The following is a 288358-nucleotide window of genomic DNA, read 5'->3' as shown; positions in this document are numbered from 1 at the left end:
GGTGGGGGGGATGTGGGGGAGAGAATCAGTCCTGGGCAAACAGTGTGGTTGTGAAGGCCCGGCCTCCTTCCCTATGTCCCGATCCCCAAACAAACCTGACAGACTTCCATCACCGGAATGTGGGCTCCCAGTCATCAGGAAGAGGGAAGGAGTAAAGACAGATTGGCATCTCCCAACCGGTAACCAGTAACACGGGTATGGTGCTGATGAGGGGCGCTTAAAATGGAAACTGTGTCAGGCGGGAATGGCACGGTTGGTATATGGCATTTTTTTGTGTTATTTTTAACATGGGGGCACTGATGTCAGTGGCATCCCTAGGGTGCTACTTTACCGTGATACGCTACTGTATCTCGTCCCTTATCATATCCAATTCCCCCATGGTTTGAATTCTGTGATTTCTTGCTTCTGGTGTATTCTGTTTACTCCTGGTTATACAACTATCACACAATCTGCAGACTTTCATGTTTCACATCAAATCCATCCAAACTGATCACATTTAGATAACGATGCCATGTCAATTCAAGTTTTACTGGAGTCAGAATCATTCAGTAGGGAACAGGGCCTTTGGACAAAGGTATCCATGAGACCATTGGCATCCTGAGCTAGCTCAATTTGCCTGTATTTAGTCTACCTCATTCTAAATGTTCAAATATTGTAATTATACCCACATCACAATTTCCTCTGGCAGCTCGTTCCAGACATCGCCCACAGAATGAAAGGATTGTCCTTAACCTTGTGCCCTCTGGTTCTGCAATCTCTTCCTTTGCACCTTAAACCTCTCTTTTAATTTTACATTTAAATTTAGGCACACAGCACGGTATCGGGCCCTCTCGGCGCATGAGCCCGTGCCGCCCAATGACACCCAATTGACCTACAACCCCCAGTATATTTTTAAAGGGTGGGAGGACACCGGAGAACCCAGAGGAAACCCACACAGGCACGGGAAGGACGTAGAAACTCCTTACGGACAGCGCGGGATTCGAACTCAAGTCCAGCATCGCTAAACGGTACGCTAACTGTGCTGCCCTCTCGTTCTGTAATCTTTCCCCTCTCCCCTTAAACCCGTACCATCTAGTTCTAGAATTTCCGCCTCACTTTAAACCTGTAATCTCTTATTCTATAATCTTTCCATTCGCCCCTTAAATCTTGACCCTCTATTTCTAAAATGTCTCCCCTCTCTCTCCTTAAACCTGTACCGACTGGTTCTAGAATCTACCCCTCACCTTAAACCTGTACCCTTTAGTTCTCGAACCTCTTCCATCTTCAGCTTAAACCTGTTCTCTCTAGAATAACCTACACTTGGGAAAAGACTGTGATCATTCACTTGATCAATGTCACTCATGATTTTATAAGCCTTTATAAGGTCACCTCTCATCCTCCTGCACTCCAGGTAATAAAGACCTCTCTCTCTATAGAAGGTAATATCTAGAGAGACACATCATTGATGAAGAGAAATAAGAAAGTTTGCAGACGTTGTAATTGTAGTTTAATACACAAAAGTGCTGGAGAAACTCAGCCGATCCCTATACCCAAAGCCCTCCAATCCCCATGACATCCTGCTTTATATCCTCTGCATCTCTTCCAACTTATTCACATCCTTCCTAAGGTCGGGATTAAATCTTGCTCTTCCATCACCTTCTTGACCATATTGTCATTGCTCACTGGGTGAAAAAAAAATCATCTTAAATCTCACCTTAAATCTGCACCCTCCGGTTGTAGATGCAAATGCAGCTCAGGGGGAGCACAGTTGGATCTGCAGATTATATTGGATAGGGTGGCAGATCCCTGTGGAAAAGAATCTCACAACTCCAGTTCAGAAAGCTGAATGCCAGCAAGTGTATCCAACGCGGTTGTTGGAATTTAACTGATGTCGGACAAACTCGAGTTATTTTGAGAGAAATACACAAGGGTTGAGGACTTCACGCACGACATTCGACCCCAGGATCTACAGATTTACTCGTTTAACTTGAATTCTGTGAGGAAGCGACCAGGAGGGTTGATAGAGGGGGAACCTGTGTAGATGTAATGTATTTAGGTTTCCGAAAGACATTTGTCAATGACAGAGAATAAATCAAGAGCCTAAGGTAATGGATTGAAAACCAGCTGCCCAATAGCAAATAAAAACATCAGAAGAAATGGATTCTTTTCAAGTTGGGGTGATGTAACCCCAAGGATGTCTTCTGAGCTGTCAGTTGTTTACAATTTACATTTATGCTGAGAAAGAGCTTCTTCCCACAGGCAGTATGACTGATGAATTGCTCATACAAACTCTCTGTGACTCTACTATCTATTTAACAGGAATATTTATTTAATTTTATTTGAATACACATACTGTGAATATATTGCATATTGTTTGTCTGTGTGCGTGTTATGTCTGGTTTTGTGTCTGCGTCTTTTGCACTGAGGTCTGGAGAACGCTGTTTCGTTGGGTTGTACTTGTGCAAGTCTGACACAATCAGATGACAATACAATTTTGAACATTAATGACCTGGAGAAGGGAATAAAATGGAAGGTTTCCAAGTTGGTCAATGGTGCAGAAATGGGTTGAAGAGCAAGTTGTGATGAAGACATTATGATTCTGAACTGGCATGTAAATAGACTCAGCGATTAGCAAATTTGGCAAATGGAGTTAAATGTATGGCAGTGTGAGGAACAAAAGGTGAGTGATTATCTAAATAGAGAGAGATTGTGAATGAATGAAGTCAAGAGGGAACGAGGTATCCTAGAGCATGAATCATAATGGTAGGTAGGTCCAACAAGGAGTTTAAGAGGGCCTTATTGCAAGGTGGCTGGATTTTAGGAATAGTGATTTCTTTTTACAGTTGCGCAAGGTTTTTTGTGTGAGGGCAGAAACAGCGTCGCAGAGAATCCTCTGAGAACGGGCTGTTCTCAGGGACACTCACAGAGACAGATACGCAGAGCTGCTGGTAGATTGTCGACATGGTGAAAGATGCCCTTTGGTCTGCCCGAAACCTGCTGGTCTTTCAGCACATGGAGGTGTTTGGCCAGGAATGCTGCCAACTGGCACATTCCAGGCTGCAGGAGGACGTGCTGAGGGGTGCAGCCAATGCTGGGTGGGGGGAGGGGGGGGGGGAAGGACCACAGTCTAGAGTCCTCCCATTACTGGGCACTGAGGGACTGAGACCGGGGTGGGGGGGGGGGGGGGAGGGGGAGTAATGACAAGATGCCACAGGGGTGGGAATGGTGTAAAAAGAAAATCAATCTAATAATGTACAGCGACACTAAGGGTGTGAAAAAAATTTTGAGCAGTTTCCTTTCTGTAAATAATTTATCACAAATAAAGTCTATTTTTGGTTAAAAATGTTGGCGAGGCACAGTCTTTGACCCCTTAGCAGAAAGAAAGATACAGTAGCATTAGAGTCAGTCCAACAAAGATTAAGCAGGCTAATTCCTGGCATGAGAAGATTGTTGTCCGGAGAAGCTGGGAAGCATGTGTTTATTTTCCTCAGAAGAATGAAGGATGAATGACTTCATTTGAACAGTTAAGATCCAATCAGGGGCTTGACAAGGTAGATGTTGCCAGCATTTCACTGGTGGTATATCCTGGAAACCTGGTCTAGGGAGACGGAACTGCACTATGAGGGGCTTTTCATTTAAGAGTGATGTTGTTTCAGAATTTCTCCTCTGTGATTGATAGTGAATCTCTAGATTTCTCTGCTCTGAAGGATGGTGGAAGTTAGGTTATTAGATAAGGTTGATGTAGATCAAAAGAACTGAAGGCAATGGGGAATTGCCAAAGCTGCCGGCAGCATCCACGGAGGGAAATAGACCCACACGGGTCATGGGGAGGAAGCCCTTACAAACGTGCCGATTCTAACCTGGGTCGCTGGCACTGTAAAGGTGTGGTGCTGACCGTTAACGTTAACCGAGCCACATTTCGTGGAGGGGCAGGCTGAACAGGTCTTATTACCCATTTTCTTGTAGTTCAAAATCTGAAGCACCTCTTCTGATCTAAACCCTGAAGATGAAAACTGATGAATCAGTGAGAGAGAAAAAATAAAATAATTTCACTGATCACCTGATGATGAATCTCACTGACTGCAGACAGTTCCAGTAACTCTGTGCCACTGAAACCTGCCAATGAACTGGTGCAACCCTCTGGTCCCAGAGGTGTGACAGAGTCTCCTAAAACACAGGTAACAGGAGGTCATGACTCATTGTTGCTCACAGTCTCCCCAGCAACACTCGCTAATCTCTCACCGTCATACCTGTTTTGTTACGGTTCAGGAGGGAATTTCAAGGTAGCTTGCGGGATGTTACTAACAAGCTCTTAGAGAGATGGAATGTGTTTGCACAATGAGGCAGAATGACTAAGCCCAATCTTTATGCTATTCGCAAAATACTGTAAACCTCTTTCCAGTAAGAAACCTATATGATTCACACAAACTGCAGATGTTATGATTCTTAGAACATCTTAATTATACAGTGCGTTTTATACAAAATATGATAGAGGTTTTTTCCACTGGGATTTAAGATTCAAAATTCTTTTACTGTCATGTAATAAAACAAAAGAATGCAATATTACTTGTCCACTGACGTCCCCTGCCCTGATGCCCCCCGCCAGCTACCCTTGCCCTGATGCCCCCCGCCGGCCACCCTTGCCCTGATGCCATCCACCAACTGCTCCTGCCCTGATGGCTCCTGTCGGCCCCCACTTCCCTGAGGGGGTCATGGAGGGAGAGGGGTGAGTGGATGGGGGAGAGAGAGGGGAGATGGGTCTCTGCCTGACGGCGTCACCATTTGCAGTGGCTGTACATTCATGTGAGTAGCCTCGAGAAGGATTGCAGTCGGCGCCTTGGAGCCAGTCCTGGTGCATTCATAGAGGTAAGTCTCCCGGCGGAAGGGCGGAGTATCTCCACCTTTACAGTCAGGATTTTCCACTGCATGAAAGGACCAAATGATTAACCATCAGCACATGTTGCCCTGGGCCCTTTACAGCCAGAGAAAGAGAAGCAAAGGAAAATGCCCCCAGAGTCCCTGAGTGTCCGTGGATTTGCCTCCTGTGCTCCTACAGCCGCCGCAGCCTCAGCCTTCAGTCCAGACCATCAGCAACCTGAGCTCCAGATCCAAACCTCTAAGATAATTAGGAAGTCTTCAGCAACCCTCACGCATCCCGGCTCCAATACCTGGTACCCCCCCTTCAGCCAGTCACGAGCCGGTCTCCAGCAGTCCGCAGTCTGGTGCGAGTCCCTTTCCCGCAGTCGCCAGCAGCCCATAGCCTGTGTGGTTTCCTCACCTCGAGTCACCAACATCCCACTGCCAGTGAGTTCTTCAGCCTCAGAGCCCCTTGCTGGTCCGCCACCGTGGTCACTGTCCTGCGGGTCATCTCCTCTGCTTTCCTTCTCAAATGGGAGGTGGGGGGGGGGGTGTGGTCTGCCCATTTTCTGATGCCCTGCACCAGTCCTCTGCTTCCCCAGAGACTGCACCTCCTCAAGGCCCATCTTGGGCCCAGACCTCACAGATGCAGGATTTTAAAATAAACCACCTTTAAGAAACTGTTTGAAGCCCCCACAGAGCCGATGGCAGTTGGACTGGGAGGTGGGATCCCACAGTGGTGAGGGCGTGTCTCCTCTGCCATTTTTCTTTTGAAATTAGGTGAGATACAAACTAGGGGATATAAGTGGGTGAAGGGGGATAAAATTTAAAAGGAACGTTAGGGGGAAACATCTTCATGCAGAGAGCGGCAGGAGTGTGGAACGAGCTGCCAGCTGAAGTGGTGGATGTGGGCTCAATTTTGACATTTAATAAAAATTTGGACGTACATGGATGGGAGAGATATGGAGGGCTATGGACTGAGTGCAGGTCAATGGGCAGAAAAATAGTTTGGCACAGACTAGAAGGGCTGAAGGCCAGTTTCTGAGCTGTGATGTTTCCACCATTCTATGGTTCTATGGTAGAAGGACCCTCCGGGTCACTGGAATATCCATGGATCCATTGCCTATCAGCTGTGCAGATCCAAGTATTTTGGTTTATTGTTCAAATTGAAAACAGGGACTACACGCATTGGCACAGACGTGCTGGAGAAACTCAGCAGGTCATGCAGCATCCGTGGGAAGTAAAGGCTATGGCCAACATTTCAGGCCTGAGTCCATCATAGAACATGGGACAGTACAGCAGAGTACAGGCCCTTTGGCTAACATGTTGTGCTGACCTTTGTAAATCTACTCAACAGTCTTAATCTTCCCTTCCTCAGACCCATAAGCCTCTATTTTTTTGATGAAATTTAACTCAGACAAGTGTGAGGTGGTGCACTTGGGGAGGTCAAATTCTGGAGGGACCTGAAGCATAAATGGCAGGTACATAGAATATGACAGCACAGTGCAGGCCTTTCGGCCACGACATTGTGCCAACCTATATCCGCCTTCTCCGCAGTATAAACCTCACACCCGTAACTCTCTATCTTTCTTGTATCCACGTGCCTGCCTTTTAAACATCCTTTCATCACCACCCCTGGCAAACCATTCCAGGTACCCACCTCTCTGTGTAAAAAACTTACCCCTGACATCTCCCCTAAACTTCCCTCCTCTCACCTTTTACAGACGTCCTCTGGTGTATGCTAGTCTCACCCGGGCTGTCCACCCTATATACGCCTCTCGTAAACCCTTTTTATGCTGAAACCCCGTATTAAAGCCGGCTTTAAAAGAAAAGGTGAATTTACCTTTTATGGTGATGACCTATAAGCCAGATCCCGCTCTGCCTTTATGGAGAGCGGAGTCGGGAGCTGGCTTCCGGAGCAGAGGGAGGAGGATGAGTGGTGCGCTGGAGGTGAATCCAAGGACACTCAGTGTATCTGAAGGGACTCTCTTTTGCTTCTCTTTCTCCTATTGTTAGGGGTGCCAGGCAATTGCCATGGCAGCTCTTTGCCTTACGGCAGACAAATGTTAAAGGGTATTATGCATATTACATTTCACGATCCAGAATGCACTGGAGCCCCTGTGGTGCTCCCTGGTCTCAGAAACCCCCACTGTACCCGTGGACACAGTGTGCTCCTTCTCCAGAGACATACGGGCAAAAACATTATCCCAGAAGAGGGGCAGACAGTCAGCCTGGGCCAAACCCTCGACTGCCCGCTGCCTGGACCCCATGAATGTCCAACCAGGCCAGGACCAAGAACCAACCCAAGAGGAGAGCAAACATGATGGAGAAACTCAGCAGGAAATGTAGCGTCCAGAGAAAGTAAGACGCAGGCCCAAGTCTTTTTCAGCTTTCCTGACACATTCTTGTCCAATAGAGCACTTTCCGCAGGTGTTTATGACTGTTTCAAACTCCAAAGTTGTGATGAGATGCCAAAGAATGGTTTTGAATGCAAAGTATTTACCTGCACTGATTTAATCAGTTTGATTCCGAATACCTCAGGAACTATGTTAGAGTTCTGACTTACATTTAACCCTTCCCCCAAACTCAACCAATTTACTTTATCTAATTGGAAAGATGAAATGGTGAAATGGTGAAATCAGATTTCATCTGATGCAAGGATCGACAACGAGATAGACAACAGACTCGACAAGGCAAATAGCACCTTTGGAGACTACACAAAAGAGTCTGGAAAAACAACCACCTGAAGAAACACACAAAGATCACCGTGTACAGAGCCATTGTCATACCCACACTCCTGTTCGACTCCGAATCATGGGTCTTCTACCGGCATCACCTACGGCTCCTAGAATGCTTCCATCAGCGCTGTCTCCGCTCCATCCTCAACATTCATTGGAATGACTTCATCACCAACATCGAAGTACTCGAGCTGGCAGAGTCCGCAAGCTGAAGACCCAACTGCGCTGGGTGGGTCACGTCTCCAGAATGGAAGACCATCGCCTTCCCAAGATCGTGTTATATGGCGAGCTCTCCACTGGCCACCGAGACAGAGGTGCACCAAAGAAGAGGTACAAGGACTGCTTAAAGAAATCTCTTGGTGCCTGCCACATTGACCACCGCCAGTGGGCTGATATCGCCTCAAACCGTGCATCTTGGCACCTCACAGTTTGGCGAGCAGCAACCTCCTTTGAAGAAGACCGCAGAGCCCACCTCACTGACAAAAGACAAAGGAGGAAAAACCTAACACCCAACCCCAACCCACCAATTTTCCCCTGCAACCGCTGCAACCGTGTCTGCCTGTCCCGCATCGGACTTGTCAGCCACAAACGAGCCTGCAGCAGACGTGAACATTACCCCTCCATAAATCTTCGTCCGCGAAGCCAAGCCAAAGAAAGAAAAGGAGTTGGAAAGATCACACACTGAGGTAATTATATACACTTCAATGAGTCATCAACAATGTATGTTTTATGCCAATATAAAGAGAACTGAAGCAATTCAGATAGGCATGCAAGGTCATTTACAAAGTTGTATTGCTGGCCAATCAGCAATCTCCTTTTACAGAGAGCCACACCCTGCTGTGCAGCAACCAGCCAGTCAGGTGCATGCCCGCCCACCAGTCTGAGCACGCACTGCCATTGGCTGGCCCCGGTGATTGGCCCCTGCTCTGCAGAGAAGGAAATTCAAGCTCCATCATTGGTCTCTGATCAGCAGAGCGTGACATATTTAAGACATATTCTCTCTTTTCTTTCCCTCCACTTGGTGATGCTCACTGCCCGGATCGTGGTTGCTACGGTGGACGCCATCCGTGAGGATCACAGGCAATGGGGCCCCTGTGCTCCCTAAGGCTAGCCAAGGAATCCTGGTGCACAGAGATACCGAGCTGAGCCGCAGTCCTCCGTATCCCCTGGGGCGGGAGGCTGTGAAGCCCCCCTGATGCAAGGGCTCATTTCCTCTCAAGGTTTAACACTCAGGGAATATTCCCTTCTTGCCTCCCACTGCAGTGAGCCCCTTCCTTCCTCAACAGGTCCCACGGTTGGGTGCGAGTGTGTGTGAGTACGTGAATGGGAGAGCCATTGCACTGTTTTATCCTTCAACTGGATATTTAATAAACATCATTGGTGATTGTGATTCAAGTCCGCTGCAGCCCACTAACCCTTCCATTCAATATAGAAGTTCAAAATGTTTACAATTTACAAACAGGCTTTTGGCCTTATGAGTAAATATTTGTCAAAAGATTTATTTCCTTTATTGCCATGTAATGGAATGACTATGTAATATTACATGAAATTGCCTTCTGCCTGCAATAAAGGCAGATAAAGAGTCGCCATTAATGCCACCTGGTGCCCCATACAGTTCGAGAGAATCGGAGTCCCTTCAGAGTCCCTAGACCTTTTTATTGTGTAAAAAAAGCAAATATTCTCTGTCTTTACATCGCTTCACTTCCCTTCATAAAAGCCCCGAGGTTGGGTGCAGCAGGCGGACTCTGATCCATCTAGATGCCCAACCTTCTCCACGAAAGCGACATCATCAGCCCGTGAACCAGGAGCGTGATTTTTAAATTCTCATATGAGCACTTGGCAGTTAATAGAGCTGATTGCGTTGCACAGGAGATCTGCCCGAGTCCTAAGACTGCTTGGACAGATCTCCACCAGTGCTCTTACCTGACTTTTAGTCACCATTTCAGGTATAACCCGCTTTCCCTTTCCGGCGTGTACGTTTGACATCCCAGCACCATTTGCCCGCCCCTGGAAGACGGCTCCCAACGCTGCTCAGTATGAAGGCAAAGCTGGATCAGCCTTATTGACCTTCTCCATAAAAAGGTAAATTCACCTTTTTTTTTCCACTGAACTTGATTTAATATACGGTTGCACCATAAAAAGGGCTATAAGTGTCCGTGGATTCGCCTCCAGTAATTCTGCAGCCTCTGCAGCCGCATAGACTCCTGTTCGATCCATCGGCCACCCGAGCTTCAGATCCAAACCTCCAACATGATCAGGAAGCCTTCAGAGCCCGAGGCCCTTCAGGAGCCATTCTTGCCCTCAGCCGCCCTCTCGAATCCCGTCTCCCATAGGCCGGTCTCCAGCAGCCCACAGAACGTGCAGGTTCCCCAACCGCAAGTCACTGGCAACCTGAGTGAGTCTACAGGAGACTCTATTTCCCTCTTCAAGTCGTCTTTGTCATAGAAATAGGCTCTTTGGCCCAACATGACCATGCTGACCATTGTGTTTCATGAGATCATTCTCTTTACTTGTATTTGGACCATACCTTTCCAAGCAATGTCCTGTCTAAATTTCCTGTAAATGCTCTGATTGTATCCACCTCTACTGCTTCCTCGGACAGCTCATTCCACACACCCACTGCCTTCTCTGTGAGGAGATGGTGTATTGTGTATATATTGAGCGTGAATGGTTGCAGCCTCTATTTGAACATCTACAGGGCCTCCTCCTCCAGTTAAGGGAGGCACAGTTAGCTTAGCAGTTAGTGCAATGCTGTTACAGTGGCAGTGGTTGGGAACTGGAGTTCAAATCTTGCATTGTCTGTAATGAGTTTGTACGTTTTCCTCGTGTTTGCATGGGTTTTCCCTGGGGACTCTGGTTTCCTCCCACCCTTCAAAATGTATCGGGGATTGTAGGTCAATTGAGTGTAATTGAGCGGCACAGGCTCGTGGGCCAAAAGGACCTGATACCGTGTTGTACAGGTAGTCCCCGACAGAAGAATTGGTCATATCTCAGAATGGATGCAAGTCAGAATTGGGCTCCTAACGGTACGTTGTCCCTGCATCTGCATGGGCTTCCTCCAGGTGCTCTGGTTTCCTCCCACGTTCCAATGACATTCGGAGTTGGCAGGTTAATTAGTTACATGGGTCTAATTGGGCCTGTTACCGTGCTGGGTTCTAAATTAAAACTGGGAGCTGTTAGTCACAGATGTACCACCTTTTGTTCAGGTTCCCCTCCAGTGCCATGTCATGCTATTTCATCACAATCCCCCTTCTCTTTCACTGAGGCCATCTACATTTCTTGTACTGTGCACAGAATTTAACATTTATGAATTTTCACCAGGCTCTGGTGCTTAAAGGTAAATGGTTACCACTCAGGAAGGTTCTTGTTGATTAGAGAGATATTTATTGCTTGTTGGACACACACAAACTGATTCCATCCAATCAGCCACGTCAGTGTCTTGCCAAAGAAACTTGCCGCAAAATGGCTTTTCCGAATGATAACTTCTTCTTCCAGGTCACCACAGAGCTCCTCTTGTTTCCCTTATTTCAGGTGAAACATTCTAGCCAGCTATTTTCTCTTGTAAGAACTGCAAGGGTTTTTCAACAGGCTGAACTCTGAACTCACAACCTGTCTTCAAAGTGGGGTCTTTCAATAAGCCTGCCAGTTCGCCATGTTGCAGCCTCAAAGGCTACTGCAGAACCGACTTCGCTCTCCTTCTAAGAGAAATCCTATTGGTTCTTTCCTCTATCTCTGCTTGTAAAACCCAACTTCTCCCAAGGCTCCAAACCCAATCCTTGAAAGATCTTTATTGGCACTTGAGCCCGGATTTCTCAATTTGCAGCTGCTTCTGAAGTTCCTTCCAAAGCAGTTCCATTTTCTATGCAAAGCCTGAATGTCTGGCTTCAGCTAAGCTCTTGCATTTTAAATGAGATGTGAAGTGTTAGTATCTGTTTGACCTACACAAACCACCCCCCCCCCCACAATCTATCTCTTTTAAAGACATATTTATGTATAATATTATATATAAACTCCTTAGAGACAGCACTGGGTTCAAACCCTGGTCATTGATAGTGTGATAACGTTGCACTAACCGCTACACTAACCGTGCCAGCCTATTAGTTCTGAAAAGCATTTGACTGAAATATTAATTTGATTTAATCTTTAATTTGTGGGGAACACGCTTGACCTAACGGTTAGTGCAGCGCCTTTATAGCGCCAGCGATCGTGACCAGGGTTCGAATCCCATGTTGTCTGTAAGGCATTTGTACATTTTCCCTGTGTCTACGTTGGATTTCCCTACGTGGCTCCAGTTTCCTCTCACCGTTCAAAATGTACCGGGGCTGTCGGTTAATTCGGTGTAAATTGGGTGGCATGGACTTGTGGGCTGAAATGGCCTGTCACCATGTTGTATCGCTAAAAAAAATTGATCTCTTGATGATGGCGCTTGATGGGGAACTTCAGAAAAAGCTTGTTACGCACCAGTGGATCTGAAGCCTTCAGTTGTGCTCTCAAAGCCCAAGATCTGCACGACATTCTGATTTCCACGTCTGACTGACAAACCAGTAAGGCTCGATGGCCTGCAAACACTGGGTCGGATTGTACACTTGCCAATATTGCTCAAGTGCTCCTGATTTGTGTTAAAAGATTGTTTCCAAGTGTTCTTTATAAGTTGCTGATTGAGACCATTTACATTTGTACGAGAAAGTCGACTAGCCTCGCAACTCAGGCCTTGCCCATCTCTTTTCACTGGAAGGAGGTAAAGGAGCCTGGAGACGAACACCCAGCCATACAAAAAAACCCTCTGCCATCAGATTTTTGATTTGACAACGAACCACAGACACTACCTCACATTTTCCTCTTCTTTTGTACTAATTTTAAAATGTGTATTTACAGAAATGTAATTTATAGCAACTGACAAAAGGCAAAGGAGGAAAAACCCAACACCCAACCCCAACCAACCAATTTTCCCCTGCAACCGCTGCAACCGTGTCTGCCTGTCCCGCATCGGACTTGTCAGCCACAAACGAGCCTGCAGCTGACGTGGTCATTTACCCCTCCATAAATCTTCATCCGCGAAGCCAAGCCAAAGAGAATTTATAGCAACTTTTGCACCTGTAATGTACCTTCATTGTTATCAGAAGCTGGTGGTTGGAGATTTAAAATTCCTTGATTGTCTTGTACAAATATGCAAAATTCATCAACTTTTGCTTGCCTTAAAGGCGCAAAAATAGTTGCACGAGCCAGGCTCAACAATCAGAAAAGGAGAATCACTTCTGATGGAGGGGGATGGGGGGGGTGTAGATTAAGAGTGTGGGGTGTTTGCTAGACAATGCAGTAAAGACTCTCTTTCTGGGCACTGATTGGATTAAAAGTTTGCCACGTGTAAAACTGATGGGAAACATCATTATAAATGTTCATTGACAGGCACCTCACGCCATTGCAGCCCTTCCCTGCATTGAATGATCTACAAAGGCTAAAAAAACCGAACCTTAACCCGGAATCTATACTTCTGCCAGAAAGTTTATGATTTTCCCCTGTCTGAAACCCAGCATTACAGTGTCACAGTAGGCCCTTTCAAACTGCCGTGTAAAATGGGGTTAAGCGAGCAATTTGCCCTAGTTATGTGGCAGTTAGAAAGGGTCCAACCCAGTCAACCCCGTTGGAATCCAAACAGGTCCCTGACCTACCTCAGAGGTAGTCAGGGAACCCAGTTAAACATACCTAGGTTGCATCCACATGCGATTTGAACAGGAAAATGGCCGACCATCTATGCTTGAGTGCGTGCGACACCGGGCAGCCAACATCTGAACATGCGACGGGTCTTCCAGTGAGTGCGTGATGTATTATTGTGGGGGCAGGATCCCCCTTAAATCACTGGGTTGGCGATTTAGTGGGTCGATCCCCCTTGCAATTTGAAAGGTGTTTCCAGCACCTTTGCCCCAGTAATCGGACCCGGGTCCCAGGAGGGATCCCCAGGTGTTGCAGTTTAAAATGGGTTAGTGAGAGAGGAAGGAATGCCCTTACACTCTGACATGGCGAGGGCTGAGGAAACTTGGCCGCAGTGCATTGAAGGCAGCGACCAATGGTCTCAGAGAGTCATGAACGTGGCATCGAGGTTAAAGTCCCAGACAGTTGTGACCGTGGCCATGGGCAACAGTCTTTACTCTATCGAGGACACCTACAAGAGGCAGTGTCTTAAGAAAGCAGCATCTGTCCTCAAAGACCCCCACCACCCAGGTCATGGCCTCTTCATTCTGTTACCATCGGGAAAAAGGTACTGGAGCCGGAAGATGAGCTCTCAATGGCACAAGGACGGCTTCTTCCCCTCCGCCATCAGATTCCTGAATTAGTTTGCTTTGACTATTTTAAATTTATTTTGTAAGGTGGTTTGTATAAATGCCCTGTGGCGCTGCCGCAAAACAATGAATTCCGTGACATTCTTGACAATAAATTCTGTTTCTGATTGTAAAGTTCACCCATGATCTTATTCAATGGGGGGAGCTTGTATCAGGGGCAGAATGGCCTTCTCCTGTCCTCTTCCTAATGTCTGACTTTTAAGGACCATTGGGCCAAAGGATTAAGTGTGCGGATTGGCGTTCTGGGTTCTTGACCCTCATATGCAGCTGTGGAAGGAGGAATAAGCATCTCCTAAGTCAGGTCATTCACTGACCTGAGACATGTCAGGGCACTCGGCAGCCCAGTAGCTCCGTGAGCTCTTTCGTCCTCCTCCTGGGCATCGCCCCTTCCTCACCACCCAAGTCAGGGCCAGTGGAGATTCCATTTTCTTCCTAACCTATCACACCTTCCCCATCATCCAGATTATGAGCAGCGGAAAGTCCCTGTAGGTGGGGCTTATGACATTGTTAGGAGAAAGTAACTCTAATTATCAGCTCTCCCGAACCACGTTCAAGGGCCTCAGGTAGTAGGGATGCGTCTGTCTCTGTACAACCCTGGGGCACAGTACTGGTGTAGATTTGCCAGTCACTGTATAACACTGGGGTCCAGTACTGATGGGGATAGGTCTGTCACTGTGTAACACTGGGGTACAGTACTGATGGGGATAGGTCTGTCACTGTGTAACACTGGGGTACAGTACTGGTGGGGATAGGTCTGTCATTGTGTAACACTGGGGTACAGTACTGGTGGGGATAGGTCTGTCATTGTGTAACACTGGGGTACAGTACTGGTGGGGATAGTCTGTCACTGTGTAACACTGGGGTACAGTACTGGTGCGGATAGGTCTGTCATTGTGTAACACTGGGGTACAGTACTGGTGGGGATAGGTCTGTCATTGTGTAACACTGGGGTACAGTACTGGTGGGGATAGGTCTGTCATTGTGTAACACTGGGGTACAGTACTGGTGGGGATAGGTCTGTCATTGTGTAACACTGGGATACAGTACTGGTGGGGATGGGTCTGTCACTGTTAGGGTCCTTTGAGAGACTTTTGGATAGGTACATAGAGCTTAGATGAATAGAGGGCTATGGGTAAGCCGAGTAATTTCTAAGGTTGTGACATGTTCGGCACAACTTTGAGCTGAAGGGCCTGTATTATGCTGTAGGTTTTCTATGTTTCTAACTAGTGTGGGGGATTGAGGGAGCAGTGAGCTTGATGGGGGAGAAGATGAGGGTGAGTGAAGGGGAGTAAAGGGTGGGTACTAGAGGACTGGGGTCAATGTATTGGGCAGTGAGAGCTTGGGCAATTATGCCTCTTTTATAGACTTAAAAATAACCAACTGTTTTTCTAAAGTTAAAATAAAAATGTGTTTCCTGTCAGTAGCTTTCGGAAGTGGATTAGATTTCATATCTAGCCCTTCCTATAAAAACATCATGTACCATTGATCTGGAAAAAGCCAGACCTCTGCCCTGTGGTTCAGAGTTTGGAGGCAGTGGACCACTTTAAGTTTCAGAACAAATGTTTTAAAATTTCGCTTACTGTTCATCGACTTGACAAACTGTGACCCAGGCCTGGAGGTCACTGGAGACCTTGATGGTTCCAGCCTGAAATATTGACCGTTCTCTTTCTCCCACTGATGCTGCTCGACCTGCTGAGTTCTTGTGACTTGCTCCAGATTCCAGCATCTGCAGTTCCTCATTTGAGCCCCATTTCAATGGTTCCTGGGGCTCAGCGCATCCCACAGGTGAACAGGTTGTGCAGACGGGCCAAGTGTGGACATAGAATCCTGAGACTTGATTTTTGGAACATTAGGCCCAGGGGCTACCATAATAATATCATGCACATTATACGATGACTGAGTTGATGGCAGTGGAGGGGAAGACACGTCTTTTGAAGGAGGACACCTTGGATGTTCAGGAATAGAGGACGGAGATGGAGGAAATAAAGAAAAAAGATTGGAGGCATTGAAAATCGTGGCGCTGCTTTAATGGCAACATTGCCACTGGTGCAGATCTGCGGGGAGTGAGAGCGGAGTCACAGCGCTCCTGCGGGGTCCAACCACCCAGTCTGACTGCCATCAGCATCATACAGGCTTTAAACAACCTGTAAATGGAGCTGTTGGAATTTATAAATAGTCCAATTGTGGGGGTCTGCACCTAAGATGGAGGCAACCACGATAGGCAGCACCCACGAGGGATTGCAGACTCCCAGGGGGTGGGGGCAGGATATTTACACAGAGCACCGTAAAATGTGGAGTCTACCACGCCCCCTCCATCCCCCAGCCAGAGAAAGAGAAGCAGAGGAGACAACCACGGGACGGTGACCGCAGCGGCAGATCAGCAAGGGGCTCTGCGAAGAGACAGCAGGCTGATGGCGACTTGAGGCAAGGAACCCATGCAGGCGGCTGCAGTCGAGGGATTCACACTGGTCTGCGGGCTGCTGGAGACTAGCTCAAGTCTGGCTGAAGGGGTACCTTGTATTCGAACCAGGATGCGAGAGGGTGCTGAGGACGCTGAAGGTTTTGCTGATCGTGTCAGAATTCGGACCTGGAGTTCAGGTTGCAGTTGGTTTTGACTGAACTCTGTGTGGCTGCAGGGGGCGCAGGAGCACTGAAGGCCAATCCATGGACTCTGCGGGGACCCTCCTTTGGTTTTCTTTCTATGATTGTAAGTGGCACTTCAAGCAATTTCAGCTCATGGTGAATCTGTCTGCCTTATGTGTAATATTACATCGTCTTTATTACATGTCAAGAAACTTAATCTTGAATCTTCAGAGGAGGGGACTGGGTGGGAAGAGGTGTAGTCGAGGTATCTATGGGAGTTGGTGGGTTTGCAGAAAATGTCTGCAAAGTGTTTGTCTCTTGAGACGGAGGCAGAGAGATTGAGAAAGGGGAGAGTGATGACTGAGGTGAATCAAGAGGATTTGAAATCAGGGTGAAAAATAGCAGCAAAGTGGATAAAGTGGATAATGAGTGCAGGAGATAATGCCAGTGTCATTCATCAATGTAGCAGAGGAAGAGTTGAGGAGCTTTGCCTGTGTAGGCTTGTAGTATGGATTGCTCCACATAGCCAACGACAAGCAGGCAGAGCTGGGAACCCTTTGACATGGAGAAAGTGCGATGATTCAAAGGAGAAATTATTGAGGGCAAAAACAAGTTTTGCCAGCCGGAGAACAGGGGTGGTGGTAGGGGACAGTTTGGGCCATTGTTGAGAAAGAAACAAAGGGCTTTGAGATCTTTGGTATGGGGGATGGAGGTGTATAGAAATTGGATGTCCATGGGGAAAATGAGGCAGTCGAGTTTAGCGAATTGGGAGTTGTTGAAATGATGGAGGGCATGTGAGGCATCACGGATGTAGGTGGGGAAGGACTGGGCCAGGGGTGACAAAATGTAATCAAGGTAAGATGATACCAGTTCAGTGGCACAGAAGAACGCTGAAACAATGGATCTACTAGGACAATTGGATTTGTAGATATTGGATAGAGGATGGAAACAATGAGGTTAGAGATCACGGGAGGGAGATGACCAGAAGGGAGGGGGGGGAGATGAGCAGAAGTGATGAGGTAAGTTGGGGATGTCTGTGGGGGGAGGTGGAGGCTTGTGAGAGTCATAGAAGGGAGGGTTGGGGAGGTCAGAGGGGGGAGGTGGAGGGTTATGGGATTCAGATAGGCAGATTAAAGTAGACTCATTGTAGGTCTGTACCCTACCAATATGCCCACCACTCTCCACAATTGGGGAGTGGGGAAGAAAGTGTTGGGGGAGTGGAGGGGGTGGAAATCTGGATGGATACATGAATAGGATGGGTTGAGAGGGAGATGGGCAAGTGGGACTGGTGTGGGTGGGACATTTTGGTCGACGCGGGCAAGTTGGGGTGTAGGGTTGTTTCCACACTCGATACCTCTGACTCTATAGCACTTTTTATGGTGAAACCTCGCATTATAGCTGGCTCAAGTTTTAAAAAAGCAAATTTACCTTTTATGGTGATGATCTATAAGGCGGATCCTGCGGGGCCTTTATATAGAGCTGAGTTGGCCATTGGCTTCCAGAGCTGAAGGAGGTGGGGCAAGTGGCGCAGTAGCTCCGCCCACCACTGTGACGCCAAGCATACGCACCTATACTCAAAAATGGGGACCAAAGGAGCTGGTACAACACTAGTGGAGATCTGTGCAAGCAGTTGTAGGACTCGGGCATATCCCCTGAACAGCGTAATCGCCTCTACTAACCATTTGGGTTCTTTAAAATTCACGCTCCCCTATGGAGCCGCATTCAGCGGCATTCCTTCTATAGAGGAGGTGGAGCGACTATCTCTATCCCTAGGAGGATGGAAGACAGCTAGTTCAACCAGTCAATCTGCCTTCAGACCTTTTATGGAGGTTAGTGCAGCGATTCGAAGACAGACAACCTCTGCCTTTACGCTCACTTTTCCTCCACTATAAAAGGGCATTATGACTGCAACCAATGTTTTATAAAATTGTCCTGTGAAACAAACTAGGGTCAGGGTAATTTGAGGAAGGAGTTCTCTTCACAGTTCACTTTCCTCAGAACGGGTGAGTAATCCCTACATTTTCTGGTTTTAGTTTGAGATCCTACAATTCCCATCTTTATTTGTTTTCCAGAAAAGAGTCACCTGCCTAAGAAGACCCAGAGACTCCAGAGTTACTAAGCTTTCAAAATTAGCTTTGTCAATACTGTAAGATGGAATTATTTGTCTGTTCAAACAAAGGCCTGATAAATACCTGGCAATGAGAGGACAATACATCTAAAATGCCTGAAAATGGCTTGAGCATTTCAAATCTGCAGTCAAAAAGAAAATCAATGACTTGATTTAATCACCATTTAAATGGTGTGTAATTGGGGGTAAAAGAAACAAAGATGATTGGGCTTTTGGGGAGTGGAACACAATATAATCGCCATAGAGATAAGATTTTTAAACAGAGTGGTGGGTGCCTAGAATGCATTGTCAGGGTTGGGGGGAGGGTCGATAGTGGTGGTGGAGGCTGGTACAGTAGGGACATTCACAGGGATGCAGTCCTAAATTTTTAGGTGCCAAAAACGATCAAATATCCTAATGGTATTAATTAATATTATTCCCCCACTGGCCACCACCTCCTCTCCCCATTCCCCACCCCAACACCCACACTTCTGTAAAAAGCCCTGTATTGAGAGTCGGTGTCAGAACAAATCTGATAGAGGGGCACCGCGGAGAGGGGACACCGGTGTATCTACGCCAAATAGCGCCGGGGGCAGGGGTGGCCAATCTATCAATGGATCAGCTCATGATTGAGTGGCAGGAAGACTCGATGGGCTGAATGGCATATTTCTGCTCCTAATGGCCTTATTGTAGCTACCCCTTGACCTCCATTTTCAATGTCACTGGGATTTGAAGATTCATTGGGTTAGGTTGTGACTGTGGAACCACTTACAGGACATGGGATTCTACACAAAGGGGTCAATAAATTGTCAAATTGTTTTATTATTGATATGTGTTCTGAGATTCAGTGGGTGCTGTCGAAAAAATGCAACCCACAAACCGATACAAGACTGCACAAGAAAGTGCATGATATAGTGCTACAGTGAAGGCTAAATGCCTCGTTGAAGCAGATTTATGAGAACATTTTTAACATATCTGACAGCCTCGGGATTGAGATTCAAAAGGCCAGAACCATTGTATTGAATTTGAATGCAATGTTGGCTCTTGTAGGTAGAGGAAAAGGATACAAAACCAGGGATGCAAAGTTCAGGCTTTATACATTGGAGTACAGGGTACAGTGTTGGGGTCCTTACTACAGAAAAGATGTGCTGGCGTTGGAGGGGCTTCAGAGAAGATTCACAAGAATGATTCCTGGAGTGAGGGGATTAGCATGTGAGGAATGTTTGACGGCGCTTGGACTGTTCTCCTTGAAGATTGAGAAGGGACGTCAATGAAGCCTTTTGAACGTTGAAAGGACCGGACAGAGTAGATGTGCCAAAGTACTTGGCATGAATCAGTTGCAAAGTAACAGAGACATGTACTGCATGAGAAGTATTAGGATTAGAGTGGACATATTCAATAGTTCACCTCCTCATATCGCTCATTATGTAGAATACATTTCCCCATGAACTTGCACGGTGTGAGGAGTGATCTGCAAGGGCCATTGACCACCAGGAACATTTTGTTCACTTTTCTCACTGACTAAAGTGGACACTGGTCTGAATCAAGGAGACCAGACCATCCTTCAGTTGTGTTTGTGTTACATGGAGCAATTAACCCAGCACTTAACTACTGAGATAGTTTATGGTGCCTCACTGGTCACACCTGACAACAGCTCTCCATTGCTGGAACACAGGAGCAAGAGTCTGCCACCGGTTCCTTCAAACCTGCCCAGTCTTTCCACGTGATCAACGTTGATCTACACTGGCCACAAACCTTCTTAAAGTCAAGTTTATTGCCATCTGATTGTACAAGTACAAGTACAACCTGACAAAACAGCATTATCATGCAGACACGCAACCAGACATTACACACGTACAGACAAACAAAACATATGCAGGACAAGTATTCATCTATACAAATAAATAAATATCATTTTGTACACGTGACAGTCTCGGATGGTCAGTGTGAGCTGCTCCTTTGGTTGTTCACCATTCCCACTGCCCGTGGGAAGAAGCTGTTCCTCACCCTGGTGGTGCTGGCTCTGATCCTCCTGGATCTCTTGCCCGACGGGAGCAGCTGGAAGATGCACTGTGTGGGATAGAAGGGGTCCGCAATGATTTTGCACACCCTCTTCAGACAATGATCCTGGTAGATCACGTCAATGGGCGGGGGGGGGGGAGGGGGAGGGGGGAGGAGGGAATCTCCAGTGATCGTTTCTGCGACTCATGGTCCTGTGGATTGACTTCTGATTCATTTCTCTGCAGCAACCGTACCACACTGTGGTGCTGCTGGCCAAGACTGTAGCAGTCTTGGTCACAGGACTGTGCCAGTTCCATCACCCTGTTTTCCTCCGCCTTAAAGACTTACAGTAATCAAGACTTTACATCTCTCACAGAGTCAGAAGCCAGGTTCATTGTCATGAACACGAGTCACAAAATTTGCTGTGTTGGAGAAGCAGTATTTTGCATTACAGGTACAAAATACTTGAGTGGAGAATTCCAGAGATTCACCAATGCTGTGTGAAAATAAATTTTTGCACACCTCAGTTTTCATAGACTGACCACATCTCTCCATGTCCCTTCATTTGAGACCCTCCTGCCTGAGGTAAAAATACCTCACCATTTATTCTATCCTGCTTGGTAGCTCAGTGGTTAGAGCCCTGGCCTTGTAAACCAGGGGTTGCGAGTTCGTTCCTCGCTGGAGGCCTCATTTCTGTGAGGAGGCGTTGGATAAAGTGGCGACTCTGTCTTCCTTACAGTAGACAAAGTTAAAGAATTTAATGTATGTTACATTCTAAACATGATAATCATGGAAACCTTTAACTCCTCTCATTCTTAAATATCTTGGTATGTTCATAATTGTTAGACATCTTATACCACTAGGTGAAGAAACCATCTCAGGTATCAAGTGGCAATAAACTTGAACTTTGAGGAAATGACATGTACAAACTTGTAAACACTGCCTTTGTGGATATCATCTCTCAATGCCCTCATGTAGCATTTAAGATCAATATACCATTTCAGTGAGCTCTCTGTGTGCAGTTTCCCCTATTGTTTATATCCTTGTCAATTTCAAGGGCTGCTAACATTTTGACACTGGTTCCATACACAGAATTTTCTGACAAAGGTCATCGCACAGTGTGAGAAAGTAACAAGGAATCTAGAGCCCCTTTCACACTTGCCAGTGATCCCAGGAATCGAATGCCAATCGGCCTTTAAAGTGGCAAGTGTGAAAACAAAATCTGCTCAACGCCGGCATCAGTCATCTCACGCCGGGGATCGCCAGCCTCGACCCCTAGAACAATCTCCAGTGTCTGCAGATGCCGGCATTGAGATCAGTGTGAAACAGGCAGCAACATTGCAGGTACTTCTGATTAAAGGTAGAACAGACCAAACGGCGGGGATAGACCCTTGCAAGTGTGAAAGCATTCAGTGTTCCGGTTAGGAGTGGTCTAGTGTGAAAGGTCAAATCCCCATTCCTATCCCGGGACCCTGAACGACCCTGGGATGCAAGTGTGAAAGGGGCTTAAGACATCAGTGACTGAACCAATCAGATTCATGGATTCGAAAATGAAACTGGAGAATAGTGAGAAAGAAAATTGGATGAATTGAAGACTATCATTGGTGAGGTAAAGAGAACTAAAGAGAACGCAGAACATTCCAGCACAGTACAGGCCCTTTGGCCAATCTACTCAACAATCTTAACCAGTGGTTCTCAATCTTTATCTTTCCACTCACGTCCCACTTTAAGTAATCCCTAGGCCATCGGTGCTCTGTGATTAGTAAGGGATTGCCTAAGGTGGGATGTGAGTGGGAAGGTTGAGAATCACTGCTCTAGATCCGATTTTTACTGAAATACTTTGCTTGAGAAAAATTTATATTGGCCCATTTCCTTTGGAGTTAGGAAACCGTGCACATAACGAGTCAATGAGGTACGATTAAAACAGTGGTTTTCAAACTTTTTCTTTCCACCCACAAACCACCTTACGCAATCCCTTACTAATCACAGAGCACCGATGGTACAGGGAATACTTAAAGTGGGATGTGAGTGGAAAGAAAAAGGTTGAGAACCACTGGTCTAAACCTTCCTCACCTCACACCCATAACCCTCTCCTTACCTTCCACTTCCATTTTGTAATGAGGCATCCAGAATTGAACACAATATTCCAAGTGTGGTCTCATCAGAGTTTTACAGAGCTGCAACATTACCCCATGAAAAGAGAGGAGGAAAGTTTGGATTGAAAGAGAGATAGAAGGAAGGCAGATAGAAAATTATGGTAATTTTCATATTTTGCTAAAGACATGGCTGTAATAATAACAAGTTTATCTTTTTCTTTGGCTTGGCTTCGCGGACGAAGATTTATGGAGGGGGTAAATGTCCACGTCAGCTGCAGGCTTGTTTGTGGCTGACAAGTCCGATGCGGGCAATAATGAGTTTATAGTCATACACTTAAGTACAGTGTACATATGCATGAAAATTCTTGTTAAAAGTTGAACTGGTACTTATGTCAAAAAATACTCCAATTAATATTCATTACTAATCAATGATTTTGCATGCTTTCTTCAGACAATAATCCTGGTAGATCACACCAAGGCAGGGGGCGGGGGTGTAGGGGTAAAGAAGAGGAAGGCGACTCCAGTGATCCTTCCTGCTACTCTTATGGTCCTGTAGATTGACCTCCGATCCATTTCTCTGCAGAAACCGTACCACACTTTGATGAAGCCATCCAGGACGCTCTTGATTACACTCCTGTCGAAGATTGACATGATGGTGGCCGGTAGCCTTGCCTGCTTCTGTCTTCTCAGGAAATGCAGTCATTGTAACGCCTTCCTGACATGTGAGAAAGTGTTGTGTGTCCACGATAGGTCACTAGATAGGTGAACTCCAAAGAACTTGGTACTCACCACTCTCTGTACTACAGAAACATTAGCCTCTTGTCCCAGGAATTAATGGGGTATTAATGGAATTAATGGGGTATTAATGGGGTCTAGTGTTAAAGGAAAGCAATCAGCACGCTGGCGTCAAATGATGACAACTCACACCGGGGATTGACAGCCTCGACCTCTACTCATATCCCTGGCATCAGCTGACGCCGGCGTGCTGATAAAGCCAGTGGAAAAAGGACAACTTCCATCCATTCCATTCCGTTCGAAGGTAGACTCTCCGATCCCTGGATATGAGCTGTGTTCAGTGGAAAAGTAGTCAGTCCTGGTTAAAGGTGACCCAGTGGATCGACTTCCTATCCCAAATCACTGCACGGCCAATTAACTGGGATGCCAGTGGAAAAGGGGCTAAAGAGTGTAGGGTGCGGTGTTACAGTGAGTCACAGATTGCAAGGTGCGGTGTTACAGTGGGACACAGAGAGCAGGGTGCTATGTTATAGTGGGTCACTGAGTGCAGGGTGTGGAGTACATGAACAATGTGTTGGATATAGAGAAAAGTACAGTGGAAACTGCAAGGGAATAATTGTTTATCAGTGAGTGGTCCAGTTAAGAGTCTGATGACAGCCAGAAAGAAACTGTCCTTTAACCTGGAGATTTGTGTTTTTTTAAGCTCATGTAACATTTGCTGGACAGAAGGGGGGGATAAGATTGTGCATTGGGGTGGAGTGAGTCCTTTAACAGATTGGCTGTTTTCTCAAGACATCAGAATCAATGGAGAGGGGGTTTGCGTGATGGCCTGATCTGCATTCACAGTTCGTGCAGTCTTGAGCAAAACAGTTCCCATCCCAACTGTGATGGATCTGGATGAGATGGTTTCTATGGGGGGTGTCCGTCATAATTGGTAAGACACACTATCGTGGAATAGCTATAAATGGCAAGGAGCCCATGCAGACTGTGAGCTGCTGGTGGCTTGAAGTTAAAGGACTCAGACCAGGCTGTGGACTACTAGAGACTGGCTCGAGTCAAGCGCCGGGCAATTTCTGACCATTTTGAGGTTTGTAAGCCTATACCCTGCTTCTTGTAGTTTGGATCTGGAGCTTTGGTTGCCGATGGCTTGGACTTAGGGCCGCAGGAATGGTGGAGGTGAATCCATGGACACAGTAAATCTAAATCTCTGTTCTCTGACTGTAAAGGGAAGCCGGGAAATTTCTGCTGATGGTGAATCTTTTTGCCTTACGTCAGACTCAATGCAGTTTTGTGTAATATTACATTTGTTTCATTACATGACAATAAAAGAATCTTGAATCTTGATTCGTTCATTACATAAACAAAAAAAATTGAATGTTTTGAGTGATTTATTCTTACCCCAAACCTAATGCATTAAATGTAAATTTCAATTGAAGTTGTAAGCAGAACAGACCTATTCTGCATGGTCGACAATGAGGCAAATGAAGGGAACTAAAGCAAGATTTGGAAACAACTCTTTAACCAGACTATTAAAGACCAGTTTCAAATTAGTTCAGAGCTTCAGCCAACTGTGTTCAGGGAAGAACATCTGCAGTCACGGTACAATGGAAATCACAAAGCACTTTGGCAAAATGTCAAATTTAACTGCATGAGGGAATGGTACAAATTGATAATGATGAACGCTACTCATTTCCTGTCAGAATCCAGGTCTAATCCCCAATGCCCCAGTCCGTGATATCCTTACTCTTCCCATGTTCTTCCTTTGACATGTGAAAGAGGTCTTGAAGAGGCCCTTTTTTTTTTGCCTGTGAGCATGTAATTTAGCCAGAATATTTATAAATTTACATTTAAATTATTTTTTAAAATTTAGACATACAGCACGGTAACAGGCCCTTTTGGCACACGAGCCCATGCCTACAACCCCCGGATGGGTGGGAGGAAACCGGAGCCCCAGGGAAAAAACGCATGTAGGCACAGGGAAAATGTACAAACTCTTTACAGGCAGCGCCGAATTTGAACCCTGGTCCCAAAAGGTTGTGAGGGGTGGGGGGTGGGGTGGTGGGAAGAAAGAGGGAACTCAAAGGAGGAGGTGGGGGTTGAGTAGGGAGAGGTGTGAGGGGAAAGGGAGGGTAAGGAGTGGTGGTGGGGGGGAGGGGGGGAAATGAGCCGGGGAAGCCAGCAGCAGAGATATCCAAGGTGTTAGCCTTGGTGAGGCTGAGCCTGGTGTGGAGACTGGTGAGGGTGTAGGTTGGGACTTTATCGTTACTCCTCCCTTTGATGTCCGAGAGGCTTACCCTGGGTCTCGAAGATCAACTCCAATAACTTTCCAACTACCAACGTCAGATTAATAGGCTGACTCCGGAACCATGCCAGAGTCTACTGATTTCTGGAAAATCAGTTCCAAAGCCTCCATCATCTCCAAAGCCACCTCCTTCAGCACCTCATCTGGTCCGGGAGACTCATCTACCTTTCTCTCTAGTAATCCTGACAGTACTTAATTCTATTCCCTGAGACCTCTGGCCATCATTCTCCCTGTGTCTCTCTGCCAGGTGCTTCATTTCTTTTCCCCCACATTCCAAATCCTTTCGGGTGGGGCTGCAGGTCAATTGGTGTATTTGACCAGCATGGGCCTGTGGCCAGAAGGACTTGACACTGTGCTGAAGATGTAAATTTAAAATGAAAAGGATTTGGAGTAAGGTAGAGGACCAATTGAATGACAGCAGAATATTTTCTTTAACCAAACTTATACTTTATTCACTCAGAATGATTTACAAAAGGAAAATTGTTCAAAATCTTTTCCCACTCTTAGTGTCGTATCCATACATTTCAATCACTGTACATTGTTAAATTAATTTCTATTTACACCATTCCCACCACTGTGGCACTTTGTCATTACTCCTCTTTTTATTGTTTGAGGGGGCTTCCCCTCGGTCTCAGCCCCTCAGTGCCTGGTGACAGAAGGACTCTAGATTGTGGTCCTTCCCCAAAGCGCCCTCGCATTTTGCGCCAAATCTCTGCGCGTCCCTCAGCACATACTCCCACAGCCTGACAGTTGGCAGTGTTCCCCTCACCGATGCTTCTGGAAGAGCGTCAAGTTCCAGGCAGACCAAAGTGCATCTGTCACCGAGCTGATGGTCTTCCAGCAGCTCTGGACAGATGACTCTATGCGTGACCCTGGGAACAGTCCATGAATTAGAGAGTCCTCTGTCACGCTGCGGCAGGGGATGAAATGTGAACAGTGACTTCAGCGACTGAGTTACAGGGAAAGGTTAAACAGGTTAGGACTTTATTGAATGAGGGGAGATTTTTAATATTATTAGGGGGTCAGACAGAGTAAATATAGGTTGGCTTTATCCACTGATGGTAGGTGAGATACAAACCAGAGGATATGGGTTAAGAGTGAAAAGGGAAAAGTTTAGGGGGAAACATGAGGGGGAGCTTCTTCACACAGAGAGTGGTGGGAGTGTGGAATGAGCTTCCAGAAGAAGTGGTAAATGTGGACTCAATTTTAACATTTAAGAGGAATTTGCATGGATGAGAGAGGTCTGGAGGACTATGGCTGGGTGCAGGTCAGTGGGACTAGGGGAAAAAAATGGTTTGGCACAAACTAGATGGGGTGATATGGCCTGTTTCTGTCCTGTAATCGTTCGATAGTTCTAAGGATCCCCACATCCTTCTCCACACACTCTCAGCGAATCTGCATTCAACAAAGAGGTGGATGACTGTCTCCACTCCATTGCAGTCACCTCGAGGAAAGCATGCTTGGTGGACGATGTTCTGGTCATACAGGAAGGATCTGACTGGGACAGAGGGTCGGTGTCAGAACATGCCTCATCCGCTAGCATTAGGTGGGGGGGGGGTACAATCTGGAATTCAAAAACTCACAGCGGGCAGGGGGGTGGTGGTGTTGCATACCTGCCATGAGCCTCGTCTGTCTGCCACCATCACACTTCCCCTTCCCTCCAACATAAAAGACAAATGCGCTGCTTATATCGCATGGCCACCAGTGACGCTAGTGCTGCGGGTGGTGATGGAGGGGGGAGGAGGGGTGGTGTGTGGCATAATAACTCATTTGGGGGAGCAATGCCCCCAAGTGCCCCCACTTAGTGCCGGCCGTGCTTGGAAGGCTCCTCTCACCGCCAGCCAGGCCAGGTCCTGGTGCTTTCTTGTGAGCCCCTGGCAATGAGGCATTCTGCCAGATGAGCTGGACGGCCTGCTCAGGGAGTGCCCATCCGACTCCTCGTCTCTCAGTGTCCGCAGGACATTCCGTGTGGACCATGCTACCTGATGACCTTGTGGTTGAAGGTGTCTGTCTGGGAAAAAAAAGTTTCCACGAAGGATTGGAAGTGTGACTGGGACACTGAGTGGCCACAGGACTTGGCCTTCTCCTGTTTGACATTGTGTTCTGATTTTAATTGCTTCCTTTGGCATTATTGGAGAGTCTGGTTCCATGTCTCCTTCATGTCAGTTACAATGGGTCTAAAAAGGGAAACATCGGGCTCAAAGCAACTTGTGACACACAGAATGTTCCTATTGTGTCTAAGCTCCAACTGCAATTTCTTTCTTATCATTTCATTTGCAATGGAAAAGGTTGTTTATAAATGGATGCATGGAATATCCTGAGAACACCCATTGGGTGTTAAGGAGGGAGTTTTTAGCAAATATACTGATAACACATGCCGGCCATTGCTGCACACCATCTTGTCACAGCACCCAGAAGTTTTTTGAAGCAATTCACATGTCATTGAATGCTTTTCAGGTGGTTGTGGTGAGGCAGATAAATTTGGCAGATATTTTGTCTTGAAGGGAACTGTCGTGCGATTGCACAAAGGGCAAGTTAACTGCTCGTCGATGCTGTTGGCGGATGAATGTTACCAAAGAGGAGGTGATCAGGCGAGCACCACAGCCTGATTGGGGAGTTCAAGTGTCCAGGACTGCTGATGGCTCCAAGAAGTGACAAACCTAGCCAAGTCCATCCACTGAAGGCATGTGAGGCGCTGCCTCAAGAAGGCAGCCAACATCATAAAGGACCCCCATCTCTCTGGTCACAACCTCTACTCACTGCTACCTTTGGGAATTCTGAAGTCCAGCATCTCTAGGTTCAAGACTAATATTTTTTTTCCAACAGATTTCAGATTCTTTAACCTCTCCTGACCAAGCTAAACCATAAACTACTTCAATACCACAAAAAAGACCAATTTGTAAGATTGAAAAAAAACTTTTTCTTACACTAACTATAAATCTCTCTCCCTCTCTCTTTCTCTCTCTCCCTCTCTCTTTCTTCTCTCCCTCTCTCTCCCTCTCTCTCCCACTCTCTCTCTCTCCCTCTCTCTATTCTCACGATTTCAAGATTCTTTTACTTGAGGTCAAAGGATTATAACCAGGCTGCAGGGTGCTGGAGCCTGGGTCACGAGAGCCAGGTATTCGAGCCGGGATTCGAGAGGTTGCCGAGGGAAAGCAGGGCCCCCAAAGGGCCTTGGGTGCTGAAAACTTTCTCATCAGGTCAAAGGTTTGGATCTGGGCTTGGGATACCAATGGTTTGGACTGAACTGGAGCCTTGTGCAACTACAGAAGCTGCAGGAACTCAGGAAGTGAGTTCCGTGGATTTTCCTCCAGTGTTCCTGCAGGCTCTGCGGTCGCACAGATTCCTTTTGGAGTCTTCGGCCGCCCAAATTCCAGATCCAAGCCTCTGACACGATCAGGAAGCCTTCAGCCCCTCTCAGCACTCTTACTCTCAGCACCCTCTTGAATCCTGCTCTGACACCTGGTTCCCATGAACCAGTCACCAGCAGCCCGCAGCCTGCGTGGGTCCTTTAAGCCTGTATCCTGCGTGGGTCCTTCAGCCACTGAGCTCCTCACTGGTCCGCTGCTATGGTCTCCGCCCTGTAGAGTCATCTGCTTCTCAACGTGGTGGTGGGGGCGTTCTCCCAGATTTTTGGTGGGCTGCTCCCCCCGGAGTCTGCAACTCCTCGTGGCCGCTCCCGAGAACAGGTGCCACCATCTTGGGCGCAGACTCCATGGTGCAGGATTTTAATTAAAGACACTATCTGTACAGAGCCGTCAATATGAGGACCAGGCAGTTGGACCCTAGGGGCAGTGTGCTCCTCTCTCTCCTCAGTCCACACAAGTAGCACCACAGTTCTGGCAATGGCACTTTTTTTGGTCTTCATCAACCTATCTTTTATATTTATTATCTCATTCTACACTGAAATAACTTGATTGGAGATTTTATTCTCACACAAAGTACCTGTTTGGCTGCAGGAAATAAGAATTTCAGGCATGTGTACATTTGTACTTTATTAGAATGACAATAACTTATTATCACTGTCTCATTACTGATCAAAATCAAGTCGAATGCAAAGATACTAATGTCAGATGTGACCGTAGCATCCTCGTCGCTGACAGTTAATTTGCTAAGGGTACACTTGAACATTGCATTAAATTGATTCTGTAAACTTGATGGATAAGTGCTTTCAGGTGAAATAAATTGAAAAATATTTTTCTCAAAAAATTGCAAAATCAAAGTGCTGACGTCATTTAGTCAGGGCCCAAATATAGCAGAGGCGCTGAGTCATGAGAGGGTAAGTCATTTGATAAACCGTTGAATGCGATGTCTGCAACACCACTGACAGCCATTTTGTTTTGAAGGCAACTGTGGAAGCCATCTTGTACACGGCAGGATCTACAGAAGCATGGGCGTAGTCCTCAGCAAACTGTGGCACGATGGAAGATCTGAAATGTGAGGAAAATATGCAACCACTTAATGCTTTTTTTGAGCATCTACAGTGCAGTGGGGGAGGTGGTGGGGATGGAAATTTGGATCTCCCCTGAGGGTTTGAAGAGCTTGTCTTGGGTTGGGGAGTCGTTCCTGCCTCAGATCTGGAGGTTAAGAAATCTGCGTGGGGATGTGTGGTGCACTGAGATAGGTCATGGACAAGGCGCGGTCAGAAATTTCAGATTTCTTGTCAGAGTACTCACATGACATCACATCCAACCCTGAGATTCTTTTTCCTGTGGGCGAAGCAGAATTACCACTTATTGGCAGTGCAAAAACCAAAACTGACTCAATGCTCACTTGTAAACAAATAAAGAAATGTAAACAAACTGAGGGTGCTGTAGAGAGAGGGAAAAAAAAGAGTCCTTAAGTAGGTCCCTGATTGAGTTTGCTGTTGAGGAGTCTGATGGTGGAGGGGGAGCAGCTGTTCCTGAACCTGGGGGGTGCGAGTCTTGTGGGACCTGCACCTCTTTCCTGATGGTAGCAGCGAGAACAGGGCTCAGTCTTCGGAGAAGGATGGGATTTGTGGCAACAATACCATTGGCATTGCCTAATCATTTTGTACCAGCAGCACTTGCTGTCCACAAATGTACCAGAGAAACTCATGCACGGAAGTAAAGGGAAACCAACATTTTGGGCTGGACCCTTCATCAGCACCCAGAATGTCATATAACCATATAACGATTACAGGACAGAAACAGGCCAGTTCTGCCCATCTAGTCCATGCTGAACACCTGCTCCCACCTAGTCCCATTGACCCACACCCGGCCCATAACCCTCCACACCTCTCTCAGCCATATAGATATCCAACCTTTCCTTATGTATTAAAATCGAACACACATCTAGCACATTGATTACTGTTTTACTTCTTAGGGATTCTGCGTAACCTGCTGAGATTCTCCAGCACTTCTGTGCATTACAATCCAACCCAGCATCTGCAGACGTCCTTGTTTAAGTCCTTTTGTAGTCTCATGTGTCTCCATTTCATTACTCCATTGCAAAGTCTCTTTGAGGTATGCCCATGAAGAAATTTTCCTTCTAATAGCATTTTCCCTGGGGTGACAATATTAAATACCAAAGGACATCTGTTTAAGGTGAGCAGAGGAAAGTGTAGGGCAGATGTTGGAGGTGATTTTTAGCACAGAGGGTGGTGGGTGCCTGGAACTCATTGCTGGGGTGGTGGTGCTGGAGGCTGGTACAAAAGGGACATTCAAAATCTCTTGGATGTAAGACAAATGGAGGTTTATGGATGTGAGGTAGGGAAGGTTTAGATTATGTGAAGTAAGTTGGCACAATATCATGGGCTGAAGAACCTGTTACCATGCTCTTTGTCTTAAAAAAAACTTGGGGCAGTACGTAGACAACATTGTGGTGACGCACACTCATGCTCAGGCTATCTCACCTAAAGGAGTATCACATGGTTTCATCTGAGGCACATCTGCTGCAGATGTTACATCCAAATGTAGAAACAGGATGTTGGACGTCCAAACACCAGCAATTTGGAAATGATTGTTATCACATGACGCTGAGCATGCAAAAATTTAAGTTCCTTAAATACCAAAAGAAATTCGCGATGGCAAACAGCCATGTTCTCAGAGCTGGGGAGTGAGGGATGATGTGGGAGAGAGAATGTCTATGAGGAGGATGGGGAAAGGAGTGTCTGGTGCAGGAATGCAGGTCAAGTGAAAGGGTGAAGGAGAGGGGATGGGATTTGAAAGGTTTGAGGGAGGAAGTGTGAGGGAGAGGTGCACAAAATTCTGAGGGGTATAGATGTTGTCTATGTATTGACAATAACCACACCAGCAGTGTGAGTATAAGACAGCTTTAATAAACTAATATGTACACTAAGACGTCTTGTCTCTCTGCAAGATGAACCTGGAAGGCTAGACTGTAGCTCTGGACTGCTTTATAGACAAGGTCACCGGGATGACCCATGGTGACCTAGTGGTGTAATGACATATCACCACAGTCTAGTAAAGCCTTTTATAAGGACCCCCGTGGGAAGTTAGTCAGGAAGGTTCAGGCGCTAGCTATTCATGGTGTAGTAGTGAACTGGATTTGACAATGGCTGGACGGGAGAAGCCAGAGAGTAGTGGTGGATGATTGCTTCTCAGGGTGGAGGCCTATGAGTAGTGGTGTGCCTCAGGGATTGGTGCTGGGACCATTGTGTTTATCATCTGTATCAATGAACTGGATGATAATGTGTTAAATTGGATCCACAAGTTTGCAGTTGACACTAAGATTGGAGGCGAAGAAGGTTTACAAAGCTTGCAGAGGGATCTGGACCAACTGAAAAAAATGGGCTGAGAAATGGCAGATGGAATTTAATGCAGACAAGGGTGAGGGGTTGCATTTTGGAAGGACAAACCAAGAAAGGACGTACACAGTGAATGGTCGGGCACTGAGGAGTGTGGTAGAACAGAAGAATCTGGGAATACAGATACATAATTCCCTGAAAGTTGCACAATAGGTTTGTAAAGAGAGCTTTTGGCATATTGATTTTCATAAATCAAAGTATTGAGTACAAGAGCTGGGATGTTATGGTCAAGTTGTATAATACATTGGTGAGGCCAAATTTGGAGTATTGTGTGCTGTTTTGGTCAACTAAGTGCAAGAAAGATAAGATAGAAAGAGTGCAGAGAAGATTTATTAGGATGTTGCCCAGACTTCAGAAACTGAATTACACGAGCCCCTTTTCCACTGGCACCCTGTCCCAGGAATTAACTGTTAATCATTCCGATCCCCAGGGATGAGTTGCATTCAGTGGAAAAGCAATTAAATGGCCCAGTTAAGGGTGGCCCTGTGGAAATGGCACAAAGGGCTTCCTATCTTTGGGCACTGCACGGCCAATTAACTGGGATTCCAGTGGAAAAGTGGCTCCATGGAAAGATTAACCAGGTTAGGATTTTATTCCCTGGAGCGTAGAACGAGAGATTTAATAGAGGTTTTTAAAATTACGAGAGAGATAGATAGAATAAATGTAGGTCGGCTTTTTTCCACTGGGGATAAATGAAATACGAATCAGAGGACATGAATTAAGAGTGAAAGGGGAAACGTTTAAAGGGAACATGAGGGGCAACATCTTCACACAGAGAGTGGTCGGAATGTGGAATGAGCTTCCTGCTGAAGTGGTGAATGTGGGCTCATTTTTAACATTTAAGACGAATTTGGTACATGGATGGGAGAGGTATGGAGAGCTATGGACTGGGTGTAGGCCAGCAGGACTAGGCAAAAAAAAACAGATCCGCAAGGATTAGAAGGACCAAAGGGGACTGCTTCTATGCTGTAATGTTCTATGATTCTATAGAGTAAATTAAGTAGGTACTTTCCGCTCAGGGTAGGTGAGAAACATACCAGAAGACATGGGTTAAAGGTGAAAAGGGAAAGGTTTAGGGGAAACATTCATGGGTGTTTCTTCACACAGAGTGGTGGGAGTGTGGAACAAGCTGCCAAATGAAGTGGTGAATGTGCACTCAATTCTAACTTTTAACCATATACATTTTTATATGGTTTTTATACCACAGAAACAGGCCAGTTCGGCCCTTCTAATCCGTGCCGAACAATTTCTCCCACCTAGTCCCAGTGACCCGCATTCAGCCCATAACTCTCCACACCTCTCCCATCCATATACCTATCCAAACTTTCCTTAAGTATTAACACTGACCTCACTTCTATCACCTCTGCTGGAAGTTCATTCACACCCCCCCCCCCCCACCGCCCTCTGCATGAAGAAATTCCCCCTGAGGTTTCCCCTAAACTTTTCCCCTTTTACTCTCAATTCATGCCCTCTTGTTTGAATCTCCCCCACTCTCAATGGAACAAGCCCATCCACATTGTCTCTATCTGTCCTCATTATAATTTTGAATACCTCTATCAAATCACCCCTCAATCATCTATGCTCCAGGGAATAAAGTCCTAGCCTACTCAACTGTTCCCTGTGACTCAAACCCCAAAACCCCGGCAACATTCTGGTAAACCTTCTCTGCACTCTCTCTGTTCTGATAATATCCTTCCTATAATTCGGCGACCAAATCTCCACATAATATTCCAAATTTGGCCTCATCAATGCCTTATACAACTTCAACATAACATTCCAACTCCTGTGTTCTATACTCTGATTTATGAAAGCCAACATACCATTTTAAGAAAAATTTGGCAGATACGTGGATGGAAAGGGTTTGAAGGGATATGGACCGGGTGCAGGTCAGTGGGACTTGGCGGAATAATAGTTTAGCACAGACTATAAGGGCTCAATGACGTCGTCAGCCCGCGACCCAGAGTGGGATTTAAAAAATTTAATATAACAAATCATGTTGAGTCGGAGACCTGCCTGAGTCCCAAGACTTCTTGAACAGCTCTTTACCAGCGCTCCTACATGCTCTTTGGTCGCCATTTCAGGTGTAGGCCGCTTTCCCTTCTCTGCTCATGTGGATAATGTCACGGCGATGGGTGGCGCAACTGCACCGCTCGTCCCACCCTCTGCACCTCTGGAAAACACCGCTCAGCGAGAAAGCAGTGCTGGATCCACCTTGTCAGCCTTCTCCACAAAGCGGTAAGTTCAACTTCTTAAATTTTCGTTGAGCCATCTTCAAGACAGCGTTTCGCTATAAAAACGCCTAGTGTGAGAGACAGAGCTCGAGGAAAGGAAACAGGAACTGTTGGAGTTCAAGACTGGAAAATCATAAATAAAATATTCCAGAAATAATAGGTTAGGTCTATACTCCTTGGAACAAAGAAGGATGAGGGGAGACGATAGAAGTTTTTAAGATTATGAGGGGATAGACAGAGTAGATGTAGGTAGGATTTTGTTAACACTGTTGTTAAATGAAAAAATACACGTGCTGGAGAAACTCAACAGGTCAAACAGGGTCTCCATGTTGCAAAGGCAAAGATAAAACCCCAACATTTCATTAAAAGCTGAAGCCAGGGAAAAAGGGGAGAAAATGACGCTGTGTATATTCAAGAAGGAAATGTTTATGTGTATTTTGGTCAATATGGTTCATAGTGTGAAAAAAAAGGGCTGAAGCCCGAAACGTTGGTGATGTATCTTTGCCTTTGCAACATGGAGACCCTGTTTGACTTGCTGAGTTTCTCCAGCAATTGTGTGTTTTTTCAGATGTAGGTGGGATGTTTCCACTTAGATAAATATGACAAATCATAGCTTTAGGCTGAAAGGGGAGAGGTTGAAGGGGAACATTAGGGGAAAGTTTTTCAGTCAAAGAATGGTGGGAGTGTGGAATGAGCTGCCATCTGATGTGGTGAATGCAGATTCAATCTTGAGTTTTAAAAATAAATTGGGTAAATACAGGAGAGGTCTGGAGGGTTACAGAATGAGAGCAGGCCAGTGGGACTAGCTGGTTTTATTGATTGGCACAGACAGGAAGGGTCAAGTGGCCTGGTTTATTTTTTCTGTGCTGTAACGTTCTATGGTTCAGGAACATGACAATTGTACAAAGATGAATATAACTGCCTGCATGAAAAATTCAGAAATGAAGTATTAAAAAAAAGAAAGGAGACAGGGGAAGAAGACGGGGGGGGGGGGGGGTGGGGTGGGGGGAGGGGTGTTTGAATGGAAAGCAGAGAAATCGACGTTAATGCCATCCAGTTGGAGTTCACCCAGATGGAATATGAGGTGTTGTCCCTGAAAGTAAGAAATCTTTGCGTCCTATGGACATTGTGAGACCCTCCAGCATTTCTGTCTCCACTATAATCGCAGCGTCTTCAGACTTTCATGTTTCACTCCACGTTCTCACCAAAAGGATTTCGACCCTGGACATCAACTCCCTGATGCTGCCTCACCCATTGAGTTCCTCCAGCAGATACATTTCTGCTCCAGCCTCCAGAATCTGCATTGTGTCTCCTATGGACTTCTCCATCCAAGAGGGTTGTAGATATTTGGGCTTTGTGTTTAAAACAAAGAGTTCAATAGATTTATGGACTGTTTCATCGAGTCTTATGATGTTAATAAGTTTATTGTCATACACATTGTATAATATACACAGGCACCAAAATTCTTACTGTAGCCAAACAGATTCTTCATAAAATTAACTACGACAATTTACATTAAATTAAATTAAAAGTAGATGATTAATTGAAAAGATATATAGATAACAGGGAGGTGATGTTAAGGATTTATAAGGCACCGGCGAGACCTCACTTGGAATACTGTGAGCAGTTTTGGGCTCCTCATTTAAGTAAGGAAGTGCTGATGTTGGAGAGGGTTCGGAGGAGGTTTCACTTGGATGATTTCGGGAACAAAAGGGTTAACATTAAGAGGAGCATTTGGGAGCTCTTGGCTTGGACTCACTGGAATGTAGGAAAATATGGGAGATCTCATTCAAACATGGACGGACTAGATGTAGAAAAGTTCTTTCCCACGGTGGGAGAGTCTTGGACAAGAGGGCTCAACTTCAGGATTGAAGGGCATCCACTTAGAACAGAGATGAGGAAGAATTTCTTTAGCCAGAGGGTGATGAATCTGTGGAATTTGTTGCCACAGGCGTGTATTTAAGGGAAATATTGATGGGTTCTTGATTAGCCAGGGCATCAAACATTACGGGGAGAAGGCCAGGCAGCGGGACTGAGTGGGAAAATGGATCGGGTCATTGGGGCAGACTCAATGGGCTGAATAGCCTATTTCTGCTCCTATGTCTTAGGGTCTGTAAATAAGTACTTGAAGTTACCTTAATGCAAGAAAAATATGGTGTTAAATTGGTAGAGGCAGTTCTTTTTGTGGCGTCAGAGTATTTTATGATTAGTGTAGTTAGGGGAGGTTCAAGAGCCCGAAAGCTTTTGGGAAGAAACGGTTCCTGAACCTGGAGATGCTGGTCTTCAGACAGCTCTACCTTCTGCCTGAAGGGAATGGTGAGAATCACGTTGTTGTCCGACCAACTCCTGCTTGATGAAATCCTTGATGAAGAGCTCGACCCCAAAACGTTGGTTGTGAACCTTTATATTTGCTATATAAAGTGCACGTTTGGTCCTGCTGAGTTTCTCCAGCGTTGTGTTTTTAACTTCTCTTGCTTCTGCTCTAATTTTGGTAAATATGCAATTGTCCACTCTGGCAGAGAAGAAATGGGCGAGAGATTGCAGAACTCTGAGTTGCAGAGCGATTGATGCTGGGGAGGTGGGTGGAAATTGGGTGGAGTCTTCGTCCATGACTTGCATAGGCCCCCTGCAAGTGTTGTGATATCAGAGGACAGCAAACACAAGCTTTGAATATTTTTAAGACAGGGGCAGCACGATTTGTGCTGACTCGAGAAGTGAAAGGAGCAGATGGGTATGTGTCGAGGACACATTTTGATCAGCTATGACCCGATTAAATAATGGCGGAGCAGTCTCAAACTCCGAATTAACATGTAACTGGATTGTTACGTCCATCAACAAAGACTCAAAAGACAATATTTTAGAAACAATTTGCAGCATGGGAGGGTTGATTGCTCTGTGGATGTCTTGTTTGCCAAGGGTTTATGGAGTTAGTCATTCATAAAGAACTCTTTAGTATGTTAATTTATTGCTGATGCTTTACTGTAATCTGATATAAAAAAATGCCCAGGAACACTGAAAGCAGTCAAAAGTGATAGACATGAGCAAGTCCATCAAGGATCACTGAAGGCATTTATGTGAAGCATTGTGTCAAGAATGGTGCCAGCTTCTCAAAAAGCAACGGAGTGGGGCGGGGGAGGTGGGGGGGGGGGTGGTAACAATAAGGTGCTACAGTGGTGGAAATAAAAACTCACCAATATGCTGGAGGAACTCAGCGTTATCTCTTTTCGGAGATGTTAGCCCCTTATCCACTGGCATCCCAGTTAATTGGCCATGCAGTGTCCCGGGATAGGAAGTCCTTTGTGCCATTTCCACTGGGCCACCCTTAGCTGGGACACTAATTGCTTTTCCACTAAACACATTCATCTTCGGGGATTGGAGTGCTCTACCTTCAACTGGAAATGGGCGACTTTCTGCTGACCCTTTTCCACCCGTTTTTATCAACACGTCGGCATCAGCAAAGACCGGGAATATGAGAAGAGGACGAGGAGGTTAATCTCCGGTGTGAAATTTTCCTTTACTACTGGACTCTGTCCCAGTAAATTCCCAGATAATTCCTGAGACAGGGTGCCAGTAGAAAAGGGACTAAAGGCTGATACTTTCGGCCTGAACCCTTCTTCAAGGAATTAACAGAATGAGCCAAAAGCAGGAAATCATAGAATACAAACAATATCAGATGGGGGAAGAGTCCAGACCAACAAAAGGGGTTAATTGGGTATGATATGGGGAGAGTGCACAGGTTAATGAGGACATGTTCCAGATGCTTCGTTCACCATCAGCTGGAGCAAAGAGGTATCTGCTGCAGGAGCCCAGCTGAGCGAGTAGCAGTAGATCTGCGGGGGAAGGAATAGTCGATGTTTCACATCTCAATCCTGCATCAAGACCATCTTGACGACATTTAACAGGAGTGTCCTGTTTGGCTGCACCGTTGCGGTAGCTTCAAAGCGTCAGGCCAGAAGGCCCGATATTAAAGTTGATATTGAAGCCATCTGGTTGGAGGGTGCCCAGTCAGAAGATGAGGTGCCGTTCCTCCAACTTGCGAATGGTTTCAGTCTGGCAGTGCATGAGATCAAGGACAGACATGTCAGCGAGGGAATGGGATGGGGAATTGAAATAGGTGGCCAATAGGAGATCCTCGTTATTGTGGAAATACAGAACGTGTGTAATAACAGTAAAAACACAGAAATGCTGGAGGAACACTATCATCCATCGGAGGTAAAGATACATTACCGATGGTGCGGGCCTGAGTCTTTCTTCAATGTCCAATAATGGGAATGTAGGGACATGACACTAAACATGTGAAGAGACTTTGAAGGGTTTTCTTTGTCTAAATAATTTATTGTGAATAAAGTCTAATTTTGGTTAATAAAAAAATGACCCCCCCCATACTGCCAGATGCTGGAAAATTGAAGCAACACACAAAATGCAGGAGGAACTCAATAGGTCAGGCAAGACTTGGTTGGGAACCTTACATTTCAATTTCATTTTCAACATAGTAGAAGCCGATTCTGGCCCTTTAAACCTGTGCCACCCATTTACACCAAAATTAACCTACAACCCCGTATGTTTTTGGGGGGTTGGGGGGGTGGGGGGTAAGAGGAAACCAGATCATCTGTAGGAAACCCACGAACACACGGGGAGAACGTACAAGCTCCTTACAGACAGAGCCGGATTTGAACCCGGGTTTGCTGGTGCTGTAACAGCACCCTATGCTATCTGCGCTGCCCCAACGCTAACCATGCCACCTTAGGAGGTGGTGTCCCTGTGCATGTGGGGTTCTTCCTTTTGCTGATTTGCCTTCCATCCTGATGCTTTGCAGCCACCATCCCACACAACGGTGCAGCCCGGCAGGACACTCTCAAATGTGCTCCTGTAAAATGTCGTCAAGATGGTCTTGATGCAGGGTTGAGATGTGAAATATCGACAATTGCTTCCTCCGCAGATCTACTGCTATTCGCTCTGCTGGGCTCCTGCAGCAGATACCTCTTTGCTCCAGGTGATGGTGAACGAGGCATCTGGGACATGTCCTCATTAACCCAAGCAGAACACATCTGGGCAGGGAGGTTTATGGCACAAGGGTAAGAAAAACACAGGTTAGGCCACAGCTGGAGACCTGTTTACTCTCCATGCTGCTGAACTGCAGGATACGATTGCACACAAGAGGGGAGTGGAGGAGAGTTTTCTGGGATGGAACGTTTTAGTTATGAGGAGAGATGGCACTGGCTGAGTTTTACTGGAGTAAGTCTTGCTAGAGTGAAGGAGCTTTGTGGAACTTGATAGCGGTGTGCCAAATTATGAAGGAGACCAAAAGACCGTAGGAGACTGTAGGAGACCGTAGGAGCCATGTCATCCATTCTCCCAATCAGCCTCATTACCCAGCCTCATCCCCATCACCTTTGATATCCTGACTGTTCAGGCATCTATCAATCTCTGCCATAAATACACCCAATGACCTGGGCTCAACAGCTTTCCAAGGTAGCAGATTCCAAAGGTTCCCCACTGTCTGGACATGAGTAAGTTCATGGGAAACTTTTCCCCAGAGCAGGGGTGTTTTAAAAGCAGAGTCTGCAGATCAGGGCGAGTTGTGGATCAGAGGAAGACTTTTTTTTAACCCGAAGGGCAGTTTGAATCTTGAACACATTGCCTGATGAGGTGTTGGAGGAACCTTTAATAAGTACAAGGTCCTAAATCACTAAAGCACAGATGCTTACAGGTCAAATTAGGAAATATGGGATGAACCATAGAATGCTACAACATAGACAACAGGCCATTCAGCCCTTCTAGTCTGTGATAACCATTATTTCACTAGTTCCATTGACCTGCTCCCATTCCATAACCCCCCCCCAGACCTCTGTACTCTTTCAATATCCCTTGAAAACCAAGATTCCCTATGCCTGGTAACTTTGCCTTTAATCCTAACAGGAACATGTAAACTCTGCACTCTTAAGATTCTGTCTTTGAAGGCCATCCACTTACTTAACAGACCCTTGCCAGAAAACAACATATCCCAATTCACTCTTCCTAGATCCTTTCTCATTTCCACAAAATTTGCCTTCTTCCAATTCAGAATCCCAACATAAGGACCAGACTTACCCTTTTCCATAATTAACTTGAAGCTAATGACATTATGGTCACTGGACCAAAATGTCCACCAACACATACATCTATCTCCTAACCTGTCTTGTTCCCTAATAGGGGATCAAGTACGGCATCCTCTCTTGTTGATATCTCTATATATTGATTTAGAAAACTTTCCTGAAGACATTCCACAAAATCCAAGTCATCCAATCCTTTTACAGTATAGGAGTCCTAGTAAATATTTGGAAATTTAAAATCTCCTACTATCCCAACATTCTGCTTCTTACATCCGTCTGCTATCACTCTACAGCACACATGTCAAACTCTGGCCCGTGGGCCAGGCCCGCAATATAATTATATTTGGCCCGCAAGATCATTTCAAAAATGTATTAGAGGTGGCCCACCCTGCAGCGAGAGCCGATGCTGTTTTTTGGTAATGTCACCCCCACCATCCTCCCCCTTCATTGCACATCCTTCCCCATTGTAACACAAGAAATTGTAACACGAGAAGTCTGTCGATGTCATCAGCCGGCAAGCCAGTTGGAAGGCTCCCCGCACAACCAGTCACTTCTCCCACCTGTAGAGCGGTGCGGCGGATTGGCGAGCGCCTGTGATTTCCTGTCGGCGCGACGGGCATGGCAGGCTGCACAACTGGCACCGGACGACCCTTCCACAGCGCGAGCGCACTTCTCCCGGTCGCCACAGCCTTCAGCGCTTGCACCCGCGCGGACCCCAGGGACGGCTGGTTCGGCCCTGCACGTGAAGAGAGAGATGGTGGCTGTCCGCAAAGGCTGATCGGCAGCGCGCTGGGCCTGAGTGGGTGGGTAAGCAGGGGTGGGCAGAGGGTGTAGGTGAGGAGTAATGGGCAGGGGAAGTTATGGTGGTGCGAGGGGCAGTTAGAGGGAGGGATGAGTAGAAGGAGGGGTGGATAGGGAAGAGGTAAAAGGGGAGGGGCAGGGTGAGTAGGGGAGGGGTGATTAGAGGGCGAGAGACGGGTAGAGGAAGGAACAGGTTGAGGGGAGAGGCAGTAGAGGGGCGTGTATAGGATGGGGTGGGTAGGGGCAGAGCGAGTGGAGTGAGGGGTGAGTAGAGGTTGGATAAAGGACTGGTCAGGTAGAGGGATGGTGGGTCGAGGGTGAATAGAGGCCTAGAGCCTGAGGAGTGAGCAGGAAATGCTGAGTCCTGATGCAGGCCAAAATGGACACAGCCTGTGAATGCTGACTACATCTCCACAGGGACCAAATAGGTTTCCCTCAGGTCAAGCAAAGGGTGAACTTGAGCTACCTACTCCTGACCTGTAACATTATCCTCCTAAAGTTATATCCTAAAGTTTAACATTACATATGTTGAAAGAAGAGAAAACATGCAGATGTTGTTGAAAAATTTCAATAAATATTTAGTTCGGCCCTCGACTTAGTCCAAGTTTTTAATTTTGGCCCTCCGTGAATTTGAGTTTGACACCCCTGCTCTACAGATTTGCTACTCCAATTCTCTCTGACTATTGGGTGGTCTATAATGCAACCCTATCAGTGTGGTCACACCTTTCCCATTTCTCATCTCTATGCAGACAAACCCTCCTGGCTGACCTGACTTTGCACAGCTGAGATATTTTCCTTGACTAGCAAGGCCACCCCTCCCCCTTTCATCCCTCCCACTCTATCACATCTGAAGCAATGGAACCCCGGAACATTAAGATGCCAGCTCTTCTGCAACCAAATCTTGCTAATAGCAATAATGTGGTAATCCCATGAGAAGCTGAGAAGATCTCTGGGATCTCCCTTTCCTCTATTAATGACATTTACCAGAAGTGCTCTCTAAATAGGGCTCAAAGAATGATAGGGGACCCTTTCCATCCAGCGCACTGCATCTTTGACCCACTACCATCAGGAGGGAGGTACAGGAGCATCAAAATCAGGACTGCTAGGCTGGGAAATAGCTTCTTCCCACAGGCTGTGAGGTTTTTAAACATACAAATTGGTGAACAGTATTCTGTAACCGTGCAAATAATTCCAAAATATCTATATAGATTTATTTTTAATTATATTTTAATGTATATATGTGATCACTATGTGCTGTGCATTAAAACATAGAACATTATAGCACAGTACAGGCCCTTCGGCCCACAATGTTGTGCTGACTTATATAAACCTACTCAACAATCTAAACCTTCCCACCTTCTCACACCCATAATCCTCAATTTTACTTTATCCATGTGTCTAAGAGTCTTTTAACTGTTCCTATTCTACCTCTACACCTGGTAAAGCATTCCAGGCCCCCACTACTCTAACAACCCTATCCAAGACTTGCACCACCCGGTTCAGGAACAGCTGCTACCCCTTCACCATCAGACTCCTCAACAATACACTCAATCAGGGACTTATTTAAGGACTTTTACTTATTTATTACTCAATATTTATGTATTGCACAGTAAGTTTGTTTACATTTCTCTCTTTTGTGAATACAGTTGAACTTGTGAGTACAGTTCATGGTTATCGATAAGTAGAAATTCTGCCTGGCCCACGGGATAAAAGAATCTCAGGGCTGTATGTGATGTCACGCATGTACTCTGACAATAAACCTGAAGTTCAAACTTTCATCGTTCTGTGTAAAGCAACTTGTCCCCCTGAAGTCTCCCATAAACTTTCCTCCACTCACCTAAAACAGATGCCCTCTGGTATTTGGTACTGTTCTGTGAAAAAATGCTGGCTGTCCACCCTTTCCATACCTCTCATAATCATGTAGACTATATATATGCGCCATTTTTTTGTTTTAACAGAAAATCTTTAACAAAAGGCTCGCCAGCAGCTATAATTTGTGAGGTGTCCGAGGAGATTCAGTACATCACCGAAGACCCTCGTATCTTCTACAGGTGTACCATGGAGAGCACACTGGCTTGTTGCATCACTGCCTGGTGTGGAGGTGCCAACTCTCAAGACAAGAATAAACTCCAGAGGGATGTTAACTCGGCCTGCGACATCACAGGCACCAGACTTCACTCCATCGTGGAGATCTACATGAGGCTTAAAAAAGCATCCTCTATCCTCAACACCCAGACCTTGCCCTCTTCACTCTGTCACCATCAGAAAAAAGGCACAGGAGCCTAAAGACGAGCACTCAGTGGCACAAGGACAGCTTCTTCCCCGCTGCCTGAATAAGCAATGAACCAAAGACACTGCCTTACTTTTCTTGCACTGTTATTTTTCATAGAACTGTTGTAAGATGGTTATAATATGAATATTAGCTCTACGACGCTGCTGTAGAACATTGAATTTCATGACTTGTTCATGACAATAAATTCTGATTCTGATCATTCAAAGTCACGTTAAAAACACCGGTGTAGAACAAATAAAAACACAATGATGGAGAAACTCAGCACCATATTTTATATATTAAAGATAAAGACACATAACTAACGTTTCAGGATTAAACCCTTCATCAGGACATGAGCAAAACATAGGCAGGCACCTGAACAAAACTTTTGGGGGAAGAGGGGCAAGGGGAGGAGGACAGTCTTACAGGCTGGTGCTAATCGGTGAATAAGGGAGGGAGGGTACACAAGCAACCAACAGGAGGGTGAAGGCTCTGTGAATGGAGAGGGAAGGAGGAGTGGAGAGCTGGAGGAAAGGAGAAAGAGGGACAGGGAGTGGGCCAGCAGAAACCGGAGAAGTCGACATTAATGCCATTCGGTTGCAGAATGTCCCAGGCGGAATATTAGGGGTTACTCTTCGAATTTATGGGTGGTCTTGGTTTGACAGTACGAGGCCACGAACAGACAGGTCAGCACAGGAGTTCGACGCAGAATTAAAGTGGCTGGCAACTGGGAAATCCCTGTCATTAATGGGGTCAGAGCAAAGGGGCTCAGCCGAGCGATCTCCCACTCTGCGCCCAGTCTCTCAAGTGTTGAGAAGGCCACAACAGGAGCACAGGACACAATAGACGACTATTGACAGGTTTAAATGATAACATGGACTTCACATGCGCCGCATAGCCTGGGGAAACACTGTTTTGTCTAGTTGCACAGTTGACCATAAACTTCAACTTGAGTATGTGTGGCTGTGATGGATAGCAAAGGCACGATTTCTGAAGGGTCTGATCATGAATGGTGCGATCGCCTGACTCAATGGCAAAAGGTGGGCAATCCAGCCCAAGCATAATGTCTAGGCTTGGATTTATATCCAGCAGCGAATTGATGCCAATTAAAAGGCAGAATTCCCAGCATAACTATAAATGTTTAAGACATTACCCCCCCCCCCATTAAACAAATGACTCAACATTAAACGAAGGTCTAATTAATCTTCTTTTATGTTGCCCAGAAGATTATAATAATGATGCCACATCTCACATATTTTTACAGTACCAGCTAATTTAGATTCTCTCACATACTATGAAACGTCATTCCAGATCCAAGATTTATCAGAATTTATTGCCATGATCATGTCACAAAATTCCTTGTTTTGTGTCAACATTACAGGTGCTAAAATAAATGTTGTTTCACGAATATGAGGGTTTGATAAAATTAGAAAAAAAAACGATGTTCATGCTATGGATATGGAGGAACAGGATGTGTTGTTCTTCAAGTTTACTTTTGACCTTACCCTTGACAATGGCCGAGGCTCAGGACAGATGTCTGTGTGGGAATGGTGAGGGGAATAAAAATTAAACTTAATTTTTAATTTAGAGCTCAGCACGGTAACAGGTCCTTCCGGCCCATGATCCCACGCCACCCAAATACACCAACAGTACTCATCCCTTCCCACCCATCGCACCTCCAGCCCCTTCCCCTGTGCCTGCAGGAGGTGCACCACTTGTGCCCACGCCTCCTCCCTCACCACAGTCCGGGGGTGCCAAACAGGCCTTTCACATGAAGCAGCACTTAGCTTGTGCATCTAGAGGACTTATCTATACTGCATCCGGTGCTCCCTTTGTGGCCTTCTCTACATTGGGGAGAATGGTCGCAGACTGGGAGATCGCTTCGCTCAGCACCTCCACTCCATCTGCAACCACAGCGACTTCCTAGTGGACAACCATTTTAATTCCGGGTCACACTCCCACGCTCACATGTCTGTCCATGGCCTTGTGTACTGTCTCACCCTGACCACCCGCAGAGTGGAGGAACAACTCCTTATTTTTCATCTGGGCACCTTCAGCCACATGACTACTGCTTTCCATTAAACCTGCTCACCTTTTCTTTCCCCTCCCCCATTTCCTGCCTTTCCAGTTCTTTCATCCACACAGCCCTGCCTTTCCACCCCCCCATTGCTGCTGTCCCCTCCCTCCCTTCCCCCCCTATCATCTCCTGCTGTACCATCGCCCTTCCCCCCTCCCACTCTTTTATTCTGACACTCACTGGCATTCTCTCAAACTTTGAAGGGCTTCAGCTCCAACTTTTGGTTATGTATCTTAACTTTTGCTAAATAAAGGATACTGTTTGGCCTGCTGAGTTTCTCCAGCATTGTGTGTTTTTACTATTTACAACATACAAACCTTGTAGGTTTCTGGTTAGTCTGACTGTGGGTTGGAACAATCCCTGTCACCCTTCTACACGAACTCTATCGAGTGCAGCACAGTTTCTGCGGAGACATGGATTGGATGTCAATTCACAGGACCAGAAGTTGACTGGGGTTGGGGGAGAGGGGTGGGGGGGGTGGGGGGGGGGGGAAGAGGGGGTGGCGCAAGATTGTCGAGGACCCTTATCATTCCATAACAGAATCTTACGGATACTCCTATCTGGAAGAGATACAGGAGTACCAGAGCCAGCACTGCCAAGTTGAGGATCAGCTTCTTCTCAGGGGCAGTGAGAAAGCTAAACGACTAAACACTAATACTAACACTAACCTCCAAAGACTCTCAGGTTCATGAAACAAAATTTGTTTATTTATTTATGAATACTTGTCCTACATATGTATTATTTGTCTGGTTGTCTGGTTGTGTATCTGCATGTTTTGCACCAAGGACTGGAGAACACTATTGTGTAGAGTTGTACTTGTGCAGATGACAATAGACTTGAGTGGACACTCTCTCAGACCAGAGATGAGGTAGAGGTGGCTTCGTCACGTGATTCTGGTTCTACACAACCACCCCCCCCCCGCCCCCAACCTTTAGATGCTGTTGAGTCTGTACTGACAATAACCACACCAGCAGTGCGAGTATAAGACAGCTTTAATAAACTAATATGGACACTAAGACGTCTTGTCTCTCTGCGAGACGAACCTGGAAGGCTAGACTGTAGCTCTGGACTGCTTTATAGACAAGGTCACCGGGGTGACCCCTGGTGACCTAGTGGTGTAATTACATATCATCACATTGTCACCATGCCGAATCATTCCTCCTCACTTCCACTTGTAACCCTGATCTCTATGATCCTACATCTTCGTATGCTACTTATTTCCCCTCTCCTACAAACGTAACAAGGACAGGGTTTCCTCTCACTCACCACCCCAATAACCGGCAAATCCAACATACTACCCCCCGTAATTTTGACCACCTACAACGGGATCCCACCACGAGACACTTCCGCTCCCCTCTCCACTCTCTGTAGGCAACCACTCCCTCCACGACCTCGTCGTCCACCATCCACTCCCATCAAGTGCCGCCTCGGTGCCTACCCCTGTGACCCAGTTTCCGTTCACCACCTCTTCCTGGTTTCTTTCTATTACCTCTCTTTCTCCCAACTTCATCCAGGCCCCCAACCTCTTCCCTTCTCCCAATAGAGAGCTATCTTTCTCAGTTGACAAAGGGCTGAGGCCTGCAACGTTGATTGTCTTTTACTTCCTTTGGTGTACTGATCTGAAGTGTTGATGGTTTCTCCCACCACAGTTTTGTTTGACCTGCTTTGCCTGTACTCAAACCGTGGCAATATTTGTTTGAATATTGCTGAGTACTGTTCACCTCAAGGCTGGGTCAGGAATCAAACTGCTGTAAGTCCACCAATGCAGTGAAGGATGCACTTCAGGTCTTCCTGGAACCTATTTGTCTTTCAGGGCATGGAGGTGTCGGTGAAGGAACGCTGCCCACTGGCACATTCCGGGGGTAGGTTTTCAAATTTTTTCTTTCCACTCACATCCCACTTTAAGTATTCCCTATGCCATTGGTGTTCTATGATTAGTAAGGGATTGCTTAAGGTGGGATATGGATGAAAACCACTGTTTTAATTGTACCTCTTTGACTTGTTATGTGCACGGTTTCATAACTCCAAAGGAAATGGGCCAATGACAATTTTTGTCGAGCAAAATATTTCAGTAACAATTGGGTCTAGAGCAGTGATTCTCAACCTTCCATTCCCACTCACATCCCACCTTAAGCAATCTCTTACTAATCACAGAGCACAGATGGTGTAGGGATTACTTAACATGGGATGTGAGTGTAAATCAAAAGGTTGAGAACTACTGGTCTAGGTGTAAAGTTATAACATTACAGCACAGTGCAGGCCCTTTGGCCTGCAATGTTGTGCCGACCCACTCCACAGCAATCCAATACCATCCATAAAAGTGCTGGAGATCAGGCCACATCTGCAGGACGTGAAGTGCAGGTAAACTTTAGGGCCTGAACCCTCCATCATGGTATGTGCAAACAAACAGGCAGGCGCCCGAATAAAAAGGTGGGTGGGGGGGGGAGGAGGAGAGGAGAGACAGCTGTGAAAGCGAGTTTGGAACGTAGAGCTTGAGAGCAGCAGGGACTGCAGAGGGGGGAGCTGTGAGAGAGAATCTCACGGAACACCATTCAAAGACAGCAGGAGAAGTTTTGTAGGCATCCCTTGCAGAGACTTCTCCATGGAACAGCGGAATGGAGTAAACCATTCTTCCCTCAAACTCTTAACCTTCTGGTTTCCTTACAACCACGTGCCTACTGGAGACTTTCAAATGTCCCTTTTGTACCAGCCTCCACCATCACCCTTGGCAATGCACTCCAGGCACCCACTATTCCCTGTGTAAAAACTTACCCCTGACGTCTCCCCTAAACTTTCCTCCCTTCATCAGATTGTTGCCCCCGAAAAAATGGCTGCTGGCTGTCCACCCTATCTAAGCCCTTCATAATTATGGTGAGTGGAATCAAAATTAATTTTAATTTTAAATTTAGAGCTCTATTAAGTCACTCTTCATCCTCCTCCGCTCCAAAGAGAAAAGGCCTAACCTTGTTTCATATGACATATTCTCCAATCCAGGCAACATCCTGATAAATCTCTGCAACTTCTCCAAGTGTCTACATCCTTCCTGTAATGAGGTGATTAAGAGTGAAAAGTGAAAAGTTTTGAGGAACATTAGGGGGAAATACTTCACTCAGAGTGGGGAACCGGCTACAAGCTAAAGTGGTGGATGCAGGTTCGATTTCAACATGTAAGAGAAGATTGGATAAGTACATGGTCGGGAAGGGTATGTAGGGATATGTTGTGGGTGGACAACAGAAGGTCTGGGTCAGATGGGCTGAAGGGCCTGTTTCTGACCTGTAGTGTTCTATGGTTCTATGCAATGGAAAAGGTTGATAATGAATGTATTGTCATGCACAGTGTACTAGTGTACTAAGTACACATGGTCCAAAATTCTACCGGCTGAGTTCCTCCAGATTTTTCTGTTTTTACTGGGCTTTGGAAATTAGGGACTGGAGCCCCCTCTGCAGGCGTTTGGGACAAACTGCGAGGCAGACACAGAGAAACTGAAAGGCAGAAGACGCTGGAACCCTGAGCAAACAACGACCCACGGGAGGGACTCAGCGAGATGGGCAGCATCCGCAGGTGGAAAAGGTTGGTCAACGTTTCCAATTGTGACTCTTTATCTAAAGTAGAAAGGGAGGGAAGGGAGAGAGAAGCTGAGGAGGGGCCAAGAGGTAATAAGGTGTTGGACTGCAGGCGTTGGTAGGGGGTGGGGGGGGGGGTGAGGGGAAGAACACTGGGAGCAGTAGAGTGGAAGTTCAGAATCAGGATTTATCGTCATGAAATTCGTTGTTTTGCGGCAGCATTATTGTGCAAAACATTCATATTATAACCATCTTACAAGAATAATATAAAAAATAATAGTCCACGAAAAATAATCATTGATCATTCAGGAATCTGATGGCAGTGGGGAAGAACCTGTCCTTGTTCCACTGAGTGCTCATTTTTAGGCTCCTGTATCTTTTCCCCGATGGTAGCAGAGTGAAGAGGGCAAGGCCTGGGTGGTGGGGGTCCTTGAGGATAGAGACTGCATTTTTAAGACAACATCTCATGTCGATGTCCTCGATGGAGTAAAGTCTGGTGCCTGTGATGTCGCAGGCTGAGTTAACAACCCTCTGGACTTTATTGTTGCCCTTAGAGTTGCTGCCTCCGTACCAGGCAGTGACGCAGCCAAGTAGAGTGCTCTCCATGGTACGCCTGTTGTAGTTTACGAGAGTTTTCGGTGACGTACCAAATCTCCTCAGACACTTCACAAAGTATAGCCGCTGGCGAGCCTTCTTTGTGATTCCATCAATGTGGAGGCTCCAGGACAGATCCTCGGAGATGTTGATACCAGGAATTTGAAGTTCTTGACCCTCTCCACTACTGGGCCCTCGATGAGGACTTGGCCGTGCTCCCCTGACTCCCTGCTGAAGTTCACAATCATCTCCTTAGTTTTGCTGACGTTGAGCGCAAGGTTGTTGCCGTTACCCCATTCAACGAGCTGATCTAACTCCCTCCTGTCCACTTCCTCATTTCCGTTTATGATTCTGCCGACAACTGTGGTGTCATCGGCAAATTTATAGATGGCATTGGAATTGTGCCTGGCTACACAATCATGAGTGTGTAATGACCAGAGTGGTGGGCTAAGCACACAGTTAGAGGGACAAGTAAGAACAGGAGTGGGAAAAGAAGAGATAAAACTTGATGGGGGGTCTACCCTACCTACCACTCCACTTGCACCCAGTCGTCCTCCCTCATCACCATTCAGGGCCCCAAACCGTCCATCTAAGTGAAGCAGCTCTTCGGTTGTGAATCTGCAGGGGTCACCTACTGCATCTGGTCCTCCTGTGGCCACTCATTTCATTTCCCCACCCTATTCCCTTGTTGACATGTCTGTCCATGCACTACCAGGCTAAGACCACCCATGAATTGGAGGAACAACACATATTCCGTCTGGGTTCTCTCCAACCGGATGGCATTAACATCAACTTTGCCAGTTTCCCACAGTAAATCCACCCCCCCCCACCTTTCTACCCCTATTTCTCCTTTCTAGCTCTATCACTCCTTCCCTTTCTCTTTGCCTCCTTTCCTCCAGTCACTCCCTCCCCCAATTAATTCTCATCTTTCCTCTCCAATTAGCACCTTTTGTCTGTTGGTCTATATTTCTCCCCCTTTGTCTTTTCCTCAGCCTTTTAATACAGACGCCTACCTGCTTTCTGTTCATATATTGAAGAAGGGCTCAGGCCCGAAACGTTGGTTATATATTTGAGACCTGCTGAGTTGCCCCAGAATTTTTGTGTTTTCCTAAAATTTAAAAAAAATTAATGTTCATGTGTCTAGGTTTGAGGCTAATCCAGGAGGCATGTGAGGTTTTGTTCCTCAAGTTTACGTTTGGCCTCACCCTGACAGTGGACAAAGTTGAGGACAGACAGTGCAGGAATGTTTGGGGAAGTTGAAATGATTAGCTATAAGCCCCGACCCTCCCACAGAAGGCAGGTGTTTGGCCCAAGTGGTCTCCCAATCTGGGGTTGGTCGCCCATCAAGCAGATCAGCTTGGAGGGTGTGCAGGTAAAGCTCTGTCTCAACCGGAAAGTGTGCCTGTGGCCCTGGATGGAGGCAAGGGAGGAGATGCTTTGTTCTCTCTGCTGTTTTAGCAGGAAGTGCTTAGAGGGATTGTGGAAGCGTGGGTGAGGAGGGAAAAGCGGACCAGGCAGAGGTCTCACAGACAGAGCAATCAGTTTTCAGACAGTTCTCCGGAATGGGGCCCTTTCGTAACGTGGGGACTTCCTGTATTTGGCTAGGGCCTTATTCTGGCAGGTGAAGCTATCACGTTGCGGGACCAGCTGAGTTTGTGCTTTTACAAAAAGACAGAAAATGTAATATTAAAACAAAATGGTCTTTTGACTGCCGTAGGGTAAAGAGTGGCCGTTAGTATTGCCTGGCACCCCTTACAGTAAGAGAGAAACAGAAGTAAATTCAGAGTCACTGAGTGTCTGTGGAATCCCCTCCAGTCCCCCACCCCGGGCCTCTGCAGCAGCACAGACCCCTGTTTAATCCATCGGCAATCGGAGCTCCAGATCCAAACCTCCAATGTGATCAGTGCCCGAGGCCCTTTGGGAGTTCTTACTGCCTTCAGCACCCTTTGGAATCAAGATTCTAATACCTCGTTCCCATAAGCCCAACTCCAACAGCCTGCAGCCTGTGCGGGTCTTTTGAACCCTTCGTTGGTCCACTGACATAGTCATCTCTTCTGCTTCTCCTTCTCAACTGGGGTGGGGTGGGGTGGGGTGAGGTGGGGTGGTGGGGGGAGGTACTCCCCGTTTTCTGCTGCCCTGTGCTGGCCCAATGTTCCCACGGAGTCTGCAACCCCTCATGGCCGCTGCTAATCAGAGGTCCCGCCATCTTGGGCCCAGGCCCCCATACTTGCAGGATTTTAATTAAAGACACAGTCAGCTCCTTTTGCCGGTCATTTAAAGCCTGTGCAAAGGCATTGAAATTGGAGGCGGGCGATTGGACCCTGCAGAGCAGCGCAGTTTCTCCACTCCCTGCTCTGGCCAGGTTCGCACCAACAGCAGGACTCCCGTTACAGCAGTAGCACCATTTAAAAAAAAAATTGCCCTTAAACTGACTTTTCTGCACTCCCTTTAATCTACATTTTCTCAACACCCTGCATCATTAGGCTACAATTACACAACTCCCCACACTACCACCATACTTGTCCATTTACTTGTTAATATTCCCCTCCCTACTGGATGAGCTGGATAGCAGGCCAAACGAAGCATCTTGCTTCTTGTTGTATTTCAGTACACGTGATAATTAAAACAACGTTGCCAAATGAACAGTAATGGGAATCCCAGAAGTTGCCACAAGATGGAGGAATTTTCCCTGCTCAGACTATCAGCAAGAACAGGTCTCCAACAATGAAATTCAAATTCTCATCACTGATTAGAATTGTAACTAATGGATCAGCATGTATGCTTCTTGGCTCGAGCTTGTCAGTTTCACAGATATTCCCTCTGCTCCCCCCTACCCACCGCCCCTCCCGCTGGAGAACATAACTCCAGCAACTGGATTACAGTGAAAATAGCCTTAATCCATATTTAGTAGAACATCTGCTTCACTCCGTTCAGATGCCCCTCAGTGAATTCTCTTGTCGGACGGAGTTCTGTGATGCAGACCCTCATCCACTGCTTCCCCTCTGCACTCCCCACCGCTATCAAGCTCTGCAACTATGTACTAACCCAGACTCTCTTCCACCTTTCCTGTCCTGCCCTTCGGTCTGTGTCCAGTTTGTCTAAGCAAGCTGGAGGAACATTCATCGGAAGTAAAAAAAAAATTACTGGCATTTCGGGCCTGAGCCCTTCCTCAAGGTATGAGAGGTGACTGAGTTAAAGGCTGGGGAAAGAAACGTGGCGGGGGGTGGGGGCGGGGGAGAATGGGAGGGGGAGGATTCCAGACCCACAGGCTAAAGGTGTTAATTAGATAAGAGGACAAGAGAGGAGAGGTGAGATTGATTTTGGTTCTGTGAAAGGGGAGAGAGAGAGAGAGAGAGAAAGAGTGTGCACTAGAGGAAAGGAAAAAGGTGGAAGAAGATGGGGAGAGGGGAGAGTTCTAATTGAAACCAGATATTAATTGCATCCATTTGGAGGGCGGCCAGATGGAAGATGATTTAATTTTCTTTTAAATTTAGACATACAGCACAGCAACAGGCCACTTCAGACCATGAGTCCATGCCATCCAATTAACCTATATCTCCAGTACATTTCAAATGGTGGGAGGAAACCGGAGCCCCTGGGAAAACCCACGCAGACATGGGGAGAACATACAAACTATTTACAGACAGCGCGGGATTCGAACCCCCGTCCCAAACAACTGTGCGGGCGGTCTCAGTCTGGCTGTGCGTGAGACCATGGACAGACATGTTAGCAAGGGAGTGGGCAGGGAATTGAAATGGGTGGCCACTGGGAGATCCCCGCTCTTTGTCTGTCGGTCTGGGCTCCTGCCCTTGCCCTATCTTTCCCTTCTCCCCCAACCTTTTCATTCAGGTGCCTACCTGCTTTTCGCTCACACCTTGATGAAGGCGCGAAATGTCAGTTGCGTATCTCTGGATGCTCTGAGACCTGCTGTGTTCTTCCAGCATTTCTGCATTTTTACAAACCATATCGAGGAATTTTTGAAATTTAAAAAAATTCATTGACTGAAAATGGACATTATATTGGTATTTAGCAACCATCTATGATGACCCTGGAACAGTTACGAGTCAGTCACAGTGGAGCCCACAAACAAGTGGCTGATTTATCTTCCCAAAAATGCATTCGTGTTCTGATGAAGCAAGACACCTTATGCTTTAGCTAAATTATAAAAAAGGACTCGATATCCAGATGTCTGAAGCCTACAAGTTCATCGCTAATCAAGAGAAGTCATCTCCATTAAATCTGTTCAACTCTCCACGTTTGCTGCCTTCTGCAATGAAAACAGTTCTACTTTTTTCGACAAGAGACTGAATTTCGAGAGCAGACTACATGGGGATGACGTGACTATGCAATGTGCTTGGAAGTCCTGATTGAGTGGGCAAAAGCCCTCCGGCCAAAAACAAATCCTTATCTACAATTTAGCTGAGATATAAAGAATCAGACTGGACTCTGACCTCAAGGGTCCTGGCTTGCCTTATCCTCTCAGTAAACACATCCTATAATTACTTGTCTGCTGGTGGACTGGGGCATTCCATTGTGCAATAGTGAGTGGGCTGTAGAGCAAAATTGGGCCTTTCAGCCTATTTCATCTATGCTAACCCTTTTGCCCACCATCAACCATCCCATTAACCCCTCTGCTTTGCCGATTCAAATGCCTGCACAAATGCCTCTTAAATGTTATAATGGTGACTTTTTATGCCACCTCCTCTGGCAACATGATCCATGAATCAACTGTCAGATTCATTTGCAGTTTTGTTTTTTTGTTTTTGTTTTTTTTTCTCACAGGGTAAAATCCTTACAATTGTTGCAGGAGATTCTGGTCTATCGAAATTCAGGCAAATACTTTACAGTGCACGTTCACTCAACACACAAGATGAAACTCCTTGAAATGGGCATGGCTAAGTATCCAAATAATTATCAACAGGAAGCCTAGGAAGTCATGAGCTGAAGCACATTTAATGAAGGACACCAGAAGAACATAGAGTTTGTAATATAGAACAAACACTAATTAACTTATTGTCACATACCATGTACAATGTAATTATAATCAAAATTCTCACTTGCAAAAGCCAAACAAGTACTTAATAAAAAAATGTCAATAATGTTCATAAAATGAATGAAAAGCAGACAATAAATAGAAAAGAAATAGATTGTGGCAACCCACCTACCAGCAAGCAAAATGGCTCCCAAAAATGGTGGACATGCTGTGGAAAACACAGGACAGATTCATCTGCAGTTGTTAAAGATTAATAAACGTGTTGTTATGAACTATGTGTAAAGAAGAACTACATTTCCCAGCATGTGATGCGCAAGGTCAGGCAGAAACTGGAACTAGTTTTGGTCAGGAGGCTTGGGAGTTCCAGCTGAAAATAGTCTGTGAAAGCAGCTTATTGAAAAATAAAGTCATGAAACCCATGCAAAGTTGTTCTTTTTGAAAGAACAATCATAACATGGTGTCAGAGGTGCATGGTGAGTAAAGGAAGAAAGATAACTACATAGGTCATGGATAAGTTAAGTCCTCGCACACCAACGCAGTTTACCGGCAATCTAGCCAATAATTGGAAATGCTTCAAACAGGGATTCAATGGAGGAATGAGTGAGACCGATGGAAAATCGAAAGTGTCCATGTTTCTACACGCGATGGGTGAAGATGCCTTAGACATTGATGAGGCAGCTTTCATGTTGGACACCCTGATGACAAGATTTGAAGAGTATTTTGTTCCAAGTAAAAACATCATGTTTGAGAGATTCAAATTTTTCTCCCATGACCTGAAACAAGGTATGAGCTTCAACCAATTCTGAACCGAGCTTCACACATTGAGCAAGTCCTGTGAATTTGGAGATTTGAAAAATTCACTCATTTGAGATAGAATAGTTTGTGGAGACCCAGATAATGGACTTGGAGAAGAACTGTTGTGTGAAAAAAGATTTAACCCTGGAAAAGGCTGTGAAGCTAAGGAGCTGCACAAGATAGACATAACAGTGCATGCAGTGAAAAGAGATAGGCAGAGCTCCAGGAGTTTCCCAAAACAGCAACAAAGCAAAATGATAAACTCAAACAGAAAAGGCAGCAGGTGAAGAGGTAGACATATTCCAAAGATGTGTTCTGCCTATGGAAAGTCCTGCTATAAGCGTGGGAAGAAGGATCATTTTGCAAAGTGCTGCCAGGCAGAGGATACCACGAAAAAGGTATAGACAGTGGACGAAGAAATGGAGGAATTCTTTGTGAATTCACTACACACTGGTACAGGCCAGAAGACTGAGGTTTTCCCAGAAACCTCAACTTTGTGTTCCATCGATGGAACCTTTATTTCAAGCTTTTTCAAAAGAATCACTTTTCTCATCACCATCGAAGGATTCACTTTTACAAGCTGCTTCTAGAGTCGCTTAATCGAATTGACACAGATGTTCAAACCTCTGGACCCATCTTTGATCCATCATCAGATATTGAAAGTGAGACAGAAGATTCTGCAGGGACTTCTGAGAGCTTTAGGCAGGATCCATCTTCCAACTAGTTTCGTAGGATGAAGTGGAGCTTGGGCAACTACAAATTGAAACATTCAGAGCTAGTTACTGCCTAATCAAACTTTGCAGAGAGACAAAGGAAAAATGTAGATAGTCTTGAGTAAGGTTCAGGATAAAGCCCTATGGAGGATTGGAGAGGAGACTAATTTCTTAATGGGTATTCAAAAACGAGGGAAGAGGCAAGAAAATCTTCTTCAGCATTGCAAGGAAATTATTCATGTCCTTAAGGTACGCTGTACGCAGATGATCAGTGAAAAGAGCCCCCTGCAGGAGCAATTAGATGAACCTTATCAGGAGGTGGAGAAAATAAAGGATCTGCACACAACTGAAAAGACTAAACTGACCACTCAGCTTCAAAGTGCAAAGAATTTAATTGAACAATTGGATTGAGATGAGGAGAGCAAAATGGAAAATCCCGAACAGCAGACAACTTGAAAAGAGAAGCTTCAAGGATCACAAAGTTGGATTTCTCCAAAGTGGATCAAAGCTTTTGTTCAGAAAGAAACACAAGCTGAAGGAGCCAGGCTTCAGTCACTCCCATGATGACCTATCCAAGGGAGTGACAGCCCTTCAACTGCATGGAAGAAATCGGGAAGCCCTTCAAGTTCAAGGCAAAGGTCAGTACCAATGGAAATATCAGGATAACCAGGAACTCAAGCATTGGGTGCCCAGATACCTGGAGGCTGTAATGGAAGATTTAAACCATGTTTTTTTTTACTTTCGCAGCCTTTGCTTTTTCAAGGCTGAGAACCTGCTTGTGTTTAGACTCAGCAGACATAAGCTAAATTCCACCAAGGGGCCAGAGATGCAGTTATCTGACGAAAGGACATCTGTGTATCAAGAACATTTAATCTTCCTGCTTGTTTTGGTCACAGACTGTCAGAGGCCTAGCCTTGATGCAAAATAAATCATTGTATTCAAAGTGATAAGCTGAAAATTATGTTATTCGATCGAAGCCTAGGCATGCTAGCTTGCTCCCTTATCTTTCTTACTGTGCTGGGAATAGGTGCTTAGGTAAGCAGTTTTTGGGTAACATAAGCCATGGACCCGCTGCTGAAGTTTGAGACTCTCCGAGAGGTGGCAACATCTCTCAGTAAGAAGAAGAACTTCTCGAGTCCAGCCAACGTCCCGGTCGGGAGAGGTGGAGAAGCTGCTACCGGCGCCCCGACAACCTACTACAAGTGTGCGGTCTTTGCCTCGCTTTGGCAGTTGGGACCAGTCCAGGCATTGATAAGTATAGTTGGGAAGGGCTTGCATATTGTAGTTTGAAATCAGCTTTAGAATTTGTAATAAACATTTGTGTAAACTGAACTGCTCTCGGCGTGTGTGTCTATTTTCTTTCGGTAGCTCAAACATTGTGACCAATCTAAAAAGAACAAAATGAGAGGTACAAGTTTACCCAGGCACAACAGCCTGGGCACAGGACAACAGAAGGCAAAGCACAAGGCACCCATCTGAGACTGTTGCAGTTAAACTTTCCATCAACCTGACTTAATTTCCCCCATTTTATTTATTGGAAGTCTGTTACTTGCGAAGTTTTGGTAGCTGTACAAAATATTTTTTTCATAGAAATCCTGTTGTAATTGGGTGGCGCAGTTGGCGTCACAGTTAGTGCAATGCCCTTACAGCATCAGCCGTTTGGACCAGACTGAGGTTCAAATCCCACGCTGTCTATAAGGACTTTGTACTTTCTCCCCATGTCTGTGTGGGTTTACTCCAGGGGCTCCGGTTTCCTCCCACCATTCAAAATGTACTGGAAGTGTAGGTTAATGGGATGTAAATTGGGTGACATGGACTCGTGGGCTGAAATGGCCTTTTACTGTGCTGCATGTCTAAATTTTTGAAAAATTAATTAATTAAATCAAATCATGTTTTAATTGAAAGGAGATGATATTAGCCAGTTACAATTTTTGCATTTTTTGTGTTCACTGGTCATATTGGCAGATCACATCCTTTTTTCTCTCTCTCTCGACTCATTAGTTTAATTTAATTCATGCTTATTTGTCCATGTAGTTTATGTACCTGTGGGGCTGCAGCAAGTAAGAATGTCGGTGAATCTATACATTGTACCCGAGTGTTTGACAATAATCTCTCACCATCAATTAACTAAAGGGCCTGTTAATATGATCTGTGACGCTGTCTGGATGGAGAAGATTCTTTTTTTCTCTTTTGACCAGCTAACCCACTTTTTTTCCCCAAGTTCAAGTTCAGATTTATTATCATCTGATTGTACAAAAACAAATTGATGAAACAGGGCCTCTCCAGACCATGGTGCACCCACAAAGCACACACAATAAAGATTACATTAAAAAATCAAAATCTACAAACATTTGAGATGGCTGACTTGGCTACAGGTGTGTTGAAGATGTGTCACCTGTATCCCACCTGGAAGAAACATTAGCATAACCACACAAGAACTAGGAGCAGGAGTCGGCCATCCGGTCTGTCAAGCCTGCTCCGCCATTCAATCAGATTACAGCTGCTCTGCCCATGGACTCAGCTCCACCCACCTGCCTGTTCCCAAAACTTTTAATTCCCCTATTCTTCACAAATCTGTCTTAAGTACATTTAATGAAGCAGCATCTACTGCTTTATTGAGCAAGGAATTCGCTGCTCTCTGGGAGGAGCAGTTCCTCCACGTCTATCGTGGTTTTCAGACTGCAGGCATGTAATTGCACGATCAACAAAATTTCCCGTTACACGGACAGTCTAAAAGGAAAGTGCAGGAATTTTTAGTCCATTCCTGAACCATGATTTATCCTGCAGGACCCCCTACTATGTTTTTTTTTTTGGGGGGGGGGAGCCTGCAGTGTAAATCACACCGCGAAACTCACCTCGTGGATTCAAAGTCCAGGTGATAACTCAGGCCACGTTGCTCCACATAAAATCACCAGGACTAACGTGCACAGGAACTTAAGGCGTGCAGTATAAATGGCCACAAGGAGAATAATTATGTTGATTTATATTAAATTTTCCACAGATATTTCCAATTATGGCCCGAATCTTGAGACAATGCTCCCTATTCCAATCTCTTTAATAGAAATAACCTCCCTGTTTTAATCCTGTCTATTCCTTTCACATTTTTGTGAATCTCCACAAAATTCCCCTTCATCCTTCTAATCTCCAATGCGCAATTCTGGAAGAACTCATTGGAGGGTGGGGGGTGGGGGTGGGGGGTCAGACAGCATCCATGCAAAGTCATGGACAGTTGACATTTCAGGCCGAAAAACTTCATTGGGGATGACAAGACTCTATCAGAGTAAAATCACATTGCAGGAGAAACTCAGCAGGTCAAACAGTGCACATTTGGTGGCATGGTTAGCTCAACAACTTTACAGCGCCAGCGATCGGGAGTGGGATTCAAATCTGTGCTGTCTGTAAGGAGTTTGTACGTTTGCCTTGTGTCTGTGTGGGTTTTCCCTGGGGACCTCCGGTTTCCTCCCAATTGTACTGGGGTTGCAGGTTAATTGGGTGTAAGTTGGGCGGCAGGGGCTCATGGGCTGTAATGGCCTGTTACTGTGCTCTATGTCTAATTTTAAAAAAATTAAATTTACTTGGCAAAGATAAATTTACATAACAAACGTTTTGGGCTTGAACCCTTAATCAAGTTATATCAAGGAAAATCATCGGCCTATCAGAGTGCACCATTCTCAGCCCTCTGTCCCTTTCCTCCTATCACCTCTCAGCTCCTTTTTTCCCATCCCATCTGTGTTCACCTATCACCTGCCAGTCCATTCTCCTCCCCATCCCCCACATTCATATTTAGGCCAAATTCTTGGTACTCTTGATGAAGGGAATTTGGGCCAAAATGTAGACTGTCTTTCCACGTAGGCTGCCAGGCCTGCTGAGTTTGTGGCATTTTCCTTGTGTGTTGCTCTAAGTTTTCTAGCATCTGCAAACTTTTTGCTTTGTTATGAGCCCACCTTTTTTTTTAAATTTTTTTATTTTTCACACCATAAATCACATTAGCCATGATATACACTATTTCTTTTTCACACATATACAGTGACTTTTTCTCCCCCCCCCCCCTTTCCTCCCAAACCACCCCCTCACCCCCTCCTCATCCATTTTAGGTATACAATCTAGGTTGCATTAAGCCAGTCAGACAATGTTGTCATTCAACAAAATTACACCAGAAATTCTACTGAGTCCATTCTTTTCTTTCCTTCTCCTTCCATCAACTTAGGTAATGTTTGTCCCCGGTAGGTTTTCGCTATTGTATTTAATGTAAGGCTCCTATACTTGTTCGAATATTTCCATATTATTTCTTAACCTATATGTTATTTTTTCTAATGGAATACATTTATTCATTTAAATTTAGTAGTTTCTTCCTTTTAATTTGGTTATGTATTCCATTAATATTTAAAGACATATAGTTCAGCGTAGCCCTTTTATATTTTGTTTATCTTCTCTTTCCGTTTTTCCATCATTACCTTTCCTCCTTTTCCATTTCTGTTTTCTTATTTTCAACTCTTTATAAGACAACATTCCTACAACCTCCAACATTTTCCTTATTCTCCTATTTCTATCTTATTTATCCCCAATCTCCCCTTCACCTCCTGAGTTGTCCTTTATCCCTTGTCGGACAACCACATCTCCCCTCTCCATTTGGATTTGCGAATCCACTCGCAAGCGTCAACTGATTTTGCAGTGACCGCTATTTCCCCCCACCCCGCCCCCCCCAGAAAAGATTTCACTTTTCATATGTCACAAAGGTCACTCTTTTAATTCCCTCCTTATTCTCTCTATTCCATTACCTTCCCTTATTAATTCTTGAATATACTATCTATATTTTCCTCTAAGTACAGATACATTCACGTATGCTCATTGTCTCTATTCACTCTTATACCTCTTTACCCGCATACATATCAATCGTGATCATTTTTACTCTCATTACCCGTCTTCATCCCTCAGTCTATTTTTGTCTTTACCCACATCCATATCAATCGTGATCATTTTAACTCTCATTACCCGTCTTCCTCCCTCAGTCTATTTTTGTAATTGTTCTGCAAATTTTCGTGCTTCTTCTGGATCCGAGAATAGTCTGTTTTGTTGTCCTGGAATAAATATTTTCAATACCGCTGGATGCTTTAGTATAAATTTATACCCTTTCTTCCATAAAATCGCCTTTGCTGTATTGAACTCTTTTCTCTTCTTTAGGAGTTCAAAACTTATATCTGGATAAATGAAGATTTTTTGCCCTTTATACTCCAGTGGTTTGTTGCCCTCTCTTACTTTTTCCATTGTCTTCTCCAGTACCTTTTCTCTTGTAGTATATCTTAGGAATTTTACTACAATAGATCTTGGTTTTTGTTGTGGTTGTGGTTTAGAGGCCAATACTCTATGTGCCCTTTCTATTTCCAATTCTTACTGTAGTTCTGGACATCCTAGGGCCTTAGGGATCCACTCTTTTATAAACTCCCTCATATTCTTGCCTTCTTCATCTTCCTTAAGGCCCACTATCTTTATGTTATTTCTTCTGTTATGGTTTTCCATTGTATCTATTTTTTGAGCTAGTAGTTCTTGTGTCTCTTTAGTTTTTTTATTAGATTTCTCCAATTTCTTTTTTAAGTCTTCTACCTCCATTTCTGCTGCTACTGCCCGCTCTTCCATCTTGTCCATTTTCTTTCCCATTTCTGTTAAGGTCATCTCCATTTTATTTATTTTCTCTTCTGTGTTGTTTATTCTTTTTCTTAAATCCTTAAATTCCTGTGTTTGCCATTCTTTAAATGACTCCATGTATCCTTTAATAAGAGCAAGTATATCCTTTACCTTGCCTTTCTTTTCTTCTTCTATTTCACCATACTCTTCCTCTTCTTCTTCCTCTGGGTTGGCCATCTGTTGTTTCTTTGGTGCCCTTTCCTCCTCTTCTTTCTTGTTTCTATTGTCTTCTGTGGTCTCTTCTTGCTGCAGGTGTTCTGCAGCTGTCGTTGCCGGCTGTGGAGATCGACTCCCCAGCTGGTCCCCCCTCCCGTCGGTGTGTTTTTTTTCATTCGCATCGCGCATGCGTGAAGTATCGCGCATGCGCGGTTGCGCACTTTTACTCGGCTCTGCGAGCCATTTTTGTAGTCCATTATTTACCGACCTGAGGGAGCGGGTTTCTCTCTCCGCAGCGGGCCTCTTCGGACAGGTAAGGCCTTCACCTTTTTCCTCCTTTGTCTTCTCTTCCTCTCTTCTTACCGTTGCTTTCGATTTTTCTTTTTTTGTCGCCATCTTCTTTCCACCTTTATACTCACTTTTCTGTAACTTTTATTTCTGTGCCTTTGTGTTTTCCTTTGTTTTTCCCGACTTTTCTGGAGAGGGCTGGAGTTCACCGTCCGGCCACTACTCCATCACGTGACTCCTCGTTATGAGCCCACCTTGACAACATTTTACAGAAGCATAATTGAGGGTCTCTTATCTGGCTGCCTCATCGTGTGGAATGGTGGGTGCAAAGCATGCGGATGAGAAGATCACTGGAGTCTCCCTTTCCTCTATTGACAACATTCACCAGGACCTTCAATAGGACTCAAAGAATTATTGATGACACATTCCATCCAGCGTGCAACATCGTCGACCCACTACCATCAAGAAGCGTTAAAATCAAGTCTGTCAGGCTGGAAAATGGCTTCTTCTTGCAGGCTGTGAGATTGATGAACGGGACCCTGTAACCAAGTAAACATCCTAAAATATTTAGATCTATTCATGTTAAATTATACCTTTATGTATAGATGTGATCATTATCGACTGTGTACTCTGCGTGTATGTGGGTTCATCATGACCGAAGAGTGCTGTTTTGACAGGATGTATAGGTACAGCCAGGTAATAATAAATGAACTTAAAAGGAGAGGTTAGACAAACTGGTTGGGTTTCTCTGGAGCATTGGAGACTTAACAGATGTTTATAAAATTATAAGAGGCATTGAGAGAACATAGAACTGTACAGGCCCTTCAGCACACGATGTTGTGCCAACCTATATAAACCTACTCAACCATCTAAACCTTCCGACCTCTATTTTTCTTGCATTCAATAATCTTTTAAATGTCCTGGGTGTTCCAACTTCCACCAGTCTCCCACTATTCTCTATGTAAAAAAAAACGCACCTCTGACATCTTTTTCCCCTCACCTTGCACAGATGTGATGGGGTAGACGGTCAGAATCTTTCTCCCAGAGTAAAAATGGCAAATGCTGCAAGACGTGTTAACTTAAGGGAGGTGGGAGTGGGGAGGGGTAGTTTGAAGAAGACATTCAGAGCTTGTTTTTTTTTCACACAGAGGGTGGTGGGCACTTGGAACAGGCCCCCAGTGCAGGCGTGAGTGGGGCTGAGGAAGGGATGAGCAACTGGACTGTGGCACTGCCATTCAAGAGGGGGAGAGAAGATATGTGTAATGGGACAGGGAATCATATGGTTAGGGGAATGGATACTGATGTCTGCAGTGAGGTTTGAGAGTCCCGGTGGAGGTGTTGCCTGCCCAGTGCTTGGTTGAGGACATCTCATCTGACCTGCAGAGAAATATGAGGTGGGAGGGGAAAGATCTAGGTTCCTACAACCATCATGTTCATGAACCTCCCCATGGCACCCTAACCATAAATATCCTGAGACCACCAGAAGGTTTATCCATATTTTTGAAATGTCATGTTTTATTCTTGCACTCATTGCCATTTTGAATATTTATTTATCTGTCCTTTGATACTTATCATCTATTTTTCTGACTTGGCATATTGTGTTAGTGAATTTATACTACTGTTTTGTATCTTACATACCTGTGTGGCTGCAGCGAATAATAATTACAATGCATCTGTACATTGTACTTATGTATACGACAATAATCTCCCATCTCACCTCAAAGCATGAACACATATAGCAAAGCATGTGCACGCACACACATACACAAACACATGCACATGCACTCACACACACAAACACCTCAGACACACACCACACACACACACACACACACACGCGTATGCACTCACAAATACACACACGCACACACAAACACACACATTTGCATGCACACTCGCGTACTCTCATACATGCATCTGTGCTTGCACACAAACACGCAATCACACTCAAACACATAAACACACACACATTACATCAATTCACATTCAGAGAAACATACAAATAAAACTCAGAACTCAGTGCAAAATAGAACAAAAGGAAATTAATTTCCTTTCATGACCACTGGGGAGTTACACAATGTACCAAGTCATTTGTGCAGAGATTTATTATCCTCAGATCATGTTGTGGTTACTGGATGCCTCAGGCGACATGTTGTTTCCTTATTCTCTGTTGGATAAATCATGTTAATCCATGTTACCCACCAGCCCTGGGCGGTTGCTACTGGTGGCACCCTGCCGTTGTTGCCTGCCCGCCCCCCCCCCCCCCCCCCCCCACCAAGGAACAGAAGTGAGCTGGTTTGCCATTGCCTTGACTCTCCATGTCAGGATCATCTCTCTGAGCACTGGGGTTGGCTGGTGGAAGGTGACACCCACTGGACCCTGCTGCCATTTCTCAACCAAGCTGACCCACAGCCAACAAAGCATGAGCCCTTCCAAGTCTGAAACCAGGCTGTGGAAATGAACCAGAGCCAGGACCACTCAGAAAATGAAAAGAAGAACATTTAACAATAAAACAGATTCATTTTGGAATAATAACTAGATGAAAGATGAGGATGAAATCAAAAGTGGAGACCCCCCTATCTTGAAGACACGAGGTTGCTTTGGCAGACAAGGTGAGGGAAAATCCAAAGGGCTTCGGCAGGTCTATTCAGATCAAAAGAACAGTAAGGGAGAAAATTGGTCCTTTTAAACATCACAGTGGTGGGCCACGTATGGAGCCAGAAGAGGTGGGGGCAATCTTAAAAGGTTTATTTGCATCTGTGTTTACTCTGGAGACTGGTTCAGAGTCTATGGAATTAAGGGACAACCAGCAGTGAGGTCATGAAACCTATACAGATTAAAGAGGATGATGTGCTTGCTGTCTTAAGGCAAATGAAGGAGAATAAATCCACTGGGCCTGACAAGGTATTCCCTCAGACCTTGAGGGAGGCTAGTGTAGAAATTGTAGGGGCCTTGGCAGATATATTTAATGTCCTTAACCACGGGTGTGGTGCCAGAAGATTGGAGGAGCTCATGTTGTTTCATTGTTTAAAAAAAGCTCTAAAATAACATGGAAAATTATAGGTCAGTGAGCCTGATATCAGTAGTAGGTACGTTATTGGAAGGTGTTCTAAGAAATTGGATATACAAGTATTTGAACTGTTTAGGGATTGTCAACATAGGTAGGTCATGTTTAACCAATCTTATAGAGATTTTCAAGGAGTCACCAGGAAAGTTGATGAAGGAAAGTTTGTGGATGTTGTCTACATGGACTTTAGAAAGGCCTTTGATGAGGTCCTGCATGGGAGGTTAATTGGGAAGATTCAGTCACTCAGTGTTCATGGTGAGATATGAAATTGGATGATGCATTGTCTTTATGGGAGATGCCGGAGAGTGATAGTGGATGATTGCCTCTCTGTTGTACTACCACTATGTATATTGTATCTATGTGGTCTACAGGCTGGCCCACCCCCTGAACCTGTGACTCCTACCTCCCGGATATCCCCATAAAGGCTGTTACACCCAAACCCCTCCCTCAGTACGTGCCTTGGAACCGGGCCAGCAACATGTAAGATGTGCTGACATCTAAAGGTGATTAAAGCCTGTTAATCACAGATCCTTGTCTAATGTGGTTGATTGGTAGCACTCTCTCTGACTGGAGGCCTGAAACTAGTAGTGTGCCTGAATATAGGGAGTTGGGTAGGAAGGACCTCAAGGGTGGTAATCTTGGGATTGCTGCCTGTGCCATGCGCCAGTAGGGGTAAGAATAGGATGATGTGCCAGATGAATGTGTGACTGAAAGGGGCCAGGATTTCAGATTTCTGGATCATTGGGATCTCTTCTGTATAGAAAGGATGGGTTACACTTTAACTTGAAGGGGACCTGGAGGGCAAATTTGTTGGAGGGCTGTTGAAGAGGGTTTAAATTCATTTGTCAGGGGGAAGGGAACTAGAGAGTTAGGGCAGATGATGTACAAGTGGATCCAGTGTGCAGCAAGATTGTGAGGAAGGCAGTCGATAGGGCAAATTTGCAGGGATTAGTATCAGAATTTAACTTGTGGTACTATGGAGACAAGGTTGACGAATGCACGCCGTAGAAGGATTAATGCAGATGATCTTGTAGCACAACTGGAAATTGGCAGGTCTGACATCATGGTTGAAAGAAAACCACAGCTGGGAGCTGAACTACAAGGATACATAGTGTATCAGTAAATCGGACAGGTAGGCTCTGTTAAAAGAAATGGTATCAAATTCTTGGAAATAGGGAACATAGATTCAGAAGATATGGAATCCCTTTGGGTAGATCGAAGAAATGGCAAGGGTAAAAGACCCTGTTGGGGGGGGGGTGGTATTTACAGGCCTCCAAACAGTAGCCAGGAGGTGGTGTCCAAATTACAGAGGGAGATGGGAAAGTCATGCAAAAAGGGGAACGTTGCGATAGTCATGGGCATTTCAATGTACAGGGTGATTGGGAAAATCAGAATTTGTATACTGTCTGCGGGATGGATTTTTAGAGCAACTGTGGCTGATCTGACCAGGGAAATAGCAATTCTGAATCAGGTGTTAAACATAGAACACAGCACAGTCCAGGCCCTTCAGCCCACAATGCCAACAATCTAAATATTGCCCACCTCTCACACGTAACCCTCTCTTTTTTATCTCCATCCATATGCCTGTCTAAGAGTCTTTTAAATGTCCCTATTGTACCAGCCTCTCCCACCACCCCTGGCAATGCATTCCAGGCACCCACAACTGTCTGAGTTAAAAAGCATACCCCTGACGTCTCCTCTAAACATTCCTTCCCTCACCTTATACAGATGTTCTCTGGTATTTGCCACTGTCACTCCAGGAAAAATGGTGCTGGCTGTCCACCCCATCTAAGCCTCTCATAATCTTATAGACCTCTGTTATCCTTCTTCGGTTCAAAGTGAAAAGCCCCAGCTCTGCTGACCTTGCGTCACAAGACACATTCTCCAATCCAGGAAACATCCTAGTAAATCTCCTCTGCATCCTCTCTATAGCTTCCATATCCTTCTTGTAATGAAGTGACCAGAACTGAGCACAATATTCCAAATGGGGTCTAACCAGAGTTTTATAGAGCTGCAACATTACTTCACAACTTTGCCTTTCAAGTTTGACCTTCCAAAATGCATCACTTCCCACTTATGCAGAATGAACTCCTTCTGCCACTTTTCTGCCCAACTCTGCATCCTGTCGATATCCGGTTGTAACCGTACACACTAACCACAACATCAACAATCTATGAGGAAGCTGCAAACCCATCACTCTACTTCTTGTTCCAGGCCATCTCGAAGCGCCACAAAGATCAGGAGTCCCAGAACAGATGCATGCAGGACTCCACTATTCACTGACCTCCAGGCAGAATTCATTCCATCTACTGCTACCCTCTGCTTCCAGCAGGCAATCCAATCTCGGATATGAGCAGGGTAAAGGAGTTAAACAAGATGGTAGGGTCAAGGGCAATGCACAAACATGCTGGAGAAATTCAGCAGGTCACGCAGCGTGCACAGAAAGTACCTGTAAAGGGTTTCGGGGTCTGAGCACTTCATCAGATTCCCTTAGGAGATAATCATATATGAGAGAATAACCCTACACATTTGACAACAGAAAATAAGATGCTCCATGATCAAATGATGAATTCTATCTTTGATTTAAAAGAACTCCCATATCAGAAGGAATATGTGATTACAGACACAATGATAATTAAAAGATTTATAACAAACATGTACATCAAACTGCAAGAGAAAGAGAACGATGAAATAAGCTGTAAACCCAAACAAAAGTGGGAACAAGATCTAAACATAAAGATAAAAAATGAAACATGGGAAAAGTTATGCTCTGGAACTATGAGAAATACAATAAACACGAGGTTACGCACGATACAATATAATTGGTTACACAGGCTATATATCACGCCCCAAAAGTTAGATGAATGGGACCCAACAGTATCAGACAGATGTTTTCGCTGTAAGAAGGAAACGGGAACAACAGTACGTGCAATTTGGACATGTGAGAAAGTGGAAAAGTTTTGGGAAGATCTAAATCAGGTATTAAATAAAATCACAAAAAGCAACATCCCAAAAAATCCAGAGATCTTTCTTCTAAGTAATATAAGAAGTAAAGAATTAGGCCTCGAACTGGATGAAGCACAAAAAAGATTTATTATGGTAGCCTTAGCTGTAGCAAAAAAATGTATAATGTCAACTTGGAAATCAGAAGAGAGCCTGAGAATACAGCAATGGTACATGGAAATTAATAAATGTATTCCATTGGAAAAAATAACATATAATTTAAGAAATAACGTCACAGTATTCGAACAAATTTGGGAACCGTTCATGGAACGGAGAGGTCCTACCGCAGACCTCCACCCCCTAAAATGATAGAATGAGAAGAAGCCGAAATGAACTGACCAAGTGTGTAAAAGTAGATGATAAAATTTTCTTGTTTATTTTCATTGTGTGATGACATTGTGTAATGTGTTTATTGTATTGTATATGTTGAACGTTTAGTGGGTAGGGAGGGGGGTGGGAAGGAGGGATGGAAGGGATGGTGGAAAAAAGGGGAGAAAATGCCACTGTGTATATTCAAGAGGGAAATGTTTGTGTGTATTTTGATTGATATGGTTCATAGTGTGAAAAATAAAAAAAAATAAAAAAAAGAACTCCCATAGATGGGAAAGCACCAGTCCTAGAGGGACTGCAATACCAGATTGATGCATAGAGTGGATGGAGCAAGCTCCTATCCCAACTCCAAGGTCCAAAAATCACTTTAATACATGGTCCCTCTAGTAAAGGACATACCAGATATCAAACTGATAAGAACAGAGACTATGCATGATCTTACCCAAAAAGGCCAAGAAGCAATTCTCTCAACTACCATTGCATTTTAGATCTTGCTTGTCCTCTCCCTTTTAAGTCAGGACGAGACCTTGTAAAGACCGACGCCCATTTCCTCTTTTACACTTTGCAACAGTTTTGATTTGACTTCCAGTTCAAGATAGCAAGTGTTGCATTTTTCTCTATTTCAGTGCAATATCATTTTGGTCGAGTAAAATGGTCTGGATTGCATCAATCAGATGGGAGAGGGCGGAGCTGCTCGCAGGAGCTTCACTGTCGAAGGCTCAGTTGCAGAGGGTATCAGAAGGCAGATGGTGGTTTGTTTGCCCTTGTTCTGTGTCCACCACTTTTTCTTTTAATGGGCTAACGTTTTATTTTGTATCTCCTATGTAGTGACTACTGTCCATGAAAAGGCTGCTCAGAGGCTAGGTAGGTTCTTTTCTGTGACACTTTGGAACAAATTCATAACACCATCCAGATGCTGTTTATTGTTGAACACAAAAGGACTTGTAACATGACATGGTGGTTCTACGAAACGTGATAACGACTGCGGTAATGTCAATGGCAAAGTGGTAATGGTCAACGGCCCTACTCACCCTCCCCGTCTCTATCCTGCCATACCAGCCAATGTGGGCTAATGACTTTCAAATCCTGTGAAACCCCCACCCATGCGCCACAACCAAAGTGAATAGTGTGTGCACACAGAAAGAAACAGATTGCGCGTAGCCTCCGGACCCCGCCAACGCCCGCAGCCAAACCAACAACAATAAACAACACACCTTTGGTTCCTACATCACTGGTCCCTAAATACAATGTCTCAAATAAAAATTACGCAATTATAAATAACAATCAAACACCGTACATTCCAATATTATGATAATCTTCTTTCTTCATTTTTCATAAAGCCAGAGGTTACTACCACATAGTCCTGAAAAAGAGTGATCTTTCCCTTCACTCTGGACTGGTTAAGTCTGTAGTCTGTGTAGTGGACAAGGGGCAAGGTCCAAAAAGCAACAAAATTAAGTCAGTTTTGGACGTCAAAGTTCCTCTGTCTCCTGTAGAAGGAAGACTTTGTTGATGGGTCTGTTCAGAAAGCTGGCTTTGGTCTTGATCCGAACATTTCCTTTTTTGTTCAGAACAGTCTCAACAATTTTTCCAGTTAGCCAGGAGTTTCAAGGCACTGATGATCAAAATGTCTCCTAGTATGAAGTTGCATCTGATGTTAGACCATTTCTGTCATTCCTGCAGTTGGGGAGATATTCTTCAATCCATCCCCAGAACAAGTCCGACATATACTGAACTTGCCTTGATCTGTGATGAGCATATGTGTCTTCCTTTTGAAACTGCGTCGATGGGATAATCTTAAGGAGCAGTTTGAGGTAAGTGCGTCAAGATCATTTGGATTTGTAGAATCCTTGGTGATTGAATGACTGTTGAGGATAGCCTCAGGATCATGTAAAACTGTGTGGAGGTCCTCCTCGTCAAGACTTTGCACCTTTAAGGTGGAATTGAGAACCAGTTAATCTTTCCCATACACTTCCATGGTGTGATCCATTGATTCCTTTCTGGAGCAGAGAATTACAGATTTGACCCTGATTCCAAGTTCCTTCCTCAATTCACGTTTAGCTGCTGCAAAATTGGTGCCATTGTTAGATCATAAATCTTTTGCTTGACCACGTCTGGCTGTAAAACGCCAAAGGGCATTGATGATGCCACTTCGATGTGAGTTGCTCTTACAGCCAAACACATGAAAATAACACCATAGCACTTCACAACACTCCTTCCATGCTTCACTCCAAAGGGTCCAAAATAATCAACTCCAACAACTGTGAAGGGAGGTTCATCGGGAGAGACTCTGTCCAGGGGCAAATCTGCCATCTGCTGTAGTCCAAGCGTACCATTTATATGCTGACTAGCAACACATCGCGACACAATTTTTCTGAATGATGCAGTGGCACCTGGAATCCAATATTTTTGGCGTAGTCTGGATAACATATGGTTGCGACCACAATGACCCACCTCTTCGTGAACTTGACGAAGAATTAGATCAGAAATGTGAAAACCTTTGGCCAGTTTCACAGGCCAAAACACACATACGGCTGCTATTCATTGGCTACAGCTCGGCCTTCACCACTATCATTCCCTCAGTCCTCATCAGGTAGCTACAAACTCTAGGCCTCATTCCCCCCCCCCGCAACTAGATCTTTGACCTTCTCATTGGAAGATCACAGTCAGTACGAATTGGAAACAATGTCTCCTCCTCATTGATTATCAAGTCTGGCCCCTGAATTCAGTGAAGTTCCATGAAATGTCACTCCACAGTCAAATACCACTCAGTTTTTTTCTTTTGTGGATGCAAAACCCCATGGTGTGGTAAATACCATTTTCTGCCATCACTATATTCCAAGACACCATCTGGCACTTCCTCTGTAAAACCTTTTGATATCACATCAGACATGAAGTTGTAGTCCGAATGAAAGGAAGAATCCCTCTTGAATCTTCTCTTTACATTCAGTGTGCGTTGCTCAGCGACGCTTCTATTGTCCGCCATGCGTATTTCTCTTTCTTTTAAAGGTAATCCAATGCCATAATGACCATCGACCAACTTGGCAGATTTTGAGATGCTTGTCTTCTCTTGAAGGTTCTTGGTCGTCACTGAGGTGCTCAGGCAAGTCAGTCCTGAACTGCTGTTCAAGTTTCACAACTGTTAATTCTTCTTCTGAATCATCCTTTCTTCCTCCTAATGGTCCATTAAGCGCCCAACCAAGGAGGGTTTTGACAGTGTACGGTTCATCTCACACACTCCATATTACATCCAGAGGTTCCAGAATCTTTGGTACATATGAGCCAATCATCAACTCTATCACAGAGCCGATTTAAGGTAGATGAACATTCCTCAGATGAGACCACTGATCGATAGCGTTTTGATCTGGGATGTTTCCTTTGTGCACAGAAATAATCTTCTGGGTGTATATGCCTGGGAGATCACAAAAATCACTGCTGTCCAGTCCAGTGACCTCTAAGCTTGAAACAATGCTGGTTTCAACGACCTTCCCTTGACCTATAGTTCTCAATAGAATCCTTGACCTTCTTCCCTGAAGATTAAGCTTATTCATTAGCCCCACTGTGCAAAATGATGCAGGGCTTCCTGGGTCAAGAAATGTATACGTACGCACTATTGCACTCCCCTTCCTGGCCTTGACTTGGACAGGCACTATTGAGAGTTTGCAGTTACCCCACTGGCGCCAGTAAGACCACTTGTCAGAACAGAGGCAACAGCACTGTTTTCGGCTGTTTCCTTTCTGCCTGGTCCTTTTCCATTTTTTTTCTTTCTTCACAAGTTCCCAAGTTAAAGGAGCAGAAGCAGGCCTTTAGGCCCATCGATTCTGTTCTGTGACTCAACACTAAGCTGAATTACGGATACACAGTGTTCTGGGATGCTTTAAACTGCATATGTTGCAACTGAGTGGCTTCCTGCAGTTTTTGCTGACGTGCCCTTTACACAGACGGCCAAAACATACTAGCGATTTTTCTCCCGTCATGCCTTCTTTTCCAACCTTGGACACATTTCCAAAGCATGTCCCCCTCCACAGAACAAACAGCTCCTCTCGGCAGGCAAACACTCACTTTACTAAGTTCCTTTATCATTTTCCTTATCTGCAACTGTCACAGAGGTGGCAAAGATGCTTCCTTCTATTCTTGGACGAGGCTGTGACTTGGACCTCCTTACATTTTTCCTCACTGTTGGAGCGTCTTTGATATCTCCAAATAACGGATCTGTTGCAATCCTCACTTGCCCCTCAAGGAAATCCACCATATCCTTAAAGGCAGCTCTTTGAATGTGTTTTGCCTGGAACTTACAGGCCATAGTTCTCCATATATCCCAGCCAGTCGGGCAACTTGCTAATGCTTATTAGCAGGCATGTCAAGCTCATGCATGTATTGATATCTTCCATGAATTGCCACATCCTCTTTGAAAGAGGGTGTATGCTTGTGGAGCCTTTGTGTCATCCGATTTTATTGTGTCGACTGGTTTTATTGACAACCAGGAAAGAGCCTCTTCCATATAAGCTGTAGAAATTTTATGCTCATTGCCAAAATATTCCTGCAGTAAAGACTTGGCCTTCCTGAATCCTCTGTCCGAGGCCTTATGTAGGTAACACTTTACAAGTTCCCTTGGCTGTCCTCTTGTGCACTGTTCCAGATAATGGAGACAATCTCTGGGGTTTTTGTTCTTGCTTTCAATACGGTGTTCCAAGGATTTAACGGACACTTGGTACTGAAGTGGGACACCGTCAAATATTTGAATCTCCCTCTTGGGCGTGGAAGAGAGCCGCTGTAGCTGGATTAATAACGCGGTGATTTCCCTTTGCCTTTCCATGCCTGGGAATACGTTGCTCTGTCCACCATTGCTTGTAGCAGGTAATGTCACTGGAGATGTCACATGTGCACCTAGATTTCTGATTCTTGACTGAGGTGTCCAGGGAGCAGTGGTGAGAGATTGGATTTGAGCTACGGTTGCTATTATTGGTGTTTGTGGAGTGGTAATTTGGGAGGATTTGTCCATGTCGTGTAACTGTGGTACAAAAGGATTTGCCTTAACATTTAAGTGTTTTTTTTTTGTCCTGTTGTCCTTTCTCAAATTATGACTCCTTATCATCAGACACTTCAGATAAATTACTTTGAACACCGGATCCTTCTGAGGTTCCTAGTACCTTCACCTTGGCTCTCGTTTGCTTCGACCTCCAGCTGCCCAGCTGTTCTCCCAGGGCATATTTATCCTCAAGCAATTTATGTTGTACAACAACAGCAGCCACTTCAGCCTTTATACATGCACTGGAAACTCTGGAGCTTGATCCAGAAGAACTTTGTTTGCTTTTCCCACCTCCAACATTTGACACACTGTCAAATGTCTAAGTGTATTTCATCCTACATGTCAGATATTGCCTTAAAAATTGACTCTATCTCCAGTTTGCAGTGCACAACCTTTGCATTTTCATGCTCTTTTTGTGACGCACCTTCAGCCATTTCAAAGTTGCTGACTTTAAATTCAGTCGATGACTTCTGCGGTGGTTTTACATCCTTTTCATTGCCGCCATCCGAAGTCACCTCTCCTTCCATTGCCTGGCACAGCCTCGCAATGGGAACGCTTTTTGACACCACTTCCGCTGCCTCAGTTCTGATTTGAGATCAACGACCCGCAAGTCTGTGATACCTTGCTCCTCAGCGGCGGTGGCCATTTTACACGTCTCCCCCTAACCGTCCGCTGAGCTCGAGCGCCAAGCACGCACAACACAAGCCCAAGATAAACAGTCCCCAAAGGACAAGTGGCAGCAACTCCAAACCGTGTTCAAACTTGCAACAAACTCACAGAAGGAAGATTACAGCTTCCGACGGCTGTGATGTGCTGCTGTGAAAGAGTGGATTTCCTCTGCGGCCGCAGTCAATAATTTCGCTATGATTCTCGGAAAATGACTCGACCAACCTGCATTTGGACATTCTGTTCCAGGGCTAGAAGCCCTGGACCCTTCTGTGTCCGTTGCTCAGACCAATGGAGGTGGATTTCAGTCAGCACCCTGAGCTGGGCATTTCCAACATGGCCACCATATTGTTTTCAGTACTGCTCCAAACCAAAGAGGGGAAAGAGTCCAAATGTTCCAACAATCCAAAACTCAGAGATTCAAGGGGTCCATGCGGGTCTGACGAAGATGCGGACATTTTCTGTTGTCTAAAATATAGTGAAAAGGCCACTCAGAGGCTAAGAAGATTCTTTACTGCTCTGTGATTAGTAAGGGGTTGCTTAAGGTGGTATGGGGTGGAAAGAAAAAGTTTGAAAGCCACTGTTTTAATCGTCCCTCATTGACTCGTTATGTGCACGGTTTCATAACTCCAAAGGAAATGGGCCAATGACCATTTTTCTCAAGCAAAATATTTCAGTATCAATTGGGTCCAGAGCAGTGATTCTCAACCTTCCCTTCCCACTCACATCCCACCTTAAGCAATCCCTTACTAATCACAGAGCACTGATGGCATAGGGATGACTTAAAGTGGGATGTGAGTGGAAAGAAAAAGGTTGAGAACCACTGATCTACACCCATGACTGCATGGCTAGGTACAATTCAATTCACAATTCACACCACGGTCATCGGTAGAATCACAGACAGCAATGAGGAAGTGTACAGGAGGGAGATAGATCTGCTCATTAAGTGGTGTCACAGCAACAATGTTGTGTTCAACGTGGACATCAGGAGGGAAAACCAGGAGAATGTGGACTAGTCCACATCAAGGGGACAGCAGTGGAGAGGGTAGAAAACGTCACAGTCCTGGGTGTCAGCATCTCTGGGGCCTCTATGTCGAGGCAATGGGGAAGAAGGCACACCTGCACCTATGTTTTCTTAGGAGTTTGAGGAGATTTGGGACGTCACCAAAGACTCTTGCAAATTTCCACAGGTGAATTGTGGAGAGCATGGATAGCCAGTGCCATCATGGGCTTCAGTCTTCACTCCATCGAGGACATCTACAAGAGGCAGTGCCTTAAGAAAGCAGCCTCTATCCTCAAGGACCCCCACCACCCAGGCCATGCCCTCTTCTCACTGCTACCATCGGGAAGGAGGTACAAGAGCCTGAAGACGAACACCCAGCGGCACAAGGACAGCTTCTTCCCCTCCATCATCAAATTGCTGAATAGACAATGAACCACGGACAATATCTCACCTTTTCTCTTTTTTGTACTAATTATTGTCATTATTTTAAATTTTTTAATTTAAGGAATTGTAGTTTACAACAATTTTGCACCTGTAATGCTCAATACTGCTGCAAAACAGCAGATTCCATGACACTAAAACCTGATTCTATTTCTGACAACTTCCCCTGACTATGTGCTCCAAGCAACTTCCACCATCTGTGGAAATAATTTGCCTCCTAGTTCCTCTTTCAACTTCTCCCACTCTTTACCTTAAACCTATGCCATCTAGTACACCCTACAAAATGAGTTTGACTACCCTATCAATGCTTCTCATGATTTATAAACTACTGTCTGGTTGCCCTTCAGCCCCTCTAATGCTCCAAGTTTGTCCAATCCGGCCAACATCCCGTGAACCTTTACTGACTCCCTCCAAAGCCTGCACGTCCTTCCCATAATCCGACGGAATCTTGTCCAGAAGAAACATGATAACCCTGCGCTCATTCCTGACTTGAAGGCACAAGAGAGCCTTGCCAAGGACAGTGCCTGCCCCACGCTAACGTCAGCTATTCCTTTTCTCCCATCGATGCACTCGACCCGCTGAGTTCCTCCTGCAGGCTGGGCTTGGTCTCAGATTCCCGTGCCCCACTGTGCCAAATGCTTAACCTCCTGTCTTTTAAATTTCAAATTAAATTTAAATTTATCAGGCCCTTCCGGCCCACAAGCCCCCGCTACCCCCCAATTAACCTACAACTCCTGTATGTTTTGAAGGGTGATGGGGAAACTGCAGCACTCAGAGATGGGGAGAACATGCAAACTCATTGACGACAGCACCAGATTCGAACCCAGGTCCCTGGCGCTGTAACCGCGCCACCTCTTCTCAAAGGAAAGTCTGCACCTGCTGGTCCCTCTCTGGTACCGTGGCTCCAATCTCACAGCCCCAGAGTTGGGGGTTCAATCCTGGCCCCACACTTCTGTCCTCTTTCCTCTTGCCTCTCCATTCACAGACCCTCTACCCTTCCCCTTTGCTTGCTGATGTGCACTCCCGCCTTTATCCACCTATTACCTCCTGCTTTTAGGCCTGTGCTCCTCCCTCCCGCCTCTTTCTTCTGACATCTTGCTCATACCTTGATGAAGGGCTCAAGCCAGAACGCTGGTTCCTTATCTTTATCTTTTGATATTTAAAGTACACCGTTTGACCTGCTGAGTTCCTCCAGCTTTGCGTTTTTACTTCAATCCTGGCCCTGGCTTCTGTCCGTGATCACCGGGTACTCTGCTTTCCTCCCACATTCCAAAAACGCAGGGTTTGGCCACTGTAAATCACTCCTGGAATGGTAGAATCTGGGGTGGTAGATGGGAATGAGGGGAGAATATCATGCAATATTTAGTAAAGTTAATGAGCACAAAGTACTAAAGGGTTTGTGACCATGCTGCACCTCTCCATGACATCTCGCTAAGATTGTAATCCAATCTTATATGGGCGTGGAGAGGAACAAGTTCATATGTGGATTAAGATCAACGCCAACAAGGCAGCCACTGGGGCTGGATAGCTGGAGTTTCAGGAGTGGCTGTGGAACTCTCTTCCCTGGAGCCCAGGAGGTCGAGCAGTGCACTGAGAGGGCTAGAAACAAATCTTTTTGTTTAAGATGGAGTTGTAACCCTGTACACGCGTGTAATAGTTGAATTTTGTGGACCAATTTTTAGTGTAAAATTTAAGAGGTCGACTATTACACGCATACTACTTTTGTCGTTCTGGCAGTCGGGAAGCTCGAATGGGCGGCCGTGCATCCGAGACCGGGTAGTATCCGCGTTCAGGGCTTATCGGGGGCTCGGATGGGCCAGTGGGCAACCAAGTCGCGGGTTCGTGGTCGGACGGTTGAGGTGTCGGATGCTCCGGGAGTGGGGTGGGGGGGGGGTTGTGGGTGCGTCCTAGGCCTAGCCGAGAACCCGCAGTCGTGGCGTCGGGAGTACGCATGGGTGGGCAGCCTGGGCCTGGGGGAGACATGATGGTCGAGGCATCAGGACCTCTGGTGGGTGGGCAGCCGGGGCCGAAAATAGAGAGGCCAACCTTTACACCATATCGACTCTTACATGTGAATTAATGTAGTTCACATCCCTCAAGATGAGAAGGCATGTAACAGGGAAAAGAAACAAGACAAAGTCTTGAAACAAGTTATTACACGCAAAAGAGAAGGAGGGAAAGGGAAAGAGAGAGAAAGACAGCTAGGGAAAATGAGGTGTAGGTATAGGGGAAGGGGAAAGGAGGCAGGGGGATTCTATGTAAAACCTGAGAAGTTGATTTTGGAAGGTACCCAGACTGAAGATGAGGTGTTGTTTCTCCAATTTGTGGGTGGTCTCAGTCTGGCAGTGCATTAGATCAAGGACAGACATGTTGGCAAGGGAATGGGGAGGGTAATTGAAGTAGGTGGCCTCAGGGAGATCCCAGTAACAATGTATCACTACCCACTTAGGCATGTAGTGGATTATTTTCACGTTGTTAAATTTATAGGTACAGCTCTTCCGGCCCATGAGCCCGCACCGCCAATTACACAAGTTTGCAGGCTTTTCCCTGGGGTAGGGGAAAAGCCTATATAACGGGGACTTGAGGGGTTGTGAATATTGATTTACCTATCCTTCTCTCTGTTTTCTAGTGGAGACATGTTCATTTATATCATCGACATTGGTATATTTTAATGAATCTGTGTGGGGGCAGCAAGTTACACTGCAGGCCGCACGGTTATTGTAGCAATGCTGTGATAGTTTGAATCTGGCGCTGACTCTAAGGAGTTTGCATGTTCTCCCAGTGTCTGTGTTGGTTTCCTCTGGGCGCTCTGTGTTATTCCCACCCTTCCAAAATGTACAGGGGTTTGTGAGTTAATTGGGTGGTGCGGGCTTGTGGGCCGAAAGAGCTGTACCTATAAATTTAACAATGTGAAAATGATCCACTACATGCCTAAATGGGTAGTGATACATCGTTACCTTTTCCCTCCGTCTCTGTCTCCCCATCCTCCCCACCCCCCTCTCTCTCCCCCCCTTTCCCTCTGTCTCCTTTCCTCCAGTTCTGCATTCACAGAGCCACCCCCTCCTCCAGTCAATTCTCACCTGTCCCCCTATCCAGGTCCAATTAACACCTTTCGTCTGTGGCTGTCCTCTCCCTGCTCTTTCTTCCCACCTCCCCCAGCCTTTTAATTGAGACGCCTGCCAGCTTTTCACCAGTACCTTGTCATGGACACTGTGAGACCGGCTGAGTCCTCCAGCATTTCTGTGTTTTTACTACAATTATGGCGTCTGCAGACTTTCCTGCTTCACTTGAGGAATGCTTTTTTTTTGCTGTAAAACTTCTTAGAATACAGGCCGCATTTTTGCAAGTGACTATTCAGTCTCAGTTAATCACATCTTTTGAAAATGAAGAAGAAAATCTTGCGGTGAGACTTCTGTAGTGGAACATCCCATGGAACACAGAAATGAATGGTTTCCTTTGTGGCCGCATCTTCAAAGCTCAGTGGCTCCAGGACATCCAGACAACATTTGATGTGGTCATTTATAAGATGCACAATATAGCCCTTCTCTGTCCTATCATCCTACAGTGAATGCCTCCTGATTGGCATTAGTTGGATGGGACTTTCTGTTGGCAGGACTCACAGTGAGCAACCTCCCGCATTTTTTGTAGTGGCAGGTGAAGTTGAGTAGGTTACTGGAGGGATCTGTGCTGAGGCCCGGTTGTGCAACAGGTCGGACAGGAACTGCTCCGAACAAAGGATAATCCATCCGCTTGCACTTGGAGGGTTATCTGGCCAGGCAGGTCGAAAGTCATTTCCCCACATTCAATCAAGGCTAGCCTGCCCATGGTTAGGCGAACAGCTTGCTCACGGCTCCTTTGAATGTACACACACCTCGCCACTGGCAGACCTAAACCAGCTGCAACATGTGGGGCAGCTCTTTCTCTTTCTCCCCCAAGAATGAATCCCAGCTCCACTCTGGGGTGCGAGCGTGGCCTATGCTGGAGAGTCAATGGTCATTTTTTTCATAATTTAAATTTTTTAAAATTTTGCCATTTTTGCCCATGTCATCTAATTACACCCAATTAACCTACACCTGTGGTACGTTTTGATGGTGGGAGGAAACCAGAGAATCTGGAAGAAACCCACGCGAGCACGGGGAGAATGTATTAACTCCTTACAGACAGTGCGAGAGTCGAATCCCGGTCCCAATCGCTAGTGCTGTGACGGCATTGTGCTGACCTCGACGTTAATCATGTGTGCCAGTGCAGGGTGGGGGCTGCAGTTGGTGCATGCTGTAGGACTGTTGAAATTGATCTTTATTGTAACCTTTTCGAAATCCATTCTTCCGTGAGTTGAACTTGTGCAATTAGATGGCAATAAACTTGACGACTTCAATTGAATGTTTGGTGCTTTGCCTGCTGGTTACTGAGGGGTGGCGGATGTTGTGTTATACTGTCTTTTTACACTTTCTCTGGGTATCACAGACTGTAGCATCTCTTGGTTGTTTAGTTGCCCATTGTGTGTGTGAACTGTATGCGATATGTGTGTGTACTGTAGGCAATGTGTGTGTGTTTGTGTGAGTGTGTGTATGGTTGTGTGTTTGTGAGTGTGTGTGTGTGTATAAGTGTGTGTGGGTACATGTGTGTTGGTGTGTGTGGGTACATGTGTGTGTATTTGTGTGAGTGTCTATCAGTGTATGTGTACTGTATACAATGTGTGTTTGCTTGTGCAAGTGTGTTTGTACATGTGAGTGTGTGTGTTGGAGTATGAGGGTGCGTGTGTGTGTGTGTGTTTTTGTGTGTGTGTCAGTGTGTGGGTGTGTGTGTTTTTGTGTGTCTGTATCAGTGTGTGGGTGTGTGTGTTTTTGTGTGTGTGTGTGTGTGTGTGTGTATGGGTGTGTGTATGGGGGTGTGTATGGGGGTGTGTATGGGGTGTGTGTGTGAGTGTGTGTTTTTGTGTGTGTATCAGTGTGTGGGTATGTGTGTTTTGTGTGTGTGTGTGTGTGTGTATGGGTGTGTGTATGGGTGTGTGTATGGGGGTGTGTATGGGGGTGTGTATGGGGTGTGTGTGTGAGTGTGTGTTTTTGTGTGAGTGTATCAGTGTCTGGGTGTGTGAGTTTTGTGTGTGTGTGTGTGTGTGTGTATGGGGGTGTGTATGGGGGTGTGTATGGGGGTGTGTATGGGGGTGTGTATGGGGGTGTGTATGGGGGTGTGTATGGGGGTGTGTGTATATGGGTGTGGGTGTGAGTGACTGTGCATTCATACTCTTTTTTATAAGTAGGCTGCTCTCAGACTAATTTCTTCTCGAACCTGCTAAACTTGTTTCCTCACATCATAAGCGCCAGATATTCACAATGTAAATCAATGATGTGGGGCAAGAACGGACAGTTCCAGTCTGCAAGTGACACTCCTTTAGCACTGTGAGTTGTGAGGAGGATAGGATGACACTTCAAGGTGACCACGACAAGCTGAGGGAATTGTTGCAGCACAATGCGGATGAATATCAAGTTCTCCACCTGGAAGGAAAATCATAAACGTAGAGTATATTTAAATGGTGGTCGTTCGGGAAAGGGAAGGAACTGGGGGTCCTTGAACATGAACCATAGGCAAACAGGAAGTCTGTAGAGGCTGGAAAATTGGAGCCAAACTTCAAGTGCTGCAGGAACTCAGTGGGTCACGATTGAATGGCGGGGCTGATTTAATGGGCTGAATGGCCTGTTTCTGCTCTTCAGTCTTTTGGATCAGGTGTGGATAGTCAACATTTTGGGCCAGATCCCTTTATTAAGCACAGCAGGTCTTCTTTGGCTTGGCTTCGCGGACGAAGATTTATGGAGGGGGTAAAAAGTCCACGTCAGCTGCAGGCTCGTTTGTGGCTGACCAGTCCGATGCGGGACAGGCAGACACGATTGCAGCGGTTGCAAGGGAAAATTGGTTGGTTGGGGTTGGGTGTTGGGTTTTTCCTCCTTTGTTGAGTAATAAAAACGGGCAGGGTGTAGTGTTCCTGGAAGTCAGAGTTCAGGGTAAGGCGTTGCTGCGACAAAGTGCAGGGGATAGACAAAAGTACAGGGGCTCCATCTTTTACTCGTGAAAGGTCCATTCAAAAGTCTAGTAACCACAGGAACAAAAGTGTTAACTGTTTCTCTCTTTCCTCCAAAGCTACCTGGTCTGATAAAGTGATCCTGGTATTTTGTGTTTTATTTCAGATTTCCGGCAGTGTTATTATTATTTTGTTTGCTTTTCTTGTTCTCCGGGCCAACCACTCTTGCCCAATTGCCACCACTGTGGCCCCCTTGTGGATCCCCCAAAAGCCTCCCCCTTAAGTTGTTTGAGGGGCTTCCCCTCCGGTCGCAGCCAGGACTCCAGGCCACCCACTCTTTAGTTGGCTTTTTCTGTACTTCTCTCCTAGCTGGAAAACATTTGATGATTTCAGTCTGTGTCCCTCCCCTTTAATGTGATGCAGCCCCCTTTGAGAATGGCTGTTCAACAGCAACGAGGAATTTACAGACAGTGCATCAGAGAGGTCATTTCCCCCGAGAAGGTTCACGAGAATGTTGACAGGATTTCAAGGTTTGAGTTACAGGGAAAGGTTGTGCAGACTGGGGCTTTTTCCTCTGGAGCGTAGAAGATTGAGAGGGGACTTGATAGAGGTGTTTAAGATTTTAAAAGGGACAGACAGAGTAAATGTGGATAGGTTTTTTCAATTAAGAAAGGGGGAGATTCAAACTAGAGGGCATGGTTTAAGATTGAAGGGGGAAAATTATAAAGGGAACATGAGGGGAAATTTCTTTACGCAGAGGGTGGTGGGGATGTGGAATGAGCTTCCGGCAGACGTGGTTGAGGCGGGATCATTGGTTACATTTAAGGAAAGACTGGATGGTTACATGGAGAGGAGAGGACTGGAGGGGTATGGACCGGGTGCTGGTCAGTGGGACTAGGAGGGTGGGAATTTGTTACAGCATGGACTAGTAGGGCCGAACTGGCCTGTTCTGTGCTGTAAGTGGTTATATGGTGATATGGTTATTATCAGCTGCAACAACAGTTCCTTTGAGGATCTCGAGCTCTGGCTCACACGATTCAATGCTGTACTTACAAACAAGCACCCCTGTGTCTGCTTTTGTCCCACTACTGTGAAAAGATTTAACTTGTCCAAGAATAAGTCCTTACAAAATCAAGCTATTTGTCTTCCTGGACTGATGCTGGGATGGCTTCAAGTATTTACTGCCAATCTAAAGGAGCAGGGGGAGAGGGTAAAATGCTCTATTTGTTTTCCTCTCTCAAACTTGATCGCATTGGGGCAAATGGATAGTTACTTTAAAGGTACTTGTCACATAATAATATATTAAAAATGTAATATACATGATATTTGCTTCAACTTTTTCCTGCTTAAGGCAACATATAGTCACCGTGAGTATTGCCCAGTGCCCCAAACAATAGGACAAAGAGAAGCAAAAGAGAGTCCCTTCAAAGTCACTGAGTTTCCGTCGACTCACCTCCAGCGCTCCCGCAGCCTTTGTAGCCTCACAAACCATCAGCACCCCAAACTCCGGGTCCACACTTCTGATATAATCTGCAGACCATCAGAGCCCTGTCAAATCCTGATTCTGATACCTGGTTCCCTTGAAACTGCCTGCGCCGAGTTGAATGCAAATTCATCGTGCTTGCCAGTGTGGTGATTTCAATTTGGACTGCGGGTAGGGTCAAACATCCAGCTCGCCATGAGTCCAGGACATGAGGATTAACTCACCTTGACAGTGGTTCAAGCAAATCCAGGGACAACTTGAAGGAACTTTCCAAAAAATGTTGATCTGGTGTTCATTCATGTCGATGTTTCTGCTGAATAATTGTGAAAGTTGGGGATGAGGGAGAGCAGCAAAGAATGGGTTAATTTTGATTGTCAGAATGAAAGGTTCACTTAAAAATACATTAAAAATGTAATATGCATATCACATTGTCTGTCGAGAGGCAAACCAAGAGTCGCCATGAGTATTGCCCGATGCCTCTCACACTAGGAGAAAGAGAAGCAAATGAGAATCCCTTCAGAGACGCTGAGTGTCCGTGAATTCACCGCCAGCTCTCCCGCTGCCTCTGCAGCCACACGAACTCCTGTTCAAACCATCGGCAACCTGACCTCCAGATCCAAACCTCCAACATGATCAGCAAGCCTTCAGAGCCCGAGGCCCTTTGGGAGCCCTTCTTGCCCTCAGCACCGTCTCAAATCCCAGTTCCGATACCTGGTTCCCACCAGCCAGTATCCAGCAGCCTGCAGCCTGCATGAGTCCTTTGACCACAAGTGGCCAGCAGCCATGGATTGTGCTGGCCCGCTGCTGTGGTCATCCAGTAGGGTCGTCTCCTCTACTTCTCCTTCTCAATGGTGGGGGGGGGGGGGGGGGGAGGGGTGTTCTCCCCATTTCTGATGCCCTGATGTCTTACGTGGCAAGGTAAGCAAGGGTTTTCTTCTCTGGAATGATGAAGGATGAGAGGTGACTTCATAGAGGTAAAAAAGATTATATGGGGCTTACATTGGATGGACAGTGTGACAGAATATAGATATGTTTCTGGGAGATAAATTGGGGGAGGGTTTTTAGTGCAGGTCCATACAAACACTTTAAAACAGATCTTATTTAAAATACTGGAGCTCTGCTCATGCTAGACATATCGGCCACAAAACTTTGCAGAAGCTTTGGAGAGTGCCCAAGAGACTTCACTAATGGATTGTTGTTTACAATAAAGCAACAGATGAAAGAGCTTGTCGGAGATGAATTCTGTCAGGAGTGGAACTTGGCTGTTGTAAGAGGGTCATGTCGTTTTGCAAGCAGACAGAGTCAAACAAGTTTTCTCTCTGAGAGAGAGAGAGAGAGAGAGAGAGAGAGAGAGAGGAGGAGGACAGAATATAAATATGTTTCTGGGAGATTAATTGCAGTAGGGTTTTTAGTGAAGTCTCTTGGGCACTCTTCAAAGCTTCTGCAAAGGTTCTGAGGACAATATCTCTAATTAGCAGAGCTCCAGTATTTTAAATAAGATCTGTTATAAAGTGTTTGTATGGGACCTACACTAAAAACCCTGCCCCATTTTACCTCCCAGAAACATATCCATATTCTGCCACAATAGCTAGCATCTTTTTACAAGAGTGACAGTAGCAAATACTAGAGGACATTGCTTTAAGTTGAGGGGAAGGGAGTTTCAGAGTAGGACTTTACACGAGAGTGATGGGTGCCTGGAAGGCATTGCCAGGGTGATGGTGGAGGCTGGCCCAATAGGAACATTCTAAAGACTCTGAGATCACCACATGGATGTAATAGAGGGCTATGGGTGTGAGATAGGGAAGGACTAGAATGTTGTGGATAGGTTTACATCAGTTGGCACAACATTGTGTGCTGAAGGGCCTGTGCTGTGCTCTCATGTTTTATGATCGATGATCATTGAGATCCCCCAGCAGTTTTGTTTTCTTTTCTGTCCAGAGTCCTTTCCCTTCAACAACACTTGTTGGCAAGGTCAGGGCACCAATGAACCCGTTTTTGTGCCATATGACTCTATGACACTGGAGCACGTGCTAAAACCTCCAAGAATGCAGCCAATTCGAGTTAGTACCTGCAGGACTTAATCATAGCCCTAGGGTTCCTGTTGCCTTCCTGCACCATATGTGCATGACCTTGTCTTCCGGTGAAGTCAGTGCAAAGAGGGAGAGTCATTCATGGCCAACTTGTCTCCAGTCCCTGAAGAGCCTTAGTTCCCTAATGGCAGAAGCTTTTGGGTCACCAAGACACCATGTAAAAGTAGTTCAGCATTTAAAGGATCCCAGTGAAAGACATTCAGTACTCAGCATAAATTTGATTTAACTTTTGTCATGGATTCTACTTGTCAACCTTTTCCAAATCCATCCATTCATCCATTTCCCCTTTCTTTGTCTATCTCCTATATTTGCCTTCCACCTTGAGTCATTTCATATTCTTGTACTCCACCCTCTCACAATCCTTCTCTCCTCCTTTGAAGCATCCTTGACTATTCCAGGTTGTGATGGGAAGGTGTTAACCTGGAATGCAATCTCCTCCCAGGCTGAATGACCTTTCTCTCCAATTCTCCTGGTTGGCCACTGATATCAGCTTACAAATGGGTCGGGATGGATAGGGGAAGTATCAAAGATCCTGAGCTGGTTTTCCAAACACATATTTCCATCAGGTCACCATCTCAGTACAGAAACAGGCCACTGAAGTTGCACAAACCATTTAACACCGTTCTCATTTTATTAAGGATGTAGATGCTTTGGAGAGAGCGCAGAGGAGATTTACCAGATGTCTTACGAAGTAAAGTTGACAGAGCTAGGATTTTTCTCTTTCGAGCAACGAAGGATGAGAGGTGACTGAATAGAGGTATATCAGGTTATGAGAGGCAGAGATAGGGTAGACAGCCAACAACCTTTTCCTGGGAAAAGAGTAGGAAACACTAGAGGACATGTCTTTAAGATGAGTAGAGGAAAGCTTAGGGGAGATGTGTTTTTTCTTAAAGAGAGTGGTGGGGGATAGTAGTGGAGGCTGGAACAATAGGGACATTTAAAAGACTCTTCGATATGCACATGGATGGAAGAAAAATGGGTTATGGATGTGAAGGAGGTAAGAGTTAGATTGTGGTGGAGTAGGTTTACATAAGACGACGCAACATTGTGGGCTGAAGGGGCTGTACTATGCTGTATTGCTCCATGCTCTATTCTGCCCACACCCCAATTAGCTCCCCTCAGATTACAACACTCACCCACACACTGGGGGACAATTTACAGAGGCTGATTAACCTGTCGTGCTGCATACCTTTGGGAAGTGGACACACACGAAGGGAGCTCGCGTGATTGAGGGGAGAAACCCTGCGGCAACCAGGGTGGTGATTGAAGCCAGGTGACCTGCGATGTTGGAGCACCTCCAGTGCCACACTGTGTTACGAGCAATGGGGACTGACGGCTTTGGGGTTGGTGGGTGGGATAAGTAGTTCCTGTGAAACGATAGCCAGCCAAGCCTGTACGTACATGTTTCCATGTCATTACCCTCAAGACAGAGATGGCGGAAAGGTCACAAAAAGAAATGACTTAGATCAACCAACAAAAATTTTACCAGATGCCCGAACAATGATTAAAAATGATTCCGCGTCATGCACGTTTCAAAATTAATTTAGAAATGGAATAATTCAACAAAGAAAGTTTTAATTCCTCGATATCATAATTTCCTATCAAGACAAACACCTTGAATTTCACCCAGTCTCAAGTGCAATATCTTATTGTACCTTTCAAACCTATAGAAAGTCACTCAGTTTACTGTCTCAATACAAGTTCATAGGGAAGTGTCTCCATTTTGTGAAATGTTTGATGCAGCTTGCAGTGGGCTATCATCACTCCTGAAAGGCAAGGAGGGGACACCTCGCCTGGACACAAACCGGTTGGCAGCAGTGGTGAATCTCCTCCTGAACGTGTCGCCCGCCAGGAAGTACAGGATGGGGTCCACGCAGCTATTGAGGCTGGCGAGACCCCTGGTCACTTGATACATTGCATAGACCCTCCTGTTCCACCCGCAGGTCTCCAGCCCTTGGTAGTAGAGTCTGGACTGAAGGTTTAAGTTCTTCATCACGTGGAAGGGCAGGTAGGAGATGGAAAAGACCAGCAGGACAATGATGACCAGACGCACGGACTTGCCGCGGAGGGGAGTCCTCATGTCATTTGATATCAGCGCCCTCACGATGAAGCCATAGCAGACCAGGATGATGGCAAAGGGAACACAGAATCCAAAGAACGTAGTCCCCATGCTGTAAATGAAGTATGTTTGCAGGAGCTCCTGAGACGTTGTGTCATAGCAGGTGTTGCTTTTGTTTTTTCTCAGGCCGGTCCTGGAGAAGTATAGTATCGGGGAGATGCCTGCCATAACAATAATCCACACACACACGCAAACAATGGTGGCCGACTTCTTCTTCAGCCTGCCCAGTGACCTCATGGGGTGGACCACCCCCGTGTACCTGTGGACACTGATGCAGGTCAGGAAGAGGATGCTACTGTACAAGTTAACGTGGAAGATGAACCTTTGCAGCTTGCACAGTGCCTCACCAAAGATCCAGTCCGTTTTATTGAAATAGTAAAAGATTAGAATGGGCAGGGAGAAGACATAGAAGAGATCAGCCAGGGCGAGGTTGAACATGTAGATGGTGATACTGCTCCAAGGTCTCATATGAAACAGGAACATCCAGAGGGCGACACTGTTGCCGATGAAGCCCGTGACAAAGACGATTATGTACATGATGGGCAGATAATAAAACTGGAAGCCCTTGTTTAAGGTGCAAGATTTGTTGAAGCCTGAAGTCAAGTTACTTGACAAATCCGAAAAGTTATACACTTCCTCCATTGTATCAAACTCAAGGTTGTCCACTGAACATCAGCAACTTGGCCAGCGTTCCATCAAGATAAAAACGCATCTGAAAGATTCAACAAAAAAAAGTTCAACTTTGTGTTTAATGACACAGAACATTTAATCAATCAATTGATTTGCTTTTTAGTAAACAATCTTAATCTTAACCAACAAGAACTCTGTGAAACACATCATTTAGAAAGGTACACCACAGGAACAGGCATTCGACGCATGTGCTATGTTGAACAGCAAGTCTAGTCAAATTTCGGGTCATCTGATTGCACAAATACAACCTGATGAAGCAGCGTTAACCGGTTCTTGGGGCAAAACACACAGAAACTTAACGAGAAATAACACACATACTGACAAACAATACATATATACAAATAAATATTGTTTGGTTCAAATGAAAGTCTTGGATGGTCAGTGTGAGCAGAATCAGCCTTCTCACTGCCCTTGGGAAGAAGCTGCCCCTCAGCTTGGTGATGTTGGCTCGGATACTCCGGTATCTCTTCCCCAATCTAAAAGATGTTGCGTGCATGGGTGGAAGGGAACCTCAACAATTTTGCATGTCCTCTTCAGACAATGACCCCGATAGATCTCGTTGATGGGTGTGTTGGGGGAGGGGGGCTGGGAGATCCCATTGTTCATCTCTGCCACTCTTAGGGCCCTGTGGTTTGACCTCTGATCCATTTCACTGCAGTAACCGTACCCACACTGTGATGCAGCCAGCCAGGACGCTCTCGATAGAGCTCCTGTAGAAGGTTGACGTGATGGTGGCTGGTAGCTTTACCCACTTCAGTCTTCTCAGGAAGTTCAGTCTCCATTGCACCTTCCTGACAAGTGAAGAGATGTTGAGCGTCCACGCTAGGTCACTAGTTAAGTGAGCTCCAAGAAACCTGGTGCTCTCCACTCTCTACTACAGAGTTGTTGATGTGGAGTGAAGGACAGTTGTTCCTGGTCCTCCTGAAGTCCACAATCATCTCTTTAATTTTGCCCATATTGACACTCGGGGTTATTACTCTGACAACACTTAACGAGATTTGCCACCTCTTCCCTGTAGTTCGACACATCGTCGTTGCTGGCGGCAGTGGCCAATACCAGAGGACATCTTTTAAGGTGAGTGGCGGAATCTCTTTACCCAGATAGTGGTGAATCTAAGGAATTCATTGCCATGGACAGACATGGAGGCCACGCCCATTGGGTGTATTCAACTCAGAGGTTCTTGATAGACAAAGGTACTGCCGAAACTCAGCAGCTACTCAGCCTCCATAGGAATGAAAGGGTAACCAACTATACGGACCTGGGACCATCATCAGATGTAAGTAAAAACAGGCAAGCACATGGATAAAAAAATAACATCATTTATTTTGTGTTGCACAATTTGCATCCCTGTCAGTAACTATCTGTTTGCAATAATCTCCATGTATCCACTCCACTGCCTCTTCAACATACAAATGTGCATTAGGGCCTAGAATAAGACCCCTCTGTCCTGTCCCGTCCTTCAGTAAGATCATCGTTGGCCTGCTTCTGACCTCACAGTCATATGAGATAAATGGAGTTGGTCTTTTCTATCTGAATTGGACCATGCCTTATGTTAAACAGTGCCACCAAGTTCACGGTTCTCCCACAGGAGCAAATGATCTCTCCATGACGACCCAGTCAGGACCCTTCAGGATGTTTTAACTTGTCTGCTTCCTACGTTGTTCCTCTACATCCACCTTGATTAAGATTTTCAACCAGAAATGTTAGTGTTTCCTTTCCCCTGCCCCCCCCCTCCCCCCACACAGATGTTCCTCAACCCTCTGAGTTTGACTAATCTTCTCCACATCTATTAGGTCAGCCTGCTTTGCTGTAGTACAAACAATCTGATCCTAACCAATCTCTGAATGGAGCAAAAAATGCTCGAATTTCCTGGAGAATCTCCTCTGCAGTGGAGTCACATCGCAGAGTACTAGAGTTTAGGGTAGCTATTCATGGTACGGTTAGCATAGCAGTTAGTGCAGCACTGTTACAGCGATAGCCACTGGGTTTTGAATCCCGCGCTGTCTTTAAGGAGTTTGTACATTTTCCTCGTGTCTGTGTGAGTTTCTTCTGGATCTTCCTGTTTCCTCCCACCCTTCAAAACGTATGGAGTGGGGGGTGTGTAGGTTAATGGGGTGTAATTGGACGGCACAGGCAAGTGGGTCAAAAGGGCCTGTTACCATGCTCCATGTCTAAATTTAAATAAAAAAAAAATGATTCCCAATCCTTTGTTTTGGCTATGACCCCGCCCCCTTAGGACTACTCGAAGTTTAAGAAGTTGGCCATCTCTCCCATCGAGCCTGTCCATCATTTAATAAGATTGATGGTTGATTGGCCGTGGACACAGGTCCTCCCACCTGCCTTTACCCAGAACATTTAATTCCCCCTACTATGCAAAAATTTATCTAACTGAAATATAGTTAAAGAGGCAGCCTCGACTGCTTCCTTGGGCAGACAGTTCTACAGATACACTACCCTCTGGGTAAAGTAGTTCCTCCTCATCTTTGTCCTAAATCTACTCCCATGAATCTTGAAGCTATTCCCCCTTGTTTGAAGCGTCCGTAGAGGGAGGAGTCCAAGTACGGGAGTGTGGCAGCATGTTGGCTCCTTTCCCTGTGAAGCAGTGAAATTTAGTTGGCTTCTTCCCTACTTCTCCCCAACCGACTGCATTAAAAAAAATTATGATTTCAGTCTGTGGCTCCCCTTTAATGTACTGTGGTCCCCAGAAGGGCCACATGGCCCCTGTTGAGTTTGGCTCATATGGAGCATGGAACAGCTTCAATTATCTGTGCTGACCGAGTTGGTCGCATTTGCCTGTGCTCGACCTGCATGCCTCTGAACCTTGAAACATTTTCAGTGGGTTTGGAATATCCCCGGTGCAGGATTGCAGAATGTTTATCCCAGGTTAAACAAACACCAATGGGACAAGGTGTGATGAAGGCCATGGGGAAAGGTTTGAGGGAGGGGTGGTTTTTGGCGCAGAGAGTGGTGGGTGTCTGGAATGGGCTGCCAGGAGTAGTCTTGGAAGCAGAAACAATGGTAGAATTCAGGATGTTTCTAGATAGACACATAGATATGAAGGGAATGAAGGGATCGTGAGTTTTAGTACGTAGACTGCCATGATTAAAGTCTCCAGCCACAATAAAGGCTCCGTCTGGATGCAATGTCTGCAGTTTCCTGATAGCAGCACTGAGGTCTTTCATGGCTACTTTAGCATTAGTATTCAGTCGTACATAAACTACAAGGTCTACACTTAATAATCAGGTATTCCCGACCGACAGAGCAGCAATGGTTGAGTTAGTGGACCATGATCGATCCATATAGCTGCACAACCCACCCCCTCTACTTTTACCCGTCGCTACTGCCGTTCTGTCAGACCTGAAGACCATGCACCCTTCCACGTTGTTTGAGACATCGCTATTTAGCCACGTCACTGTTACCATAAACCTTCTCTGTGTGAGGGTCCAAATCCTTAGTTCGTCCAGCTTGCTCATCAAAGACCAGACATTTGCAAGGACAAATCTTTCCATCTCTGAGATGGTAAAGATCAAGCAGGGGTCATAGTGTAAGTCAGTGTGGTGGAGGATGTTATGGGGAGGCGGGTAGGGGGTGAGCACCACTTTCTCCAACCCCAAATTTGACCCATAAAATTGGTCCAAAAAAACTCGACTATTACACGAGTATATACAGTATGTCATTTCCCCTTCACTACAGAGGATGGATGGCCTCTAAAGATACAGGAGCAGAAATTGCCCATCTCTCCCATTGAGCCTGGTCCATCATTCAATAAGATCATGGCTGATTGGTCATGGACTCAGGGCCTCTCACCTGCCTTTTCTTCAGAACATTTAATTCCCCCTACTATGCAAAAATGTATCTAACTGAAATATAGTTAAAGAGGCAGCCTCTACTGCTTCCTTGGGCAGACAGTTGCACAGATTCTCTGCCCTCTGGGTAAAGCAGTTCCTCCTCATCTTTGTCCTAAATCTACTCCCATGAATCTTGAAGCTATTCCCCCTTGTTTGAAGCGTCCGCAGAGGGAAGAGTCCAAGTATGGGAGTGTGGCTGAATATTGGGTACAGAGCATTAAGCGTCACAGCTGATACCAGTCTATGAATATGTTGTTGATGGAGGGAATCCAGATCTGATTTTGTTTCTGTAAACATGGTCGTCGCTAAAGGCAGCTCGTCAAGTTGTAATGTGACCTCCAGTGAAGCCTCCAGGTTCAATATTTGACCAGTTGAACTCCCTCTGGTTGAGCTGCTCAGCATCCCTGGCCAGTTTGAGTACACCCTGTTGGCTCTGTGAGGGATCACTGCTCTGCAGTCAGTTCTGGAGCTATTTACTCGGAATCCTGATATCATCAGAATGGCCCCTTCAATCTCATTGCATCCCCGTCCTCCTGCTTTCTATGACAATTGTTAACTGGCGCTCCTCTCTTGTCCCAACTGTGCCATATTTGCTGTACTTATGTGTTGGTTGACTTTACTGAATAGCACACAAAAAAAGCAAACTACAAGACCATATGACATAGGAGCAAAAAATAGGCCATTCAGGCATTGATTCTGCCCCACTACTTAATCATGAGCTGATCCATTTTCCCACTCAGCCCCAACTGACTGGCCTTCTCTCCATAACCTTTGATGCCCTGGCTAATCAAGAACCAATCAATCTCTGCCTTAAATATGCCCAGTGACCCGGCGTCCATAACTACCTTTGACAACAGATACCTCAGGTTCACCACTCTCTGGCTCAAGAAATTCCTCTGCATCTCAGTTCTTCAATCCCAAGTTGTGCCCACTTATCCTAGACTCTCCCACTGTGGGAAGCCACCTTTCTGATCGCGCCTTTCAACCTTCAATGAGATGCCCCCCCCACCCCAATCATTCTCCTAAATTCTAAGGAGCACAGGCAAAGAGCTGTCAAACACTCACACAATGATAACCCTTTCATTCCTGGAATCACTCTTATCATCCACCTCTGAACCCTCTCCAGCGTCAGCACATCCTTTCTTGAACGAGGAGCCCAAATCTGTTCACAGCGCTGCAGGTGAGGTCTCACCGGTGCCTTTTCACTGTACCTCAATAGGCGTGACGAAAAAGCCCCCAAACCATTGTGGCACACTATGATTATGGCACTCAGTGTGTACTTGATACAGGAAATACCTCAGCTGTGACAAAATAACCCAGGGCAATATTATACTGATGCACTTTAACCTGGAAATGTAGACTGACGTAATGTCTGGATAAAATCAATTTGAAAGCATGATACAACAATAATGTATCAAGCCCAGAGTTTGAGACACACTCGCTGTGTTGCTAACCCACATAAACAAGAGACATCATGACAAGAAACTCTCCAGCTGCCATGCAGCTGTGTGGCCCGAGTCGTGGGTGCACTCTTTCACAATGTACATCAGGTCCAGTGGGTATCTTACAGCCGGGAGCAATATCTGCTGGAAGAACTGAGCGGGATGAGCAGCACCAGCGGGAGGAAAAGGACGGTCCAACATCGCGGCCCTTCATTAAGACTTGGGCCGGAAGAGTCGTCCATCTTTCCTCCCCCACTGATGCTGCTCGGTCGGCTGAGCTTCCCCAGCAGATTATTATTTAGCTTCAGAAGAGAGCGCTCAAAATCGTTGAGGGCCCCCTTTCCACTCCCACACACAGCATCTTTCAGCTGCTTCCGTCAGGAGGATCAGAGCCAGCCCCCACCAGGCTGAGGAACAGCTTCTTCCCACGGGCAGTGAGAAAGCTGAACGACCAAAGGAACTGCTCGCACTGACTATCTGAGACTCTTGTATTCATGAAATGACATTTATCTATTTATTTGAGAATATATGAATATTTGTCCTGCACATGTATTGTTTGTCTGTGCGCGTTATGTCTGGTTGTGCGTCTGCGTGTATTGCACCGAGAACCAGAGAACACTTTCGTCGGGTTGTACTTGTGCAATCAGATGACAATAAACTTGACTTCTGCACTCTCCTGTGCGTCTCCAGCTTGTGATAACAGTTGCAAAGAGCAGCAATGCTATTAACCTCATGTCCCTAAGGCCTTTCAGCCCCTTGAGCCTATGGCAGCCCTCAGCAAATCCCATAAGTCATATTCCACACATATTTAGCTTAAATCTATTAAATCTACCCTTGTTGATTGTCTTACCACCCACAAGCATCAGGAATAGTGGCCTGTGAATCGCTCTGCCTTGGAAAGCATCCAACTTATTAAAAGACTCCTCCCACCCCAACCACACTGCCTTCACTGACTTCTCATTGGGAAGAGGATTAACAAGTGAGCGATCACACACCATCAGATTCAAATTCAAAAGTAAAAATATTAAAACTACACTGCCTTTGCTCCGTACCAACTTGACTCTCGGTAACCTTGCTTGCCTTGCTTGTTGTACTCTGTATAAGATGTCTAACTGGTCTGCTCTCAACACAACCTCTAACACTGCATCTTGGCACAGTAAATTTGAACTTAAAGCTGTCCACCTCCATGTGTCTTCGGGGCATAGAAAGGGACTGGAGCACCCAGAGGAAACCCAGGCGAACGTACAAACTCCACAGAATCAAATTGGGGTCTCTGGCTCGATGTTACGTTGAAAAAAAATGTGGATAGGAACAAGGACGGGAGGGGTACGGAGCACTATGGTCCTGGTACGGATCATTGGGACGAGGTAGAATAGTAGTTTATTTTTGGGCAGAACAGCCTTTTTTCTGTGCTGTCATGTTCAATGGTCCTGTTCACTAGTGTGCTGTTCGAAACCTTCAATCACATTTTGGCTCATACTGTGGCAACAACAACGGAAATGCAATTTGTGCAAAGGCCTTATACATTTGGAATTGATTTCTACTTGTTGATGTTTAGCTTGAGGTACTCCCTGTGTGAATCATGATTCAAGACAGTGTGACCCACACAATGCTTCCCCCAAATTCAATTATTGGAGAGCAATAATTGGGGAGCATGGTGGGCACAGTGGTTAGCACAACACCTTCACAGCGCCAGTGGTCGGGACAAGGGTTCGAATCCCATGCTGTCTGTAAGGAGTTTGTACATTCTCCCCATGTCTGCGTGGGTTTTCACCAGGAGTTCTGGATTTCTCCCACCATTCGAAATGTACCAAGGGTTGTAGGTTAATTGGCTGTAAATTGGGCGGCATGGACTCGTGAGCTGAAATGGCCTGTTACGGTGCTGTATGTCTAAATTTAAAAAACAAATTCTGCCATCTCTGAACAAAGTCCCCCTCCAACAACGACAAACATTTACAACAGTTTGCACTCTACAAGGTACTTGACTGGCTGTTGGAACGGCCAATCAGTGCTTTGGAATACATCTGAAGGACCAGCCAACACATTAAGTGATTATTTTTTCCATTTCCAAGACGAATGAACTTGGAAACACAATCCAACAGATTCAGTTTTTTGAAAGTTCTCAGACTCTTAAATGAGTCTCATATGGGCTCCATAATTGGACATTTCTCGATTCCTGCACTTTTATCCATGCCTTGCTTGACTTGTAACACTACTCACTACATTGACATCTTAGTTAAAACACAGAGCATAGAAATATACAGCACCGTACAAGCCATGGTGCTGTGCTGACATGATAACCTACTCTAACAACTGCCGAGAATTCCCCTACTCTATAACCCTATATTTTTCTCAGTTCCAGGTCACTACCTAATAGTCTCTTGACAGATGCTATTTAGCCTACCTCCACCCACCATTGCCAGCAGCATATTCTATGGACCCACCACTCTGTATGAAAAACATCTCTCTTAAATCACAGTTGGCTTAGCAATTAGAACAACACCTTTACAGCGCAGGCAATCAGGACTGTCAAATCCTGCACTGTCTGTAATCCCCATGTCTGCGTGGGTTTTCCCTGGGGGCTCCGGTTTCCTCCCACCGTTTGAAACGTGCTGAGGGTGTAGGTTAATTGGGTGTAAATTGTGTGGCACGGACTAGTGGGCTGAAGTGGCCTGTGCCATGCTGTATGTCTAAATTTTAAAAAAAATCCCGCCCCCCTGTACTTACTCCCAAGAACCTTAAAGCAATGCCTCCTCGTGTTAGCCATTTCAGCCCCTGGTAAAAAGCCTCTGGCCATCCACATGATCGATGCATTTCATCATCTTGTACACCTTTATCGGGTCACCTCTCATCCTCTGTTTACTCCAAGGAGAAAAGATAAAGTTCACACAACCTCTCCTCATAAGGCATACTCTTCAATCCAGGCAGTATCCTTGTAAATCTCCTCTGTACCCTCTCTCTAGCCTATATTTATTGTGCTACTGGCTGTAAGAGTTGACTTGCCTGGATAGCATGCAAAACAAAACATATTACTGTTTCTCAGGGCACATGATAAGAAAACCATTCATTCATAATTCCAACGGTTAGTCTTACAGCTCAGAGACTGCAAAGACTTTCCAATTAATTGTTAAATTTAGACACACAGCATGGTAACAGGGCCTACCAGCCCATGCGCACATGCCTCCCAAATATCCCAATTACCCTACAACCCTGGGAGGAAACTGGAGCACCCTCGCAGACACGGGAGAATGTACAAACTCCTTACGGACAGCGCAGGATTCGAACCTGGATGGCTGCCACTGTAACCACTACATTAACGTACCACCCTGTTCAAGCGCAAGATCGATTAGCTTATTTACATAGACACCGAGGTTCAAATGTACTATTTAAGAGCTGAGCATCCTTTTGCCCCTTTGCCAACATTCTGGTTATAAGTGGAAACTAAGTATAAGGTGTTCATATACATTTCCTGCTTGCGGGATATTTCTATGTTGCAATTTGTCTACTACTTATGTCCACTTCCCAGAAATGACTGTCCTTCAAAAGTATATCACTGCGTGCACACCAGATTTCAGGGACATCACCAAGACATGATACATTGCTGGGTAAATGCCAATTGCTGTGCTAGGTTAATTCGTTGTAAATTGTGTGGCATGGGCTTGTGGGCCGAAATGGCCTGTTACTGTGCTGTATGTCTAGATTTATATATTTAAAACTGCACACAGTACTCAAACGTCTTGCACAACTTCTAAGTGGTTGTTGAACCAGTCAAAGAGTAACGTGTCACTCGGTAGTGAAGGCACACGAGTGGAATCTAGAAATTATGACAATGTGCTTGGGCCGAAGAACAGAGAGGAGAAGGCCAGTTTCGCAAGAGCACAAGGACGTCGGGCTAACCCTGTTATTCTTCAATCTTGCATATTTTTATCTTCACCTCAAATATTTCCAATCCTATGGCCACCATCTTTCTCAGGGACAGAGAGGTGCAAAGACCCATTGCCCTCTGAGAAAGAAATTTCTACCCACCCAAGTTTTAAATCACCAACTCATTATTTAGAAGCGATATCTCCTTTCGAGAGAGTGGTGGGAGTGTGGAATTTTAACATTTAAGAATTCAGACAGGTACATGGATGGGAGAGGTAAGGAGGGCTAGAGACTGGGTCCAGGTCAGTGGGACTAGGCAAAAAAAAAAGGACCGGAACAGACTAGAAGGGCCGAGGTGGTTTGTTTCTTTGCTGTAATGTTCTAAGGTTCTATAGTTCAGTGTGGAGGCATCTAAGCCATCGATGAAGGTCAAAGCCATCGATGAAGGTCATAGCAGTAGAGGCTGGTACACAGAGGGAAATAGAAGCAGGTGAGCAACATGCCTGAGGCTAGAATCACTATCCAAGTAAAATGGCAGGGTTGTAAGGAACTCTTTTTCTCTTTGGCTTGGCTTCGCGGACGAAGATTTATGGAGGGGTAAATGCAACTACAGACCAATCAAATGCATATAAGAGAAAGAAAGTTATTATTTGTAAGCCCATTACATACAGAATTCAAGCATTACACTGATGACATTCCTTTACAATCGTTTGCCTATAGTAACATACAATGAAATTCATTCACATCCATCCATAGAGGCATTGAGAGGTATCTTGGTTTCATGACCGATCGTTTGGACACATTCTAAATGTGAACAAACATTGAACTGGATTGTGTATTTCCCATATGTATTGAAATACAATGACAAGGTTTGTTTTTTTTGAGCTATCCAGGCAATCCAACCATAAGAACATAAGAAAGATGAACAGAAGCCTACTCCACCATGCAACGAGATTGTGGCTGATCTGTCCGTGCACTCGGCAGCCTTTACCCGCTTGTTCCCCAATGCCCTTAATTCAGAATCAGAATTATCGTCGTGACTAGGTGTCATGAAATTTGTTGCTTTGAGGCAGCAGGTTTGTGCAGAACAGGGGCAAAAATAGCTATAAATTGCATTTCCATGCATACACTCTTTAAAAAAAAATCAATAAATTGGTGTGTCCAAATGAGGCAAAATGAGGTAATATCTGTAGTTCATTTAAAAGCTCTCAGAAGTGCTGGAGGACCTCAGCCGATCTCGCAGGTAAAGATATATCACCGTCGTTTCAGGCCTGAGCCCTTCTTCAAGGTATAACCAAAATCCAGGCTGACATCTTAATTAAAGACTAGATTTTAAGGGGGAAGAATGGGAGAGGGGGAAGAGTCCATGCCTAAGAGCCAAAAGATGTTAGTTGGATATGAGGACAGGACAGAGGAAAGATATATATTGATTTTGGCTCTGAAAAAGGAGATAGAGGGAGATGCGGAGAGAAAGACAGGTGGGTGAAAGGCAACAGGTGGAAGAGGATGGGGAGGGGAATTTTAATGGAAACCGGTGTAGTCATTTTTAATATCTTCCTGTTGGAGGGTGCCAAGATGGAAGATGAGGTGTTGTTCCTCCAATTTGCAGGTGGTCTCAGTCTGGCAGTGCATGAGACCATGGACAGGCAAGTCAGCAAGGGAATGCGTTGGGGAATTGAAATACTGATAGGTGACCACTGGGAGATCCACACTTTCATGGCGGACAGAAAATGGTATTCAATGAAGTAATCTCTCAGTCTCTGCTCAGTCTCTCCAATATAGAAGAGACCACTTCAGGAGTACTGAATGCAGTAGATGACCTCCCCCCCCCCCCCTATAGATTCACAAGTAAAATGTTGTTTTACTTTTGGGGCCCCGAATGGTGATGAATGAGGAGGTGTGGGCGCAAGTGGAGCATCTCCTGCAGTCACGGGACAAATGCTAAGGGCATGATTAGTGGGGAGGGAGGAATGGACGAGGGAATCACAGAGAGATTGGTCCCTGTGGAAGGGGAGAGGAGAGGAGAGAAGAATATGTGTCTGGTCATGGGATCACATAGTCAGTGGCAGAAATGATGGAGGAGGATATGTCGGACATGGAGGCTGGTGGTGTGGTAGGTGAGGCGTGTCCTTGTTGCGTGTGCTGGCAGAGAAGGCCAGGGTAGGTGTGAGAGAAATGGAGGATAAGTGTGTGAGGGCCGAGTTGATGGTGGTAGAGGGAAAAGCCACGTTGTTTTAAGAAGGAGAACATCTCTGATGATCTGACATTGTCCTGGGAGCAGAATGTGGTTCACTATTCATTTGGAAATCTGATGGCAGAGGGGATGAAGCTGTTTTTGCACTGTTGAGTGTTCATCTTCATGCTCCTGTATCTCCTTCCTGATGGTAGTGGTGAGAAGGGGCATGGCCTGGCTGGTGAAGATGCCTGAGGATAGAGGTTGCTTCCTTGAGACATCACTTCTTGTAGATGCCCTTAATGGAAGGAAGACTATTCACTCACCTAATCTTCAAAAATCTGTCTTAAATACATTTAATGAGGCAGAGAATTTCACCTCATCTCTCTTTTAAATCTGCTCCCCCGAATCTTGACAATATGAGCCCTAGTTCTAGACTTGCTACCAGTGAAAACAATCGCTATCAGCAGGTATGGGAAACATTCAGTAGCTTGAGCAGTAATAACAAGTCATCATCAATTTGGTGAGATGCCCTTTGGTCTGCCCAAAACTTGTTGTCTTCCATCACTCTGAGATGTCGATGAGGAAATGCTCCCGACTGGCACATTCCAGGCTGCAGAAGGGCCTACTGAGGGATGCCCTGAGGCTTGGCACAGCTAACGTGAGGACACTGCGAGGAAGGACCATAGTCCCTGGCAGCCACTCTCAACAGGGGGCCATGGGCCCCCCCCCCCCCGGAGGGGTACAGCACATTTGAGAGGGGCCACGCACTGAAATTATAATTTTCTTTGGTGTTTATCAGATAGAAGTATGGGAGAAACCAACTAAACTTGACTGCTACACAGGGAAGGGGGCTGTAAACTTTGAGCAGAGATCGCGGGGGGGGGGGGGGGCCACAGCCAATAAAAAAAAAATCAGGAATGGCTGGTTTAGAGTCCTTCTGCTATCGGACATTGAGCGGCTGAGATGAAGGGGAGGTCCCTCAAAAAGCTGGGGGGAGGGGAAAATGAGTAACCACAGGGGGTGACACTGGTGGCAATATTGTTACAGGTATATTGTATAATTAATGGTTAACTAAAATCTAGATTTAACAAAATGTTTGTAGGAATCTGAACACAGAATATAAAACAACTTTGTACTGTTTCCCTTTGTATATATATTGTGAATAATTTATTTTGCAGTGGAGCAGTGTAACAATGGTCAAATAGTGCAGCGTATGGACAAACTGCAAAAACAGTGCAGGTATTAGGGCAGCACGGTGGGCGTAACGGTCAGGCAATGCCTTTACAGCGCCAGCAATCAGGACCAGGGTTCAAACTCCGCACTGTCTGCAAGGAGTTGGTATATTCTCCCCGTGTCTGCGTGGGTTTTCCCCAGGGGGGGCTCCGGTTTCCTCCCACCATTCGAAACGTACCGGGGGGGGCGTGTACTTTAATTGGGTGGCACGGGCTCGTGGGCCACAATGACCTGTTACCGCGCTGCATGTCTAAATTAAATTAAGTTTTAAGAATTAAATAGCAAAAATTATAGTTCTAAAAGACCATTGAAGATCACCATTAGTTAACCAGCCCTCGATTCGCAATGCCAATCCCATTTTTTCCACTGGCTACTATATCCCCACGAAACACATAATCCCGCGGGCGCAACTAACAATTCGCCCCTTTCCTGCTGCCTTTTCGTGGAAACAAACTGAGATTGGGGGACAATGCAGAGAGTTACCACAATAAGCAGGAAGCAGCAAAAAGGAGCGGCTGAATGGATGGACTTTCAGCGCAATGCATGGGCTGAAACTGAAATGAATGGAATTGCTTCCTGTCACGTGCACCGAGGCACCGTAGAAAATGTTGATCTGTGGGCTCTTTTTGCCAGTCAGCCTCTAAAGGGTACGCTGGGTTGTGCATGAATAAAAACATAGTGTCACAATAAATCAGATATCAGATGTACAAATGATAGAGTCATGTTACAGCACAATACAGGCCCTTCAGCCCACAAAATAACAACCGATTTATGTTCTGTAGGGAGGGAAGGGTAGAGAGATGTGGAGTAGGTTCATGTAGGTTGGCACAATACTGCGCTATGAGTTAACAGTAAGTCTGCAGACACTGTTAATATAGTAAAAAGCAGAAATGCTGCAGGAACACTGCAGGTAATGCAGTGACCATAGGAGGTAAAGCTGTTTTTTATAAATATTGCCATTAACATCAACTTCTCTGGTTTCTGTTAGCCCCACCCCCATCCCCGTGTCACTCTCCCTCTCTCCCCTTTACCCTTTCTCTCCTTTCCCCAGACCCAAACCCTCATCCCCCCCCCAATCGATTCTCACCTTTCACCTCTACTGATCTACTATCGATATCCAATTAACACCTTTGCCTCTTGGTCTGGGCTCCTCCCCCTGCCCTATCTTTCCTTCTTCCCAGCCTTTTAATTCAGGTGCCTGCCTGCTTTTAACTTATACACTGAAGAAGGGCTCAAGCCTGAAACATCAGTAAGATAACTTTACCTCCTATGGACACTGCAAGACCGGCTGAGTTCCTCCAGCATTTCTGTGCTTTTTAGAAGACAGCAGTGCAGGATATAGTGTTACAGAGAGAAATACAGTTAAACAGTGTTGTATCATCTTTTACTAATGGGGACGTCATTTTGAGAATCTGATAATGGAAGGAAAGAAATTGTCCTGTAACACTAACAGAAATGGATAAAGAGCCACTGTCGAATATTGGAAAGACCTCAATGATCCCGTTTATAGAGTAAATTCATGTCTTCCACCAAGGCTGGTGGGCGATAAGAGACACTGATAACAATGAACACTGAAGGTCCTTTACTTATTCATTCATTGGGTGTGGGAGTCACTGGCAATTTTGGTATGTATTGTCTATCCCCACTTGTCCCTGAACTGAACAAGCAATTAAGAGCCAAGCACTGGAGTTATACAGGCAAGAACGGCCGTTTGCCTTCACTGAAGTCTATTCACGAGCCAGCAAATGAAGAGGTCGTTTTATGAGGAGCGTTTGACAGCTTTTGCCCTGTTCTCGTCAGAATTTTGGAGAATGAGGGGAATCTCACTGAAACATTTTGAATGCTGAAGTATTTGGACAGAGTAGCTGTAGAAAGGTGCTTACCCATGGTGGGAGAGTCTAGGTCAAGAGGCCACAATGAGAGAATGGAAGGGTGACCACTTAGAATAGAGATATGGAGAAACTTCTTTAGCCAGAGGTGTTAATCTATGAAATTTTTTGCCACAGGTGGTTGTGGAGGCCGGGTCATTGGGTGATTTAAGGCAGAGATTGATTGGTTCCTGATTAGCCAAGGTATCAATGGGTATGGGGCAAAGGCCAGCCTGTGGGACTGAGTGGGACAATGAATCACCTCATGATTGAATGGCAGGGCAGACTCAGTGGGCAGAATGGCCTATTTCTACTCCTATGTCTTATGGTCTTCTTTGGAATAAAATGACAGATGCTGCAAATCTGAAAGAGAAAGTGCTGGAAGCACTTAACAAGTCAGGCAGCATCTGCGGAAGAGAAAGCAAGTGAAAGTTTCAGGTGCAACACCCTTTGCTAGACCTCTGTTTCTCCTTCCATGGATACCTCCTCACCAACATTTGTTTACTTTACATTTCCAAGCCAGATGGGTTTTAAGAAAATCCAGTGGCTTTGAGCTCATCATCAATAGTCTTGGTTTTTAGTTAGAATCCCACCTTTATTTAATAGGATTAAGGTTTAAGGTTCCTTTTATTCTCATGTAAGGATACATTAAAAATGTAATATACATGATATACTTTAACTTGTGTCTGTCATAAGGCAGACAAAGGGTCACCATTAGCATTATCCGGCACCCCTTATAGAATGAGAGAAAGAGAAGTAAAAGGGAGTCCGTTCAGAATCCCCTCCAGGACTCCCGCAGCCTCTGAAACTGCACGGACTCCTGTTCGATCCATCGGCAACCCGAGCTCCAGATCCAAACCTCCGACACAATCAGGAAACCTTCAGTGCCCGAGGCCCTTGGGAAATCCAGCTCCGATACCCTATTTGCAAGAGCCAGTCTCCAGCAGCCCGCAGCCCATGTGGGTCCCCCGACCGCAAGTCGCCCGCAGCCTGCGTGGGTCCTTCAGTTTGAGTACCCAAGGTTGCAGGGTGGGATTCACACTCTTGTTTCTGGACGAGTGGTGTCATCCACCCACTGCACGATTGTGGGGTGACCTGATGGAGGTGTGCAAAATTGTGATGGATAGTGCAGAGAATAAACATCTTTTTCCCCATGGAAGGGGCGTCTATGAAAGTCTGCATGGTGAAAGGGGATAGGAGGAAGGGTTATTGGGGTCTTGAGTTAGCTGCTTGAGGAGCTGGTGGTGGCGATGATGACGGTATTGATCCCGAGATGACTGCAGTGGAGAGGAGACAGTCAGTCCCCACCTCCTTGCAGAAGGGAGATTTGCTAAGTGTATTTGGAGAAGGTCCTTGGCCAGCCATAGTGTGACAGAGGACCCTCTGATTTATGAGCTATTCCTAGGGATATCCAGAGCTGCTGGAAGACCATTAACTCAGTGAAAAACACCCTTTGTTCTCCCTGAAGAACCTGTTGGGCTTCCAGCACACGGAGATGTCAGTGAAGGAATGCTGCCGACTGGCACATTCCAGGCTGCAGGGGTATGTGCTGAGGGATGCACTGAGCCTCGGTGCAGCCAACACGATGGGGAAGGACCACAGTCCAAAGTCCTCTTAGCACCAGGCTGAGACTGAGGGGAACCCCCTTAAACAAGAGAACGGGAGTATCCATGGGGGAAGCCACATTAGCTGCAATAGTTGATGGTTCAATGTACTTAACATAGTTGGTAAGAGAGAAGTACAGAAGAAACCAGCTCAACTTGCCAGCTTTGAGCAGGGTCCTGAGGGGGCCGTGGCCGAAATAAGGTTGAACGTGAGTCATGAAGACGTGCCCAAATCAGGGGCAAGGGGCAACGGACAGCGTGGCCATGATGGGCTGAAGGGTGTTGTTTCTGTGATGTACAACTCCACGACCCATCTCCTCAAATGAGATTCTAGAGCCGCTTTCAGGTGCATTCTCTGCCAAGAATGTGCCTGCAGAAGCGGATTCAGACCTGTGGAATAGTCGTTCAGGCGGCAGCGCTGAAAGCGCAGCACTGGCCCCCTGAAAGGGCCTCGGAGCGCACTCCGGCTCCTGTCCTTTCGGGATGTCAGGGCTTGGGCGGCTGGCGCGGGATGTCATGCACTGGCTGCCCCAGCGCTGACATCCTGCGCTGGCCGCCCCTGCCTTGACGTCCCGCGCCGGGGGGCAGGGGCAGCTGGGGGCGGGGGGCTGTCAGGCGCTCGCCAGCTGATGGTCATCCCCTTAGCAGCCGCTTTCAGGCGGCTCCATTCAGGTGCAGTGGGTACTTCAGTGCTCCGGCGATTATCCCTCTCGGAGGAGGGTTGGAAAGTGCGCCTCAAAGGCGCCTCCTGCTCTTTCAGGTGGCCTCCTGGGGTATTCTGGCCACCTGAAAGTGCCTGATGACTCCAAGACTTATTTTTTGGAAAAAATTCCACCCTCTCGTCTACTCACACTGTTACCAGTGAGCCTGCCGAGAAGATGACCCTCTTCCCCCTGAAGCATTCCCTCCTTTCAGCACCCCTTCATGTCAACATTCCCCCACCCGAAGCAAGATCAGAGTCCACTCAGCCAACCAGATTATATTAGTCAGAGAGATTGCAGGGGTAAAACCTGGACAATGACAAAAAGAAACCCGTTCCAAGTCTCTTCCCACCCCTCCACTGTTACATTCATTCCTCAGGCAACTCCTCCCCTTCGCTGTTGAGGTGAGGCAGCAACTTGCTGCCCACTGGCAGTCTTCTAACCCGAGGGGCGGTGCGAGAGTGAAGTCCTCTCCCTTCGCCCCGGCGACTCCCACCGCAGCGGAGACGGGCGCTCACGCCGGGCACTCCTCGTTTATCTTCTAGTTTCAATCACTTTGCAGTCCATTCAACGCCAGGGTGTATTGCAACCTCCCCCCCCACATTCACCTCCTCCTCCTCCTCACACCCACCCCCTCCTCCTTTCTCTCCAAACTCACGCACCCATTTCCCCCCCCCCCCAACCAAGGATCAAGCCATGTGCACAAAAGGGACAAGGAAAGTTCGCTGAACAAGATCAAGTTCCCCTACCGCAGCCTCCTGCTGACTTTCCACTTTGCCAAGGGTCACAGGGAATGAGATCCACGGGGAGAAATGCGAAGTTGAGACCCTGTTCTTGACTCTTCCATTGAAAGCCCCTCGAAATCAAGATCTCACCTTTTACACACAGCGAGCGCAATGTCACTGCCGAGTCCTGTGTGTGGTAGAGCGTCATGGCCAGGCGTGGCAATGAAAACTCACCCTCCCTCCCTCCCTCCCTCTCTCCCTTCTACAGACGAACCTTGCAGCCAATGCATCAGATTTCAGTTCACTCTGTGAAAGCTCCTCATCAGTTCGAATTCCCGCGTGGTCCAGATCTGAAACAGAAAACTAAAAGAGGAACTGGAGTATCTGCAGGGACAGGACCTTCCAGACTCATACAGCATGGATACTGGCTCTTCCGGAGCATGAGTCCATGCTCACCAAGTGGGTGTGATGCGCTATCGAGCAGAAAAGCAACGTGAAGGCTGTTCAACAGGCTTTATTCCACATAAACTTCCACAGAGCTGGCTCTGAGACTGACCTAGAGGAGCCAGACCTAGGGTGGCTGTTTGGGGCTTGGACCATTCAGGTCGGCTGATTGACAGCAGGCCAGGTGTTGCCTTGTGCTCTTCCTGCAGGTACACCTTCTCGTCCAAACTAGTAGGCAAGTGGTGTATCACCACGGTGGGTAGACCCACTTACCTGCATTTGGAATCTATCAGAAGGTGCTTTCAAGCTGCCTTGAACCCCCCACTCACTAGGCAGCTTGAAAGGGTCTGACCCGGTCAGCGTCATCCAAAGTCGACCGGGTCCCTGCCCTACCTCAGAGGTAGTCAGGGAAATTAGTTAAAGTTTCCCAGGACGTGTCAACCAGCGGCTTGAACAGCAAAATGGCTGACCCGGATACGCGCTGGCCTCACAGGGAAACCCCCGGCTGAGGTGTCTGCCTTGATCGGGGGAGAGAGGGCCCTGGGGTGGAGAAGAGGAGGGGGGAGAGGTCGCTGGCATGAGGGGGAGAGATGGGGGCCGCAATCAGGGGGGGAGTGAGGCCGCTGCCATTGGGGGTGGAAGTCGCTGCTGCAAGGGGGAGAGGCAGGGACCACGATCAGCAGGAAAGGGGTCGCTGCCGCGCTGTGGAGAGGAGAGGGGTTGTTGCTGTGGTGGGGGAGAGGAGAGGGCTCGGCTGCCGCAGGGTAGGTGGGGGGGGGGTGATTGATGGTGGGAAGGAGACCGACAGCTGGTGGGGGGGACGAGTTTGCATGACACGTCACTTACCGCGTCATCGCAGGGGCGTGATCCCCCTTAAATCACTGGGTTGGCAACTTACTGGGGCTGTCCCCCCTCAGCTTAAAAGGCGCTGGAGGCACTTTGCCCCACTAATTGCACTTGGGTCCTGGGTGCTGCATCTTAAAACCACCTAGTATTTCTCAATTTTTTTTAACCCACTCATATACCACCTTTAAGTCTTCTTTCTTTGGCTTGGCTTCGCAGACGAAGATTTATGGAGGGGTAAATGTCCACTTCAGCTGCAGGCTCGTTTGTGGCCGACAAATCCGATGCGGGACAGGCAGACACGACTGCAGCGGTTGCAGGGGAAAATTGGTGGGTTGGGGTTGGGTGTTGGGTTTTTCCACCTTTAAGTAATCCCTTACTAACCACAGAGCACCCACGGTAAAAAAAAACCACTGAGACCCACTGCTCTACATCATTCAAATTCCTTCCTGTCCCAATACAAGTTTGAATCCTACCATCACGGTTATCATAGATTAATTCAAAAACTTGTTCCTCATGTGAATTAAGGAACCATCTAATGCAGTGCTATCCTTTTTTTGATACTTGTATCTATAAAAAATGACTTGCTCTGTTTTCCTTAAAAATTTGTATGTAACTTTATATGATGAACTCAAAAAAAGAGGTTATCACAATGCTATCAGAATGCCAATGACCCGGGTTCTAAAGTTGTGGGGATGAAATTTTAACCTTAGGATCTTGGGGTAAAAAAAAAACAGTCTATAAAGCTATGAAACAATTTTATTGGCCTAGTCTGAGAAAAGGTGTTGGGACATATTGTCAGACCTGGCACACTTGTCAGGTTGCGGGGAAACCTAATCAAGGCCCCACTGTAAGTCCTTTAAAACAGATTCCTTCTTTTGGAGAATCTTTTCTAACGTTATTGTGGATGGTGTTGGCCCATTTCCCAAGATGAAAGCTGGAAATGAATATTTGTTGACTATCATGTGTACGGCTTTCTGGTTTCCAGAAGCCAGACCACTTAAAAATATTAAAGCTAAGACTGTGTAATGTACTCTTGTGATGTTTTTCACTTTGGTTGGTCTGTCTAATGAGATTCAATCAGATCAGGGGAGTAATTTTATGTCAGGATTGTTTCAGCAGTTAGTTTATAAATTGAGAGCTAAACAAATCACATCATCTGCATATCACCCAGAATCTCAAGGGTCCTTGGAGATATTCCATTCGACCCTAAAACCCATGTTGAGGACCTATTGTTGTGAGAATGAGAAGGACTGGGATGAAGGTGTCCATTTGGTTTTGTTTGCAGTGAGAGAGTCTGTACAAGAATCGTTAGTTTTATTCCTTTTGAGTTGGTATTTAGACATGAAGTTAGAGGACGCTGACTGTCATTGAAAGGAACAACAAGGATGTGTAGTTGAATTTGTTAGATTATGTTTCAACATTTCAAGATTGTTTGCAGAAAGTTTGTAAAATAGCAGAGGAGAATTTGAAAATGGCTCAAAATAAAATGAACGTCTGGTATGATTAAAAAAAAAGGCAAGAGAGAGAATTTTTAAACCAGGGGATAAAGTGTTAATTTTGTTCCCAATAAATTCTAATCCTCTTAGGGCAAAATTTTCAGGACTGTACGAAATAGAATCCAAAGTAAATTAAGTCAACTACCTATTTAAAACATAAAACACAGAGTTGACATGTCAACATGTTGAAACTTTACTATTGAGAATTTGGATGTTAGTAAGATGCAGCCTTCACCAGAGATATTATCTGAGAAGATTATGTATCATGAGACGATACAAGCTGATTCTTGTGAGTGTCACTTTAAAGAAAACATTGTCCCAGTTTTTCCCCATCTAATTCAAGCATTTTGCAGTATTTGGATGAAATGTTGGCTCATCTGCAGCCCCAGTAAAAGGAACAAATGAAACACTTAATTTTAAAATTTAAGAACTTGTTTCCAGATGGGCCTCAGAGAACTTCAATACCTTGCCATGATGGAGAAGCAAAACCTATCAAACAACATCTATGTAGAATGCATGTTGAAAAGAGAGTGAAGATATGCTAAAGAATGACATTATTAGACGTTCTATCTGAGATTGGAGGTCACCATGTGTCCTGGTGCCTAAATCAGATGGGACAGTTAGATTTTGCACTGATCCTAGAAAAGTTAATGCAGTAACAAAGACAGATGTTTATCTTATCCCTAGGGTGGATGATTGTGTGGACAAGGTTGGAAAGGTTAAGTTTCTTATGAGAATGGGCTTGTTAAAAGGTTACTGGTATGTTCCCTTAACAGGGAAAGGTAGAGAAATGTCTGCATTTGAAACACCATCAGGTCTATATGAAGAAAATGTTCTACCATTTGGAATGAAGGATGCTCCAGAAACATTTCAATGGAAGATCAATTCTGTGAGTTAAGATTTAAAGCTTACAGATGCTTATATTGATGATTTGGTTACTAGGAATGACACTTGGGAAGCAGATATGATTTCATTAAAAAAAATTGTTCAATAAACTTTCAGAAGCAAACTTTACTGTTAATTTAGCTAAAAGTGAATTTGGTCATACTACAATTACTTATCTTGGTTATGTTGTTGATCAAGGAAAATTGGCACCTATAGAAGCAAATGTTCAGACAATTTCTGAGATTCCCATGGGTAAGAAAGGTGTTAGGAGATTTTTAGGAATGGCAGGGTATTATAGAAATATCTGTAAAAACTTTGCTGATATTGCTCTTCCTTTGATTAACCTTTTGAAAAAGGGTGTAAAGTTTATTTGGACAACCATTTGTCAGGAAGAATTTGACAAACTGAAAAGCCATTTTATGTCACAAATCTGTGCTTAAATCACCTGACTGAAAAGCCATTTTCTTTTGCAGTCAATGCAAGAGCTGTTCTATCACAAAAAAATGACTGTGATAATATTGACCATCCAGTGGCTTATATATCTCAGAAATTTCAATCAACACCAAAATAATTATTCTACTATTGAAAAATAATTATTTTCCCTTGTATAGGCTTTGCAACATTTTGAGGTATACATTTGCAAAGTTATGGGACCAATTATGGTTTACACTGATCACAATCCTTTAGTGTTTTCAAGTAAAATAAACAATAAAAATAGATGATTGTTAAATTGGTGTTTGATTTTGCAAGAATATGATTTAATAATAACTCATATTAAAGGCAAGGGTAATGTGATTACTGATTGCCTTTAAAGCTGTTGAATTTGCATGTTGTTTCTGCAATATCTGTGTATTATATTGTATAACATAAGAATGTGAAATATACCAGATAAATAGTAGATTGCAGTTTAAAATTTTGATCTTTAAAAAGTTCAACATTTCTTCCATTGGAAGGAGGTGTGATGGAATTGTGCTATTATTAATCTTCAGGTTAAATTATAAATATTTCTTAGAAAAGGGTCTTTGTGAGTTGGATACAGGGATATACACAGACATTTACACACAGAAACCACTTCGTGAGTTGAAGTGTTTCAAATTCACTGTTCTGTTGAAGCTCTATAAACAACCATAAAAGTCAGAAGAGATTCTTCATTGAAACTAAAGACAATAGTGTTTGCTGAGAGATGGTATCTGTTCAAACAAGCTGGCCTTTGCTTCAATAATCTGTGCACACACAAAGCCATCCACTTGTGACCTGAGCAGATAAATCGGAACCATCAACTCAAACTTTTGGAAAAGATGAGACTTCAAACAGAACCAAGAGTGATGGCATGTAATATGATTATGGCTCCAAGAAGGAATCTTTAATATTGTACCAGTCATCAACTGAAGGATGAACTGCAATAGCCTTCAGTGAGAGAGGCTCTGTTGAGTTATATTCTCCTTGTCATGGGAGGTACACAGAATCAGTGGCTTTGAAGAGAAAGAGCCATTTCACTGTCTCTTTGTCAAAAGAGGGCTATTCTATCATATCCATTTTTAAATAGCCACTTCAAGTAACCCTTTCCAGGGTGTGAAATCAAGATTAAAACAAGTTCTGTAACCTCCGTGCAAGAGAGGGAAATCATTCGTATGAAGAAACCATTCTCTGAAAACAACTCTACAAGAAGTTGTAAGTTCTGAGAACAGTAAAGATTCAGAGTTTCAACATGAAAGATTTCTGAGACAGAATTAAAAAAAATTGACTTTTAACAATCATGCCTAAACTGTAATGATTTGGGACTCCCCCCCCCCCCCACACACACACACACAATGAACTGGTGATGCCCCACCACCCCTTGACTCGGTGCAGGCACGGCTCTAGGCTACAAGGGACACTAATTAAATGCCCCCCAACCCTAGTGCACATCTTACCAAGTTTCTCCAGAACCCTTCACATTTCTTGGCCTGGAGAGAAACAGCGTGGTCCCAAGCTGGCAAAAGATAGAAAGCAAAGAGCACAGGACCCCTTTATAGCGCTGAAGGGACAAGCCCACATCATTTACTGGGGGCCAATAGCTCAGTGGCAGGAAGGTTAATCTAGTTACAACAGCCAATGGTCCAAGGCCAAGTACAGGCAGGGTGGACAGTGCAGTCCAGGTAATTTACATTGGACTAACAGCTAGATGTGCAATAATGGGTGGGGCGGAACCAAACCTTGATTGGCAGCTGGTGTGTCCTCCGGCAAGTTATGGGACAGCGCTGTCACATGACAGCCACAACCCTTCCCAATACACACACATACGTTTGCGCATAGTGGGGTTAAGTTAGAGTTAAGTAAGAAGTGTTATGCGATTTATAATTAATAATACAAAATTATTATTGTTTTTTTAAAATATCATTGCCTTGGTGAATTTCTGTTGCTGCTGGTCTATGTCGTAACACTAATCTATGCCGAAATCTCGCTTTTTTTCAGGCCCCCAAGTCCTGGCAGCATCCTTGTAAATCTGCTCTGCACCACCTCCAGCTTCACAATACGTTTCCTGTAGCACAGTGACCAAAACTGAACACAATACTCCAAATGTCACTGTTGTCTTATACAATGGCAACATGACCTCCCAACTGCCTCTTCCCCAGGACCTCAGTAGAAGGGCACTGTGTCAAAAGCCGTTTTGATCTCAACCTGTGAACCCATTTTCAAGGAGCTATACACCCTCTGCTCTAAAACACTCCCACGATCACTACCATAGGTTCTACACTTCCCAAAATACACCTCACATTTCTCTGTATTCAATTCAATTAAATTAAATAATTCTTGAGAATAACCCTATTAGACATATCAATCCTATTAGGGTTCTTAGTTCTCTGGAAGCTCCCAAATATATGTATCTCTTAACATTCTTCTATATATAGAGGGAGAGATTTAACAGTGCCAGGAGAGGCAAGTTTTCACCCAGAGGCTATGGAACATGGTGTCAGAGAAAACGATAGAAGTGGTTACGACTTTCACATCGTATTTAGACAGATATTGAGGCGGGACAGGTTTTAAAGGATATGGGCTAAATGAAGGCAAAAGGGACAGGCCCAGAATGCTGATTGGGTCAGCAAGCATGAGTTGGGCCAAAGGGCCCGTTCGTGCTGCACCACTCATTGACCCTCTGTCTCCATAATGGCAGTTCCTAATTTTGTTGCTGCATGTCTGGCAGAGACAGAGCCTCTGAACAGTGGGAAGACACGAATGTACATTAGAACAGGAAGCTTGGACATTGGGGAATAAATATAATCAAACTTCTTTTCCTGCTGCTTCATATTTCAATTGGAGACTTTCTGACGAGGACTAATTCATCAACAATATTTTTTATCAGTTATTTAATCTGGCAAAATCTCCCAAGGAAATTCTGAGTAGTACTAAGGACCAATGAGCACTGATCGACATTAAGGATAATAACAAAGTGCTTTGTTAAAGAGGTAAAGGTTTAAGGGACACCTTCAAGGAAATAAGTGGGCATGAAGGTTTAGAGACAGAATTCAGATATCCTAAATATCCCAATGAACCTACGTTTTAAAGGGGGGAGGAAATTGGAGCACCTGGAGGAAACATGCAGGCACGGGGAGAGCCCCAGGCACGGGATTCGAACCCCAGTCGCTGGTGATGTAGTAGCATTGCGCTAACCACTACACTATCTATGCCACCCCACTGATGAGAAGAGAAGATTTCAATGGATGTCCATTGATTCAGATATGGCTTGCAAGAGGAATCCTGTCCTCCAGCTTGACAAAGTTTCACTGGCTCCACAACCTCTGGCTTCGGCCTCTTCCACCAGGAGGAATGAAAGAAGCAATGCTCAGCCGGTCAGGCAATAGCTGTGGAGATAAAACCAAGTTAATGTCCCAGATTGATGAGGTGGCAAAAATTGTAGCATGAAAGTCATCGATGTCAGATGGATTTCATTGAGTGGTTATTCATCTGGACTGCTCCAGCAACACTTCATAACCCCCCCCCCCCCCCCTTTATTAGAAGGAACAAAGACAATGTGCACTTAAGCACCACTATGTGCATGTTCCCCACCAAGTCACAGACCATTGACCTCTCCGGTTTCTGCTAGCCTACTCTCTGTTCTCTCTTCCTTCCCTGTCGCTTTGCCTTCTGTCCTCCAGCTCTCCACCCCATTCCCTCTCCATTTACATGTTTGCTGGTGTTCCCCCCTCCCTTATCCACCTATTCCTTCCTGCCTTTGAGACCATGCTCCTCCCCCTGTCCCTCTCCCCTACCTTTTCATCCGAGCGCCTGCCGGCATTTTCTCATACTTTGAATGGCAAGCAAGTCCCAAAATGCAAGATAATTTATACTTTTTTCAGCACGTGTTGGCAGATTTACTTCCAAGTTCGTGTGTGATTGCAAATGGCCATTATGACCTAATCTTGTCCTTCAGGAAGCAGTTGGAAATAATTTACAAAGCTCATTTTTTAAATATATTCGTGGAATGTGGGCTTCACAGGTTGAACCAGCATTTAATTGCCCATCCCGAGTTGCCCTTGAGGAGGTGGTGGTGAGTTGTTGCCTTGATTGGCAGCAGGGATGGGTGTACCCATCATGCTTTCAGGGAGGCAGTTCCAGGATTTTGACCCAGTGACAGTGTAGGAACAGTGGTACATAATGTACATTTCTAAATCAGGTTGGTGTGCAGTTGGGAGGGCAACATCAGGAACAACAATGAGTTGCACTACAGAGAAGAGGTGAAAAATCTCATGATATGGTGCAAGAATAACAACTTGACTGTCAAATTTGGACATACTGCATCCTTCCAGCCCACGAGCCTGTGCTGCCCAAGTACACCTAATTAACTTGCAACCTCCATACATTTCAAAGGGTGGGAGGAAAGCAGAACACCCCCCCCCCCCCCGCCCTCCACCAGAGGAAACCCACCTAAACATGGGAAGAATGAACAAACTCCTTACAGACAGCGTGGGAATCTGTACTCGGGTCACTGTCGCTGTGTTGTGCAAACTCTGCTTCCCCCTAAATTGGGAACTTTCAGGAGGACCAGGAACGACCACCCTCCACTACACATCAATAATTCTATAGTGGAGAGAACTCTAATCGGGGCACAGAACTTCTCCTTAATTGTTAGGAAGGCACAACATTGACTGCATTTCCTGAGAAGACTGAAGTGGGCAAGGCTACCGGCCACCATTATGTCAACCTTCTACAGGACCTCTATTGCGAGCATCCTGGCCGGCTGCATCACGGTGTGGCACGGTTGCTGTAGAGAATTGGATCAGAGGTCATTCCACAGGACCATAAGAGTGGTAAAGAGGATCAATGGGGTCTCCCTCTCTGCAATTGACAATGAGCTACAGGGATTGTTGTCTGATGTGGGACCACAAATTCATTGAGGACTCCTTCCATCCCACACACAGCATCTTTCAACTCCTCCCATCAAGGAAGAGATTCAGGGGTATTAAAGCCAACATCTCCAGGTTGAGGAACAGCTTTGTCCCTCGGGCAGTGAGAATGCTGAACGACCAAAGGAATTGTTCACACTAACCATCTGAGACTCTCATATATATATATATATATATATATATATATATAGACAGAGAGAGAGAGAGAGAGAGAGAGAGAGCAAGCAATATTTATTTATTTATTTGTCATGGGTATGTATTAATTATCTGTATATGTGTTACATTTGATTATGCATTGGAATGTTGGCACTGAGGACTGGAGAACACTGTTTCATCGGATTGTACGTGTGCAATCAGATGTTAGGAAATTCAACTTCAACTTCAACTTCAACCTCCAAGTGATGAGGTCTCCATGTTTTTTGCTGCCCTTGTTCTTCTAGCTGAAAGAGGTGGTGGGTTTGGAACATGCTCTCTTCAGATGACCCAAAGATTGATGTGTAGCGAACAGCAAGGAAGGCTTTCAAAGCTTGCAGAGGGACCTTGACCAGCTGGAACAATGGGCTGCAAAATGGCAGATAGAATTTGATGCAGATTAATGTGAGGGGTTGTATTTTGGAAGGACAAACCAAGCTTGGACATACATGGTATACAGCAGGGTACCGAGATGCGAGGTAGAGCAGAGGGATCTGGGAATTCAGGTACAGAATTCCCTGAAATTTATGTCACAGGTACAGTAGATAAGTTTGCAAAGAGAGCCTTTGGCACATTGGGCTTCATAAATCAACATATTGAGTATAAGAGGATGTGGCCAGGACTCAGAGGTCTGAGCTGTAGGGAGAGGTTGACCAGGAGTGCAGCAGGATGAGGGATGATCTCACAGAGGTGTACAAAATCATGGGAGGAATAAATTGGGTGAACAGAGAGTCTTTTGCTCAGAGTAGGGGAATCAGTAACCAGTGGCCATCAGATTAAACAGAAGGGGGAGAGATTTAACAAGAACGTGAGGGGTAACCTTTTAACGCAGAGGAAGGTGGGTGTATGGAACGGGCTGCTGGAGGAGGTGCTTGAGGCAGGTACTGTTGCAAATTTTAAGAAACATTTGGATGGACACATGGATAGGATGGATTTCGAGGGACAGACACCAGTGTCTGGTATGAGCACGTTGGCCCAAAGGGCTTGTTTCCACACGGTGCGAATCTATGACTGCATAAATACCCTTCACATCCTGAAAGGGATGGGTTAAGTGCTGCATCAAGTAAAGTAAGACTTTTCACATTTGGCCTGGCTTTATCTCCCAATCCCTCAATGAATTGGATTAAATCAATGGGAATGAGAGAAGATCAGTGACACATGATGGAAAGCAGAACCTTGACCTAGCAGCAACATTAACTGAACCTTTCCTTTTATTTAAAAATTGAGATCTAAAGGCATTTTCCCGATCCCCAATATAACCCTGCAGAATGTTTATGAGAGTCTAATGTAACCTTTGTCTGTTAAGTGTATCACCAAGTCCATGACAGATTTGCAAAGGGAAAAGGGCCTCATGATAAAGTTTCCTGGGTGCGTGATAGGATGCTTTCATTCAGTCCCAATAGGTTACGGCAACAGCGCGACACAGCTGGGGAAGCCTGCTGCTTCACACGTCGGGAGAGCCAGGTTCAATCCTGACCTTGGGTGAGGTTTGCGCATTGTCCCGATGACCACAGGGATTTCCTCTGCCTGATCCACTATCCTCCCACATCCCACACAGATGAGTTAATTTGGTATGGGCATGGTGATAAGAGGCAGAATCTGGGGAGAGTTGGCGAGAGTATTATTTGCCTGACTAATTTTTTTTGGATTATATTGTATTTACAGCATGGTGCAAGCTGATTCTGGCCATTTTGACCCATGCTGCCCATTTTATCTTTTAGAATGAATATTGATTTTTCTATCCTTTTATATTTATTGTCTCATGGTATAACTTTGTGTGGTGAAATATGTAAATTATATGACTTTTTCTGGTTGACCCTGCTCTTACTGGCCGGCTCATGACGCCTCCCCTTTCTCCCCCATAAAGGCTGTCATGCCACAAGCCTTCCCCCAGTTCGAATCCGGGTCAGGGAGAGCCAGCAACACAAGGGATGCTGTCCATCTCTTCAGTTCCAATAACTTCAGACTTTGCTTAATTGATTGTGTATCACTATTGGTGACTTAATGTTACTGTAGTTGGTGTATCACCAGGTTCATTCCAGAGATAAGGGGTTGACCTACGAGGAGGTACCAAATCGCTTGGGAATTCAGAAGAATGAAAGGAGATCTTATAAAAACATATAAAATTATAAAAGGGAGAGAAGCAGGAAAATTGTTTCCACTGGTAGGTTAGTCCAGAACTAGGGGACACAGCCTCAAGATTCAGGGGAGTAGATTTAAGACAGAGATGAGGTAAAACTGTTTTTCCTAGCGAGTACTGAATCTGTGGAATTCTCTGCCCAGGGAAGCAGATGAGGCGACTTCATTAAACATATTTAAGGTTCAGTTAGATCAATGGTTCTTGACCTTTTTCCTTTCCACTCACATATCTCTTTAAGTCATCCCTATGCCATTGGTGCTCTGTGATTAGTAAGGGATTGTTTAAGGTGGGATGTGGGTGGGAAGGGAAGATTGAAAATCACTGCTCTAGACCAAATTATTTCTGAAATATTTTGCTTGATAAAAATTCTCATTGGCCCATTTCCTTTGGAGTTATGAAACCGTGCACAATGAGGTACGATTAAAGCAGTGGGTTTCAAACTTTTTCTTCCCACCCACATCTCACTTTAAGCAACCCCTTACTAATCACAGAGCACCGATGGCATAGGGATGACTTAAAGTGGGATGTGAGTGGAAAGAAAAAGGTTGAGAACCACTGAATTAGATAGATCTTTACATAAAAAAGGAATTGAGGGATATGGGGAAAAGGCAGGTAGGTGGAGTTGAATCAATGATCAGATCAGCCATGATCTTAATAAATGGCAGAGCAGGCTCGATGGACCAGATGACCGACTCCTGTCCCTATTCCTTATGTATATTCCCCTGTATGGCTGCAGCTGGTAAGAAATTTGCATCTGCACATTGTGCTTATGTCTATTTCAATAAGCTCTCATACTCCAATAGATGGAAATAGGATAGTATTTGGGATTGTTCATGGGCCAAAGGGCCTGTTCTCTCTTGCAGTAGATCAGCAGATGCTGTGATTGTAGTTAAAAACACAGAAGTGCTGGAGGATCACAGCAGGCCCCACAGCATCCGCAGGAGGTATAAAGATGTATAACCGGCATTTCGGGCCTGAGGCTTTGTTCAAAGCAGGCAGGTACCTGAATTAAAAGGCAGGAGAGAAGGGAAGAAAGGGCAGGGGTAGGAGCACAGGCCAACAGACAAAAGATGATAATTGGATGTGGGTTCATGGTCACTGTGGATGGGCCGAAGGGCCTGTTCTCAAGGTTTAAAATTCAAGGTTTAATTTTCCTGTTATTGTCATGTAATAATACATAAAAAATGCAATATACATGAAATGCTTTAACTTTTGCCCACCTTAAGATAGGCAAAGAGTTACCATGAGCATTGCCCGGTGCCTCTTAAGTTACAAAAGAAAGTCCCTTCAGAGCCCCCGACTGTCCGTGGATTCACCTCCAGCGCTCCCGCAGCCTCTGCAGCCGCTCAGATTCTTGTTTAATTAATTGGCAACCCAAGCTCCAGGTGCAAACCTCAGGGGGCCTTCAGCACCCGAGTCTCTTCGGCCCTCAGCACCCTCTTGAATCCTGGCTCCAATACCTGGTTCATGTGAGCCTGTCTCCAGCAGCCCACAGCCCGGGTGGGTCCCCTGACCGCGAGACACCCAAAGCCTGTGTATGTGGTCCCTCAGCCACTGAGCCCCTCATTCTCCCACAATTCTGTGAATGTTGTGCCAATAAATTCATAGAGCAGTGTTGCAGATGTCCTGTATCACCTTAGAGCAGGGACCATGGAATTTTATACACGACTGTTTTTAAAAACCCTGGTGGGTATCCTTCAAATTCTCCAGCAACATTTGGACACTAACTCATTTGACTGAGACAATAAATCAACTATACTGCTTTAAACTGTCGCTGACAAATGGAGACTTTGTTCCTACTGATTAACATTCGGCTGGTGAAACCACACTTCATGCTGCTTTCTACAGTGGTTAATTAATGAAGGAAAATCTAGGAGCTTAGCTCTGAAAACTGTGGGAAGAATCAGAAACCAGGATTTGTTAAATGCCCATCCATGCCCACATCTGGACAATAGACCCACAAAGTCTTCCATCATGGCTTACTGGCCTAGTTTGTCCACACCGGACATCACGCTCTCCTGCTTTAATCCCACATGCCTGCATTAGGCCCATACGTTTCCAACCCCCTCCCAACTCTCTCTGCTGCTATCCAAATGTTTTGTAAAGGAAATTAACATTCCTGCCTCCATCACTTTGTCTGCCAGCTCTTTCCACGGAAACCGCAGATGCTGTGATTGTAGCAAAAGATTAGAAAGTCTGCAGATGATACGAAGATTAGTAGTGTGGTGGACAGTGAGGAAGGTTTTCAAAGCTTGCACTGGGAAATGGGCCATTTAGAAGAGTGGAAAGAAAGATGGCAGATGGAGTTTAATGTTGGTAAGTGTGAGGTGCTACATTTTGGTCAGACTGATCAGCAAAGGTAATTCACATTAAAAGGTCGCCATTTGAGGAGTGCAGTAGAACAATGGGATTTAGGAATTCTGGTACATAATTCCCTGAAAGTGGAGTTATATATAGATAGGGTGGTGAAGAAAACTTTTGGTATGTTGGCTTCATAAATCAGAGTATTGAGTTGAAGTTGTATAAGGCATTGGTGAGGCCAAATTTGGAATACTGTGTGCAGTTTTGGTTGCCGAATTATAGGAAGGATATCAACAGAATAGAGAGGGTGTAGAGGAGATTTACATAAATGTTGCCTGAGTTTTAGTGTTTGAGTTACAGGGAAAGAACAAATAGGCTAGGATGTTATTCGCTGGAGCGTAGAAGACTGAGGTGTGTTTTGATCGAGGTATTTAAAATTATGAGGGGGACAGATAGAGTGAATGTGGACAGGCTTTTTCCATTGAGAATGGGGGAGATTCAAACAAGAGGACATAGATTGAGATTGAAGGGAGAAAAGTAGAAGGGAAACATGAAGGGGAGTTTCTTCACTCAGAGAGTGGTGGGAGTGTGGAATGAGCTTCAGGCTCGACTTTAATATTTAAGGAAACGTTGGATAGATATATGGATGAGAGAGGTGTGGAAAATTATGGGTTGGGTGTGGGTCAGTGGGATTAGGTGGGAGAAGGTGTTTGACATGGACTAGAAGGGCCAAACTGGCTTATTTCTGTGCTGTAATTGTTATATGGTTATATGGAAGAAGACATGGCCTTGGTGGTGAGGGTACTTGAGGATAGATGCTGGTTTCTTGAGACACCACCTCTTGCAGATGTCCTTAATAGAGTGAAGATGGGTACCCATGATGGCAATAGCCAAGTTAACAACTCTCTGTAGTCATTCCCTGCCTTGTGCATTGGCATCTACATACCAGAGAGTGATGCAACCAGACAAAATGTTCTCCTATAGAAATTTGCAAGAGTCTTTGGTGAAACACCAAATCTCCTCAAACACTTCATGAAGTATAGCTGCTGTCGAGCCTTCTTCATGATTGCATCGTCATGGGGGCCCAAGGATGGATCTTCAGAGATGTTGACTCCCAGGAATTTGAAGTTCTTAACCCTTTCCCTTGCTGGCCAAGTGTAGAAGCACCTTCTGCAAGTTCAAGGACTTGCTGACACCAATTCATTCCTGATACAGACATTCCCACAAACAGCTTCCCCACCACCAATTCCACCCCTCCACCTGCACATCAGGGGCAACTTACAGTGGCTAATGGGCCCCGCCCTTCCCTTGGGATGTGGGGGGAAACCAGAGCACCAGGAGGAAACCCAAAAAGTCACAGGAAGAACACACAAACTCCGCCAGATAGCACCCAAATAGAACCCGGGTCTCTGGCACTTTACACACTGCACCACTGTAGCAGGATTGCTCCCTCTGCTCTTCGGTGGTTTTCCTCAGGCCAGCTCATTTAGCACAGTTCTCCGTCAGTCCTCTACCTCCACCGTCTTCCCCATCTCTTACGTTATTTGGCATCTCAATCGTGACACCACAATTCCACAGCAGAATTCCCTCCCTCAACCTCTTTCCCTCCCTCTGCAATGTCCTTTGAGAGGTTTGCTGTGTCCTCTTGTACGATATGGATCAAATTTTGTCTGATGCCCCTCTGAAATTCTGAGATAGAGCATGCTAACAGGCCCTTCCAGCCCATACTCCTAAATACGCCCACATGACCAATCAACCTACTGAACCCATACGTAATTAAAATGTGGGAAGAAACCAGAGCACCTGGAGGAAACCCACGGTGACACAGGTGAGGGAACGGATAAAGATAGTGGCAGATTTGAACCTGGGTCACTGCTGCTATCATAGCATTGTGTTAACCACTACACTAGCCGACGGGGCAATATTGCATGGAAGATCCACAGTGCATCCACGTAGGCACTGCCAGAATTCTGCCCACCTACCACACCTGTCCTGGTATAAAGAAGAACTCCCCTGCTAACCCCGTAATCACCATCAGGGTCGGAATTGGAGGTCAGAACAGAGATATTCCTGTTGGAAAAGAGCAAGGCATGAATAATAATGAAATCCTGGTGAAGCATTGATTAAGTGGGCAGCTATGGGCTTCGAACTGACCAGTGTCAGTCAGTGGAACCCTTCAGCTCCAGTTATACAGTCCCTCACATCAGCTGGAACCTTCAGTCCCGCGCAGCTGAATGCTATGATTGACAAAGAGGGCTGCAGCTCCCATGTGCTTCACAATTAATACAGCCCGAGCTTGGTGCAACAGAGTGCAACACATCAGTCGGAATCCCTGCACTGAAATGGAGTCAAGGAAATAGCTATAATCACTTTGTTGAGCACCTCGTCTCTGTCTGCTGCAATAGCGGGGATCTTCCAGTGGCCATCTATTTCAATTCCACCTCCCATGTCTGCCTCATGCGCTGCCCTAGACTAAGACCTCCCACAAATTGGGGGAACAGCCCATCATCTTCTGTCTGGGTGCCCTGGTCTCCATTAAACCCCCACTCCCACCGCCCCGCTCACTTCTTCTTTCCCCCTGTCACCTTTCCTTTACCTTTCTCTCTCCCCTTTTCCCTCTACCTCCTTTGACAGAGCCAAAATTAATTCTCACCCATCCAATGAACACTTTTTGGCTTGCTGGTTCTGGACTCTTCCCCCTCCTGCTCTTCCCCCTTTCATCTCTCGCTTTTCATCCTGCTCTTTCCTTCTAAGCACAATTCCGATTATCCAAAATGGTCGGGACCCGGCCTATGTCTGATAAACATTTTTTTTCGGAGAACTGGTCATTTTTTTAAAAACAGCCCAGTAGCAACTGCAAATCACCTGCTTAACCAACAACAAACAACAAGGGAAGGCTTTTTAAAACATTAAAATCATGTTTAATTCTCACCAAATAAAAGTGCTGGTTGCCGCCGATCTCCAAGACCTCCCCTCCTACCCGGAAGCCCGGCATCAACGCTGCTGTCCGGGAGGCCGCTCTCCTTGATGACGCCAGGACTCTTCCGACCACTTGCAGCTGAGTGGGATAGTTGGAGAGAGAGAGTCAATATGGGACGGTAAAAAAGAAATGGAAAGAGAGAGGGGAGGGAATTTCCTGAAACGAGGACAATTATTGTTCTAATTTCATGTCGGGTGAATTTTTTTCAACCTGCGAGGTCAGTTCGGCTCTACAAAAATTTTGGATAAATGAGGATTTCAGATATCCTCACTTATCCAAAATGTAAATTTCTTTTCAGATAAATGAAGATTTTGGAGTATCTGATTTCAGATGATCGGAGTTGTACTGTACCATGAGGAAGGGTCCAGCCTGAAAATCGATAATATATCTTTACCTTGTATGGATGCAGCGAGACTGGTTGAGTTCCTTTAGCATTTAGTGTATGTTTTTGGTGTAATTATAAAACAAGGGGATTCATTAGGTACAAATCTGATTCACAGAACAAATGGAGGCAATATGATAAATAAATATCTACTCAAGCAGTACGGTTAGTGCAACGCCGTTACAGCACTTGCGATCGGGACTGAGCTTCGAATCCCGAGCTCTCTGTAAAGAGTTTGTAGGTTCTCCCCGTGTCTGCGTGGGTTTTCCTTGGGGGCTCCAGTTTCTACCCACCCTTCAAAATGGGGTGTAATTTGGACTTATAGGAGTGAATTCATCTGTTACAATGCTGTATGCCTAATTTAAAAAAAAAATAGGGTGACGGGGACTCGACAGAACCTGCACCAGAGGCCAATTAGAGTTATAGAGTCACATAGCGTGGAAACAGGCCCTTGCTGATGTTGAGCAAAATGTCCCACCTACACCAGTCCTACCTGCCTGCGCTTGGCCCACATACCTCCAGACCAGCCACTCTCAACCATTTATTGGCAATGGTCCCCTTTGGACTCTGCTCAAAGTTCATGGACCCCCTTGCCTGTGAGGTAGTCAAGCTTAGTTGTTTTCTTCTGTACTTCTTTTCTACCGACTACATAAAAAGCATACAATTTTTTAATGATTTCAGTCCATGGCCCTCCTTAAATGTGCTGTGAACACCATGAGAATCCCCGTTGGAAGTTACAGGAATGAAGGGATTAGCACGTGAGTAGCAAGTGTTATCTCTTGGACTGTACTCCTTGGGGTTCAGCAGAATGGGGCGGGGGGGTGGAAGCCTTTCGAATGGGGAAAGGCTGGGACAGAGTAGATTTGGCAAAGTTGATTCATCTGGTAGGGGAGTCTTTGATAAGGAGGGCACACCTTTAGGGTTGAAGGGCACCCATTTAAAACAGAGATGCAGAGAAATTTCTTTCGCCAAGGAGTGGTGAACCTCTGGAATTTGCTGCCACTGGGGACTGTGGGGCCCAAAACATTGAGTGAATTCAACACTTTTTCCTTGTGTCCCAGTTTTCCAGGACTTCCAACAAGCACATATACTCCGTGTCCCAGTTTTCTGAGACTGGTTTTATACCCAACCGTGAACAGTACTGTACTTTACTACTTACTGTAAAGGGTTACCCATGGACCCTGTCCAGAGAATATATATAATATAAGGTTAAAATGGCCAGAGTCCAAAGTGTTAAGGTGGAGATTGATAGGCATCTGAATAGTCAGGGTATCAAAAATTATGGTGAGGAGGAAGGGGAGTGGAGTTGAACGGGAAAATGAATGAGGTCATGATGGAATGACAGAGCAGACATGATGGGTTGAATGGTCTACTTCTCCTCCTGTATAGTTATGGGCTCTTATGGCTGTTCTAAATGCATGGATCAGTCCATTTGAGATCAAAAATCTCTTGGTGTAATAATTTCTGTTGTCTCCATTTGAGCATAATATGAACTATCACCTCTGCAATGTTGAAGTGCCGTGTTCTGAATTCCAAACAGAAATGGAAAGCCCATTTATTCCGTGCGACCAGAATAAATTGGCTGGCCTCACTGTGCTGGCACTATTCAACAGACATTGGTTGCACTGTCTAGCTGAGGATATCGGGAGCAGAATATCGGGTCAAGTCTGAAAATGAAGTAAAGGCTGTTGCTTCAATGCCCTCCTCTCCTCTCCCTCATTTAGTTTTGAGCCTGGAGCCTGTTAACCTCACGCTAAAAGGAGATCGAGTTGGCTTTAGTGTTGTGGGGGGGGGGGGGGGGGGGGGTGGGGGGAGATGGTTGGATTACAGAAGGAGCTGCCACTAAGCCACATGGATGGATCAGCTGAATAGCAAGGGCATGACGGCAACAAGGCAACATAAATAAAAAAATAAATAGATACACTACTTTCAAAACTTTATTTTCAAAAAATAAACTTTACTCACAATAAAAACATATTTTCACAGTGCAAAATCTTTTGACATTCTTCATGTCGCATTTGTTTCATTCCATACATTGCAGTGTTAGCCAAACAATTTACTGCATTGCTCTATTGCCATTAAAGTGGCCCCCTGCCGCTACTACCCCCTCTGATGTTTGGGGAACTTCCCCTCTGGTCTCAGCCCCTCATTGCCTGGTATTGAAAGGACCTTCCCCACTGTGCCCTCATGTTGGCTCCAGCAAGCCTCAGTGCATCCCTCAGCATGTACTCCTGCAGCTTGGAATGTGCCAATTGACAGCATTCCCTCATCCAAGTCTCGGTGCGCTGGAAGACCAACTGAGTTGATGGTCTTCCAGCAGCTCTGGATGTCTGACTCCGTGTGTCTCTGGGAACAGCCCGTAGATCAGGGAGTCATCTGTCACTCTGCTGCTCAGGATGAACCTTAACAAGGACCCTTGCATCCATCTCACCTGGTCCCTTAACACCAGCTCCATAACCAAGAAAGCCCAGTAGCGCCTCTCCTTCCTGCCAAGGGTGAGTTCATCTCCCACCCTCCATCCTCACTATATTCTACAGCGGTTGTATCAAGAGCATCCTGTGCAACTGCATCATTGCCTGGTTTGGAAGCTGCACCTCCTCGGATCGCCAGACCCTGCTGAGGATAGTGAAGTCAGCAGAAAAGATTGTTGGGGGAACAGCACGATGCTGTGCTGATCTACAGTCAGTAAACCCACTCCACAGCTATTTAAACCTTCCCTACCTCACACCCATAACCCTTTATTTTTCTTACATCCACATGCCTGTCCAAGAATTCATTAAATGTCCCTATTGTTCCAACCTCCACCACCACCCCTGGCAATACATTCCAGGCACCCATCATTCTGTGTACAAAACTTTTTACCCCTGACTTCTCCCCTAAACTTTACTCCAATCACCATAAGCAGATTTCTGTCCTAGGACCCCCACCCTGTCTATGACCCTCATAATCTTGTTCACCTCTCTTAAGTCATCTCTCATTGAGCAAGGTAAATACCTCAGGTGGAAGGTATCTAAGCATTCCCCAGGGTCTCCCAGTGACAACCCATTTCAATGCTCTGCTCCATTTCCATGCCGACATGTCTATCCATGGTCTCGTGCTGCTGGATTGAGGCATTGAAGGAGCAACAGCTCATGTTCTATGTGGTCACCTTTCAGCCAGATGGCATTGACATCGAGTTAACATGAAAGTGTGTAGAAGCTGTGACTGCAGCAAAAACAGAGATGCTGGAGGAATTCAGCAGGTCTCGCCACATCCATAGGAGGCAAAGATTTCTAACCAATGTTTTGGGCCTGAGACCTTCTTCAAGGCATTGACATTAAATTTTATGGTTTCTGGTTTCCATTAGCCACCATATCTCTTTTCCTCTAGCTCTCTCCCTCTCTCACTCCTTTTCTATCTGACTCCTGCATTCACAGACCCACCCCTCCCCTGATCAATTTTCACCTTTCCCCTCACCTCCTCTGTTGGTCTGGGCTCCACTCCTTGCCCTTCCTTCCCTTCTCCCCAGCCTTTTAATTCAGGCACCTGCCTGCTTTTTACTCTTCAAGACCAGTGATGTTGCTCAGACATCTGATCAGGAACCCACCCCGCTTTTTGTGATTTTTATAAATGCCTTGGGCAAAGAATTGGTGGGATGGGTCAGCAAGTGTGCAGATGACATGAAGGTTGGAGGTGTTGTGAATGGCATAGGATAGCCATTTGTTCAGCCATGGGCTAGGTCTCTGCTCAAAGTTTGTACTTCCCCCTTCGCTGTGAAGCAGTCAAGTTCTGGTTTCTTCCGTACTCTTCTCCTAACAACAATATAAAAACTATTTATGTTAAATGAGGCGAAAATAAGGCTTTTACTCAAATGTGCTATGGTCCCCTCCCCTCTGGGGGGGGGGGGGGTGGGGGAAAACGTCAGGCCTCATTGAGAATGGCCGGTGTTGGTTACAACACGATATGGGCAGGATACAGGATTGAGGAGAAAAGTGGCAGATGGAGTCAATCTTAAAAAAAATGTAGTGATGCAACTTTGGAAGTTTGAACTTGAAGGCAGAGTATATAGTTAAGGGCAGCATTGTTAGCAGTGTGGAGGAACAAAGGCATCTGGAGAACAAGGTCTATACAAGTTGCCACACAAGTTGATGCACAATCAATTACACAAAGACTGAAGTTGTTGAACCTGAAGGTTTTAATTTGCAAGAAATGGACAGTCTCACTGTGTTGGTCGCTCTCACTGACCTGGACTCGACCTGGGGACAGGCTTGTGGCATGACAGCCTTTATAGGGAAGAAAGGGGAGGAGTCTTCAGCCAGCCAACCAGGAAAGATCATGTAATTTATATATGACGAATATGTACAATAGTGATTTCATCACAGGTGGTTAAAAAGGTGAATGAAGTGTTGACCTTCATTTGTTTGGGGATTGAGTTCAAGAGCCACGAGGCAATATTCTAAAAGCTCTTGTTAGACTACACTTGGAGTATTGCACTCAGTTCTGGTTGCCTCGTTACAGGAAGGATGTGGATGTTTTAGAGAGAGTGCAGAGGAGATTCACCAGGATGCTACATGGATTGGAGACCATGTCTTTTAAAGAATGGTTGACAGAGCTAAGGCTTTTCCTTTGGAGCAATAGAAGATGAGAGGCAGCATAATAGAGGTGTGTAAGATTATGATAGGCTCAGATAGCATGGAGAGCCTGCACATTTTTCCTGGGCCAGCAACAGGACATCTGTTTAAGGCGAGTGGAGGATAGTTTAGGGGAGGTAACTGTTTTTATATACAGAGAAGGTGATTAATCCCTAGAACAGGTTTATTTAGGGTACCAGATATGATGGAAGCATTTTAGAGGCTTCTGGAGACAGGGGACAGAGGACATTGCATCATTTGAAATCTGCAGAGATTTAGTTTAATTTTGGCATGATGTTTGATGCAGACAAAGTTCCTGTGCAATTATTCTTGTGTGTTCTATGTTCATTCAGCCCTAATAATCGCCTTCATTATCCTCTTCCTGCCGTGCACACAGGCAATTATGATTTGTACAGCAGTAATTTTATTTTGTGCATCTTTTCTTTCCTTAGGCATGGGCTTAAAACATTTGCCCACTCTACCCAGTCTCAGAGCAATCCTGGTGAATCCACCACCTCCACCTTTCCCTTTTTCCTGCTCCCCTTCGTGAACAACTGACTGATTCTCCCAATAGTGACCGACAGACACGAAGGCAGCAGATTAGTCTCCCAACTCGCACACCTGCAGGAGCACCCGGAGGAACCCGACCCAGCCTCAGGTAGAATGTGTACAAATCCCCCCCAGGCAATGCCCAAAATCGGGATGGCATGGCTAGCGTAGGGGTTAGCGCAATGCTATTACAGCGCCAGTGATCCGGGTTCGAATCTGGCGCTGCCTGGAAAGAATTTGCAGGTTTTCCAGGTGTCCTGCGAGACCTTCCTCCAGTTGCCCCGGTTTCCTCCCACATTCCAAAGATGAACGCGGCTGGTAGGTTGATTAGTCACGTGGGTGTATTTGGAGGGCGTGGACTCGTGGGCCGGAAGGGCCTGTCACCATGCTGCCATCTCTAAATTGTTTTTAAAAATGACCGTAAAAGTCCTAAAATCCTGTCTACTCGGGGATTGGATCATTCCAGATTTTAAAATTCAAATGTAAGGAGGATAAAGAAGAGTAGAACAGGTAAATTTTGGTAGTTTATTAACAAAATATTTTTTCCATGTATAATATAAAGTAAAAAAAAACAAAAGTATTAATTTGTTCATTTTCACGCGTTCTGTGGCGTTGACACACGCACACAAAAGCTGGCTAAATTTTAAAAGTTTGAGAGGTTTCAGTTGATCCAGATTTCTTCCATCCAGATTTTTGGAGTTTGACTGTAAATCCAGATCAAATCCAGCTCACTGGAACTGTGGGCCTGCTGTTTCATCCCTATTCCTTGAAGGAGGCCGCTTCTCCCGAGATCTTTGGGATATCCTGAGTGCCAAAAATAGCAGCAGTACAGATAAAGCTGTGTTCTGCTTCTGTTCCATGGGAAGCAGTAAAATACTCGTAGGGGGAGTGACCAGAAGAATCACAATGCAAGTTTCTAAAAGTAGCAGGGAAAGTTCAACAAGGCCCCAGCTTACATACCTTAAAGGACACAGCAGAAATTGTTGAATGTTATTCGTGGAATTTGAACCCTGCCATGGAGTGGTGCAGCAGTTAGTGCTGCTGCCTCAAGGCTCTTGAGACCCGTACTTAGCCCCAACTTTTGATGCTGTCGAGGTGGAGTTGGCAGGTTCTCACTCTGATCACATGGGTTCTCCCAGCTACTCTGCTTACTCCCCCATGCCAACGACAAGCTGATTGGTTAGTTGCCCAAGCAGATTTGCCCTGATATATTTGGGCGGCAGCAGAATGAGGGTGGGTGAGAGGATTGGCAGAGAACGCCAGAGGAAATGTGGGATTGTCGTAGATTGGCTGACTTGGTTTCTTCAAGATGCCATTAGTGTGTTGGGTCCAGGAAAGGTCTTCCGGGATAATGACTCCCAAGAACCTAAATTTGCTCAACATCTCCAGCTCTGATCCCCAATGATCACTGGATCTCTGGATTTCTCTTCCTGAAGTCAACCATCAGGTCCTTGGTTTTGGTGACATTGTGTCCTTCGGCTAAGTTTTCAATCTCTCTCCTTTATCCCTTTTTATACAATCCATTATCGTGGTATCATCAGCGAATTTGTAGATGGTGTTGTCGTACACAATCATAGGTGTAAAGTGAGTAGATCAGGGGACCCTGTGGAGATTGTGGAGGAGATGTTCTGACCAATTCTCACGGATTCTGGTCTCTAGGTGAGGAAAGATTGATGTGGACCTGCTCAATGGGAGGGTTTGTTTCTGTGCTTGGTTGCTCCCCAGCAAGGCCCTGTCAGAAGGAAAAGGTCGATTAGATGACATCAGGGGCTGGCTTGCACTTGTAATGACTGTCTGACAAATAGAGTCACCCAGTAGTAAGTATACCATTGAAATAAGTCCTTTGGGACAACTCATCCAAGACCAGCCAAGTTGCCAACATAAACTAGTCCCCTTTGCCTGTGTTTCGCCCATAGAACATGGAGAGAGAGAGAGAATAAAAATGGTGGCTCTGCTGGAGCTGTTGTAATGGCTCCTGACTCCAACTCCGCAGAGAGTGAGGACACAATGCTGCTCCGCAGGGACCTACTGCCCCATGGCGATGCCAATGGCTCTGTACAGGCAATAAATGGCTATAAAGTGGCTGATGGTGTTTTTTGTAAACATCTTGAAACCATGGAGGTCCATGCTCAAGATGGCAGCACCTATGCTGGGCAGTGCACTAGGAGAGGGCCCAAGAGAACAGCGGATCGGTGCAGGGCACCTGAAGTGGGGGAACACTCCCTATGGAGAGGGAAAAGCCTAGGAAGCAACCCTTCTAGAAGGTGACAACAGCAGAGGGCCAGTGAGGGACTTGTGGCTGAAGGACCCACAGATGACTTGCAGTCAGGGGATCCACACAGGTTGCGCCCTGCTGGAGCCTGGCTCATGGGAACTTGGTATCAGAACCGGGATTCGAGAGGGTGCTGAGGGCAAGAAGTGCTCCCGAAGGACCTCGGGCGCCGAGGGCTTCCTGATCGTATCAGATCTCGAGCCCAGTTTTGCCAATGAATCAAACAGCAGTCTGTGTTACTGATGAGGCTGTGGAAGTGCTGGAGAAACCCAGTTTCTCTGAAGGGACTCCCTTTTGCTTCTCTTTCTCTTAATTTTAGGGGTGCTGGGCACATGGCAGCTCTGTTTGCCTTTACAGCCGACAAAATTTGAAGCATATCACGTACAGTTTCACCATAACCTCCCTAATTCTAAATTCAATCCCTCTTGCAAAAAAGGCCTACACATCTTACTTGAGATGTTTCAGGTCATAACTGCATTAGGACCAAGTATCTCATGGTCAGCTATGCAGACAGGCCAATTGTACTAGATCAGTGGTTTTCAAATTGCCTCCTAAACTCAAATTCCACTTTAAGCAATCCCTGTACCATAGGTGCTCTGTGATCAGTAAGGGATCACTTAAGGTGGAATGTGAGTAGAAAGGACAAGGTTTGAAAACCACTGTTTTAATCGTACTTAATTGACTTGTTATGTGGACGGTTTCATAACTCCAAAGGAAATGGGCCAATGACCGTTTTTGTCAAGCAAAATATTTCAGAAACAATTGGGTCTAGAGCAGTGATTCTCAACCTTCCCTTCCCACCCACATCCCACCGTAAGCAAACCCTTACTAATCACAGAGCACTGATGGTGTAGGGATTACTTAAAGTGGGACGTGAGTGGAAAGAAACAAGGTTGAGAACCACTGTTCTGAATGGTCGAAGGGGGTGGGATGAATGCTGACAGTGATCAGGTGGTCCGATTGAATCCGATGGAAAGGTGTCTGCATTGTCATACACCATGGCACAAACCTTTCGGACCAACTCGTCCATGCCAACCAAGCTGGCATTCTGGGCAAGTCCCATTTGCCTGCATTTGGCCAACACCTTCATAGGCCTTCTTTGTGTGGCAATTGTACCCCCTTCTACAGGTTCCTCTGGCAGCTCGCTCCAGACATGGACCACCCTCTGAACGGAAGGAGGTTGTCCCTCAGTTCCCCCTGAAATCTCTCCCAACTTACCTGAAATCTATGTCCTCAAGTTCAATTGAAGTTAGGGAGGAAGCTGAATAGAATAGAATGAATGAAATGGAATGGAATGAAATTTGATTAAATTGTATTGAGTTGAATAAAGGACTCCTCAGAGCAGGCGGTACTCATGGAGAAAAATGGTCTGTCAAATCAATCAGAATCGAAATCTGAATGTGAATCAGAATCAGTCAGGTTAAAGTAGTAAAACACGTGTCATGAAATTTGTTGTTTTGGAGCAGCAGTGTGGGTGCAGAACGAAGTGTAAAAATTTCTCTAAATTACACCTTCATCAACACAAGATTTAAAAAATAAATAGTGTAAAAAAGGGGGAAAAGTGAGGTAGTGTCTCTGGTTCATTATCCATTCAGAAATCTGATGGCGGAGGGGAAGAAGATGTTTTTACGGTGGCCGACCAAGAGGAAAGTGCAGATTATCTTATTGCTGACACAATATGTGGGGTCTTCTCATGTCAAACCAGCATGCTGTACTCCACATTACCACAGCCTTTGATTGACCACTTTGGTGCATGCGGATCAACTTTTGCAGCCCACAAAAGTCTTAGAGAAACTCAGCAGGTCGCGCAGCATCTGTGATGGACATTTCGGGCCTGAGCCCTTTGTCAGGAGTCTAGAAAAAACAGGTGGACACCCAATGAAAACGTGGGTGGGGGAGGGCGGGGAGGAGGAGAGAGGAGAGGAAGGGAAGGAACGCAGGCTCACAGTTCAATACAGGTGGAAGGGTAGAAGAAAAGTGATGGGGAAGAGGGCAGACAGCTAAGATCTTTGATAGGAGAAGGAAGGGTAGAGTGTCGAGAGCTTGTTGTTTAAAACCCGTTGTGGCTTTGAGCTTCAAATGATTAAAGTAATTTATGTGTTTGCAAGGCTTGTAACTTCAATAAAAACAATTGATTGGCTTGATGAACAATGAGAAGATTAAATAAACGATGTGTTATTGCATTTTTAAAGCTAAAAATATAAATGGCATAGACTCGTGGTAACTGGAGCTTAAAGTAAAGCCATTTGAAGGACATTATCTCATGGATTGTTTCATGAAGACCAGGTATCAATGCTGCATTCACTACATAGTTCAGGGAAACCTTTGATTCCTTCAAATGTTTGTACTTTTAGGCGACAGTGCTTTGAGAATGCACTTAGCTACAATTCAAAGTCAGGCTGAAATCGATCTCCTGGGCGAAAATGGAAACAGTGAAAGACAGCTGACAGCTGCGGCAGGGCCTAAATGACATGACCAACTAACCAACTCCGGTACAGTAGGAGACATCAAAGCATCACTCACAGATGAACCCAATGGCTTCTGCACTGACTCGGCCACAAGAACCACTGAAGTGGCGAACGCAGGCTCAATTTTGACACATTCGAAAAATTGGAATAGCTACGTGGATGGGAGAGCAGTGGAGTCAGGAGGCTGCAAGGAGGGGCAGCCTGTAAGTAGCCATCTTTTTTCAATGTTGGGAAAGGAGAGGGCAGACTCTGCAGGTGTGTGATGTCAGCACAGCTGAGAGGGAGGTTTGAAAAAGGAAGGAACTCTTGCTTCTTTTTGAGTTGGAGTCAGGAGGCTGCAATTGAGTTAATTGATTAGGGCCAGGGAGCAATTGAGATAATAGATAAGGACATAAAGAAAGGGACAGTGTTCAAGCGGCTAAGGGACATTGTCTCCTGTGGCTTTTTTGAATAGTGGCTGAAGAAGTGTTCACTCCCAGTAAGGTAAGGGTTTCTTCAATTAAGCTAGTTAACTAACTGAGGAGTTGGGTAATTGAGGCAGTTGTTAGGGCCATCCAGTGTTCTGGTTGTAGGATGTGGGAAGTCAGGGATAACACATTTGTTGCTGATGTAGGAGGTGCATCCAGCTGCAGCTCCTGATATACTGAGGTATGGAACTGGATGAACTTTGGATTATTTGGGAGGCAGAGATAGAGTGGAGTTTTAGGGAGGAAGCACCCCCCCACCCCCTGTCCCAAGAGTCTGGAGGCAGGCAGCTGGGTGGCTGTCAGGGGAGGCAAGGGGAAGAGGCAGGAGGAGGAGTACCCCTGTTCCCATCAATAATAAGTGTACTGTTGGAGGGGGTGACCTACCAGGGACAAGTTGTAGTGGTCATGTCTCTGGCACTGTGTCTGGATCCTCAATTCAGAAGAGAAGGGGAGAGGAGTGAAGTAGTGTTAGGAGATTTAATAGTTAGGGGAACGGATAGGAGGCTCTGTGCGAGAGATCGAGTGTCTCTGATGGTCTGTTGCCTTGCTGGTGCCAGGGTCTGAGATATCTCAGATTGAGTTCTTCCAATTCTAAGGAGGGAGGGTGAGCAGTCAATTGTTGTGGTCCATGTACCAATGATGTGAGGAGGTCCTGCTAGGAGAATTTAGGGAGTTAGGTGCAAAGTTGAAGCACAGGACCTCCAGGGTGATAATCTCAGAATTTCTATCTGTGCCATGTGCTGGTGAGGCAGAATAAGGATGATAAATTGGCTAAATGTGGTGTAGGAGGGAGGGCTTCATGTTTCTGGCTAATTGGGCTTTGCTTCAGGGAAGGTGGGACCTGTTCCAACTAGACGGTTTGCACCTGAACTGGAGGGGGACTAGCATCCTTGCGAGTAGGTTGCTAGTGTTGCTCTGGAGGGTTTAAACTAGATTTGCAGGGGGAGGGGATCCAGAGTGACAGAGCAGATGGTGAGTTGGAGGATGGTAAGGTTCATGTAAAGATAGAAAGCAGAGGTAAGGCAGATGAGCTTAAAATGTAGATTTGCATGTGGGATTATGATGTTATTGTTATTAGTGAGACTTGGTTGCAGGAGGGGCAGGATTGGCAGCTCAATGTTCTGATGCTTCAAATGTGATGGAGAGGGAGGGATGAAAGGGGGAGGAGTGGCATTGCTAGTCAGGGAAAATATCTCAGCTGTGCTTAGACAGGAAGGCACTGTGGGCTCACCTTGAGGTTGTATGGGTGGAGCTAAGGCACGGGAAAGGTGTGAGCCCACTAATGGTCTTGCATTATAGACCGCCCAATAGTCCGAGAGAATTGGAGGCACAAATCTGTCGGGAGATAGCAGCCCATTTTATGAAATAGAAAGTTGTGGTAGTCAGAGATTTTAATTTTCTGCTTATTGATTGGGACTCCAATACTGTAAAAGAACTGGATGGTTTGGAGTTTGTCAAATGAGTACAGGAAAGTTTTCTAAATCAATATGTAGAGGTTTCAAAGAGACAGGGTGTAATACTTGATCTCCTATTAGGGAGCCAGGCATTTTGGGTCCAGTGACCATAATGTTATTAGTTTCAAGTTGCTTGTGGATAAGGATAGGTCTGGTCCTTGAGTTAAGGATCTAAATTTTGTGGAAATGTGTCAGGATCTCAGAAGAGTTGATTGGAATAAGCTGCTTTCTGGCAAGGATGTATCTGGCAACTGGAAGTCCTTCAAAGGTGAGATTTTTGAGGATCCAGTTTGCATGTTCCCACCAAGATTAAAAGTAAAATTAACAGGCACAGGGAACCTTGGTTTTCAAGGGACATTGGTGATGTGATGAGGAAGAGAGGTCTATAAATGGAATAGGGAACAAGGAGCAAATAAGGTACTTGCAGAGTATAGGGCTGATTGAGGGCAGTCACTGTAGCTTTGTGTGTGGTAGGTAGTGTTTAACAAATCTTGTAGAGTTTTTCGATCAAGTTACCAAGAAGGTAGATGAAGGGAAGACTGTGGATGTTGTCTACCTTGGCTTTAATAAGGCCTTCAACAAGATGCCACATGAGAGGTTAGTTAAGAAGATTAAGGCACTAGAGGGGTGGTAAACTGGATTTGAAATTGGCTGCGTTGGAGAAAACAGAATGGTAGTGGATGGTTGCTTTGCAGACTGGAGGCCTGTGACGAGTGGCATGCCTCAGGGATCTGTGTTTGGACCATTGTTGATCACATCAATGATCTGGATGATAATGTAGTAAATTGGATCAGCAAATTTGCTGATGAGAAAGATGGGAGATGTAGTGGTCAGTGAGGAAGATTTTCAAAGCTTGCAGAGGGATCTGGACCAACTGGGAGAATGGGCCAGTAAATGGAGGATGGAGTTTAATGAAGACTGTGGTGCTGCATTTTGGCAGGGAAAATTAAGTGAGGATGTACACTGTAAATGGTTGGGCACTGAGGAGTGTGGAGGAGCAAAGAGACCTGTTCCTTGAAGGTGGTGTAGCAGGTGGACAGGGTTGTAAAGAAAGCTTTTGGCCTTTATAAATCAAAGTATTGAATATAGGAGTTGGGATGTTATGTTGAAGTTGTTTAAGACATTGATGAGGCCAAATTTGGAATATTGTGTGCAGTTCTCGACACCTAACTACAGGAAGGATATCAATAAGATTGAAAGAGTACAGAGAAGATTTACTAGGATGTTGCCATGTCATCAGAAGTTGATTACAGGGAACAATTAAACAGGTTAGGACTTTCTTCCTTGGAGCGAGGAAGAATGAGGGGAGATTTGATAGAGATTAATAAAATTGAGGGGTATAGACAGAGTAAATGCAAGTAGGTTCTTTCCACTGAGAATAGGAGAGATAAATGTGAGAGGACATGTCTTTAGGGTGAAAGGGGAAAGTTTGGAGGAACAGAAAGGAGCACTTCTTCACTCAGAGTGGTGGGAATGGGGAATGAGCTGCCATCTGCTGTGGTGGGTGTGGACCCGATCTTGAGTTTTATGAATAAATTGGATAGAGATGGATGGGAGAAGTCAGGAGGGATATGGAATGGGAGCAGGTATTGGGACTAGCTGAACAATGGTTGGCACAGACTAGAAGAGCCGAATGGCCCTTTTTCTGCCCTGTAGCGTTCTATGCTGAATCATAGTTTGGCACAAACTAGATGAGATTGGTTCATGGGCAGGCGTACAGTATCCGGTTTCATGTTTGCTCCTGGATATAAATAAAACTTTGATACTGAAACAGCCCAGCTTTGCAAATCCTTTGAATCTGCTACCTCAAACCTCATCTGTATGTGTACATGCATATGTGTAATGCTCCTCAGATGCCTTTTAAATCATCCTCTCTCACTTTAAGCTGTATAAAATTGAGGGGCTTTGATAGGGCAGACAGACAGCCAGCCAGCATTCTATCCTGGGGTGACATCTGTTTAAGGTGAGGGGAGCAAAGATTAGGGATTTGTCAATGGTAATGTTTTAAATTCAAAGAGCATTGTAGGTGCCTGGAATGCATTGCTGGGGCTGGTGGTGGAAGTTGTACAATAGGGAGATTTAAGACAGGCACTTGGATGTAAGAAAAAATAGAGGGTTATGGGTGAGGTAGAGAACTATTAGATTTGCATTAGGTTTGTGTCGGTCAGCACAACACTGGGATGAAGGGCCTACTCTGTGCTGGAATGTTCTATGCTGGAAACACTTCCTATTCTACCACGATCGTGCCGTAATAAAATCCAAGGAGAGAATCCGTCAACGTTCTGCTCACTGACGGGCCACCTCTCTCCACGGATGTTGCCTGACCCACTGAGTCCCTCCAGCTTCTCACTTAAGATTCCAGTATTTGCAGTTCTCATGTTTATCTATCCCAATGGAGCATCATTGCTGGTGAGCTCTCACTTGGAAATCTCCAGTAAGTAGTTAAGCTCTGTAAAGTAAACTACTGAGCACATTTTAGGAAATTGCAGAGAGGAATTTTACAAAAAAGACCTGTTATGTGAACTCGGTATTAATCAGATGCATCCTTGGACAGGGCCAGCAAAAATATCTCTCACCAAAAATAGGATCTGAAACTTGTGGATTTGTTTTCAATTAGAAAAGGGAATCATTTAAGGCACACAGGAGACAGCAGATGCTCGAATCTGGAGTAGCAACGATTTGCTGGAAAAATTCAACATATTGCTCCAGATTCCAGCCAAAAGCACTAACAATCATTTTTGCTCTCCAGCAGGTTGTTTGTTGAAGCAAATAATTTAAGTGTCCAGGAAGTTGCAGAATATTTACAGGAGGATCATGTAACTGAGCAGCTAGATTATAGTCTGGGATGGGGGACACCAATAACCCTGTGCAGAAAGCCCTACAAAAGGTAGCGGACGCACCCCAGGACACCACAAGCAAAGTGCTCCCCACCATCAGGAAGATCTACAGAAAACACTGCTGTCAGAGAGCAACAGCAATCATCAAGGATCTACACCACCCAGCACTTGTTTTGTTCTCACTGTTGCCATCAGGAAAGAGTCACGCCACCAGGTTCAGGAACAGCTGCTACCCCTCTGTTAAAGTTAACCTGCCCTGTAATAAAACAAACCGCAGCACCAAAGAGTGTACAATCACTTAAGCTAGTGCAAGTGAAGGGTACAAGGAAATAGTATAAAATGTAACTTGTTCTCTGCACGGTACAAAGTACACAGCATTCTTGTCCGAGTTATGTAGTCCATTGGACAGGAAGCAAAGTGGAGTTTTACATGTTCTTTTAGCAATCTAATGTTTTTGCTACTCCTGTTCTTTGCAATTTCTGTGATTTACAACCCAGCAACTGTTAGATATGCCATATCTCTTAATTAGTACTCCCATCCTATCCAGCCCTTTGCAGCTGTGGACTACTTCATCTATTGACTACTCACTTTGTTGGTCTACTTTCTACAGCAGAAGCCCCCTTACCTGTAATTCTTGACATTCCCTCCTTTTATCACTTCATGATAACTACTTGTATCATGTTAGTTTCAAGGCATGAATAAATCCTGAAAAAGCAACAGGCAATAGAATGATGGTTGGGACACAAACCCTGGTGTTATACTATCCTTTTCCAGAGCCAATTTTTTTTTCAGTCCGTGTGATCGATCCACTGGGGTTTCCCCTCAGTCTTCACTGCTGTGAATGTGGTGAGTAATACTTGGAAGGGGCCACTTTTTCCACTCCCAATTCCTCAATGACCAGGCTGGATTTTCAGTGAGGGTCCTTCTATGTTGTCCTTCTATTTTCTTGAGTGTTGCATGCTTGCGAATGCAAAATCTCAAGAATTTCAGTTAGTTCTTGTACGTAATTAGTTATCCCTTCACTAAAGTCATGTATGTCAAAACACATTTCTACATTAAAAAAAATCTGCTGCCCAAGGTTGTACGCAGCAGTTTTCCAGGCGTTACTTCTGTGGGGCCTGGTAGTGTGAGTGTGTGGCGTGATCCTCATTTCAAAGAGGGCCACAGAAAGTCCCTTTCCCCCCCCCGTTTGGACTTGTTTCCTCTGTTAGCTTGGACAGCTTAGTTTTCAATGTGCCATTTGCTCTTTCCACAATCCCAGCTGCCTTTGGGTGATGGGCGCCGTGAAGTTGTTGCTTTATTCTGAGATACTGGCATAATTCTTCATTTTCTTTAGCGGTAAAATGCGGCCCAGTGTCTGAGCCATTTATGGTCAGGAGTCACCATAATTGTTAATTGGCTGGTCTCCTGCATTCCCTATTTCCATTTAACATTTTCTAGTGTTAAGATTGCACGGCAGAGGGAGAATAAATCTTGGGGTTGCACTGTTTGGATTTGTAAATGACCTCCATTCTATCCAATCGGGTCCTTGTTTCTATCCAGATGGAGTGTGATGGGCTATCAACAACAGTTCCTAAGGTTTCCATGGCATATAAATCTTGCTGCCGTGAATTGAGGAGCACTTGGAGGGGCCACAGGCGGCCATCGCCTTCAGCAGAATATTCCTTCCTTCTCCTAGTTCTGGATTTTGTCTTTGTGTCCTCTGCTGCTCCCTGCAGTTCTGTCATTGCGACTGATGAGTGTTGCAGGGTGAGGTGGTTGGTCCAGATTCCTGGGGTATCGGTGTCTGTGGCGGGGGTACATGTGGGGGTGAGCTCGCCCATAGGGAATATTCTGATTCCTCATCATTCTGCGAGAATAGGGTCACCATGGCTGACAACAGGTCCCCGGGGGTCACTTGCATTTGGCCATTTTATTAATCAATTGGTGCTGCACCTTGGCTGTATTATTTCTGTGCTTTTCTTGGTTATCATGTCATTCACATTCAGCCTTTAAAGCAGTGGTTCTCAACCTTTTTCCTTCCACTCACATCCCACTTTAAGTAATCCCTATTGCCATCGGTGCTCTGTGATTATTAAGGAATTGCTAAAGGTGGGATGTGAGTGGGAAGGTTGAGAATCACGGCTCTTGACCCAATTGTTACTGAAATATTTTGCTTGAGAAAAATTGTCATTGGCCCATTTCCTTTGGAGTTAGGAAACCGTGCACATAACAAGTCAATGAGGTACGATTAAAACCATAATTTTCAAATTTTTTCTTTCCACTCACATCCCACCTTAAGCAATCCCTTGCTAATCACAGAGCACCGATGGCATTGGGATTACTTAGTGGTATGTGAGTGGAAAGAAAAGGGTTGAGAAACACTGACTGAGCATTCACACTCCCTTTCCCCCCCCCCCCCCCCCACCACTTGGGACATTTCCCCTGCACCCCCAAATACTATGAGCATTGACCCTCTTTCCCACTCTGACCTCAGGGCATTCACCCCTAACCACTCCATACAGTAAACTCTCCCCTGACAAATCAGTACACTAGCAGCCACTGACCCCACTAAACATTTGCTTCCTTCACCACTGGCACACACTTGTAGCAGTGTGAAACACATACAAAATTTTAAAATTTCTTTTACATTTAAACTTAGATAAGCAGCAGGGTAACAGGCCCTTCTGCCCGTAAGGCTGTGCTGCCCAATTTCAGAGGGCGGGAGGAAACAAAAAACCCATGCAGACATGGCAAGAACATGCAAACTCCTTACAGACAGTGCTGAATTTGAACCTGATGACTGATGTTGTAATAATGCTGTGCTAACTGTGCCACCCTCTACAAGCTGCTCAAAAGCATCCTAATCCCATTCACCTCTAACACAGAGGACTGCAGCAGCTGGCAAAGGCAAATACTACTCCCTGCAGGTATCCTTCATGCACCTAAATCTAAATAGGTCATATACATTGAATGGTAGACAATTGAGGAGTGCAGAGCAACAAAGGGATTTAGGAGTGATGGTAAATAGTACCCTCAAGGCTGATACTCAGGTAGATGGTGTGGTGAAGGAGGCATTTGGAATGTTGGCCTTCATAAATCGGAGTATTGAATTCAAGAGTAGGGAGGTTATGATGAAATTGTACAAGGCATTGGTGAGGCCAAATTTGGAGTACTGTGTACAGTTTTGGTCACGAAATTATAGGAAAGATATAAACAAAATAGAGAGAGTGCAGAGAAGGTTCACGAGAATGTTGACAGGATTTCAGGGTCTGAGTTACAGGGAAAGGTTGTGCAGACTGGGGCTTTTTTCTCTGGAGCGTAGAAGATTGAGAGGGGACTTGATAGAGGTGTTTAAGATTTTAAAAGGGACAGACAGAGTAAATGTGGATAGGCTTTTTCAATTAAGAAAGGGGGAGATTCAAACTAGAGGGCATGGTTTAAGATTGAAGGGGGAAAATTATAAGGGGAACATGAGGGGAAATTTCTTTACGCAGAGGGTGGTGGGGATGTGGAATGAGCTTCCGGCAGATGTGGTCGAGGCGGGATCATTGGTTACATTTAAGGAAAGACTGGATCGTTACATGGATAGAAGAGGACTGGAGGGGTATGGACCGGGTGCTGGTCAGTGGGACTAGGATGGTGGGAATTTTTTACGGCATGAACTAGTAGGGCCGAACTGGCCTGTTCTGTGCTGTAAGTGGTTATATGGTTACCATCCAGCGGGATGTACACGGGTCTAAGTGCTTGGGATGGATCTGTGAGATTTCCACAATGCCTGTGGGCCAATGGGCCTGTTGCACGACTATGATCCTATACTTGGGCATGGGGGTCTCTGATCTCATACTGGTATTTGTCTGCAGCCAGAATCACAGCACCTTTTATAGTTTTATGTATATAATAAATGGGCTCATTAATATTGCAGGTCTGACATTCAAGAGGACACACCGAATGGCCAAGAACACGCAACGATATGATTCAGAGGGAAGGCGAGTGACAGCAGACACTGGCATCTGCAGTGAAAACAAACTGGTGGGTGAACTCAATGTATTGAGCAGCATCTCTGGTGGGGAGGGAGCAGGGCTGAGGAATTGTCGATGGCATCGCAAGTCACTACAGCAGAGAGTGGATGAACGACACGTGCTCAATGCAGTCACAGACAAGACTGGCTTATTGCACGCTCTGCCCCTGCTTATATAGGCAGTTTCCCATTGCTGGACCTGGTTTTCCCTCTGTGGTCAGCGGAAGTAATGTCAGTCGCTGTTCCTGCTGCGCCGACGTTCAGCTGAGGTGAAAGGCTTGTGTGGGCCTTGTGCAATTGCCACGTTCATTTTGTGTCAGGCAGCTACAATGGTTCGATTCTCTTTCAGGAATGGTGCAATCTCGACATGCCCTTTTCCCTTTAACATGCAGAACTCGCACATCTCCCTAATGGTACTAGGCTGGACTGCCAGCTCACTGAAAACCATGCAGTTTAGTTCAAAGTGTAAACAGGACAAGAAAATCTTAGATTAGAAATCAATATTTGGATATCTGCTGCAGTCTTGTGGCTTTGAATAGGACCGACAAGCATTCTTTCTGAAATGTTTTCAAGCCAAACGTATTATCTGTTTCCTGCCAATGCTTGCAAATGTATGAGAGGTACTTAAGCAGAAACACAGTTCCAAACACCATGACTGCAAGATTTTTCTGATGTTGCAAAAAAAGCCACAAAGCATTTATTTAAGGAGTGGTTAAAACTGGTGCAAAACCCTGTTAGTTTAGATTTGAAAGTAAAAACATAGATGCTAGAGGAATTCACGAGTGTCCCTATGAAGAAATATATATAACTACCATTTGGGCCTAATGTTGTCTTCCTATGGATGCTGCGAGACCTGCTGAGTTCCTACAACATTTTGGTGTTTTTACTACAATCACAGGAGCTGCAGACTTGTGTTTTACTGCAAATTCGTTATCTGGATGTTCATGTACAACTAGACAAAACTGTTTCTCCAGACCACAGTGCATACACGTACACAATTCACAGCACATAGCATCACACATACATACATAAAGATGCAAAACCATAGGAGAGGCAATAAGCGATTCAGTCTGTCCAGCCATTTAAACACAAGCTGGTCCATTTCCCCACTCAGCCCCACTGCCCGGCCTCCTCCCCATAGTCTTTGATGCCCTGGCTAATCAATAACCTCTGCCTTAAATAAACCCTATGTTCTGGTCTCAACAACTGCTTGTGGCCACAAGTTTCATCGATCTAATACCTCCGATTTAGATGTGTATTTGAAATAAATATAAATAATATTTTAGAATTATTTACTCCGTTACAGAATACTGTTATTAAGTTGTGCAGCACTGAAGGGTTCTTTCGCTCTACTCATCCATGCTGACCAATTGTCCATCCAAGCTGATCTCATTTGGCTCATCTCTCCAAATTTTTCCACCAAATGCCAACAATTTGAGCATCCCAATTGTTCCTGGCTTTATGCTCTCTAGCTACTCAAATTGTACAGTCACTCAGAGATCATGACCTTCGAGCTAATGGGGTTTGATGGATTTTTGTCTTCATTAGAACTGCTCGATCCATCTTGCTGCTTGTACTTGACAGAAAACAAAAACATCAATTTGTGGTTTGTGATACAATGGAGCTCAGAAATCTATTGAAGAGAGGAGATGAGGCATTGCCTGCTCTCAACATTTGCCACTTCCAAGATGTTAGAATGATTCACCATCTGCTTCATTTGAGCAGAGATTAGATTGACGGGTCAGTTTAAATATGCCATGAATTGATTCATTAATCTGTTGGAATGGTATGTAACGAAAACCATTATTTTAATCAGTAAAGAGGATGAACCAGTCAGTACAGATAAAGCAATGAAACCCTGACATCTGCAGACAGTGATTTCAGTAAAAACACACAGTAAATACTAGAGGAACTCGGCCAGTCTCACAGTGTCCATAAGAGGTCAAGATATATTACTGACATTTTGGGCTTGAGCTCTCCTTCAAGTATAAGCAAAAATCAGGCAGGTGTCTCAGAGACTAGCAGAGAAAGGGGGAATGGGAGGGAGAGGAGTCCCGACCAACAAACAAAAGGTGTTGATTGGATTAGATCTTATTTAACACATTCTGTTTGTTGGAATGGACTCCTCCCCCTCTCATTTTCCCCCCTTTCTCTATTGAGATACCTCCTTTGTGCTTGTACCTTGGAGAGCTCTGGCCCGAAACTTCAGTAATATATCTTCACCTCTGATGGATGTTACAAGACCGGCTAAGATCGTCCAGCATTTACTGTGTTTTTAGAACAAAGGCACAAGAGAATCTCTGGAAAACTTGGAAGACACTTTTCCCGAGACCTTTGTGGGGAAGGTATGGATTGAAAGCACTCATGGAAAAAATATCAGTGACAACTTGGATTAAGTTTGGATGAAAAATTTCATTTATATAAAAAAAAAAGCTGGAAACTCTCAGTCGATCAGGCAGTGTTTGTGGGAAGAGAAAATGGGTTAATGGTTCAAAAATGAAGTTCCTCTGTCTGAACTGGGAAAGAAATAAAAAGATGGTAAAGTTGCATAGAGGGTGGGAAGGAATGGCTGTGGAAAAGAAAATATCTTGGAGACGGCAAGGCCAGGTTTGCTATGGGGGAGGGGGGGTGAAGTTGTACAGCTCACATGGTCAATTATGAAGCAAGACCTGGAGAGCCTTAACTAAAGGGTAGACTATTATTTAAATGGGGAGAATATTCCAAATTCCAAGGTGCAAAGAGAAATTGGGTGTCCTCATGCAGGATACTCTAAAGGTTAATCTCCAGGCGGAGTCGGTGGTGAAGAGGAGAATGCAATGCTGGGATTCGTATCTAGCAGAATAGCATGCAAGAACTGGGATGTAATGTTGAGATTCATAAAGCACTGGTGAGACCTCACTTGGAGTACTGTGTAGAGTTATGGATGCCTTTGTTTTAGAAAAAAAGACATGCTGGCATTGGAGAGGGTTCTGAAAATATTTGAGAATGATACCAGGGATGAAAGGATTGGCCTATGAGGAACGGTTGTCGGCTCTTAAACTGTACTTTGAATGCAGAAGGATGAGCAGGACCTCGTAGAGCCATTTCAAATGCTGAAAGGCCTGGACAAAGTTGATGTGGCAAGAATGTTTCTTGTGGTAGGAGATTCCAGGACGAGAGGGCACAACTTCAGATTGAAGGGTGCCTGCTTAGAGCAGGGATATGGAGGAATTCCTTCAATCAGAAGGTGGTCAACCTAAGGAATTTGTTGCTACAGGTGATTGTGGATTATGAACAGCAGGTCATTTGGGAGCATTTAAGACAAAAATTGATGGGTTTTTGATTAGCCAGGGCATCAAAGGTTATGAAGAGAAGGCTGGGCAGTGCGGCTGAGTAGGGAAAATAGATCAGCTCATGATTAAGTGACAGGGTAGACTCAATGGTCTCTTAGATGGATGGTAAATGATGTGGAGGCAACAATGTCCAGAGGAAGTAATAGAAATAGGTATGATGGTGATGTTCAAAAGACGTTTTGGTGAGAAGTTTAGAAGGACATTGAATAAACGGAACTGGCCAGATTACAACCTTGGTGAGTTGGGGCAAAGGGCCTTTTCCATGCAGGTCATGATAGGCAGATGGGAACAGTGTGGGTATGGAATGAGAGACTATCAATCTGACAGTGTTTCAGAGGAAGAACTTGCTGTTCCAATAGGATTGTGGATCTCACACCACACAGTGTAATTGACTACCAACACCCACAGTAACCAGATCTAACGGGCAGTGTGCGCTGTTGATGGATGTTGAAACATTAAAAATGACTGGTCACTGTTGCTGGAATTTTTAAAAGGTATGGGTCATCTACTGTATTTATGCATATCCATGTACCTATTAAAGTTTCATTGTAGAGAGAGTGGGGAACACAAAGTTCTTTGGAATCCATTTAAAGGATGACCCACCTTGGACCCACAACATCTCCTTATTATCAGGAAGGTGCAGCAGGCATCTACACTTCTTGAGGGCAAGGCCACTGGTCGTCATCCAAACATTGTTCTAAAGGACCACAGTAGTGAGTGCCCTGAATGATAGTGTCATGGAGTGGTATGGAAGCTGCAAAGCATCACATTGGAGATCAATACAGAGGATTATTAAAATTGTGAGAAGATCACTGGGGATTCCCTTCCCTCTATCGACAATATCTACAGGGAGCAGTGCTTAGATGCCTCAGAGAATCAATTGAGGACTATTACTGTCCACCCCACAGTATCTTTGAGACACTACCTTCAAGGAAGAGGTATCGTAGCACAGAAACCAGGACCACCAGGCTAGGAAGGATGAACAATCAGATGACAATGAACTTGAACGTAGTGTTTACTGTTGATTCTTAGAACTGTAGAATATTACAGTACAGAAACCGGCCCCTTCGACCCCTCTAGTAACTGGAGAGGGACTTAAGAGGGAGGGTGTGACAGGGTGCATGGAAGATTCACACTACTCCCTGGACTGGAGTGTTTGAGCTGCAAGAAGAGATTGGATAGACTGGAACTGTTTCCCCAGGAGCGAAGGAGGCGGAGGGGTTACCTTGCAACAGATTATATGATTATGATTGGCTGAATAGTCGGGGTTGGAGGGTTTAAAGCCAGAACGTGCAGATTTAAGGTGAGGTGTGGGGGGAAGGGAGGTTTAAAACACAACCTTTTCCCATAGAAAACTAGACCCTTCAGCTCTTCTAGTCTGTGTCGAATGATTTTTCTGCCAACTCCCACTCATCTGTATCTGAACTATAACCCCTCCCATCCATGTCCAAGTCCAAGTGTTTCTTAAATGTCAAAACTGTGATCGCATTCACTGCTTCAGCTGGAAGGTCGTTCCACACTGCATGAAGTTCCCCTTCAAGATTTCCATTTTCACCTTTAACCAGTGTCCTCTCGTTTTTGTCTCAACTAAACTCGGTGGTAAAAGAGAGTGGTGAGTTTCCAGAGGAAGGGATCATCACTGCCATGGCTATCCCTTGAGGTCGAGGATGGTGGACTTCTGTTAATTCACAAAGTGAAGACGCCAGAGGAAAGCTATTACAGCGTGCCAGTGACCTGGGTTCTAATATGACGCTGTCTATAAGGAGTTTGTACATTCTCCGTGTCTATGTGGGGTTTGTGTCGCTTGGGAGGTCCTTTCCACCCTTCAAAATGTATGTGGGTTGTAGGTCAATTTGGATATTTGGGCTTGTGGGCCGGCAGGTGCTGTGGTCATGCCTACCCCTCGATAATGATGGCCTTCGTTCCGTTGATCCCAGAGAGTGAAGACACCTGTGCATGTATTTGTTTAAAGTGTAATTGATGTGGCACTCCAAGAACCCCACAATAATTTAAGTAAGTTAACCAACTAGTTAGACGGCATGGAAACCGTGTGGACGGCATGGAAACCGTGTGGACGGCATGGAAACCGTGTGGACGGCATGGAAACCGTGTGGACGGCATGGAAACCGTGTGGACGGCATGGAAACCGTGTGGACGGCATGGAAACCGTGTGGACGGCATGGAAACCGTGTGGACGGCATGGAAACCGTGTGGACGGCATGGAAACCGTGTGGACGGCATGGAAACCGTGTGGACGGCATGGAAACCGTGTGGACGGCATGGAAACCGTGTGGACGGCATGGAAACCGTGTGGACGGCATGGAAACCGTGTGGACGGCATGGAAACCGTGTGGACGGCATGGAAACCGTGTGGACGGCATGGAAACCGTGTGGACGGCATGGAAACCGTGTGGACGGCATGGAAACCATGACAATCGTAGCTGGTGAGTTTGTGGCAGCCTTCGCCCACCTTGACAGCTGTTGAGTTCAGAGTAACTTCGTCCGCCTGTTCCACCGTTGAGGACTCTGGTGGCCCTACCAGGAGCATCGCTCCAGACGGCATCACTCTCAGGATCACAGGACCGCATGAGCTCCTTCACCATTACAAGGTGACGGTCTACGGGGAAGGGGAAGGGATAGAGGTGGGAAGTAGTGCAAGGTAAAAATAACAAAACAACACATTTGGATGGATCCATGGATAGGAAAGGTTTAGAGGAAGTCCATTCTACTGGAGGAAGTCAGCGGGTTGAGCAACATTTATTGGGAAGAATGGTTTTGGATAGGAACACTTCAATCCCCTACTAGCCCCTGTACAACCCCTCCTACCTTTTCTCATTACACTGGCCATTGCCCTCTGCACTCTCGGTCTTGCTATAGGGTTCCGACCTGAATCATCACCTATTCTTTTTCTCCCACTGATGCTGCTTGATCTGTGCCTGATTGAAGAACATGTTTTATCAGGCAAGGTTAACATACCAGAGGCATTAACATTGACTTCTCTGGTTTTTGTTAACCCCACCACTTCCCTTCACCCAGCTCTGTGTTGCTCTCTCACCTTTTCCCTCTTTCTCCTTTCACAGAGCTAAAATCAATTCTCACTTTTCCTCATCGTATCCAATCAACCCCTTTTGTTGGACTGGATTCATGCACCTCCAGTCTTTATTCAGACACCTCCTGTTCTTGCTTTGAACTTGAAAAAGGGCTCAGCCCTGAAATGTCAATAATATATCTTGCCTCCTATGTACAAGGTGAGGGCTGAAAAGTTTAAAGGAGACATTGGGGTAAGTTGTTTTTTTTATACAGGGTGTAGTGGGTGCCTGGAAAGCATTGCCGGGGTGGTTATGGATGCAAGAAAAATAGAGGGTTCAGAGTGTGAGGTAGGGAGGATAATTTGTTGAGTTTGTTTGAGTCGGCACAATATCAGAAGGGCTTGTGAGCTGTAATGTTCTTTGTATTTAACTCTGAATCTAAGTGTTTGAGGCCAATTCAGATGCCAGTTAAAATGTATTAGACTGGATAAATCAAGTCAAGTTTACTGTCATCTGATTACACAAGTACAATCCAATGAAACGGTGTTCTCCATATTTGATGCAAAACACACATGACACTGGATAAAACTGGATATCCAGGAAAAGTATTAATATATGCAAATAAATACCATTTTGTGGATAAGAGTCTCAGATGAATAGTGTAGGCAGTTTGGTCGTTCAACATCCTCACCGCAAAAGAATGGCAGACCTCCCTCCCTTTTTTGACCAGAGAACTTTTTTTTTAAACCATGCTAAGTAGTTTAACACTCTCAATACTGAGACCAGTCTCCTGTTCCCATTTTAAGTGCTTGGTTTGAATGCTCTGGCAACTACGGTGTGATTTGGATTTATATCTCCGGATGTTTGCTCGATTCTGAATGACTAATTTAACTTTGAATCGGTAATCTGAGTGGCAAAGAGGCATGCCTTGTAATGGGTGTGGAATAAACTCCAGAGATGGGTCAGTGACTGATCAGGGTGAGCTGTTCTGGCCTGTTAAATGTTCAACAAGTCATGCCTAAACCACATTCTAACACTGAACATTTATTCCAGGCTTTTCCGTTGGCTGTAGGTCCTTCTCATTTCCTGTTTCATTTGTTAGTTGTTCACCAGATCAACATTACTTGCGTCTGACTCAGATGGTTGTGGATCTAGTTTCCGCTACAGAGAACCAACTGTAAAAGCCTTCAATTACTCCCCAGGACCACGTTGTGGGAGTGCTGGATTGTCAATGCAGTGAGCGTTCAATCAAGCTATGCCTGGCCTCTTTGGGGGATGGGGGGAGATATTAAAAGGTCTCAAGATGTTCTGAACGCAAGAAAATTGGAGGGGGATAAGGCAAGATGGCCACTTGAACCTGCCCAAGACTCAACTCCTCATCTGTGCCAACTTCCAAATATTCATCCTCCACCACTTTAAATACTTCTAACAATCTGACCTCGACAACCCTCAGAAATGGAGAATTCTAGAGATTCCCATAGTTACATTACATCCCCAATGAAATGCTCACCTCCCATCCTCTGATCAATGTTCCTATTCATTGTCACATACATCTGTGGAGGCCCAATCACTGGGGGAGTTTGAAGAGACTGATAGGCATCTAATTAGTCAAGGTTAAGAAGGAATATGGGGGAAAGGCCAGAATTTGGAACTAGATGTGAGAACAGTTTAGCTCAAGGTAGACTTGTAGAGCAGACTCAATGGGCCAAATGGTCTACTTCTGTTCTCTGATCTTCTGATCATTGGGATGACGAGGGAATCTGAAACTAACTGGGCAATCCATCCCTCAGAGTTCAGATTCTTTGAATTCCAGAGACTTGTGAGTGCTGAATATCTGGAGAGTGATATTGTCAGACACTGACAATGTGGAACAAATGGAACTCTGTTTCCATGAACTCCTATTCTTGTTAACCTGCCTGTCCTGGTCTCTTGCTTTCCCTCAACTCCCTTCCTCCACCTCACTCAGCTCTTTCCTTCTTTCTTTTTTTTAAATCTTTTCATTGAATTTTACTATAATATGAAATGGAGAAATAAATGATAGACAGGATTGTATTAATATATATTAGTACTAATATATAAAAATCTGGTTCTTGGCTCGGAGCTTCCAGCCTGCTCCCATCACCCTTCCCCCCCCCCCATCCCCCCCCACTTGCTGAAAGACTTGAGGAAATGGCCCACAGTGCAAAGATGCCTTGGCATGTGTTTGCTTAACGTGTTCTTGATGTTGCACTCCAAGAAGCCCACGATACTTCACAAATACAGATAGTTCTCGACCTCCCACCTACATGAGTTGCGTCCACCCGTACATACAATTAAAATATTTATTAAAGCTACTGTTTTTCTTTGGCTTGGCTTCGCGGACGAAGATTTATGGAGGGGGTAAAAAGTCCACGTCAGCTGCAGGCTCGTTTGTGGCTGACAAGTCCGATGCGGGACAGGCAGACACGATTGCAGCAGTTGCAAGGGAAAATTGGTTGGTTGGGGTTGGGTGTTGGGTTTTTCCTCCTTTGCCTTTTGTCAGTGAGGTGGGCTCTGCGGTCTTCTTCAAAGGAGGTTGCTGCCCGCCAAACTGTGAGGCGCCAAGATGCACGGTTTGAGGCGTTATCAGCCCACTGGCGGTGGTCAATGTGGCAGGCACCAAGAGATTTCTTTAGGCAGTCCTTGTACCTTTTCTTTGGTGCACCTCTGTCACGGTGGCCAGTGGAGAGCTCGCCATATAATACGATCTTAGGAAGGCGATGGTCCTCCATTCTGGAGACGTGACCCATCCAGCGCAGCTGGATCTTCAGCAGCGTGGACTCGATGCTGTCGACCTCTGCCATCTCGAGTACTTCGACGTTAGGGGTGTAAGCGCTCCAATGGATGTTGAGGATGGAGCGGAGACAACGCTGGTGGAAGCGTTCTAGGAGCCGTAGGTGGTGCTGGTAGAGGACCCATGATTCGGAGCCGAACAGGAGTGTGGGTATGACAACGGCTCTGTATACGCTTATCTTTGTGAGGTTTTTCAGTTGGTTGTTTTTCCAGACTCTTTTGTGTAGTCTTCCAAAGGCGCTATTTGCCTTGGCGAGTCTGTTGTCTATCTCATTGTCGATCCTTGCATCTGATGAAATGGTGCAGCCGAGATAGGTAAACTGGTTGACCGTTTTGAGTTTTGTGTGCCCGATGGAGATGTGGGGGGGCTGGTAGTCATGGTGGGGAGCTGGCTGATGGAGGACCTCAGTTTTCTGTACAAGTGCATATTTTGTACTAAAAGTACTGTATACAGTAGTCCCCATTCCCCATCAACAGCCTGAGATTGCGGTTCCCCAACTTACGACCGACACGAGTTACAACCAATCCTTTGGTCCCCATCACGGTTGTAAGTCGGGGACTACCTGTGATTCCAATGGTATGAAAACCAAGATGATTGGAGCTGATGAGTTTGTTGCAGCCTTTGTCCACCTTCACAGCCGTTGAGTTCGAAGTAACCGTCCACTTGTTCTACCATTGAGATCTTGGTTGGATTGCTCTGTCAGGGATCGCGCCCTCAACCTTACTGCCCTGGGTGGCCCTACCAGGAGCATCGCTCCAGATGGCAACACCCTCGGGATCACAAGACCACACAAGCTTCTCCACCATGAGAAGGTGACAATCCACAGAGGTACGGATATGTATGAAGAACAAAAAACACTGAAAAGCCTTGGAACAGCATTCATCAAACACAACAAGCCTCGTCATCACGCACAAGAGAAATTTGACTGTATCAGGGAAAAGACAACTCCAAAAGTAAAAAATGAGAACTTGTACCATACAAAAATATTTGTATGAATGGGGCCCAAGTTTCTTCAAATTTAATAGAAGAATCAAATGGGGCACTTTTAATTTATTTTCTAAATTCAAACAAGCCATGGTTTGAGAAAACCACTGCATCATAATAGGAGGAGAGGGGTCCTTTTCCTTCCTTCTCCTATCTGAGAGCCTCTTTCTCTGCCCCATCACCTCTCAGCTCCTTCCTCGTCCCACCTGCAAGTTTCCCCTTTCTTCTCCTCCCTCTCCCCACCTTCTCATTCGGGGCAGTCTCGTCTGATTTTTTTGATAGCCCTATGGGCATGGCGTGACTTGCTGAGTTTCTCCACACTCTAGCATCTACATATTCTGCTTAAACCTGAAGGGAAAGATCACCCTTCAACATCCACCTTGTGAAAACCCTTCAGAGTCTTGCATTTTACAGCAGCCCACCTTTGAAATATTTCTTCGTTAGGCAATCCACTCATCCAACGAAACAATCCGATATATTGTCAGAGTCCATACATGACATCACATACAACCCTGAGATACTTTTTCTCGTGGGTGTGACAGAATTACCACTAATTGGTAATGCAAAAACAAACTCTACACAGCATAATCAAATAAAAAAAACTATAATGAATTTAATAATGAATATAAACAAACTGACTGTACAATACAGAGAAGTATTTAAAAATTCAATAAAGTGCGCAAGTACGAGTCCTTAAATGAGGCCCTGATTGAGTTTGTTGTTGAGGAGTCTGATGGTGGAGGGGGAGCAGCTGTTCCTGAACCTGGTGGGGGTGAGGCTTGTGGCACCTTGTGGTGAGCTGTTAGACAGAATCAGACACACACAAGGTAAAGACTGTACAACGGGCTTTAATCCACAAAGACTTCCACAGAGCCAGGCTGGCTGTGGCTCCAGCAACTCTGAGTGAGGCCTCGGGAGGCCGGCGCAGGCTTATATCCCGGAGGGTGATTGACACCCGACTGGGTGGGGCTTGATCCATTCAGGCCGACTGATTGACAGCCAGTCAGGTGTTGTCCTGTCCCCTTACACTCTTGCAGGTACAGATGTTGCCCCCTGCAGTAGGCCGGTGGTGGACCACCACACACCTACACCTCTTTCCTGATGGCAACAGCGAGAGCAAAGTGTGTGCTGGGTGGTGTGGATTGCTGCTGCCCTTCGACGGCAGCATTCCCCGTAGATGTTCTCTATTGCGTGGAGGGTTTTGCCTGTGATGGTCTGGGCTCTATCCTCTTCCTTCTGGGGTATTGGTGTCCCTATAAAAGACCGGGCAGTGCACTTTCCACCACATCTTTATTGAAATTTGCCAGGGTTTCTGGTGACATACCAAACCTCCGCAAACTCCTGTGCAAGTAGAGGTGCTGACGTGGTTTCTTCATGATGCTATTGGTGGACTGGGTCCAGGAAAGATCCTCCAAGATAGTGACTCCCAAGAACTTAAATTTGCTCAGTCTCCCATCTCTGGTTCCATAATGATCACTGGATTGTTTACCCTTGGTTTTCCTTTCCTGAAATCAGCTCCTTAGTTTTGGTGACATTGAGTGCAAGGTTATTGTTGGTGACATATTTTGCCTTGAATATAAAGAGTTATAGGATGTTGAGGAAAGGGCAGGGAGTGAGGGTCAAGCTGATGTGCTCTTTGAGAGATTCAGCATTAACATAATGTGCAGAATGGCCTTTGTGGTAAGTTTTTCAATCAGATTCTGTGAAATGATGTCCAGCAGTTTACTAGGTTTTAACAAAACAAAGCATTTGTTGCCACATAAATGCAGGTTTCCCATTTTTCAATCATAGACTATGCTTCTGTGATTGTTAATAGACCAGGGAACCCAGAACATTACAGTACAATCCAGGCCCTTCAGCCCACAATGTTGTCAACCTATGAAAACCTACTCAACAATCTAAACCTTCCCCATCTCACACCTGTAACTCTATTTTATTTTGCATCCATGTTCCTACTGTACCAGCCTCCACTACCACCCCTGACAATGCATTCCAGGCACCCACTACTCTCTGTGTATATTTAAAAAAAAAAAAAGACGTGCCCCTGACCTCTCCCCTAAACTTTTCGCCCCTCACTCTCAGTGCCAGTGATCTGGGTTCACATTCTCCCCTGTGACCACGTGGGTTTCCTCTGGGTGCTCTGGCCTCCTCCCACCCTTCAAAATGTTCAGCGGTTGTAGGTTAATTGGGGCATAGGCTCGTGGGCCTGTTACTGTGCTAAATTAAATTAAAAAGGTGCTGGCATCCACCCTATCTACGCCTGACCTGAGTGAATCATTTCAGAGCTGCCATTATGGGGAGATGCTACATTCTACAGAACACACAGTGATCATTGCCAGGAATACAAAATTCCCATCGACCACTTTCAGACAATCTATTGATCTGGACTTTGTAACCAAGAACTTTTATCCTGATACATTCTGATATTCAGGGCTCAGGCCAGGTCCAACATTGATCTCAATCCTAAGGAATTTACTGGGCTTTGTATTTTGTACTTCAGACACTAAAAGATTGAACGGTATCTGAATGGTTGTCTATGATCAACAAACATTTGTTAAATTAACATCAAATTCTAGTGGAGCGGTGGAGGCAGGAAGGCCATTCAGCCCCTCAAATCTCCTCATCCATGCTTCTCTCCATCTTATCTTTATGCCTGGCTGTCTTGGGAAGCAGCCAACGGAATCAAGGACACACCCCATCCCATAACATTCTCTTCTTCCCACCCGCCCCTCCTTCTGCCAGACAGAAGATGCACGAGTTTGAAAATGTCCACTTTTAGTTTCAAGGAGAATTTATTTCCTCAGACTCTTGAACAGAGCTCCTATTTAATAAAAGATGGTCCCTTGTTCTATTCAACTCTACTTTTCTCTTTAACACTGTCCCTTGCAGTTTTGTCTTGTTTTGGTTTTATTCTTGCATGACCAATTTTACTCTGCATAGGTTGATGAGCCTGGATACTCCACAAAGCAAAATTTTCCTTTGTATCTCCATACAAGTTACAATAAATTATTCAATTTAGTTGGAAGCTGTCTCTCAACATCATCACCGCACCTGTTTCCACATTTCACCTCCATATATCATTTCCCCCTGGTCATTAACATTATGATTGTGAACTGTTGGGGAAGATTTTCAAGTTATGACACACCTTTTTAAAGTATAAGTGCACAGAATTACTGGTGATTCTGCTTTTTATTTGTAGAGCAGAAATGAAAAAATTCTAAATTCAAAATAGTGGAACCTGGAGTTTTCAGAATCATTCTTTCTCCTTGGATCAGCAGATACTTTTTCTCCTTTCAATAACTAGTTCTGTTTTTGGGTAATCCCCTCTGATTGCAAAAAAGTTTACAGTTTGCACCCAGATGGGGTGCTTTCTTTGAAACCACTATCCATGGCTGGAACTGCCTTGATCGTGATTGGGGGAGGGGGCAAGGGTTGTGGGGAAATTTATACAAGGGGAAACCAGCAAGATGGTAAGGGGTTTGGAGAGGGCGTGTAACTTGAATGGAGGGATGGGTGGAAGGAGGAGGAGGAAGGGAGAGAGGGGAAGGGAAAGAGGGGAGGGGAAATGGAAGGGGAGAGGGAGAGAGAGAAGGGGGTAAAGGGAGAGAGATCAATTGGGAATCTCACAGCTTCAGCTGGGACAGTGAACTGGGACAGTGAACTGGGAAGAAACAGGGACACTCATGAAACAGTATAGAGAGTGGGAGATGTTTAGGAACATCGCAATGTTGTTAAAGTGCCAGCAACTCTGCTTTGAATCTGTGTTTTCTGTAAGGAATTTGTATGTTCTATCTGTACGTCCGTGGATTTCTTCAGGGTGCTCCGGTTACCTCCCACATTCCAAAGACCTTCAGGGTTGGTAGGTTAACTTGAGGGCATGGGTGTATGATGCAGGCTCATTGCCCAGGCAGGCCTGTTACTGTGCTCTATCTCCAAAATTAAATTGAATTAAAACTTATCAGCTGGCAAAGCTGCTGTCTCGGAGTCCCACTGATCTTGGTTCAGTAATGAGAATGATGTACAGTAAATAATGCGAGAGGCTGAGACCGTGTCACCCATCTACAGGCTTTTATTCACAATGGACAAGGACCTCATCCTGTGCCGAGACCTGGGCTTTCTGAGGAAGGGTCAGGGTGACGGAGGCTTTATACAGGGTCAAAAGAGGGAGGGGCCGCAGGACGGGGCGGAGCCAGGTAATCAGGAAATCAATACAGTTCAGCCGTTCACCACAGAGAATGAGTTTATTGACATACACTTTGTACAACGTACACAGCCACTGAAATTCTAACTGCAGCTGGACAGGCACTTCATTGAAAGGAACAACTCCAATAGTAAACACCAGCTACAGTACCATCTTACAGTGCCAGCGACCCATGTTCGAATCCACTGTGGTCTGTAAGGAGTTGCTACATTCGCCCCATGACCCGTGTGATGTTTATTTTCCTGCTGGGCGCTCTGGTTTCATCCTACCCTTCCAACGTGTATGGGGGTTATAGATTAATTGGTGGATTTAGGCCACATGGGTTTCATGGCCCAGATAAGCCTGTTACTGTCCTGTAGGTCTAATTTAAATAAAAATCTCTATGACATAAGAAATGTGCAGGCAGAAGAGGTGTAGTTTATTTCGACATATTGTGTTCATCAAAGCGCCTGCTCTGTGTTTTATTTTTACATTGTCTGTTCTTAAATAAAAGCCTAAGCCATTAAAACTATTTGTCTCCTCTGACATCTAATAAGATTATGTCTGACCTTTCAGTTCACCACCAGTTTCCCAACAATCCTCAAAGCCTCTGCACTGTGGATCCAAAAATCTACTGTCCCGTGTCACGAATATACTTGGTGCCTGACCCTCCACATCCACCTCGGGTAGAGAATTCACTGCAGACCAAAGGAAAGGAACGAGAAGCCGAGATATGAAGGAAGGAGGAATGGAGTTCAACCGCGTGAAGCTCCGCGTGGGACCCTGAGACAGGGTAAAAGCACAGAAATGCTGGAGGTAATGAGCCGGCCTCGAACACGCGCGCAAGCGACATCTAAATTTCTGGTGACTGGGAACTCTTCGTGATTGTCTGCAAATGCTGTGATTCTGGTAAAAGCAGTAAATGCTGGAGGAACTCAGCCAGTCTTGCAGGGTCCATAGGAGGTAAAGATATATCACCAACATTTCGGGCCCGAGCCCTTCCTCAAGGTCTGAGTTAAAAAAAGAGGCATCTGCATTAAAATTCTGGTGAAAAGGGAAGTATGGGAAGGGAAGGAGAACCGACCAACAGACAAATGGTGTTCATTAGATATGATAAGAACACAGGAGAGAGGAAAGGTGTTGTTTTTGGTTCTGTGAGAGGAGAAAGAGGATAAAGTGAAGAGAGAAACAGAGCTAGGGAAAGGAGATAGAAGGAAAGATGGGGTGTGGTGATTCAACCACTACACTGGCCACACTCCCACTGACCTACTGCAAGGGGAAACTTGCACCATGGGCCTAAACAGCCACCTTCCACAGGCCACCATGGCAATGGAGGAAACAGACCAATCAGGAATCAGCGGATCGTAACGCCACCAATCAGCGATTGGCGGAGCTTAGGCCACACTTACTGATGTCGTAGCAAGGCTCAGCCGGCCTATAAAAGGCAGAGCTGGTGTCCCTGTAAAGGAGTACTGTTTGTACTCTCGAGTGCGTATGTTTTCTCTAGAGTTATAACCGCAGCCACACAATCAACATTACGGGCCTGAGCCCTTCATCAAGTTATACCTTGTGAAATATAGTCAGGATAAGGTGGACTATTTTGTAACCGCGTAAGAATACACCATTCTCACTGTAGTAACTATAATGCACCACTGTGGGGCGTATGTATACGTGGGAGTGTGAACGGTTACCTGAGATGGTGGAAGACATCAGCAAGGAGAGCTCTTCTGTTATTTGAAGCTTGCCTCTCTAAGTTATTTAAGAAGCCACCCAGTAATACAGAGACATAAAACCTTGATGAAGGTCTCAGGCCCAAAACATTGGTTCTTATGGATGCTGTGTGACCTGCTGAGTTTCTCTAGTGCTTTCATGCATCTGTATAATGTTCATTCATGATCTTAGGGCCACAGGAAGTGCCTATGATTGAAGTCACTGCTACATTGGATGACGTTGCAAACAACAACTTGCCAACGCTGATCAAGGCCGATTATTTTGGGGGTTCTTGGTGTTACTGTGACCAACTTGCTAAGTGATGCATTTTGGAAGGTCGAACTTGAAGGTGGAGATTATGGTTAATAGCAAGGTTCTTAATAGTGTGAAAGAACAGAAGGACCTTGGGGTCTAAATCTAATGATCTCTCAGTGTTGCTGTGCAGGTTGATAGCGTAGTTGAGAACGATTTTGGGATGCTGGCCTTCATTAGTGAGGCGATTGAGTTCAAGAGTCAAGAGGATCATTAGATGCAGCTCTATAAAACTCTGGTTAAATCACACTTGGAACATTGTGTTCATTTCGGGTTGCCTCATTACAGGAAGGACATGGAAGCCATGGAGAGGGTGCAGAGGAGATTTACCATGATGTTGCCTGGAAAATGAGGCAAGGTTAGCAGAACTAGGGCTTTTCTCTGTGGACCGAAGAAGAATGAAAGGGATCTTAATAGACGTCTATAAAATTATGAGAGGCATAGATTAGGCAGACAGCCAGCACCTTTTCCCAGTAGCAAACACTAGAGGACATCTGTATAAGATGAGGGAAGATAGTTTAAGGGAGGCACTGGGGGGTACCTGGAATGCATTGCCAGGGTTGGTGGTGGAGAATGGTATATTAAGGACATTAAAAAAAAATTTCTTGGACAGGCACATGGATACGAGAAATATGGAGGTGAGGCAGGGAAGATTTAGATTGTTGAGTTGGTTCATATTGGTTGGCACAACATTGTGGGCCAAAGAGCCTCCAGTATGCAGTAAAGTCCTGTTTAACTTTCGTTCCAGAGCTCTATCTTGGATGAGATATTAAAGCCCCTTTCAAGATATCCCATGGCTCTCTTTGGAAGAAGGGAAAGTGAGTTATTCTTAGAGTTAGCACCTTCCAAAATAAGTTTAACCCAATCATTCCAAAAGCAGGTGGTTAAACCATTGTCACATTTTCAAATGCCGGATGGCCTGAAACTGAGACTTTGAACGTACTTCACTGACTACTTTGCAAAAGATGGAGTCCAACAAATTTCTAAATCAATGCAAAACTTCTGAATAATATTGCTCAATGTGTTAAATCATGAGGCCATCTTGCCTAAACTGGATGCATTCCCTTGAATAGTAAAGGATAATCCCACTGTGTCCCCAGAGAGCATTCTGGCTGGATGCATCACGGTCTGGAGGTGATAACATTCAGGACAAGGAAAAAAAAAAACTCCAGAGGGTTGTTAACCCAGCCTGCGACATCACGGGCACCAAACTTTACTCCATCGAGGACATCGACATGAGGCGGTGTCTTAAAAAAGCAGCGTCTGTCCTCAAAGACCCACCACCACCCAGGCCATGCCCTCTTCACGATGCTACCATCGGGGAGAAGGTCCAGGAGCCTAAAGACGAGCACTCAGCGGCACAAAGACGGCTTCTTCCCCTCCGCCATCGGATTCCTGAATAATCAATGAACCAAAGACATGCCTGACTTTGACTTTTCATGCCGTACTCTTATTTATTGTTGTTGGGTGGTCTATAGGACTATGACGCTGTCTCAAAACAATGAATTTCGTGACTTGTTATAACAATAAATTCTAATTCTGAAATCCATGAATGTTTCTGGGGTAGATAGAATCTACCTCCTCTGGAGGGGTGATTGGAAGCAGTGGGTTTAACACCCAAGCTTTTATACTGCCATTTAGATTTCCATATATATTTATTTCCCTTTGTATTTGTATATCAGAATACTAGTCCTACATGTGTATTGTTTGTCTGTATGTGTGTTATGCCTGGTTGTGTGTCTGCGTGTTTTTGCTCCGGAGAATGCAGTTTCATAGGGTTGCACTTGTGCAATCAGATGACAATAAACTTGACTTTGGAGCAATTTGAGATCCATGCCTCTCTCCTCAATTTGGAATGGTTAGTCAGCTGAAGAGATCAACTCCAAGACTTTCTATCAGGGTGGAGACACTGCCGTGACCTTTGTCGCTGTCCGAGTGGAGTTTGTATGTTTGCCCTTTGACTGCATGGACCTTCCTCCCACATGCCAAAGACACACAGGTGGACCAGTTATTGGCCGTAGTAAGTTACTCCATGTGTGCAGGAGAGTGATTATAATCTGAGGGATGAGGGTGGGAACTTGGGAAGAATAGGATACAGGAAGGAAAATTGCTTCTGTTCACTGGCAAACCCCTGGGTTTAGGTCTCAGTGTAGGTAATGCCATTGAATGTTAAGATTAATGGTTAGACTCTTTCATTGGAGATGGCCATCCACTGGAATTCTGGACAATGTGTGGAGACATTTCATCCAGTATGCTTCCATGAGGTCCTACCGCTGAGCTGGTCATCATGCCCACCAGCTAAAGACATTTAAATCACCTGTAGAAGGGGCTGGTACTCATTTTTGTTTGTATTGGAGAACCCACAGAGGTCTGTGCCCAAGATGGTGGGGGCTCAGGGGAGCAGCAGACTGGCACAACATAACAGACTGAAGGAATATAGACACCCTGCACAGAAGGAGTAGCCCGGGAGATGACCCCACAGGGGAGGAGACCACAGCAGTGAGACCACCGAGGGGCTGGTCATAGGCTGCCGGGAGCCAGGTATTGACACCGGGATGCATGAGGATGTCGATGGTGAAAAGGGACTCCTGAAGGGCCTTGGGCATTGACAGTTTCCAGATGGTATTGAGGGTGCTGAGGCCATAAAAGGCTTCATGATTGTGCCAGAGGTTCAGATCTGGAGCTCGTGTTACCAATGGTTTGACCTCGAGCTGCTGAGGCTGTGGGAGTGCTGGAAGCGAATCCAAGAACACTCGGTGACTCTGGGGAGGGGGGGGGTCTCTTTTGCTTCTCTTTCTCTGACTGTAAGAGGCACTTCAGGCAATTTCTGCCGATGGTGAATCTGTCTGCCTCACAGCAAAGTAAAGCAAATTACACCTGTTTTATTTCATGAAAATAAAGGAATCTTGAATCTTGTGGGACAACAGTAGGAGTCTCGGACACCTGGAGCTTGGGGCCACCGCTGGACCGGATAGTGGGCTACAGGGCTTATGGGGTGGCAACATTGGAAGAGGTGGCGGGATCCAAGGACACCTGATGTCTCTGAAGGGACTCTCTTTTGCTTTCTTTCTCTTCTTGGTAGGGCCAGTGGACTTTTGGCCCTTCTTTGTGTGTCTTTACAGTCAAACAAAAATAAACACAATATGTGTGTACATGACGGTAAAGGAACATTAAACACGACATCAGGTTTAAGTATCGATTACACAGCAACGTTCTCCTGTCATCCTCAAATTGGAGCTTGATGCTGCTGCCTGGGGAGATGCAGGGAGGCGCGGTTAGTGTAGCAGTTAGTGCAATGCTGTAACAATGCCAGCAATGGGGACCGGGGCCTGAATCTGGCACTCTCTATAAGGAGTTTGTACATCCTGTGTCTGTGTAGATTTCCTCCAGGGGCTCCGATTTCCTCCAGGGGCTCCATTTTCCTCCCAAAAACGCACTGGGGGGGGGTTATAGGACAATTGGTGGTAGCAGGTGGCATGGGCCTGTGGGCCGACAGGGCCTGTTACAGTGCTGTGTGGCTAAATTTAAATTTAAGACTGCATATGTTAGTTTTGTTCTGGCAGCAAACATTTTACCTCAGCACATTCGCACAGCAAAGAAATGACGGCATTTGTCTAGACCAGCCATTCTCAACGTGGGCCCTACATTCCTCCCAGGAGTTCACAGCTCATTTAAGTAGAAGCCTTGTTTTCTTTCCACTTCATGTAACGTCGGTATTTTCTTAATGTAGTCCATGGGAGAGAAGTACGGAAGAAACCAAAACTTCACAGCTTCACAGGGAGAGGAGCCCATAAACTTTGAGTAGAGCCCTAGAGGATGCTGGTCCAGACACAGCACTGAACCTTTGCTTTGGTAAGATCAGCAGACGATTGGGTGTGCTCCCTGCAAACACAGACTGAAAGTTGAGACAACCCATCCCTAAAACCGTGGCCTCAAACTCCAGAAATAAAACACCATGTGCTGATTCAAGGATTAATAAGGGATGTTATGTAGAACATTATAACACAGTACTAGTCCTTTGGCCCACAATGCTGTGCTGACCTAAATACAGCAAAAAAAGAGACCATCCCTACTTCATAATCCTGTACTGTTCTTTCATCCTTGTGCCTGTCAAAGAATCTCTTAAATGCCGCTATTGTTTCAAGTCGTCAAGTTTATTGTCATCTGATTGTACAAGTACAACTCAATGCAACAGCGTTCTCTGGTCCTCGGTGTAAAACATTCAGACACACAACCGGACATAACACACATACTGACAATACATATGCAGGTCAAGTATTTCATCTGTACAATTAAATACATAAATATAGTTTCATGAATATGAGGGTCTCAGATGGTCTATGTGAGCAGGTCCTTGGGTCGTTCAGCATTCTCACTGCCCGATGGGAGCAGCTGAAAGATGCTGTGTGCAGGGTCGAAGGGGGTCCTCAATGAACTTGTGCATCCCCAGTCCCCCACCACCAACCCCAGCAATGGATTCCAGACACCCCTACCCTCTGCGGAATAAAAACTTACCCTGATGTCTTCTCTGAACTTCCTTGATGTGCTATTAATAACTCAAAAGACTGGAGTTACAGAATGATAGGCTTTTATTTACAATAAACTTGAAGGTCATCCTGTGTTGTGACCCAGGCTTTCTGTGGAGGGGTTATGGTGTTGGAGCCTTTATACAGGGCCAAGAGGGAGGAGCCACAGAATAGGCCGGAGCCAGATAAATGTGTACATTCACCCCTTGTTTTTTATATTTTGTCCAGCAGAGTGACGTGGGGAGCAAAGTCTTACAGGTTAAGTCTGTCCGGTAGCTTGGTCTTCCACTGTGAAGAGTGGAGAGTCAGTTGTTGTGCTGTAGCTGGGGCCATTGTTGAGTTCTGGACCTCCAGCGCTGTGTCGACCTGCTAGAGGCATGGCGACTCGACCGAGTGACTGGGGCAGGGGTAGGGTTAGGGAGAGATGGTATGTAGTGTGTGTCCATGGAAGTGGGGGGGGGGGGGGGGGTCTGCATGCAGTTTGGCAGGTATGCTCCTCTGGTGTCCCGGATAGAGACAGTTTCCTCACGCCCATCCGGGTAGGCCACGTACACATATTTGGGGTTTGAATAGAGGAGTTGGACTCTTTCAACCAGTGGTTCAGTTTTATGGCCCCCCTCACGTGTTTCTGTAGCAGGACTGGCCCTGGGGACATCAAGGTGGTCCCTGATGTGGACTTCATGGGGAAGGAAAAAGTTCATTCATAAGGGAATGAGAAAGTGAGAAAATGGCAGCCTCTTGGACTTAAGGGCAAGGAGGATGGCCTTCCACCTGGTGATGTTCTCCCTCTCTGCCTAGTCACTCCTTTGGGGGCTATAACAAGTGGTCCTGCTGGCGGAAATACTTCTGGCCATCAGGTATTGGTGCAGCTCGTCGCTAGGAGACTGGTAAGTGAGTGTATAGCAGTTCCCCACACTTCTTCCCACCACTATGTACTGATTACGGGAGCTGCCAAGTGAAGGTTTCAGTTTTCTGAGGAAGATTAAATACGCTCTATAAAATGTTTCAAACATGATCAAAAAGTAGATCGTGGGCACCCCAACAGTTTAGATTCTGGCACTTCTTTAATTGAATCAAAGTCCCCCAGTGCAGGTTTCAAGGCAATTTCCTGGTCTTGTTTAGTTAATTGGTATCAGCTAAGGGTTCTTCTGCCAGCAGACGAATAGGTTACAGGATCTTCAACTTTCATACAGATGTCCAAACAGTACTATTTAGAGAGTATAGGAATACAATAAAAAGATCAATTTCACCAAGCAAGGGCAGCATGAGAGCCCTGACATTTAGGAGCCTGATGGCTGCGGGAAAGACACGGCTTTAACCCTGTCTTTACAGGGCTTTCACGCTCTTAAGCCTTCTCCCTGATGGGAGGAGGGATAAGAGAGTGTGCCAAGGGTGTGCTGGATCTTTCACTGCCTACTTTAGGCAGGGGGTGATGCTGATGGTGTCCGTGGAGGGCAGGGAGGTTTGCGCGATGCTCCGAGCTGCATTCACCTTCTTCCTATCTTGAGCAGAGCAGCTCCTGTCCCACCCTGTGAGGCATCCAGCGAGTTTGCTTTCACTGGTGCACCTGTAGAAGTTATTGAGGGATAAGGGAGGCTAGTCAAACTTTTCTTGGTGTTGATCCTTTCTTGACAATCGCATGAATGTGCTTGCGAGATACTTATTCCTGAGAATGTGAAGCTATCTACTCTTTCGACCTCAGTGCCATTAACATATTTTCATGTTGAAAGTGCAATGTCCATCTGTTTTGATAGAACGTGGCCTGTTGGTGCTGCAGCTTTTATGAAGGCAAACGACAGAAGGTGGACAAAGCCTGACTAATTTTTTTTCCAAAAAAAAGGCTCTATTCACAGTAAATTATTTTCAAAAAGAAAGTCATTCAAAGTCTCTACTATATGGCATCTTGTCATATTCCCATCCCCTCTGTTGTTTGAGGGGCTTCCCCTTGGTCTCAGCCCCTCAAAGCCTGGTGAGGGGAGGACCCTAGACTGTGGTCCTTCCCCACAGCACCCTTGTGTTGGCATCACCAAGACTCGGTGCGTCCATCAGCGCCAGCGTTCCCTCACTGCCATCCCCGTGTGCTGAAAGACCATGAAGATTCGGGCAGACCCAAAGGAGCCCTGGATGTCTGACTCTATTTGCCTCCTCAGGAACAGCCTGTAAATCAGAGAGTCCTGTGGCTGGTATCCGAAAGCCAGAGTTGTTGGTTCCTCTTCATCTCCTAGGGACATTGTGTGATCTGCTGAGTTTCTCCAGCACGTTTGTGTGTTGCACTCGACCTCAGCGGTTAGTGACTTTCTTGTTTAACTGCACATGCTAAAGCCAATTTATACAGGTACAATCCTCAGAACATACTATATCATTCCCTTTAATAAATGTAATAAAACCCTTGTGAACTATCAATTATCATTGATGCCATTTTTTAACTGTTTCCATGAATTACATGGAATGGCGGGGATGTCTCAGTGGCCGCCCATTTAAATTCCCCGTCCCATTCCTTACCTGTGCATCATCTCATGCACCTGCCAGACTGAGACCACCCACAAATTGGAGGAACAACACCTCATCTTCCATATGGGCACCCTCTTACCGGATAATTTTAACGACTTCTCTGGTTTCCGTGAGCATCCCCCACCCATCTACCCATCTTTCCCTCGGTCTCCTTTCCCCCAGCTCTGCTTCCACACCCCCCCCCCCCCCCCCCCCCCCACCTCACACTTCTCCCAGTCAATTCTCTCCGGTGTCCCATTAACATCTTTTGTCTTTTGGTCTGTACTCTACCCATGACTATTCTTCCCTTCCCAGCCTTTCGTTCAGGCTCCTCCTGCCTGTTTGTTACTCATACCTTGAAGAATGACTAAGGCCCGAAATGTCGGTTATGTACCTTTAACACTCATGGCCGCTGCGAGACCGGCTGAGTTCCTTCAGCATTTGTGGTTTTACTACAATCAGCGTCTGTCCGCAGACTTTTGTGTTTCACTTCATGTGTATAGTATGGCTAGCTTCAGTAATGCATTGTCATTCAGTCAGATTCAACGTCCTTCGGCCCAACAGATCCATCCCGACCCTTCTGCCCAAATCCTACTTGCCTGCACTGGGACCGTATCATTCTGTGTCCTGCCTATATCAGTGTCCAACTATTTCTTAAATGCAGTATTTGTGTCTGACTGAAATGTGGTAGTTGCATATGGCCTGTTACTGGACTTGGCATGTAACTGGACACCAACTACAACTTCTGTTTGGATGTGTCTCCAATCCCATGTATCTACTTTCACTTTGTCCCACATCCTCATTTCCACCCTGCCTCCATGCCGTGGCCAGGCATTTCCTCTTTCCTACCGTCTCTCTTGAAATCACAAAGTCATTTCCTCTGACTTTTCCCCATCTTCCGGAGCTCAAAATAGGAGCTCAATATCACGAAATGACATCCATCAACTCATGGCTTCAAAGTCACGTCTGATCTTCCACTAATTTCCTTCACAAAATCTATTGATGTCTGCCTCTATAGATAGAGTCTCTACTACCCCCTTGGGTGGTGTTCTATTACCATATGTTGGTGTATAAGACAACCGGTGTATATGTAAGGTGACCTCCCAGAATTTCCACTTAAATTGTTGGTTTTGAGCTATATTCGATGCATATGACTGCCTCAAGTCTGGCACTTACTGTTGAGAGAGTCCTTGAGTGTGAACTTGAGCCTTTCCAAGAAACTCTGTATTTAAAACTTTAAAAGGTCTCTGGTCACTGTGAGATTTACGGTGATTGGCCTGATGAGGCAGTGTAAACATAACGCACCCTGGGAGCCTGGCTGATTGTTCACTGCTCATCAGCTGTTGCAAACGGCGACCGGTGTATGCTGTTAGCTTTGTTTGCTGTGCTGTTATTTTAAGATACATTAGACAGGATTATAATACATTTTATTGTTTTAAAAGGATGGCAAGGTTGGTGTAGCGGTTAGACGTTACAGCGCCAGCCATTGGGACTGAAGGTTCGAATCCCGCACTGCCTATAAGAGTTGGTACATTCTCCCAGTGACTGCATGGATTTTCCCCAGGGGCTCTGGTTTCTTCTCACTGTTCAAAACGTACTAGGGGTATAGGATAATTGGTTGTAATTAGGTGACATGGACTCATGGGCCGAAATGGCCAGTTACCGTGCAGAACGTCTAAATTTAAATATGACTACTATTGATCCAGCTTCCCAGATGTAAGTTTCAGTAGATAAATATTTAGTGGTAGGACTGTAGGAGTTATGTGAATGTTTTGTGCTGGTGTCCATCGCTTTGGGGGATACTTTAAACCACAGCATATTAAGGTTTGGATTTATAATTGTTGTATAAGATGAGCACTAGTTTTGGGGTGAAATTTGTATGTTCATATACCGCCTTATACTCTGAATGAAGACATTCTTTTCATGGGCATCTCTTTCTCTACACTCTTACCCCTGATGCAGTGTCTCAACCTGAAGCCTGGGCCATTGCTGCCTGACCACCTGAGACATTCCACTCCAGGATATATTTGCTGGAGACCAGCTCAGTGTCCTGCCAAATGAATGTAGCCAGGAGCCATGGTATTGGAGAACAAAGGGGCTGGATTCTCAGGAAATCTTGCTGGGTGAAAGAGGTGCAGGGATATCAGATATCCATGCTGCAGGTAAACTGGTTTGGACCAGGAAACCGGAATATGTCAAAGGAGGGCGTCAGAAGTTCTCACACATGGGACCGGAGAAAGGGAAAGGAATAAAGGAGGAAGAGATAGATCTGTCAGGAAAAAGTGGACAGAAACTGAGTTTCTCTGGATTGTTCTTAATGTGGATCTTGGGGAGGAGATAATAGTTTTTGAAGGCTGCTCTGGGGAGTGGGAGTTGAGGGAATGGTGACTTCCTGGAGATAATAGCCTGATGTTGATTCAGAAGTATCTGGGGGCTGGTGTTTAGCCTGGGGAAGATAGAAGCCAGCTATCAATGCAAGACCAGAGGTCTAATGGTAATCTCAGGGTTGGTGAATTCAATGTTGGCTCTCATATGTAAAGAAATAGGATTCAAGAGCAAGGATGTGGTGTTTAGGATTTATAAAGTTACTGGTGAGTCCTCATTTGGAGTTGGGGTACAGTTTTGGGTTCCTTATTTGAGAAAGGATGTGCTGGCATTGGAGAGGGTTCAGAGAAGATTCCTGGAATGAAGGGATTAGCATATGAAGAACGTTTGATGGCTCTTGGACTGTAGTACTTGGAAGAATGAGGGGGGACGTCATAGAAGCATTTTAAATGTTAAAGGGCTGGACATAGTCAATGTGCCAAGGTTATTTCTCATGGAAGGGGAGTCCAGGACAAGGGGACACAACATCAGGATTTAAGGGCACCTATTTAAAACAGAGATGATGAGGAATTTGTTTTCCAGAGGAACCTCTGGAATTTTCTGCCATGGGGGCTGTGGAGGACAGGTCATTGGGCAGAGATTGATAGGAATTGTCAAGGAATCAAAGATTATGATGAGAAGGCCCAGGCGTGTGGCTGAGTGGGAGAATGAATTAGTTCATAATGGAATGGCGGAGCGGACTCAAAGGGCAGAATGATCTACTTCTGTGCTTGTAGCTTATGGTCTTTGGGGAATGGAGCACTGCATGTTCACAGGATGAAGGGTTCCAGCCTGAAATGTTGCCCGTTCTTTGTCTTGCTTGACCCGCTGAGCTCCTCCAGCAGAAGGTGTCTTTGGTCAAGGGATATGAGGTAGGTTGGAGTCAGTACTGGCTCAAACTGAGGCAGCCAGTGTTGAACCAGCAATTAACGATGGATAGCATATGAGCTCATTCAAAGATCCTTTTATATAATATGCGCAAAAATGCAAAAAAGAATTATTTAAAAACTTTGTTTGTACAGAGAGATGCCAACAGTCCAGCACCCCTATCAAGAGTAGAAACAAAAGAAAAAGAGAGTCGCTAAGAATGAGTGCCTGTGGATTTTGCCACCACCTCTGATGTTGCCAGCCCCTGCAACCTCTGTAGCCGCCCAGCCTCCTGTCTGGTCCAGCAGTGACCCAAAGCACCAGATGTCAAAGTCTCCGTCCTCAGTCCCCGATTCCCAATTCCCAATATAATTAGGAGGCTATCAGTGCCCGAGGCCGTTCGCAAGCCCAGGATCCAAATCTGAAGCTGAACTTTTGGGAGCCCTGCTCGCCATCGACACCATCGCTGATCCCTGGTTCTCACGAGCCAGCCCCCAGCAGCCTGTGGCCTGGTGTGAGCCTTTCGGCTGCCGAACCGCTCACTGGTCTGCTGCTGTGGTCTCCCATCCTGTGGGGTCCTCTCCCGGGTTTCTCCTTCTAATAAGACATTTGCCCCAGATTCCAACTTTGGCTGGTAGTTAACACAATCCGGAAATCCAGGTATATTCAATTTTGTGGAATTTGAAATGACTTTTAAATTTAAATGTTATTTACAGCGCAGTAAAAGCCAATTCCGGCCACTTAATCCCTTATTGCCCAATCACACCCGCAATCGTGTACGTCTCTGATAACTTAAAATAATCGTATCTTGAATACGTCACTCAGTAAATCAAACAGATTGAAATAACCCAGCAAAGCGTATTTGTTGATTGAATTATTGCATCAGGTTGCCATTTCACTCTGAAACATAAAATTAGTGTTGGGTGGTGCTCTGCAGGAACCAAGGCTGACAAGCAATGGAGGGGGTGTCGCACAGCTGGAGGCTTTGATAAAGTGACAACCAATTTCATGACATGCCCATGTCAACTCTGCCATCCACGGCTCATTCGGTAACATGCACAAACTAGAAGATGGGTGGAAGGTGTCCTCAATGATGTACATATCCGTGAAATTCTTTCTTGCTGCAGTTGAACTGGTACTTTTGTTTCAAGAAAAAAACTCCAATTACGAGACGTTACTGATCAATGGTATTGCTTGGCTCCTTCAGGCAATGATCCCCAACTCCAGTGATAGTCCCTGCCACTCTTATGGATTGACCACCAATCCATTTCTCTGCAGCAACCGTACCCCACTGTGATGCGGTCAGCCAGGACTCTCTCGATAGAGCTCCTATAGAAGGCTGACAGAAAGGTGGCCTTGCCTGCTTCAGTCACTGCAGCCGCCTTCCTGAATAAATTTGGAAGGGAGCATGTCTGAATGAAAGTCAAGATCCATGCTTAAATTCACTGCACCAACGTGTCAACACTGTGTATGAGTGATTAATGAAAAAGGTCAGAATCCGAATCTATAATCATGAACAAGACATGAAATTGAGTGTTTACAGCAGTGACACAGAGCAGACGTTCATATTATAACCATCTTACAACATTACTATTTAAAAAAAATAAAAATAATGGTGCACGAAAAGTGAGGCAGTGTCTTTGTTTCATTGATCATTCAGGAATCTAATGGCGGAGGGGAAGAAACCGTCCTTGTGCCATTGAGTGCTCGTCTTTAGGCTCCCGTACCTTTTCCCCAATGGTAGCAGAGTGAAGAGGGCATGGCCTGGGTGGTGGGGGTCCTTGAGGATAGAGGCTGCTTTTTTAAGACACCATCTCATGTAGATGTCCTCAACGGAGTTAACTGGGCCTGCGACTTCACAGCCACCAGACTTCACTCCATCGAGGACATCTACATGAGGTGGTGTCTTAAAAAAGCAGCCTCTATCCTCAAGGACCCCCACCACCCAGGCCATGCCCTCTTCACTCTGCTACCATTGGGGAAAAGGTACGGGAGCCTAAAGACGAGCACTCAATGGCACAAGGACGGTTTCTTCCCCTCCGCCATTAGATTCCTGAATGATCAATGAACCAAAGACACTGCCTCACTTTTCGTGAACCATTATTTTTATTTTTTATAGTAATGTTGTAAGGTGGTTATAATATGAATGTTTATACTACGACGCTGCCGCAAAACACCGAATTTCGTGACTCGTTCATGACAGTAAATTCTGATTCTGATAGTTCTGATGGGAGTAGCTGGAAGAGGTTGTGTGCAGGGTGGTGGGGGTCCTCACTGATCAGTATGTAATGCAATGGGAGACAGTACCAAAGTGCAGAGTTATACAGAGAGATCAGGTATTTTGAAGAAAAGGATGCAGAATTTTACTATCTTGGCTTCGTGCCGCAGTCTGCTAATGGCAGGAAAGGAACTGTCTGAATTTGGCGGTGTGTGATCTCCCTGATGGGATGGAGGTGTGGCCAGGGTGGGATGAGTCTTTTAAGATGTTGACTGTTTTTCCAAGGCTGCAGGAGTCGTAGATGGAATCGACAGAGGGGAGGGGGTGTGTGTGATGGTTTGGGTGGAGCAGTTCTTGACCCCTACTGTGATACACCCCAACCAGATGCTTTCAAAGCTATTGAGGGATGCTGAGATCATCCTTAACTTCCTCAGGCTTCAGATGAAATAGGATCGCTGGTGCACTTTCTTGTCCATTGCATCGAAGTGGTGGACAGGGACTTGTCACTGGAAATATTCACCCCTGGAAGCTTAGTCTTACTTATAACTGAAAATGAACACTTATTTTGGGAAGGATTTGGTACAAGTTGTTAATGTGCACAGCTTGCCAACGTGGAAGGGCCACACCTTCTGAACAGCAGCAAGGCCATGGAAGAGGATGATCCAACCACATCAATGAGATCATGTCTGTAAGACTCTGACCTTGTGAAGCAATGTGATCCCAACATTCAACTCCATCTCATGGTCGTAGGATGTAAATTAAAATGGCTTTTCATGGAATTGAAGCAGCACAGTTCACATAGCGGTTAGTGCAACGCTGTTACAGCGCCAGCGATTGAGACTGGGGTTCGAATCCAGCACTGTGTGTAAGGAGTTTGCTTGTTCTCCCAGTGCCTTTGTGGATTTTCCCATGGGCTCCAGTTTCCTCCCACACTTTAAAATGTACTGGGGGTTGTAGGTTAATTGGGTGTATTTGGGTGGCTTGGACCAGTGGGCCGAAAGGGCCTGTTAGCGAGCTGTATTGTCTAAATTTTTAAAACTTAAATAAATGTAAAAATGCTTATGAAGCAAATTAAGGTTGTGGGTTAATGCAACAAAAAAAGATCAGCCATTATCTCATTGAACAGAGGGGTTGTGCTTGGGGGGTGGTGGTGGGGGAGTATTCTGGTCCAGATGACAGATGATTGGCAGCCAAAGGATTCACACCAGACTGCTAGAGACAAGCTCAGGGATGAGGAATGGGATCTGTCAGCTGGGCTCCTGAAGGGCCTCTGGCACTGACAACCTCCTGGGACTGAGGAGCGAGTCTCCGATCCCTGGAACTCAGTGTCACCGCTAGACCAGACAAGAGGCTGCATGGCCGTAGAGGCTGCGGGGACGCAGAGGTAGTGTCGGAGGAGGCGGAGGGGTGAGGGATCGCCAGACCGCCTATGTCTCTGAAGGGAAACTCTTCTGCTTCTCGTCCTCACTTGATAATCGCTGGACTAGTGCACTTCTTTGTGTGTCTTTGCAGGGCAAGCAAAGGATTGGCGGAGCACAATCTGAGACTGCCTGCAGATTGGAGGGGAAACACCTCAAATTCCATCTTGGCACCCTCCAGCCAGTCAGCATTAACAGTGACTAATCTGGTTTCTGTTAGGCCCCCCACTACCCATCTCTCTCATCCACACATCGAATGCCAGGGGGTGGTGTTCAACTCTCGAATGCCATACCCTTCAGTAGTTATCTGTGGGTGATCATTTGTGTAATTCTATCAAACTTGTCATGGTTCCTTGACATATCTTCTTCTAGTGTGGCGGCAGAGAGAACCACATGCATATTAAGCCTTAAAGATGTGGTTTACACGTAAGCAGAGAGTTGAGGAAGTAGAAAGTAGAACCATAGAACTCTAAGCACCTATGCTACAGTACTTACCACTGTTTAAATTGTACCTCATTGACTCGTTATGTGCACGGTTTCAGAACTCCAAAGGGAATGGGCCAATGACAATTTTTCTCAAGTGAAATATTTCAGTAACAATTGGGTCTCAAGCAGTGATTCTCAACCTTCCCTTCCCACTCACATCCCATCTTAAGCAATCCCTTACCAATCGCAGAGCACTTAAAGTGGTATGTAAGTGGAAAGAGAAGCATCAAGAACCATTGGTTTAGAACTTCAAATTCCTGGGTCTCAATGTCTCTGAAGATCTGTCCTGGGGCCTCCACGTTGATGCAATCACGAAGATAGCTCACTGGTGGCTTTAGTTTATGAGGAGTTTGAGGGGGCAATGAACCACCGATACTACTTACTTTCTCTTCTTTTTGCATTAAAGGTAGCTGAGAAGGGCAGCAGCTCTCTTATATCCAAGAGCAAACATTGCTGAGTTCCTAATATCAATATCTTGGAGCTACCAGTAACCACAAATGTATCAACCACTGCCAAATCAAGATTACCCATACATTGGAGGAACAGCATGTAGGCAGTCTCCAACCAGAAAGCATTAATATTGACCTCTAACTTCAGTTAACCCCCTCCCTCAGTCTCTCTCTTTCCCTATCCCTGTGTCTTCTTTCCTCCAGCTCTCCATCCCCTTCTTTCCCTATCAGAGAGCTACCCCTTCTTAGCAAAAAGTAATTTCTAGCAATACTTGCACCTGTGATGCTACCGTAAAATAATGAATTTCGTGCCAATAAATTCTGATTCTAAACTTGTCCACGACCAAAATCCCTCATCAGTCTCTGTGCAGTCGGAAACCATCCACTGAAGTGCTTTCAAACTCTTGTTTCTCGAATGCAGCTGGCTGTTGTGATCATCCACTTTCTGTTGAAGTCACTTTGAAAGCCTTTTAGTTTGGCATACGCTGGACTTGGGACATTTGTTGTTTGTCTTGGCCCCTTCAGGGAAACAAATTGCTCTTTTGCTAAGTAACTCATTCCACATGTTGGAAAATAGAACATCCTTCGTTGAGTCCGCCTCATATTCAATCAGCAGAGCAGCTCGCACAACGTTGTCGCAGCGCCAATGACTGGGGTTCGAATCCAGCACTGTCTTTAAGGAGTCTGTACATTCTTCCTGTGTCTGTGTAGGTTTCCTTTGAGTGCTTTGGTTTCCTCCACTGTTCAAAACTTACCGGGGATGTAGATCAATTGGGTGTCATTGGGTGGCATGTGCTCGTGGGCCCAGTTACCGTGCTATATGTCCAAACATATAACCCGTACAATTCTTTTATTGGTACCATCAGTGCTTTTAAATTTGTTTCACACAGCTATGTCCTACAGACTGTTGCTATGAAGGTAGATTTCTTTAGAGGATTTCTTGGTCCATTATTATGGGGACAGCTCACCCAGGGGTATATCTTATTGATATTTCTTTAGAGATTTGTGACATAACTTTTATTTTTCACAATTAAGCACATTTCCCACCCAAGAATTCAATCTAATATCTCCAAGACCTCTCCCAATATTTTGTCCTTATTTTATCCAGATCCAGTCATTTCAGGATGTTCTCTCTTTCCTTCCCTCTTCCTCTTTCTATTATTCCTTCCTTCTCTCTCTTTATCTCCTAGTTTCTCTTGTTACCTTTATTGTCAGGGAATATCACAAAACCATAGAACCACTGGACATTATAGCACAGCAAACAAGCCCTTCAGCCCTTCTAGTCAGTGCCCAACTAATAATCTGCCTAGTCCCACTGAACTGTACATCCCTCCATACCCCTCCCTTCCATCCATCTGTCCAAATTTTTCTTAAATTATAAAACTGAGCCCGCACTCACCACTTCAGAGTGACAGCAACTTGTTCCACGCTCCCACCACTCAGTGTGAAGCAACTCCCTCTAAGGTTTCCCCTAAGCTTTTCCACTTTCACCCATAACCTCTGGGTTGTTACCTCATCTAACCTCAGTGGGAAAAAGCCTACTTGCATTTACATGTAATATTACACAAAAATGCCTCTGCTGGCCATAAGGCAAAGAGTCACCATTTGTGTGGCCTGGCACCCATTACAGTAAGAGAAAGAGAAGCAAATGAGAGGCCCTTCAGAGTAACTGAGTGTCTGTCAATTCACCTCCAAACCACTCACCACCCTGAGGTGCAAATACGTCAGCATTCCTTCACCATTCAGAACGAGCCAACACTTCATTGTCCATTCCTAATTGCCCTTGAGCACGTGGTGGAAGCTGCCTTCTTGAACCACTGCAGACCTTGAAGTGCGGCAGACCCACAATGCTGTTGGAGAGGGAGGTTCCAGGACTTAGAACCAACGACGGTGAAGGAACAGCGAGATATTTCCAAGTGTGTGTGTTGGTAAAAGGTCCCGACCTGAAACGTTGACGGACCTTTTCTACCCATGGATGCTGCCTGCCCTGTTGAGTGTCTCCAGCAGCTCATTCTAGGCTCAATCACACATTCAGTGCACACAGCTGAAGGAAAAGAGGGTGGATTTGGGTGTTTGGAAGTTATTACAATACAATTTGTTATGGTTGAATTTTAAAGAAGATTTTAATTCTTTCTGCAAAAGGTAGTGGACGCAACTCAGGACCCTACAGGCAAAACCCTCCCCACCATCGAGAACATCTCCAGGGAACTCTGCTATTGGAGAGCAGCAGCAATCATTAAGGATCCACATCACCCAGCACACGCTCTGTTCTCGCTGCTGCCATCAGGAAAGACTCGCACCACCAGGTTCAAGAACAGCTGCTACCCCTCCACCATTAAACTCCTCAACGACAAACTCAATCAGAGACTCTTTTAAGGACTCGTGCACTTGATTGTTTCTTTTTCTTCTCGATTTACATTTCTTTCTTTATTTACGTCTACATTTTGTACAGTATTTTTTGGCTCTTGTAATGCGCGTCGAAAGAACCAAAAACTTGTTGATCCAAACCAAGGCTTTTATTAACTAGAAGACTGGAGCCTATCACAAGTCGGTCGACCAGTCCAGAATGACCTGGTCCGACTAGGACCAATCCTTTAAGACCTGCCAGTAGGTGGTGCTACACTCTCAGCCAATCACAGTCATCCTACACGACCATCACTACATAGACACATTGGTGATAGAATCTGTACTATCACAGCTCTACCAGTAAGTGGTAATTCTACCTCGCTGGCAAGAAAAAGGAATCTCAGGGCTATATGTGATGCCATGTGTACTCTGACGATAAATCTGAAATCTGAGCTATTAGAGTGTATAGATAAGTTAGACAACCAGGGCCTTTTTCCCAAGGTAGGAGTAACAAACCCCAGAGAACATCTCTTCAAAGTGAATGGAGATATCAGGGGTAAGTTTTTTTAGGCAGAGCTTTGGGTGCCTGGAATGCATTGGCAGGGGTGGTGGTGGAGGCTGGAACAATAGGGGCATCTAGGATACTCTTTAAAAAAAGGGTAAAAGAAAAATAAAGGGTTACAAGTTAGAGAGGGTTTAGTGCTTTGTTTTGGTAGGAATATATAGATCAGCACAACACTGAGGGCCAAATGGCCGGTCCTGTGTGGTCGTATTCTATATTCTATTTTCTATGATACTTCAAATTATGTGGGATCATCTCCAGCTATGGGATTTCAACTGAGGAGCACACCATCCTGACTTGGAGTTTTATTCTCGTTCCTTACATTGGAGATAGTCCAACCCCACTGAAGGGATTTTAAGGTTCAGAGTTATTCTGGTCGAACAGGGGCAAGTGAGACCAGCTCGATCAGCAGGGATCAGTTCAAGTTCAATCCACTCAGAGTAAACATTCAGCCCTTGCTTATGGGCTATCAAGGGTGTTTCAACGTCTGCTTTTAAAATATTCATCCTGTTTCTACTGCCTTTAAAGAGGAGGATTTCAAAGACACACAGTCATGTGAGATAAATGGAGCTATCTTTTCTGTCTGAATTGGATCATGTCTCATTTTTAAAAAATTTAGACGCAGAACACGCTAACAGGTCATTTTGGCCCACAAGTCCGTTATCATCTGACTGCACGTATACATATCGATGAATCAGTGTCTCTCCAGGCCATGGTTCATGCACAAAAGCACACAATATATAACTGAGGACGTTCCATGCTCTAACTACGACTCTGTGATGCAACTGACCACACCGCAGAGGAGATTCACCAGGAAATTCATTCACTTCAGCTCCATGGATAGAATCGGTTTGTTCTTATATTCTTCTGACCTCTATCAGGCTGAGGGGTGACCTGATGGAGGTGGAGAAGATTACAAGAACTCAGTGGGTCGAGCAACATCTGTGGGGAGAGGGGAAAAGAAACGCTAATGTTTCCGGTCAGAACTCTTCATTAAGGGGGGTGTTTGAAGGGGAAAAATGTTTGAACCCTGCAAGTTAAAACATCCCAGAGGGTCCTGACAAGGTCAGCATGGAGAGATTGTTGGCTCCTGTGGGAGAACAGTGAACTTTGGGGCACTGTTTAAGGTGGGCATCCACACTTTCTCTAAGGAGTTTACATGCTCTCCTAATGATCTGCATTGGTTTTCTCCCATCGTTCAAAACGTATTGGGGGTTGAAGGTCAATTCAGTGTAAATTGGGCGGCACGGACTTATGGTCCGAAATGGCCTGTTATGGTGTTGTATGTCTAAAATTTTTTTTAAAAAATGAGGCATGGTCCAATTCAGACAGAAAGGTTAGCTCCATTTATCTGATCTGACTGTGTGTCTTTGGAATCCTCCTCTTTAAAGGCAGTAGAAACAGGATGAATATTTTAAAAGCAGACGTTGAGACACCCTTGATAAGCAAGAGTGAATCAATGTCTGAGTAGATTGGAATACAGGGCTGAGGTTACAATTAAACCAGTGATGATCTTACTGAAGGACAGGACAGGACAGAGGGGTCCTATTCTAGGCCCTAATGCACATTTGTTTGTTAAAGGGATTACAGTTGAGGCAGTGAAGTGGATACATTGAGATTATTGCAAGCAGATGGTTACTGACAGGGATGCAAATTGTGCAACACAAAATAAATGATGTTATTTGAGACCCTGTAGGGACGGTGGTGTCATGGTACAGTATCAGAATGTAAGTGTCAGGCACACAGGAGGGAGACTGAAAACTTGGCTGAATGGTGCACCAACAACCACACATTTAAGGTCACCAAAACCATGGAGCTGATTGTTGACTTCAGGAAGGGGAAACCAGTGATCAGTGGGGGAATCAGAGGTGGAGAGGCTGAGCAAATTTAAGTTCTTGGGAGTCACTCTCTCAGAGGATCTTTTCTCGACCCAACATACAAATGGAATCGTGAAGAAAGAGCGTCAGCGCCTCTTCTTCCTCAGGAGTACACGGAAGTTCGGTACAACATCGGAAACCCTGGCAAATTTCTACAGAAGTGCGATAGAAAGGGTGCTGCATCACGGCCTGGTATGGAGAACACCAATATCCCTGAACGTAAAGCCCTGCAAAAGATAGTGGACACAGCCCAGGACATCACAGGCAAAACCCTCCCCACTATTGATTGCATCTACAGGGAACGCATTTAAGGACTTGTACTTGTGCATTTCATTGATTTAAAAAAAAAAATCTCTGTATTGCACAGTCAGTTTGTTTACATTTGTTATCTTTTTACAGTTCAAGACCTGTATACAGTTGGTTTTTTTTTGCACTACCAATAAGGGGTCATTGTGCCTCGCCCACAGAAAAAAGAATCTCAGGGTTTTGTGATGTCATGTATGTACTCTGACCATAAATCTGAAATCTGAGATTGCGTTAAGATGCAGATTCCAGTGCAGTGCCCGTACTGTGTATCTCTAGATTCATTTAATTATTTTATTCTCCCAACATCTCTTTCGTCTCTCCCCACCCTGCCAGCTTTTACAAATTAACCTTAGAAACCACAGGTCTTTTGAGGGTTTTAGTTTTAATTTTAGAGTTACAGCTTAATAATAGGCCCTTCCAGCCCATCCTACCTAAATACATCCATGTGACCGATTAACCTACCAAACCCATATGTCTTTGGAACGTGGGAGGAAGCCGCAGCCCCTAGAGGAAACCCACACGGTCAAGGAGAGAACGTACAAATTCCTTGCAGACAGTGATAGCACGAACCGTTGCACTAAGAGAGGAAACCAAAGGACCTGGAAGAAAGACATGCCGCCGCAGGGAGAGCCGGCAAGCATCACACAATCCGAGGTCGGGATGGAACCTTGGGCCCTGACATTGTGAGACAACAGTTCTTGGCAGGGTGCCACAAGGCAGCCCTTTGGTGCAGTCTGTCAGGTTACCACAGCTGTGTGGTTCATGAATTTTATTGCAGTGTTTATGTAATTTGCATCAATAAGTCTGACATCCAGGCCCTTATTGCTGAAGATTCTGGCACAGTCAAGAGGCTGCAGAAATTAGAGTGCTGGCCATATAATTACTCTGTGATTTCCGGTTCCTTACTCTTGCTGCTTTATTTGCTTGATATTTATTGGCTAGAATTCAAATTGTAGTTCATTATTCCAGTGTTACATTCCAAGGATATGATGTAAACATCATGGACGTGTTCCTCAATTAATACCACTGGACTTGATTACCACAGCATTATAGAAGGAGGCCATTTTGCCCACTGCGTCTGTGCTAGCAAATAAAAATTTTGGTGCATCTATGCATTGTATTATGGAAATGACAATGAACTCTTATGCAATTTAGCATCACAGTTTTTTTTCAGAAGATATACAGCAAAGAAACAGATCACATTGTCATAGTCTCGCCATGGACTCACAAAAGCATATGGCTCGGAAACACACCTCTTGGCACAACCTGACTGTCCAAATCAAGTTCCCATTCTGAGAGACACACATCATGCTGGAGGAACTCAACAGGTCAGGCAGCATCCGTGGAAGGCAGTAGACAGTTAACATTGAGACCCGAAATCTTGTTTGCCTATCAGGACTGGTCTCATTTGCCTGCATTTGGCCCATACTCTCTGAACCTCTCCTATCCATGTACCTGTCTAAATAACCACTGCCGTTGTACGCACTTCTACCACTTACTCTGGCTACTCGTTCCATACCCCATGGACAGCATAGTTGATGTTGCAGTTAGCGCAACGTTAATGCAACAGTAGCAACCTGGTTTTGAATCCATTGCTGTCAGCAATGAGTTTGTATATTCTCCCTGTGACAGTGCAAGGATAAGAATGACCTCCTGTGAATTGTTGCAGTGATCAGAATTTAATCTGCTCTGCAATTATGCCCAAGGATCGAAATTGGATTCTTGATTCCCGAGCCCGAATCATCAGCGTGAACTGTGCTGGCCCCAACATTAACCCTTGTGGAATGCCACCACCCATCTTCCTCCACTGTGCCTTCCACCGACTACTTTCTGTCTTGAAGCCGGGCAACAGATCGGGATGGTCCCTGCCCTCTGACTCCACATCCTCTGTGCTTATTCATTGGACTCATTTGGCCGACTTTATCGAAGGCCTTTTAAAAATCTTGCGATAAATTATATCTACAGCACTTTTGCCACATCAGATGCATAATTAAATCCTATTTTTTCTCGTCTATGTTTCAGATGCGAGTACTTTTTTACTTTCCACCTGATCATGTTCCAAATTGAAACACTTTTGGGGAAACTTAAGAACTTTATTAAATCAAATTATTGGGAAACAATTGCCTCTAAGTCCAGAATTGTTTCTTTTAGGAAATACTACAGACGTAAGACCTAAGATGAAGTTGCCCATATAGCAATGAGAGTTTCTTAAAATTGCATCGACAGTGGCCAGGAAATGTATTGCAATTCTCTCTTGGAAATAGCCCATTGGAACTCTGAAATGCTTAGTTGTGTTCGCCTGGAGAAAATTACATACATTCCATTTTCTAGCATGAAAACTGCTTCCACCATTTCTACTCCTCAGAAGAAATCCAACTACTTCATGATCCTGTCTTATCCCCTCTAACTACTTATGCTGTTTTTCTACATAATCCTTTAAGAAGATCATTCCCACCCAGTTTTGTTTGCTGAGATGTCTGCCAAATACTTAACTACTTTTTTATGTTAATTAATTTTCACAATTCTTTGCCTTGCTTATTAATCTTCTGACCCCTCCCCCAATGCCTTCATGTATCATGCACTCCAATGAAGGCATTATATCTAAAGAGCTACACAAAAATCACTATTATTGCTTGAAGCCTTATTATGTAATGATCACTATTGCCTTGCTGGTCTCCAAAACCTCCGCAAAGAGAGTCCTAGAGTTGAACAGGTTCTTTATTCCACTGTATCCATGCCAACCATGTTGCTAATCTACCCAAGTACTTCCTCTCCCACTGATGTTCCTCGACCCACTGAGTTCCTCCAGCAGGTTGTTACTCCAGATTCTAGCACCTGCAGGCTTCTGTGCATCCACACTGAAATTATTTCTCTGCGCTGGGACCATATCCCTCACTGAAAGGAAATGATACTATTTAAGTGCCTGTCTGAATAGACAAGCATTATGATTATATTTGATTCCACTACCTTCCCTGGCAGCACAATGAGGGCAAACCTTCTGCGCCATCCGACATGCTTGTCTTGCCACTTTGTGGGACCCCAAAATCTTTCCTGTCATTTACTGTTGGTTCTTCTCCAGTCTTCTAAGGCTGGACGAAAGAGGGTACAAGGTTTTATGTCAACATCCGAACAATCTCCTTTTTTTCCAGTCTCAGTAGGTCATGGAGTAAATAAGTTCTATGCCTAAGAGGCAGGCATTTTGGCCCAACTTGTCCCAACAAGAAAAAAAGGGTTTTATGTGATGTCATACATCTACTCTGACAATAAATTTGAACTTTGAACTTTGCCTGTGTTCAGAAATAGAGCTTGAGTGAGATATCCATTTTAATGATCTTCAAGAAAAGCAACACTTGCTGCTTCTTGACACCAACATGCTGCACAACACAAGCATATCCTTCCCTGATCTCACTATCCTCGGTGAATACCAATGCAGAATATTCATTTAATAACTCACCTACTTTTTCTAATTCAACTCATAAGTTCCCTCCTTTGTCTTTGTGTGTTCCTACTCTCTCACGACTTACCCTCTTTTTTTTAATGTATATAGAAAATATCTTGGGATTCTATTTAATCATAATCCCCCCCCCCCAGAACATGTGTGACCCTTTATCAGTCTCCTGATCCCCAGTTTGAGTTCTTTCCTGTTTCTTTTATACTCCTCAGATTTCAGCTTTCCAAACCTCACATATACCTCCATCTTGAGTAAAATGGGATAAAACCATCATTTTACTCAGGTGTCTGCCTGCAATTTGCTCATAGCTTGATGAAGGGCTCAAGTATAAAACATTGGTTTTCTATGCTGTTTGACCTGCCGTGTTTCACCAGCGCTGTGCTTTAACCTTTTTAAAAAAATAAATTTGGACCATCTCTCATCATTCAACATCCCCGAACCTTGCCATCCTTGTCTTTCTTCCCATAGGGAGGCATGATCCATTCGGCTTTTAAAATAACTCCTGTAAGTCAAATGAAGACCTACCCAACAACACTACAACTGTAAAACTGATCATGGCAAAGGAATGTTGAAAACCTTCAGTGAAATTAAATTGTGCAGTTTGCAGGCTTGGACTTGTCTAAAGTCAGGTACCTGAGGCATTGTTGATACATGTAAATCATCGAGTATGTTTGGGTCTGGGATGGAATCAAGGATGGTAGGTATTGTCAATCTGGGTCCAAAATCAAATCAGGCAAATCCAAGGGATGACATTGTCTAACATTGCTCTTTTTATTGGTCTTATTCTACATTATTCTACAGTTGGAGTGGTGTTGGCTGAGAACATAAGAACCAGGAGCAGGAGTCGGGCATCTGGCTCTGCCATTCAATAATATAGAAGTAGATCTGGCCATTGACTCATATTCATCTACCCGCCCATTCCTCATAACCCTTAATTTCTATTCCATATAAAAAGGAGAGGTTAGTTACCCTCCAGACATATGATTAAATTTCCAAAGTTCAGATTTATTGTCAGAGTGGATATATGACATCACATATAACCCTGAGATTCTTTATCCTGTGGGCCAGGACAAATTTCTACTTATTGGTAATGCAAAAATCTACACTCAAGAAAAGATGCATCAACAAAAGAAAATAATGTAAAGAAAGAAATATATGTAAACAATACAGAAAAAAATCAATAATAAATAAGGTGGAAAAATTACTCTGAGTTTGTTCCTAAGGTGTCTGATAGTGAAGGAATTAGCAACATATTCAATTAACACCTTTTGTTGGTCTGGATTCCTCTCCTGTTGTTTGAATGGTGAGACTTTCTGATATATCTTGCTTCCGCCTTTTCTGATTTTTCCTTCAAGAAGAGCTCAGGCCCAAAACGTCGGCAATATATCTTTGTCTTCTGTGGATGCTGAAAAGACCAGCTGAGTTCCTCCAGCATTTCGATGAGTTTACTACAATCACAGCGTCTGCTGCCTATCATGTTTCACTGTGCCTGGGGGTGCGAGTCTCGTGACACCTCGGCACCTTTCCTGATGGCAGCAGCGAGAGCAGTGTGATGTGGATCCTGGATAATTGCTCTTGCCCTCTGACAGCAGAGCCCCATGTAGATGTTCTCGATAGTGGGGAGAGTTTTGCCTCCCATGTACCCACTACCCACTGTGTCCACTACCTTATGCAGGGTTTTCTGCTCAGAGGTGATGGTGCCCACGTACCAGTCTGCGATGGGGCCTGTTTTCACTGGCTTTCAGCAACTTTAGCAGGTACCATACCTCCAAGCTCTGGAATGTCCTCCTCAAACCCTTCCATCTCTCTTGGTCCTCTTTGAAAATGATTTTGATCCAGCACTAACTCCCCTTACAACCATCTCCCCTTACCACTCCACTCCAGATGGCAGGACATCTTTTAACTTCCCCTTACCACTCTGCTCCACCTGGCAGGACATCTACCAACTTCCCCGTACCTCTCCGCTCCACCTGGCAGGACATCTACCAACTTCCCCGTACCATTCCGCTCCACCTGGCAGGACACTTTCCAACTTCCCCTTACTACTCCGCTCCACCCGGCAGGACATCTTCCAACTTCCCCTTACCACTCCGCTCCACCCGGCAGGACATCTACCAACTTCTCCTTACCACTCCGCTCCACCTGGCAGGACATCTTCCAACTTCCCCTTACCACTCCACTCCACCTGGCAGGACATTACCAACTTCCCCTTACCACTCTGCTCCACCTGGCACGACATCTTCCAACTTCCCCTTACCACTCCGCTCCACCTGGCATGACATCTTCCAACTTCCCCTTACCACTCCGCTCCACCTGGCAGGACATCTTCCAACTTCCCCTTTTTTCTTTTTTCCTGCTCTCTCCCTTTTTTTTAGCCCCTGACAATCAACTGATCTTGTGTCCCCACTCCACCACTCAGCCTCCCCATCTGTCCATCTTCCATCACCCCTCCCTTGTTCACCTATCCCTGCCATCCCTGTCGAACCCTTCACACCTGGCTCTCTCCCCTCTTCTCAGTCTTGATGAAGGGTTCCACCTGCAACGTCAACCTTTCTTTTTCATCCAGTGATGCTGCTCGATCCACTGAGTTCCTCCAGCATCTGTCTCCTCTACATCGGAGAGATTGGATGCAGGCTGGGAGATCACCTCGTTGAACACCTCGTCTCCATCCACCATAATAGCGTGGATCTCCCAATGGCCACTCACAGCATTCCCTTGCTGACATGTCTGTCCATGGTCTCATGCACTGCCAGACTGAGACCACCCACAAATTGGAGGAATAACACCTCCAACAACACCAGATGGCATTAATATCAATTTCTCTCCATTCTCTCTTTGTGGGTAATTTTTTTTCTCATCTGTGTCCTAACTATGCACTCTAGTCCAAGACGCCCCCAACATCGGGAACATGTAATCAGTTTCTATCATGTCTAATCCCTTAATAATCTTATATACCTCAATCATATCTCCCCTCATCCTTCTAAATTGCAACGTATACAACCCCAGTGAATCTATGTTGCACTCCCTCAATAGCAAGAAAATGCTTCCTCAAATAGGAGACCAGAACTGGACAAAATACTCCAGGTGTGATCTCACCAGGACCCTGTACAACTGCATAAATACACCCTTACTCCTGCACCCTATTCCCCTTTTTATGAAGGCCAACATGCCATTTGCCTTTTTCACAGCTTGTTGAACCTGCATGCTTGCTTTTAATGACTGATGCACATGTAACACTTCCCCACTCCCTAACTTGGCTCCATTTAAATAATAATCTGCCTTCCTGTTCCTGGCACCTCACATTTATCCACATTAATCTTCCATTCATCCGCCCACTCACACAACCTGTCCAAGTCCCCTGGCATTTTCTTAACATCCTCCCCACACTTCACACTGCCACCCAGTTTAGTGTCATCTGCATATTTGCTGATGTTATTTATTATCCCCTTATCTAGATCATTAATATCTATGATAAACAACTGAGGACCCAGCACCGAGCCCTGCGGGACTCTAATATAGTAAGTAATACACGAAGAGAATAGAATCCAGAATCGAACAATAAAAATATTGTAAAGCATAATACAATGTATAACACTATAATATATTGAACCATATTATTCATTTCTCCTCAATTTGGAATATTCGAAAAAGAGAAAAAAACATTGTTATTAAAACCCCATCTCACCTACCAAACTAAACAAACAACAGCAGGGCAAAAGGCCGGGCAGCCAAAACTGAGAGTTCACGACAACAGATCGATACAAACTATTTATCTGGTCCTTGCCAATAAAAAAAAACCCAACAGAAATCCGGAACATTCTGGAAGGTAAAGTTTAAATACAGATGAACTCAGACGAAAATAGTTTTTAAAAGGACCCCAAGCCTCTTCAAACTTAATGGAGGTATCAAAAGTGCAGCTTCTAATTTTTTTTTTAAACATGACCTTACTTGAAAGAGCCATTGCATCAAAGGTGGTGAATTAGGATCTTCCCAATTAAATAAAATGGCTCTTCTGGCCAACAGTGCAGTAAAGGCAACAACCCAATGTGCGGAGGTGGGTACTCGACCCACCTATGGAACTGGAATTCGAAAAGTAGCCGTCAATGGGCTCGGTTGCAATCTGATACCCAGTATAATTGACAAAGTCTTAAAAGGCTTTTACCGGGGACAGGGCCTTGCAGTCGGGAGAGGAGAGGACAGAAGACAGAAGATAGAAAAGAAAAGAGTCGGGGGCAGGTAGGAAAACTTTTTTTTAAAAAGTCTCTTACCAGGGCCTGAGGGGAGGAGTCGGCGTTGGAGGCGGCCATTGGTCGGGAGGCCGTGCAGGTGAGCGTGTCGGGGTTAATTGGGTAAAAGGCAGATAAATAAGAGGCCCAGCGCGTGAGTGGCCCAGCGCGTGAGTGCCCCAGCGAAGGAGTGGGACTTCCAGGCTTTGGCTCATCAGGCTTCGGCGAAAGCAGGCGTAGAGAAAGACCTTCCTAGGTAAAGTGCATTGTGAGTACCCTACCATTAAAAGGCTGAGCTGTGTCCATGGGGTTGGTGCTATGCTCAAGTTGCCAGATGTGGGAGCCATGGGTGACCTCCACCCTCCCAAAAGACCATATCTGTGCCAGGTGCAAGGAGGTGGGGTTCCTTAGGGGCCGAGTTGAGGTACTGGAGCTCCAACTAGATGACCTTAGGCTCACCAGAGAGTGTGAGGAGGTTGGTGACAAGACCATAAACATTTCCACAGGACATACCTGCAGGGGATGTAATGAGACACAAGCATTTAGGAAAAAAATTAAAGAAATGGAGATGCAGCTAGATGATCTGAGGCTAATCAGAGAGAGCGAGGAATTTATTGATTCAACACTCAGGGAAGTGCTTACCCCTGGATTGGGGGGGTCATGAAAGTGGACTACTGTCAGGAGTGGGGCAAAAGTTGCTAGCTCTGTGGAGAGCACCCCAGTGGCTACAGATCTTAGCAACGAATATACAGTATTGGATGAAGTAGGGGAAGATAACCTGCCAGAGGTAGCGCCAAAGGAGACAGCGGTACGGAAGGAGAAGAAGGGGAACAAGGTGGTCATTGGGGACTCCATCGTTAGGGGAACGGAGAGAAGATTCTGCGAACCTGACAAGTGTTCCCGTATGGTGTGTTGCCTCCCAGGAGCCAGGGTACGTGACTTCTCGGATAGGGTTCAGAGTATCCTGGGGGGGGAAGGAGACCGGCCAGAGGTCCTGATACACGTGGGCACAAATGACGTAGATAGATTGAAGGAGGAGATCCTGAAGAGAGACTACCGTGAGCTCGGAAGGAGGTTGAGAAGCAGGACCTCCAGGATTGTAATCTCGGGGCTGCTTCCTGTACTGTGCGAGGGTGGGGGCAAGAATAATAAAATCAAGAGGTTAAACGTGTGGCTGAGGGAATGGTGTAGAGTGCAGGGATTCAGGTTCATTGACCATTGGGATCTCTTCTGGGGAAGACGGGACCTATACAGGAGGGATGGTTTACACCTGAATGCGAAGGGGGCCAATATACTGGCAGTTAGGTTTAATAAAGCTGTCGGAGCTGATTTAAACTAATTTGGCAGGGGGAAGGGAACAGGACTGATAGGGAAGTAGATAGGAGAGAGAATATAGGGGTGGTTCCGATAGACGGTGAAACAATAAGGAATAAGGGAGCTAAAAGTGATAGGAGAATAAGAACGAATGCACCAAGAACCAAGGTGGAGGGAGAAAGGAGGTATGGCATCAAGGTATTGTGTATGAATGCAAGGAGTGTAAGGAATATAATGGATGAGCTTGAGGCGCAAATGGCGATGGGAGGTTATGACATTGTCGGAATAACGGAGACATGGCTGCGGGAAGGGCAGGATTGGGAAATAAATGTTCCAGGGTACATGTCCTTTAGAAAGGACAGAAAGTTAAGAAGAGGAGGTGGGGTAGCTCTGTTGGTAAGAAATGAGATTCAGGCGTTTGAAAGGAAGGACATTGAAACAGGTGAGGTAGAGTCTGTTTGGATTGAATTAAGAAATTGCAAGGGCAAGAGGAATATAATGGGGGTCATTTACAGGCCTCCGAAAAGTAGCTCAGATATCGGTAGTAGTATAAATCAGGAATTAAGAGTGGCATGTCAAAGTGGTAGCAATACGGTAGTTATGGGGGACTTCAACATGAAGGTGGACTGGGATAATCAGACGGGGGCAGGAACACAAGAGAGCGAGTTTATAGAATGTCTACGAGATACTTTCTTGGAACAGCTAGTGGAGGAACCTACCAGGGGGAAGTCGATTCTGGACTGGGTGCTGTGCAGCGACGCAGACTTAATAAGTGACCTTGATGTAGGGGAGCCATTAGGGAATAGTGACCATGGTATGGTATGCAATTAGAAAAGGAAATGGAAAGGAAGTCGGAAGCATCTGTACTTCAGTTAAATAAAGGGAATTTTGCAGCTATGAGGGAGGAGCTATCCAAAATAAAATGGGAAGATACACTAGCTGGGAGGACAACTGGGGAAAAATGGCAGGTTTTTATGGACATTTTTCACAGGATTCAGGACAAATTTATTCCAAAGTGGAGGAAAGGCTCTAGGAGATGCAAATGGCAGCCCTGGCTAACTAAGGAAATCAAGTGCATTATCAAGTCCAAAGGGAGTAATTATAAGATAGCGAAGTGGAATGGGAAATTAGAGGATTGGAAAACCTTCAAAGAACATCAGAGGGTAACTAAGAAAGCCATAAGAGACGGGAAAATGAAGTACGAGAGGAAATTAGCAGATAATATTGCGGAGGATAGCAAAAGCTTTTTTAAGTATGTGAAGAGGAAGAAATTGGTTCGGTCTAAAATTGGCCCTTTGAAAATGGGCAAGGGTGAAATTATTACCGGAAACAAGGAGATGGCAGAGGAATTTAACAAATACTTTGCAACTGTCTTCACCAAGGAGGATATAGGTTATAGTCAGTTAGGGGGTAGTGGTCATGTGGTACCAAGAGACTTGGGGAACTTTACTGGGGAGGTAGGGGATCTAATGGATATCCGGATCCAGAAGCAGGAGGTTATGAGTAAATTGTTGGGACTGAGGGCTGATAAATCCCCAGGGCCTGATGGGCTGCATCCTAGGGTGCTTAAAGAGGTGGCTATGGAAATTGTGGAGGCACTGGTCGACATTTTCCAAAGTTCCATAGATTCCGGGGAGGTCCCTGAGGATTGGAGAGTGGCTGATGTGGTGCCGCTTTTTAAGAAAGGAGGGAGGGAGAAAACGGGAAATTATAGACCAGTTAGCCTGACATCAGTGGTGGGGAAGATATTGGAGTCCATCATAAAAGGAGAAATAGCAGAACACTTAGTCAGTAATAATAGTATAAGGGCTAGTCAGCATGGATTCCTTAAGGGTAAGTCATGCTTGACTAACCTTCTGGAATTTTTTGAGGATGTGACAAAGAGGGTGGACTCGGGAGAGCCAGTGGATGTGGTGTATTTGGACTTCCAGAAGGCCTTTGATAAGGTACCGCACGGGAGTCTGGTGGGCAAGGTGCTGACATGGATAGGAAATTGGTTAAGAGATAGGAAACAAAGGGTTGGAGTAAATGGGTCTTTTTCAGAATGGCAGGATGTGATGAGTGGAGTGCCGCAGGGATCGGTGTTGGGTCCTCAGTTGTTTGTAATTTATGTTAATGATTTGGATGAGGGGATTATAAATAATTTGTAGATGACACTAAACTGGGTGGCGGTGTGGGGTGTGAGGAGGATGTAAGGAAAATGCAGAGGGACTTGGACAGGCTGGAGGAGTGGGCGGCTAAATGGAAGATGAATTTCAATGTGAACAAATGTGAGGTTATTCATTTTGGGGGAAGTAATAGGAAAGCTGAGTATTATTTAAATGGAGACAAGCTAGGGAGTGGGGAAGTGCAAATGGATCTGGGTGTACTTGTTCACCGGTCACTGAAGGCTAATATGCAGGTTCAGAAAGCTGTGAAGAAGGCAAATGGAATGTTGGCTTTCATAAAGAGGGGATTGGAGTATAGGAACAGAGATGCCCTTCTGCAGTTATACAGGGCCCTGGTGAGACCCCACCTGGAGTATTGCGTCCAGTTCTGGTCTCCAAACTTGAGGAAGGACATACTAGCTATAGAGGGTGTGCAGCGCAGATTTACAAGGTTAGTTCCAGGGATGGCAGGGTTGTCATATGCAGCAAGGCTAGAAAAACTGGACTTGTATCCATTGGAGTTTAGAAGGATGAGGGGGGACATGATTGAGGTATACAAAATCATCAGGGGGATAGACAAGGTGAAGTCTGATTACTTGTTCCCAATGATGGGGGAGACGAGGACTAGAGGGCATAGTTTAAGAATACAGGGTAGGCCCTTTAGGACGGAGATGAGAAAGCATTTTTTTACCCAGAGAAATGTGAATCTGTGGAATGCTCTGCCACAGAGGGTGGTAGAGGCGGATTCGCTGACTATGTTCAAAAGTGAGTTAGATAAGACTCTTGTGGGTAACGGAGTTAAGGGTTATGGGGATAAGGCTGGAAAGGGGTACTGATGGTAATGATCAGCCATGATCTAAAATGGCGGTGCTGGCCCGACGGGCCAAATGGCCTATTCCAGCTCCTATTGTCTATTGTCTATTGAAAATATCTGTCCAATACCTCTCCCATACAGAGCAAATCAAAACATAAGTGGTAGTGTGGCCGCTTGTGATTTACATCGATCACACATAGGACTAACATTAGAAAAGATATGGGCCAATTTATCTTTTGACCTATGAACCCGATGTTCCACATATAATGAAGAGGTATTAACCAATCCAAAAATCTTTTCCCAAAGTTCCTCTTGGAGAAGTGACAGAAGTTCCAATTCCCGAAATCCTAGAGCTCGATTGCAATTTTAATAAATTATTGTAAATATACTTCTTGAACCCTTAATGGGAAGGATTCAAATGAAAAAGAGTATCAACCAAATCAGGTTGATATAATAGAGGAAATCGGTTATATCTTTTTCAAAAAACTTCTCACCTGGAAATAGCTAAAAAATGTGACTTCAGTACATTATATTTGTTAGACATTTTATCAAAAGACATTAAACAGATCTGAAAAATAGACAATTCCTTTGCCTTTCCAAAAGGAAAAAGCTTGGTCCGTTATAGACGAGGAGAAAAAATAGTTGAGATAAATAGTACAAGATAAACTAAAATTTCTTAAATCGAAAAATTTGCAAGATTGAAACCAAATCCATAACATATTTATAAATATTGGGTTAAAGGTATATCTACCAATCTTAGAAATAGTAAAAGGAAGGAAGCTAATGAATACCTCTGCACAGATTTCAATTCCAAATCTGTCTAATGAGGGTGTCAGGATTGTTAGAATAACATACACAGAAAAATAATATATCGAATATTTGCTGCCCAATAATAAAATCTAAGATTAGGTAAAACCATACCACCATCTATTTTAATTTCTGCAAATAAAATTTACTCAACTGAGCATTCGTATGATTCCATATTTAAGAAGTCAATATTGTCAAAAAAAATGATTTAGGAATAAAAACTGGAACTGCTTGAAATATATACAAAAATTTGAGTACAATTATTATCTTGATAGCATTAATACACAATATGATTTATTATTAACATATTCTATTGAGAAACAATTGTTTAAATCAAAAAGCCAGTTTTATGTACATTGAGATAAATCAGGTAAATTATTAGCTGGACAATTAAAGGCAGCTATGGCTAAAAGACAGATTATTAAGATTCATAAAGGAGATGGAAATATTGTATTCAATCATAATGAAATTAATAAGGAATTTCAGAATTTCTATTCAGATTTATATAAATCTCTATTTCCTGATGATACTATAAGTATGGATAGGTTCCTGCAACGATTGAATATCCCTAAAATTTCTTCTAATAATCAACTTTTATTGGAAGTTCCAATATCAGAAATTGAAAATTTTAAAGCTATTTCCTCTCTTTAATCCAGCAAAGCCCAAAGCCTGGATGGTTTTAAATGCTTTGCTAAAATACTAATGCCTTGGTTGTGTAGGGTGTTTAACAATTCTGTATCTCCTGGAACTTTGCCATGGACATTTTATAAAGCATTGATTTCATTAATTCCTAAGAAAAGTAAGGACCCTTTAGAACGTGGTTCCTATAGACCAATATCCTTGTTGAATGTTGATTCCAAAATTCTTTCTAAGATTTTAGCTATCTGATTGGAAAATATTCTTCCTCAGATAATTTCTATGAACCAAACAGGATTTATAAAGTATCATTATTCACATTTTAATATTCATTGATTAATAAATTTTATTTACTCTCCATCGACTAAAATTCCAGAATGTATAGTATCATTAGATGCAGAGAAGGCTTTCGATAGAGTGGAATGAAAATAACTGTTCGAAATTTCGGAAAGATTCCATTTCGGTCTGGTTTTATTTCATGGATTAATTTGATCTATCATGCTCCAGTTGTTGCAGTAATTACTAATAATAAAAAAATCTCTTTTTAAATCTGCTTCGAGGAACTAGACAAGGTTATCCATTAAGCCATTCATTATTTAAGCCTGCCTTGGAACCGTTAGCAATAGCCCTTCGTGACTCCAGTGATATTAACAGAGGAGATGTAATTCATAAAGTATCTTTATATGCTGATAATATTTTGGTATATTTTTCAAATCCTGAGGAATCTATTCCTCTCATGCTCTCTTTGCTTTCCTAATTCAGTATTTTTTTCAGGATATAAATTGAATCTCGACACGTGTGGACTATTTTCAATGAATATGCCTGTTTAGAGTGGTTAAAGAACACTTTGCATATCTTGGGGTTTAGATCACTAAAAACAATTTAAAGATTTATACAAATTTAACTTTCTCCCTTTGATTGGCTATGTGAAACAAACTCTTTGTAGATGGTCTCCATTGGCCATAACTTTAATAGGTGCTCCAGCATTTCAGTGTGGTTTTTAACTTCTCCTAGCAGACTATTTGTTGGTTCAGCTTTATTTGACTCGATGTTCATTTTTGATTGATAAAACCCATTTTAAGAAACTTGCCATGTGCATCCAAAGTTCTGCTGAACAATATTGTTGTCTTCTATTACTATCAGATGGTGGTACGGTTAGTGTAATAACTAACACAATGTTATTACAGCGCCAAAGAAACTGGTTTGAATCCAGCGTTGTCTGTTTGAATGTTCTTCCTGTGTCTGCGTGGGTTTCCACAAAGGTCTCCAGTTTCCTCCCACACTTCAAAATATACAGGGTTGTAGGTTAATTGGGGCACTGGCCCATGGGCTGGAATCGCCTATTTACCTTGCTGTATGTCTAAACCGTGTGTGAGGCAGCAACCTCCTTTGAAGAAGACTGCAGAGCCCACCTCACTGACAAAAGACAAAGGAGGAAAAACCCAACACCCAACCCCAACCCACCAATTTTCCCTTGCAACCGCTGCAACCGTGTCTGCCTGTCCCGCATCGGACTTGTCAGCCACAAACGAGCCTGCAGCTGACGTGGACATTATCCCTCCATAAATCTTCGTCCGCGAAGCCAAGCCAAAGAAGAATGTCTAAATTTAAAAATATCCAAAAAGCTAACACTGGGTCCCTGTCATATCTATTAATTAAGTCATGGGCATTTTGTGATCCATAATGAGTTTATTCCCATCCACATCACGCCATGTGCGTGCATGTGTACTGAAATTCAGGGGAGTCGTTTTAAGACAGAGATGAGGGAGAACTGCTTTTCCCAGAGAGTGGAGAATCTGTGGAATTCTCTGCCCAAGGAAGCAGTAGTAACTGGCTCATCAAATGTACTTAAGGCACAGATAGTTTTAGAAGAACAGGGGAATTAAGAGTTATGGGGGACGAGTGGGTGAGTGGGGCTGAGCCACATCCGCCGCAATTTTATTCCATGACGAAACAAGCTCGACTCCTGTTCCTACTTCTGGTGTGCTGGTGTTCAAACCTGCTTAAGACCTATTCTCCACTTCCTGTGACGTTGGCCCACAAGAGTCTCATGATTGACAAGAGTTTAAAAATAATGAGACTTGCTGCAGCTTGAAGAAACATTGTCAAAAAGATTGGTAAGCCTGACAAGTTTCAACAAATGGGAGGATAACAAGACAAGACATATTCATCTCATATTTACTTTGTAATTGGCAAACTGGGAATTTAATCTTTCTTAAAAGTGTTTGATTTGCCAAGACCTTTGTGCATGTCCCTCTGGTAAATATATGTCAGAGTCAGGCCAAGGATTGTAAAACACTTTGTTAAAAGACAAGGTGTGCCCTCAAATCTGCTTTGTACTCACTGAAATATAAGAATCACAAAGGCAATGAACCCACAATAGGATTACATGGTCATTTTCCAGCATTTATTGGGAGTGTTGCTTAATTTAGGCTTAAAGAATTGTTGAGGACCCTTTCTATTCAGCACACAGTATTTTTGACTCACTATCATCAGGAAGGAGGAACAATAACATCAAAATCACAGGCTGGGAAATAGTTTCTTCCCGCAGGCTGTGAGGTTGACAAGCAGTTTCCTGTAAATGACTAAATCGTTAGGGCTGCACAATTACTGCAGCGGTCAGCGCAACGCTGCTACAGCGCCAGAGACTGGGGTTTGAATCCGGCGCTGTCTGTAAGAAGTTTTTACACTCTCCCCATGTCTGCATAGGTTTCTTCCAGGGCCTCTGGTTTCCTCCCTCTGTTCAAAAATGTACGGGAGTTGTAGGATAACTGGGAGTCATGGGGCCGTGGGATGGAAGGGCCTGTTACGGTACTCGATGTTTAAATTATAAAAATACTTAATATTTAAATTTAAAATGTCAAAATATTTATTTATTTTTATTTTAAATTATATTTTTATGTTTCCTTTCTTTGGCTTGGCTTCGCGGACGAAGATTTATGGAGGGGGTAAAAAGACCACGTCAGCTGCAGGCTCGTTTGTGGCTGACCAGTCCGATGCGGGACAGGCAGACACGATTGCAGCGGTTGCAAGGGAAAATTGGTTGGTTGGGATTGGGTGTTGGGTTTTTCCTCCTTTGCCTTTTGTCAGTGAGGTGGGCTCTGCGGTCTTCTTCAAAGGAGGCTGCTGCCCGCCAAACTGTGAGGCGCCAAGATGCACGGTTTGAGGCGTTATCAGCCCACTGGCGGTGGTCAATGTGGCAGGCACCAAGAGATTTCTTTAGGCAGTCCTTGTACCTTTTCTTTGGTGCACCTCTGTCATATGGGTTGCATTGTGTATGTATGTGTGTGTACCGTGGTCTTGCGAAATGTTGTTTCATCTGGTTGTATATGGGCAGTCAGATGAAAAAAAAACTTTAAATTGAACTTGAGATTAACATAGCACATAGAAAGATGCAGCACGTTACAAGCCTTTCAGTCCATGATCTATTAAGGAAGGAGGTCAGTGGTTCTCAACCTTTCGCTTTCCACTCACATCCCACTTTAAGTATTCCCTATGCCTTTGGTGCTCTGTGATTAGTAAGGGATTGCTGAAGGTGGGATGTAGGTGGAAAGAAATAGTTTGAAAACCACTGTTTTAATCGTCCCTCATCGACTCGTTATGTGCACGGTTTCAGAACTCCAAAGGAAATGGGCCGATGACAATTTTTCTCAAGCAAAGTATTTCAGTAACATTTGGGTCTAGATCAGTGATTCTCAACCTTCCCTTCCCACCTTCAGCAATCCCTTACTAATCACAGAGCACCTATGGCATAGGGATTACTTAAAGTGGGATGTGAGTGGAAAGAAAAAGGTTGAAAACCACTGGCCCACTGTATGTTTTGAACAGTGGGAGGAAACCGGAGCATTTAGAGGAAACTCATGTCGACACAGTTGGGGGTGGCGGTGGGGGGAACATACAAGCTCCTTACAGACAGCGCTGGATTTGAACCTGGGACATCGGTGCTGAAATAGCGCTGTACTAACCAGCTCGCTAACTTTGCCGCCCTCTTTTGAAACTTTTACATGCTACCCATCTCCGATTGCCCCAAGAGAGAAATGGCATCAGCTTCTTGGAGGTACAGAGGATGAGGGCTGACTTGGATAAGAGGCATTGATCACATGGAGTGGCCAGAGACTCCCCCCACCTCCCAACCCCAGGGCTGAAATAGCTATGCGAGAGACATAGTTTAAGGTACTTGGGTAAGTACCTGGGGGTGGGGGAGGGTGGGGTGTGTAAGAGTTTAGATCTTCCCTCAGACAGAGAGGAATGGGTGTGTGGAATGCGCTGCTGGCAAGGGAGGTTGAGGCAGGTAAGAGATGGGTGCACAGAACCGAGGAAATTGGAGGGTTATGCAACAGGAGAATTCTAGGCAGTTGTTAGAGAAGGTTATTAGGTTGGCCTAACGTTGTGGGCCAAAGGACCCTGAACTGTGCATTGCCAGGTGTTGAGGGGGAGGCTGGTACAATAGAGACATTCAAAAAACTCTGAGACAGCACATGGATTCAAGAAGATGAGTGTGAGGTAATTTGTTGAGTAGGTTACCAGCAGTCAGCACATCATGGGCCAAAAGGCCGGTACTGTGCTGTAATAATGCATGATCTATGGAAAGGAGTCAACATTCAACTGAAATTCAGCTCACATATGTAGTAATAAAGAAAATCAGGAGGAACATGCAGTTGTAAGTAGGGCTCAGGCCTGAAACGTTGGCAATATACCTTTGTCTCCTATGGACTATGAAAGACCGCCTGAGTTCCTCCAGCATTTCAGTGTATTTTTACTACATTCACGGCATCTGGAAACTTTTGTGTTGGGAAAATTACTGGCATAATTGTTTGAACATGTGTAAATATGTACATGCGTGTGATGTTATGCTATAATTGTATGTGACTTAAAGACGTGTTAGTTCTTGTAAGTGTGCCCGTGCATAGGAAGTTCAATGCTTTCTGGAATTACTGACAGCAGTGTGTGAGAATACATCAAATCACACCAAATGCAGGGCAAATGGAATTGTCCAGTTCACATTACTCGAATCCAGTTGTTCTCAACCTCTTTCTTTCCACTCGCATCCCACTTTAAGTAATCCCTATGCCATCGGTGCTCTGTGATGAGTAAGGGATTGCTTAAGATGGGATGTTTGTGGGAAGGGAAAGTTGAGAATCACTGCTCTAGACCCAATTGCTACTGAAATATTCTGCTTGAGAAAAATTTATTATTGGCCTATTTCCTTTGGAGTTCTGAAAATGTGCACATAACGAGTCAATGAGGGAAGATTAAAACAGTAGTTTTCAAAAGGAACTTTTGATGCTTGAACCTTGTCACACTCACCTGCACCTGCTCCATTTTCCATTTCTCATTTCTCTGCTCCTGCTTGCAGGATAAAAACAGCCATTGCTGGAGGAACTCAGCAGGGGTCTCACAGCATCCAGATCTATAACTGACGTTTCGGCCTGAGCCCTTCTTCAAGGCATGAGTGAAAAGGCATCTGAATTAAAAGAGCACACCAACAGGCAAAATGAGGACACATGGCTGTGGAGTGAGACTGGGTACCCCTTTGGAGAGAGAAGGAGAACTTCTTCAGGGTAGGCATCCCTCGAAGAGATTTTGCAGTGGAGCAACTGAATGCCGTGAAATGCAAAAGTCGGCAGGTGGTGTGGTGGTAGGAAAAACTCATGAAATGCTGGAGGACCTCAGCCGGTCTCGCAGCGTCCATAGAAAGTAAAGATATATATCTGACATTTTGGGCCTGAGCCCTGCTGAGCTCTTCCAGCACTTCTGCCTTTTTACTGCAATCACAGCATCTGCAAACTTTCATGTTTTACTACTTGCAGAAGGCGAGGTGTGTTTTGCATGCCTGGGTAGCTGCAGCAAGCAAGAATTTCATTGGATCCGCAAATTATGCAGGTCTCAATAAACTCTCAACACCATCCTCATTTGACTGAAGGATATTGTGGTAAAGTTGTATAAGACATTGGTGAGGGCAGATTTGGAGTATTGTGTGCTGTTTAGTCATGTAACTACAGGAAAGATATCAATAAAATTGAAAGAGTGCAGAGCAATATACTAGGATGTTGCTGGGACTTGAACAATTGATTTATAGAGTAAGTGGAGCACCAAAGAATGAGGGGAGATTTATAGATAGTTATAGATATCTCTATATCCTCTTTAGATCCACTAAACACCTTTTGTCTGTTGGTCTGTACTCCTCCCCCTGCCCTTTTCATTCAGATGCCTGTCTGCTTTTCACTCAAGCCTTGAAGAAGGGCTCCAGCCTGAAACGTTGGTTATATACCTTTACCTCCTCTGGACACCAGGAGACTGGCTGAGTTCCTCCAGCATTTACTGTGGGTTTTTTTTCCCTGTAAGAAGTAGCAGAAAAATGGAAAATGGAGCAGGTGCAGGTGAGTGTGAAAAGGTTAAATATCGCTGGCTCTTCCACTCAGCTCTGCTACACCATGATAACGCATACATACGGGGCTGCTCTTCATCTCAGCTCAGCCTTCAATACCATTATTCCCTCAGTACTGGTCAAGAAGCTACAAACTCCAGGCCTCTGCAACCCCCTCTGCAATTGGTTCTTCGATTTTCTCATCAGAAGACCACAGTCAGTATGGATTGGAAACAACGTCTCCCCCTCACTGATCATCAACACAGGCAACCCCAAGGATGCATCCTTAGCCCACTGCTCTACTCATTATACACCCATGACTGTGAGGCCGGGCACAATTCCAATACTATCTACAAGTTTGCAGATGACACCACAGTTGTCGGCAGAATCATAAATGGCAACGAGGAAGCGAACAGGAGGGAGATAGATCAGGTCGTTGAAAGGTGTAACAACAACAACCTTGCGCTCAACGTCAGCAAAACCAAGGAGATGATTGTGGAATTCAGGAGGAAGTCAGGGGAACACACTCAGTCCTCATCGAGGGCTCAGTGGCGGAGAGGGCCAAGAACTTCAGGTTCCTGGGAGTCAATATCCCCGAGGATCTCTCCTGGAGCCTCCATGCTGGTGCAATCATGAAGAAGACTTGACAGCGACTATACTTTGTTTGAGGAGATTCGGTACATCACCGAGGGCTCTCAAAAACTTCTACAGGTGTAACGTGGAGAGCATCCTGGCTGGTTACATCACTGTCTGGTATGGAGACACCAAATCTCAGGACAAGAATAAACTCTAGAGCACACATGTCAAACTCAGGCCCGCGGGCCAAATTTGGCCCATGATATAATTATATTTGGCCCGCAAGATCATATCAAATATGTATTAGAGCTGGCCCGCTGGCCGTCCCGCCAGTATAGCGCATGCACAGCTAATACTACAAATCCCAGAATGCTTTGCAAATGCATCAGCCTGCTAATCGCCCCCATCTCCTCTGTTTACTTTCATTAACATCTGCGACCTGTCGCCTAACTCACATGTAATAAACCCCTAACGAAAAATGGCCAAACGAAAGACAGAAAACAGGACCTTTCAAGACAGGTGGGAGGCAGACTATATGTTCATCATTTTAAAAGACAAACCTGTTTGTCATTGAAGCAAGTTGATATTTGTTTGACTTGTTGGCTTGTGAAAAAAAAATACATTTAAAAGGAGCTTAAAGGCTATAGAGAAATATTATTTATTGAATATTTTATTTCTCATTTGTTAATGCTTCTTCTGGAAAGAGTTTAACCAAAACTATTATTAAACACATATTTTAATAAGAAAAAGTTTAACATTACATATGTTGAAAGAAGAGAAAACAAGCAGATGTTGTTGAAAATTTTCAATAAATATTTAGTTTGGCCCACGACTTAGTCCAAATTCTTAATTTTGGCCCTCTGTGAATTTGAGTTTGACACCCCTGCTCTAGAGGGTTGTTAACTTGTCCTGTAACATCACAGGCCCCAGACTTCACTCCATTGAGGGCATCTGCATGAGGTGGAGTCTTAAAAAAGCAGCTTCTATCCTCAAGGACCCCCACCACCCAGGCCATGCCCTCTTCACTCTGCTACCACAGAGAGTGGTGGGAGTGCGGAATGAGCTGCCAGTTGAAGAGGTAAATGCAGGCTCAATTTTAACATTTAAGAAAAAAATTGGACTGGTGGGAGGTGGGTGGGTGCAGTTCAGTCAAAGCAGATTTGAAGAGCCAAAGGCTATATGTTCTGTGCTGTAATATTCGATGGTTCTATCATCAATTTTAAAGCAGTCTCCTTTATAAAAACACATGCAAAGTATCTGATTTCATGAATTTCAACAGAAAATAGCTCACCTCACCATTCACAAGTGGTGGTTTTAAATGAAATGATCTTTCCTCTCTTGATGGTACACCATTAACTTTCAGTTCATAAAAGGTATCCAAAAACACTTCAGAACCAATGTGTTAATTTTGTTCAATCATTCATTGCAAATTAGGAAGTACAGCAATCAATATCTGAGTGAACACACAAATTTCTGCAGACGTAAACGTGACCACAGCCTCTGCAGACTTTCGTGTTCCACTCAGAACCAGACCACTTTCATGCTTCAGTTGATCCACTTCAAAATCTCTTCAAGGGATGCCTGCCCCTGAAGAAGTTCTCCTCCTCCTTTTGAAGGGAGTTCCGTGAGAGGCTCCCTCACTGCTCTCACTCTGCACTCCCTGCTGCTCTCAAGCTCTATGACCTTGTCCTCACCCACACTCACTTCCACAGCCATGTGTCCTTCCTAGCTACTTGCCTCCCCACCATCTGGTGCCATGTGGATTCCAGCTCCAGTTCCAGGCCTCTCAGTTTTTCCCCCGACCGGATCTCAGGTCAATCGCTGCCGTCAATATCTATATGGAAAGCACCAGCCACAGCAGTGCAAATTGTGTGGATCATCTGTTACTTATTAATGGTGCTGGTTGGAGTATAAATATTGACCGGTACATGAACGATAACTTTCCTGGTTTGTGTTGAACAAGAGTTATACAATTTTTCATTAAAAAACAGAGAGGTCCTCACTTTAATGGTTCACTTGAAAAGAAGCTGGTCAATCACTGACTTAGAGGCAAGAGCATGATCACAATATGCTTCCAAACAGGAAATAACCTGGTGCTCAGATTTCATGTGTAGCTGGTCAAATGGATGGGTGCCCAGAGGGGAAACAGCATGCACAATCAATTGCCCTGGTCTCTTTCTTACCCTCATCCCTTTGTCTCCTTTACTCCAGCTCCCCACACTTCCTTCTCCCATCTTGCTTAACCGCCTTCCTTTTCTCCTGATCACGTCAACTTTTTTTCTCTTCTACCCTCCCACCTGTGTCCACCTCTGACCTCTTACCTGTTAGCCTGTGCTCCACCCCACTTCCTCCTCTCTCCTCCCTCCTCTTTTTTATTCAGACATTAACCTGCCAACCATTTCAGTTCCATACACCATGCTCCATACTGACACGCCTCGTGAACTGCCAAAATCTAGGCCACTCCAAAATTGGAGGAACAGCACCTTATATTCTGTCTGGGCACTCTCAAACCAGGCAGTGTTCTCCAATTTCCATTCGAGACTCTCTCCCTGTCTCATTTTCTCCAGCTCCTCAACCCCTTCCCTTCAGAGCTACCCTCTCTCCCTCTCCTCGATCACGTCTCAGCTTCTACCCTCCCACCTCTATCCATCAATGACCCCTTACCTGTTTGCCTGTGCTCCTCACACCGCCCCTCCCTCCCTCCTCTCCTCTCCACCCTCCCCCCACCCTCTCATTTAGGCATCTGCCTGTTTTTCCACATCCTGACGAAGGGCCCGGGTCTGAAATGTTGGTTACCCTTTACTTCCTATGGATGCTGCGTAACTGTGTTTCTCCAGCACACTGAAGAATTACAACTCCAACCCCTGATAGGAAAATCATTGCTGATGGGGAAGGAGTTAACGTTCTGATAGACCTTTCATCAGGGCTGGAGTCACTGGCCTGAAACATCAACGACCGCAGGGGCTGCTAGACTGGCTGAGTATTCGACCTTTTACCTCCACGGATGCTACTCACCCCTGGACTCCCCAGAATTCTGCTTTTGGTTCCAGATCTCAACATCTGCAGGCTTCTTTGTCTTTGTATCTCCAGTGTTTTACGGGTTTATTTCAGATTTCCAGCAAACTCAGAAGATGCGTTCCAGTTGCACTAATTTTTTAAAATGTGATTTATTTAAATATTTGAACTGTGATTCTGCCACAAAACAAAAAATTTTGTGACATGTTCATGATAATAAATTCTGATTCTGTAAGGCCTGTACTGTGCTGTAACATTTATGTTCTATAAATGCGTGACCATTCTGTTTATATTTGAAGGAATGTAAGCAACAATAGAATTTCTCAAAGACCTCAAATACCTTAGAACCATAAAACCATTGAATATTACCACATAGAAACGGGCTCCTACAGCCCTTCTAGTCTGTGCCATTTTTCATCCTAGTCCCACTGACCTGCACCCAGTCCACAACCCTCCATACCTCTCCCATCCATGCACCTGTCCAAATTCTTCTTAAATTTTAAAATTGAGCCCGCATTCACCACTTCAGCGGGCAGCTCGTTCCACACTCCCACCACTCTCTGAGAGAAGAAGTTCCCCCTTAAACATTTCCCCTTTCACCCTTAACTCATATCCTCCAGTTCGTATCTCATTTACCCTCAGTACATTTGCTCTGTCTCTCCCCCTTATAATTTTTAATCCCTTGATCAAATCTCTCCTCATTCTTCTATGCTCCAGGAAATAAATTCCTAACCTGTTGAACCTTTCCCTGTAACTCAGTTCCTGAATTCCAAGCAACATATCAGTAAACTGTCTCCGCCCTCTTTCTATGTTATTGATATATTTCCTGCAGTTAGGTGCCAAAACTGCACAACTTCATGAATAAATTTGCAAAAGATTTATACTGAACTTGAATAATAATTCTTCTTTTGAATCTATGTCCTTGGCAGAGCTTTGTACTGAAATATGTTTTCAGTGGATTGAAGCTTCTTCCTTAAATTCCATTAAAAATCCACAAATTGACAATATTTATGTCCCATGTAAGTCCATGTTACGTTGTTTATATTGTCATTGCAATACTGTAATCTGCTCAAGAGGTTGGATTGCATTTTTGGCAATTGCAATCAATTTTCAAGTCTGCTTTGATCTCTCAGACAGACTCAAGGGTCATAAACAATTCAGCTGCACATGTAAGTCATTGTCAGAAATTGGTACAACTGCAAATAATGAAGCATGATTGCAGAAATTGGATAAACAAGATTAAGAAGGAGGCAGTATTGATCTTAAATCAACAATCCAAGTGAAATATGTAAGTCTGCAGACACTGTGACTGTTGTAAAAATGCAGTGAAATGCTGAACAAGCTCAGCCAGGTCTTTCAGCCCAGACCCAAAATGTCGGCAATATATTTTTGACGCTGAAAGCCCACCTGAGTTCCTCCAGTATTGATAGAGGTACTTAAAATTATAAGGGGGATGGATAGAGTCAATGTGGATAGACTCTTTTCCACTGAGAGTAGGGGAGATTCAAACAAGAGGGCATGGACTGAGAGTAAAAGGGGAAAAGTTTAAGGGAAATATGAGGGGGAATTTCTTCACTCAGAGGGTGGTGGGGGTGTGGAATGAACTTCCGGCAGTGGTGGTAGATCGATGTTAATATTCAAGGGAAGGTTGGATAGGTATATGAACGGGAAAGGGGTGGAGGGTTATGGGCCAAATGCGGGTCAGTGGGATGAGGTGGGAGAAGATGTTTGGCAAGGACTAGTTGGGCCAAACTGGCCTGTTTCTGTGCTGTAAATAGTTATATGGTTATTTCGAAGTGTTTTTACTTTGGTCAAAAGGACAAAAACAACGTCAGGAAAATTGGATCTTTTTGGTCTGGATGGTAGTCCTAAGGCATTTCTTTCTATTTTCTAGCTACCATTTAGCAATGGTATCTTTTCTCATATCTCTCTCTTGGGAAGTGTCTTTGGTACCAGGTCACATCTTGAGGGAAGGGAACAAACGGAGGTGTGGGAGGATAGAAAAAGAGATATGGAATGAATATGATAATATTAAAGTGTTGATTATGTTGATTATGCAGAGACTGGAGGGCAAGAGTCATAAGGAGAAACTTGGTAGGTGTGTAAGATGCTTAGGGGAACATTGTGGAGGTATTTAAAATCATGAGGGGATCAGATAAGGTAATTAGAACATAGAACTCTACAGCAATTACAGGCACTTCAGCCCATGATGTTGTGCTAACCTATCAATACCTACCAAAACAAAACAAAACCCTCCCTACCTCTGTTTTTCTTTCATCCATGTGCCAGGGATCTGAAAGCCCTGGCTCTGACACTCCTATATCTCTTACCCTGCGAGAGTAGCTCGACGATGCTGTATGTGAGGTGGTAGGGGTCTTTAATGATTTAGAGAGCTCTCGTCATTCAACGATCCTGGTAGATCATGTCAACGGCGGGGGGTGGGGGGAGCGGTGGGGGGTAAATCCAAGTGAGCCTCTCTGGCACCCTTACGTTCTTGTGGATTCACCTCTGATCCAAAGCTCTACAGCAACTGTTCCACACAGTGATGCAGCCAGCCAGGACGCTTGTGATAGAGCTCCTGTAGAAAATCAACAGGATGGTGGCCAGTAGCCTTTCCTGACAAGCGAGTTTTTGTTTGTTCTGTTACTGACTTGCCAACAACTTAAATCAAATGTTTACTGTATCCCTTCTTGGAAATCCTCCATTCATTGTTTATCTACTTTTCCCATTAGTATCTCTGTAACTCCTCCTTGTCCTGCCATTCACCCTCCCAACATTGAGGTTAAAGTCACCTGACTCTGTTCCCCTGCCATTTCCCATCAGCTCCTTTCATTGCCTTGACAAGAAATGGATGTCCTTTGATGTCGGTCTGTATCAGTCCTTCTGTCAGTTAAAAATGCCCCATTTTGTGACTCAGAGTTCCAACTGAGGCAAGCAAGCAATGAGTTGCTACAGGAACTCAGCCCGCCAGGCAGCATCAATGGATGGATATAGTGAGTCAGCATTTCAGGCTGACCATTTCTCTCCACGGACAATACCTGACCCACTGAGTTCCTCCAGCAACTCATTCTTTGCTTGAGATTCCAGCACCTATGGTCTTTGTGTTTCTCCAACTGGGAAGAGTTTTCCAAGAACCTTCGGGAAGAGTTTTCCAAGAACCTTCAGGAAGAAATATAATGTGGATCAGGCCCTTCTGCCCATTAAGACATGATGACCATTTACACGAATTCCACCACGTCTACATTCACTCCACATCTTCACGCAGAGGGTGGCAAAAGGGTGGAACATGCCGTCAGCAGAGGTGGTGGACGTGGGTTCGATTATGATATTGAAGAGAAATTTTGATAGGTGCATGGATGGGAGATGTATGAAGGGCTGTGGTCTGGGCGCAGGTCAATGGGACTTGGCAGAAAAATAGTTCAACATGGACTAGATGGTAGGAAGGGCCTGCTTTTGCACTGTAGTGTTAGAGGGTTCTACTCCCAATGACTCCCTTAAAATTTTCACATCTAGACATTTGGGGCAATTTACACTGATACACTTTTAAGGTGTTTAATAAAAAACAGAGCCCCTAGAGGAATTAAGCAAGAAAGTCCGCAGATGCTGTGATTGCAGTTTAATACTCAAAAGTGGGGGAGATATTCAGCAGGACACGGATCATTCTTTATGGCAAAGGTGCGTAACCAACATTTTGGGCCTACGCCCTTCACCTGGAGGAAGCCCTCATGGGCACAGGGAGAATGTACAAAGTGCGCATGCCAACAACACCAGACCTCAGAACCGCTCTGCCACCCAAAGCCCCTTCCTCAACTATCGGTAGAAATCGGAACTCTGGGGAGTGTAACACTGAGCCTCTTTGGCTTGGCTTCGCGGACGAAGATTTATGGAGGGGGTAAAAAGTCCACGTCAGCTGCAGGCTCGTTTGTGGCTGACAAGTCCGATGCGGGACAGGCAGACACGGTTGCAGCGGCTGCAGGGGAAAATTGGTTGGTTGGGGTTGGGTGTTGGGTTTTTCCTCCTTTGCCTTTTGTCAGTGAGGTGGGCTCTGCGGTCTTCTTCAAAGGAGGTTGCTGCCCGCCAAACTGTGAGGCGCCAAGATGCATGGTTTGAGGCGATATCAGCCCACTGGCGGTGGTCAATGTGGCAGGCACCAAGAGATTTCTTTAGGCAGTCCTTGTACCTTTTCTTTGGTGCACCTCTGTCACGGTGGCCAGTGGAGAGCTCGCCATATAACACGATCTTGGGAAGGCGATGGTCCTCCATTCTGGAGACGTGACCCACCCAGCGCAGCTGGATCTTCAGCAGCGTGGACTCGATGCTGTCGACCTCTGCCATCTCGAGTACTTCGACGTTAGGGATGAAAGCGCTCCAATGGATGTTGAGGATGGAGCGGAGACAACGATGGTGGAAGCGTTCTAGGAGCCAGTAGCAGGTGTAACACCTGAGAAGCAGAATATGCAGGGAACGCAGACACTAAGAAGGCCAATTGACCCAGAGCCTGGCCTGCCATTCAACAAAAACATTGTCGATCTTACTGTTGACCTCATCTCTACTCTCCTGCATTGCATCCTGTGACACCTCAATAGACCAAAGGTCAGTCTTACTCAGGCTTCGATTACCCAACCTTTATCATGCATTAACCTATGAGCAATACTGTAAATCCTGCCACTTTTTGCCACCTTTAAGAAAGAAATGAGAATGCTGAACGACCAAAGGAACTGCTCACACTAACCATCTGAATTTTTCATATTCACAGAATAGTATTTATTTATTTAGATAGATTAAATACTTGTCCTGCACATTTTTTTTTGTCACTATGTGTGTTATGTCCAGTTGTGCGCCTGCGTGCTTTTGCACTGAGGACCAGAGAACGCTGTTTCATCGGGTTGTACTTGTACAATCAAATGACACTGGACTTGACTTGACTTGAGGAAGCAAGCTCCCTTAAAGTCTGACACAAAGAGTGAAACATGGAAGTCCGCAGATGCTGAGATTGTAGTAAAAACACACAGAAACGCTGGAGGAACGGTTAGCGTAATGCTGTTACAGCGCCAGCAATCAGGACTGGGTTTCAAAATCCAGGCTGTCTGTAAGCAGTTAGTATGGTCTCCATGTGTTTCCGTGGGTTTCCTCCTGGGGCTCGTTTCCTCCCACCCTCCCAAAACGTATGGTGTTTTTAGGTTAATCGGGTGTAATTGGGCAGCACAGACTATGGGGTCAAAATGGCCTGTGACCGTGCTGTATGTCTAAATTTTTTTTTAATTAAAAATTTTTAAACAGTCTGGATGGTATACCTGGCCGTGTGCTTAGGGTCTGTGCAGATCAGTTGGCTGGAGTCTTCACGGACATTTTCAATCTGTCCCTGGCCCAGGCAGTTGTTCCCGTTGCCACCATCAGGCCAGTGCTGAAGTGTCCCACGGCCACGAGTCTGAATGACTTCCATCCAGTTGCACTCCAATTCTTATGTCAGAAGGCTGTTCATTGACTTTCGTTCGACATTCAATACTATGATTCCCTCCAAACTGATCACGAAACGTCGTCAGCTTGGTATCAAGCTCATCCCTCTGCCACTGGACCTTGGACTTTCTGACTCTGTTAAGTTAGGCAATCTCTTCTCTTCCATTCTCACCCTGAACACTGCCGTGCCCCAGGGCTGTGTGCAGAGCCCTCTCCTGTATTCGTTTTTCACCTGTGACTACGTTGCTGGATATGGATCTAATTCCATACTCAAGTTTGCAGATGGGCCTGATCCGAGGGGATGAAGAAGCAGCCTCTAGGGACGAGGTCCAGCATTTGGCCATGTGGTGTGCCGACACTCAGAAAACGAAGGAAATCATTGTGGATTCCAGGAGTGGAGGAAGGTGCACTCATGTCCCTATTTGCATCAGTGGAGTTGTGGTGGAATGTCTATCAAGCTTTAAGTTCCTGAATGTCCACATTTCCAATGATCTCACCTGGTCCCTGAACTCCAACAGGGCCTTTATTTCCTGCGGACTGTGAAGAAAGTACACCTCTGTCCCAGGATATTGATGAGCTTCTACTTACCTATGGCATCTCAGTGTTGTCTGGCAATTGTCTCGAAAAGCACTCCAGCGGGTGGTGAAAACTGCCCAGAGGGTTATCAGCACCCAGTTGCCCACCAGTGAGAATATCTATCAGGAACGTTGACTGGGCCGAGCGAAGAATATCATCAAGGAGGCATCTCACCCCCAACTATGGACTCTTTACTCTTCTGCCATCTGGTAGGTGCTACAGGGGCCTTCACTCTCGAACCAGCAGACTGAAGAAGAGCCTCCCCCCCCAAGGCTGTGACCCTGCTCAACCTTAAATCCCAGCGCTGAGTGGGACTAAACTAGCACCATTGGACTGTCAGTACTTTTAGAATTGTTTGCTGTTGAATCCACTTGTTTTTATTTGCATGTAGTTATTTGTATAAAACCAGATAACAATTACAGTATGGAAACAGGCCATCTTGGCCCCTCTAGTCTGCACTGATTTATGTGAACTCCATTAGTCCTACCTACCTGCTCCCCGTCCATAACTCTCCAACCCCCTCACATCCATGCACTCATCCAACCTTCTCTTAAATGACAAAATTGACCCTGTTGCAACCACCTCTTCCGGAAGGTCATTCCAGTCAACCACCACTCTCTAAGAGAGTCACCCCAATGGCGAGCGGCATCAGCCAGCTCTTCATCCTGGGCGACGCCATTGCTGGTTCACACAACTTTATTCAAACAGCTGCTATGAGCAAAGCCCGGCCAAGACACGCCGCCAGCCGAATATTTCCTTCAATGTCTTCAACAAAGCTTTATGTTTACTTCAGAGAACATTCACTTTCACAATTTAAAAACCTACATTTTTTTTAAACCTCTTATTTTATTCTTATTGATGTTAAATTTTTTAAAGTATTTTCCTTGATTTTTTTTGGATTGCTTGAGGCTGTTGGTTACTTGAATTCCAAATACTCGGGGGTTTTACCGTATATCAAGTCCAGCTCCAGTGCTGGAACTTTGCTGATAGGGTGGCATGGAGCCCAACGATGTTACAGCGCCAGCAATCGGGACCAGGTTTCGAATCCCGTGCTGAATGTAAGGAGTTTGTACGTTCTCCCCATGGCTGGCTTTCCTCCAGGTGCTCCTTTTCTCTCTCACGCTTCGAAATGTACCGAGGAGGTTATAGGTTAGTTGGGTGCAATTGGGTCATACCAGGCGGTATGTCTAAATTTAAATTTAAAATTTAAATCAGTGGGAGGTGGGACGACAGACTGAGCACCAAATCTGGGCTGATACTCTGGCGCAGTTCCAGCAGAACCATGGTGAACCATTGACATTGCTTCGCTGTCCCCAGCGTTCATTGTGTGGCGAAATTCTTGCTTTAGGTGGGAAAGATTTCTCAATGCCTTGGCTCACATCCTTTGACAATTGATATCGCCAAAGATGATCGGATTGTTTTGACAGGTAGTTGTGGGGATGAATGGAAAGTTGCAATCATGCACCTAATGAATGTTGCACTCCCTCTATTATAACAGGGACTACATTTCGGAAGTATCTCATTGTCTGTGAGGAGCTAGGCAAATCAAACTTCTGTGACCATGGGACACGCAAAGCTACTGTACAGGTTCAATTTTAAATTAAAATTTCTGTACTTTGCCCACGGATGTGGTGTTTCCACTGCAGGCATAAAGTTTAACCAGCGATAGTAATAGGCCTCGAAAACCATCAATTTTTTAAGGATACACATTCCTTGACTTATTAAAATTTACGTACAGTGGAAGCTATAACCATTTAAACAAACACAATTTAACCTATAATGATGTACCTTTTGGAACTAGGAAGAAACAGATACATCCACGCCGATATGGGGCGAACTCGTTACAGACAGCGCTGGATTTGAACCCGGGTCACTGGCACTGAAATTGCATCCATGCTGGGCAGATTGATTCCGTTGTTTAGAAGGCGAGCGGTGTGCTGACCTACGTTAACCACGGAATCAAGTTCAAGAGATGTGAGGTAATGTCGCAGCTAATTAAGACCTTAGTAGGACCCCACTTGGAATTCCGGTCACCTCACTATTAGAAAGGATGTGGATGCTGTAGACAGGGTCCAGAGGAGATTTACAAGGATCGGACGGCTTGCCTTATGAGGAGAAGTTGAGTGAACTTGGCCGTTTCTCCTCCGATTGATTGTGTTTTCCATTTTCCCAGGACTGAAATAGCTAAACGAGGGTGCATATTTTTAACCCTTTGGACTCCGGCCATCTACAACCTTTCATAATATATACTCCAGACTGGGTCTATGGGTAAACTACAGTATGATCCAGCTTGTGGTTGGGTATAAAATCAGTGTCTCAGAACCAGGTATGGAGTATAGGTGCTTGTGGGCAGTCCCTGAAAGCAGGAGTCCAAAGGGTTAAGGTGGTTGGGAGCAAGTAAGAGGAACGTTTAACGCACAAAGAGTGGTGGACGTATGGAATGCGCTGCTGCCAAAGGTGGTGGAAGCAGGTACTATGGGATCTTTTAAGAGGCTGTTCGATGGAAGTGAGAAAACCGAAATGTTAGGCAGCAGGCAAATTCTAAGCAGTTGTTTGACGAGGTTAGAAGGTGGGCTGAAGGGCCTGTACTCTGCAGTAGAGTTCTGTGTTCCATACGCTGTAAATTCCTTGACCCACTCCGCACGTGAGGCAGCATCTGAGGTGGGTGGGAGAAACAGCGTTAGCATCTCAAGTCAATGAAAAATTCAAGGAATCATTTACTTTTTACGTCAAGACCCTGACTGGTCTCGACTGGAAGCATTAAATATTCTTCTCCCTCCATAGAATGCTGCTCGACTTCCTGAGGTGCTCCACCAGATTGGTTTTTGCTCCAGATTCCAGCATCTGTAGACTCTCACATGCCTCCACATGACAATGAGCGACTGCAGTGATTCAAATGCTGAGCCGGAGCAAAAAGCCCTTTGAGGCTGTACTACCCTTCAATACAATCTTGGGTGATCATGCGACCCTAGCTTTCTCTCCATATCCCTTGATCCCCTTAGCTATCAGGGCCACATCCAGTTCCCTTCTGATTATATCTAATGATCTGGCCTCAACTTTTTGCGGGCTGAAGAAGTTTCTTCTCATCTCAGTCCTAAATGGCTTCCCCCTTTCCCCCAGTGGTTTTCAACCATTTTCTTTCCACTCACACACCACTTTAGGTAATCCCTGTGCCATCGGTGCTCTGTGATTAGTAAGGGATTGCTTAAGGTGGGATGTGGGTGGAAAGAAAAAGGTTGAAAACCACTGTTTTAATCGTACCACATTGACTCATTATGTGCACGGTTTCAGAACTCCAAAGGAAATGGACCAATGACCATTTTTCTCAAGCAAAATATTTCAGTAACAATTGGATCTAGAGAAGTGATTCTCAACCTTCCCTTCCCACTCACATCCCACCTTAAGCAATCCCTTACTAATCACAGAGCACTGATGGCATAGGGATGACTTAAAGTGAGTGAAAGCAAAGAGCCATTGTGACTGTGACCCCTTGTTCTCAACTTCCCCAACATCAGGATGTTGGGAAAGCAGAGGTTTTATTGCTGATCTCTCCCTTATTTGTCCTTAATTCATTTTCTCTGAACCAGCCCTGAGCGACAAGACGTTGGTGTGCACTTAACTTGAGGGTAAAACCTCCTCCTAATCACCAGGTGCAGCTCTCAGAAGAACAAGCTGCATGTGCAACTCATTTCACCACAGTTCCATGCTGAGATAAATCGGGACGTTGACACTGGGATCCAGCTTCTGCTTTTACTCTACATGAAAAGGGAACCGACATCTCAGCCATTCTCTACCACAATCTCCAAACCCTCCCTGTTGCTTCAACACACGGGTTGGGTTTAAATTTTTTAATTTAGACATACAGTACCATGAGCCCGTGCCACCGAATTTACCTATGTTTGTTTTGAAGGGTGGGAGGAAACCAGGGCAATTGGAGGAGACACACAGACATGGGGAGTACATACAAACTCCCTACAGACAGCGGTGGATTTGAATCCCAGTCGCTGGCGCTGTAACAGCGTTGCGCTAACTGCCTTGCCAACCTGTGGCCACCAAGCGCATACTACAAGGTGATAGGGTCCCAAGAATCTTTTCTCAGATACTTATTCAGACAACGGGCTAGTGGTCCCACTCACATTCACAATAGTTTTGCGGAGTCTTTTAAATCTAAAAGAAACCAGAAAGAGCCTTGGATAAACAGCACTGTGAAATGTGCAGGACCATATTGGACTACATTTTGCTGCTCTGGTTCCTAAAGTGGGATTTAGACTCACAGCCTTCGAATTAGCAAGAGCCAACCAGGTATCAGAAGTGGGATTCGAGATAGTGCTGAGGGCAACAAAGGCTCCCGTAGGGCCTGGGTACTGAGGGCTTCCTGATTGTATCAGGGTTCAAGCTGCCGATGGTTTGAACTGAACTGAAATCAGAAGCAAATCCCCACGGACTCTCAGTGACTCTGAGGGGATGCGCTTTTGCTTCTCTCTCTCTGAATGCGAGGGACGGCGGGCAAATGACGAAGATTTGTCGGCTTCAAAAGGCAATTTTGTATTACATGAGCATGTACCTGTAACTCTACCTCTCTGGGATGGCCTGCAGGACCACACATTGTGGAGAAGCCTTGCCTTTCTTCACTCACCTGCATTGTGAATGGAGATTTGATGCAGAACAAAAGAGGTTCAGGGATTTGGGTGCATCGTTCCCTGAAAGTGGTGGCGCAGGTAGGCAGGGTGGTGAAGGAAATGTTTGGCACTGAGTGCAGGTCTACCAGCTGTACAAGACGTTGGTGGCCATCACTCTGGGTGATGCTGACTATCAGAATATCATTAAGCTGTTAAGTAAAAACACAAAATGCTGAAGAAACTCAGCAAGGACAAACCATGTCCTTTATGTGGCAAAGGTCAAATGCATAAAAAATGTTTCAGGCTTGAGCCTTTCATCAAGGTAAGAGAGAATATTGGCAGGCGTCCGAACAAAAGATAGTGGAGGTGGTAAAGGCAGGAGATGATAGGTGGAGAAGGGAGGGAGGGTCAGCAGCGATGAGGGGAGACGAGGGATGCCTGGGTGGGTAAGGAGGATGGGAGGGGAGGGCTGGAAAGGGATGGGGAAAAGAGGGAAGCAAGGTTAACATAAAACAGAAAGGTCAATGTTAATGCCATCTGGCTGGAGAGTGTTCATTCAGAAAATAAAGTATTTTTTCTCCAGTCTGCGGTTTGGTCAGAGTGGGATAGCACATAAGGCCACATGAGTGTGGGAATGCGACTCAGAATTGAAATGGTTGGCCACAACTGTTGTTGTGGACGGAGAGCAGGTCCTGAGCGAAGCGATTTCCCTCAATCTGCAACCGGTCTCTCCGATGTAGAGAACGCCTTAAGCTGGGATGGCTGAGGAGAAGATTCACAAGAACATTAGCAGCATCGATGGGCTTGAATTAGAAACAGATGCTGGATGGCCTGGGGGTTTCCTCCCTGGAGTACAGGATATTGAAGGAGGTGACCTCATGAATGCTGGAGGAACTCAGCAGGTCTCGCAATGTCCGTAAGAGGTAAAGAAAGATAACAGGTGTTTTACGACCTTGAAGAAGGGCTCAGTCCTGAAACATCAGTTATATGGATGCTGTGAGACAAGCTAAATTCCTCCAGCATTTCTGTGTTTTTACTGCAATCACAGCTTCTGCCGACCTCTGTGTTGCACATAAAACCATGCAGTGGTGTAGATAAATAGTCAAAATATTATTGTCCGTTTACCCCCCCCCCAGGATAGAGGTATCTAAAACTGCAGGATTTAAGGTGAGAGGGAAGATATTTATCAGGGCCTTTTTTTTACATAGATGCTGGAGAGTCTATGGAATGAGCTGCCAGAGGAAGTGGTAGAGGGGGGGGGGGGGGGGTAGAATTGTTAATTTTAAAAGGCAACTATATTGATTGGAAAGATTTAGAGCAGTGGTTCTCAACCTCTTTCTTCATCAGGGCTGTGTGCTCAGCCCACTCCTGTTCACACTACTGACCCATGACCGCATCGCCAGATCCAGCTCTAACTGTGTCATCAGGTCTGCAGATGATACGACAACGATGGGTCACACTTCAGAGGGTGAAAATCTCATGAAATGGTGCAAGAGTAGCAACCTGAATCTCATAGTGGACAAGACCAAGGAGATGGTCGTGGACTTCAGGAGGAGCAGGAACAACCACCTTCCACTACACATCAAGAACTCTGTAGTGGAGAGCACCAAGTTCCTTGGAGTTCACTTAACAAGTGACCTATCATGGACACTCAACGTCTCCTCACTTGTCAGGAAGGGGCAACAGCGACTGCACTTCCTGAGAAGACTGAAGCGGGCAAGGCTACGGGCCACCATTATGTCAACCTTCTACAGGAGCTCTACTGACAGCGTCCTGGCCGGCTGTATCACAGTGTGGTATGGTTGCTGCAGAGAAATGGATTGGAGGTCAATCCACCTGACAATAAGACTGGCGGAGAGGATCACTGGAGTTTCCCCACCCCCACCCCCACCCACAATTGATGTGATCGACCAGGATCATAGTCTGAAGAGGGCACGTAAAATCATTGAGGACCCCTTCCACCCCGTACACAGCATCTTTTAGCTTCTTCTGTCGGGGAAGAGATGTACAGGAAGATCAGAGCCAGCCCCACCAGGCTGAGGAACAGCTTCTTCCCACGGGCAATGAGAACGCTGAACGACCAAAGGAACTGCTCCAACTAACTATGCAAGACTCTAATTTGGACAAAACAAAATGGCTTTATTTATTTATTTTAATGGATAAAATATTTGTCCTGCATATGTATTATTTGTCTGCATGTGTGTTATGTCTGGTTGTGTGTCTACATATTTTTGCACCGAGGACCGGAGAATGCTGTTTCTTTGGATTGTACTTGTACAATCAGATGACAATAAACTTGGCTTGTCTTCCCAGTCACATCTTCTTTACAAAACATCTATGGTTTAGAGTCATATGGGCCAAATGCAGGCAAAGTGGACAAGCTTAGTTGGCATGGATGTTGGGTCTGTAAAGGTCTACGACACTCCCACTCATTCCCCATCTCTGCTCCCCACCACCCCCAACACTTGATGTCCCACTGACTGAAAATTGCTCGATTGGAGGAAGGATCAAAATGTGAGTAAAACATTAATGATTCTCCACGTGTCTGCACAAAGGTTTCAGGAAGGAATAACCAGGCTGCCACTCCTTTCTCCAGAGATGAGGAAGCTGGAGAAATCGGGCACCCTGAGGAAACCGTTACAACAATGAAATGGTTTGATGGATGCGTGTACGGAGGTTGAATCCACAATGGGAATCCGAACAAACACTGACGAACCCATTAAAAAAAATTCAGAAACAATTTTCTTCACTGGTTAAAACTGTGGAACTTGTGAGATATTCTCAGTTGGAAAGACAGAAATGGGAATATCCATATGGTCTCCTGTGTGAGACTATCTGCATCCATTAATCTTACCTATACGACCAGCCACATCCCAAGAACTTTATATATTTCCTTCAATATTCCTGAAGAGAATTAGATCTGAGGTCAATCGACAGGACCATAAGAGCAGTAGAGAGGTTCACAGGGGTCTCCCTCCTCCTCCTTCCCCCAGCATTGACAGGATCTACTGGGATTGTTGTTTGAAGAGGGTGTGCAAAAATCATTAAGGACCCCTTCCACCCCACACACAGTACCTTTCACCTGCTTCCCTCAGGGAAGAGATACAGGAGTGTCAGAGGCTGAGAAAAAGGGTTTTTTTTAAAATCGCACAGGCGGTGAGACAGATGAATGATTAAATGAACTGCTCACATTAACTCTGAGACTCTACTATTTATTAAACAACACTGATTTATTTTTATGTATTTTTTTTCATTTTGCTTGGCTGTACTTGCGTTACTTCTGGTTGTATGTTTGCATGGTTTGTCAGGTTGTACTTGTGAAACTGGACGATAAATAAATTTGAACTTAAATCCTTGTCGACTCTGTCCAATCCTGCTCATTTATTACACCACAGATTTCAAAAGTTTCCCTACCATTGATTTCAGAATAATGGTCAATAGTTTCCTCATTATCTCCCTCCCTCCCTCACTAACCTATGTGGTCGCATTGCTCCCCTCCATTCCACAGGAGTAAGGAAAGATGCTGTCAAAGCAGGAGAGGGTGCTGAAAAGATTTATGAAGCTATGGCCAGGACTCAGGGGCCTGATCTTTAGAGAGAGGTTGAGCAGGCTGGGTCTCTATTCCTTGGAGTGCAGGAGAATGAGGGGTGACCACATAGAGGTGTACAAAATCATGAGATGGTAAACCAGGAGAACACAGAGTGTCTTTTGCCCAAAGGAATCATTAGGCCAGAGGACATAGGTTTAAGATGAGGGGAGGCTGAGATTTGACAGGAATCTGAGGGGTGACTTTTTACGCAAAGGGAGGTGGGTGTATGGAACTGGCTGCCAGACTTGGTGATTGAGGCAGGTACGACTGCAACATTCAACAATAAAATTGGACAGATACATGGACAGGATGGTTTAAAGGGAATATGGGTCAAATGCAGATAGGTGGGACTAGTGGGACATTTTGGTCGGCGTGAGCAAGTTGAGTGAATAACCTGTTTCCACGCTGTATGACTACGAGAACTCCAGAATCTTTCGAACCTGGGAAGATAATAACCAGAGCATTCGCATCACCATGGACACCTCCTTCAAAACTTTGGAGTAGCGATGATTGAGTCCTTGGGATTTATTGGCATTTAAGCTCACCAACGTCTCCAGTGCTGTACAGTAAAATCTCTGGTATCCAGCATCTAGATGCCGGATAAGTGTATTTTCCAGTTGCTTGACATTTTGTTCTGCGTGATTGGCAAGGCACACCGATTTGAAACTTCTATATTTTTTTCCCGCAATTTTTTTTTGTGGCTTACATGGGTTGCTTGAATCCTGGATAACAAGGGTTTTAACTAAAAGTCAGTTCCTTCGTTTGCTCACTCTTGGTAAGCGTCTGATTCTCCAATATATCCCGCAGGTTCTGTGTGGTCTCTTGCACAAAGACGGATACAAGGTTACTGTTTTACACTGAGCAACATCTGGAAGTGAAAGACTACCTGCAGGACGTGTAAGTTGGAGTTCGTAATTCAAATCTGATCTACCTGCCAAGGAGAGAGATCATGACACATTTTTGGAATTGAAGTGAGATGGAATGCTGAGTTACTTGTATTTCTGGAGTCTGTTTCACAAGCTCAGGACATTTTTACAGTGAATGACATAAATGTATAGTATTGTGGAAATACCTTCTGCAAAAGTTTTCTGCTGACTGCACTATAATAATACAATTATAAAAATATATATTTTTAAAAAATGGTGGCACTGCTGGAACTACAGTAATGGTAGCGCAGCTCCTGGTGCGGATCCTGGAGAGGAAGCACAGAGCTGCTCCGCAGGGTTCTACCGCCCGGTCCTGATGACGATGGTTCTGTACAGGCTTTTGAAAAGAGCTGATGCTTTTCAAAAAAAAATTTTTAATCTTGCAAACATGGGGTCTGTGTCCAAGCTGGTGGTGCCTGCACTGGGCAGCGGACCACAAGGTTTGCAGACTCCAGGGGAGCAGTGGTGTCAGAAATGGGGAGAACGATCGCCCGTTGAGAAGGAGAAGCATGGGAGACAACCCTGCAGGATGATGATCGTGGCGGCGGGCCAGCGAGGGGCTCGGTAGCTGAAGGACAGGCTGCGGGCTGCAAGAGACCGGTTCGTGGGAAGCAGGCATTAAAGTATTGGAATCGGCATTTGAGAAAGTGCTGAGGGCAAGAAGGGCTTCCAAAGGCTGAAATCTTCCTGATGATAGTTGGATCTGGAGCTTGGTTTGGCATCGGCTTGAATTCAGCTGCTGAGGCTGTGGGAGCACTGGAGGCAAATTCACAGACACCCAATGACTCTGTAGAATCCACGGACACCCAGTGTCTCTGTCGGGACTCTCTTTTGCTTCTTTTTCTCTTATTGTTAGGGATGCTGGACAATCCTCATGGTGACTCTTTGCCTTATGACAGACACAAGTTGAAATATATCATGTATATTACATTTTTAATATATTATTATGTGTTAAAATAAGGAACAAATAGGCTGCCTGAGTGATGTTGGTTAGGTGCCAAACATTGGCTAAAAATATTGAGAATCTGATGCTATGATTGTAGTAAATACACAACATCTCTGAGAAACTTATCAAGTACACATATATTTTCGCCTCCTCTGGTCCATGAGGAGCCAACCTATTGAGTTCCTCCAGCAATTGTGAGCACACAGAGAATTTTCCTGCTCCTTTTCAGGACTGTTCACCTGAAAGGACGGACAGAGCCTCACTTTAACATTTCATCCTGAAAATACTTCCAGTGATGTACCATTCAGTGTTCCACTGGGGTTACGGCTGAGAATATACAATCAAATGCTCACTGAAATTGACAGGTGCAGAAAATAGACCTTCAGCCCATTGCGAGCAAAACAATGAATTTTCAATAAATCTGACTTCCCATTCAAGGTCAAATTCCCCGTTCAATCTTCAGTCAAGTACATTCTAAATGTGCCAAAGGTTTCTATATTCTCCATTCCTTCAGGATCTGAGATCTGTAGGGAAGCCACTTTAACTCAACTCCCCTCCAATCCTTGTCTCCTAGTAACTGAGTTAAAGGAAAGGCATCATTTCTGTTGAGGAAAGGAGCTGCACAGGCTGTGCCCATGGAGAGAGATCGATGGTCAACGTGTACTTCTGTCTAATAAAAAACTCTGCAAGGTCTCTTCGAGGCTTGCCTGCCTTGAAGATGTTCTCCCTTGATCTCCGAAGGGTGTTTTGTGGCCTTCCCTTTCACTGTTCCCCATTTGTAATCCCTGCTGCTTTCAAGCTCTACGACCATGTACTCACCCAGATTCGCTTCCACAGCTGGTGTGCCCTCCCCCCTTCCTTTATCCACCTTCTGCATTTGGAACCTTGCTTCTCCCCTTGCTCATCCCCCCTGACCATTTTGTTTGGTGCCTGTCGACATTTTTTCACACCTTGATGAAGGACTCAAGCTAGAAACATTGGTTATGTATGTTTACCTTTGCTACATAAGGTCAATGTTTCAGGTTGGGGCCCTCTCTCATTTCCATTTACTCTAAAAATGTCACAGTCATAAAAGGGAAACCATTTATTACATTAGCAGATGAATTTTCAGATAAGTAAAGCATGTTTAAATGTGGGCTGTTCCATCTTTTATCTTCCTCATCATATGTTAATGTATTGTGTAAAGCCTTCGAGCCCATTTGCAAGCCTCTCCGCTTGAACAAAAAAATCATTTCATGTAAAATTCACCAAGCCCATCAAACTCAGTTTATTCAACACCCTGACTGTTCACTTAAACCAACCATTCTCTATGGGGGTACAGCACATTTAACAAAAAAGCCTTGATTTCTTTTCACTTCAAGTAATATCAATATTTTAATGTTCTGTTTTGTGCTGTCAGCAGGAGAAAGGTATGGAAGAAACCAAAATTTCACTGCTTCACAGGGACGGGGGCCCATAAACTATGAACAGAGTCTTGGGGAACATAATTGAAAAAAAGATTGAGAATGGCTGATTTATGTCATTCATGTCTATGCTCACTTATTTACATGGCCCCTGATAGGAGAAACCTCATTTCCCATGATAGATTATTGCAGAGATTATATAGATTTGCTTCTTTCCTTTCTATAAGGCCTATGGGTTTCTGAGATTCATTAATGGGGGATTAAATTCAGGAGTAGAGAGGTCATGATACAACTCTACAAATCTCTGGTGAGACCACACTTGAAGTATTGTGTTCAGTTCTGGCCACCTCATTATAAGAAGGATGTGGAAGCTACAGAGAGGATGCCAGGACGTTGCCTGGATTGGGAAACAAGTCTCATGAGGCAAGGTTAGCAGAGCTGGGGCTTTTCACTTTGGAGCGAAGAAGGATGAGAGGAGACTTGATAGAGGACTACAAGATTATGAGAGACATGGATAGGGTGGACAGCTAGCACTTGTTTCCTAGGGCAGGATCAGCAAACACCAGAGGACATGTTGTACAAAGTGAAGGGAAGGAAGTTTAGGGGAGACATCAGCGGTAAGTTATTTTTTACACAGAGAGTTGCTGGTGTCTGGAATGACTTGCCAGGGGTGGTGGTGGAAGCTGAAATATTAGAGGCACTTAAGAGACTCTTAGACAGGCACATGGATGAAAGAAAAAAATAGATGGGGTAGGGAGGGTTTAGTACTTTATTTTCTGAAGGAATTTATGGGTTGGCACAACATCAAGGGCTGAAGGGCTTGTACTGTGATGTATTGTTCTATGTTCTAAAAATTTTAGCAGCAAGGAATGGGATAAAAGATTTTTTTTGTTTGGAAAAATACTAGAGTCTGTTAAAGAAATGGTTTTCTTTTAGTAGTGCAGCTACAAGACTTGAGAACCAAGGCCAGTCTGTTCTCGAAACTCGTGCTAGACATTTTGCTGAAGTTTGCAGATTACAGGTCAAGTGAATAGTCATGACTGTAGAATGGGCAGCTGAACCATGTAAAAAGGGTTGTGCCCATCTGCGTATGGATTTTCTTGCAAAAAGACCCTGTTGTAGGTTATGAAACTCCCGCTTTTCAAAGCTAATAAAATTATGTTGTGCATTTGTTGTCACCCACTCATTTATATTTGATTTACGTTAACATCCATTCCCAGCCTTACTTTGTAGCCTCCCATCACTGCACATCAGCTCACTCTATAATGCTCCAAGTTCTCTGGTCTCCCTTTCCATTCCCTTTACTCCCACCATTGTCCACAATATCATGTCCTCTTCCCATTTTCCCTAATAAATCTTCAGGGAAGTGAGTTGAGACATTGCAAGTGGTAGATTCACAAGGAACCATCAACATCCTATGACTTTGTGTCCTGAAAATTCTTACACCACAGTGTTACTCCGGTTGACGATTCTCAAGGCTCTGGTAGTAAACCTCCTCCTGAACGTGTCACCTGCCAGGAAATACAGGATAGGGTCCACGCAGCTATTGAGGCTGGCGAAACCCCTGGTCACTTGATACATGGCGTAGACCCTCCTGTTCCACCCACAGGTCTCCGGCCTTTGGTAATAGAGTCTGGACTGAAGGTTTAAGTTCTTCATCACATGGAAGGGTAGGTAGGAGATGGCAAAGACGAGCAGAACAATGACGACCAGATACACAGACTTTCCCTGAAAGGGTGACCTCATCTTGTTGCCTATTAGCGCCCTCACGATGAAGCCATAGCAGACCAGGATGATGGTAAAGGGAACACAGAATCCAAAGAAAGTAGTCCCCATGCTGTAAATAAAGTATGTTTGTAGGAGTTCCTGAGGTGTTGTGTCATAGCAGGTTGTTTTATTAGTGTCTGGTTGTGACCTGGAGCTGTTAGTCCAACTGGCGTTCTGGTTTGTTCTGGAGAAATACAGTATCGGGGAGATGCCTGCCATAACAATAATCCACACGCACACACAAACAATGGTAGCCGACTTCTTCTTCAGCCTGCCCAGTGACCTCATGGGGTGGACAACCCCTGTGTACCTGTGGACGCTGATGCAGGTCAGGAAGAGGATACTACCATACAAATTAACATGGAAGATGAACCTTTGCAGCTTGCACAGCACCTCACCAAAGATCCAGTTGCTTTCCTTGAGATAATAGAATATTAACAGGGGCAAGGAGAAGATGTAGAAGAGATCAGCCAGGGCGAGGTTGAACATGTAGATGGTGATGCTGCTCCAAGGTCTCATGTGAAACAGGAACATCCAGAGAGCGACACTGTTGCCGATGAAGCCTGTGACAAAGACGATTATGTACATGATGGGCAGATAATACGTCTCAAAGTCCTTGTTGATGGAGCAGGACACCTCTGTATCCAAACCCATGCCTCTCATTCATGGCTGGTTGGTTCTCACATGGGCAAGAACATCTGCAACAGCAACGAAAGATGGAAATTTATCACATCAAGAGTTTTGTGGATCGTTTTGGCTTCTGTGCTGACAAGATGAGATACCAGATGAAATAATTTAAAAAGAAAATTAGACATATCACACACTAACAGGCCATTTTGGCCCATCAGTCCTTGCTGCGCAATTGACATCCCATTAACCTACACCCCCGGTACGTTTTGAACGGTGGGAGGAAACCAGAGTCCCTGGAGAAAACCCACGCAGACACGGAGAGAATGTACAAAATCCTTACAGACGACATGGGATTTGAACCATGTTCCAGGCCCAGTCACTGGCTCTGTAAAGGTGTTGCGCGATCTGCTACTCCAACCGTGCTCTTGAGAAGTAGGTACCATTACAACATTCAAAAGACATTTGGATGGATTTATGAATAGGGAACACATGAAGGTAACTGGGACTCGTCCAGAATGGATGAGTTGGGTCAAGATGTCTGTTCAGTGCTGTATGAGTCTACAAAATGTTAAATTGAAAATTCTTATTCTTACATTCAAATCTCTCCATACTCCCTCTCTCCTACAACCTTTCATTTAAATTTTACATTTAAATTTAGACATATAGCATAGTAAATGTCATTTCAACCCACAAGCCCATGCTTCCCAATTACACCCAACTGACCGACAACCCTGGAATATTTTGAATGGTGGAAGGAAACTGGAGGCCCCAGAAAAACCCACGCAGATATGGGGAGAATGTACCAACTACTTACAGACAGTGCGGGATTTGAACCCCAGTCCCACTCGCCGCAGCTGTAACAGTGTTGCGCTAACCACGATGCCAACCGTGCCGTCCTTTTTACAGAACAACTATTGGGATTCTGTGTTCCACCTTCCTCCCATCGTTCAAAATGTACCGGGGGTTGAAAGCCAATTGGGAGTAATTGTGGGGCCTGTTACCATGCTGTATGTTTAAATTTAAAATTTAAATTTAAATATAGTGTGAAACCTGAAAGTCTGTAGATGCTGTGATTGTGGTAAAAACACAGAAAGGCTGGAGAAACTCAGAAGATCTTAATATAGTCAATGACCTGGCCTCCACAGCTGTCTTGGGTGGAGCAGATGTCCTCTCATGCAGTGATGCACCCTGACAGGGTGCTTTCAATGGTGCACCTGTAGAAGTTCCTCTCTGCTGCCCGACTGAAAGATGACCAGTTATTTTCAGACTCACCAAAGTAAATAGTTCAATTTACTTTCAACCACTGCCCCGATGAGATTTGAACTGAGACTCCTTAGTGAATATATACTTCTAGATTACAGTTGAATGATGCAGTTGTGTCCTGTGATCTGAAAAATGCTGTCAAAATACATATCCTTTTACTTCCCAGGGGATCTCATTAACCCAGTTAATTAGATGTACCTGACTCTACAAACGGCAAGAAGGAACCATATCTATAGGCAGCCCAAGCCAGTGGAAACAGTCATGATCTTAATGAGAAGTGGACTATCTAAGGTCAATCGAATCCCATGGGCAAACAACACGATTGAAGCTTCTGCTGAACCCACGTCCTCTTTAGAATGCTGTTCCTCATCAGTTTACCTTCTCCAATCAGGAAAACACTCAGCACCATCATGGGCAGGGGTCTTCACTCCATTGAGAACATGTTTAAGAGGTGGGTGCCTCTAAAATGTAGCCTCTATTATCAAAGGACCTTCTTAACCCAGGCCGTGCTCTTCTTCTCACTTCTCCCATCGGGAAGGAGTTACAGGGGCCTGAAGATGAACACCCAACGTTCTTCCCCTCCACCATCGGATTTCTGAATGGACAATGAACCACAGAAGCTACCTCATTTTTTTCTCTTTCTTTTACACAAATTATTTATTTTAAGTAATAAATTTACGGAACTGCAATTTTTGCACCTCTAATGCACAACAAAACAACAAATTTCATGACCCTTGTTTATGACAAAAAAAAACCTAATTCTGATTCTGATTAGGTAAGGTAACCTTTGGGGATGAAAACGATTTGAAAGAAGTGAAAGGAACCAGAGATATGTTACTGAAAGCCAAGGTTGGTCATTGGGTGAAAGATTGGAGAAAATAATTGGAAGATGGGGGTGAAGGTGCAAGGCAAGAATTGGTAAGAGACAAGTTGAAGGGCAGTAGGTGCAGAGGCGATGTATCCGGCCACAGTGCAATCATTAACCTTTCTCCAGGAAGAGAAAGCTCGTGCTGGTTAGAATATGATGTGTTGAAGCTCAGTTTTAAGACCAGCAGGTTCCAATTTTACAAACTATGCTTTGTTTGTCACCTATACACACAGAGTCACAGCCTCATTGTTAGACAGCGCAGAAATAAGCCCTTTGGCCCAACTCGCCAATATCGACCAAAACATCCCACCCACACTCATCCCACCTGCCTGCATTTGCCCCATATCCTTTCAAAACCCATCCCTATCCATGTATCCATCCAGGATTTTTCTCAATACCACCTGGCTCATCTATCTCCTCCAGCAGCCCATTCCATGCACTCATAGACTCATAGAACCTACAGAATACTACAGCACAGAAACAGGCCCTTCAGCCTATCTAGTTTCTGAGAAAGGCAGTACCCATTGTGCGGAAAAAAAATTACCCTTCAGGTTACCCTTCAACTCCTCTTCCCCCCCCCCCACTTTATGACCTCTGCTTATCGATACTCCGGCAAAAGAACATAGAAGATAGAACATTAGAGCACAGTACAGGCCCTTTGACCCATGATGTTGTACTGACTGATAGAAACCAGCTCAACAAACTAAACCTTCTCTACCTCACACCCATAACCCTCTATTTTTCTTGCATCTATGTGCCTATCTAAGAGTCTTTTAAATATCCTTTAGTACCAGACTCTATCACCACCCCTGGCAATGAATTCCAAGTACCCACTTCTCTCTCTGTAGAAATCTTCCCCCTGATATCTCTCCTAAACTTTCCTTCCCTCATCTTGTACAGAGTTCCTTCAGTGTTTGCTACTCTCGCCCTGGGGAGAAAGGTGCTGGCTGTCCACTTTATCTTGTAGACCTCCATTAAGTCATCTCTCATCCTTCTTCGCTCAAAGGAGAAAAGACCCAGCTCTGTTAACCTTGCCCTCATGAGACTCATTCTCCAATCTAGGCATCATCCTGGTAACTCTCCCTCTCAGAGCTTCCACATCCGTCCTTGTAATGAGGAGCCCAGAACTGCGTTCACCCGATCTTTTCCTGTCCTGATTTTGTAATATCGGCCTGGTTTATTCAACATTACCTCACACATAAACTCGGCATCCTAGGAATCAGAGAAGTGTATCTCCATTCCACTCCCTACCTAGCAAGAATGCCCTTCATTAGGTGACCAGACCAACGTAGAACGCAATATTTTTTTAGATGTGTATAGCAAAAAATCCAACAACAATCAGACAATGTAAAGGTGTCACATAATACTACATTAAGAATGTAACATACATGAAATTCTTTAACTTTGTCTACCATAAGGAAGACAGAGATCACCATTTTGACCAGTGCCCCCTCACAGAAATGAGGCCCCAGCAAGCAACAAACTTGCAACCCATGTTTTACAAGGCCAATGCTCTAGCCACTGAGCTATCAGAGCCTCTGCATTTCATTTGGTTGAAGGAAAGATACAGACCAAGACATCAGTAAACTCTTTTTCCTTTCATTGAAAAGTTCACTAATTAAGATTTATGGACAAAGCACAGTTAGCAGTTAGTGCAATGCTGTTTCAGTGACCCAGGTTTGAATCTGGAGCTGTCTGTAAGGAGTTTGGACGTTCTTCCCATGTCTGTGCGGGTTTGACCCGGGTACTCTGGTTTCCTCCCACCCTCCAAAACACACAGGGTTGTTTGTTAATTTGGGTGTGTTCGGGTGGCATGGGTTGAAAGGGCTGGAATTGACGAAAATTTTTTAATGTTACTCAGACATGTATGTATCCACATACATAGAGATTGAGACTCCTGGGACAGGATATAAAATTATCGTGGATATTGATAGAGTAAATGCAATTTGGCTTTTTCCACTGGAGCCTAAAGACGAGCACTTAGCGGCACAAGGACAGCTTCTTCCCCACTGCCATCAGATTCCTGAATAACCAATGAACCAAAGACACGGCCTTACTTTTCATTCACCATTATTGTTAATATTTTATTTTTTATAGTAATGTTGTAAGATGGTTATAATATGTACGTTTACACTACGACGCTGCCACAAAACACCGAATTTCATGACTTGTTCATGACAACAGATTCTGACTCCACTGAGGATAGGAGAGATAAAAGCTAAAGGGCAAGGGTTAAGGGTGAAAGGGGAAATATGGGGAACCTCTTCACACAGAGAGTGGTGGGAATGTGGAATGAGCTGCCAGTTGAAGTGGAGCATGTGGGCTTAATTTTAACATAAGAAAAAGTTGTAGGGAAAAAGAGATGGGAGGGGTATGGAGGTATGGTCCGGGTATGGGAGGGATATGGAGGTATGGTCTGGATATGGGAGGTATGGTCCGGGTATGGAAGGGGTATGAAGGTATGGTCCGGGTATGGGAGGGATATGGAGGTATGGTCTGGATATGGGAGGTATGGTCTGGGTATGGGAGGTATGGTCTGGGTATGGGAGGTATGGTCTGGGTGCAGGTCAATGAGACTAGGCAGAATTGCTTGGCACAGACTAGATGGGCCAAAGAGCTTGTTTCTATGCTTTTATCAATGCCCTACTTTGGACAAAAGAGCACAGAACATAGAGCATTACATCACAGTACAGACTCTTTGGTGCACGATGGTGTGCCAACTGATAGAAACCTACTCAACAAACTAAATTTTCCCTACCTTGCGCTCATAACTCTCATTTTTTTTTTCTTTCATTCATGTGCCTATCTAAGGGTCTTTTAAAAGTCCCAATTGTATCAGGTTCCACCACCACCCCTGGCAATGCATTCCAAGTGTCCTCTACTCGCCATTAGTGTTCCATGGTTCTATTGAATTCAGAAGAATGAAAGGGGATCTTCCAGAAACAGATATGAAAGGAATAGATAACATCGAGGCAGGAAAGTTGTTTCCATTGGTGGGTGAGACTACAACGAGGGGATATAGCCTCAAGATTCGGTGAAGAGTTCGAGGATAGAGATGAGGAGGAGCTGCTTCTCACCAAGGGCAATGAATCTGCGAACTTCTCTGGCCAGGGAAACAGTAGATGCTGCCTCGTGAATATATTTAAAATTAAAGCAGATTTTTGCCTAGCTAAAGGTAATGGGGAAAAGGGAGCTAGGTAGAGCCGAGTTCACGGCCAGATCAGCCTTGATCTTATTGAATGGTAGAGCTGGCTGAATGGCCTTCTTCTGTTATCTCTTATTATGTTTCCCGTTAAGTGCCATTCAACCAGTGATTCTCAACCTTTTTTTCCCACTCACATGCCACCTTAAGTAATCCCTTACGCACCTATTCAACATGATGGAGGAAATTGTTGGATCCTTGCAGTGCCGGATAGTGTTTCCCACTTAAACTCTCGGCAGTGCAACTTTTCCAAAGCCACAGCTGTTTCCTGGGCTCCACTCAGCCACTCCCTCCCTCAGATCAAATCACTGTGCAGTTTCCAGCAACTTCACCCCATTCAGCAGTGAGAGAGAGGCAGCCCGGATAGATGACCTTCAGCCTCAGTCAGGTAGGGAGAGGCAACTGCGCCGTAGCTGTTCTCAGAGGAGATACCTGATAACTATGATGAGTTTATTATCGTGCTCATTGCACAACAAAATTCTTTCTTGCTGCAGCCGAACAGGCACTTAGTCACAAGGAAACAATTACAGCAAACCTATGGCCAGAGCCCATGTTCTAATCCGGTGCTGTCTTGAAGGAGTTTGCATGTTCTCTCTGTGACCTGGGTATATTTGGTCACATGGGTATATTTGGTCAACATGGGGCTCGTGGGTTGGAGAGCCTGTTTCTGTGCTGTATTAAAATTTTTTTAAAAAAACAACTAAAAGAAGCTACTTTAGAATACTTAATTGAATTAAAAAGAGACAATAAATTAAAAAAAAGAAATTCACAGTAATAAATACAAAAAACTGATTTTCTCAGTAATCCTAGTACAAAAAGAACCGACAGCAACACTACAGACGGTGTTTTATGGAGTCAGAGCACCTCCTGACTGGTCTGACAAGAGTCTGAAAGTATCTGTTATTGAACCTAAAGGTGCTGGTCTCAGACTTCTGTACCTTCTGCCCAAAGGTAGCGGTGAGAAGAGGTTGTGACCAGGGTAATGGGGAGGGTCCTTTATGATGTCAGCTGCCTTCTTGAGGCAGGGCCTCACATAGATGTCTTCAATGGATGGGAGGTCAGAGCTGAATATTGTTTCTGTCGACTGGGAATAAACGGGGAGCCTCCTTCACAAACCCAGCTGCTTTGCAGAAGATATTGGGATCTTAGCCGAAGGATGCACCCAATCTCAGTGTGAACCAGTGTCAGACAAGGCTGAGTCACCCTCCTGACACTCTGCTTATTTCATCTCTCATAATCTTACCAACCGCAGTGGATCTAATCAACAGGGCCAAGAGTAATCAACCCACATCACATCCACTCCTGAACCAAGGTCACTGCAACTTCAGTCATCAGTCTGCTGCTCTCGACACATTCAGAGATGAGGTCATTTTCCAAGTCATCATCGACTTGTCTGCTGAACATTGCAGGGCCTTAAAGGTCCTCTGCTGGTCCGTCTCCACTGAACAATACCCGTCAGTGACATGTAATGTGAATCTCTCCAAGATGTCTCTTCCCACTTTCAGGAGCCCAAACCTCAAGGGTTGTGGGCTCCAGGGAAGCAGCAGATCAATGCAGGGCACCAGAGCAAGGGAACAAACCCAGCACCCAATCCGCTGCAAGAAGGATCTAACAGTGTGTGAGGCCACGGCAGAGGCGCAGGCTCCAGCTCAGGACTCACTGAAGATTGGGGTGGGTGGGGGGGGTGGTGTGTGGGGGTGCTGGGGGTTCCGCAGGCTGCTGGAGAAAGGAATCGGGACTCCTGCATCCATGCGGGTACCGATGGCGAGCAGGGGCTCCCAAAGGGCTTCAGGTCTTGATAGCTTCCTGATCGTACCGGTGGATGGGAATCAGGGTCCGATGAGAGACACTCGAACTTCTGGAGCTCAGGGTCAGAGCTGGACCCTATGGAGGTTACGGGGCAGAAAGAGGCGTCATCATGAGAGGTGACACCTTGTCTCTGAAGGGACTTCCTTTGGCCTCTCTTTCATGTCTTTGGTCTCACCACTGTACGAACAGCGTCTCTTGGCAGATGAAGGAAAGGTCTTTCTGAATTTTGCATGGAATCTTGATTCTCCTATATCTGGTATCCTCAGTGAACCAATAATATTAACGGTTACATTAGGTACACCAGCATGGGGGTGTTCGTGGGAAAGATTGAAGCACCGCATTTCCAAGGTCATGTTACAACTATATTGGTGAGACTCCACTTGGTTTATCGTGTAGTTAAATTTTTTTTAATTTAGGCATACATACAGCACAGTAACAGGCCCAATTACACCCAATTGACCTAACACCCCTGAAGTTAGAAGCATAGAACCATAGAACATTATAGCACAGAAACAGACCTCTTTGGCCCTTCTAGCCTGTGCTGAACCATTTTTATGCCTAGTTCCACTGACACACACCTATTCCTTAGCCCTCTATACCCCTCTCATCCATGTATCTGTCTAATTTCTTCTTAAATGATAAAATGAGCCCACATTCATCACTTCAGCTGGCCACTCATTCCAACACCCACCACTTTCTGTGTGAAGCAATTCCCCCTAATATTTTCCCCTAAATTTTTCTCCTTTCCCCCTTCACCCATGTGCTCTGGCTTGTATCTAACCTACCCTCAGTGGACAAAGCTCTGTCCATCTCCCTCATAATTCTAAATACCTCTCTCAAATCTCCCCTCATTCTTTTACATCCCAGGGAATAAAGTCCTAACCTGTTTAATCTTTCCCGTTACCTCAGTTCCTGAGTCCAGGCAACATTCTCGTCAATCTCTGCACTCTTTTTATCTTATTGCTATCTTTCTTGTACTTAGGTGATCAAAACTGCACACAAAACTCAAAATTTGGCATCCCCAATATCTTACACATTTTAACAAAACATCCCAACTCCTGGACTCAATACTTTGATTTATAAAGGCAAAAATGCCAAAAGCTCTCTTTACAACCCTATCCACCTTTGACACCACTTTCAGGGAATGATGTATCTGTATTCCCAGTATCCTCTGTTCTACCGCACTCCTCAGTGCTCGACCATTTACCATGTATGTCCTTTCTTGGTTTGTCTTTCCAAAATGCCTCACGCTTGTCTGCATTCAATTCCATCTGCTATTTTTCAACTCATTTTTCCAGCTGGTCCAGATCCCTCTGCAAGCTTTGAAAACCTTCTTTGCTGTCCACAACGCCTCCAATCTTAGTGCCATCCACAAACTTGCTGATCCAGTTTACAACTTTATCACCCAGATCATTGATATAGATGACAAACAACAATGGTCACAGCACAGATCCCTGAGGCATACCACTAGTCATAGACCTCCAGTCTAAGAAGCAGTCACCCACCACCACCCTCTGGCTTCTCCCGTCCAGCCATTGTCGAATCCAGTTCACTACCTCACCATGAATACCTAGCATCTGAACCTTCCTGACTAACCTCCCATGTGGGACCTTGTCAAAGGCCTTACTAAACTAAGTCCTGGTCACCTAGTTAATGAAGGATGTCATGAAGGTGTGAAGGGGAGTAGGATTGGAGGACCCGAGTTAAAAAGAGAGACAACTCAGCTTAGAAAGTCTGCAGACACTGGGATTGCAACGGAAATGAATAAGCATGGTGGAGAAACTCAGCAGGTCATGCAGAATTCCAAGGAAGTCAAGGGAAACCAATATTTCAGGCTTGGACCCTTCATCAAGGTACCATTTCTCTGCTGTGTTGGAGGTTGAGGAGCAATCTTATGGAGGTTTAAAAAATGGGAAGTGTCAGAATTTCCTTCACAGGGTTGGGGAGCCTAAAATGAGAGAGCAGAGATTTAAGGTGAGAGGGAAAAATATTTAAAGGGGAAACTTTTTCACAGAGAGGGTGGTGAGTATATTGAATCAGCTGCCAGAGAAAGTGGTAAAGGCGGAGATAATTGTAAAATTTAAGAGACACTTACACAGGTAACAGTGATAGGAAAGGTTTCAAAGCATATGGGCCAAACACAGGCAAAGGGAATGTTTAAGTAGCAAAAACAAAGGAGGAACCCAGCAGGTCTCACAGCATCCAGAGAGGTTAGATATATATCCAACGTTTTGAGGCCTGAGCCCTTCTTCAAAGTATGAGTAAAAAGCTGGCAGGTGCCTGAATTAAAAGGCTGGGGAGAAGGGAAGAAGGGGCAGGGGAAGGAGCACAGACCAACAGAGAAAAGGTATTAATTGGATATGATGGGACACAGGAGAGAGGAACAGTGAGAATTGACTGGGGTGGGGGTGTTTTTGGTTCTTTGGAAGCTAGGAGAAAGGGGACAGAGGGAAAAGAGAGAGAGAGAGGGAGAGAGGCAGGGCAAGAGGAAAGGAAACATAATGAAAGACCGTTGGGGGGAAACTGATGGAGATCTTTGGATCCATGAAAGACACCGAATGGGCCAGCATGGGCCAAAGGGCCTGTTTCTACTCTGTATGGCCCCATACCTCCATGAACTCATAACTGGCCCAGGGATCATTTCCATTACTTTATATGCCTCTGAGGTATGGATCACCAACTGCAGACACATCAAGACTCAGGACTGATACCACCTATGTCCCGTCTCTGGAAAATCCTGGTCAGATAAATGAAATAATATTGCAACCAACCAGGACGGCAATGGCCAATGCCAGAGGATGTCTGTTTAAGGTGAAGGAAGGAAAGTTTAGGGGAGGGGGAGACATCAGAAGGAGGTTTTTTTTTTTTACACAGAGGTGTCTGGAATGCATCGCAAGGAGTGGCAGTGGAGCTTGGTACAATTGGGACATTTAAAGGACTCTTAGACAAGTACATGGATGAAAGTGAAACTGAGAGTGATGGGATGTGAGGTTGGGAAGGGTTAAATTGACGGCGAAGTATACTTAAGTAGGTTGAGACAACATTATGGGTGGAAGAATCATCAGGGAACATAGAACATAGATTATAGAACATAAAACATAGGTCACAGAGCATAGATCAGAGAACATTACACCATAGTACAAACCCTTAAACCACGTTGGGTCAAAGTATCAAAATTCAAATTGAGTATATACATGGCATCACATGGAAACCTACTCCATAACATTCTTTCTCTTCCTCACACCTAAACCCCTCTATTTTCCTTACATTTACCTGCCTAACTAAGAGGCTTTTGAATGCCTCTGTTGTACCAGCCTCTGCCACCACCTCTGGCAATGCATTCCAGGCACCCACTGCTCTCTGTGTATAAAACATCCCTCTGACATCTCCCCTGAACTTTCTTCCACTCCCCTTCAACAGACGACCTCTGGTATTTGCGATTGTCACCCCAGGTGCTGGCTGTCCCTCATCATTTTATAGACGCCCACTAAGTCTCTTCAAAGAGAAGAGCCCCAGCTCTGTGAACCTTGCCTAGTACATCCAGGCAACATTCTGGTCCATCTACTCTGCACCCTCAATGTCTTTCCTGCAATGAAGGGCCCAGAACTGAACTCAATATTCCAAGTGGGGTCTAAACAGCGATTGACCAAGCTGCCACATGTCAGCTCTTGGACTTCTCAGCACATCTGGACCCCCAAATCCCTCCTGTTCTTCCCCACTGTGAAGACTCCTACCATTGACCATGCATTTGGCCTCCAGATGTGTCTAAATGGGGAAACGTCACCATTCGAATTCACACAGTGGCAACATCACTCGTTCCCTGCTCCGCAAGGTGAGCTCACCGCATCACTGCACCCACCGACAAGTTCCTCGCTGCCCCTCTAAGCTAAGGCTCGTCGACAAGGGGTTGCATTTCATCAATGATCACAGCAAGGTGGAAAGACGGTGCAAAACGTACCGAAGATTCCGCAGATCCGAGACAAACAGGGAACAATGCGGAAATATTCACCAGGTGGACCTCGTGTGGAATGAGAAACGACAGGTAACGTTTCAGCTGAGAAACCAACTACACATGCATTGGCAAGTCACCAAAACTTCCTACCGCGGAACATGCAGCAGGTTGGAGCAGGTTTCTTTGCAAAGGAAACTCTCTCTCGCTCTTTGCAATTCCTCGGGGCTCTCGCTGCCAATTCCACCCCACTGCTCTCCCGTTCGGTTCCAGGCCGGGCGTGAGAGCCGGGACGTGACCAGGGAGCCCGGAGAGCGCTGAGTGAGAAATAGAAGTGAAATGAACATTTCTAACAACCAACACGAGTGAGGGGACACGCACACACACAGACACGCACCCCCCCCACATTCACACATCCAGACCCCCCCCCCCACATTCACACACACACAGACCCCCCCCATTCACACACACACTCAGACCCCCCCACATTCACACACACACAGACCCCCCCATTCACACACACACTCAGACCCCCCCCACATTCACACACACACAGACCCCCCCCACATTCACACAGACCCCCCCCATTCACACACACACAGACCCCCCCCATTCACACACACACAGACCCCTCCACATTCACACAGACCCCCCCCATTCACACACACACAGACCCCCCCCATTCACACACACACAGACCCCTCCACATTCACACAGACCCCCCCACATTCACACACACACAGACCCCCCCATTCACACACACACTCAGACCCCCCCCACATTCACACACACACAGACCCCTCCACATTCACACAGACCCCCCCCATTCACACACACACAGACCCCCCCCATTCACACACACACTCAGACCCCCCCACATTCACACACACACACAGACCCCCCCCCCATTCACACAGACCCCCCCACATTCACACACACACAGACCCCCCCCACATTCACACACACACAGACCCCCCCATTCACACACACACTCAGACCCCCCCCACATTCACACACACACAGACCCCTCCACATTCACACAGACCCCCCCCATTCACACACACACAGACCCCCCCCACATTCACACACACACAGACCCCCCCCACATTCACACAGACCCCCCCCATTCACACACACACAGACCCCCCCCATTCACACACACACAGACCCCTCCACATTCACACAGACCCCCCCCATTCACACACACACAGACCCCCCCCATTCACACACACACAGACCCCCCCCATTCACACACACACAGACCCCCCCCATTCACACACACACTCAGACCCCCCCACATTCACACACACACACAGACCCCCCCCCCATTCACACAGACCCCCCCACATTCACACACACACAGACCCCCCCCCCCCCCCAAATTCACACACACGCATAGACACGCACCCGCTAGTAAAGCGGGTGGCGAGTTGGCTCCTCGCGGGGGCTCGTTTGTGTGAGGGTCGCTGGGCAAAGCGATGACTCTCGGACTCCGACCACCGCGCACCCCTTGACCTCCCCACCTCCGTCTGGATTCCCACCGAGCAGCGACGGAGGGACGGGGAGAGTTCTCACTCCAGCGGGGGTCGCCTCACACTCACCTCCACCGAGGGGGTCCTCGACAGCCACTGCTGGTAACGAGCTGTATTTGCGTGCAGATCCGAGGCAGACCCCGTCAGGGAGCCCAGGCGATCCGGCGGGAGCTGGGCAGGAGTTCGCGGGCTGGGAAGGGACCCCCCCCCCCCCCCCCCCCACTTTCTCAGCCTCTTGGTCCAATTCCCGATGTAACCGCTGGCCGCTCAGGGCATCGCCTTCTGGATGCGGCGCTGGCGAGGAAATCTCCCCCGACGCTGCTTCAGGGACATGGGGGTGGAGGACACGGACCGAGGTTGGGTTTCTCCTGCATCCTGCTTTAAGGATGGTCCAAGTCTCATTGACACGTAAGAAAACAAAACGAACTGATCATCAAATCTTCCGTTTTCCGCACATTGGAGGAACCCTTTATATTCCGTCTTAGTGTCCGACCAGATTTCCCTGAACCTCTGACCCTCCTCTTTGCCTCCTTTCCTGCAGTTCCCCACCCCATCCCTTCTTTCTCCTATTGGAGAGCTGCTCTCTGTCCCTGTCACTTCTCGGCTTCTTTTCCTTCTATCCCCCTGTTAGCATATACTCCTCCCCCTGCCCATTCCTTCCTCTCTTTTCTCCCCTCCCCTCTCAGCTCTTCCCCTTTCTCTCCTCCCTCAGTCTGTTCCTCTCCTCCCTCCTCTCCCCTCATTTCTTCTCCTCCCCTCTCCCCTCTCCTCGCTTCCCTATTCTCCCCTCCCCTCTCCTCATCTCTCCTCCCCTCCCTCTACCCCTCCCTGTCCTCACTTCCCTATTCTCCTCTCCTTTCCTCCCCTCTCCTCTCTTCCATTTGTCCCTTTCTCTCCTCACTTCCCACCCCTCCACTCCCCTCCTCCCCATTCACTCCTCTATTCTCCTCCCCCTCTCCTCTCATCCTCCATAATCTTTTTTATTCAGGGACCTACCTCTTTTTGCTTATACCTGATGAATGGCCCAGTCCAGAAATGTTGGTGACCTTTTACTTCTCATGGATGCAGTGAGACCTGCTGAGTTTATCCTTCTGTGTCCTGCACAAGTTCGTGAATGGACATGCTGTGATGGGAGGAGGGTGGGGGAGTGGGGGGGGGGGGGGGTGGTGGGCTGGGTGAAAGGGACAAAGAAGTTTCCAGAAGATTTTAAGAGAAGGATTGTCAAAGACATTGGGTGGGTCAATTCCAGAGACCAACTATTGCAAGGAAGAGATGATCTGGAATGCCTGGTGGTGGAAGCTGAAACATTAGGGGCATTTAAGAGACTCTTAGACAAGTGCATGGGTAGAAGAAAAATTGTGGGTTAAGCGACAAGAAGAGTTTAGTAATTTTTAAGGAATATATGAGGGCTGAAGGGGGTATACTGTGCTGTAGTGTTCTATGTTCTACATTCCAATGAGTAGGATGGGAAATGGGGAAAACCCTTCACCATGATCTTGTCTAGTTCACAAGTGTGCGGATAATATCCCACCTTAGCATTGTAATAGAGACTAAATGTAATGGTGCCTGTTGAGTGAGTGGTATGTGCAAGGGTTAATAAAGTAATTTGGAAACTGAATCTGCTCAATGAGTGTATTTGGCTGGTAGTGTGTTCCAGAGTGACAGACAACTAGCCTCCCCTGCCATTCAGTAGGATCATGAATGATCAGCTACTTTGTGCCTTTGTTCATTAGGCACACAGTTCTTCCCATGGTTTAATCTTACATTGTATACCAAGTCTGGAAATGTTGTCCTGATGCAGTTCTGCACCGAATTATCAGCAGAGTTTAGTTGCTCATCCATGGAGATACATCACAATCCAATCCCTACTCTCCCCACCACTCCCTCTCTACCACTCCCTCACTACCACTCCCTCTCCCCACCACTCCCTCCCCACCACTCCCTACTCTCCCCACCACTCCCTCACTACCACTCCCTCACTACCACTCCCTCTCCCCACCACTCCCTCTCCACCACTCCCTCTCCCCACCACTCCCTCTCTACCACTCCCTCCCCCACCACTCCCTCTCCCCACCACTCCCTCTCCCCACCACTCCCTCTCTACCACTCCCTCTCCCCACCACTCCCTCTCCCCACCACTCCCTCACTACCACTCCCTCTCCCCACCACTCCCTCTCCACCACTCCCTCTCCCCACCACTCCCTCTCTACCACTCCCTCCCCCACCACTCCCTCCCCCACCACTCCCTCTCCCCACCACTCCCTCTCCCCACCACTCCCTCTCCCCACCACTCCCTCTCCCCACCACTCCCTCTCCCCACCACTCCCTCTCCCCACCACTCCCTCTCTACCACTCCCTCCCCCACCACTCTCCCTCTCCACCACTCTCTCTCCCCACCACTCCCTCTCCCCACCACTCCCTCTCCCCACCACTCCCTCTCCCCACCACTCCCTCTCCCCACCACTCCCTCTCCCCACCACTCCCTCACTACCACTCCCTCTCCCCACCACTCCCTCTCCACCACTCCCTCTCCCCATCACTCCCTCTCTACCACTCCCTCTCCCCACCACTCCCTCTCCACCACTCCCTCTCCCCACCACTCCCTCTCTACCACTTCCTCTCCACCACTCCCTCTCCCCACCTCTCCCTCTCCCCACCACTTCCTCTTCCCACCACTTCCTCTCCCCACCACTCCCTCTCCCCACACTCCCTCTCTCTACCACTCCCTCTCCCCACCACTCCCTCTCCCCACCACTCCCTCTCCCCACCACTCCCTCTCCCCACCACTCTCTTTCCACCACTCCCTCTCTCCACCACTTCCTCTCCACCACTCCCTCTCCCCACCACTCCCTCTCCCCACACTCCCTCTCTACCACTCCCTCTCCACCACTCCCTCTCCCCACCTCTCCCTCTCCCCACCACTTCCTCTTCCCACCACTTCCTCTCCCCACCACTCCCTCTCCCCACACTCCCTCTCCCCACCACTCCCTCTCCCCACCACTCCCTCTCCCCACCACTCCCTCTCTCCACCACTTCCTCTCCACCACTCCCTCTTCCCACCACTCCCTCTTCCTACCACTCCCTCTCCCCACCACTCCCTCTCCCCACCACTCCCTCTCCCCACCACTCCCTCTCCCCACCACTCCCTCTCCCCACCACTCCCTCTCTCCACCACTTCCTCTCCACCACTCCCTCTTCCCACCACTCCCTCTTCCTACCACTCCCTCTCCCCACCACTCCCTCTCCCCACCACTCCCTCTCCCCACCACTCCCTCTCTCCACCACTCCCTCTCCCCACCACTCCCTCTCCCCACCACTCCCTCTCCCCACCACTCCCTCTTTCCACCACTCCCTCTCTCCACCACTCCCTCTCCCCACCACTCCCTCTCCCCACCACTCCCTCTCCCCACCACTCCCTCTCCCCACCACTCCCTCTCTCCACCACTCCCTCTCTCCACCACTCCCTCTCTCCACCACTCCCTCTCCCCACCACTCCCTCTCCTCACCACTCCCTCTCCCCACTATACTCTCTCCCTACAAAAAAAAATCAGATGGATACATGGATAGGATGGTTTTGGAAGGATACAGGCCAAACACAGACAGGAGGGACTAGTATGGGTGGGATACTATGGTCAGCAGAGAAATTGGGCTGAAAGGCCTGTGCCCATGCTGCATGACTCTCTGACTCTTCTTCCCATGGGCAGTGAGAATACTGAATGACCAAAGGAACAGCTCACACTCTCGTATTCATTAAACAATATTTATTTATTTGTATAGATGAAATGCTTGTCCTGTTTTGTTTGTCAGTATGTGAGTCTGGTTGCGTGTCTGCTTGTTTTTTGCACCGAGGACCGGAGAATGCTGTTTCATGGGGTTGTACTTGTTCAGTCAGATGACAATAAACTTGACTTTAAGTTTGGAATCTATGGAATTTTCTAACTTGACAACCATCTTTCCCCTCCAGAACAACCTTCTTCGAAACCCTCGGATACAGGTCACCAGATCTGGAGATTCATCAACCCTTCACTTCTTTAATTTCTCCAATGTTAATTCTTCACTATTGCTAATTTTATTGAGCTCCTCATTCACTCCTGGCTTGCAAATTTCCATTATCAATTGGAGATGTTCCATATCTTCTCCCATGAAAGGAGACACAAGACACATGTTTAATTTCCTTTGTCTACCATTCAATTCCCCTGCCTCTGTCTGTAAGAAACAGGCACTACTGGTAATCTTTTGCTTTCTTCTTCCCAAGATAAATTCTGCTAAGTTCTCACTAACTTACTCTTTTCCTTTGGAATATTTTGTTTTGAGAATGTTCAATCAACATGCAGTGAAAATGAACAATAATCAAAAAGAAAAACTTCAATATCTATTTTGGTAGGAATAATCAAAACAGGGCATATGTAGTGAAGGGGAGGGCATTGAAGAATGCAGTGGAGCAGAAAGATGTAGGAATAATGGTGCATTGCGCCCTGAAGGTAGAATCTCATGTGGATAGGGTGGTAAAGAAGGCTTTTAGCATGCTGGCCTTTATAAATCATTGCATAGAATACAGGAGTTGGGAGATGATATTGAGACTGTTCAAGGCAATGGTGAGGCCAAATTTAGAGTATTGTGTGCAGTTCTGGTCACCAAATTATAGGAAGGATATCAACAAGGTAGAGAGTGCAGAGAAGATATACAAAAATGTTACTTGGGTTTCAGAATCTAGATTACAAAGAAAGATTGAGCAGATTAGGTCTTTATTCCTTGGAGCATAGAAGATTGAGGAGGGATTTGATAGAGGTATTTAAGATTATGAGGGGGATAGATAGAGTTGATGTGAAAAGGCTTTTTCCATTGAGGGTTGGAGAGATTGAAGCAAGAGGTCATGAGTTAAGAGTTAAGGGGGAAAAGTTTAGAAGTAACTTGAGGGAGAACTTCTTCACTCAGGGAGTGGTGGCTGTAAGGAATGAGCTTCTGGGAGAAGTCGTGGCGACAGGGTCCATTTTGTCATTTAAGGAAAAATTGGAGAGGAAGATGGATGGGAGGGGAATGGAGGGCGATGGGCAGGGAGCAGGTAGGTGGGACGAGAGGAGAGGATTTGGTTCAGTGTGGACTAGAAGGGCCTGTTTCTGTGCTGTGATTGTTATATGGTTATATTAAAAAAAAACAAATATCAATCTGCATGTTGATATTAAAGAAAGTGAGAAAGAAAAGAGTCAACATGTGATTCAATTATTATAAAGAAAGAAAAAATTCCAATAATACTACAAAATTCAAATTTAATGTCCATGTTCAACCAAAGGGAGAAAAAGATAATCGAGAGAGAGAAGAACAAAATAAGAGGTCCCCACCCCAAGAAACAAGAAGAAAGAAGAAAAAGTAAGAAAAGAGAAAGAATATGAATAAAAAGATTGGCTTCACCATCACGGGACAAATAACCTGACTCATCTCAGGTCCTCAGCGCTGCAAGGACGGGGGAAGAGACATTAAAGATTTACCCCGATGTACCTTGTGTATGAATTCCATATTCTTAAAAATACATCATACCTGTTTCTGAGGTTCCAGGTGATCTTCTCCAGGGGAACACAATTCTGCATTTCTATCTTCCAGCAGGCTGAACCTTGTTGGGAATCAGATTTCCAAGTAACTGCTATGCATTTCCTGGCCACTGCTAAAGTGAGCTCAATGAATTTTAATTGATATTTTGACAGCCTCATTTTGGGTCTTACATCTTCTAAATTCCCCAATAAAAATAATTCAGGTCACTGAGGGTATCAAATTCCAGTAATTTCTTTTCCCCAGGAAATTACCCAAATCTTCCCAGAAAGACCACTTTAGGGCGTGTCAGGTTGAATGCGAAAATGTACCTATTTCTTGACCACATCAAACACATTGGTCTGATATTTCCAATTCGAATTTATGTACCTTTTGTGGAATAAGTTATAGCTGATGCAAGAAGTTATATTGCACCAGCCAATACCTTACATTAATCATGTTAATCATGTTGTCCTGACATGTCAGACCAGCAAAATGGATCAATTTCTATACCCAAATCTGATTCCCACCTTTGTCTTGATTTATCAAGCCTGGTTTAGGGGTTCTTGTCTGAAGTAAGGAATAAATTTTTGAAATACTTATTTTGTGCTCCCCTTTTGAACCGGAGTATTTTGCTACACTGCAGTAAGGTTAGTGCTGGACCCAATTTAAAAAGATCTTAACTGAAGATAGCAGAAAACTCCATATTTATTCCTAATTTGCTCAAATGTCATAAATTGTCATATTCATAACAATCCTTAATACACTTGATCCCTCTCTGGGACCAAGAATCTAGAAATTTATTATCAATCTTTAATAAAATTAACATATTTTGAGCCAGGGGTGTTTTAGGTGTGTAATCGATTTGTGTTAACCTTTAATTTAATGTCAAACTATATTTATTTATAAAAATGTCTTAAGCCCCTTTCACACTTGCCAGTGATCCCAGGAATCGAACACGAATCGGCCTTTAAAGTGGTAAGTGTGAAAGCAAAACCTGCTTAACGCCGGCATCAGATGAGGTCATCTGCAGATGCTGGCTTTGAGATCAGTGTGAAACGGGCAGCAACATTGCAGGTACTTCCGATTAAAGGTAGAAAAGACCAAAATCTGGGGATAGACCCTTGCAAATGTGAAATTGTTCAGTGTCCCGGTTAGGAGTGGACTAGTGTGAAAGGCCAAACCATCATTCCTATCCAGGGACACTGAATGACTGATTTACTGGGATGCAAATGTGAAAGGGGCTTTAGTAAATTATAGATTTAAAATATTGTATCTGTATTCTTAGAAAGTTAGCTATGGTTTGGTACAGGATCACACACAGGTCGCAGCACATTTATAGAGAACCATTGTTTTCAGAGAAGAGAGTTCAATCTCAGAGTCGAAGTGTCTGGGATAGGCAGAGCTAATGGATTTCAAGTGGGTCTTAATTATTCAACAACTGCAGAGGAAGCCATCTGTTTTTAATCAAAGCCACTTAAGCCTCTTGAACAGAGATGAGGTGGGAGGTATTTATAGATATGGAATGGTTTTGAAAAAGGAACAGAATTTTGGTAGAAACAAAACTGATGGTCATGTGTTTTCCAAGGATTGGGACTCACCTCAGTGATGATGTAACAGTCACATGATTTGGAGAAATAGATTACCAAATTCAGACATTTGTGTTCAGTTTTGGAAGAGTTCAGTTTGGAGTTTACAGAAATCAAAACCCTGAGACATACAGGGCTTGAAACCTTGTGAGAGAAAGGGTTAAGTTATAGTAACCAGAATTGGTGCTGTTTGTTGTGTAGTTACTTCTGGAAGAAGGGAACATAGAATCAGTGGCTTTGGAATTAAAGAAGAATACTTTGCTATCTCTTTGGAAAAGAGGACAGAATTCTACCAGATCTATTTTTGTGTTTGGCCATTTTGTTTAACCCTTGACTGGTTTGTGGAAGAAAATAGGCACATTCGCAGTCTTTGAGAAGAGGACAGATTCTTCATGTGGAAAACATAATTGTGAGAAAGAGGCCTGAAGACATAATGTTTAAAAGAGGTTTATAATTATTTCTGAACTGAGAATTTAAGATCACCAAGCAAAACTAAAATGATGCTGAACTTTTAAAAGACTGAATTTTTAGAGTGAGATTTGGAATTACACACATAAACTTTTACATTTGGGGTTAAGTTGAGAGTTAAGTACGTCTAGAGATAAGTAAGAAATGTTATGTAATTAATAGTTTAATAAAAAACTATTACTTTTGTCTGGTGAATTTTTCCATTGCTGTTTCTGTGTTAGTGTTAACGAAGTCCCTTTATCACTAAAGTCCCTTTAGTCCCAAACATAATTAAAAGTGCACAACAAGTGAAAGGCCACAATTTGACCATTAATTTTTAATCCACATTGAAATTAAATGCTTTAATAGCGGGGCTTATTTAGAACCAGATAATAATTAATATTTCCTTTTATATATAAGGTTTTCTGCTATCCTCTCATCAACCTTATGCAACTCTAATTTTACCCATGGAGACTTGTCACTGAGTTTCCTCTGACCAATTCTGTTTCACATGTGCTTCTACCTTCTCCTCCTTCCCTTCACACACTGTTGTGTCGTCCTCAGCCTTCTCCATTGCTACGGAACGGAGAAGACGTATGCTATACAAGTGTGTGTGTGTGTGAGTGTGTGTGTGTGTGTGTGTGTAAGAAAGATGGAAAGGGAGGGAAGGACAGAGGTGGATGGAGTGAAGAGAGAGAGAGGAAGGATAGTGAGGATAGTGGGAGGGAGGAAGGGAGAGAGGGAATAAGAGAGCATGGGGATGGAAGAAAGGAGGGAGGAAGGAAGGGAGGGAGGAAGGAAGGGAGGGAAACAGGGAGGATGGAGGAAAGAGGGAGGAAGGAAGGGAAGAAAGGAGGGTCACCCTTGCTGTAGAGTAAGATGCCGGTAGCTCTTGTAAACCATTGTTCCTGACTTAATTTTACCTGGTTTCCTGATTAATTTTACACGGTGGGTGGTTGGGGGTGGGGGTGGTGGTGGCGGTTATGATTTGATGTTAGCACTGCGTCCGACCCAGAGTTCGTGAACCAAAGAGATCTCTAATCTAGATCAGTGGACCAGATCTTTTGTTCCTCGTTGCTGGGATATTGGTGAGGAAACGTTACCCCATCTAGTGGCAAAGTCACATATTGTCAGAGCAAAAACACACAGTAAATGCTGGAGGAACTCAACCAGTCTCACAGTGTCCACAGGAGGTAGATACATAACCGACATTTTGGACCTGAGCCCTTCTTCCAGGTATAAGCAAAAAAAACAGGAAGGCATCTGAATGAAAACTGGAGATTGGCCGGGGGAGGAATCCAGACCAACAGAGGATATTAGTTGAATATAATAAGAAGAAAGGTGTGAATTGATTCTGGCTCTGTGAAAGGAGATAGAGGGTGTTGGAATCTAGGGGTTAAAACAGTATGAAATAAATGATAAATTAATAAGTGTATATTTACTGCATGGAATCTAGGGGTTAAAACAGTAAGAAATAAATGATTAATCAATAAGTTCATTTGTACTGCATGAGTCAGGGAAAGAGGAATGTGGCTAAGTGGCTGTCACAGCATGGAGCAAAGTTGGCTGAACAAAATTGGCTGCTCCCAAGATACAGGGAGAGGATATGCATAAAACGATTTAGGAGGAATGCTCAACTGAAGGAGGTGGGAAGTAGCACAGGAGACACAGGCCAGATCAGAACAAAGAATGGCCCGCAAGAATCAAAGGGAATGGAAAACCAGTCTAGGAGGAAGATTAAGGCAGGAGGAGGTGTTAAAGAGAACAGCAGAAATTGGCAGGACAAGAACAGAATGGTGATTAGAGATATCTGGGGATGAATTAATTTCTGATCAACACAATGGGATAGTCTGGCCAGGAGGATTCACATGGGAGTGCTACACCCCAGATATCTGCAAAACAGGAGATGACTTGTGATAACCCTTATGCAAAAAGATCTAGCAGGGAAAACAACTTTTGTTCTGTGTGATAAGATTGACCTATATAAACTGTGCCAACTGGACAATAGGGGTCAGTCTCGGGGAGTAGCTCACCGGCAGGTGACCTATGAACTAACAGACTGACCCAGAGCTCTGTTAAGTTTTATTCTTGTGCTGTGCTGTGCTGTGTGGTGTAATAAATTGACTGTTGAACCGAATACCTTCTCCTATCACTTCATTCAACGAACGCGCTGGACTCAGACTACACTTAGACTAAATTAAGAGTAAGTTAAAGCCAGAGTCCAACAATTTGGTGACCCCGACGTGATGAAGATGGAGAAGTGACGGAAGAAAAAGATACGAAACACCGGTCGATTGTGGTGTGGTAATAACAACAAGTGACCATTCTACAAAGGGAGGTAAGCAGACGCCTGTTTAAACGAAGTTCTGCTATTGGCAAAGATACAATTGTGTGTTGTCACTACTCTGCAAAAGACCTAGTTAAAGACAAGAATAAAACAAAGGGGGTTGGAGTCCTCCTAATAGAAAGGGGGTTGGAGTCCTCCTAGTATAAGAGGGTTGAGAAAGAGGGGGTTGGAGTCCTCCTAGTAGAAAGGGGGTTGGAGTCCTCCTAGGATAAGAGGGTTGAGAAAGAGGGGGTTGGAGTCCTCCTAGTAGAAAGGGGGTTGGAGTCCTCCTAGTATAAGAGGGTTGAGAAAGAGGGGGTTGGAGTCCTCCTAGTAGAAAGGGGGTTGGAGTCCTCCTAGTATAAGAGGGTTGAGAAAGAGGGGGTTGGAGTCCTCCTAGTAGAAAGGGGGTTGGAGTCCTCCTAGTAGAACGGGGTTGGAGTCCCCTCGTAGCGATCTCGAGAGATAGCTTTAGACACTTGGCCAATTAGTATAAGGTGTATGGTGATGGTTATTTGCTCCTATAGTGTATAATAAGTATCCGTATAAGGTGTATTGTGTTATAGGTATTTGTTTTTATAGTGTGTAATAAGTATTTGCTTAAGAATCATGTACCATAGTAGGGTATAGTAAGTGTCCGTATAAGGTGTATTGTGTTATAGGTATTTGTTTTTATAGTGTGTAATAAGTATTTGCTTAAGAATCATGTACCATAGTAGGGTATAGTAAGTGTCCGTATAAGGTGTATTGTGTTATAGGTATTTGTTTTTATAGTGTGTAATAAGTATTTGCTTAAGAATCATGTACCATAGTAGGGTATAGTAAGTGTCCGTATAAGGTGTATTGTGTTATAGGTATTTGTTTTTATAGTGTGTAATAAGTATTTGCTTAAGAATCATGTACCATAGTAGGGTATAGTAAGTGTCCGTATAAGGTGTATTGTGTTATAGTTATTTGTTTCTATAGTGTGTAATAAGTATTTGTTTAAGAATCGTGTACCATAATAGTAATAAGTATCTGTATAAGGTGTTCGGCATTTAACTGTTTTTTCATGCACGCTGGTATTGTTGCTGTGTATATCACTGTATTACTCTCGATGTTTTAAGTACTTCTGAAAAAGGGGGCAGCAGAGGTTACAGATTGTACTGTTTTACAGGGTAGAGAGGGCATAGAGGCAAGGTATTTAGAATACGGACCAGGGAAACACAGTGGGGATAGGCAGTCACACAGTGAGGCACCTGTGTACACAGACTAACCGCAAAACAAACAATGTACATTTCACACAAAGGGGGAAACTAACAAGCTAACCGCAAAACAAACAATAGACACTTCACACCACCACGAGACACATAATCCCCCAGCTGGCTCTCTCTCTCTGATCATCCCTGAAGGGGAACACCTGTTTTCAGGGAGCTGCTGGTCATCTAGTGGTTATACAACGTGGGAAGGGACGAAGTAGATTGCAGGGTGTCAGAATCACGAAGTCTAAAGGGTTAAAGATCAGAACGGAGATGGAAGGAGTAAATAGGGATGTAGGGCAAGAGCTCGGGGGAGACAGAGGGGTTCCCCTATCTGTAAACCGACAGTGGGAGAAAACAAGGGATCAATTACTGGGAGGAGTACCGAAGGGAGAGGAGGTACAGGCTATGGCACGATACGAACAGATATGGAGAGAGCTGCAGAATCAGGGGAAGGTGCCACAAGGATTTGAAAAAATCCGACTGGTACGGTACTTAGGAGAAGCAGAGAGGGAAGCAGCCAAGGAGGTGCAGGAACATGAGGCAAAAGGACAAGGATCTGATGTGTAAAGTGGCTGGATCAGCCAGTTGAAGGGGGAGTGTGCATGTCCCTTTAAGTGCACTGTGGCACTTGAAATTGAGGCTTCAGGCTCTTGTCTTGCAGTTAGAGGTATGGAGCCCTATCAACAGATTTAGTACATTTCTTCTACACATTCAGCAGTCAAGGTCCGTGAGTTGAAAGATCACCCACCTCTGGAGAATAAAGATACCTCTGGGGATTCCTATGGGGATTCCTATAAGTTTAATCATTCATTTCTCTGGTGCATTTTCCTCTGGAGTGAAATTAATGCCTCAGCACAATTTCTCTGTATTGCCGCTGTTATTTAATTCATGATAACTTTCCCCCATTCATCAGGTTTATATTTAAATCCGGTAGTGCGGAAGTTACATTGTAAATAATCACGGAGGTAAACCCTGCGCAACTGGATTCAGCTTAATGGAGAAATAGACCTGCGAACGGGTCTATGGTGCTGTGTGAGTACTGCAATAGGTGGAATATGATTTAAATTGGTGGCATCGTTCAGAACAATTGGGTGCATAAGAATAATAATATCATTAAGAACTCACAGATCTTGTACCGGATGCTATTCAGTACATCTTGACTTAAGGACTGGAGAAATTGGCATGTTAGAATGAGATTGGCATGGTACCAATATTTCTTGATTCAATAATGACTCCACAAGCTCCAGGATTCATGCAGCAGAACTTTTAAGTGGAATATAATAGAAACTAGCCTGTACTTAAATTATTGTGTGTGCAATCTTCATAAGAACATCTTTTAACTTTTTTTGGTGCCTGTTTTACAGACTGTTTTAAATAAGGCCAGCTCCTGTGAGCTGTGGCACAAGGCATTTTACTTAAGGCAGAACTAAAGGTTGAATATGTTTCAAGTTCTCTTGCAGGGGCTCTTGTGCTGCAATGTCTGTTATGTACTCACTCTAACAAATTGGAGGGTTGTGCCCCATACAGACAAGCAGCTCCAACTGCATTTTAATAAGGTCTAACATATTCAAAACCCATGCAAATATGGTTTGTGTTTCATTTTACAATTTTTACACTAACACAAAGGAAAGTCAGATTGTTATTCATTTTATTAAAATCTAGTGATTGGTTATATGTAAAAGCATGGCAAGAGGATCAACTAAAACCTGCCTGGGATGGTCCCTTCTGTGTACTTTTAATTACAGACACAGCAGTAAGAACAAGAGAGAAAGGCTGGACCCACATTCAAAGAATTAATGACAAAGTGCCATAATGTTACAATTTTATTCGTTTTTTTAATGGTTTATTCAGTTTTGTGTATTTTATTGCTGTTTTCAATGAGCTTTACATTTATCGTGGTTTATTCAGTTTTGTGTATTTTATTGCTGTTTTCAATGAGCTTTACATTTATCGTGGTTTATTCAGTTTTGTGCATTTTATTGCAGTTTTCAATGAGCTTTACATTTATTGTGTTTTATTCAGTTCTTATTGTATTTTAATGAGCTTACAGGTATTCTTCATTGTTGTTTACTAATTTCTTTGGAATATTGTTCGTTAATGTTTTAAGCCCCCCTGGAATAGGGGCAGCAGAGGTTGCAATTCAGCTCCTTTAGAATGTAGACAGGGCATAGATTTAATGTATAGTCATAATGGGATATAAGGGATCCCAATACGGACCAGGGGAATTAAACAGCTTTAGTGGAGTACATCTAATTTGTATCTTAGCCTACACAGGTATTAAAGACAGGAGTTTTGAAGCGATAGCACAAAGGACATGGTGGGACAAAGACAGACAGAATGGTAGTCAGGATTGTACATGTAACAGAGAGAGAGAGAGTTAATACATATGCTAATGTACACAGACAGGCTGCAACTCACAAGTTCAATGATACATATGCTAATGTTAGCAGACAAACTGCAACACACAGTTACCTTTTCCATAAAGGAGGATGAGGAGATCTCGACTTTTTTGAGTCAGTGTAGGGAGAGTTGGACTGATAAGGCAGGAGTACACCCAGCCACAGATCCCTTGCAGACTACACTCTTTAGGGCTGCAGTAACGAGTGGACTGCCAGCTGTAGTTAGGGAGGCATTAGAGAATAACCCTGATATTCCTGGCTGCTCGAGTGAGCAATGGGAAAAACATTTGACCCATCACATGAAACGTTACAGGGCTAAGCAAAAGGAGGACAAACATACTATGGAGTCGGCACAAGTGCAACTCCTTAAGCTTCAATTGGCAGAGGCTAGGCAAAAGGCAAACGAGGCAAAAAAGATTTCCTCAAAGGGTGCAAACCAGATGATTCAGCAGCCAACGCAGCCACCACAAGGGAATAATATGACTTGGCACCCGGCCCCATATTGGGCACCGGGTCCCACCTATGTGGCCAGAATGGGAGGTCCAATGGGGGGATTCCGAGTAAGAGGGAGAGTTCGGGGTGCTCCACGAATGCAGCCAGCCGTATGCTTTGTATGCGGTCAGCCAGGACACTGGAAGAGAGACTGCCCCCTGGCTTGGGATCCTCGGGACACTGGGGGAAGGGGATATGGACCACCACAAAATGAGCATTGGGTCCAGTCCCAGAGATCGTCAGTGCCACCCCCGGTACATCAGGCACCCCATGCGGCTTTAGCTCCAAAGAGACAATTCCCTTTGCTGACAGAGGAGGAGCAAGATTGCCCACAGTGACGGAGCCCGGGCACCCACGAGCAGGCTAGGTTGGCAGACCCTTTCCTGCAGATTAAAGTTATGGACATGGAAGTATCCTTTTTAGTGGATACGGGAGCCAGATTTTCAACACTCACTGGCACTGAATTTCAAGATAAAACATCATCCTCTAGCGTCCAGCTGATAGGGTTCTCGGGTACACCAGAAAATCTGCCGTTTTCTACACCACTAGTCACTTCTGTGGCAGGACAGACTTTTACACATCAGTACATTTTGTCAGCCAGGTGCCCTACCAATCTTTTGGGCAGAGACTTGTTGTTCAAGTGCGGAGCATCCATCCTTTGTGGACCCAGCGGAATAGAGGTCACCTTTCCAAATGGATATTCTATGAACTGTTCATTAACTACACTGCATTCCAGTTCTCAGATGTTGTTGGCGGCAGCTGGAGGATCCGCGTCTGAGGGACAATGGGCTGACATTTACTGGGGGCTGCTGCAACCTGAGGACCCACAGAAGGGAGGGCTGCTAAAGCTTTATAATCAATGGAAGCCGTGGATCCAGACGTTACACCCGTATACCCCTCCCTCGGACCCTCCCCATATGACCCTCTTTTACGATAGGGATGGGGATGAAATGTATCAGCATGCCTTTTATGAGGAGGTAGAGGGCAGGCAATGGGAAATTAATTCGGACTACATAGTGATAGGAAAGGAGGGAGTGGCCGCTGCGGTGGCACTGACATCTGAGCAGCTGGAATGGTATGAGATGGCAGGTGAGGCCATTCCTCATGTCACCCTTGCAATTGGCACTACTCATCAGGCAAAAGATTTGGGACCGATGTGTCGGAACTTGAAGTCCCTAAGGGACTGGTCTGACACCCAAATACCGACAGTGCAGTTCTCCTCATCTGGGCAGGCATACAGAATTTGGTCTCCGACACATGATCAAGTCCTCCTTGAGCATAGACAGATTGAACGATTTCATGGTAGAGAGAAGATGGATCACCCCGACTCAGCCCTATGCTAGACTCTCTCCCTGAGAACCTGTGGTCAGTGGGATCAGCAGATGTGGGTTTTTGTCAGCAGGTTGATCCCATAACCTTCGAACTGTCAGATTACACCCCTATTTGGCAGATGCAATACTACATCATCCAAAACCAAAGACAGTAAAGGAGATGCTTTTGTTTTTGGGTTTGTCAGGTTATAGTAGGCAGTTTATCCCATCGTATGGTGAGTTGACACATCCACTGCGAACTTTGGTGAATGAGCAGGGGATGAGGAACCTGGGAGCTACACTGGATTGGACTGCACAGGCTGAGATGAGTTTTATTCTATTGAAGCAAGCTCTTACAACAGCTACAGATTTGGCGATTCCAAATTATAACTACCTTTCTTTTTGGATGTTTCTGAAAAAGCACACACAATTGATGGTGTTCTTTTTCAGAAAAAAGGGGGTGGAAGATGTGTGCTGATGTATGTGAGTATCACACTAGACCCAACGGAAGACAGACACCCACCATGTACGAGACATGCAGCAGGAGTAGCAAAGATTCTACAAAAGGTGGCACACATAGTAATGGGACATGGCCTGACAGTATTAACAACACATAGTATTGTAGCATTTGTGAGCTCCACAGCATTTACAATGACTTCGTTAAGGCAGACGAGACTAGAAAAGATCCTGAATGCTCCAAATGTTACGTTTACCCATGAAGGCATTAACATGGCAGAAAATAGTGGAGAGGATGAACCAAACAATAAAAGGTAAGATCGGGAAAGTACAGGCACGGACCAAACTAAATTGGGTGGATGCGTTGCCTCTGGCATTAATGTCAATAAGGAGTTCGGTAAGTTCTGTGACAGGATTCACTCCATATGAACTACGAACGGGGCACCAGTTCCCGGGACCGGGAGCCAGAAGTCAGACTACGAAGAATGGGGTAAGTTCAATGGGATGCAAGCTGTATTATGATAAACTAACGGCTCTGGTGTCAGATTTTTCACAACAGGTCACAAGTCCCAACAGAGAAGGGGAAACACCGATACCTTCAGTCGCGGAGTGGATTCTGCTAAAGGTCATCAAGAGAAAGTGGTCGGAGCCCAGGTGGACAGGACCCTACCGAGGGGTGGAGAGGACGTCCCACGCGGTTCGACTACAAGGAAAAGGCGAGACGTGGTATCATTGGAGTCAGTGTGCAGCAACGGACCCACCGACACGGACACTGGAACAGATTCGAACGGAGGTGACTGAGAACCTGTGAAGCAACCACGGACTAAGAACACTTAAAGTCCTTTTTTTAAAGAGACTATTGGACTACAGTGACTGTGTATCAGTGGTTGACGGCATAATCAAGTTATTGGCATCAAAACAACGAAAAAAGCTGGGATGAATACTATGTGGGGACTATGGGTACTGGTATTCCGAGCCCTTGAAGGGGCTGGAGTAGAAAACCACTGTACAAAGTGTGTGCACTCGGCCTGGGGGTCGCACAACGAAAAAAAACAGTACTTTACTGATTGGACTAACTTTCCTGAACACTGTGTGGGGGCTCACACAGGACGTAAGTGTGTGCATAATGGACAAGTGTATGATGTTAAATTCAATAAGGGCTCTTTACTATCTAATAAATTAACTGGTGATTGGTCTCATTTTCATGAGACCAAAAGGGGGACTGTTGGAATCTAGGGGTTAAAACAGTATGAAATAAATGATAAATTAATAAGTGTATATTTACTGCATGGAATCTAGGGGTTAAAACAGTAAGAAATAAATGATTAATCAATAAGTTCATTTGTACTGCATGAGTCAGGGAAAGAGGAATGTGGCTAAGTGGCTGTCACAGCATGGAGCAAAGTTGGCTGAACAAAATTGGCTGCTCCCAAGATACAGGGAGAGGATATGCATAAAACGATTTAGGAGGAATGCTCAACTGAAGGAGGTGGGAAGTAGCACAGGAGACACAGGCCAGATCAGAACAAAGAATGGCCCGCAAGAATCAAAGGGAATGGAAAACCAGTCTAGGAGGAAGATTAAGGCAGGAGGAGGTGTTAAAGAGAACAGCAGAAATTGGCAGGACAAGAACAGAATGGTGATTAGAGATATCTGGGGATGAATTAATTTCTGATCAACACAATGGGATAGTCTGGCCAGGAGGATTCACATGGGAGTGCTACACCCCAGATATCTGCAAAACAGGAGATGACTTGTGATAACCCTTATGCAAAAAGATCTAGCAGGGAAAACAACTTTTGTTCTGTGTGATAAGATTGACCTATATAAACTGTGCCAACTGGACAATAGGGGTCAGTCTCGGGGAGTAGCTCACTGGCAGGTGACCTATGAACTAACAGACTGACCCAGAGCTCTGTTAAGTTTTATTCTTGTGCTGTGCTGTGCTGTGTGGTGTAATAAATTGACTGTTGAACCGAATACCTTCTCCTATCACTTCATTCAAAGAACGCGCTGGACTCAGACTACACTTAGACTAAATTAAGAGTAAGTTAAAGCCAGAGTCCAACAAGGGAAAAGAGAAGAGAGAGAGAGAAGGCTGTGGGAAAGCCGACAAGGGGAAGAGAAGGAAGGAGGGGGTGATTTAATGGAAACAAGAGAAGTTGATGTTAATGCCATCTGGTTGGAGGGTGCCCAGTAGGAAGATGAAGTGGTGTTCCTCCAATTTGCAGATGGTCTCAGTCTGGCAGTGCACGAGACCATGGACAGTCGTGTCAGCAAGGGAATGGGGAAGGGAATTAAAATGGATATCCACACTATTGTGGTGGACAGAGCCGGGTGCTCAATGAAGCAATCTCCTAGTCAGCGTCCAGTCTTTCCAATATAGAGGAGACCACAACAGGAGAATCGGTTGCATTAGATGACCCATGCAGATTCACATGAAATGTTGGTTCACTTGGAAGGACTGGGGCCCTGAATTATTGTGGTGAGGGAGTAGGTGTGGGCGCATGGAGAATCTCCTGTGGGGGGCGATTGTTGGGAAGGGAGGAGTGGATGAGGGAGTCGCTAAGGGAGTGGTCTCTGTGGAAGGCGAAGAAGAGAGAAGAATATGTATCTGGTGGTGGTAGCACGTAGTAGGCAGAGGAAATAGTGAAGGAAGATACGTTGGACACGGAAACTGAGATAGGTGAGGACAAGTGGAATCCTCTGAAATATTGGCCCCAAAACTTGACTATTACACGAGTATAGATGGTACCAACTCCACATTCAAAGGACAAATGGGATTAGTAGGGTAATTGGTGTTTTTGAGTGCCATGGTCAAGGGCCTGTTACCCTGCAGTATTTGGAAAACTGGAAGATCCAGAGGAAAGCCAGACCGGGAAAGAACCTAAAAACTCCGCAAAGACAGCATTGGATTTGAACCCGGATCATGGGCGCTGTAACACACTTCACTAACCACTACATTGATTCCTGAGCTAACTTCAATAAACAAGTAGGCTTCTCTGATGAGGCCCCTACTACCCTATCCTCTTCATGTTCTACATTTCTCCAGTCCCTCGTTTTGTAATGTAAACTACTCTTCATCACCCACTGATGCTATTTGACCCATTGAGTTCCTCTAGCAGATTGTATGTAGCTGCTTCCATGCCGTCTGACTTGTTTCTTTCCACCATGGGCTTTCGAAAGAGAATTGATCCAATGCTCAAGTGATGAGCCAAAAGAGAAATTATTGAGGCTGAGAACAAGTTCTGCCAGCCGGTGGTGGTAGAAGGGGGGGTGGGGGGTCTGGTCAGATCTATTGTTGAGAAATAAACAAAGGGCTTTGAGGCCTACGATATGGGGGATGGAGTTGTGTAGTGACTGGATGCCCATGGTAAAGGCTCAGGCCTGAACATTGGTTATATATCTTTACTTCCAATGTACGCTTCAAGACCGGCCGAGTTCCTCCAGCATTTCTGTGTTAACTATGGCTCTATGACTTATTCCCAGTCATCTCACTCTTCAACATAGTCACTGGGCCTCCACAGACCTCTTGGGTTGTGGATTTTAGTGTTGCTGGGCAAAATACCAGCATGGATGTGATGGCCCAAAAGCCCCATTTCTGGGCTGTACAAGTTGATGTTCTCATCTCTGCTTTGAATGGCTGGTCTCCAATTTTGAACCATTGACGAGCTGATGGACAAACTGAAGATGATCAGGCAACATCCATCAGTAGAATTGGTCAGTCAACATATCGGGTCAGGACTTTCTTTTGAACGAGTGGGTCAAGGTTTTAAAACACTCCAGCCATGAGAAACATCACCCCTATATCTACTCTGTCAACTTCTTGCAGGTTAATTTTTTAAAAAATAATTTAATTTAGACATGCAGCAAGGTAACAGGCCCTTTTGGCCCACGAACCTGTGCCGCTCATTAACCTACAACCCCCAGTATGTTTTGAATGGTGGGAGGAAACCAGAGACCCTGGGAAAACCCATGCAGAAACGATGAGAACATACGAACTCCTTGGAGACTCACGGGATTTGAAACCCTGTCCCAATCGCCGGCGCTATAACTTCATTGAGCTGACCGTTGAGCCAATCAATCTGATAGGAAAGCAGGCCATTCATCCCATCAATCTCCTAGCGCAGCCATTCTCAACCTTATTTCGGCTCTGCTACCCCCTCCCCCACCCTCCGAGACTCTGCTCAAAGTTTATGGGCCCCCTTCCCTGTGAAGCCGTCAAGTTTTGATTTTTTTTCCATATTTCTCTCCGACCGACTACACACAAAAAAAGTTATGCTCCTCAAGGTGGAAAGAAAACAAGGCCTTTACTTAAATGTGCTGTGGCCCCGAGGGGGCTGAGAGGCTCTTGTTGAGAATGGCTGTTGAGAGAGCTGCTCAGGAGTTTCTGACTTGCTCTTGTTATAGAAGGGTTTATTTTCTTATTAATGAAACAAAACAGCAAAGAGACAAATGTACTCCAATTTGCTTCCATTATTTTTTGGTAATTTTATATTTATTTTTTTTTAATTCCATACAGCAAGAATCAAAGATATAGCAGTAATTATAATAAAACAACTGGCAGCAAGGACAGAGTATACTATATTGGCAACTACAAGCAGGAAAACATCAAAATAAAAAGAGAGCCTGTGATTACACAATCATAAAACCAAGTTTCCGTCCTTTTGGCAGTGTGGTATGGCCTTGTGATTTGGACTCAATCTTACCAAAATCAAATGGTCATTTCATCCAAACTAAAAAAAAATAAAAGACAATTAAACATTAAAAAAAGATATACCTAAGTTCATGGGTCTCAAAGGTTCACTGGATGCTCCAGTATGAGTCGCCCAAGTTTGATTCAACTGAGATGAGGAGAGTCATCTGGAGTTGGATGGAGGCAAGGACGATAAGAGTTCCTTCCCCAAAGAGGATTAGAAGGTCAGATGGGTTTTTCAACAACTGAGTAGTTTTGTGTTATCGAAGCTGGCTTTTTAAAGTTCCAAATCTACTTTCCACTTTCATTTTGGTCTCCAGGGATTGAAGTTGCATTAATGGCACATTTTTGGTGGCTGATTCAGTTGCCTAACCGCTGCCCCACTACATCCAGAGTGGAGTCAAGGGTTCCAATCTGCCGATCCACTCTCCCAACCTCCTTCCTCCCCATCTCCAACTCTACCCATGCCCCCCACCAACCAAGAGTTTACTTCCCTCTTTTCCCCAGGGTCGAAGTTCTCCCTCCATTCGACGCTGAACAATATGTGCCACCGCATTGAGCCCGCAGTGACGGACCAAATTCTACACCGGAGGACGACCTTCGACCCTGTTTCCCAGACAATGAATCTCCTTTCTCATAAAAAAAAACAAGGGCTTAAAATAAGAAGAACCTTGCCATCTTCTTTTGTTTCTCCAATTCACAGTGGTATATTAAAAAAAAAACACTCGGTTCATTGAAATACAAAAGGTATACACTCAACTGCAAAAAGGAACAGGAACACAAGAGCAATAAAGTCATGTTGGCATCTGCTGTTTGGGTGATATCTCCAAGACTAAACTGACATTTTTGACATGTAGTCATTAAAATGAAAGTGTGGAGCCAGTTTGATATATATTTATATAATGTAATTTTTTTTACTTCCCAGGAGAAGTACACAATCAAAATCCATATACAGAACCTGTTTTTGATAAGATTAAAATACGTTTAAACTGTAGTTTCTCTTTTTTATTTATAAAAAAAGAACTTCTAAAACATGCAGTAGATTGATTTTGTGAGGAGTTGGGTATTTTCTGTGGTTGAGTGGAGGGAGTTTGTTTTGTTGATGATCAAAGTCCACACCTGGAGCTTTAAACCTGTCAGTGGTGGGTGGGCATGGTGTTGGTGGGATGGGGAGGGGGATTACCTGGTGGATTGTGTGTTGCTGGGACAATGGGAAGTAGGGGTGGGGTGGAGGCAATGAATGGGGCCAGTGTATGGTGATCGGAGGAGATGGCACGTCAGATTATACAGGGTCAGTCAAGAGTCCCATGGGTGCAGGCAGGAATCTCCATTCCCATGGGATCAGACGTGAATCCCCATTGCCATGGGATCTTACAAGAATCTCTGATCCCCTGTGCTCATTGGATCTGGTAGGAATCTCCCATTCCCAATGAACAGGCAGGAATCCTAATCTACATTGACCCTCCCACTGATCAGATTTGGCCTAACGTTGGTCCCATTGACCTTGTCTGGAGAGTAAAATGGGGCAATGGGGTTTGGCGCTGTTGGAGTGGAGAACAGATACAGTGGGGGATGATGGGGTGCAGGGCAGGTGGAGTAGGTTAGTAATAGGGTAGGAATGATGGTGTGGGAGGGTGATAGAGTGGAGGGATGATGGAGGGGTCGTGATGGAGAGTGAGGGATGACAGAGTGTGACGGTTATGGAGTGGGGGTGATGGAGTGGGGGGGTGATAGGGTGCGGGGCAGATGGAGTGGGGAGTGATAGAGTGGGGGGATGATGGAGTGAGGGGGTGTTGGACTGGAGGGTGTGACTGAGTGGGGGGGTGATAGGGTTTGGGGCAGATGGAGTGGGGGGGTGATAGGGTGCGGGGCAGATGGAGTGGGGAGTGATAGAGTGGGGGGGTGATTGATGGAGTGAGGGGGTGTTGGACTGGAGGGTGTGACTGAGTGGGGGGGTGATAGGGTTTGGGGCAGATGGAGTGGGGGGTGATGGAGTGCAGGGTGACAGAGTGGGGGGATGATAGGGTGCAGGGTGATGAAGTGGGGGGTGATAGGGTGCGGGGCAGATGGAGTGGTGGTGATGGAGTGGGGGGGTGATAGGGTGCGGGATAGATGGAGTAGGGGTGATGGGGCTGGATTTAGATGTGTGGAAAACAGATCACTTGCCCTGGGACTGCCAGCCTGTTGTCAGCAGGTGTTGGATTAACACTGGCCTGTCCTATCGTCCTCTCCCCACTGATCTCAGAAGGATGTTTATCGTTCAAGCTGAAAAAAATCCTGGCAAACTACAAGCTGTTCACATTAAAGCAAAGCAAGATTTTGCCTTTTTTCAGGGGTGGGTGGGCATTGGGGGGGGGGCGGGGATAGGGTTTATGAGGCGCTAAAATCTGTGCCTATCAACATTTTTTTAAAAATTTTTGCAAGCTTTTTTTTAAATTTTTTATTTTTGTTCAGCCTGTCGTTTTAATGACCTTAACAAAATTCCTTGTTATTATAGACATTTTTTTTTATTCAAAATAAGATCTTACTATTTTACAGGTTTCCTTCTCCTTTGACTATATACAGAAGTGCAAAACGTCAACTTTCCCCGTAGGACCGATTTACGTTCTTTTTACCAAAACTGCAGCATAATCAACCCTCAAGTGTCTGCACACACAATTCAGATTAATTCTCTTTTCTTATAAGTAAGCTTTGATTAAGAGTTGAATTCATGACATAAAAAAATCTCTTGATCTATTGATTATGCATCTCCTATTGAATGAAGGTCTGATATTTAGCTGAGGGAGATTAAAATATACCCAACAAACAATATGTTGCTATTCGCGAATGGTTACAGTAGAAAATAATTTTCAGTTCTAATATCTAGGAACTAGAGATTTTCAATAATGACTATAATTACAAACAAAGTAAATCTTCTAAACATTTTGCAATTGTCTGCCAGGATCGTTGCTATAGCAACAACTTAACTTCATACTTCCCAATGAAATGAACATTGTAAGATAGCCGTACAAAAGGTCTTTGTTCTCTGAATGAAAGAAATAACAATGTCTGATGCTCGTAATTCATAAATCAGAAAACGGTATTCCATTCTTTATGCTTTTGTCCTAGGATGACACTATGCAATGGTGAAGAAGGGGTAGAGAGGAAAATTAAAACATCCCTTTGACTGAAAAAAACTTCTTGGAAATCTTTTATCTGTGACTTCCAATGAATGAAATCAAAGATAACCTATCAACTAAAATATGAAAATAATATCAGACATTTAAACATATGAAAAACATTAAAACAAATCTAGTATTATAGGTAAGAGATGACAAACTTAAAATAATTGAAATAAGCAATGTTCTAGTATGTAAGTACTAGAGCAATGAGTGAATTCTATGTGCTCCTTAACAGGTAGGAAGTAACATTTAAAGTGGGTTTCAACCCGTAATGTATAATCTAAGGCTTTAATAGATGTACAGTACAGTCAATAAAATCAATGTATAACAACCCTTTTAAAAACTACAAGTACACCTTTCAAATTCCATCTTAAAAAATAAAACTTTGCAGAGAGCTTGGAAGTGTGGACAGTTCACAAGATAAACTTTTGCCTCTTCCATTTCCGAGACGATACTTTTAAGTAACCTGGGCTCACTACAACTGATCCATCATTTGCTGAACAGAGCTCTAATAAAACCTCTTTATCAAGCTGCAGAAAAGAAAAAAAATAAAGATTCCTATTGGGAAACCTAAACAAATAAAAGGAATTCCTTTGGAATTAAAAATACACAGCTAATATTTTTTTTTTGTTTTTTTTTTTCTCTTGAAGGCTTTCTAAGGCTATAAATGCAATAACTTTGAAAAAAAGTCACATATAAAATTCACCCGGATACATATCCCACCGTGGTACTACTTTTAACATTTATATTTTGGTTTATCATGCATTTTATGACACAGTGCTTTGCTCGACCTTAAGGTAATCTAGTTTAGAGTCACTTTCCATCATATTGTCTGACTAAAGAGTGTGACGTTCAGCACAAAGCTGTGTTGTTTTTTTAAAATCTCCACGGAGAGATGCTTTTTTTTTATAGTCTTTATTTGACTTTGGGTTTTGCTTTGGGGAAGAAAAAGAATTTGGGGGCAAATCAAAACAGAAACCTGGGCCACCTTTCCAAGTCTCTGAAGCCTGGCATCTTTGTTTGGCAATGAAAATGGAAGGATTGTTTTGACTTTGGAGTTGATACTTTGCCACGTTGTGTGTGGCAAAGCCCAGCATCAAAGAGAAATGTCAATTGATATCGGTCATGATTGTTTTCTATCCTTAGTATTTCTGGTGGAGATTCATACATTGCATCAGTGGTCTACGAATGATTGCATTTTCTAAACATAAAGAAAAATAAATTGCTAATGTTATTCAATGCATGTTGTCCTATTCCCTGGAGTGGAGATGCCATTTCTGAGAGAGACCGAAATGTAAAGTAGCGCAGCCCATTTTGTTAGCACATTTGAAATACACTGAATCTGATAAATGCTTTAACACTGCAGGAATAATACTTTAGGGTTAATTGTACAGATTCGAATGGCACTTAACATGTACCTCCAACATATTTACGACACAGTATTTAAAGCTACAATGTGCTTAAAAGAAAGAACAGACTTAGTTTGTACTAATGTTTTGCCCAGCACATTCATCTGTCCATTTCCTCTTTAAATCTCTCTTACAATCCATTAGAATATAACCATAACACAGATCACTGTACATGCACAATTGATTTTTAGTGAACATGGGAAAATAGTTTTTATTTTAAATACAAGGTGCACTATTTTTGTTTTTTTAATCTCTTTTTTTTCCACTTTTGTAAACTTGTAGGAAAACCATTTAAACCTAACACCAAAATGATCTGTATGGTTTGCAGGCGTACCAGTATATACTGTATATTAAAATGTACATCAGAGTATACCTTTCCACTGACGGGTAAGAAGGGCTGAGAGTGGGGCTGAGGGAAGAGATGTGAACGGAATGGGCACCATTGACTGAGCCAATGCAAAGCTCAGTGCCAAGGAAAGGCAAACGATGTTGTTGACTGGACAATAGACAAGGCTCCTCTTCAGCCTCATTCTCAGTGGAACAGACAGACCACGTGAGCCTCAGTGTGCAGCTCCTTTCACCTGTATCATGTTCAAGACGACCATACTTCCAGTGGGCTGGTAGGCGGAAAGGTTTGTGGGTGAGGTTAAGGGAGGGAGAATGATGGTTGGCTTGGTGACTGGATAGTGGAATTTACAGAATGGCTGTGGATCCCTGCTGCATCATGGCTTCCCTGCACACTGTCTGCACGCTGATCTGGGGAGAGAAAAACAAACACATTAGTTTCAGCCGTCTTTAATTGGGCAACTTTTCCCCGAGGCGTATCAGGAGGAGTAAATTGGTGTCGATGGAATTGAGATAAGGAGGAGCCACGATCCTTTGGAATGGTCACTTAGCATGGAAACAGGCCCTTTGACCCAACTTGCCCAAGCTGACCAAAATATCCCACCCACATTGGACCCACCTGCCTTTATTGGGCCTGCACCCCCTCGATCCATGTCTCCATCCAAATGTTTCTTAAACATTGCGATTATATCAACTACCTTCTCTGACAGCTTGTTCCATACACTCACCACCCTCTGTGTTTATCAAACAGGATGGAGAGGCTAAATGGACTTTTTCTCCCTGTAGATCTACTGACGTAATTCATGGATAAAAATCCCTTCATCAGGGCAGCAAAAGTGACAATGAACGAGAATGTGAACTCTGTGTAGGTGCACTGTCTCCACGCAGGAGCCTGTGTGCGCTCATTCATCCTGCCTGCTGTTGGGGTGCTCATCATGATCTTTAACCTTATAACCATATAACCATTTACGGAGCGGAAACAGGCCATGTTGGCCTTTCGAGTCCGCACAGGTTCACTGATTTTGTGCGCCCTCTTCAGGCAATGGTCCCGATGGGTTTGGCCCTCGAATTCCAACTTCAGTGGCTGCTGGCCCTGGGATCCCAAATGCTGTGCTTGCATCCTGTGGATGGGGTGACTGGAAACAGTGACCAGGCATTGGCTGGAGGGAACGCAAGCCCTATCTCCACACCATCAACGCTCTACCTACCCTTCACAATGTCAAAATCATTTGCAAACGTAAAATTGATTTTAAAACATAATAAAGTCGTTGAAATCAAATTCAACTGCTTTTCAGCTTCAGATTTATTGTCAGAGTATACACATGACACCACATACAATCCTGATTCTTTTACCTGCAGGCAAAGCAGAATTATCACTTATTGGCAGTGGGGGGGGGGCAAATGTAAACAAATAAACAATGTAAACAAACTGATTGAGTTTTTCATTGAGGAGTCTGATGGTGGAGGGGTCGCAGCTGGTCCTGAACCTGGTGGTGCGAGTTTTGTGGGATCCAAACCTCTTCTCTGATGGCAGGAGCGAGAACAGAGCGTGTGGTGGGTGGTGTGGGTCCTTGATGATTGCTGCTGCTCTCCCACGGCTGCATTCCCTGTACATGTTGTCACATGTACACCAATTAAAATAAAATATTAATTTAAATATATTTAAAATATTGATGATTGGCAAATCTATTCAAATTAATGGAGATGTTATAGATGCACCAGATATATCCCCTGGAATCCTTACTTTCAGGTTCTACAATAGTATTCTCAATTGAATTAGATACAATAAATACAAAAGATAGATAATACATATTCAAATTGTCCTAGTGGTTAGTGTGACACTATTGCAGCTCCAGGGGCCGAGGTTTGAATCTGGCGCTGTCTGTATTGAGTTCTTGCTGTGTCTGCATGGTACTCTGGTTTCCTCCCACCCTCCAAAACAATAGGTTAATTTGGGAGTAATTGGGTGGCACGGGTTTAAATGACTGGAGTCGGTATCTACTGTGCTGTAAATAAAGTTAAAATCTTTCTAAAAATGTGATTTTGCAAGAGTACAGACAGCCCTGGAATGGAGTCTGAACAGCCCCTGATTCGGGCATCAAGGGGAGGTTCAAGGGCCTGTTGGCTATTGGAAATAAACTGTTCATGAACCTAGAGAGAGACTTCAGGCTTCTGCACCTTCTGGCCAAAGGTAGCAGTGAGAAGATGTTATTCCAGGGTGACGGGGGTCTTTTACGATGTTGGTTACCTTCTTGAGGCAGCACTTTGATGCCTTCAGTGGATGGGAGTTCAGAGCTTGTGATGGATCTCGCTACATTTTCTACCTTCTGAAGACTTCTGTGCTCCTGGGCATTCGAATTACCCAACTAGGCTGTGATGGAACCAGTCAGTATACTTGCTACAGTCAACCTGCACTTGTTGGATGGAATATTCAGAGGTGCCAAATCTCTTCAGACTTCTTAGAAAGTAGGTTCTCGAAAGACTGCATAGAAGGCAGGTGTAAAACCGAGAGGCCAGACATGAAGTGTATCCTGACCCCAGCTCTGTGTATTTGGGAATGTAGGGGAAAGTCCAGCGTGGTTCAAGAGGGAAGATAGATCGTTCATCTGACCACCATCCCCCTTTCCACCATCAACCCAACACACTTCCAATTTCCATGGATGGCAGCGGAATTTCAGGAATGTGTTGCTTTGTGTGCTGTGGCAAGCAAACAGTCAGAGTTGGAGAGGCAAAATAATCCCTCAAGGTTGCCAGACAAGTTTACAGGGTGGTTAAGAAAGCATATGGCGTGCTGGCCTTCATTATTTGGGGGATTCAGTTCAAGAACCACGAGTAATGTTGCAGCTCTATAAATCTCTGGTAAGACCACACTTGGAGTATTGCTTTCAATTCTAGTCACCTCATTAGGTTAAGGATGAGGATGTTTTGGGGTGGATGTAGAGGAAATTTATCAGGATGTTGCTGGGATTGGAGAATGTGCCAAGTGCAAGGTTAACTGAGCTTGGGCTTTGGAGTAAAGCAGGAGGAGAGGTGACTTAATAGAGGTCTACAAGACTATGAGAGAGTGGACAGCCAGTGCTTTATTCCCCAGGGTGAGAATAACAAACACCAGGGGACATCAGTATAAGGTGAGGGGACACAGACAAAAATTGAGAATTAAGAGGTAAAGGGGTTTATTTTTTGGTAGGTACATATGGGTCGGCAAAACATCATGGGCTGAAGGGCCTGTTCTGTGCTGTAACATTCTATGTTCCAAGTTCTAAGCTTGTTCTCTGTCCAGGCAATTTTAGAAGCAAGCTACTGCTAGCTTGCTCGTCAATGTTTTAAAAAAAATAAAAGCAGAAAGAAAGCAATCACCTTCAAATTTGCCATCTATAGCTGGGAACATATTAATATTTGGATCCTCAACAAGATTTGGGTGTCGGTGAGGGGTAGGAAGATTCAAACAATTGGAACACAAAACATTACAGCACAGTGCAAGCCCCTCGGCCACGATTTTGTGCCAACCTATATAAACCTACTCCACAACTATCTAATTTTTCCCAACCTCATACTGATACCCCTCCACTATTTTTTTTACATCCATGTGCCGATCTATAAGAGGCAGTGCCTCAAGAAAGTAGCCTCTATCCTCAAGGACTTTCACAAGGCAAGCCATGCCTTTTCTTCATTGCTACCGTCAGGATGTAGGTACATGAGACAGAAGACACACATTCAATGATGCAAAAACAACTTTTTCTCCTCCACCATCCGATCTCTGAACCTGTGGACATGACCTCAATTCCTCTTTTTTACACAGGGTATTTTTTTTAAAAATCGTGTATTTACGGAATGGTGATTTTGCACCTTCTGCTGCCACAAAACAACAAATTTCAATGCAACAAACTGATTCTGATTCTGATTTCAATCAGGGCGGTGCGGTTAGCGTAGCGGTTAGTGCAACACCGCTACAGCGCCAGCGATCGGGATGGGTTTGAATCCCACGCTATCTGTAAGGAGTTTGCACATTCTCCCCACGTCTGTATGGATTTTTTTTCCCTCAGAGGCTCTGGTTTCCTCCCACCATTCAAAATATACTGGGGGGGGGGTGTAGGTTAATTGGGTGGCGCAGACCTGTGGGCCGAAATGGCCTGTTACCATGCTGTGTGTCTAAATTTTTAAAAAAATTAAATTTAAATATTGGAGACATTTCAACATGAGCATTAAAATATGTCAGTAATCATTCAAAGCTTCAAATTTATATTTGCATAAGGGATGAAAATATAGGAAACTTACTGTTCAACCAAGAAATAGTCTACATCTGAGTAACATACTTGTGACTTGCCAAATGATCCACCGATATTATGGGCATCTGTGTAGAAGGATAAAGTAACTGCAATTAACGTACATCGTTCATTAAGTATAGTGAATAAATTAGTTTGGAGACAACACAAAAAGCAACCAAGTGCCGGAAACACGCATTATCGCTACAAAAGCCTTCCAGCTACTGTGTAATAATGAATGGGCCAAGGCTAACACAGACTCTACTGTTGCAATGCGAGTTATATTGGAAGTCGGGAAAGACTGTGTCATTGGATTTATGTCCCTCTACTTTAACCAAGTGTTGCTTGTTATTTTCTAGACAGTGTTGGAAATAGCAGGGTACAGACACTGGACTGTTAGAGATGAGGTGAACCATGAAGCAGAGGTTATGTGACAGAATGAACAAGCTCGAGGCAATGTGCTGACAGGAGTTTGAATCCCACCAGTGTAGCTGGGGGATTTTTTTAATGTTATTTTAATTGAATAAATAATTCTACTGTCAGTCATGGATTGCTGAACCACCTGGCAGCTGCTCTCGGCTCATCTGAAGTGGCCCAACAAGCCCCAGAGTTCAAAGGGAGATTGTGTGCTGGAAAGGAATAGTGGAGTTCTTATAGGAGTCTGATGTGAAGAAGGTGATAATGGAAGCTATGAGGGAAGAAGTGAAGGACACATTGGACCATTAACAGGAGGAATAACACCTTATTTTTCTGCCTGGGCAGTCGACAAGACACCATGGTTGAGATAAAAACACAATGCTGGAGGAACTCAGCAGGTTAAATAGCGTACTTTATTTAGCAAAGATAAAGTTACATAACCATGATAGATGGACCTGGTAAGTGAAGAAGGATGTTTTCTCATGTGAAAAATATCCTCTTCTATCACAGATTGTTTTTCACCTATACCCCTTGGTCATGATGCATGTTCAATTCAGCCTTTTCAAAAGAAATTAGATGGATAATTAAGGAAGAATACAGTGACAGTGAGAGAGGGTGGGGTTAGCTTTTGGAGAGTGGTATCAGCTTGATGAAATTGAATGACTTCCTGGGCAGGAATGTGCTTATGAATGCGCAGTATATTGAATTCTTGGCAAATTGGATACATGGTGCACTGAATATAGCATAAATATCTTGAAAGTAATTGTATCATGACTGTGGTATTATATGTGAAATGAAGCCATTTGAGCCTAAATGTGCATATGATGCAATGAATGTATCTACAGTGCTTCTCAACCTTTTTCTTTCCACTCACATCCCACTTTACGTATTCTCTATGTCATCGGTGCTCTGTGATTCGTAAGGGATTGCTTAAAGTGGGATGTAGGTGGGAAAGGAAGGTTGAGAATCACTGCTCTAGACCCATTTGTTACTGGAATATTTTGCTTGAGAAGAATTATTATTGGCCCATTTCCTTTGGAGTTCTGAAACGGTGCACATAACGAGTCAGTTAGGTACGATTAAAACAGTGGTTTTCAACCTTTTTCCTCCAAACTTAAGTAATCCTTAACTGATCACAGAGCACTGATGGCATAGGGAATTTTTTTTTCCCGTTAAACTCGGATGCATTTATTGTTGTTAGGAAGGATACATAGCCATTTTAAGGTACAAGCATAATGCAGGGCATAACCACGCCTGAACAAGGACATCCCATTCCACCCAAGAAATCCATACTGCTGCTTACACCCCGTCAGCCTCTTAATTTGACACCCGTCCTTTCATTTTTTTCCCATCTCATGTGATTTCTTAAAACCACTTCTTTTTTTAAAATTTTTAAAAACTTTTCACACTATGAACCATGTTGACCAAAATACACACACACATTTCCCTCTTGAATATACAGTGTCATTTTCTCCCCTTTCCCCCCCTCCCTCCTTCCCACCCCCCTCCCCACCCACTAAACATTCAATATATACATTACAATAAACCCATTAAACAATGTTATCAGACAATGAAAATAAACAAGAAAATTGTATCATCTACTTTTACACACTGGGTCAGTTCATTTCGTCTTCTTCTCATTCTGTCATTTTAGGGGGTCCGCGGTAGGACTTCTCTGATGTGTTCCATGCACGGTTCCCAAATTTGTTCAAATACTGTGACTTTATTTTTTAAATTATATGTTATTTTTTCCAATGGAATACATTTATTCATTTCTATGTACCATTGCTGTACTCTCAGGCTCTCTTCTGATTTCCAGGTTAACATTATGCATTTTTTTCCTGCAGCTGAGGCTACCATAATAAATCTTTTTTGTGCTTCATCCAAATCGAGGCCAAGTTCTTTACTTCTTATATTACTTAGAAGAAAGATCTCTGGATTTTTTGGTATGTTGCTTTTTGTGATTTTATTTAATATCTGATTTAGATCTTCCCAAAACTTTTCCACTTTCTCACATCCCCAAATTGCATGTCCTGTTGTTCCCGTTTCCTTCTTACAGCGAAAACATCTATCTGATACTGTTGGGTCCCATTTATTTAACTTTGGGGCGTGATATATAGCCTGTGTAACCAATTATATTGTATCGTGCGTAACCTCGTGTTTATTGTATTTCTCATAGTTCCGGAGCATAGCTTTTCCCATTTTTCATTTTTTATCTTTACATTTAGATCTTGTTCCCACGTTTGTTTGGGTTTACAGCTTATTTCATCGTTCTCTTTCTCTTGCAGTTTGATGTACATGTTTGTTATAAATCTTTTAATTATCATTGTTTCTGTAATCACATATTCAAAGCTGCTTCCTTCTGGTAACCTCAGCCTGCTTTCCAATTTGTCCTTTAAGTAGACTTTCAGTTGATGATATGCAAACATTGTACCATGATTTATTCCATATTTGTACTTCATTTGTTCAAATGATAATAAATTATTTCCCAAAAAACAATTTTCTATTCTTTTGATCCCTTTTCTCTCCCAAACTCTGAAGGAAAGGTTATCTATTGTGAAAGGGATTAGTTGATTTTACGTGAATAATAATTTTGGTAGTTGGTAATTTGTTTTTTTTTCCTTTCTACGTGAATCTTCTTCCAAAAGTTGAGCAGATGGTTCGGTACTGGTGAACTTCTATGTTGCACCAGTTTTTCTTCCCACTTATAAAGTATATGTTCTGGTACCTTCTCCCCTATTTTATCTAGCTCTGACCTAGTCCAATCTGGTCTTTCCCTTGTTTGATAAAAATCTGATAGATATCTTAATTGTGCTGCTCTATAGTAATTCTTAAAGTTTGGTCGCTGTAAGCCCCCTTGTTTGTACCATTCTGTTAATTTATCTAGTGCTATCCTCGGTTTCCCCCCCCCTTTCCATAAGAATTTCCTTATTATTTTCTTTAGCTCATTGAAGTATTTCTCTGTTAAGGGAATTGGTATCATATCCTTGGGAAGACATTCATTTTAATACAATTTACCCTTCCTATCAGTGTTAGTGGTAAATCTTTCCAATGTTCTAAGTGTAATTTCTTCATTAATGGCTGATAATTTAATTTGTATAGATGGCCTAGATTATTATCTAGTCTAATACCTAGGTATCAGATTGCTCGTGTTTGCCATTTAAATGGTGATTCTTTCTTAAACGTTGTGAAATCCGCATTATTCATTGGCATCGCTTCACTTTTACTTGCGTTGATCTTGTACCCCGATATTTGCATAGGGAATATTTAAAGTGGTATATGAGTGGAAAGAAAAAGGTCGAGAACCACTGCTCCAGACGATAGAAACACGACGCTGGAGAAACACTGCAGGTTGTGTGGACTTTATGAAGCAAAGATAAAGATACATAACCAACGTTTTGGGCTTGAGCCCCTCATCAAGTTAGAAGCAGAATGTAGGCAGACGCCTAAACAAAATGGTTGGGGAGGGGCACAAGGGGAGGAGCACAGTCCCACAGGCAGGAGGTAATAGGTGGTAATAAGGGAGGGAGGGCACAGCAGCAAACAGGGGAAGGGGAGATGGGTCTGTGAATGGATGATCATGTATCTTTATCTTACAAAGTCCACTGTTTGACCTGGTGAGCTTCTCCAGTGTGATGTTTTTACTTCAATCACGGTGTCTGCAGACTTTCGTGTTTTAACCTTGTATCTGGACTGTATGTAATTCACTCATCTCAGCGAAAGAAATTATCCCATCGGTTCAAGCATTTGGCAATGCTGTAAGAAAGACAAGAACCTGGAGATGATGGGATCATGAGCAAAGAGCGAGAGGCTGGAGGGACTCAGCAGATCAGGCAGCGCCCTGGGTCACCTGAAGCATTGACTGACCATTTCTACTCACAGATGCTGGTGAGGGCCCCCAGTGTCTCTTTGTTTATCTCTTTCCACGAGCGACGATAGGAGATGATTGAGGGAGGGGATGAATCATTCTCAGGCATGAAACTGTGAGAAGACTGGGTTCTCATCAAAGACACTTTTATGAATTCTTCCTTTCCTTCAACTAGGGAGAGTGGAACTGGATGTTCTGCCTCTTGAACTCACCAACACAATAAGTGTTGCCACAAGTACTCTTGGCTAAATCTTTATGTGGATAATATGGAGCTTGAGAGGTGTCATGTTGAGATATACACAAAAAAGGAAAGGAGTTTGTTTCCCACACATGAGAACCAAAGGATCAGCTCTAATTGCCAACTCCGTCATATTTTCGGTTTAATTAAAAATTTCAGCCCATGGACCATGAAATCAAACATTTTTTTCTTTGACCTGAACACCTTCCAATCCCATGACCTCAACTAGCAGATGGGGCTACCATCACATCCAGGTTCAATGTAACTTGGAAACAGAGCAAAACCTCTTGTATCTGGAATTCAAGCAACTGGCAAAAAAAATACAGGAAAAGAAATTTTAAAATATAAAATAAATAATTATAGGTTAAAAATATGTAAATTTAAAATGGTAAAAGTAAATTTTCTCTGATGCTACAGAAAAACCCTTGGTGAAGAGGGGTGCAAATATTCAGCCAGCAGAGAGCCTTGGTGGTGGTTTCTTGTAGCAGCTGTTGAAATAAAATCACGTGAAACACCAATGGTATCGCCCAGGATGAAGAGCCGGTTGATGCCACTTGCCGATGGGGTGACTCCCTTAAAGTGTCTCCTTATCTCTACTTAGTAAGAGTTGCCCCGGTCAGAGGCTTTATCAGTAAAATTGGTGGTGGGATTGATCGTCTATAATGTTATTGTTCGTCTTTCAGGAGTTAAGGTTTATATATTCAGACAAGTGAAGTTTGTTCAGTGTAAGTACAGAACAGTATTTTTGCCTTTTCATCTTTTAAACGATTTACTCTTAATGCAGGTATAAGAGTAAGTCTCAAGCAACTGGAAAATACACTGATCTGGCATCTGCCAATCTCCAGAGGAGCCGGATATCAGGGGTTTTACTGTGCAATGGAATTGTTTCATCGTCCTGGGGTTTAAATCCTGAAACTCCTTCCATTGACAACAGTGTGTCAAGAAGGCAGCTCACTTTCATGTCCCTAAGAGAGATTAGGGATGGCCAGCCTTGCCATTGGATCTCTGATCTCTAAACACAATTAACTAAAATGCTCTATTCCCCTCTCCCTTTCGCTGATTACACTGGACAACGAAGATTTTGCTTCCTGAACAATTTTGGGTATATTTTATGGATTTTGGCTGCTGATCATGGAAATCACTTTAAAAATGTTCCTATCACGTACCATTTTTTAAAAATAGAATGTATTTTGTGATTTTCTGTCATATTTTAAATCTACCAAGCATACAAAACCATGAAGCATGACATGTGATGCAAAATTCATTTTCTGCGTTCGCACTTGGACTTCTTCCCCTGCTTTTCTCGGTGCAGTCAGTAAAGAACATGGTGAAAGGTTTCGCCAGGACATTGCGACCATGGAAAAGCGATATCAGGACAACTGAATCCACCAATTTTGGCCGACTATTATTGGACACTGACATGAGAGGCATCAGATGCTGAGTACAAATGAAAATTAGCGGTAAAACATTTTTCAGTCATTTGAACTAATGCAATGTGTCAGCATTATTATGCAGTTAAACAGGATAAATTCAATAAAAGTTAATTTCATGTTTCTCCAACTACCTACGTGATAAAGCAAATCTGAAATTACTACTATGTTCAGCAGGAAGTTGTCTATCATAATTCCCAATTTTTATTTTTCAAGAAGCCACCCTCTTGACTTCTCCATTCTTCAATGGCCTAGAGCCATCAAATGTATAAAGCATGGAAAAAGGCCATTCAGCCCAACATGTCCACACTACATCATGAGCACCCATCTGTCATAATCCAGCACTTAGCCTTCTATGCCATGGCGATTCATGGGCTCAATAGACACATCTTAAATGCTGTCATCCACTCTGCTTCCACCGCTCTCTCAGGCAGTCTTTACAGGTACTTACCACTCTCTGGGTGAACAAAAGCCCCCTTAGAATCTCTTAACCCTTACCCTACATCTGTCCTCTAGCTTTAATACACAAATGTACTGCAGAAACTCAGCAGATTATGCAGCATCTACTGAATAAAGAGAGCAACCAATGTTTTGAGCTTGGGCCCTTCATCAAGTTTATGTCTAGAATAAAGCTGAGTTACAGGGAAGGGTTAAACATGTCAGAACTTTATTCCCTGGAGCGCTGAAGAATGTGGGGAGATCTGATAGAGTTATACAAAATTATGAGGGGGTATAGATAGGGTAAATGCAAGTAGGCTTTTCCACTGAGGTTAGTAAGATAAACCCCAAAGGTTAAATGTGAAAGAGGAAAAGTTTAGGGGGAACATTAGGGAGACTTCTTTACACGGAGAGTGGTGGGAGTGTGGAACGAGTTACCCAGTGAAGTCATGAATACAGTCTCAATATTAACATTTAAGAAAAATTTGGACAGGTACATGGATGGGAGGGGTATGGATTGTCTGGTACAGACTAGAATGTCCAAAGGGACTGTTTTCTGTAATGCTCTATGCTTCTGTGGTTCTGACCTGACAGAGGGCCCAGGCCTGAACCATTAGTTACCCTTTACTTCCTGCGGATGCTGTGTAACCTGCTGAGCTTCTCCAGCACGCTTGTGCATCGCACTCGACCCCAGCGTCTTCAGATTTTCCAGTTTAAATCCTCTAGCTTAAACTACTTTGATGCGGGAATATGTTTCCTGCAGTCCACCCTAACTCAACCTGTCTGAATTTTATATCCCTCATTCACATCCTCTCATGCATCCATTAACCAATGAGATTTTCTTTTAGATATAGAACACAGTAACAGACACTTGCTGCCCACAAGCTCGTGCTGTCCAATTATACCCAAATGACCTGCAACCTCCTCTATGTTTTGAATGGTGGGAGGAAACCAGAATCCCTGGGGAAAACCCACGCAGACACGGGGAGTCATACAGACTCATTAAAGACAGCGTGGGATTCGAACCTGGCTCGCTGGCACTGTAACAGCGTCATGTTAACCGTGCTGCCCCTACTTTAACTATTCCGCCCCTACACCAACCGTGCCTCCCTACACTAACCATGTCACCCTACACTAACCGTGCCACCTTACGCCAACCGTGCCTCCCTACACTAACCATGTTCTTCAACACTAACCGTGCTGCCCCTACAGTAACTGTGTCCCCTACACTAACCATATTCCCCTACACTGACCATGTTGTCCCTACACTAACTATTCCGCTCCTACACTAACCATGTCACCCTACGCTAACCGTGACCCCCAACACTAACTATGCCATCCCTACACTAACCATGATGTCCCTATGTTAACCGTGCCCCCACCCCCTCCTCACACTAACTGTGCTGTCCTTACGCTAACTGTACCCCCCTACACTAACCGTTCTGTCCCTACACTAACCGTGCTGTCCCTACGCTAACCATGCCCCCCTACACTAACCATGCCCCCCTACACTAACTGTTCTGTCCCTACACTAACCATGATGTCCCTATGTTAACCGTGCCCCCACCCCCTCCCCACACTAACTGTGTTGTCCTTACGCTAACTGTGCCCCCCTACACTAACCGGTCTGTCCCTACACTAACCGTGCTGTCCCTACGCTAACCATGCCCCCCTACACTAACCGGTCTGTCCCTACACTAACCGTACCCCCCTACACTAACCATTCTGTCCCTACACTAACCATGCTGTCCCTACGCTAACCATGCACCACTACACTAACTGTGCCCCCCTACACTAACCGTTCTGTCCCTACACTAACCGTGCTGTCACTACGCTAACCATGCACCCCTACACTAACCGTTCTGTCCCTACACTAACCGTGCTGTCCCTACGCTAACCATGCACCCCTACACTAACCGTTCTGTCCCTACACTAACCGTGCCCCCCTACGCTAACCATGCACCACTACACTAACTGTGCCCCCCTACACTAACCGTTCTGTCCCTACACTAACCATGCTGTCCCTACGCTAACCATGCACCACTACACTAACTGTGCCCCCCTACACTAACCGGTCTGTCCCTACACTAACCGTACCCCCCTACACTAACCATTCTGTCCCTACACTAACCATGCTGTCCCTACGCTAACCATGCACCACTACACTAACTGTGCCCCCCTACACTAACCGTTCTGTCCCTACACTAACCGTGCTGTCCCTACGCTAACCATGCACCCCTACACTAACCGTTCTGTCCCTACACTAACCGTGCTGTCCCTACGCTAACCATACACCCCTACACTAACCGTGCCCCCCTACGCTAACTGTGCTGTCCCTACACTAACCATGATGTCCCTATGTTAACCGTGCCCCTACCCCCTCCCCACACTAACTGTGTTGTCCTTACGCTAACTGTGCCCCCCTACACTAACCGGTCTGTCCCTACACTAACCATGCCACCCTACGCTAACCATGCTCCCCTACACTAACCGTTCTGTCCCTACACTAACCGTGCTCTCCCTACGCTAACCATGCACCCCTACACTAACCATTCTGTCCCTACACTAACCGTGCTGTCCCTACGCTAACCATGCACCCCTACACTAACCGTGCCCCCCTACACTAACCGTTCTGTCCCTACACTAACCGTTCTGTCCCTACGCTAACCATGCTCCCTTACGCTAACCATGCACCCCTACACTAACCGTTCTGTCCCTACACTAACCGTGCTGTCCCTACGCTAACCATGCACCCCTACACTATCCGTTCTGTCCCTACACTAACCGTTCTGTCCCTACGCTAACCGTGCTGTCCCTACGCTAACCATACACCCCTACACTAACCGTTCTGTCCCTACACTAACCGTGCTCTCCCTACGCTAACCATGCACCCCTACACTAACCGTTCTGTCCCTACACTAACCGTGCTGTCCCTACGCTAACCATGTACCCCTACACTAACCGTTCCCCCCTACACTAACCGTTCTGTCTCTACACTAACCGTTCTGTCCCTACGCTAACCATGCACCCCTACACTAACCATGCACCCCTACACTAACCGTGCCCCCCTACGCTAACTGTGCTGTCCCTACACTAACTGTTCTGCCCCTACGCTAATTGTACTGCCCTATTGGGTGGGAATGGGAAGAAATGAGGCCAAACTCACCCTGCTATCCCATCTCCCAGATGATTTAAGCAAAATCTAAGAGATAACATAGGCTGTGCCTTGGACCTACACGGTTAGTGTAGGGACAGAACGGTTGGTGTAGGGGGGCATGGTTAGTGTAGGGGGGCATGGTTAGAGTAGGACCTTTTAATTCCTCCAGCAATGAATCCCCCATGAATTTGTGTGATTTGTCCTGGGGAGGCTATGAAAATAAAAAAAATGTAAAATAAAAACAAAGAGGGATAAAAAGCATTTCAGTGATCACTTGTCAAGATCCCTGAGTCATGGATACCTGTAGCATCTAAACTAGTGGTTTAAAAACTTTTTCTTCCCACCCACATCCCATCTTAAGCAATCCCTTACTAATCACAGAGCACCTATGGCATAGGGATTACTTAAGTGGAAAGAAAAATTTGAAAACTACTAACAGATCCTTTGATATGTCGTAAAACCCCTTGTATCCAGCACCTATGGGTGCCGGATAAGTGAATTTTCCTGTTGCTTGAGACTCTGTGTTGTGTGATTGACAAACTAACGGCAAGGCGCGTCAATTTTAAACTGAAGCATTTTTTAAACTATTTATTTTCTGCTTTTTTTTGCTAGTTGTTTGAGGCTGGCAGTTGTTTGAATTCCAGATAACAGGGGTCTTACTGTTACTAAACCTGCAGTGAACATTAAACGCCATCAATTCACCCTGGATTTATTTCCAGTACTCAGGGTCGACTTAGTGTGGATAACTAACCAAACAAACTGCACCGTCTTTGGGGTGTGAGAGGAAACTAGAGTACCTACAGGAAATTCATGCAGCCAGTAGGAGTTACACAAGAAGATATGCTTCGAGTGCAATAGGCAAACATGCTGGAGAAATATAGGTCACACAGCCAATGGTTAAGGTTAATACACCTTAGAAACTCAGCAAGTCTTGCGGCATCAAGGGATCAGGCTCGAAATGTTGGTTTTATAGAGAACATGGAACGTTGCAGTGCAGTACAAGCCCTTCAACCTATGACGTTGTATCGACTTATAGATACTAAAAAAAACCAAACACTATTTGTTTTTCATCTATGTGGCTGTCTAAGAGTCTCTTAAATGCCTCTAATGTTGCAGCCTCTACCACCACACCAGCCACCCAAAACTCTCAGTAGCCCCTTTTAAACTGCAGCACCTGGGGAGCCCTCCTGGGATCTGGGTGCGATTGCTGGGGCAAAGGTGCTGGAAGCACCTTTCAAATCACAGGGGGATGGACTGATTAAACCACCAACACGGTGATTTAAGGGGGATCCCGCTTCCCGCAATGACACGTCACGCACTCACCGGAGGTACTGCCAGATGATCTGAAGCTGCCTGCCCGGTGACCCACGCATGCAAGCGATGATGTCACTGGAATAAGGAGGCCGACCATTTTCCTGTTCAAATCACCCATGGACAAGACCTAGGTAAGTTGAACTGGGTTCCCTGACTACCTCTGTGGTAGGTCAGGGACCCGGTTGGTTTCCGATGGGGTTGACCACATTGAACCCTTTCAAACTGTCGCATAACTGGGGCGCAAAACGGGCAAATTGCTTGGTCAACCCCACTTTCCATGGCAGTTTGAAAGGGCCTTGTGTAAAAAAATTTTACCCCTGATGTCTGCCCTAAACTTTGCTCCCTTCACTTTGTTCAAATGTCCTCAGGTTCTTGCAACTCCAGTGCTGGGAAAAAGGTTCTGGCTGTCTACCTTATCTATGCCTCTCATAATCTTGTAGGCCTCTATTAGGCCATCGTATATCCTTTTTCGCCTCAAAGAGAAAAGACCCAGCTCTGGTAAGACTTGCCACATAAGACTTATTTTCTAATCCAGACAACATCCTGGCAAATCTCCTTGGCCTCCTACAGATGCTGTGAGATCTGCTGAGTTTCTCCTGAATTTTTGTGCCTTAACTCCAATCACAGCCATCTTGTTTCACTCCAACGTTCCAGGAAGGGCCCAGTTCCTCCAGTAGTTCCAGCATGTAAAATCTTTCCTGTGTCCCAAATCCAATTGGGATCCTGCTCATGTGAATTAAATATTTAAAAAGGGGGTGGAGATTTTAATTTTGGCAGATTACAGCGATGACAATCTCAAGCATAAGTGCAGACAAGTAAGCCACAATCTTACAGGCGATGGTTCCATGGAAAGCAAGCTGTAAATGAGCAAACCTGATTGGTGGTGGCTGTGGCTGCAAAGGGGACACTTGTGGCAGACGTTGTTGCCGCCGAAACCGCCGCTGGATTAGCACCGTGCATCATTGGTACTTCGTTTGAGACAAAAATTTAGCGGCAAGGTGGCCGGAGAGCGGAGGCGGGTGGGGTGGGGGGAGAAAGGGGCAGGGAGAAGCCATGGCAGGACATGGGGGCGAGAGGTGGCCATCGCCCGCGGGTAACAGGGCGGGAAGGTAAAAGAGGTCAGAAAAAGGAAAAGGGAAGGAGAATTTGGATGGAAAGTAGAGAGGTGGAAGGGGAAGGCGAAACCAAGCAGTAAAGAGCACATGATATCAAAAGAGACACAAAAGAGGAAAATATTAACAACAATTAGGCAAACCAATTTTTACAAGCTCATAAAATATTAATATTACACATCTCTCAACAACATGAAATTAAGATTATATCATGAAACATAAAAGCAGTTTAAAGTGTTGCTTTAATCTAAATATTGTCAAACATTTAATTACGCCACAAATCATTATAAAGAATTCAATAGTTATCCATTATTGCAAAGCCAGATTTATAAAAGTTTTACTGCTTCAGAATTATTAATAGGATCATTTGAAAAGCTAAATTATGTAACAAAGAGCTCTAATCATTCAAATTGACCTTAGCATTGAGAATCACAATTCGTTCAAAGTCCACTCGTAAATTTCACCAAAATTGGCCGGGATTTAATGACTCCAAACAGAAGGATCAAGTTTCGTCATCAATTATCAGGTCAAGCAGTTTGGTGGGAGCAGTGAAATTTGAGGGGTGGGGGTGGTGTAAGGGAGAGAAGGGATTAGACAGATCAACACAATGCCGTGTGACTTTAAAGAGGTAACGCACCATTAAAGAGAAGCTGCAATGGCAGAGCTCTGTCTGAATGGCGCACGTAAGGCTGCAACGAGATGCTGTGCAAGGGGGATCTATGAGCAAACCTAGGCCGTCGGAAGTCAGGATTACCGTTCCGAGATGGGATTCGGACTCGGACTAGTCCCGAGTAACCTGCCGCTCTTAACCAAAATTCGCAAACATCGAATTGCAAGGAGGAAAAGAGCATTTATTTTCATCAATTGAGTTGTTGTGATCTAGAGCGCACTGTGGCGGGAGCAGATTCGATTGTAACTTTCGTAAGGGAATCAGAACTCTGCTTGAGAAGGATATATTAGATAGGAAGGGGAGTATGGGACTCTATGGAGGATTCTTTTCAGGGAGCAAGTACAGATTTAATGGGCCACAAAGTTTCTTTCTCACTCCTGATCTTCTTGAACGCAGATGATAACAAAGAGCAGGGACTTGGTTGATTTTTTCTCTCTTCCAATCCTAGATCAGGTTGGGCAGTTGCATGGCCTCCACCTGTTGTTTTTATGAGGATCAATGAACTCAGGGATCAGGGCTGGTTAGTTCAACCAATCTCTGCATTGGAGATCAACCTGGACCCAATCACATGTCATGCTGGTGAACCAGTGGACTCTTCAACAGACGATGAGCTTGGACCAGTCAAATGTCATGCTGGTGAACCGTGGACTCTTCAGCGGACGATAAGCTTGGACAAATCAAACATCACGCTGGTGAACCAGTGGACTCTTCAACAGACGATGATCTTGCACCAATCAAACATCATGCTGGAGAACCAGAGGACTCTTCAGTGGACGATGGATCTCAGTGGCTCAAAAGAGTCAGTCAATGGGACCCCTTATCGAGGTTCTGACCCATTGCGCTTAGCTGCCAGTGAAAGACGAGGCCGTCGTCCACTGTGTGACAGGTGAATTTGGGAGAAGAAGGATCAGGTGATTCAAACCCGTGGATCCAGCAATGACCCCATCTTGCCCCCATTGCTGAAATCCAAGGCTATACCATTATGAAGGGACCAAACCAAAGGTCAGGTCTGCAACATGTGGCGAGAAGGAATAGTTGGAGAGGATGCTACTTAGGATGAGAAACTGGACAAGGGCTCAGAAGCCTGAGGGGAGGGAAAGAGCGGCAATGGGAGTAATCAGATGGGGTAGGCACAACAAGTGAAGGGTACAAGGCCAAGGGGAGTCTGGTCTCAGTAGTGGACTTTGAAGGGACTGTGAGTAAAAATTGTACAGGTACGGATAATCGAAGAACAAAGCTGGCACCTACCAACACTTGTAGCGGGTGTCATGCACAATATTGAGCCTGCCCATCATGCATTGCAACAGGAAGGTGGATTTGAAAGGGGAAAAGAATTAAAACAACCCATCACATGTGTAATTAGAAACCATTGTCACAAGGAGGAAAAAAATTGTTATTGAGGGAACAGAAGCTGGTGCTTTCTCAGCACATAAATCGATCCAAATCTACAAGGAAATCATGTGTTTTGTGTGAAACACATACGTAAACATGTGACACATACGTAAACATGTGACACATACGTAAACATGTGACACATACGTAAACATGTGTGCTGGTATCTAATGTAGATTAATAGATATATTTTTTTCTCTCTCTTGTTGTTTTTCCACTGCCAATCACCATGCCAACTATGCACTGCCAATCACCATGCCAACTTTCCACTGCCATTCACCGTGCCAACTTTCCACTGCCAATCACTGTGCCAACTTTCCACTGCCAATCACCATGCCAACTTTCCACTGCCAATCACCATACAACTTTCCATTGCCAATCACCATACAACTTTCCACTGCCAATCACCATACAACTTTCCACTGCCAATCACCATGCCAGCTTTCTACTGCCAATCACCATGCTAGCTTTCCACTGCCAATCACCATGCCAGCTTTCTACTGCCAATCACCGTGCTAGCTTTCCACTGCCAAACACCATGCCATCTTTCCACTGCCAATCACCGTGCCAACTTTCCACTGCCAATCACTATACAACTTTCCACTGCCAATCACCATGCCAACTTTGCACTGCCAATCACCATGCCAGCTTTCTACTGCCAATCACCATGCTAGCTCTGCACTGCCAAACACTGTGCCAGCTTTGCACTGCCAATCACCATGCCAGCTTTGTACTGCCAATCACCATACAACTTTCCACTGCCAATCACCATGCCAGCTTTGCACTGCCAATTACCGTGCCAACTTTGCACTGCCAATCACCATGCCAACTTTGCACTGCCAATCACCATGCCAGCTTTCTACTGCCAATCACCATGCTAGCTTTCCACTGCCAATCACCATGCCAGCTTTCTACTGCCAATCACCGTGCTAGCTTTCCACTGCCAAACACCATGCCATCTTTCCACCGCCAATCACCGTGCCAACTTTCCACTGCCAATCACTATACAACTTTCCACTGCCAATCACCATGCCAACTTTGCACTGCCAATCACCATGCCAGCTTTCTACTGCCGATCACCATGCTAGCTTTGCACTGCCAAACACTGTGCCAGCTTTGCACTGCCAATCACCATGCCAGCTTTGTACTGCCAATCACCATACAACTTTCCACTGCCAATCACCATGCCAGCTTTGCACTGCCAATCACCATGCCAGCTTTCTACTGCCAATCACCGTGCCAGCTTTGCACTCCCAAACACTGTGCCAGCTTTGCACTGCCAATCACTGTGCCAGCTTTGAACTGCCAATCACCATACACCTTTGCAATGCCAATCACCGTGCCAACTTTCCACTGCCAATCACCGTGCCAGCTTTGCACTGCCAATCACCGTGCCAACGTTCCACACCAGGGAGCCTTCAGCATCTATGGATGGCTGTAATTTTTTATGAGCTGCATCATGGCAGGATGTTCGTGGCCAAGGCCTAGTGAGAATCAGGGAAGGTTATGTGTACGGATACAGCCCTTCATCAAGGCATTACCTCCTGAGGTGGAGGGCAAAGATCCCACACCACTGATTTGAAAAGCCTGGGAGATCTCATTGTTCTGACAAAACAACACTGCTGAGAGAGAATTAGAAATAGATCCTTCAGGCTGTCGAGTTCACACTGCTCGTTTAGAACACAGAATATCACAGCTCAGGCCCTTCAGCCCACAATGCCGTGCCAATCTACCTAACCCTGGGCCACAACAATCCAATTCCCTACCTCACACTCAGCCCTCTATTTTTCTTACATCCATGTGCCCATCTAAGAGTCTTCAGAAAATCCCTGTTGTTCCAGCCTCCACACCACACCTGGTAATGCATCCCAGACACCCACTAGCCTCCCCCAAAACTTTCCTCCTCTCAGCTTATGCAGATGTCCTCTGCTTCTTTGCGAGTGTTGCAAAGGAGCTGGCAGTCCACCTTATCTAAGCCCGACATAATCTTTTCATTGCTCGCCCTTCATCACTCCAAAGAAAACCTCTGTCAACCTTGCTGAATAAGACATGTTCTCCAATCCAGGCAACACACATCCTGGTGAATCTCCTCTGCCCCTTCTCCATAGCAACCACACCCTTCCAGTAATGGGGTGATCAGAACTGAACGCAATACTCCAAAGTGTGGACTCACCAGTTTTTTAGAGTTGCAATATTTACACAGATCCTACATTAATCCAATTATTTTTATTCCCTCCAGATTCCATTACTCACTGACACACCAGGGACAATAGATAGTGTCCGATTAACCTCCCAACCCACTCATCTTTGGGACGTGGAGGAAACAAGAGCACTTGGAGAACATGCAAACTCCACAAAGGCGGAATCTGAGGTCTGAATCGAACCCAGATCTCGGGCACTGGCAGGCTGACTTTAGAGAATAAAGAGATTATTTTGGGGCACGTGTGAACTGGAATCTCGAGCAAAAAAAAAATCCACTGGATGATCTCAGCGGGTTGAGCAACATCTGGGGGGTGGGGTGGGGGGGAAATGGTTGAGATTTCAGGCTGGAACCCTCCAGCAAAATGAATTATTTGGTTATCACATTTCTGAGACAAATGTGCATAGACAATGGAGTTAAACAAGAAAGTCTTCAGGTGCTGGGGTCAGGTGCCACCCACCAATGGGCTGGAGAAACTCAGCAGGTCACACAGTGTTTACAGGAGGGAAAAGGCCATCGACATTTCAGGCCTGGGCCCTTCGTCAAGGATGTGGGAAAAACAGGTGGACTTCTGAATAAAAAGGCGAGGGGAGGAGGTGAAGCAGGAAGGGGTAGGGCAGCAGCACAGGTGCAGTGAACTAGAATTCACTGTCTGTGTGTTGTTGAGGGCTGGTTCCTCCCTTGGCACCGCCCCTACCTACCCCAATATAAACCCTGATTTTTCCGCTTTACCTCAGATTCATCTGAGGACTATTGTGTCTACCGGCCATTGATTGTAAGCTATTAAAATTGTAACGTGACTGATTGCACTCAGAGACTAGCTTATAATCAATGGCCGGTGGACACAATAATCCTCAGGTGAATCTAAGGCGGGAAAACCATGATGGTAGGTGGGGGCAGAGCCAAGGGAGGAGCCAGACATCAGAACAACACACAGACAGTGAGTTCCTGTTCACTGCAACAGGTAACAAGAGGATCAATTTTGTTTTAGAAAGGATTTCTAATTTGCAGCAGGGTAAAAATGAAGATTTTTTTTGCACTACCAATAAAGGATAAACCTGCCTCACCTGCAGGGAAAAAAGAATCTCAGGGCTGTATGTGATGGCATACATGTCATCTGACAATAAACCTGAAATCTGATAAACGATATTTGTGGTAAGATGGTCAAAGAAACAAAGAAAAGATGTGAAGGAAAGACTTTTCCATGAAATACTGGTTCAAACATAATAGGGCTATTGGATTCAGGGCGGCACAATGGGTAGCGGAACTCTATCACAGCGCTAGTGGCCTGTGCTGTCTATAAGGAGTTTGCATGATCTTTCCATGTCTGCGGGCGCTCTGGTTTCCTCCCATCCTTCAAAAGGTACAGGGGTTGTAGGTAAATTGGAGTATTTAGGCAGCTAGAAGGGCCTGTACATCTAAATCAAAAATTGAATTGTGACCATAGATATTTTGTGTCTGCATTCTACAGCGGTACAGTGCCATTCAAGCAGGGAACCACCAGAGGGTGTGATGGAGCAGAGTATGGGCGACCTTATCAAAGATTACTTCTTCATTCTATTACTTCATACCAAACCTTCCACATTTCACCTTCAGCTTGCTGAGCTCTCTTTTTTTTAGAAAAAAAGATTGTTTGAAACTCTGCACTAACTCTGAATGAATCAATTTTCGGGCTGAGATACCTCAGTCCAGACCAAGCCACAACCTCTTCAACTCGTGCGAAACCAAACCAAGATTTCATATATAGGTTGGCACATCGAGGGCCAAAGGGCCTGTACTGTGCTGTTATGGCTATGACTGACAAGCAGCCCTTCGTATTCTGAAGATTTGTTCTGTGAATCCTCGTCCCCTTCCAGATGCGAAGCATCCTTTTCATCTGGAATTAATTGGCGCTGTGCTCATCTATTCAGGCAAAGGGTTTTTGGGCTCGTGCCACAGACCAGAGGGTAAAAGTACAGATGAGGCCAGGGTGGCTCAGCCTGTGAGGGTAACCCAGGGTGGGGTCAAGTGGCATCGGGGTAAAGATCAAGAGCGTCGCTGGGATTGGCGGGCTTGAATTACAAGGAAGGGCTGGATATTCTGGGACTTCTCTCCCTGCAGTGGGAGATGCTGAAAGGCGATCATTATAAAATAATGAGGGGCATCTATCAGGTGAAGAACGAAAGTCTGCATTCGCAGTAAATATACATCGAAATGCTGGAGGAACTCAGCCGGTCTTTCAGCGTCCACAGGAGACCAAGATATATTGCCGACGTTCTGGGCTTGAGCCCTTCTTCAGGGATGAATAAACATTGTCTTTATCCCAGGGTAGGGGGGTCTAAAACTGGAGGGCATAGTGAAAGAGTTAAAAGAGACCTGAGGGGCACCTTCTTCACACAAAAGGTGGAGGGGGTGGGGAATCTTCGAACATTTATAAGGCAGTTAGATGGGTTCATAGATGGGAAAGATTTAGGTCAATGTTTCTCAACCTTTTTCTTTCCACTCGCATGCCACTTTAAGTAATCCCTTTGCCATCAGTGGTCTGTGATTAGTAAGGGATTGCTTAAGGAGCCTTCTTGAACCACTGCAGTCGTAGAATTGGGGTCTTGCTATTGGAGGAAGCTTGACACAAGGATGGTGAAAAACAGAGATATGTTTCCAAGTCAGGTCGATGTGTGGCTTGGAGGGTGAGATCCAGGTGGTGGAGACCCTGTGCCTTTGCTCCCCTCATCAAGCCAGCTGGTCCTAGGATTGGAAGGTGCTGTCAACAGAGCTTTGGTAAGTTGCTAACTGAAGCAGCCAACCAGCCCCTGGGACTTCTCCCCACCATTAAATAAGACTGCAGCAGCAGATCTCAGCTCCACTTTCTGCCCTGATATACCACATATCCTTCCGAAAATGTCCTTTGGAACATACTATATAGAGAGGGAGCAACCAATCATGGGCTCTACCTTCCTTTAACCCCGGCTGACTTTTAAACAAATGTGATCATGTCCCCCTCCTTTGAACCATTCTAACAGTGATGGCAGTGTAAAGGCTTAGCTGTGATTTTTGAGGTTGACTTTGCTTCACTCCAGTGACTCAACTGATGCTCCTCCGATCCCACTGAGGGAAGGAGGACAAAGAATGCAAATCAGATCCTTTATGTTACAGTGGCACAATGTTTGGGTTTACAGTGGACGAAGAGGGAGACCAGCAAGTGGAAAATCACTGTTCATACCAGCACACATCGGCGTCATTGGGGAAAACGTGAAGCAAATAAAATGAGAAAGCAGCGGTGATAATATTATCAGCTCTGTTGCACTAACATCGATCGCTGAAGGCTGTGGTTCCCTTTCAGGTGTCAGAAAATATTCCGACAGCTTCTAAAACAGCCATTGATTTTCGTTGCCAATTACACTTGGAAGGATCCTTGAGGTTGCTTCAAGGATCTTCTGTTTCTTTTTCTCTTTCCAAGTTACGATTGATTAAGGGGTGGTAATTATTTTTTGTTTTCTATCGCTCAGGGGAGCTGCATTGTGCGGAGACCCACAGCTATCGCGTTCATAAAGTACGGACTCCCCAAATGAAGGTCTAGTGATGAGACATTAGATCACAGACAGAAGGAAATGGGAGCAGTCCGTGCTGATAATTATAACTGGGAGCTGTGAACACTCGCTTTCTTCCGCTGAAATTAGTGAACCTGTGGGAGTGTTGTTTAACATTTTCGTCTTCCTTCATCAGAGATCGTGCCACAAGTCACCACTTCCTTTGCCAACCAGAGTGAAGGCAAACAGTGGGTTCAAGGCTGACCTTCACACTAGGTGACTGCAGTTCGCAGAGCTTGAATAACAATATACTTCGGATGACCTTCACCCTATAGATTCCACGTTGAATTTTCATTGCTGAGATCCACGAAGCGCACGCCTCATTCAACTTTTTTTCTCTTCCACCCGCCAATCTAATAGTCCTGCAAATTTCCCAAGTATGCGATCATGCGTTTTGGTGGAAGGAATAAAGGCAGAGATCTATTTTACCAAACGGGCAACGAGTTCAGAAATTGGAGGTGCAGAGGGGACTTGGGTGTTGTTGGGCAAGATTCCCGCAGGGTTTACTCGCAGGTAGTGTCGGTGGTGAAGGAGACATATTAAATGCTGGCATTCACTTCAAGAGGGATAAAATATAACAGCAGGGTTGTAAATTTGAGGCTGTGTCGGATATTTGGTCAGATTGCGCTTGGAGTATCGTGAGCAGATTTGGCTCCTCATCCGAGGAAGGACATGTTGGCATTGGAGAGGGTCAGATGAAGTTCACGAGAACAATCCCTAGAATGAAAGGGTTATCATAGGAGGGGCGTTTGATGGCTCTGGACTGGATTCACTGGAGTTCAGAATTTTGTGGGGGAGGGGGTGTTTCATTGAAACCTATTGCAGTTAGCTCTATGCTGTTAAAGCATCAATAATCGGGACAAGGGTTCGAATCCCGCACTGTCTGTAAGGTTCTTGTACATTCTCCCCGTGTCAGCGTCGGTTTCCTCCGGGTGCTTCGGTTTACTCCAACCGTTCAAAATAACTTATGGGTGTTGTAGGTCAATTGGGTGTAATTGGGTGGCACGGGCTAGTGGGCCGAAGGGGCCTGTTTCCGTGCTGCATGTCTAAAACAATACTGAAATGCATGGATAGAGTGGATGTGGAGAGGATGATTCTTATGTGGGGGAGTCTGGGACCAAAGGACAGAGCTTCAGAATACAATAGCATTGTTTTAGATCAGAGATGAGGAGGGTGGTGAATCTGTGGAATTCAAAGGCATGGTCGGCAGTCGATGCCAAGTCACTGGGGATATACAAGACAGAAGTAGATTTAGTTCTTGATGGGGAAGTGAATCAAGGGTTACGGGGAAAAGGGAGAAAAAGAATAGTAAATTAGCCAAGATGGTGGACTCGATAGGCTGAGTAGCCCAATACTGCTCCTATGTCATATGGTCAAACAAAGGAAAGAAAACGTGACAGTAAGGGAATGCTGAACCTTGACGATAATTTGGAAAATTCCCACCTGCACACAGTCACTCATTTTCTTAAACCACCAGCAGAGGGAAACTTTTATCTCAGTGCTCCACACAAGATTGAAAACCTATTTCCAAAATGAGGGTGTTCCTGCCAAGCCTGGCACTTACCGCCTTTCCTGAACAGGGTGGTTGGCTGAGCGTTTCTGCTCAGGCCACATTATGTGGGCCTTAGACATCCAGAGCTGAGACAAGGGAGGGACGAAGATTTACTTCCAGAAGGAAGAAGTGAACCAAATGAGTTTTCCCAAATCCCGGCTCCCGGCAGCAATGCCGACCATTAACAGCAAAATTTCCAACCTCTTCTTATGTGGTGCAGCTCAGAGAGAGAGGGAAGAGGTGGTGTGGGGCATGTAAAGGTGAGATGGGGGAGTGGGAGGGAGATAGAGTGATGTTGAAGGATACCAGAGATGAGAGGGTTGGCTTATGAGGAGAGATTGAGTCGTCTGGGGCTGTACTGGCTGGAATTTAGAAGAATGAGAGGAGATCTTACAGAAATGTATAAAATTATGAAAGGCATAGACAAGATAGAGGTAGATAAGTTGTTCCCATTGGTGGGGGAGACCAGGACCAGGGGACATAGCTTCAAGATCCAGGCTTGTAGATTGAGGACGGAGATGAGGTGGAAATGCTTTTCCCAGAGGATGGTGAATCTGTGGAGTTCACTGCCCATTGAAGCAGTGGAGGTGACCTCAGTAAATATATTTAAAACATTTGGGTAGATTTTTAGAAAGTAAGGGATTTAAGGGCCTACCACCTCAGTCTTACCTCTTCCACCCTGCCATTCATCTTCACCTCTTGCCTGTTCACCTGCGCTCCTCTCTCTCTGCCCCCTTCTTCGCACCTTTCCGCGCCGTGCCCACCTTTTTATTCAGGCACCTGCCTACTTTCTCGCTCACACCTTGACGAAGGCCTCAGGCCTGAACTGAGGACTATCACTTGCTTCCAATGGATGCTGCGTGGGCCTGCTGACTTTCTCTAGCATTTTGTGCAGAGGGAGAATGATTTTTTTTAATCCCAGTATTCTGCACAAGATTGCAGATTGTGGAGCACAGAAGAGGGATGAAAGAACATTGAACCAGGTCCTTCAGCCTATCGAGTTACCACCAGACATTAAGCACCCAATTATGCTTTTGCCACATTGAGTTTAAGAGTTGGGATGTAATGTTAAAGTTGTAGAAGACATTGGTGAGGCCCAATTTGTGTGCAGTTTTGGTCACCTGACATCAATAAGGTTGAAAGAGTGCAGAGAAGATTTACTATGAATATGGTCGGAACTTGAGGATCAGGGAAAGGTTAAACAGGTAAGGACTGCAGAAGAATGAGGAGAGATTTGATGGAGATATGCAAAATTATGAGGGGTATAAACAGATTAAATCCAAGCCTGCTTTTTCCATGGAGGTTAGATAAGATAAAAACTAGAGGACCTGGGTTAAGGTGAAATGTTTAAAGGGAACATTCGGGGGAACTTCTTGCAGAGAGTGTGGAACGAGCTGCCATTTGAAGTGGTGAATAGGGGCTCGATTCTGATATTTAATAAAAATGTGGACAGGCACATGGATGGGAAGGGTATGGACTGGGTACAGGTCAATGGGACTAGGCAGCAAAGTAGTTCAGCACAAACCAGAAGGCCTGAATGGCCTGTTTCCATGCTGTAATGTTCTGTTCTGTGGTTCTTCTGGGCTAATCCGACCCCAATCCTACACTTTATACCCCTCCCTGCCTCATCAACTCCTGCCAGATTCTGCCACTCCCCTCCACACTGAAGGGCAATTTAACCCACTGACCTGTGCGCGACTTTGGCATTGTGAAAAAGGAACCTGGAAGGAAGCCCACGCCATCAGGGGAAGGTGCAAATGCCACCGAGGGTCAGAGTTGAACCCAGGTCACACTCGACCTGTGAAGGAACGGCACTTGCTCACTGCGCCACTCACTAACCCGAGTCGCCCTTTGGTCCAGTGTGGCCAAGTAGGCAGAATGGCCTCCCTCCCCCTTTCCCACTTTGGAGCTGTTGGCTTGACCTCCCGTTTCCTTGAGCCTCAAAGTTTTAGAAACAAAAAGCTTTATTATTTTTTTAACCTCATGATGAACAAGAGACAGACACCCAGGTGGAAAATCAAAAGACAGTAAAATCCCCGTTATCCAGAATTCCAGCAACCTCAAGCAACCGGCAGCCTCAAGCAACCGGCAAAAAGAAATAGTGGAAAATAAATAGGTTTAAAATTGGCTCCCCCAGTGATCAGTTCGCCAACACGCAGTCTCAAGCAACCAGCAAATTCACATCCGACATCTACAAATCTCCAGAGGTGCCGGATATCGGGGGATTTACTGTATTTGGAACAAGATGATTGGAATGCATTTATTAGTGGATTTTGTTTTTCTTTTGACAAAACACCAGCGGGAGTGGGGAAGAATAAACACACACTCACAAAATAAAATAAAATTCGCGACTCGGTACCGAGTGCAGTGGTGTGGTTTAAAAACACAATGCTGGAGAAACTCAGCCGGTACTTTATGTGGCAAAGATAAAGATACATAAACAACGTTTCGGGCTCGAGCCCTGCATCAACTATGAGCAAAACGTGAGCAGGCCTCCGAACAAAATGGAGGGGGGAGGGGGAGGACCGTAGTCCTACAGGCAATAGGTGGATGAGGGAGAGAGGGGACATCAACAATGAGGGGGAGGAGGAATGGATCTGTGAATAGAGAAGGAAAGGGGAATGGGGGAGGAGAAGACAGTGGGATAGGGAGGTGGGGGGTGTGGGGGGGGGGGGTGGTGAAAGAACGGTGAGTAGGCTAGAGGAAGCCAAAGAAGTTGATGTTAATGCCATCTGGTTGGAGAGTGCACTCCCCAACCGGATGACATTAACATCAGCATTTGTCTTCTTTCCTCCAGCTTGCCATCCCTCTCCATTCATGGAGCCACCCACCCCTCCCCATGCTTGCTGGTGTGCCCTCCCTCCCTGATCCACCTATGGGACCGTGCTCCTCCTCTCCCCTTCCATTTTGCTCTGGACACCCGCCCACATCTCGTCCACACATGGACACAAGGGGCTCAAGACCGGATCCTTCCTCTTTGCCGCATAACATGAACTGTTTGACCTGCCGAGTCTCTCCAATGCTTTACTTTTCAAACTTTAACCACGGCGTCTGCTAGACCTTCGTGTTTTACTGCAGAGGTGCGGTCCGCTTACCTGGTGGGATGAAGGCAGTCTGTTGGTGCAGCTGCATGTTTGCAAGGGCTTGCTGATATTGGAAAACACCGGTATTAAAGACGGTTGTGGCACCATTGGCTTTTTCTAGTGTAGGTCTCTTTGGTAGAGGGGGGATCACGCCAGGAGGGAATCCCTGCGAACGGCGGGCGGGGTAAAGACGAGAGTAAACCAAAAATAATAAGACGAA

General features: G+C 45.1%; 3 protein-coding genes, 4 long non-coding RNA genes and 1 other non-coding gene across 28 annotated transcripts in view; 3 read left to right on the top strand and 5 right to left on the bottom strand.

Annotated features, from left to right (window-relative positions):
• Positions 1-29713: 29713 nt before the first annotated feature.
• Positions 29714-30446, bottom strand: LOC138743081 (uncharacterized). The gene is made up of 2 exons (XR_011344648.1): positions 30413-30446; positions 29714-30166 (listed from the first exon to the last, which is right to left on the bottom strand). It is a non-coding gene; the product is annotated as an uncharacterized lncRNA (long non-coding RNA).
• Positions 30447-69453: 39007 nt separating this feature from the next.
• Positions 69454-69646, bottom strand: LOC138743739 (U2 spliceosomal RNA). Its single transcript, XR_011345045.1, has one exon. It is a non-coding gene; the product is annotated as a U2 spliceosomal RNA (small nuclear RNA).
• A 225-nt stretch (positions 69647-69871) lies between these two features.
• On the top strand, positions 69872-78194 carry LOC138743080 (uncharacterized). The gene is made up of 3 exons (XR_011344647.1): positions 69872-70047; positions 70867-70997; positions 76069-78194. It is a non-coding gene; the product is annotated as an uncharacterized lncRNA (long non-coding RNA).
• Positions 78195-87466: 9272 nt separating this feature from the next.
• On the bottom strand, positions 87467-106392 carry p2ry1 (purinergic receptor P2Y1). Of its 3 annotated transcripts, none has more exons than XM_069897493.1 (2): positions 106332-106392; positions 87467-88742 (listed from the first exon to the last, which is right to left on the bottom strand). In XM_069897493.1, exon 2 carries the CDS (start codon positions 88670-88672, stop codon positions 87614-87616), a length of 1059 nt encoding a protein of 352 aa, XP_069753594.1. In that variant the 5' UTR covers positions 88673-88742; positions 106332-106392; the 3' UTR covers positions 87467-87613. The 3 variants fall into 3 exon arrangements, with proteins under 3 accessions (XP_069753594.1, XP_069753593.1, XP_069753595.1); XM_069897492.1 differs by having other exon boundaries at positions 106206-106383; XM_069897494.1 differs by lacking the exon at positions 106332-106392 and adding an exon at positions 102548-102647.
• A 61-nt stretch (positions 106393-106453) lies between these two features.
• On the top strand, positions 106454-242303 carry LOC138742717 (uncharacterized). 2 transcript variants are annotated; one of them, XR_011344371.1, is made up of 5 exons: positions 106454-106640; positions 141793-141899; positions 156802-157041; positions 216558-216647; positions 239336-242303. It is a non-coding gene; the product is annotated as an uncharacterized lncRNA (long non-coding RNA). The 2 variants fall into 2 exon arrangements; XR_011344372.1 differs by lacking the exons at positions 216558-216647; positions 239336-242303 and adding an exon at positions 175208-176539.
• On the top strand, positions 107427-115798 carry LOC138742718 (uncharacterized). The gene is made up of 2 exons (XR_011344373.1): positions 107427-109856; positions 112307-115798. It is a non-coding gene; the product is annotated as an uncharacterized lncRNA (long non-coding RNA).
• Positions 207898-234577, bottom strand: LOC138742716 (P2Y purinoceptor 1-like). Of its 2 annotated transcripts, none has more exons than XR_011344370.1 (3): positions 234115-234577; positions 232667-232830; positions 207898-210198 (listed from the first exon to the last, which is right to left on the bottom strand). XR_011344370.1 is itself a non-coding variant. In XM_069897496.1 (3 exons), the coding sequence occupies exon 3, from the start codon at positions 221453-221455 to the stop codon at positions 220466-220468; it is 990 nt and encodes a 329-aa protein (XP_069753597.1). In that variant the 5' UTR covers positions 221456-221490; positions 232667-232830; positions 234115-234577; the 3' UTR covers positions 217632-220465. The 2 variants fall into 2 exon arrangements, 1 of the variants encoding a protein (XP_069753597.1); XM_069897496.1 differs by lacking the exon at positions 207898-210198 and adding an exon at positions 217632-221490.
• Positions 242304-254304: 12001 nt separating the features above from the next.
• The window catches only part of LOC138742714 (muscleblind-like protein 1), a 275672-nt gene continuing 241618 nt past the window's right edge, over positions 254305-288358 (bottom strand). For 12 of the 17 annotated variants that reach the window (XM_069897487.1, XM_069897490.1, XM_069897488.1 and 9 more), the window contains 4 exons: positions 288151-288304; positions 277594-277629; positions 275437-275531; positions 265660-269661 (listed from right to left, as the gene is read on the bottom strand). In XM_069897487.1, coding sequence (XP_069753588.1) covers positions 269428-269661; positions 275437-275531; positions 277594-277629; positions 288151-288304 — 519 coding nt within the window. In that variant the 3' untranslated portion in view covers positions 265660-269427. Of the gene's footprint in view, positions 259851-263714; positions 263791-265659; positions 269662-275436; positions 275532-277593; positions 277630-288150; positions 288305-288358 lie in introns of those variants that run through there. The other 5 variants (XM_069897481.1, XM_069897478.1, XM_069897484.1 and 2 more) reach the window with 2 other exon arrangements.

This window comes from Narcine bancroftii, chromosome 9 (genome assembly GCF_036971445.1).
Source record: "Narcine bancroftii isolate sNarBan1 chromosome 9, sNarBan1.hap1, whole genome shotgun sequence".
NCBI lineage: Eukaryota > Metazoa > Chordata > Chondrichthyes > Torpediniformes > Narcinidae > Narcine > Narcine bancroftii.
This window is presented reverse-complemented; position numbering and strand designations above follow the sequence as displayed.

Coding starts and splice junctions, on each gene's coding strand:
- p2ry1 (XM_069897493.1), bottom strand. CDS start 88,672: ATGGAGGAAGTGTATAACTTTTCGGATTTGTCAAGTAACTTGACTTCA.
- LOC138742716 (XM_069897496.1), bottom strand. CDS start 221,455: ATGAGAGGCATGGGTTTGGATACAGAGGTGTCCTGCTCCATCAACAAG.